Below are 288358 nucleotides of genomic sequence, written 5' to 3'. Positions count from 1 at the left end.
TGTTGTTATTGCACTGCTTTGCTTTATCTTGGCCGGGTCGCAGTTGTATATGAGAACTTGTTCTCAACTGGCCTACCTTGTTAAATAAAGGTGAAGTAAATTAAAACGTTTAAAAATAATAATTCTAACATGGGTATTCATTTTTGCATGGTAAACTGAATGAGTGTTGACAGTATGTGAATGGTAATATGCTATTAGTGGGGGGGGTTTGGATAGCACTTTAATTATGCCATGTTTTAGTCATTTGAAAAGCTGAGCTTTCAATAGAGGGTTAAATGATGATTAGAATGATTGAGCCTTGAGATTGTAAAATAGATTAGCTGCAGTTGAAATTGAGCAGGCAGTGGGATATTTGAAGCAGAGGTATGAGAAAGGTTCTTTGACTGTTTGATTATTGTTGCTTGGTTTTGTAGTTTAGGTAACACCAGTGAATTGGAGGAAGGTAATGTCATTTAAAATGATTGTTTCCATTATGTAGAACAGTGTCAAGTATTTAAAGTTCATGTTTTAGTATTGAATATTAAGCTGATTAAATATTAAGCTGACGGGCCCAACTTTCTGTAGGTCCTAGATTTGTTAAACATGTTTTATATTTTCCCTGAATTGATGCAACAGGTTGCAATGATAGGATTACCGGAAAGGGGCTCTGGGATTGTTTACTTTGGAAGGTGTCTTTTCCACTTCGTGGAACACTGTACTATCTGATGTGTTTGAGTAAGATTCCTTCTTCCAGCACGGATGGAAGTGCATTACAGTATGTCTGTTAAGGGAGCTTCCACATTAAATAAGGCCAGGCCAAAAAAAAAAGTTTTTACCCTACATTATGAATGTTTGTTAGTGTTTTTAATGATATGTCTGATTTATTGTGAGTGGTATATTTCATTTGGTTTTAGTAGGTTTTTCATGGGTTAGAGAATATGTATCTTAAAGGGGCACACACATTGAATTTGAGGTTTTTATTTTCTGGGTTTTAATTAAACACGTGAATTCTTTTGATAAGAAATGTACCAAAGAAACTTACTGTGAATATTGGATAAGAAATTACATGTTTGACTGTTTTTAAATAATTTGTCTAATAGAGAAAGAAACATTTATTTGAAGGGTTTGAATGCCCTCTGACCTCTGTCCTGACTTTCTAGTGTGGTTTGACCACACTCACTGGAAAGCTGTAATACTGATTGAGGTTAATTGTAATACTGATAATTACGAAGACGTTTATAATTAATAGTTATATGTATGATTTGGACCACGAGAAGGATAGTCCTGGGTCTACTCTATTTTTACTATGAAGTTATGGGTAGTGATTCTAACTAGATTGTTATTTTAAATAGTTTTTTTTTAGCCAGTAGTGTTAATCAAAATGGGTGAATTACCAGTCCTTGGAGGATTTTTGGATTGAATGTCACGGTCGTCCTCCTCTTCATCTGAAGAGGTGAGGCGAGAAGGATCAGAGGACCAAAATGCGGCGTGGTATGTGTTCATAGTGAATTTTAATAAAGAGAACACTGAAACACTATACAAAAGACTAACAAAAACAATAAACCAATGACGACCGTGAAGCTACAAATGAGACCTGTGCTGACACAAGCCACTAACATAGACAATCACCCACAAACAAACAGTGCAACCAAGGCTACCTAAGTATGATTCTCAATCAGAGACAACTAATGACACCTGCCTCTGATTGAGAACCATACTAGGCCGAAACATAGAAATACCCAAATCATAGAAAAACAAACATAGACTGCCCACCCAACTCACAACCTGACCATACTAAATAAATACAAAACAAAGGAAATAAAGGTCAGAAGGTGACATTGAAGTTTACACACCTTGAGTGATGTGTAGGAATGTATTGAATGATGTATGAAGGAGTGTAATGTTGTTTGTTCTGTTTTGATTCAATATAAATCTCACCAGATTGGGTCTCCTGGATGATCAGGATAACTTCCTGACCATGTGACTCTGCAATGAGGTTGACAGTGTCATAGGGGAAGTATAAGCCAATTTGGAAAAATTGTTTCAACAGAATGTGATATTATTTTTTTGACATTTGTATTAAGAATATTGGCAAAAGAAATAATTTGTTAGACTTGTCTGAAATTGTTTATTTTGGAGTATCAGGTTGATTGAGGACGTCTACACACTACTACATTTATAGGCTAAGGACGTATTGAGATATTGATCTGTAATTATGATCGTGATGAGAAAGTTAATAGAATTATAGGATAATTATATTGTAGGTTAATATAAATGTACATTCTGCCAGTATTGATGTGTATTAAGTTGAGGGGTTTCATTTTGAGTGATATAACCAATGTGAATCACTGAGCAAAGTCATTCTACATTTTTGTAGAATAGTTCATTTAGTTTTCATTATAATTTGGAAACAGAATGATTTTTAAAACTAACTGATTGATTTGAGTAAGTTGTTAGTATGTTAATTAACAACTATCTACAGATGGTGCTACAGTGCCTTGTAAAAGTATCCATCCCCCTTGGTGTTTTTCCTATTTTGGACACCAATCATGACTGACATAGATAGTGACTGATTACATTGTATTCCACGAGGAGACTGCGTGTCAGGCTGACTACCTGTCATGTGAGTGCAGCAAGGAGCCAAGGTAAGGTGCTAGCTAGTATTAAACATATCTTATAAAAAACAATCTTAACATAATCACTAGTTAAGCTTGTAATGCGTTGCATATAATTGATGCGGTGCCTGTTAATTTATCATTGAATCACAGCCTACTTATCCAACCAGGTGATTTAACAAGCGCATTTGCGCAAAAAGCACTGTCATCCTCCAATAATCGGTATCGGCATTGAAAAATCATATTCGGTCGACCTCTACTTTAAATGCAAAATCAATACACAAGCAAATATTTTTAAACCTGCATATTTAGTTAATATTGCCTGCTAACATGAATATATTTTAACTAGGTAAATAGTGTCACTTATCTTGCGTTCTGTGCAACAGAGTCAGGTTACAGTGGGGCAGCCATCAATTGTTCAGGTTCTCCTACTTAAAAAGATGAGAGGCCTGTAATTTTCATCATAGGTGCACTTCAACTATGACAGACAAAATGAGAAAAAAAATCCAGAAAATCACATTGTAGGATTTTTAATGAATTTATTTGCAAATTATGGTGGAAAATAAGTATTATCTCCTTGTGTAGTCCCCGAGCTGGTGACTCTCGCCTCGTGGATTATCCCCGGATGTTCTGAACTGAGGACCGTCGCTGGAGACCCCGGACTGGGGCCCATTGTTGGAGGCTGCGGACTGTGGCCCGTCGTTGGAGGTTCCGGACTGTGGCCAGTCGTTGGAGGTTCCGGTCGGTGAACTGTCGCCGGGCGCTCTGGACTGGGTACTGTCGCCGGACGCTCTGGACTAGGTACTGTCGCCGGACGCTCTGGAGTAGGTACTGTCGCCGGACGCTCTGGAGTAGGTACTGTCGCCGGACGCTCTGGACTAGGTACTGTCGCCGGACGCTCTGGAGTAGGTACTGTCGCCGGATGCTCTGGACTAGGTACTGTCGCCGGACGCTCTGGACTAGGTACTGTCGCCGGACGCTCTGGACTAGGTACTGTCGCCGGACGCTCTGGAGTAGGTACTGTCGCCGGACGCTCTGGAGTAGGTACTGTCGCCGGACGCTCTGGACTAGGTACTGTCGCCGGACGCTCTGGAGTAGGTACTGTCGCCGGACGCTCTGGAGTAGGTACTGTTGCCGGACGCTCTGGAGTAGGTACTGTCGCCGGACGCTCTGGAGTAGGTACTGTCACCGGACGCTCTGGAGTAGGTACTGTCGCCGGACGCTCTGGACTGCCGAGGCGCACTGTAGGCCTGGTGCGTGGTGCCGGCACTGGTGGTACCGGGCTGGGGACACGCACCTCAGGGCGAGTGCGGGGAGGAGGAACAGGGCATAATGGACTGTCGAGACGCACTGTAGGCCTGGTGCGTGGTGCCGGCTCTGGTGGTACCGGGCTGGGGACACGCACCTCGTATTGAGCCAGCTCTCAGAACATAGAGCTGGCTCAATACGTCCTGGCTGGATGCCCATTCTAGCCCGGCAAATGCGAGAAGCTGGAATTGAGCGCACAGGGCTAGAATAGCTCACTGGAGACACCGTGCACATCTCTGCATAACACGGTGCCTGACCAGTTACACGCTCCCCACGGTAAGCACGGGGAGTTGGCTCAGGTCTCCTACCTGACTCATGCAATCTCCTCGTTTACCCCCTCCAAAATTCATTGGGGCTGCCTCTCGGCTTCCTTGCTAGCCGTGTACCTTCAATTTATCACTGTTCCTCTATTCTCCGGTATTTATCCTCGTAGTATCGCCGTTCCGCTGCCTCTAACTCCTGTGTCCAGGGTCCTGCTCCTGTGTCCAGGGTCCTGCTCCATCTAATATCTCCTCCCAGGTCCATTTCCCCATTAAGTTCCTTCTTTTCACGCTGCTTGGTCCTGGTTTGGTGGGTTATTCTGTCACATTCATCATAACGGGGAGACCAAGGCGCAGCGTGATATGAATACATTCCTCTTTAATGAAGGAGAACACTGAACAAATATTATACAAAACAACAAAACGACAGTGAAGCTATATACTGTATAACGAGTGCTGACATGCAACTAACCGTAGACAATAACCCACAAAACTAAAATAGAAAAATGGCAGCCTAAATAGGATCCCCAATCAGAGACAACGAATAACAGCTGTCTCTGATTGGGAATCAATTCAGGCCACCATATACCTACATATACCTAGACATACTAAAACCCCATAGATATACCAAAACCCTAGACAGGACAAAAACACCTAGACAATACAAAAACTAAACCAACCACCCTTGTCACACCCTGACCTAACCAAAATAATAAAGAAAACAAAGATAACTAAGGTCAGGGCATGACATGTTGTCGATGTGTTCCTGGTTTGAGCCCAGGTAGGAGCGAGGAGAGGGATGGAAGCTATACTGTTACACTGGCAATACTAAGGTGCCTATAAGAACATCCAATAGTCAAAGGTATATGAAATACAAATGGTATAGAGAGAAATAGTCCTATAATTCCTATAATAACTACAAACTAAAACTTACCAGGGAATATTGAAGACTCGTGTTAAAAGGAACCACCAGCTTTCATATGTTCTCATGTTCTGAGCAAGGAACTTAAATGTAAGCTTTCTTACATGGCACATATTGCACTTTTACTTTTTTCTCCAACACTGTGTTTTTGCATTATTTAAACCAGATTGAACATGTTTCATTAATTATTTGAGGCTAAATTGATTTTATTGATGTATTATATTAAGCTAAAATAAGTGTTCATTCAGTATTGTTGTAATTGTCATTATTACAAATACATGGTTTTTGTAAATCGGCCGATTAATCGGTATCGGTAGTTTTTTTTTGGTCCTCCAATAATCGGTATCGGTATTGGCATTGAAAAATCATAATCGGTCGACCTCTAATGCTGACCCTGGTGTCCAAGACTACTTATACAAGAGCAACTCTTTGGACCTCTGGTTCAAGTCCCTGCTGCACCTGGGTGCTGCTGTTTGTCTGAGAGTCTTCAATGAACTCTCATATTGTGACCTATATACAAAAGGTATTGTATTTATTTTGTTCATGTAACATTTGTTATTTTATTAATTAGTTATTGAACAATTAATTATAAAGTAATACTTGTAATTGTCATAATAGTGTCTGATATATATTTCTAACAACAAATCATATTTTTAAAGCCACTTCCTCATCTTCTGGATTCTTAATAACCTGTTAGGGATAGGGGGCAGCATTTTCACTTTGGATGAATTGCATGCCCATAGTGAACTGCATCCTACTCTGTCCTAGATGCTATATATGCATAGTATTATTATTATTGGATAGGAAAACACTCTGAAGTTTCTAAAACTGTTTGAATTATGTCTGTGAGTATAACAGAACTCATAACTCACATCCAAACAAGTTGTGGATCTGTTCGCACTTTCTACGCCTTTCACTAGATGTCAGCATTCAGTAGAATGAATGACGCCTCTTGTGTGATGTTTGACCGAATGGGAGGGGGATGAGTCACCGACCTGGCAGAATGCCATTTCCTGGTTGCACAATTTTCTGTTGATATCGCCTGCGTTCCATGACTCTGTAGACAAAAACGAATGCTCCGGTTGGAATGTTATTGGATATACAGTGGGGAGAACAAGTATTTGACACACTTTGCAGGTTTTCCTACTTACAAAGTATGTAGAGGTCTGTAATTTGTATCATAGGTACCCTTCAGCTGTGAGAGACGGAATTTAAAACAAAAATCCAGAAAATCACATTGTATGATTTTTAAGTAATTCATTTGCATTTTATTGCATGACATAAGTATTTGATACATCAGAAAAGCAGAACGTAATATTTGGTACAGAAACCTTTGTTTGAAATTACAGAGATCATACATTTCCTGTAGTTCTTGACCAGGTTTTGCACACACTGCAGCAGGGATTTTGGCCCACTCCTCCATACAGACCTTCTCCAGATCCTTCAGATTTTGGGGCTGTCACTGGGCAATACAGACTTTCAGCTCCCTCCAAAGATGTTCTATTGGGTTCAGGTCTGGAGACTGGCTAGGACACTCCAGGACCTTGAAATGCTTCTTACTGAGCCACTCCTTAGTTGCCCTGGCTGTGTGTTTCGGGTCATTGTCATGCTGGAAGACCCAGCCACGACCCATCTTCAATACTCTTACTGAGGGAAGGAGATTGTTGGCCAAAATCGTGCGATACATGGCCCCACCCATTCTCCCCTCAGTACGGTGCAGTCATCCTGTCCCCTTTGCAGGAAAGCATCCCCAAAGAATGATGTTTCCACCTCCATGCTTCACGGTTGGGATGGTGTTCTTGGGATTGTACTCATCCTTGTTCTTCCTCCAAACATGGCGAGTGGAGTTTAGACCAAAAAGCTCTATTTTTGTATCATCAGACCACATGATCTTTTCCCATTCCTCCTCTGGATCATCCAGATGGTCATTGGCAAACTTCAGACGGGCCTGGACATGCGCTGGCTTGAGCAGGGGGACCTTGCGTGCGCTGCAGGATTTTAATCCATGACGGCATAGTGTGTCACTAATGGTTTTCTTTGAGACTGTGGTCCCAGCTCTCTTCAGGTCATTGACCAGGTCCTGCCGTGTAGTTCTGGGCTGATCCCTCACCTTCCTCTTGATCATTGATGCCCCACGAGGTGAGATCTTGCATGGAGCCCCAGACCGAGGGTGATTGACCGTCATCTTGAACTTCTTCCATTTTCTAATAATTGCGCCAACAGTTGTTGCCTTCTCACCAAGCTGCTTGCCTATTGTCATGTAGCCCATCCCAGCCTTGTGCAGGTCTACAATTTTATCCCTGATGTCCTTACACAGCGCTCTGGTCTTTGCCATTGTGGAGAGGTATCCTCTTCTTCCATCCCTCAGGCACTGAAGAATCTCCAAAGTTAAATGAAGAAGTTGTCAGTCTCTCAGATGAATCCAGCTTACTTTTCAATGGGGCACCCGGAGCAACATCTACAGGAAACAGATGAGCAATAGGCATACCTCGTTTCATTCTACCAGAGTGGTTTGAGTAGAAGGTATCCCAGGAAACTTTGGAATTCCAGTAACTCTCGCCTGCCCACCAGGTGGCAGGGTGACAGGTTTTGTCTGTGCGAACCAGACAGCTCCTCTCTTCTCGTCATCATTAGTTGAGCTTTCTATCATCCTCTCATATGCCTCTTTGATAGCAGGATGAGCTTGTAATGTGCTCAGGAAACCTTCACCTGCCTTTTCTTTGCAAGCCATCATGAGTCTCTTCACTACAGATGTATTGGTGCGGACCAGAATTGACACTTCACCTTTCAAGTAAGTATATATCATATGTATCTGTCTTGTATTCAATGAAACGTTTACAAGCATGTAAATAATTGTATTTTTTCCATTTGTTTGCTGGTAAATATTTGAAACTTTCTCAAATTGGCTGTAAATGTATACATTTGCATATTAAATGTATTCAATGTGAGTAACATTTTCAATTGACTGTTCAGTTGCCGAGTTCCTTACTGGTCCTTTAACCCCTTCTCCCTAGCCATTAGTCTTTTGTGTCCAAATCCAAATAAAATTTTAGGCCAGGGTTGGTATGGAATTGGACATTGGTTTCTAGTTAGTGTTCTAGATCTGTGTATGTAATATGGCAGAAGTCTCCCGGAGTCCATTACACAGAAGGGTTGAGTCATCACCTTATTGCTATACCTATCCAAGCCCAATCAGATCAAAGAGAGAGTAGGGGGTTACATGTCTCAATTAAACTGGGTCAAAATAATATATTAATCTCGGCCTGTCCCTTGACATGGTGAGAGGGCTTCCAACATAACCAGGCCCATGTTATTGAATCCCTGACTGAGACTGGCTGCCTGTCGAGGACAAGTGACAGGAAGAACTAGCTGCAGCACCTGATCAAGCATCTCTTGGTTCTGTCTCTTTCCTCTCTCCTCATCCTTTAAATTTTTCTCTCCATTCCCTCTGAGTCTAGTGATGTCTGATTGCCTAACAATCTGCCCACTCATCCCATCCCCTCCTCCATCTCATTACATCATCTAAAGCTACTGTTATTGTCATGTTGTCATTATCTGCTAATACAGTTTGCTAGCCTTATCATGCTGGGCATATAATATGTGAGATACACAGATGAACTAAAAACCCTAGCACTGCAAACACTCAGAACAAAGAAAGAAGCTGTGCCTGGACTTCGCAGTCTCCCTCTTCAACTCCACCTTCCGAGACTGCCTGTTTAGAACAAGTGACAGGCAGAACCTCCCAACCACACAGCACCCATCTCTTTATTCCACACACCAGAACTAAGTCAAAGTTTGTGTTCTAAAATCTTTAAAATTGTCAGGTTGGTTTTCACAGCTGTTTCATAAGGTGTTCATTATAATAAGTTGTAAGGTATCCTTTGATGGTATTTATTTGTTCCACATTATTCATTGTTGTATCCTAGGATCTACAATAGATACATATATATATATATGTATATATATGTATATATGTATATATATATATATATATATATATATATATATATATATATATATATATATATATATATATATATATATATATATATATTCAACCACAAGGGTGTACTAATGAGCTATGCGAGATATATATATTTTATCATAATAGGAATACTGAAATTCTACTATTTCAGTGTCAATAAGGGAAGGGCAGGATAAAATAAAAACATGACCGACAGAAATGTCAGTGTATGAATCAAATGGATTTGCATATGAATGGAGTGGCAATTAGCTGACATCGTGATCTGTAAGGTAAGTAACTTTAATGTGTCAAGCAGATTTTCTTAGCCATTCCCGAAACATAGCAACGGTTAAGACATGGATTTCATGTTGTAATGTTAACAAGGTACCTAAAAAATAGTTAGAATTCATGTTTTCATTTTATTAGCTAAGCCAATCTTGTTTAAAGCGGAATTGTAGCGGAAATCAGCCTTGTTTGCATAGCGAGGATGAAAAGAACGTCATTTAGGCTGTAATGATCTCCAAAATTCGAATCATTAGGTCGTCACACCCTTGATAGAGTAACGGACGCGAACACGCTAAACAAACCAGACACGTCGCGTGTGCGAGTGCTGCAAAATACATTTACACATACATGTTATTTAATCGTTGCACCCACACTGCACGCACGCGCCAACGAGCATCTGTGTTGCCAAGAGCTAAAATAGTAGTTGTTTCTATTTGTGATGCCTAACGCGAATCAAGTCCTGCCTCTCCCATCTCCTCATTGGTTATGCCCACGTGGATGATTGAAAGATGAACTGAGGTCGGTCGGTCGGTTGTTGTATTACACCTTATTATGAAAGTTAGATGCCAATTGCTATATAAAGTCCCAAAGAAGAAATGCCTGGAAGGAGGAATGATGACAAGGAACTATTGAGATGACCTTTTTATGTGTGGATTAAATAACAACTCAATGTTTATATCCCAGCACAAATTAGCTAGCAACAGCAAGCTAGCTAAATAGCACAAATTAGCTAGCAACTGCGAGCTACCTAGCTAAATTGCCATAAATGTTTAATGATTGTTTTTACCTGTCCCCAAATTAATATAATTGGTTCAGAGTTTGTTTTGATATTTCAACCTGCGTGTTGTGATGGCGTTTGGTGTGGGGGGGACAAAATCAATTTGCGCACGGTGGCGCACGCATGCGCGCGTCCAGTTTGGGCATGGTGTAATAGTTAATCTAATTCCATTGTGATGCAGAAGGGGACACTATTTGGCCGGGGGACATTATTTAGCATGACAGGCCCTAAGGCTATAGAGTGTTTGTTTATATATACTTTGTTAACAAACATTGGAGTAAAACAAGCTTATATTTTCGGTTCTGATGGGGTAAGACAGTTGAACTAATTTCATGAGGCATTAATAAGTCATATTCTTCAATAATCAATAGGTACATATTATTAATGTATAGATCCAGAGATGGATGCAGCAACTGTTTAAGCTGTTTAATGCGAATGAACAGAATGATGAACTGAAATATAACCCACCTCAAATTCCATTTCGGCTTTATAAGAAAAATTATTCATATTTAAATGTACTCAATGTCAAATGTGTTTCATTTTATTCCTGTCAGGTGTCAAATGTAGGTAGAGAATTCACAATGTGCTAAATTAATCAATATTGCTTTTAGGCTGGCTATATAAGTTTTGTGTGCAAAGTTTGATGTTCTTCAAGGTCAGTTGACTTCATAAACTGTTAAGATTAAGAATGAATGATTTCCTTGTCAGAAGTGTAGGCGTAATGGCAGCGATGTGCACAGCGTGGCCCACGTGTCTTCGCTCACTGACGTCCCAGAGAACTTAACTGATGTAAAACAAACAGGTAGACAGTCAGGGCAAGAAAGCAGGGCAGATTGCTGCGGTAAGAATGTTAAATCTAGAATGACACTGAAGACATAGAGGATACAAGCCCTGTTCAGAAACATCAAAGGAGTCCATCCTTATTTCCCGCTCCCTTGATGAGATTGCTGATTCGACATGAGTTCGTTGAAAGCAAATGGGTGGAAATTGGGCTTTCATCCATTTGGGCTTCAAGGAAGTAAGGATGCATGCTGAAGTAGTTAAAGTACAATATGCAATATTTACAGGTGATCATTTTCAAATAATAATAGGCCTCTTACCGTTGATTCTTGAAGAATATAACTTATAAATGCTTCACGAGTTTAGTACAGTCACATCATACCCCATTGTCGCACCCAGAAAAGTTGAGCCTTGTGCTTCAACACTGCCACCTCAAGGGTGCCACCTGTCAATTACTCTAGATGGTGGGATAATTATGTCTACACTTAAAGTATCCTGTATTACTCTTGCAGCCCATCCACTTGGTTTGCCCATGAAGACAGTACTACATTTAAAGGAATATTTTTCTAGGGTAGATAACACTACCCAGCTACATTACCTCTTTTGCCTGGTCCCTTTGTCTACAAGGCCCGCTGATCCACCACGTCTGCCGACGTAAGACGCTTTCTGCTAGAACCGGCCTGCTAACTTCATGAACGCCGTGTCTCCCACTTGCCAGCTTGGTAACGACTTCCCTGTTTCATCTATTGCTAGCTCTCTCAATCAATACCTGCGATTGCTTTATGCCTTGCTTTATGTCTCCCTCTAATGTCAATATGCCTTGTATACTGTTGTTTAGGGTAGTTATCATTGCTTTATTTTACTTCGGAGCCCCTAACCCCTCTCAACATGCCTCAGATACCTCCTATGTCCCACCTCCCACACATGAGGTGACCTTACCTAGCATAACTAGTACCTCCATAGATCCAACCTCTCTTATCGTCACTCAATGCTTAGGTTTACCTCCACTGTGCCCGCACCCTACTATACTCCTGTCTGTACATTATGCCCTGAATCTATTCCACTACGCCCAGAAATCTGCTCCATTTATTCTCTGTCCCTAACGCACTAGACGTCCAGTTTTGATTTCCTTTAGCCATACCCTCATCCTACTCCTCCTCTGTTTCTCGGGTGATGTGGAGGTTAACCCAGGCCCTGTGTGTCCCCAGGCGCTCTCATTTGTTGACTTCTGTAACCGTAAAAGCCTTGGTTTCATGCATTTAACATCAGAAGCCTCCTCCCTAAGTCTGTTTTACTCACTGCTTTAGCACACTCCGCCAACCCTGATGTACTTGCCTTGTCTGAGTCCTGGCTTAGGAAGGCCACCAACATTTTTTAGATTTCCATCCCCAACTACAACATTTTCCATCAAGATAAAACTGCCAAAGGGGGTGGAGTTGCAATCTACTGCAGAGATAGCCTACAAAGTTCTGCCATACTTTCCATGTCTATCCCCAAACAGTTCGAGCTTCTAATTATAAAAATGAATCTCTCCAGAAATAAGTCTCTCACTGTTGCTGCCTGTTATAGACCCCCCTCAGCTCCCAGCTGTGCCCTGGACACCATATGTGAATTGATTGCTCTCCATCCATCTTCAGAGTTCGTTCTGTTAGGTGACCTAAACTGGGATATGCTTAAGCTAGATGCCCTCAATCTCACACAAATCATCAAGGAACCCACCAGGTACAACCCTAAATCTGTAAACATTGGGCACCCTCATAAATATTATCCTGACCAACCTGCCCTCCAAATACACCTCTGCTGTTTTCAATCAGCATCTCAGCGATCACTGCCTCATTGCCTGCATCTGTTATGGATCCACGGTCAAACGACCACCCCTCATCACTGTCCAACGCTCCCTAAAACAATTCTGAATGCAGGTGTTTCTAATCGACCTGGCCCGGCAATCCTGGAAGGATATTGTCCTCATTCTGTCAGTTGAGGATGCCTGGTCCTTAAATAAGCATGCCCATTAAAAAAATATAGAACTAAGAACATATATAGCCCTTGGTTCACTCCAGACCTGACTGCCCTTGACCAGCACAAAAGCATCCTGTGGCATACTGCACTAGCATCGAATAGTGCCCGCGATATGAAACTTTTCAGGGAAGTCGGGAACCAATACAGACAGTCAGTTAGGAAAGCAAAGGCTAGCTTTTTCAAACAGAAATTTGCATCCTGTAGCTCTAACTCCAAAAGGTTCTGTGACACTGTAAAGTCCATGGAGAATAAGAGCACTTCCTCCCAACTGCCCACTGCACTGAGGATAGTAAACACTGTCACCACCGATAAATCCACGATAATCGAGAATTTCAATAAGCATTTCTCTACGGCTGGCCATGCTTTCCTCCTGGCTACCCCAGCCAAGCCAACAGCTCTGCACCCCCTGCAGCTACTTGCCCAATCCTCCCCAGCTTCTTCTACACCCAAATCCAGATATCAGATGTTCTGAAAGAGCTGCAAAACCTGGATCCCTACAAATCAGCTGGGCTAGACAATCTGGACCCTCTCTTACTAAAATGATCTGCCGCCATTGTTGCAACCCCTATTACTATTCTGTTCAACCACTCTTTCATATCTTCCAAGATTCCTAAAGATTGGAAAGCTGCTGCAGTCATACCCTCTTCAAAGGGGAAGACACTCTAGACCCAAACTTTTACAGACCTATATCCATCCTGCCCTACCTTTGTAAAGTCTTCGAAAGCCAAGTTAATAATCAGATCAGTGACCATTTCGAATCCCACCGTACCTTCCCACCGTGCAATCCAGTTTCTTAGCTGGTCACGGGTGCACCTCAGCCACGCTCAAGGTACTAAACGATATCATAACCGCCATCGATAAAAGGCAATACTGTGCAGCCGTCTTCTTCGGCCTGGCCAACGCTTTCGACTCTGTCAATCACCATATTCTTATTGGCAGACTCAACAGCCTTGGCTTCTCAAATGACTGCCTCGCCTGGTTCACCAACTACTTCTCAGACAGAGTTCAGTGTGTCATATCGGAGGGCATGTTGTCTGGACCTCTGGCAGTCTCTATGGGGGTGCCACAGGGTTCAATGGGCCGACTCTTTTCTCTGTATATATCAATGATGTCGCTCTTGCTGCTGGTGATTCCTTTATCCACCTCTACGCAGATGACACTATTCTGTATACATCTGGCCCTTCTTTGGACACTGTGTTAACAAACCTCCAAACAAGCTTCAATGCCATACTACACTCCTTCCGTGGCCTCCAACTGCTCTTAAACACTAGTAAAACTAAATGCATGCTCTTCAACCAATCGCGGTCAGCACCCACCCGCCCGACTAGCATCACTACTCTGCATGGTTCTGACCTAGAATATGTGGACAGCTACAAATACTTAGGAGTCTGGCTAGACTGTAAACTCTCCTTCCAGACTCATATTAAGCATCTCCAATCCAAAATTAAATCCAGAATTGGCTTCCTATTTTACAACAAAGCCTCCTTCCCTCACGCTGCCAAACATGCCCTTGTAAAACTGACTATCCTACCGACCCTCAACTTCGGCGATGTCATTTACAAAATAGCCCGCAACACTCTACCCAGCAAACTGGATGCAGTCTATCACAGTGTCATCCGTTATGTCACCAAAGCCCTATATATCACCCACCACTGCGATCTGTATGCTCTCTTTGGCTGGCCCCCGATGCATATTTGTCGCCAGACCCACTGGTTCCTGGTTATCTATAAGTCTTTGCTAGGTAAAGCTCCACCATATCTCAGCTCACTGGTCACCATAACAACATCCACCCGTAGCACGCGCTCCAGTAGGTATATCTCTCTAGTCATCCCCAAAGCAAACACCCACTTTGTCCGCCGATCCTTACAGTTCTCTGCTGCCAATGACTGGAACGAATTGCAAAAATCGCTGAAGTGGGAGACATATCTCCCTCACTAACTTTAAGCATCAGCTATCTGAGCAGCTTACCGATTTGCTGCAGCTGTACATAGCCCATCTGTTAATAGCCCACCCAACTACCTACCTCATCCCCATATTGTTTTTCTTTTTTCTTTTACTTTCTTTTACTCTTTTACTCTTTTGCACACCAGTATTTCTACTTGCACATCATCATCTGCACATCCATCACCTCAGTGTTAATTTTCTAAATTGCAATTGCTTCGCTACTACGGCCTTGATTTGATTTATTGCCTTACCTCCTGACTCCATTTGCACACACTGTATATAGATTTTTCTATTGTGTTATCGACTGTACTTCGTTCTGAACTTCTAACGTGAATGGGACGGGTGTGCCTTCATGACAATGATCAAGAGCAGCTGCTCCCCAATTTGACAGCTTCAACGCAGTTGCACCTCAGACAGCCCAAAAAAAATCAGCTATTGCAGGTGTTGCTATCGCTGGATATTACTTGATCTGATTGAGAGCTCTATTCAATCTGCTTTAGCGGAGACTGCATTCACGGTAAATGCTGCATATGTCGACTCAATCTGAAATGACCTTTACATTTCCATTATGAAATCTGTAATGCTTCAGCTTAATCTAGGCCCAACTGTTTCACCCCATCACAACCCAAAAATAGAAGCTTGTTTAACGCCATTGTTTGAAACAATGTAAACAAACCCTGTACAGCTTCAAAACGTGGTTGAAACTGTAATTTGGATCTCACAGATGGTCAGTCTTTACATCCGTAACTCCATCTATAACTTTGAGAGGTTTCTCCAGCCCGATATCTCAGCCCCCCAAAAAGTGGCTGGTGCTGTTTTGTTGTTGTTTCATCCCAGATTGCCCCTTTTAAGAAGACATGGGGATTTCAGTGATCATATTCTCTGCAAGTTGGAGAATGTAGTATTAAAATCAGTAACATTACCACAGATGTCTTCCTTGCTTTTGAATACAAACTATTCCTTAAGCTTTTCTGATTCCTTGACAATGGAATTGAGGATAAAAATAGCTCAATAAACATCTAAAGCATTTCTGCTTCCCCGCTTTGCATAACAAGTCACTTCTCTGCAGCTGACTTAATTGCTGCACTGCATGCCAATGCGCTAACATTTGTAAATTGGTTTGACGTAAATATACAAGCTTATGTTATACCGTGATAACTGTTAAGCAACATGCATCGCCTCTTGTATGGCATATAGGCAAATAAAACAACAGCACCTTGAGAAGCAATCAATCACAGTGCTTAGGGCTCTGAAATGTGTCTTCCGCATTTGAAGTGTTACAGATTCCGCAATGGAAATGTGAAGGTAATGTCCGATTGAGCTGATATGCAGGGTTTACTGTGAATGCAGTATCCAGTAAAGCGGAAAATTTGCCTTTAAAATTTCAATCAGGCTGCAAAGCTTAACTTCAGTGATGCGGATCGTATAGAGCCCCTAATCTCCTCACCTTTGATCCTGTGTTTATTTTTCTTTAAATATACATGCCTTGGTACAGCGACACTCAAATGAGATATTTAGCATTTTTAAGTGTGAAAGTTGGAGAGGGGTGGAGAGGACGGAGAGAGAAAGAGATATAAACGTGTCCACTGGTATAGCACCTCCATGGGGCCAGCAGTACATGCAGCAGGTGAACACAGGTAGCTAGAGTTGCCAGCTTCATTGATAGTTTCACTTTAAAATATATATATTATTCATGGCTGTTCTTGTCTGTGGATTTTTGAGCAATTAAAAAAATCTAATTCAATTTGAGCAATTAAACATAATTATTTTGGATACTGGTAAATTTAATCTAAAAAAAGACACACAATTCAAGTTGAAAACAATGACATTTATAGATTTGTAGGTTATACATTTCATGATATAATAGCGATATATTATTATTGGCAAAGATACTATACTCCAATTGCATTTCTATACATAAATACAAAATGTGAGGTAGGTCCTCAGTGATTGATGACATTCAAAATAAATAATCAATTTCACATATAATATATATATTTTTACATCTGTCACAGAATTCAAAACATATATTTCTATTATATATATATTCTCTATTTTCTAATCAAATGATGGCATGGGCCATTGGAGGCACATATCTATATCCATAGGCAGCAGTACATAGAACACACAGAAATAAATGACATTACCCAAGTAATTAGACATTTAACCTACGCATTCATTGGTCAACAATAAAGTGCCAAAAAGACACAACATACATAACAAAAGGGATATATCGGTACCATATGTGACAGACAATACGTCTTCAGTTACATACAATATTCTACTATTAGGACAACTATAAGGCCAATGGTTACCTGAAGATGTTTTGTAACATATTGGCAAACATCAAGGATCACTAGGTGGGATATGAATGGCAGTATCTCAATCTCCTAAATGCAAATAGCACTTTTATTATTTGTATTTTTTTGTATTTTTTTTTCAGAACCCTATGTTCTGATAAAAATGTTGTTATCCTTCTTTGGTTACCTACTGCCCAAAGTTGACCCACAGGTATAGCAATGGAAAGTTTATTATTTTGTATTTTTCTTTGCGAGGGAAAATACCGGGGTAAACTGTAACCCTGGTTTGACAGTGCTTTGAGGAACATAAAGCACGCTCAAGGAGACATGCAAGGGGGAGAGGGGGAGAAGAGAGGAGAGGAGGAAGCAGATGTGAGAAGGGAGAGAGCATACATAGACACAGAAGCACAGGAACACAAACAGCACATGCTAGCTTTCTAACGGTTCCTGTTCAATCGATCAATGCTGTTAAAAACAGAAAGCTAATCCCCATTTCCTCAAAGAAAGCATCAAATTGGCTACACAAGGACAGTTATTCCAACCAGAGCTCACATTTACATTTTAGTCACTTAGCAGATGCTCTTGTCCAGAGCAATTAGGGTTCAGTGCCTTGCATAAGGGCACATTGACAGGTTTTTCACCCAGTCCGCTCGGGGATTCGAAGCAGCGACCTTTCGGTTACTGGCCCAATGCTCTTAACCGCTCGGGTATCGCTCGGGTATCTGCCGCCACTTCATGAATTGCCTAGCTCAATCAAACGTTACCATCTGTCACACCACAAAAATTATTTTATTTCTCTCTCTCTGTCATTGGAAGATAATGGATAATGTGTATACAGGAGTGTACAGTCGTGAAACACACGAAGATGCACTCTGAGGCCAAAATAATTTTAAAACCTGCCTTGCTTGTTCAATCATCCTTGCATTCAAGTGAGTGACACTTTTTTTATATATATATATTTTTTTACCCCCAACAGAACCATCCCTAGCCTTGTTTTTGCCTCACAGGTAAAACATTTTAGTGGCGCCTCAGTTGATGACAGGGAGAACCTTTATTTGTTTTAGAGCTAATTTCCTGCAATTCTACGCATTTTGCAATTGGGCGTAGAGAAAATGTTGCAGTTTTACAGCAAGCTTGCTGCAATTCTAAGAGATTTTGGCATGGGGCAGAGAGATTCTTTTGCAATTGTATAACTAATATCCTGCAATTACACTCATTTTTCCATAGGGTGGAGAGATTTTTCCCCCTTCCGTTTTGAAGCTAATTTCCTTCAATTCTACAGATTTTTCCATGACTCATGCCATGCTAATAGGATATATGACTGAGAGTGACTAACAAAATCAATGGGGCCCTCTGGAGGTCAGGGCCCCTGGGCACGTGCCCGGGCGATAATTCCAGCATGATTACTACAAGTTTAGATAGCTGACTAGACTAACTAACCAATCTAAAACATTTTTTAGCTGACATGGGTTAATTGAGTGATTGTAAGTGACTGACATAAGAGAAAAACTGATGCACAACCAAGTTTTGAAATGGTACTCAACAGTAAATTGAGGCCACGACTGAGTTCTTAAAAAAAGGGGCCAAGCACACACACACACACACACACACACACACACACACACACACACACACACACACACACACACACACACACACACACACACACACACACACACACACACACACACACACACACACACACACACACGAGATAAGATGCATTACATATCAACACAAATCAACATGTGTAGGCTACAACAGACAAGCTACTTCAGAAATAGGGTTTTCGTGTTGAATGTTTTTTTTTTCCCTTTTAGAGACCTGTACCTTTCTAGACAATTAGCAGCCCATGTTGCTTTTAATTTCACAGTAATTAAACAGCATGGGCCTTGGCTAGACTCACTCGTCTGACTCGAATCTCACTGGCACGCTTGTCTTATTGCTTCCCATATATCCACAGCTTCCAATTAACTACATTCGGCCCCACTCGAACACACGCCTGCAGCGTTAAAAGACCCGGCCATCGAAACACAGCTGTTTTAATCCAGGCCTGTTTACATTGAACAGAAATTACACATCCAACTCCCTGTGAACGCGGGAAAATAAATCAGGTCTAATTGCTTTTTAAAAGAACGCATCCCCAGTCACATTGGTAATTGGACAGAAAGCAAGGCAGATTGGTTGCCTGACGTGTAATATGAAAAGCAACCTTAGTGGCCAGTCAATTTGCTTACTGGCCCTCTGGATCGCTTGCGGCAGGCTGGCAGGTAGTCGTGAGTTGTCACTGTCAGATTGAAGTCTTGACCCCTACACTTTCTGGATGTGTCCCAAATGGCAACTTGTTCCGTATATAGTGCACTACTTGGACTCCTACAGTATGGGCCCTGGTCAAAAGTTGTAGAAGGTTGCCATTAGGGAAGCAGACACTGTTCCAATTTTCTTAGGGTTCTAGGTAAGACATGTAACTGTTATGGGCCAATTCTGTCCATAGAGAAGAGTTTTTAAAAGATTTATAAGGGAAATTATGTGCCAACCATCTCTCATTCAACTCCAGTGCCCTAGGTAAAGATACATTTTGGTCAGTGCAGTGCGATTTGACCAAGACATTCCTTGATGCCCTACTGAGCTAGAATTTCTCATAATTTTATAATAGTGCGCAAAAAAAGAGAGAACAGGCTAATTTTGAAGGATTTTCTTTTTATGTCTCCCCTATTAAGGTAGAAATTGTGGAAGTTCTACTGTCTATTTCTTCCATGTAGAATGCTGTTGTTAATTATACATCTACAAAAGTAGGCAGTCCTGGAATCAAGTATACCTGACACCCTGTTTCATGAAGACAAAGAGAATGACGAAGTACAAATCTAAAAATGGCAAAGTACAAATCTCAAATGACACCCCATTTTGTGCAGTACTTTTGATCGGTCAAGGGACTCACTCACTTATTCAAAAGTATTGCACTTCATAGGGAATAGAGTGCCATTTGAGACAAATCCAAAGTGCCCCCTCCCCCACCTCCCCCCCAGAGCTCTACCACATATAGTAAGATAGGTACAGTTCCAGGGGAAAAAAGGCCATATTCTATACACTACCTACACACATATCTACAAGTTGCTCCTAACATTGTGGGGATGTGACAACACTAGCACGCACTAAGTCAACACACATCTCTTTTTAAAAGGTGTACAAGATACAGCTTATACAGCCGGCAAGGAAAAAACATCTGGAGCGATACAGGAAAAAACATCTGGAGCAATACACATTCTCTCTTGAATATATATATATATATATATATATATATATATATATATATATATATATATATATATATGTGTGTGTGTTACCCACTAGAAGTTGCGTATGAGGAAAGAGGGAGATTCCATAGTTGCCATGACTAGATCACAACACATGTCTACAGCAATAAATAGTTGGTTTAATTGTTATGCACACAAAGGCCATTGGACTATTCTAAACACTGAGAAGAATCACTACAATTTCACATGGCCGTTTTGCATATCTTAAGCTACTAAAGAAAGGATCGACTACACGACTGTATTAATGTGCTAAATTGATTACCGATACATTTTTTTCTAGAGATAGTAGAGACTAAAGTGTTTATAGTTAAAGTAATCAGCGATAGGCATTTCCTTATCTACTGGAGAAGTAGAAGGTAAAAATTGCAGGTAACTTCATTTATTCAGCTAAAGCAAAGGAGCCTGCACATTAAATAGGAGTGTGTATATATAAATATAGGAGCAAGTTATATATATATATTGCTTCTATATATATATATATATACACACACTTCTATTTAATGTGTATATAGTTTGACAGGAACAAATATCATCTATGAAAATGAACCATACTGCATACTTTCTAGGCAGTTGATTTGACTTGTATTGCCTATTTTATTAAAAAAAGAATGAATATATATATCATAATGTCCCATAGATGAGAGTCTGATGACTACCAATATTTCTCAGTCTGTCAATGAGATTTTTTGTGCCTTTTTGTTTGTGGAGGATTTTCCAATATCACTATACACATAGATACAAGAATAAAACAATCACACACACACACACGCACGCATGCACACACACATGCACACACACCTCCATAGGGACTAGTCCAGGTGTAGTGGAGTGGTTCGAGAGCTTCAAGTTCCTCTGTGTGCACATCACTAATGAACTAACATGGTCCACATACACCCACACAGTTGTGAAGAGGGCACGACAGCGCCTCTTCCCCCTCAGGAGGCTGAAAAGATTTGGCATGGGCCCTCAGATCCTCATAAAAGTTCAACAGCTGCATCTTGACAAGCTGCATCGGCGCTTGGTACGGCAACTGCAAGGCGTCTGACCGCAAGGCGCTACAGAGGGTGGTCAGTTTGGCCCAGTACATCACTGGGGTCGAACTCCCTCCCTGCCATCCAGGACCTCTACACCAGGCGTTGTCAGTGGAAGGATCAAAAAATTGTCAAAAACTCCATCCAAACCATAGACTGTTCTCTCTGCTTCCACACGGCAAGCGGTACCAGTGCACCAAGTCTGGAACCAATAAGATCCTGAACAGCTTCTACCCCCAAGCCATAAGACTGATAAACAAGACCTCTAAATACCTAAATCAAATGGCTACCCGAACTACCTGCATTGCCCCTTTTCTGCACTAACTCTCTTGTACTGACTCTATGAGCACACACTGGACCCACACACTCACACATACTTACACTGGCACCCCAACACACACACACACACACACACACACACACACACACACACACACACACACACACACACACACACACACACACACACACACACACACACACACACACACACACACACACACACACACACACACACACACACACACACACACACACACACACACACACACACACACACACACACAAATGCATACTGACGCCACACACACAGTCACACACACACAGCCACTTTATACCCTTACCTATATATACAAATCTACCTCAATTACCTCGTACCCCTGCATATCGACTCTGCTATATACAGGGAGTACCAGTACCATGTTATTTTTACTCCATTATTGTTATTCGTTAATCCCTGTGTATCTATTCCTTCTGTCACTATTTTATTTTTAAAATGTATCTTTAACTCTTCATTGTTGGAAAAGGACCCGTAAGTAAGCATTTCACTGTTAGTCTTCACCTGTTGTTAACGAAGCATGTGACAAATACAATTTGATTTGATTTTTTTGTCATGAGCAGTCGAATATTGCCATTGCAATATTGTGAGACGGTACATTTTTCTCTTGGAATAGAGATCCCCTCAGTAAGAAAGGGTTCTGGCGTAATGGCTGTGCATGGGCAGGAGGCAGAGGACAGACCATTCTCAGGTCAGGGGTTAAGGAGAGAGAGGGTAGGGTATAGCATGGGTGCCTGCCAGAGAAAGCAATGTTGTAGAGGAGGGCAGCCCCACTTTGCTATAGAGTGTAGAAGGGAGCAGGGGAGGTGAACAGGAGAACCAGGAAAAAAAGTGGGCGATGTGTTGGCTTGCTTTTCTCTCACCCACGTTGATGGGAAAGAGGAAGGAAACCGGAGAGATGAAGTAGAGTGGAGAACAGGAAAAAAGAGGAATAGGTGTGGGAGAGGGCAGTGGTAGGCTGCTGCTCTCTCTCTCCCCTGGTCCCCCTGCTGAAGTGGCGGTGGTGGTTGTAGTGGAGGCTGCTACTGGTAGGCGCCCAGCTGGAAATCTTTGGGGGGCAGTTTGAGGCCCAGGGAGTTGGATCCATGGGGGTCCATCATGTTCTTGTAGCGCTCCCCTCTGTGCTTGGCCAGGAAGGGACCCCAATCGGGCTGAGGGGAACACACCAGCTTCAGACGCTGTGGAGGGGGGGGGGGAGTAACACAGTTGTGTTAAAATAGAATAGAATAGTATCAATCAACTTGAGTTGCGGAAGGCCAAGGGGAGAGTTGGGTACAATAGATGACAGCAGGACTGTCCTGAGAGATATGAAGATGTCAGGAATGGCAGTCGATCGTAACACTGAAATATCTGTAACTTTATAGTAAATATTGATTGCATATACAGCATATGTGCTCAATAATAATTTAGCCAGATACTGTGACTATCTTAAGGCTTTGACGAAGGCAATTATGCCAAAACTTCCTGTATGTTAGTACAGTTGCATACACACGCACGCATACAAATGTGTGATGTAGGGGACTTCAACAAGCACAGCGTGGGGGACTGCTACTTGTCTGTGTTTTCTGTGCCGATCCGCCGCCAGTTATCAGAGGACCAAGGCTGATATTTCACTTTACTGCCCATAGGGCTCTGGTCAAAAGCACTGCACTATATAGGGAATAGGGTGCTATTTGGGACACACACAGAAGTGTTTGATGTCCGAGATCCATTTTCTAAAATGCAGTAAAGTGAAATATCAACCCTGATAACTCTGTCATATGTTTCACTAAAGAGCTCATTGTGCTTGTATGTTTGACGTGATAGCACTTAGTTCACAGGGGGAAAACATACAGTGCATTCACAAAGTATTAATTAATACCCTATGACTTTTTCCACATTTTGTTATACAGCCTTATTCTAAAATTGATTCATTTGTAGTTTTTCTCCCCCTCATACAATACCCCATAATGACAAAGCAAAAACAGGTTTTTATACATTTTTGCACAAACAAATAAAACTAAAATGTCACATTTACATAAGTACTCAGACCCTTTACTCAGTACTTTGTTGAAGCGCCTTTGGCAGCGATTACAGCCTCAAATCTTTTTGGGTATGACGCTACAAGCTTGGCACACCTGTATTTGGGGAGTGTCTCCCATTCTTCTCTGCAGATCCTCTCAAGCTCTGTCAGGTTGGATGGGGAGCATCGCTGCACAGCTATTTTCAGGTCTCTCCAAAGATGTTAATTCGGGTTCAAGTCCGGGCTTCGGCTGGACACTCAAGGACATTCAGAGACTTGTCCTGAAGCCACTCCTGTGTTGTCTTGGCTGTGTGCTTCGGGTCGTTGTCCTGTGTGACGTGGATGTCGAGTAAGGCAGGCCCCCGCACCTCTGAGTTGTACAACTGACTAGATATCCACCCTTCCCCATTGGAAGATGAACCTTCGCCCCAGTCGGAGGTCCTGAGTGCTCTGGAGCAGGTTATCATCAAGGGTCTCTCTGTACTTTTCTCCTTTCATCCTTCCCTCAATCCTGACTAGTCACCCAGTCCCTGCCACAGAAAAACATCCCCACAGCATGATGTTGCCACCACCATGCTTCACCGTAGCACTGGTGCCAGGTTTCCTCCAGATGTGACACTTGGCATTGAGGCCAAAGAGTTCAATCTTGGTTTCATCGGACCAGAGAATCTTGTTTCTCATGGTCTGAGACTCCTTTAGGTGCCATTTGGCAAACTACAAATGGGCCATATATTATTTTTTATTTATTTATTTAACCTTTATTTAACTAGGCCTTACATAGACAGGTGTGTACCTTTCCAAATCATGTCCAATCAATTGAATTTACCACGGGTGGACTCCAAATCAAGTTGAGAAACATCTCAAGGATGATCATTGGAAACAGGATGCACCTGAGCTCAATTTCGAGTCTCATAGCAAAGGGTCTGAATACTTATGTAAATAAAGAATTTCTGTTTGTTATTTTTTTTAAAATAATTTAGCAAAAATTACAATTAGAATTTTTGCTTTGTCATTATGGTGTAATGTGTGTCGATTGACGAGATTTATTGTAATTTAAACCATTTTAAAATAAGGCTGTAACTTAACAAAATGTGGAAAAACAGAATGGGTCTGTTTATTAACTAGGCAAGTCAGTTAAGTCAGTTATTGTTTGGATTATTTCTATATACAACAATACTACAGTAGAACCTCAAAGGTATGACCCTCAGAGTTACGGACTGTCAACAGCACAGGCAATATCAAACCCGGGACATGTATTAAATACCAAAAAACTAACTTCTATATGCTACAGACAAACATAAATGTTACTTACATGTGCTAAAAACACAAAACTATTTACAGTCCAAAAAACATTCCTTACCCCAGGACATTTCAATGGGTGACTAAGAAAAAGGAGCAGATCTGAAAAGATCTGAAATGTATTTATGGGATGTAAAAACAGGCTTACAAACATGTGTGCGTGGTATTGTGTCCCATACACACCTCTGTAAAGCTGCCTGGGGCCAAGTGCATTTTGATGAGAAACATGATTGGGATCCAGATGACAGAACACAACACCATCAGCCAGCCCATCACCATGGACCAGGTGGGGTAGGTGTAGTCCTCATAGGTCATCACCTTCCACTGGTACAGACTCAGCCCCAGGATACCCTGCAGGGAGAGAGGAGAAATGGGAGAAAAGAGGAGGATTAGGAGAGGAGGGGAGAGGAGGTGGAGGACAGAAGAGAGAGAATGGGTGAGATGAGGGGGAGACGAGGAAGTGAAGGAAGAGGTGGAAGATTAGGATGATCAAAAACCGGAAGAAGAGGATTAAGAGATTTAAAAAAAGGAAGGACCAGGAGGGTAAGATGATGAGGGTAAGGGGAGAAGGAGGGAAAGGGGAGGAGAGGGTTAGGGAGGGTTTGGCCGGTAGGGAAATCCTTTCACAAAAACCTTTTTCCAAAATAACTCCATAATATCGACTGAAACATGGCAAACGTTGTTTAGAATCAATCCTCAAGGTGTTTTTCTACATATCTCTTCAATGATGTATCGTTCCTGGAAGTGTGCTTCTCCCTCTGTATCGCATGGTAAAATGAGTGCCACTGACAATTGCGTACCAATTTAGACAAAGGACTCCGGGCGGACACCTGGCAAATGTAGTCTCTTATGGCCAATCTTCCAATGATATGCCTACAAATACGTCACAATGCTGCAGACATCTTGGACGAACGGCAGAGAGCATAAGCTCGTTCACGGCACATTCACAGCCATATGAGGAGACGATAGTAAAACAGAGCTTCAAAAATTCAGCTCATTTCCTGTTTGAGGTTTCATCTTGGTTTCGCCTGTAGCATCAGTTCTGGGGCACTCACAGATAATATCTTTGCAGTTTTGAAAACGTCAGAGTGTTTTCTTTCCAAAGCTGCCAATTATATGCATAGTCGAGCATCTTTTCGTGACAAAATATTGCGCTTAAAACGGGCACGTTTTTTTATCCAATAATGACATAGCGCCCCCATAGGTTGAAGAGGTTAATCTCACTTTCCACCTTACGGACTGAATATACTCTCCTGCAACCCGCCTCACCCAATGTGGTACGGATCTGCTATTTTTATACTTTAAAACTGGAACCCCCATCAGGAGCTATTCAGCTAACTAGCTAATAGCTATTAGTCAGTTAGCCACTGCTAGCGGTCCTCACCGTTAACTCGGACATCAGCCAGCATCAGCCCGGGGGAATTCCTGCCAGTCTGCACAGCGCGATATCAACCCAGAGCATATCGGACTGCTTTTTCTCTACCACATCTCTGGATTCCTAACGCAAGCACTGAAACTTTACACCGGATAATCACAGCTAGCTAGCTGCTATCCGAGTGGCTACTCCAGGATAGGTCTCTGTCAAGAAGCAAGCACCAGTTAGCCTGGAGCGGCTAGCCAAGGAGGTCCACCAGCCAGTTCTTGCGCTACAATAACTATTTTGCCAATTGACCTGGACCCTTTACTGCCGACACGGAGCCGATCCATCACGACTGTTCTGTCAACATAACTGTCCGAGGTGGTTTCAACAGGCTCTTCCATTGCGACATCGCCAGAGGCTCATCTGCTAGCCCCGGCCCACTAGCTGTCTGAATTGCCATGTCTCCAGCTAGCGTAGTAGCGACTACTGAATTGGTTCCCTGATTCATCTAGTGCTACTCATTGGACCCTTTGATCACTCGGCTACACATGCCTCTCCCTATTGTCAATATGTTTTGCCTATTGCTGTTTTGGTTAGTAATTGTCTTATTTCACTGTAGAGCCCCCAGCTCTGCCCAATATGCCTTAGATAGCCCTTTTGTTCAACCCCCCACACATGCAGTGACCTCACCTGGCTTAACTGGTGCCTCTAGAGACAAAACCTCTCTCATCATCACTCAATGCCTATGTTTACCTCCACTGTATCATGCATGTTAACATTAGGCGCCTCCTCCCTACGTTTTTTATTCACTGCTTTAGCACACTCCGCCAACCCTGATGTCCTAACCATGTCTGATTCATGGCTTAGGAAGGCCACCAAAAATCCTGAAATTTCCATCCCTAACTAAAACATCTTCCGACAAGATAGAACTGTCAAAGGGGGAGGAGTTGCAATCTACTGCAGAGATAGCCTGCAGAGTTCTGTCATACTATCCAGGTCTGTGCCCAAACAATTTGAGCTTCTACTTTGAAAAATCCACCTTTCCAGAAACAAGTCTTTCACCGTTGCCACTTGTTATAGATCCCCTTCAGCCCCCAGCTGTGCCCTGGACATGACCTAAACTGGGACATGATTAACACCCCGGCCGTCTTACAATCTAAGCTAGATGCCCTCAATCTCACACAAATGATCAAGGAACCTACCAGGTACAACCTTAAATCCGCAACCATGGGCACCCTCTTAGATATCATCCTGACCAACTTGCCGTCTAAATACAACTCTGCTGTCTTCACCAGGATCTCAGCGATCACTGCCTCATTGCCTGTGTGCATAATGGGTCCGCGGTCAAACGACAACCCCTCATCACTGTCAAACGCTCCCTAAAACGCTTCAGTGAGCAGGTCTATCGAATCAACCTGGCCCATCCCGTCAGTAGAGGATGTCTGGTTGTGTTTTAAAAGGAAATTGCTCGCATTCTTAAATAAGCATGCCCCATTCCAAAAATGTAGAACTAAGAACAGATATAGCCCATGGTTCACCACAGACTGCCCTTGACCAGCACAAAAACATTCTGTGGCGTTCTGCATTAGCAGACTTTCAGGGAAGTCAGAAACCACTACACTCAGTCAGTAAGGAAAGGCTAGCTTTTTCGACCAGAAATTTGCATCCTGTAGCACTAATTCCAAAAGGTTATTGCGACACTAATGTCCATGGAGAATAAGAGCACCTCCTCCTGCCACCACCGATAAATCTATGAGAATCAATTATTTCAATAATCACTTTTCTATGGCTGGCCATGCTTATCACCAGGCTACCCCTACCCTGGTAAACAGCTCAGCACACCCTGCAGCAACTTGCCCAACCCCCCCCCCCCTCCGCTTCGCCTTCACGCAAATACAGACAGCTGATGTTCTGAAAGAGCTGCAAAATCTGGATCCCTACAAATCAGCAGGGCTAGACAATCTGGAACCTCTCTTCCTAAAACTATCAGCCGAAATTGTTGCAACCCCTATTACTAGTCTGTTCAATCTCTTTCGTATTGTCTGAGATCCCCAAAGATTGGAAAGCTGCCGCGGTCATCCCTTTCTTTATGGGGGGAGACACTCTAGACCCAAACTGTTATAGACCTATATCCATCCTGCCCTGCCTCTCTAAAATCTTTGGCAGCCATGTTAACAAACAGATCACTGACTATTTCGAATCCCACCCTACCTTCTCCACTATGCAATCTGGTCTCCGAGCTGGTCATGGGTGCACCTCAGCCACGCTCAAGATCCTAGACGATTTCATAACCGCCATCGATAAAAGACAGTACTGTGCAGCCGTCTTCATCGACCTGGCCAAGGCTTTAGACTCTGTCAATCACCACATTCTTATCGGCAGACTCAATAGCCTTGGTTTCTCAAACGACTGCCTCGCCTGGTTCACCAACTACTTCTCAGATAGAGTTCAGTGTGTCAAATCGGAGGGCCTGTTGTCCGGCCATCTGGCAGTCTCTATGGGGGTGCCACAGGGTTAAATTCTGGGGCCGACTCTTTTCTCTGTATATATCAATGATGTTGCTCTTGCTGCTGGTGATTCTCTAATCCACCTCTACGCAGACGACCAAATTCTGTATACATCTGGCCCTTCTTTGGACACTGTGTTAACAAACCTCCAAACGAGCTTCAATGCCATACAACACTCCTTCCGTGGCCTCCAACTGCTTTTAAATGCTATTAAAACTAAATGCATGCCCGTCAAACGATTGCTGACTGCACCCACCCGCCCGACAAGCTTCACTACTCTGGACGGTTCCAACTTATAATATGTGGACAACTACAAATACCTAGGTGTCTGGTTAGACTGTAAACTCTCCTTCCAGACTCACATTAAGCCTCTCCAATCCAAAATTAAATCTAGAATCAGCTTCCTATTTCACAACAAAGCCTCCTTCATTCATGCTGCCCAACATACCCTCATAAAACTGACTATCCTACCAATCCTTGACTTCGGCGATGTAATTTACAAAATAGCCTCCAACACTACTCAGCAAACTGGATGTAGTCTATCACAGTGCCATCCGTTTTTTCACCAAAGCCCCATATTACTACCAACCATTGCCACCTGTATGCTCTCGTTGGCTGGCCCTCGCTACATATTCGTCGCCAAACCCACAGGTCGTCTATAAACCTTTGCTAGGTAAAGCCCCGCCTTATCTCAGCTCACTGGTCACCATAACAACACCCACCCATAGCACACACTCCAGCAGGCGTATGTTACTGGTCATCCCCAAAGCCAACACTTTCTTGGCCATCTTTCCTTCAAGTTTCTGCTGCCAATGACTGGAACGAATTGCAAAAATAACTGAAGCTTGAGTCTTATATTTACATCTCTAACTTTAAGCATCCGCTGTCAGGGCAGCTTACCGATCACTGTACCTTCACACAGCCTATCTGTAAATAGCACACCCAACTACCTCATCCCTATATTGTTATTTATCCTTTTGCTCTTTTGCACCCCAGTATCTCTACTTGCACATCATCATCTGCACATCCATCACTCCAGTGTTAATGCTAAATTGTAATTATTTTGCATCTATGGCCTATTTATTGCATTACCTCCCTACTCTTCTACATTTGCACACACTGTACATTGGTTTTTCTATTGTGTTATTGACTGTACGTTTGTTTATGTGTAACACTGTGTTGTTGTTTTGTTTCACTGCCTTTCCTTATCTTGGCCAGGTCGCAGTTGTAAATGAGAACTTGTTCTCAACTGGCCTACCTGGCTAAATAAGGGTTAAATAAAAATAAATACATTTTAAAAAGATTGAACTCTTTGGCTTGAATGCCAAGCGTCACATCTGGAGGAAACCTGGAACCGTTGTAAGGACTTCTAGAAGAGGTGGGTGGAGGAGTCAGGCGCAGAGAGCAGGGTAGCGGATAAGTGGAGATATATTTATCTCCAAAAGAACAGAGTGTCAGTCAACGCCACACACACAGGCGATAAAAGACCCAGTCCAAAGACATCAGGACGAAACTGTTCGGGAAAATAAAATCCACAAAATAACACACACCAAATACAGAAAAACAAGCCTGCACAAAAGCCGGCGGGCCTATTGGGTTTAAATAGCCCAAAACCAAAACATAAACAAGAAACATGTGCAACTAATCAGACAACATTAAATGAAACAGAAAAGGGGATCGGTAGCAGCTAGTAGGTGATGACGACCGCCGCCCGAACAGGAAGAGGCACCATCTTCAGCAGGATTCGTAACAACCATCCCTACGGTGAAGCATGGTGTTGACAGCATCATGCTGTGGGGATGTTTTTCAGCGGCAGGGACTGGGAGACTAATCCGGATCGAGGGAAAGATGAACGGAGCAAAGTACAAAAAGATCCTTGATGAAAACCTGCTCCAGAGCGATCAGGACCTCAGACTGCAGCGAAGGTTCACCTTCCAACAGGACAACGACCCTAAGCACACAGCCAAGACAACGCAGGAGTGGCTTCAGGACAAGTCTCTGAATGTCCTTGAGTGGCCCAGACTTAATGATGGTGTTGGAGTCGTGCCTCGCCATGTGGTCATGAGTGAACAGGGAATACAGGAGGGGACTAAGCACAAACCCTGAGGGGCCCACGTGTTGAGGATCAGCGTGGCGGATGTGTTGTTACCTACCCTTACTGTCATGTCTTGTCATTATGCTTTCCCTTCTGTTCGTTTCCCCCTGCTGGTCTTATTAGGTTCGTTCCCTTTTTCTATCCCTCTCTCTCCCCCTCCCTCTCTCTCCTCTCTCTATCGTTCCGTTCCTGCTCCCAGCTGTTCCTCATTCTCCTAACTCACTCATTTAGTCTTTTCACACCTGTCCCCTATTTTGTCGTCTGATTAGAGTCCCTATTTCTCCCCTTGTTTTCCGCTTCTGTCCTTGTCGGATCCTTATATGATGTTCGCTGTGCTGTGTCATTGTCTCGCCCTGTCGTGTCTTGTCTCCTTCAGATGCTGCGTGTGAGCAGGTGTCTAAGTCTGCTACGGTCGGTGCCTTCCCGAGGCAACCTGCAGTCAATGGTCGAGTCTCCAGTCTGTCCTCGTCACTACGAGTGGATTTTAGTTTTTCATGTTTTGTTTTCTTCTTATATTGTCCAGGAGTATACTTTTGCCAGTTACTGGAATAAAGACTCTGTTTTCGCTAAGTCACTTTTGGGTCCTCATTCACCTGCATAACAGAAGGATCTGACCAAGAATGGACCCAGCGACTACGGATTCTCGTAACACTGCCATCGAGATCCAGGGAGCTATGCTCGGCAGACACGAGCAGGAATTGTCTGCTGCTCGTCATGCCGTTGAGACCCTGGCCGCTCAGGTTTCCGACCTCTCTGGACAGTTCCAGAGTCTTCGTCTCGTGCCACCAGCTACTTCCTGTGCCGAGTCTCCGGAACCTAGGGTTAATAACCCACCTTGTTACTCCGGGCAGCCCACTGAGTGCCGCTCCTTTCTCACCCAGTGTGATATTGTGTTCTCTCTCCAACCCAACACATACTCAAGAGAGAGAGCTCGGGTTGCTTACGTCATTTCACTCCTTACTGGCCGGGCTCGAGAGTGGGGCACAGCTATCTGGGAGGCAAGGGCTGATTGTTCTAACAATTACCTGAACTTTAAAGAGGAGATGATACGGGTTTTTGATCGTTCAGTTTTTGGTAGGGAGGCTTCTAGGGCCCTGGCTTCCCTATGTCAAGGTGATCGATCCATAACGGATTACTCTATAGAGTTTCGCACTCTTGCTGCCTCTAGTGACTGGAACGAGCCGGCGCTGCTCGCTCGTTTTCTGGAGGGACTCCACGCAGAGGTTAAGGATGAGATTCTCTCCCGGGAGGTTCCTTCCAGTGTGGACTCTTTGAATGCACTCGCCATCCGCATAGAACGACGGGTAGATCTTCGTCACCGAGCTCGTGGAAGAGAGCTCGCGTTAACGGTGTTTCCCCTCTCCGCATCGCAACCATCTCCTTCCTCCGGCTCAGAGACTGAGCCCATGCAGCTGGGAGGTATTCGCATCTCGACTAAGGAGAGGGAACGGAGGATCACCAACCGCCTGTGCCTCTATTGCGGTATTGCTGGACATTTTGTCAATTCATGTCCAGTAAAAGAGAGCTCATCAGTAAGCGGAGGGCTACTGGTGAGCGCTACTACTCAGGTCTCTCCATCAAGATCCTGTACTACTATGTCGGTCCATCTACGCTGGACCGGTTCGGGCTGCTTCATGCAGTGCCTTGATAGACTCTGGGGCTGAGGGTTGTTTTATGGACGAAGCATGGGCTCGGAAACATGACATTCCTCTCAGACAGTTAGGAAGCCCACGCCTATGTTTGCCTTAGATGGTAGTCATCTCCCCAGTATCAGATATGAGACACTACCTTTAACCCTCACAGTATCTGGTAACCACAGTGAGACTATTTCCTTTTGATTTTTCGTTCACCTTTTACACCTGTTGTTTTGGGTCATCCCTGGCTAGTATGTCATAATCCTTCTATTAATTGGTCTAGTAATTCTATCCTATCCTGGAACGTTTCTTGTCATGTGAAGTGTTTAATGTCTGCTATCCCTCCTGTTTCTTCTGTCCCCTCTTCTCAGGAGGAACCTGGTGATTTGACAGGAGTGCCGGAGGAATATCATGATCTGCGCACGGTCTTCAGTCTGTCCAGAGCCAACTCCCTTCCTCCTCACCGGTCGTATGATTGTAGTATTGATCTCCTTCCGGGGACCACTCCCCCTCGGGGTAGACTATACTCTCTGTCGGCTCCCGAACGTAAGGCTCTCGAGGATTATTTGTCTGTTTCTCTTGACGCCGGCACCGTAGTGTCTTCTTCCTCTCCTGCCGGGGCGGGGTTTTTTTTTGTTAAGAAGAAAGACGGTACTCTGCGCCCCTGCGTGGATTATCGAGGGCTGAATGACATAACAGTTAAGAATCGTTATCCGCTTCCCCTTATGTCATCAGCCTTCGAGATTCTGCAGGGAGCCAGGTTCTTTACTAAGTTGGACCTTCGTAATGCTTACCATCTCGTGCGCATCAGAGAGGGGGACGAGTGGAAAACGGCGTTTAACACTCCGTTAGGGCATTTTGAGTACCGGGTTCTGCCGTTTGGTCTCGCTAATGCTCCAGCTGTTTTTCAGGCATTAGTTAATGATGTACTGAGAGACATGCTGAACATCTTTGTTTTTGTCTACCTTGACGATATCCTGATTTTTTCACCGTCACTCGAGATTCATGTTCAGCACGTTCGACGTGTACTCCAGCGCCTTTTAGAGAATTGTCTCTACGTGAAGGCTGAGAAGTGCGCCTTTCATGTCTCCTCCGTCACTTTTCTCGGTTCTGTTATTTCCGCTGAAGGCATTCAGATGGATCCCGCTAAGGTCCAGGCTGTCAGTGATTGGCCCGTTCCTAGGTCACGTGTCGAGTTGCAGCGCTTTCTAGGTTTCGCTAATTTCTATCGGCGTTTCATTCGTAATTTCGGTCAAGTTGCTGCCCCTCTCACAGCTCTTACTTCTGTCAAGACGTGCTTTAAGTGGTCCGGTTCCGCCCAGGGAGCTTTTGATCTCCTCAAGAAGCGTTTTACGTCCGCTCCTATCCTCGTTACTCCTGACGTCACTAAACAATTCATTGTCGAGGTTGACGCTTCAGAGGTGGGCGTGGGAGCCATTCTATCCCAGCGCTTCCAGTCTGATAAGGTTCATCCTTGCGCTTATTTTTCTCATCGCCTGTCGCCATCGGAACGCAACTATGATGTGGGTAACCGCAAACTGCTCGCCATCCGCTTAGCCCTAGGCGAATGGCGACAGTGGTTGGAGGGGGCGACCGTTCCTTTTGTCGTTTGGACTGACCATAAGAACCTTGAGTACATCCATTCTGCCAAACGACTTAATGCACGTCAAGCTCGTTGGGCGTTGTTTTTCGCTCGTTTCGAGTTTGTGATTTCTTATCGCCCGGGTAATAAGAACACCAAGCCTGATGCCTTATCCCGTCTCTTTAGTTCTTCTGTGGCTTCTACTGATCCCGAGGGGATTCTTCCTTATGGGCGTGTTGTCGGGTTGACAGTCTGGGGAATTGAGAGACAGGTTAAGCAAGCACTCACTCACACTGCGTCGCCGCGCGCTTGTCCTAGTAACCTTCTTTTCGTTCCTGTTTCTACTCGTCTGGCTGTTCTTCAGTGGGCTCACTCTGCCAAGTTAGCTGGCCATCCCGGCGTTCGAGGTACTCTTGCTTCTATTCGCCAGCGCTTTTGGTGGCCTACTCAGGAGCGTGACACGCGCCGTTTCGTGGCTGCTTGTTCGGACTGCGCGCAGACTAAGTCAGGTAACTCTCCTCCTGCCGGTCGTCTCAGACCGCTTCCCATTCCTTCTCGACCATGGTCTCACATCGCCTTAGACTTCATTACCGGTCTGCGGGGAAGACTGTGATTCTTACGGTTGTCGATAGGTTCTCTAAGGCGGCACATTTCATTCCCCTCGCTAAGCTTCCTTCCGCTAAGGAGACGGCACAAATCATCATCGAGAATGTGTTCAGAATTCATGGCCTCCCGTTAGACGCCGTTTCAGACAGAGGTCCGCAATTCACGTCACAGTTTTGGAGGGAGTTCTGTCGTTTGATTGGTGCTTCCGTCAGTCTCTCTTCCGGTTTTCATCCCCAGTCTAACGGTCAAGCAGAAAGGGCCAATCAGACGATTGGTCGCATACTACGCAGCCTTTCTTTTACAAACCCTGCGTCTTGGGCAGAACAGCTCCCCTGGGCAGAATACGCTCACAACTCGCTTCCTTCGTCTGCTACCGGGCTATCTCCGTTTCAGAGTAGTCTGGGTTACCAGCCTCCTCTGTTCTCGTCCCAGCTCGCCGAGTCCAGCGTTCCCTCCGCTCAGGCGTTTGTCCAACGTTGTGAGCGCACCTGGAGGAGGGTGAGGTCTGCACTTTGCCGTTACAGGGTGCAGACTGTGAGAGCCGCCAATAAACGTAGGATTAAGAGTCCTAGGTATTGTCGCGGCCAGAGAGTGTGGCTTTCCACTCGTAACCTTCCCCTTACGACAGCTTCTCGTAAGTTGACTCCGCGGTTCATTGGTCCGTTCCGTGTCTCCCAGGTCGTCAATCCTGTCGCTGTGCGACTGCTTCTTCCGCGACATCTTCGTCGCGTCCATCCTGTCTTCCATGTCTCCTGTGTCAAGCCCTTTCTTCGCACCCCCGTTCGTCTTCCCTCCCCCCGTCCTTGTCGAGGGCACACCTATTTTCAAGGTACGTAGGATCATGGACATGCGTTCTCGGGGACGTGGTCACCAGTACTTAGTGGATTGGGAGGGTTACGGTCCTGAGGAGAGGAGTTGGGTTCCATCTCGGGACGTGCTGGACCGTTCGCTGATTGATGATTTCCTCCGTTGCCGCCAGGATTCCTCCTCGAGTGCGCCAGGAGGCGCTCGGTGAGTGGGGGGGGTACTGTCATGTTTTGTCTTATATTGTCTTGTCATTATACTTTCCCTTCTGTTCGTTTCCCCCTGCTGGTCTTATTAGGTTCGTTCCCTTTTTCTATCCCTCTCTCCCCCTCCCTCTCTCTCCTCTCTCTATCGTTCCGTTCCTGCTCCCAGCTGTTCCTCATTCTCCTAACTCACTCATTTAGTCTTTTCACACCTGTCCCCTATTTTGTCGTCTGATTAGAGTCCCTATTTCTCCCCTTGTTTTCCGCTTCTGTCCTTGTCGGATCCTTATATGATGTTCGCTGTGCTGTGTCATTGTCTCGCCCTGTCGTGTCTTGTCTCCTTCAGATGCTGCGTGTGAGCAGGTGTCTAAGTCTGCTACGGTCGGTGCCTTCCCGAGGCAACCTGCAGTCAATGGTCGAGTCTCCAGTCTGTCCTCGTCACTACGAGTGGATTTTAGTTTTTCATGTTTTGTTTTCTTCTTATATTGTCCAGGAGTATACTTTTGCCAGTTACTGGAATAAAGACTCTGTTTTCGCTAAGTCGCTTTTGGGTCCTCATTCACCTGCATAACACTTACCAGCTGGGGGCCACCCATCAGGAAGTCCAGGATCCAGTTGCAGAAGGAGGTTTTTAGTCCTTAGCTTATTGACGAGCTTTGAGGGCACTATAGGTGTTGAACGCTGAGCTGTAGTCAACGAATAGCATTCTCACATAGGTGTTCCTTTTGTCCATTTACATTTACATTTACATTTAAGTCATTTAGCAGACACTCTTATCCAGAGCGACTTACAAATTGGTGCATTCACCTTATGACATCCAGTGGAACAGCCACTTTACAATAGTGCATCTAAATATTTTAAGGGGGGGGGGTGAGAAGGATTACTTTATCCTATCCTAGGTATTCCTTAAAGAGGTGGGGTTTCAGGTGTCTCCGGAAGGTGGTGATTGACTCCGCTGTCCTGGCGTCGTGAGGGAGTTTGTTCCACCATTGGGGAGCCAGAGCAGCGAACAGTTTTGACTGGGCTGAGCGGGAACTGTACTTCCTCAGTGGTAGGGAGGCGAGCAGGCCAGAGGTGGATGAACGTAGTGCCCTTATTTGGGTGTAGGGCCTGATCAGAGCCTGGAGGTACTGAGGTGCCGTTCCCCTCACAGCTCCGTAGGCAAGCACCATGGTCTTGTAGCGGATGCGAGCTTCAACTGGAAGCCAGTGGAGAGAGCGGAGGAGCGGGGTGACGTGAGAGAACTTGGGAAGGTTGAACACTAGACGGGCTGCGGCGTTCTGGATGAGTTGTAGGGGTTTAATGGCACAGGCAGGGAGCCCAGCCAACAGCGAGTTGCAGTAATCCAGACGGGAGATGACAAGTGCCTGGATTAGGACCTGCGCTGCTTCCTGTGTGAGGCAGGGTCGTACTCTGCGGATGTTGTAGAGCATGAACCTACAGGAACGGGCCACCGCCTTGATGTTAGTTGAGAACGACAGGGTGTTGTCCAGGATCACGCCAAGGTTCTTAGCACTCTGAGAGGAGGACACAATGGAGTTGTCAACCGTGATGGCGAGATCATGGAACGGGCAGTCCTTCCCCGGGAGGAAGAGCAGCTCCGTCTTGCCGAAGTTCAGCTTGAGGTGGTGATCCGTCATCCACACTGATATGTCTGCCAGACATGCAGAGATGTGATTCGCCACCTGGTCATCAGAAGGGGGAAAGGAGAAGATTAATTGTGTGTCGTCTGCATAGCAATGATAGGAGAGACCATGTGAGGTTATGACAGAGCCAAGTGACTTGGTGTATAGCGAGAATAGGAGAGGGCCTAGAACAGAGCCCTGGGGGACACCAGTGGTGAGAGCGCGTGGTGAGGAGACAGATTCTCGCCACGCCACCTGGTAGGAGCGACCTGTCAGGTAGGACGCAATCCAAGCGTGGGCCGCGCCGGAGATGCCCAACTCGGAGAGGGTGGTGAGGAGGATCTGATGGTTCACAGTATCGAAGGCAGCCGATAGGTCTAGAAGGATGAGAGCAGAGGAGAGAGAGTTAGCTTTAGCGGTGCGGAGCGCCTCCGTGATACAGAGAAGAGCAGTCTCAGTTGAATGACTAGTCTTGAAACCTGACTGATTTGGATCAAGAAGGTCATTCTGAGAGAGATAGCGGGAGAGCTGACCAAGGACGGCACGTTCAAGAGTTTTGGAGAGAAAAGAAAGAAGGGATACTGGTCTGTAGTTGTTGACATCGGAGGGATCGAGTGTAGGTTTTTTCAGAAGGGGTGCAACTCTCGCTCTCTTGAAGAGAGTCCAGGTGGGAAAGGCAGTGTGGAGTGCAATAGAGATTGCATCATCTGTTGATCTGTTAGCGCGGTATGCAAATTGAAGTGGGTCTAGGGTTTCTGAGATAATGGTGTTGATGTGAGCCATGAGCAGCCTTTCAAAGCACTCCATGGCTACAGATGTGAGTGCTATGGGTCGGTAGTCATTTAGGAAGGTTGCCTTAGTGATCTTAAGCACAGGGACTATGGTGGTCTGCTTTTAAAACATGTTGGTATTACAGACTCGGACAGGGAGAGGTTGAAAATGTCAGGGAAGACACTTGCCAGTTGGTCAGCGCATGCTCACAGTACACGTCCTGGTAATCCGTCTGGCCATGCGGCCTTGTGAACTAACCTGTCTCACGATGGTCTAATCCCAGCTCACATTCCCTATTAATGGGTGAACAATGCAACGTTGGTGAATTCTGCTTCACAATGATAGGGAGAGTCGACATCGAAGGATTAAAAAGCGACGTCGCTATGAACGCTTGACCTGTTTAAAGGTCTTACTCATATCGGCTGCAGAGAGCGAATCAATCGCATTGATTCATTCCTCTAATACAATCGAATCTCTTCAAACTAAAAGGTATTGTTCGTGCATTTAGATACGTAACGAATAGCCTTGAAAGGCAAGGATGCCCATCCCTAGATATTATTCAATTCAAAGTAGTTTCTTCAAACTACAGGAGATGGAGGCGGTATATTATATATTGTTTTCTTGGTGTTAGATCGTTATTTTTGTGTTGCGTTAGAGTCATTTATTTACATGTGCATTGCTAACTTCAATGGCAAGTAGCTAGCTAGCTACCAGAGTGCAGTTTTCTCTGCTGGAATTGCTAATGACAATGTAGTGATTTAAAACATTTTTTTTTGTCAGATTCAAGCTCTGCATATTCAAACTGCGCAACACAACGAGAGGGTAAGAAAAAACAGGGATGTTCTCAATTAGCTTATCGATAGTACTGCATTTTTGGGCATTCAAGAGTTGGCTTTTACTTAGGGGCACGATGAGAGGGAAAGTTCCGGTAAAAAGGGCAACTACAGGGAGTTTGCAGAGGTAATTGCACATTACGATGCTTTATTTGCTGAGCATATGGAAGTTTCTACTGTCTTCTCTGGGATGTCAAAATCAATTCTGAATGAGCTTCCATCGCATCATCCATTAAAAGTGAGATTACAACTCACACTCAAGTGTGCTTTCCACTTTCCTCTGGTATTTACTTAGCAAATGTGATAACACATCTTAACTCCCGATAGACGCAAGCAAAAACTCTTTACATATAGCCTAAGCTACACCTAAACATTTGTGATTTGACATGCTTGTATGGGATGAAAAACTAGACCATTTTTAAGTAGGCTAATGAAAAAAGCAAGTGCATACAGCCTATGCTCCTTGTCCATCTGGTCAGGGTAAACAAATTGGTAATGTTATGTTATAGTCCATTTTTTGTGTCAGGAGAAAATGTGAATGTGGTCAATTTTGGTTTATATTCCAACGGGCTCGCTAGGGTGCCAAGACCTTTTCAATACAACAGTATTAACTAGAATGAATGAATTATCACAATAGCGATGACACAGGCTGTGAGTACATTTTTAATTGGGCCTACATGATGCAAACAAGCATAAAGCAAGCTCAGCCCTGTGAGTTCTATGGTCCATCAGCTGTCTCTGTGTAGAGGAAACCCCATCGTTTAGTCTATTCTAACAATAATTCATATGAACAAGTGCAAGGTTCCTGCAGTTTGACATGGTTTTAATCCTCACCAGGGCCAGGAGTTTTTACAGTTTTTCAAAACCTTAACAGTGATTCATCACTGTCTTACCCTATAGGGTCAGGAGTTTTACCTGGTTAGGTCACCAGATAAGGAAAAACTCCAGCCCCCAGTTTTTTTTGGCCTCAATCAATCTCTGCTGTGATCCCATCCCAACACGGTGTAAGTAGACCTCATGTTTGGATAAATACCATAGTAGACCAGCAACTAACACAATTGTATTATTACACATATACTGTACATCAATAATTGAACTGCTTGCTTAAATGTGTTGTGTTATTGTGTATTTCTTCCCTGTCAAATCCTGTCCTGCCCTCAGTGGAAGAGTTGAGCTCTTCTCCAATATGCATACATGATCAGCCTGTTCTGTACTGAAGTCTCTGAACACATCAACCTCTGTCCTGCACTGAAGTCAAGCCTCTGAACATCTCAACTCATGCCTCATACCCTCATTCAATCACTGCTGTGATCCCTTCCCAACACTGTGGAAGTAGCCCTTATTTCCATTCCCCATAATATTTTACTGTAAATGTTTTTATTAAACATTTTAGGTTAAAATAATTTGCCTTTGACAATTTTTCAAACACGCTTTGTCATCTCCCTTCCTCCTACACTTTTCAAGTCACCAGCCTCCATTGCATCTGTTATGTCACAGTTATGACAACATTATGTAGGCTATATGAGTGCTGCATTTCAAATAGCCCAAACAACCTGTGTTATAACGGTGAATGGTGAGGAAAACATTTTTCGTTTCAGTCGGGGAAAACCATTTTTGCTTTCTTCCTTTTCTTGGTAAACACTCGCTGCTGCAAATCGATGTTGGCCCCTAAATTTGAAAAGGCTGCAGTGAAAGGGGAAACACATTGTGTGTGTGTGCGCGCATGCATCTGTGTCTCTATGTGAGTGAGTGTGCATGCTAGCGTGCCTGTGAATATCTAAACCCCATTCCGTATAGTTCAGACACACACGTACAGTCAGAATGGTAGGAGTCACAAAGGCCCAGCAGATTCTCCAGAAGCGGTTTGGTTGGAAGCCAATCATCATTTCAATGTCCTCGCAGAACCTCTGCAGGCCTAGGAAGAGGGGAATAAAGACAGAAAGAGGGAGAGTCAGTCAACTCGACTGCTCAGGTGAGGGGAGTAGAGACAACCCGACAGAAAAAAACATCCATCCAAAATGGAACCCAATTCCCTATCTGTATACGCTTCTGGTCAAAAATAATGCACTATGTAGGGAATAGGGTACCATTTGGGACTAACACAGAGAGTGAACCAGATTCACCCAGAGCTACAGACAAGAGAGCTCCACACTGGCCCCCTACAAGGCACATCCATTCCCAGGGAGAACCCAGGGCATTTATTATCCTTCAAAAAAACGTGGCTTGACGATTGTCACAATTGTTGCCAGCGTATTGACCGACAAATTTAGCAAGAGATGAGTCACAAGCCACACAATAATTTCACTGGAACCACCTCTGCTGATGCTGTGACGATTTGGAGTACAGTATGTTCCATATACTCACAGGTCTACTTCAGACCTGGAAGCGAAAAGAAAAAAAATGCCTGTTTAGGCGAGATGCTGGCTAGCGGAGTAGAGCACACGCTAGGAGCTCAGATGCAATAATTGAATAACCTAATAACCTAATAAACAATGTTTCAACAGACAAGCTGTCTTCATCAGGGTATAATGACAAACACTGCGGGTCACTAGTTTATAAAGTGTCAAAGAACACACACAGGTGTCTGTAATCATGGCCGGGTGTGGCCTGTTATCAATGGTTAATTCTCAGATATGAGAAGAACATACAAAAGCATGAACGGATAGCATACAATAATAGATACAATTTGGCTACATAGGCCTACAAAATAAAATCACAATAATCACAAAAATGGCTTCAGATCAAAGTCTACGTTGACATCGAAGCGAGAAAGGGTCTTTAATTATAGATCCAGGCAGCCTCTCATTTGAACAATAAATTGTTGAGGTCACCCCCTCTCCTAGGGAGGGTGACATGTTCAATTCCGATGTAATGTAGTGACAAAATTGAGTAGTTCACTTCCAAAAAGTGGGCCACAACTGGGTAAGTCGTGTTTTTGCACCTAATGGTGCTACAATGCTCCGAGATTCGTACTTTTAATTTACGCTTTGCTTCACCCACATAATTTTTACCACAGGGACAAATTATAAGATAAATAACTGCCTTAGTGGAGCATGTGGTAACAACTTTGATTGGGATCGGTTTCCCTGTTTGGGGGTGTTTGAAGGATCTACATTTGTAAGTGCCATTGTATTGAGCGCAGCCATTACACTTGTAGTTTCCATCCAGTAGAGGTGCAAATAGATGTTGTACAGGGATATTTTGGGGTGGTAAACCAGGGTTTACCAATTGACCTGATCATTGGTCCATTAGAATGGTAACACAGACATCTAGTGGTCAGAATGAGAAGTGCTCAAGCCCCCTGTCGGAGAGAGATAAAGTTGCCCCTAGACACTGATCTAAGGTCTGTTTGGTGTTTTTAATCACAACAGTTAGGACAAGGATTTAAGGATTAAGCTGAACCTAGATCTGTGCTTAAGGGAAATCTAGGTACCTGGTCTGGAGCCTCTTAAAGCCCATTTACACAGACAAAACCTTTTTTTTGTAAGTCTTCTTTTATTTGTGAAATTACTTTTGGATAAAAACACTGTATATTTTCAACACAAAAAAAACAGATCAAGACCTACTCATTATCTTGTTTTTTCATAGACCATGTAACCAAAAAACAGGTAACAGATCTGTGAGACTAGAGAGGTTTACATTTGCAGGTAAATACATTAAAACTTTAATTGTTTAACACCTCCCTGATTTGATTTGAAAATAGCCACCATGGTTTAACAACCTCAGCACCACAGACTAGAAGTCCTGTTTCATACTGTACTTGTGCTTTCTGTGTTTATGTTGTTTAGCCAAGACAATGTTGAATGGCTATGAGGCTTTTCTGATTCTGACTTGATAAAGTGAGATAAGAGTAGGATGAATTTGCCCCCTGAGACAATGATCTGAATGCAGTTTTGCAATCTTTTTCATAATGTTTAGAATAATATTAATAATTGTATATGCCATTTAGCAGATGCTTTTATCCAAAGCGGTTTAGTCATGAGTGCATCAATTTTTCATATGGGTGGCCCCAGCAGGAATCAAATCCACAGCACTTGGCGTTGCAAGCGCCATGCTATACCGACTGTGCCACACAGGACCACAGTTAGGATTTAGGGAGGGTAAGCTGATCCTAGATCTGCGCCCGAAGAGCAACTTCGGAGCTATCAGAGAGTATAGTCAGGTAAACAAAAGGTCAAAAGTAACTTTTATTCTACTACTCACCATAGAAGTAGGAGATTCCGATCAGCTCACAGATGGCAATGATTACCAGAGAGTAAGAAGCAGCGTATGTGTCCACCAACTGGAGCATGTACATCCCATTCTGTTAAACACACAGAAACACAAAAATCGTACACACACACACACACACACAACGTAAACTAGTGATGCCATAGCCAGTGTCATCACTGGCTTACATCTGAAATGCCACCCTATTCCCTACGAAATGGCACCCAGGTAAAAAGTAGTGCACTATATAGGGAATAGGGTGCTATTTGGGACGCATATTTCAGTAAACTCTTGTCGTGGTGTGTTTTTTGTCCTATATTTTTAATCCCAGCCCCGTCCACGTAGGAGGCCTTTTGGTAGGCCACATTGTAAATAAGAATTTGTTCTTGCTTAGTTAAATAAAGGTTAAATAAATCAAATAAAAATACAATGTGTGTGTGTGTGTGTGTGTGGCTGGACATACAGTGCCTAATGAAAGTCTACACACCCCTTGCAGTTTTCACCTTCAACTGCCCTAAAATTAAATTAGATGTTTTTTCCAACTTATTTAGCTATACAACCTGCTCCACATTTTCTATAATTTTCACAATTATAGACAATCTTCTCAATTAATAAAAATAAAATAAAACATGTCTTGATTATATGTCTTCACACACCCTTGGTGGTATCAGCTTTGGCAGCAATAACAACTGTGAATAATTTTGAATAAGATTGCACCAACTCTTAGGGCAACATATATCAGAAATGTCAGAATTGCTCAAAGTCAATACATTTGGTTGGGAATCATTGATGGACAGCAATATTCAAACTTCGTTGCCAAAGGTACCTTCACCAAGTATTAACTGTGGGGTGTGAAGACATACGCGATCAATACATCTTCGTTTTATGCGTGCGTGTGCCCGCATACGTGAATGCTCTTTGTGTGTGTGCTAGCATGTACAGTGGGGAGAACAAGTATTTGATACACTGCCAATTTTGCAGGTTTTCCTACTTACAAAGCATGTAGAGGTCTGTAATTTTAATCATATGTACACTTCAACTGTGAGAGACGGAATCTAAAACAAAAATCCAGAAAATCACATAGTATGATTTAAGTAATGAATTAGCATTTTATTGCATGACATAAGTATTTGATACATCAGAAAAGCAGAACTTAACATTGGTACAGAAACCTTTGTTTGCAATTACAGAGATCAGACGTTTCCTGTAGTTCTTGACCAGGTTTGAACACACTGCAGCAGGGATTGTGGCCCACTCCTCCATACATACCTTCTCCAGATCCTTCAGGTTTCGGGGCTGTCGCTGGGCAATACGGACTTTCAGCTCCCTCCAAAGATTTTCTATTGGGTTCAGGTCTAGGCTGGCTAGGCAACTCCAGGACCTTGAGATGCTTCTTACGGAGCCACTCCTTAGTTGCTCTGGCTGTGTGTTTCGGGTCGTTGTCATGCTGGAAGACCCAGCCACGACCCATCTTCAATGCTCTTACTGAGGGAAGGAGGTTGTTGGCCAAGATCTCGCGATACATGGCCCCATCCATCCTACCCTCAATACGTTGCAGTCGTCCTGGCCACTTTGCAGAAAAGCATCCCCAAAGAATGATGTTTCCACCTCCATGCTTCACGGTTGGGATGGTGTTCTTGAGGTTGTACTCATCCTTCTTCTTCCTCCAAACACGGCAAGTGGAGTTCAGACCAAAAAGCTCTATTTTTGTCTCATCAGACCACATGACCTTCTCCCTTTCCTCTGGATCATCCAGATGGTCATTGGCAAACTTCAGACGAGCCTGAACATGCTTTGGCTTGAGCAGTGGGACCTTGCATGCGCTGCAGGATTTTAATCCATGATGGTTTAGTGTGTTACTAATGGTTTTCTTTGAGACTGTGGTCCCAGCTCTCTTCAGGTCATTAACCAGGTCCTGCCGTGTAGTTCTGGGCTGATCCCTCACCTTCCTCATGACCATTGATGCCCCATGAGGTGAGATCTTGCATGGAGCCCCAGACCGAGGGTGATTGACCGTCATCTTGAACTTCTTCCATTTTCTAATAATTGCGCCAACAGTTGTTGCCTTCTCACCAAGCTGCTTGCCTATTGTCCTGTAGCCCATCCCAGCCTTGTGCAGGTCTACAATTGTATCTCTGATGTCCTTACACCCTCTCTGGTCTTGGCCATTGTGGAGAGGTTGGAGTCTGTCTGATTGAGTGTGTGGGCAGGTGTCTTTTATACAGGTAACGAGTTCAAACAGGTGCAGTTAATACAGGTAATGAGTGGAGAACAGGAGGGCTTCTTAAAGAGAAACGAACAGGTCTGTGAGAGCCGGAATTCTTACTGGTTGGTAGGTGTTCAAATACTTATGTCGTGCAATAAAATGCAAATTAATTACTTAAAAATCATACAATGTGAATTTCTGGATTTTTGTTTTCGATTCCGTCTCTCACAGTTGAAGTGTACCTATGACAAATCTCCCCACTGTATGTACGTGTGTGTGTAATTCCCGCATGTCTGCGTTTGTGTGTGTGTGAGTGTTTGTTTGTGTGAGTGGTGCTCTGTACCTCTGTGACCATAGGGAATCCCAGGAAGAAGAAACATGCACAACAGATGAGTGTGAACAGAGGCTTGTTCTTTCTCAGGTACTGGGGGAACTCATCTGACACCGACGTCACTATGGTCTCAATGGTGGCAAACTGTGACAAAGGAGAAGAGCGAGGTAAGAGAGGAGAGGAGGGAGAGAGGAAAAGATAAGAGAAAAGAGGGGAGACAGCAGCAAGAGGGAGGACAGGAGAGGAAAGAAAAAAAGAGAGAGGGCAGAGGGGAGATAGGGGAAAGACAAATGTGAGAGAGGGCCGATAAGAGAGGAAAGTCAAGGAAGAGAGGCGAGACAACAGTGGAAGTCAATGACAGTGAGGGAGAGAGAGTCATTACAATCACACAGGAGATACAGTATCTGTGGACAAAGGGAGCCGAGAGAGGAGAAAGATAACAGAGATTGAGAAATAACACCTGTTTAAAAGAGACACCAATGAGACAAGAGTGGGAGCAGAAGAAAGTGACAAGAGGGGCCAAGAGGCCAGAGGACAAGTGCAGAGAAAAGAAAGGATGAATACACAGATCAAGCAGAGAGAGAGAGAGAGAGAGAGAGAGAGAGAGAGAGAGAGAGAGAAAGAGCAGAGAGAGAGAGAGCACGAGAGAGAGAGAGAGAGCACGTGAGAGAGAGAGAGAGAGAGAGAGATGAGAGAGAGAGAGAGAGAGAGAGAGAGAGAGAGAGAGAGAGAGAGAGAGCACGTGTGAGAGAGAGAGAGAGACAGAGCACATGTGAGAAAGAGAGAGAGAGCACGAGAGAGAGAGAGAGAGAGAGAGAGAGAGAGAGAGAGAGAGAGAGAGAGAGAGAGAGCACGTGTGAGAGAGAGAGAGCATGTGTGAGTGAGAGAGAGAGCGAGAGCACGTGAGAGAGAGAGAGAGCACGTGTGAGAGAGAATTTGAGAGAGAGAGCACGTGTGAGAGAGAGAGAGAGAGAGAGAGAGAGAGAGAGAGAGAGAGAGAGAGAGAGAGAGAGAGAGAGAGAGAGCACGTGTGAGAGAGAGAGCACGTGTGAGAGAGAGAGAGAGAAAGCACACGTGTGAGAGTGAGAGAGAGAGACAGAGAGAGAGAGAGAGCACGTGTGTGAAAGAGAGAGAGAGAGAGCACGTGTGAGAGAGAGCACGTGTGATAGAGAGAGAGAGCACGTGTGAGAGCACGTGAGAGAGAGAGAGAGAGAGAGAGAGAGAGAGAGAGAGAGAGAGAGAGAGAGAGAGAGAGAGAGCACGTGTGAGAGAGAGAGAGTACGTGTGAGTGAGAGAGAGAGCACGTGTGAGAGCACGTGTGAGAGAGAGAGAGAGAGAGAGAGAGAGAGAGAGAGACGTGTGAGAGAGAGAGAGAGAGAGAGAGAGAGAGAGAGAGAGAGTGTGAGAGAGAGAGCACGTGTGAGAGCACGTGTGAGAGAGAGAGAGCACGTGTGAGAGAGAGAGCACGTGTGAGTGAGAGAGAGAGAGAGCACGTGTGAGAGAGAGAGAGAAGAGAGCACGTGTGAGAGAGAATTTGAGAGAGAGAGAGAGAGAGAGCACGTGTGAGAGAATTTGAGAGAGAGAGAGCACGTATGAGAGAGAATTTGAGAGAGAGAATTTGAGAGAGAGAGAGAGCACGTGTGAGAGAGAGAGAGAGAGAGAGCATGAGAGAGAGAGAGAGAGAGAGGGCACGTGGGAGAGAATTTGAGAGAGAGAGAGAGAGAGCACGTGTGAGAGAGAATTTGAGAGAGAGAGAGAGAGCACGAGAGAGAGAATTTGAGAGAGAGAGAGAGCACGTGTGAGAGAGAATTTGAGAGAGAGAGAGCACGTGTGAGAGAGAATTTGAGAGAGAGAGCACGTGTGAGAGAGAGAGAGAGAGCACGTGTGAGAGAGAAGAGAGAGAGAGAGAGAGAGAGAGGACGAGAGAGAGAGAGAGAATTTGAGAGAGAGAGAGAGAGAGAGAGCACGTGTGTGAAAGAGAGAGAGAGAGAGAGAGCACGTGTGAGAGAGCGCACGTGTGATAGAGAGAGAGAGCACGTGTGAGAGCACGTGTGAGAGAGAGAGAGAGAGAGTACGTGTGAGTGAGAGAGAGAGCACGTGTGAGAGCACGTGTGAGAGAGAGAGAGAGAGAGAGAGAGAGAGAGAGAGAGAGAGAGAGAGAGAGAGAGAGAGAGAGAGAGAGAGAGAGAGCACGTGTGAGAGAGAGAGAGCACGTGTGAGTGAGAGAGAGAGAGAGAGAGCACGTGTGAGAGAGAGAGAGAAGAGAGCACGTGTGAAAGAGAATTTGAGAGAGAGAGAGGGCACGTGTGAGAGAGAATTTGAGAGAGAGAGAGAGAGAGAGAGCACGTGTGAGAGAATTTGAGAGAGAGAGCACGTATGAGAGAGAATTTGAGAGAGAGAGAGAGAGCACGTGTGAGAGAGAGAGAGAGAAGAGAGCACGTGTGAGAGAGAATTTGAGAGAGAGAGAGGGCACGTGTGAGAGATAATTTGAGAGAGAGAGAGAGAGAGAGAGAGAGCACGTGTGAGAGAATTTGAGAGAGAGAGAGCACGTGTGAGAGAGAATTTTAGAGAGAGAGAGCACGTGTGAGAGAGAATTTGAGAGAGAGAGAGCACGTGTGAGAGAGAATTTGAGAGAGAGAGAGGGCACGTGTGAGAGAGAATTTGAGAGAGAGAGAGAGAGAGAGAGCACGTGTGAGAGAATTTGAGAGAGAGAGCACGTGTGAGAGATAATTTGAGAGAGAGAGAGAGCACGTGTGAGAGAGAATTTGAGAGAGAGAGAGCACGTGTGAGAGAGAATTTGAGAGAGAGAGAGAGCACGTGTGAGAGAGAATTTGAGAGAGAGAGAGCACGTGTGAGAGAGAGAGAGAGAGAGCACGTGTGAGAGAGAGAGAGAGAGAGAGAGAGAGAGCACGTGTGTGAAAGAGCACGTGTGATAGAGAGAGAGAGCACGTGTGAGAGCACGTGTAAGAGAGAGCAAGTGTGAGAGAGAGAGCACGTGTGAGTGAGAGAGAGAGAGAGAGAGAGAGAGAGAGAGAGAGAGAGAGCACGTGTGAGAGAGAGAGAGAGAGAGAGCACGTGTGAGAGAGAGAGAGAGAGAGAGAGAGCACGAGAAGAGAGAGAGAGAGAGAGAGAGCACGTGAAGAGAGAGAGAGAGAGAGAGAGAGAGAGCACGTGTGAGAGAGAATTTGAGAGAGAGAGAGCAGAGAGAGAGAGAGAGAGAGAGAGAGAGAGAGAGAGAGAGAGAGAGAGAGAGAGAGAGAGAGAGAGAGCACGTGTGAGAGAGAATTTGAGAGAGAGAGAGAGAGAGCATGTATGAGAGAGAATTTGAGAGAGAGAGAGCACGTGTGAGAGAGAATTTGAGAGAGAGAGAGAGCACGTGTGAGAGAGAATTTGAGAGAGAGAGAGAGCACGTGTGAGAGAGAATTTGAGAGAGAGAGAGAGCATGTGTGAGAAAGAGAGAGAGAGAAGAGAGCACGTGTGAGAGAGAATTTGAGAGAGAGAGAGGGCACGTGTGAGAGAGAATTTGAGAGAGAGAGAGAGAGAGAGAGAGAGCACGTGTGAGAGAATTTGAGAGAGAGAGAGCACGTGTGAGAGAGAATTTTAGAGAGAGAGAGAGCACATGTGAGAGAGAATTTGAGAGAGAGAGAGCACGTGTGAGAGAGAAGAGAGAGAGAGAGAGAATTTGAGAGAGAGAGGGCACGTGTGAGAGAGAATTTGAGAGAGAGAGGAGAGAGAGAGAGAGAGAGAGAGAGAGAGAGAGAGAGAGAGAGAGAGAGCACGTGTGAGAGAATTTGAGAGAGAGAGAGCACGTGTGAGAGAGAATTTGAGAGAGAGAGAGAGCACGTGTGAGAGAGAATTTGAGAGAGAGAGAGCACGTGTGAGAGAGAATTTGAGAGAGAGAGAGAGCACGTGTGAGAGAGAATTTGAGAGAGAGAGAGCACGTGAGAGAGAGAGAGAGAGAGCACGTGTGAGAGAGAGAGAGCGAGAGAGAGAGCACGTGTGTGAAAGAGCACGTGTGATAGACAGAGAGAGCACGTGTGAGAGCACGTGTAAGAGAGAGCAAGTGTGAGAGAGAGAGCACGTGTGAGTGAGAGAGAGAGAGAGAGAGAGAGAGAGAGAGAGAGAGAGAGAGAGAGAGAGAGAGAGAGAGAGAGAGAGAGAGAGAGAGAGAGAGCACGTGTGAGAAAGAGAGAGAGAGAGAGAGCATGTGTGAGACGTGTGAGAGAGAGAGAGAGAGAGAGCACGTGTGAGAGAGAATTTGAGAGAGAGAGAGAGAGAGAGAGAGAGAGAGAGAGAGAGAGAGCACGTGTGAGAGATAATTTGAGAGAGAGAGAGAGAGAGCACGTATGAGAGAGAATTTGAGAGAGAGAGAGAGCACGTGTGAGAGAGAATTTGAGAGAGAGAGAGAGCATGTGTGAGAAAGAGAGAGAGAGAGAGAGCACGTGTGAGAGAGAATTTGAGAGAGAGAGAGAGAGCACGTGTGAGAGAGAATTTGAGAGAGAGAGAGAGAGAGAGAGAGAGAGAGAGAGAGCACGTATGAGAGAGAATTTGAGAGAGAGAGAGAGCACGTGTGAGAGAGAATTTGAGAGAGAGAGCACGTGTGAGAGAGAATTTGAGAGAGAGAGAGAAAATGAGAGAGAGAGAATGAGAGAGAGAGCTCAGTCCCATTGGGCTTCTCTCTATCTGCCACTTCACTGCTTCTCGACAACCTCATGAGCACCCCCCCAAAATTCTCATCAATACAGTATCCCCAGCCACTTACCGCCAAGCGCTGACACACACACACGCACGTACACACACACACCATTGACGTCACTAGAGCCCCAAACGATTTTGTATCAGCCCGGAGTCTTTTGTCCCACTGGGATGGTGTAAAACAAACTAGGCGACACTGCATTACACACCATAATGAATACTCCAATCATGAGCCCTGCCCTGGCCTGCCCTGACTTTTTAGTAGTGCTAAAACCAGCAATTATGTGTACAGTAGCACTTTAGGAGGCGGAGTAATGTGGTTTTCCAAAGTAATTTTTGATTAGTCCAAAGAAATCGCTTGGGCGACTGTTCATTCTCTGAGGGAGCACAAATATGAGAAGGGGAACTGGAAGTAAACTTTGTTAGCTTGCTACTTGTCACGCCCTGACCTTAGAGATCCTTTTTATGTCTCTATTTGGTATGGTCAGGGTGTGATTTGGGGTGGGTATTCTGTGTTCTATTATTTGTATTTCTATGTTTTGGCCGGGTAGGGTTCTCAATCAGGGACAGCTGTCTATCGTTGTCTCTGATTGAAAACCATACTTAGGTAGCCCTTTTCCCACCTGTCTTTGTGGGAAGTTGACTTCGTTTATGGCACGTAGCCTTTAGCTTCACAGTTTGTTTTGTAGTGTTTATTGTTTTGTTCAGCGTCTTTTCTAAAATAAAGGAATATGTACACTCACCACGCTGTACCTTGGTCCTCTTCCTTCAACAGCCGTGACACTACTACTATAGCACATTTTGTTAGCCCAAGACTATGCTATACAGAGTTATTGACCTCACAGTAAGACAGATTCGAGTAACTTACATTTCAACATGTAGACTCAAAAGCTGCACTGACCGATAACGTCAAGCTACTTAACTAATGTTTGGGACTACCCAGTCTAGCTAGTAGTACTGCTAACATTAGCTACCTAGCACATTTTACGAGCAAGGTTTTGATTACAGTACAGTAGCTAACGGGACACTGAATCCAACAGCTGGAGCTCTGTACACCACCTGACAATTACTGTCCAAATATGCAAAATAATGCTAATAAAGCTAGCTAACTTAAGGGAAACACGACGTTAGCTCAATTAGCTACTGTAACTATCTGCTGAAAAAACAAAGCTGGATAGCTGAGTATTTTCTTCCTCCAATTTATAGAAGATGGACATACAGAATTTCTTCTTCAGAAAGAGGGCAAGAGATGTAGCTCAGCAAACACAGATGGTTGTGATATTTTCAGGAGTAAGTTAATTTATTTTCTTTGTGTGTGTGTAAATATAATACAATTATTTCGAATCAACTTTAGCAACATACAGTGGGGAGAACAAGTTTTTGATACAATGCAGATTTTGCAGGTTTTCCGACTTACAAAGCATGTAGAGGTCTGTAATTTGTATCATATGTACACTTCAACTGTGAGAGACGGAGTCTAAAATAAAAATCCAGAAAATCACATTGTGTGATTTTTAAGTAATTAATTTGCATTTTATTGCATGACATAAGTATTTGATCACCTACCAACCAGTAAGAATTCTGGCTCTCACAGACCTGTTCTTTAAGAATCCCTCCTGTTCTCCACTCATTACCTGTATTAACTGCACCTGTTTGAACTTGTTTCCTGTATAAAAGATGCCTGTCAACACACTCAATCAAACAGACTCCAACCTCTCCACAATGGCCAAGACCAGAGAGGGTGTAAGGACAGCAGAGATACAATTGTAGACCTGCACAAGGCTGGGATGGGCTACAGGACAATAGGCAAGCAGCTTGATGAGAAGGCAATAACTGTTGGCGCAATTATTAGAAAATTGAAGAATTTCAAGATGACGGTCAATCACCCTCGGTGTGGGGCTCCATGCAAGATCTCACCTCGTGGGGCATCAATGATCATGAGGAAGATGAGGGATCAGCCCAGAACTACACGGCAGTCCCTGATCAATGACCTGAAGAGAGCTGGGACCACAGTCTCAAAGAAAATCATTAGTAACACACTACGCCGTCATGGATTAAAATCCTGCAGCGCACGCAAGGTCCCCCTGCTCAAGCCAGCGCATGTCCAGGCCCATTTGAAGTTTTCCAATGACCATCTGGATGATCCAGAGGAGGAATGGGAGATGGTCATGTGGTCTGATTAGACAAAAATAGAGCTTTTGGTCTGAACTCCACTCGCTGTGTTTGGAGGAAGAAGAAGGATGAGTATAACCCCAAGGACACCATCCCAACCGTGAAGGATGGAGGTGGAAACATCATTCTTTGAGAATGCTTTTCTGCAAAGGGGACAGGACGACTGCACCGCATTGAGGGGAGGATGGGTGGGGCAATGTATTGCGAGATCTTGGCCAACAACCCCCTTCCCTCAGTAAGAGCATTGAAGATGGGTCGTGGCTGGGTCTTCCAGCATGACAACGACCCGAAACACACAGCCAGGGCAACTAAGGAGTGGCTCCGTAAGAAGCATCTCAAGGTCCTGGAGTTGCCTAGCCAGTCTCCAGGCCTGAACCCAATAGAAAATCTTTGGAGGGAGCTGAAAGTCCATATTGCCCAGCGACAACCCTGAAACCTGAAGGATCTGGAGAAGGTCTGTATGGAGGAGTGGGCCAAAAACCCTGCTGCAGTGTGTGCAAACCTTGCCAAGAACTACAGGAAATGTATGATCTCTGTACTTGCAAACAAAGGTTTCTGTACCAAATATTAAATTCTGCTTTTCTGATGTATCAAATACTTATGTCATGCAATAAAATGTAAATGAATTACGTAAAAATCATACAATGTGATTTTCTGGATTTTTGTTTTAAATTCCGTCTCTCACAGTTGAAGTGTACCTATGATAAAAAAATGACAGACCTCTACACGTTTTGTAAGTAGGAAAACCTGCAAAATCTGCAGTGTCTCAAATACTTGTTCTCCCCACTGTTGATGGGTTGGCTTACAACATCACGAAAACAATTCAGATTGTTTAATTGTCACATGTATAGAGGTTGCAGGTGTGATTGCAGGGCACAGTGAAAATCGTATGCTTCGAGCTCCAACATGCAGGACTAGTGAAATGAAATAATAAAAATGGTAATAAAAACAATAGAAATAGCACTATATACAGTTGAAGTTTATGTACAGTTTAGCCAAATACATTTAAACTCAGTCACAATTCCTGACATTTAATCCAAGTAAAAATGCCATGTCTTAGGTCAGTTAGGATCACCATTTTATTTTAAGAATGCCTTTATTTCTTTCATCACATTCCCAGTGGGTCAGAAGTATACATACACTCAATGAGTATTTGGTAGCATTGCCTTTCATTTGTTTAACTTGGGTCAAACGTTTCAGGTAGCCTTCTGAAAGCTTCCCACAAGAAGTTGGGTGAATTTTGGCCCATTCCTCCTGACAGAGCTGGTGGAACTGAGTGAGGTTTTTCAGTTCTGCCCACAAATATTCGACAGGATTGAGGTCAGGGCTTTGTGATAGCCACTCCAATACCTTGACTTTCCTGTCCTTAATCCATTTTGCCACAACTTTGGAAGTATGCTTGGGGTCATTGTCCATTTGGAAGACCCATTTGCGACCAAGCTTTAACTTCCTGACTGATGTCTTGAGATGTTGCTTCAATATATCCACGTAATTTTGATGCATCTATTTTGTGAATTGCACCAGTCCCTCCTGCAGCAAGGACCCTCACAACATGATGCTGCCACCCCCATGCTTCACAGTTGGAATGGTGTTCTTCAGCTTGCAAGCCTCCCCCTTTTTCCTCCAAACATAATGATGGTCATTATTGCCAAACAGTTCTATTTTTGTTTCATCAGACCAGATGACATTTCTCCAAAAAGTATGATCTTTGTCCCAATGTGCAGTTGCAAAATGATGTTCTACAGATGGTGCTCCTGTAGAACACTGTAAGGGCCCCCGGGGAAAGGCTGAATTTCTTGTTGTGTCTTCTTCACTACGGTGTGTCTGAGATGTGTACGCCAAGGAATTTGACGTTATTTACCGTCTCCACGGCGGCCCCGTTGATGAGGATGGGGGCGTGTCCAGCCTGCTTCCTCCTAAGTCCACAATGCGCCCCTTTGTTTTGCTAACATTGAGGGAGAGGTTGTTTACCTCCTCCCTGTAGGTTGTCTCATCATTATTGGTGATCAGGCCTACTGCAGTTGTGTCTTCAGTGAACTTGATGATGGAGTTGGAACTGTGTGAGGCCACACAGTCATGGGTATACAGAGAATGCAGGAGGGGACAGAGGACGCACCCTTGTGTGGCCCCCGGGTTGAGGATCAGTGTCGAGGAGGTAATGATATCTACCACCACCACCTGGGGTGGCCCATTGTCATCGAGTCATTGTGCTTGAATCTTGAGAAAAAGGTGTTTAGCTTGGCTTGTAGGTGGCTGGCTTTCTTTTAGTAATCCATGATCGTTAGGAGCCATTGCCACATACGCCTTGTGTCCGACCCGTTGAATTGCTCCTCCACTTTGTCTCTATACTTGTTTTTCGCCATCTTGGTCGATCTGTGTAATTCATATTTGTACTGTTTAAACAAATTATTGTCCCCGGTCACCTTGCCCTGTTTATAAGCAGCATCTCTCTCTTTCAGTTTTCCTACACGACTGCTATGAATCCACGGTTTTTGATTCGGGTAAGTTTCGAAAGATACTATCGGTATCACATAATTTGTGACTCATTTCAGGAAACTAGATGTATGTCGCATGTCACTACTTTACAAGAAAGCCATTTGAAAGTAAACTTTTTTTAAATCAAAATGCATTTTGGGGAGAAATGCCTTCTGGAACATGTGAACTTTCATGTGCCTTAATAAAAAACTTGTGTGCCATCTGTAAATATGAATAAAATTGTTAAATTACGAGCCTAGTTGGTTTAGCCATGGAACAAGGGAGCAAAGATAATGAGTGGGCTGGACATGCCGAGAGATGAGTTTGAATTGGTCTGCCGTGTAAGCACACTTCTTTCTATAATATAAGCTGGTCAGTATGTGTAGATAATCCTTTGTAACACAGTTTTTTTGAAAGATATCACATAGTAGAACTGCATAAGTGTTGCTTTCCACTTTCTGGAGGACCGAGTTTTGAAATCAGTGGAATTACAGTATGATAGCTAAGGAGATGGGGAAAATTCTGCCGTTTGATTGCAAATATGTAGACGGAGTCAAAGAGAACACACACAGACGGCTCCGGATTACATCTTCCAACTAAGGGCAACCATGGCATCCGTGACAGAGGGTGAAGCTTCCATCCATGTATACGGTAAGAGAGTCTAGCTAGCTACATTTTCAGATAATACACTTTTCTAATTTTGTCAGAAAGTCGTTTCATTTCAAGTTCAAGTGTACTGTTAGCTAGCTAACGTTACATGTATGAGCTGTGTAGTAATATTATTCGTATCTCAGAGACATTTGCATTGCTAGTTATAGCCGAATGTTAGCTAGCTAACATTGAACATGGTTGGTTAGCGACTGCCAGATTCATGCAGGGTAGTAAACATTATGAGTTGGGATTATGGTTCATTGTTTAGCTACCTAGCTACATGTCTAAACAAAACACTTCACAATGAAAGTAACAATTTCAATAGAATGTTTATGATGTCACTATGACAATGGCGAAAAGGTTAGGTAAGAGAAAAATTGATTCAGAATCGTATTTAACCTCTGGCGATAATTTTTTTGTTCAATGCAAAGAAAAGGCTGTTTGTCTCATCTGTCAAGAGACGGTATTCAGAGCTCTGACTTCAGAGCACTTGCAAGGCCTACGAGCAGACAAACTCTCAAAGCTAAAAAGTGACTACTATCTGAATACAGACGCGCTCAGAAATAACGGTGAGTTTGTTGATGAATTTCGCGGAGGACGAGAAGAAAGATGCAACGCTCAACACCCATTGAATATGGCCAGTGTCAGTAAATGTTGGCAAAATGTTAAATTGTTGCCAGCAACACAGTTGCAATGCTCTGGATAACATAAAAACAGCCTAACCAGCTCTGCTAGGGCGAATAAAATGGTCAGAGTGAGCTGCTCTCTCCTTTGTCTCTTGAAGTAGCTAGCAAGCTAGCCAACGTTAGCCAGTTAGCTTGGGTAACTGCTGTTGTTAAGTCAGCCTTCCAGTTTGATAGTTACAGAACTGTGATGTTCTGAAAGACGCATTCAAGCCCAACAGAATGCCCGGATCAACCCTACGATGAGATCAAAATTTTGAACATTTGCATCAGTGCTTGGCCAGATCTTGAATGAGTCATTCTGAGCATAAACAAATATAATCATAATAAAATCTACTGGGATAAAATCCATCTTTACAACCATACTGGTAGTGAAATGTATTGTGCAGTGTGCACTTTTGTGGTTTTCAGGGAAGTTGATGAATGCTTCAAGAGCAAAACGAACTTTAAGAGACTGAATGTGTCAGAGAGATTCTGCTCTGAAACGGAACCAATCTGACAACACTGAAGAACCCTGAACAACTGAAGATGATTTTTAAAGAATTGTTATGTGTGGCTTTCTGGAAAACAATACATTTTTTAAGCTTACTACTTGAAACCAACAAATGCCCCAAAATATCTGGCCCTCTGCCCTCCCTAAATCGCTGCATTGAACGGTTCAGCAGACTTTTAGCCCTCCATAACTGTCTACGAGACTATTGCAGCTCTGTGGGTGTAATATTTATTGACAATTTTGAAACCTTCTAGAAACAAAGCTTGTGTTATGAGGATGGGATCCACCCAAATCATTTGGGTTCCTGGATCCACTCGCAGCATTGTAAGGCTGCGTTGAGACAATGACTTATCAATGACCCAAGCCCAACTTCTTTCATTCCTACCATTGTGTCGCTGAGTTGTCATTATGCTTCAGCAAATGTACATTATCCCAGCGGCGTTAGAAGACAATGTAAGTAACCAAATGTATATCCCTCTTACTGCCCTGAATGCCTCAGCTGACCCTACAGCTATTGTACGCAGTAATCATATGCCTATGAACCAGAGTTATACAGTTAGCACTGAGGTGGTGTGCCCTAGCAGGAAGTCCACTGTGTGCAGCTCACCCTGCACTAACATAAAACACCTGAGCATGTCTACCCCTGCTAAGTTTCCCAGTAAAGCAAGAAAAACAATCAAGCATTCCAGAAAAGTGTTACAAATAGCCCACATTAACATATGTAAATTAAGAAACAAGGTTCATGAAATCAATCATTTGCTAGTGACAAATGACATTTATATTCTGACAATCTCTGAAACTCACTTAGATAATACCTTTGATACAGTGGTAGCAATAAATGGTTATAAGATACAGAAAATACAGAACTAACTAAAAGGTGGAGGTGTGGCTGTTTATATTCAAAACCACATTCCTGTAAAGCTTAGAGAATATCTCATGTTAAAAACTGTTGAAGTAATATGGCTACAGGTTCATCTGCCTCACCTAAAGCTCATTCTGGTGGGAAGCTGTTATAGGCCACCAAGTGCTAACAGTCAATATGTCAAATGCTTGATAATGTATCAATGGAGAAGTATATTTTCTGGGTGATTTCAATATTGACTGGCTTTCATCAGGCTGCCCACTACTGGCCCAACGCTCCTCCCTGCTGCCCCATGAGGAGCAACCAGACGCTGCACTTGACACATTTCTGAAATTGCTTATCCCAGTTACCAATAAGCATGCACCCTATTAAGAAAATGACTTTAAAAACTGTTAAATCATTGTGGATTGATGAGGAATTAAAAGAAATTATGGTTGAGAGGGCTAAGGCAAAAGAAAAGGGAAATAGGTCTGGCTGTACAACTGATTGGCAAACATACTGCAAATTGAGAAATAGTGACTAAACTGAATAAAAAGAAGAAGACACTACACTATGAAACAAAGATAAATGACAAAGAATGATAGTAAAAAGCTTTGGAGCACCTAAAATAAGATTTTGGGCAAAGAGGCAAACTCCGCTCCATCATTCATTGAATCAGATGGTTCATTCTTCACAAAACTCACTGTTATTGCCAACTACTTTAATGATTTTTTTCATTGGCAAGATTAGCAAATTTAGGCATGACATGCCAGCAACAAACGCTGACACTACACATTCAAGTATATCTGACTAAATTATGAAAGACAAGAATTGTAATTTTCAATTCCATAAAGTAAGCGTGGAAAAGGTGAAAATTATTGTTGTCTATCAACAATGACAAGCCTCTGGGGTCTGACAACTTGGATGGAAAATTACTGAGGATAATAGCGGACGATATTGCCACTCCTATTTGTCATATCTTAAATTTAAGCCTACTAGAAAGTGTGTGCCCTCAGGCCTGGAGGGAAGCAAAATATATTCCACTATCTAAGGATAGTAAAGCCCCCTTTATTGGCTCAATAACCGACCAATCAGCCTGTTACCAACCCTTTGTAAACTTTTGAAAAAATTGTGTTTGACCAGATACAACAGACTTTCAGCACGCTTATAGGGAAGGACATTCAACAAGCACAGCACTTACACAAATGACTGATGATTGGCTGAGAAAAATGTATGATGAAAAGAATAGTGGTGCTGTTTTGTTCGACTTCAGTTTGGATTTGACATTATCGATCATAGTCTGCTGCTGGAAAAACACATGTGATATGGCTTTACACCCCCTGCTATATTGTGGATAAATAGTTACCGGTCTAACAGAACACAGAGGGTGATCTTTAATGGAAGCCTCAAACAAAATCCAGGTAGAATCAGGCCCCTTAGTTTTTTCAGTCTTTACTAATAACATGCCAGTCTATGTATGCGGATGACTCAACACTATACACGTCAGCTACCACAGCGACTGAAATGACAGCAACACTAAACAAAGAGCTGCAGTTAGTTTCAGAATGGGTGGCACGGAATAAGTTAGTCCTAAATATTTCAAAAACTAAAAGCACTGTATTTAGGCCAAATCATTCATTAAACCTCAACCAAATCTTGTAATGGATAATGTGGTAATTGAGCAAGTTTGAGGAGACTAACCTGCTTGGAGTAACCCTGGATTGTAAACTGTCATGGTCAAAACATATTGATACAACAGTAGCTAGTCTGTCTATAATAAATCGCTACTCTGCATTCTTAACAACACCATCAACAAGGCAGGTCCTACAGGCCTTAACTTTGTAGCACCTGGACTACTGTTCAGTCGTGTGGTCAGGTACCACAAAGAGGGACTTAGGAAAATTGCAATTGGCTCAGAACAGGGCAGCACGGCTTGCCCTTGGATGTACACAGAGAGCTAACATTAATAATATGTATTTCAATCTCTCTTGGCTCAAAGTGAAGGAGAGATTGGCTTCATCACTACTTGTATTTATGAATGCACCGAACTGTTTGAACTACTGGCACACAACTTGGACAACCATGCATACCCCACAGTCCCCAAGTCCTGAACAGACTATGGGAGGCGCACAGTACTAGATAGAGCCATGACAACATGGAACTGTATTCCACATCAGGTAACTCATGCAAGCAGTAAAATTAGATTTTAAAAACAAATCAAAATACACATTATGGAACAGCGGGGACACATGCATACAAACACACATGTGCCACTGATCCCTCCAATTAGAGCGTTCACACCCCGCAGAGGCAGTTGTTGAAGAGGTCAGAAGTGGATCCCCTTCTCCCTTTTCTTCTTCCCCACCTCTTTCTTGCTCTATTCATCTCTCCGCTCCCCCTCTTGCATCTTTCTTCTCAGTCTCCCCTTTCCCACTCCCCTCTCTTTTTCTTCCGTCTCCACTCATCCTCTGTCTGTATCCCCCTCACCACTGGTACTCTTGTTCTCTCTCTATTTCCCTCTTCCATCTTTCTAATCTCTCCCTTCTCCCTTTCCCTTTCTCTCTCTCTCAAAACTGTCATATAGGGCTACATACAGTTGAAGTGGGAAGTTTACATGCACCTTAGCCAGATACATTTAAACTCTGTTTTTCACAATTCCTGACATTTAATCCAGGTAAAAATGCACTGTCTTAGGTCAGTCAGGATCACCACTTTATTTTAAAAATGTGAAATGTCAGAATAATAGTAGAGAGAATGATTTATTTCAGCTTTTATTTCTTTCATCACATTCCCTGTGGGTCAGAAGTTTACATACACTCAAATTGTATTTGGTAGAAATGCCTTTAAATTCTTTAACTTGGGTCAAACGTTTTTGGGTAGCCTTCCACAAGCTTCCCACAATAAGTTGGGTGACTTTTGGCCCATTCAGAGCTGGTGTAACTGAGTCAGGTTTGTAGGCCTCCTTGCTCGCACATGCTTTTTCAGGTCTGCCCACAAATTTTCTATGAGATTGAGGTCAGGGCGTTGAGATGGCCACTCCAATACCTTGACTTTGTTGTCCTTAAGCAATTTTGCCACAACTTTGGAAGTATACTTGTGGTCATTGTCCATTTGGAAGACCCATTCGCGACCAAGCTTTAACTTCAATATATCCACATAATTTTCCTACCTCATGATGCCATCTATTTTGTGGAGTGCACCAGTCCCTCCTGCAGCAAAGCACCACCACAACATGATGCTGCCACCCCCATGCTTCAAGTCTCCTTTCTCCTTCACGGTTGGGATGGTGTTCTTCGGCTTGCAAGCTTTCCCCTTTTTCCTCCAAACATAATGATGGTCATTATGGCCAAACAGTTTCATTTTTGTTTCATCAGACCAGGGGACATTTCTCCAAAAAGTATGATCTTTGTCCCCATGTGCAGTTGCAAACCGTAGTCTGGCTTTTTAATGGCGGTTTTGAAGCAGTGGCTTCTTCCTTGCTGAGCGGCCTTTCAGGTTATGTCGATATAGGACTTGTTTTACTGTGGATATATATACTTTTGTACCTGTTTCATCCAGCATCTTCACAATGTCCTTTGCACTTTTCGCACCAAAGTACGTTCATCTCTAGAAGACAGAACGCCTCTCCTTCCTCAGCGGTATGACGGCTGCATGGTCCCATGGTGTTTATACTTGCATACTATTGTGTGTACAGATGAACGTAGTACCTTCAGGCATTTGGAAATTGCTCCCAAGGATGAACCAGACTTGTGGAGGTCTACATATTTGTTTTTGGCTGATTTCTTTTGATTTGTCCATGATGTCAAGCAAAGAGGCACTGTTTGAAGGTAGACCTTGAAATATATCCACAGGTACACCTCCAATTGACTCAAATTATGTCAATTAGTCTATCAGAAGCCATGATATAATGTTCTGGAATTTTCCAAGTTGTTTAAAGGCACAGTCAACTTAGTGTATGTAAACTTCTGAACTACTTGAATTGTGATACAGTGAATTATAAGTTAAATAATCTGTCTAAACAATTGTTGGAAAAATAACTTGTGTCATGCACAAAGTAGATGTCCTAACTGACTTGCCAAAATTATAGTTATCAAGAAATTTGTGGAATGCTTGAGAAACAAGTTTTAATGACTCCAACCTAAGTGTATGCAAACTTCTGACTTCAACTGTATGTGACCCCTGTTCCCCATTGTGCTTGTTGATTATTGTTCCATGTCCTGTGCTCTGTTGTATCAGCTTTCGTGTTACTGTGTTAGTGTGCACTTGTTTTTACGGGTCTCGTCCCATGTATTTATTAGAGGTTTACACCTCGCTCTTTGTTTGGGTTACAGCCCTGTGTTATATATACACGTGTTTGTTTTGGGCTTCGTCCCCATCATGTTCATGACGTACTCTATTTTGGGTAGAGAAATGAAACCCCCTATTCGCATTCTTGAGCCTGCCTCCAATCATGATACAATGTGACAGAATAATCAACCTATCTAATGGAGACAGAAATATGTGGAGTGGTTGAAAAACTAGTTTTAATGACTCCAACCTAAGTGTACGTAAATTTCCGACTTCCAACTGTATATACAAATAATAATGGATTGGATTCATATGGCATTTAAATATAGCACATATATAAATGGTTTGTCACCAGTTCACAGCAAGTTTCACATTACAGAGCAGTTACGTCACCTTCTCCACCACCCATAACCAAAAAGTTTGGCTTCTATTGGTTTCAATTGACAATATTGGTACCAGAGGGCCTGATGTTGCTTCGTGGCCTGCGTGGAAATCAAACTTGGGAGAAGACTGGCAAACACAACAACACACACAAGGCCCTATAAAATCAACGATACGGAGAACGCGGACGGAATGGCGTATTCCCGAAATTAAAACGGAATTCAACGATATAAAAAAACAATTTGAACTTAGGAGGAAATCAACTAAATGTATTGCTCCACAATGGAATAGGGTGCAGGCCAGGCAGCAGGCCTGCCAGCTTAGTGGAGTCTGCCACTAGCACAGCTATCCACATTGAGACCGTGTCTGTGCCTCGACCAAGGTTGGGCAAAACTAAACATGGCGGTGTTCGCCTTAGCAATCTCACTAGGATAAAGACCTCCTCCATTCCTGCCATTATTGAAAGAGATTGTGATACCTCACATCTCAAAATAGGGCTATTTAATGTTAGATCCCTTACTTCAAAGGCAGTTATAGTCAATGAACTAATCACTGATCATAATCTTGATGTGTTTTGTCTGACGGAAACATGGCTTAAGCCTGATGAATTTACTGTGTTAAATGAGGCCTCACCTCCTGGTTACACTAGTGACCATATCCCCTGTGCATCCCGCAAAGGCGGAGGTCTTGCTAATATTTACGATAGCAAATTTCAATTTACAAAATAAATAATTTTCATCTTTTGAGCTTCTAGTCATGAAATCTATGCCTACTCAATCACTTTTTATAGCTACTGTTTACAGGCCTCCTACAGAGTTCCTCATTGAGTTCCCTGAATACTTGTAGTCATAGCAAATAATATTCAAATTTTTGGCGACTTTAATATTCACATGGAAAAGTCCACAGACCCACTCCAAAAGGCTTTCGTCTCTGGACCTAATCACTGTCACAGTCATACTCTGGACCTAGTTTTGTCCCATGGAATAAATGTTGTGGATCTTTTTCCTCTTAATCCTGGACTATCGGACCACCATTTTATTATGTTTGCAATTGCAACAAATAATCAAATAATAGTCTGACCCCAACCAAGGAGCATCAAAAGCCATGTTATAAATTCACAGACAACACAAAGATTCCTTGATACCCTTCCAGACTCCCTCTGCCTACCCAAGGACGTCAGAGGATAAAAATCAGTTAACCACCTAACTGAGGAACTCAATTTAACCTTGCGTAATACCCTAGATGCAATTGCACCCCGAAAAACATTTCTCATAAGAAACTAGCTCCCTGGTATACAGAAAATACCCGAGCTCTGAAAAAAGCTTCCAGAAAATTGGAACGGAAATGGCGCCACGCCAAACTGGAAGTCTTCCGCCTAGCTTGGATTGACAGTACTGGGCAGTATCGAAGAGCCCTCACTGCTGCTCGATCATCCTATTTTTCCAACTTAATTGAGGAAAATAAGAACAATCCTAAATTTATTTTTGATACTGTCACAAAGCTAACTAAAAAGCAGCATTCCCCAAGTGAGGATGGCTTTCAATTCAGCAGTAATACATTCAATAACTTCTTTGAGGACAAGTTCATGATTATTAGAAAGTAAATTACAGACTCCTCTTTAAATCTGCGTATTCCTTCAAAGCTCAGTTGTCCTGAGTCTGCACAACTCTGCCAGGACCTAGGATCAAGAGAGACACTCAAGTGTTTTAGTACTATATCTCTTGACACAGTGATGAAAAGAATCATGGCCTCTAAACCTTCAAGCTGCATACTGGACCCTATTCCAACAAAACTACTGAAAGAGCTTCTTCCTGTGCTTGGCCATCCTGTGTTGAACATAATAAATGACTCTCTATCCAACGGATGTGTACCAAACTCAATAAAAGTGACAGTAATAAAGCCTCTCTTGAAAAAGCCAAACCTTGACCCAGAAAATATTTTTTTAAACTATCGGTCTATATCGAATCTTCCATTCCTCTCAAAATTTTCAGAAAAGGTTGTTGTGCAGCAACTCACTGCTTTCTGAAGACAAACAATGTATACAAAATGCTTCAGTCTGATTTTAGACCCCATCATAGCACTGAGACTGCACTTGTGAAGGTGGTAAATTACCTTTTAATGGCATTAGACCAAGGCTGTGCATCTGTCCTCGTGCTCCTAGCCCTTAGTGCTGCTTTTGATATATACCATATTTTGGAGAGATTGGAAATCCAAATTGGTCTACACGGACAAGTTCTGGCCTGGTTTAGATCTTATCTGTCGGAAAGATATCAGTTTGTCTCTGTGAATGGTTTGTCCTCTGACAAATCAACTGTAAATTTTGGTGTTCCTCAAGGTTCCGTTTTAGGACCACTATTGTTTTCACTATATATTTTACCTCTTGGGGATGTCATTCGAAAACATAATGTTAACTTTTACTGCTATGCGGATGACACACAGCTGTACATTTCAATGAAACATGGTGAAGCACCAAAATTGCCCTCGCTAGAAGTCTGTATTTCAGACATAAGGAAGTGGATGGCTGCAAACTTTCTACTTTTAAACTCGGACAAAACAGAGATGCTTGTTCTAGGTCCCAAGAAACAAAGAGATATTCTGTTGAATCTGACAATTAATCTTAATGGTTGTACAGTCGTCTCAAATAAAACTGTGAAGGACCTCGGCGTTACTCTGGACCCTGATCTCTCTTTTGACGAACATATCAAGACTGTTTCAAGGACAGCTTTTTTCCATCTACGTAACATTGCAAAAATCAGAAACTTTCTGACCAAAAATGATGTAGAAAAATTAATCCATGCTTTTGTTACTTCTAGGTTAGACTACTGCAATGCTCTACTTTCCGTCTACCCGGATAAAACACTACATAAACTTCAGTTAGTGCTAAATATAGCTGCTGGAATCCTGACTAGAACCAAAAAATTTGATCATATTACTCCAGTGCTAGCCTCCCTACACTGGCTTCCTGTTATGGCAAGGGCTGTTTTCAAGGTTTTACTGCTAACCTACAAAGCATTACATGGGCTTGCTCCTACCTATCTCTCTGATTTTGTCCTGCCGCACATACCTACACGTACACACAGGCCTCCCTAGAATTTCTAAGCAAACAGCTGGAGGCAGGGCATTCTCCTATAGAGCTCCATTTTTATGGAATAGTCTGCCTACCCATGTGAGAGACGCAAACTCGGTCTCAACCTTTAAGACTTTAAGACTTATCTCTTCAGTGGGTCATATGATTGAGTGTAGTCTGGCCCAGGAGTGTGAAGGTGAATGGAAAGGCTCTGGAGCAACGAACCGCCCTTGCAGTCTCTACCTGGCCGGTTCCCCTCTTTCCACTGGGAATCTCTGCCTCTAACCTTATTATAGGGGCTGAGTCACTGGCTCACTGGTGCTCTTTCATGTCCTCCCTAGGAGGGGTGCGTCACTTGAGTGGGTTGAATCACTGATGTGATCTTCCTGTCTGAGTTGGCTCCCCCCCTTGGGATGTGCCGTGGCGGAGATCTTTGTGGGCTATACTCGGCCTTGTCTCAGGATGGTAAGATGGTGGTTGAAGATATCCCTCTAGTGGTGTGGGGGCTGTGCTTTGGCAAAGTGGGTGGGGTTATATCCTTCCTGTTTGGCCCTGTCCGGGGGTATCATCAGATGGGGCCACAGTGTCTCCTGACCCCTCCTGTCTCAGCCTCCAGTATTTATGCTGCAGTAGTTTATGTGTCGGGGGGCTAGGGTCAGTTTGTTAAATCTGGAGTACTTCTCCTGTATTATCCGGTGTCCTGTGTGAATGTAAATATGCTCTCTCTAATTCTCTCTTTCTCTCTCTCTCTCGGAGGACCTGAGCCCTAGGACCATGCCTCAGGACGACCTGGCATGAGGACTCCTTGCTATCCCCAGTCCACCTGGCCGTGCTGCTGCTCCAGTTTCAACTGTTCAGCACCTGAGGTGCTGACTTGCTGCACCCTCGACAACTACTGTGATTATTATTATTTGACCATGCTGTCATTTATGAACATTTGAACATCTTGGCCATGTTCTGTTATAAACTCCACCCGGCACAGCCAGAAGAGGACTGGCCACCCCTCATAGCCTGGTCCTCTCTAGGTTTCTTCCTAGGTTTTGGCCTTTCTAGGGAGTTTTTCCTAGCCACCGTGCTTCTACACCTGCATTGCTTGCTGTTTGGGGTTTTAGGCTGCATTTCTGTACAGCACTTTGAGATATCAGCTGATGTACGACGGGCTATATAAATACATTTGATTTGATTTGTTGAAGTTATTCAATAATTATTTCATTTACCCAAGATTATCATAAGACATGAACAAAATGCATCAGTGAATCGTATTTCCCTTTCTCAACGCTGGAAGGCCCCTGTCTGTGTGTGCGTTTATCTAACACTTTGTGTAGCCATTAGCGATGATGCTAATAATGATCCGTCTTCTGGGTAGATTGAAAGGCTTTCCCAAAAACCTTCTCAATTAAATGTGAACTACAAAGTAGCCTATGCCTACCTGGCAGAGTGATATCATGACTATTTGTATCAATCCAGTGGTGATTTGTTTAGCAAACTCTGCAATCATGTGTGCTACAGAAACACTGCTAACCAAACAAGGCTCTTGCTTTAAACACATGTAGCTACACCCAAAAATGTCAATTTCGCAGAATTATTCCTGCCCTAAAAAGTGGTTGCCTGATGTGGTTTAAGCATTATTGTGGATATTTTTTTTTAAATGTTGTTGTTTTTCTAAGAATGATTTTGAGAGTGAAAACCTGACAAAACGGGGAAAAAATGAAACCTTCACAAACAAAACAGAGAAAATGTAATTTGGGGGAAAAAATCAACAGAATTAGACAACAAAAAAATTAACAGATTTTATAGGGCACTACAAACACACACAGTGGGACTTGGTTACCATGGTATCCAGGCCGAGGGTCAACAGCATGAGGAAGAAGATGATGGCCCAGAACGGAGAGAGTGGGAGTCTGGTCAGAGCCTCTGGGTACACCACGAACGCTATGCCTGGACCTGCGAGTGTTAAATCAGATTGATAATCAGAGACAAAAGTGCCAATAAATACTGAACAAAAGCAACTATCTACTCTGACTTGGGTTGTGTGCATATCGAAACAGTACTATTACACTTCAGAATTGGCCAAGCCACTCTCTATCTCTGGTCATACACTATCTGATCCTACCAGACCTACGTTTGAACCCAGGTCTGGATGCTTCATGAACCCTATATGAATGTGTCATTTACCTTCATCAGCCACCTTCTCAATGGGCACCTTCAGTTCGTGGGCCATGAATCCAATGACGGAAAAGATGACGAACCCAGCGAATATACTGGTGGCGCTGTTAACTATGCACACTATGATGGTGTCCCTAAACAAGAGAAGAGAGAGACAAGAAAGGGATGTAAATGTTACAGGGCTGTAACACTTACAGTATTTGAGAACTTAGAACTCAATTTTTGGAGTATTATCACACTCAAGTGAGTGGCTATATGTTGGTAATTGTTATAATGTGTCAAAATGTCAAAAAATTATAATAACATAACCTAAGGATGTTCTAAGTGTTTCACAGGTGTTGGTTTTGTTAAAATAATGTCTTATTTTACATATCTATTGACCATCTTCATGTGTGATATTGAATAAATGTATGAACAAATAAATGAATTATCTTCTGTGCAGTCTTATTCAAATGCATAACATTTGTGGAGTGGTTCAACAGTTCCCTCTAGTGAGAAAACGATGGCCTCATACCAAGGGAGAGAGTATACTGTGTATACATTCTCTGCTAGTAGCAGTTTTACTTCTTGTTTATATGTTGTGTTATTGTCACGGTACTCAGTATCACAACACTCAAATGATCACGGCAAGAAACAAAACATGAAGCAGACAGATTTTCATGATGACAATTGCATGTTAGAAATAAACAAACAGCTAGCAACGTGCATGCCCCGCCCATCTCAGGATTCCCCCTTTTCCAGCCATTATTTCCCTGTTTTTGTGAGGTGTAAATTCACCTGTCACACAATTGTTGCTGGATAGATGAATTGAAAACGAAAATCAATGTACACTACCGTTTAAAAGTTTGGGGTCACTTAGAAATTTCCTGTCCAATAAAATAATATCAAATTGATCAGAAATACATCATGTTGTAAATTACATTTTAGCTGGAAATGGCTGATTTTTTATGGAATATTTATATAGGCTTACAGAGGCCCATTATCAGCAACCATCACTCCTGTGGTCCAATGGCACATTGAGTTAGCTAATCCAATTTTATCATTTTAAAAGGCTAATTGATCATTAGAAAACCCTTTTGCAATTATGTTAACACAGCTGGAAAATGTTGTTCTGATTAATGAAGCAATAAAACTGGCCTTTAGACTAGTTGAGGTTCTGGAGCATCATCATTTGTGGGTTCGATTACAGGCTCAAAAACAAATACCTTTCTTCTGAAACTCGTCAGTCTATTCTTGTTCTGAGAAATTAGCAACTCTTTATTAATAAATCCTTTATATCAAATTTCAGCCAGACTTACCAGCCAGCCCGAGTCGCCTGCATGCCCGACCCCCCACCAGTTTAGTCAATAACTCAACTCTCTCCCAACACAAGTTCCTTCCCAGTTCCCACCTTACATTTTTTGGAAACAAAAAAAAACCCCACACACAAAAAAACCCCACATACACCTCAAATATAAATGAACATACAGAAACAGCAAATCCTCCATATAATTAATCTCATAGGCCTAATAGTACTGTAGAGCTCTTTTTACTTGCACACAATATATCTGGGTTGCCCTGCCTTGTCCCTAGGGGTCTACCACACTGTAGCTCCCCAACCCAACACACCCCACACAACTTTAGGATCGTATGGCGCCGGAGGAGATGGCTGCCATTTTACCGACTCCTAACCAACTTTGCTATTTATTTTTTTTCACATTTTTCGTAACTAATTTTGAACATAACGTTGCTGCTACCATGTCTTATGACCGAAAAGACACCAGAACAGCAATTAGTTACCTCAAACTGGACAAAGATTTTTTTCTTTAATGAGTCCAACGCGAAGAATATACTGCTTCCCGGAGACTAGGCCCTCATCCCCATCATTCACGTAAAGAAAAGATGAAAATACAGTGGGCGGCGGTATGGGTGCCTTGTGAGAATTTGTCAGAGAGTGAGTAAACCACCATTACCCTCTCTATTATTGGCCAACGTGCAATCATTGGAAAACAAGAGAGAACTGGCACAACCCGTCCTGGCTGGATGCTCACTTTAGCCCGGGAAGTGCGGTGCGCTGGCACAGGATGCACTGGGCTGTGAAGGCACACTGGCGACACAGTGCATTGCACCGGTGCAGGATATCCTGGTCAAAGGAGGCGCACTGGAGACCAGGAGCGCTGAGCCAGCACAACCCGTCCTGGCTGGATGCTCATTTTCGCACGGCAAGTGTGAAGAGCTGGCACCGAGCGCACCGGGCTGTGAATGCGCACTGGAGACACAGTGTGTATCACCGCATAACATGGTGACTGAACGATCACATGCTCCTCAAAGCGAGTGCGGGGAGTTGGCTCTGGTCTGGAAACTGGCACCGCCAACCACCCCGTGTGCCCCCCCAAAAAACATATTTGGGGCTGCCTCTCGTGCTTGCGTCTTGGTTGCGAACCCCGGAATCGTTGTTGATCCTCCTTCGCTGCCTCCGTCTGCTTCCCAGGCAGGCTTTCATACCTCTCCAATACTTCCACCCAAGTCCATGCTATTCTTTCCTCAACCTTCTCTATAGACCAGGATGCCATCTCCCCCCAAGCATGCTGCTTGGTCCGTTGTTGGTGGGATCTTCTGTCACGCTCGTCTAAATGATTGGAACAAGGTGCAGCGTGTGTAGAGTTCCACATATTTTCATTAACCGAAACTCGCCAAACAAAAAAAAACAAGTACAAACTGTCACGCCTTGGTCATTGTATCTTGTGTTTTTGTTATATGTTTGGGTAGGCCAGGGTGTGACATGGGTTTATATGTTGTATTTCGTATTGGGGTTTGTATTAATTAGGAGTGTGTATTAGTAGGGTGTGTCTAGTTAGGCTTGGCTGCCTGAGGCGATTCCTAATTGGAGTCAGCTGATTCTCGTTGTCTCGGATTGGGAACCGTATTTAGGCAGCCTGAGTGTGCGTTGTATTTCGTGGGCGATTGTACCTGTCTTAGTGTTAGTCACCAGATAGGCTGTATTTTGTTTCACTTGTTTGTTGTTTTTGTATTTTCAATTATTTCATGTACCGCTTTATCTTTATTAAAGGTCATGAGTAACCTACACGCTGCATTTCGGTCTGCCTCACTTCAAACAACAGACGAACATCATTACAGAATCGCCCACCACGATTCACAGACCGAGCAGCGTGTGAACTGGCAGGAGCTAAAGGAGGACGCTATGGACGGCAGAAGAAGGGATTATACGACGTGGGAAGAAATCGACAGGTGGGCAGCCGACCCAGAGCGAGTGCAAGAGCCCGCCTGGGATTCCCTACAGCAATGCGAAGAGGGCTATACACGGATGGAATCGAGAAGGAAAGCATTGCTATACAGAGCGAAAACTGAAGGTAACAGGGGAAAGCGCAGAGAGAGAGTGGCTGAGTCAGGAAACAGACCTGAGCCTACTCTCCCTGTTAATCGTGAAGAGCAGTTGCAATGGGAGAGAATGCATCATTTGGAGATTTGGACATGGGAGGAGGAATTAGACGGTCAAGGACCCTGGGAGCAGCCGGGAGAATATCACCGTCCCAAGGAGGAAATAGAGGCAGCTAAAGCGGAGAGGCGTATGTATGAGGAGGCAGCACGGCGACGCGGTTGGAAACCGGAAAAACAGCCCCAAAAAAATATTGGGGTGGAGCTAGAAGGGAGAATAGTTATGCCAGGTAGGAAACCTGCGCATACTCCCTGTGCTCACCGTCGGGCTAGACAGACCGGGCAGGCACCGTGTTATGCTATGGAGCGCACGGTGTTTCCAGTGCGGGTGCAGAGCCAGCTGCGACTCATACCAGCCCTTCCTATTGGCCGGGCTAGAGTGGGCATCGAGCCAGGTAAGCTTGGGCAGGCTCGGTGCTCAAGAGCTCCAGTGCGCCTGCACGGTCCGGTCTATCCAGAGCCACCTCTACACACCAGTCCTCCGGTAGCAGCTCCCCGCACCAGGCTTCCTGTGCGTGTCCTCGCGCCAGTACCACCAGTTCCAGCACCACGCACCAGGCCTCCAGTGCGCCTCGCCTGTTCAGCGCAGCCAGTGCTTTTCTCCCCTCCTGCACTGCCGGAGTCTCCCGCTTGTTTAGCGCAACCAGAGCTGTTCTCTTCTCCTGCGCTATCGGAGTCTCCCGCCTGTTCAGCTCAGCCAGAGCCTTTCTCCTCTCCTGCGCTGCCGGAGTCTCCTTTCTGTTCAGCGCCACCAGTGCTACCAGTCTGCCCAGCGCCGTCAGTCAGCCCAGCGTCACCAGTCTGCCAGGATCCACCAGAAGTGCCAGTCTGCCAGAAGTGCCAGTCTACCAAGATCTTCTAGATCGGCCAGACAACCTTAATCATCCAGGTCCACCAGCCAGCCTGGATTTACCGGAGCCTACTACCTGCCTGAGCTTCCTCTCAGTACTGAGCTTCCTCTCAGTACTAGGCTCCCTCTCTGTACTGGGCTCCCTCTCAGTACCGAGCTTCCTCTCAGTACCGGGCTTCCCCTCAGTACCGGGCTTCCCCTCAGTACCGGGCTTCCCCTCAGTACCGGGCTGCTTTGGTCCCGGGCTGCCCCTCTGTCCCGGGCTGCCCCTCTATCCCGAGTTGCCCCTCTATCCCGAGCTGCCCCTCTGTCCCGAGCTGCCCCTCTGTCCCGAGCTGCCCCTCTGTCCCGAGCTGCCCCTCTGTCCCGAGCTGCCCCTCTGTCCCGAGCTGCCCCTCTGTACCGAGCTGCCCCTCTGTACCGAGCTGCCCCTCTGTCCCGAGCTGCCCCTCAGTTATGTGGGGATCAGGGTGAGGACTATTAGGCCATGGTCGGCGGAGAAGGTGGATCATCCTAGGACGCGAAGGGGAGGAACTAGGACATTTATGGAGTGGGGTCCACGTCCCGAGCCAGAACCGCCACCATGGACAGACGCCCACCCGGACCCTCCCTATGCTCTTGAGGTGCGTCCCGGAGTCCGCACCTTAGGGGGGTTCTGTCACGCCTTGGTCATTGTATCTTGTGTTTTTGTTATATGTTTGGGTAGGCCAGGGTGTGACATGGGTTTATATGTTGTATTTCGTATTGGGGTTTGTATTAATTAGGAGTGTGTATTAGTAGGGGTGTGTCTAGTTAGGCTTGGCTGCCTGAGGCGATTCCTAATTGGAGTCAGCTGATTCTCGTTGTCTCGGATTGGGAACCGTATTTAGGCAGCCTGAGTGCGCGTTGTATTTCGTGGGCGATTGTACCTGTCTTAGTGTTAGTCACCAGATAGGCTGTATTTTGTTTCACTTGTTTGTTGTTTTTGTATTTTCAATTATTTCATGTACCGCTTTATCTTTATTAAAGGTCATGAGTAAGCTACACGCTGCATTTCGGTCTGCCTCACTTCAAACAACAGACGAACATCATTACACAAACGAAACGTGAAGCTACTGGTGTGCACACATGCAACTAACTGTAGACAAAATCCCACAAAACACAATGGGGAAAATGGCTACCTAAATATGATCCCCAATCAGAGACAACAATAAACAGCTGTCTCTGATTGGGAACCATACCTGGTCAACATAAATCATTAATCACCTAGATTACCCACCCTAGTCACTATCACGCCCCAACCAACACAGAGACTAAACAGCTCTCTATGGTCAGGGCGTGACAAGGACAGAGCAGCTACGTCTGGTAAGACGTGGGCGGGATGTGTCTATTTGTCAATAACTGCTGGTGCGCGATGTCTAATATTAAATAATCTTGAGGTATTGCTCACCTGAGATAGTATGGTCTACAGCTACCATTAGGTATTCTATCTAAAAAGAGAGTATATCTATATTATTCGTAGCCGTCAATTTACCACCACAAACCGATGCTGGCACTAAGACCAGCTTTATAAAGCCATAAGCAAACAAGAAAATGCTCATTCAGAAGCGGCGCGCCTAGTGGCCGGAGACTTTAATGCAGGCAAACTTAAATCCATATGACTTCTATTCTACCAGCCTGTCACATGCGCAACCAGTGAAAAAAAAACTCTAGACCACCTTTATTCCACACACAGAGACGCATACAAAGCTCAATACACTCAATACAGAAGTGGTCAGATGACGTGGATGCTATGCTACAGGACTGTTTTGCTTGCACAGACTAGAATATGTTCCGGGATTCATCCAGTGGCATTGAGGAGTATACCACCTCAGTCACCAGCTTCATCAATAAGTGCATCGACAACGTCGTCCCCACAGTGACCGTACGTACATTTCCCAACCAGAAGCAATGGATTACAGGCAACATCTGCACAGAGTTAAAGGCTAGAGCTTCCGCTTTCAAGGAGCTGGACACTAATCCGGAGGCTTATAAAAAATCCTGCTATGCCCTCAGACGAACCATCAAACAGGCAAAGTGTCAATTCAGGACTAAGATTAAATCCCACTACACTGGCTGTGACACTAGTCGGATGTGGCAGGGCTTGAAAACTATTACGGACTGCAAAGGGAAACCCAGCCGCAAGCTGCCCAGTGACGCGAGCCTACCAGATGAGCTAGATGCCTTTTATGCTTGCTTTGAGGCAAGAAACACTGAAGCATGCATGAGAGCACCAGCTGTTCCGGACGACTGTGTCATCGCTCTCTCGGTAGCCAATGTGGGCAAGACCTTTAAACAGGTCAACGTTCACAAACCCATGGGGCCAGACAGATTACCAGGATGTGTACTCAAAGCATGTGCGGACCAACTGGCAAGTGTCTTCACTGACATTTTCAACCTCTACCTGGCCGAGTCTGTAGTACCAACATGTTTCAAACAGACCACCATAGACCCTGTGCCCAATATAGCGAAGGTAACCTGCCTAAGTGATTACTGCCTGTAGCACTCATGTTGGTAGTCATGAAGTGCTTTTCAAGGCTAGTCATGGCTCACATCAACACCACCATGCCAGAAACCCTAGACCCAATCCAATTCGCAAACCGCCCCAACAAATCCACAGATGACTCAATCTCAATCTCAACCACACAGCCCTTTCCCACCTGGACAAAAGGAACACCTATGTGAGAATGCTGTTTACTACAGCTCAGAGTTCAACACCATAGTGCCCTCAAAGATCATCACTAAGCTAAGGACCCTGGGACTAAACACCTCCCATTGCAACTGTATCCTGGACTTCCTGACGGGCCGCCCCCAGGTGGTAAGGGTAGGGAACAATACAACAGAGGTAGGCCTGATCACCGACAATGATGAGACATCCTATAGGTAGGAGGTCAGAGACCTGGCAGTGTGGTGCCAGGACATCAATCTCTCTCTCAATGCGAGCAAGACCCCCATTAACAGGCCCCCATTAACATCGACGGGACTGAATTGGAGCGGGTTGAGAGTTTCAAGTTCCTTGGTGTACACATCACCAACAAACTATTATGGTCCTAACACACCAGTTGTGAAGAGGGCAGGACAACACATTTTCCACCTCAGGAGAGATTTGGCATGGGTCCCCAGATCCTATTAAAAGTTCTACAGCTTCACCATCGAGAGCATCCTGATTGGTTGCATTACCACTTGGTATGGTAACTGCTCAGCATCTGACCGGAAGGGGCTACAGAGGTTAGTGTGTACGGCCCAGTACATCACTGGGGCCAAGTTTTCTGATATCCAAGAACTATATACTAGGCGGTGTCAGACGAAGGCCCCAAAAATTGTCAAAGACTCCAGTCACCCAAGTCATAGACTGTTCTCTCTGCTACCACACGGCAAGCGTTAACGGAGCACCAAGTCTAAGACCAAAAGGCTCCTTAACAGCTTCTATCCCCAAGCCATAAGACTGCTGAACAACTAAACTAATTAAATGGCCACCCGGACTATTTGCATTGAACTCCCCCCCCCCCTTTTGTTCTTACACTGCTGCTACTCTCTGTTTATTATCGATGCATAGTCACTTTACAAATGACCTTGATTAACCTGAACCCCCCCCCACCCACATTGACTCGGTACAGGTAACCCCTGTATATGGCCTCATTATTGTGATGTACATTTATTGTGTTATCTTGTGATTGATTTGATTTTTGAAACTTTAGTTTATTTAGTCAATATTTGATTAACTCTATTTCTTGAACTGCATTGTTGATTAAGGACTTGTAAAGTAACCATTTCACGGTAAGGTCTACACCTGTTCTATTCAGCGCATGTGACAAATAAAATGTGATTTAGTGAAACATTCATTATTGGTTCCGGGTGTGTTAGGCTACGGCCAGAGTGACAACCCACATGATGGCAGACCCCTAGGGCCAGGACTGAACAGCCCAGCAGCTAGGGATTGCCTAAATAGATTTCTCCCCTGACATGGGTATGTTTTCAGTACAGACTCCTTTTGTCCTACTGTATTCCATATAAGGCATCCAGACCTTATGAAAGTTGCCAAGTATATACCTTTAATCTGGTAAAAAAAAATATATGCTAGTGATACATAACTTGACATTGTGGGAGGATAACCAACCTTCCAATTAATGGCAATGCATTTCTTAACCGCTATAAATGCTTGGTTACACAGTTATTTCACTCTCCAGTATAAAGAATTACCTTGGTGTACATTTATACACTATTTTATCAAAGAATAGAATCAATGGTTCAATAATTGAAATGACCATTATTCCCAGATCCCAGACTATAGCTTTAAACTTAGTCTGCTGTCCTGTAGTCTAAATCTATTGCGGCACGGTCTGCGGGAGCGGGCGGTCAAACAGACTTTGGGATGAAAATATTGTGTTTTTGTTGTCCCACAGATTATTTGGAAACGGTCTGTTTTGTATGTGTTAGAATACCTATTGTATTAAAACCACATATTTTTCTAATTATTTACACAGAATTCGCTGCTTCAACCTCAGTAGACTCCCTCTCATAGTTGAGCGTGAGAGTTCAAGTGCGCCTAGTATGTGTGGCCTCATTGAAATAGAGTAGGCTGCCCACGTGGGCGGAGAATCACGTGACAGTTCACTTCAATATGAAATTAACTGAAATATGATTAAACTGTAGTTTACTACAGTGTCTGCAAATAAATATTGAGAATGGAAAGAAGTGGAGGGTGCTCAACCAACGTGAGTCGAAGTGCAATCAAAAAATGTCATCTTCGTTGAAAAAGAAAAGGCACAACGCGCACATAGGTCAGTCTACTATGGAGAGCCAGCGTTGCGCGTTTTCATTTGCATTGAGTATTGATTACCCATTTATTTGTCTCTGCCAGCAAATCGTTCTCCTAAAAGGTAGGCTATATCCTATAAACCTATGCAAAACGTAGCAAGTGTCGCTGTCATCATTCTTGCTGCTTCAAGTTCAGTAACTTCTCTGCTGCAGAGAATAATTTCATTAAGAGTTAACTGCACCTGATATTGCAGCCCAAATTAATGTTTCACAGAGCACAAGTAACAGACACATCTCAACATCAACTGCTTAGAGAATACTGTGTGAATCAGGACTTCATAGTCAATTTGCTGCAAAGAAACCACTACTAAAGGACACCAATAATAAGAAGAGACTTGCTTGCGTCAAGAAACACGGGCAATAGACATTAGACAGAGTGATGGAGTGCTGCATCAGATGACCTGGCCTCCACAATCACCCGACCTCAACCCAATTGAGATGGTTTGGGATGAATTGGACCGCAGAGAGAAGGAAAAGCAGTCAACAAGTGCTCAGCATATGTGGGAACTCCTTCAAGACTGTTGGAAAATAATTCCTCAAGAAGCTGGTTGAGAGAATGCCAAGAGTGTGCAAAGCTGTCATCAAGGCAAAAGGGTGGCTACTTTGAAGAATCTATAATATAACATATATTGTGATTACATATGTGTTAGTTCATAGTTTTGATGTCTCCAATATTATTCTACAATGTAGAAAATAGTAAAAATAAAGAAAAACCCTTGAATGAGTAGGTGTATCCAAACGTTTGACTGGTACTGTATGGTATATATTTATACATTATATATATATTATCATTGTGATGTAATTATATAATGGTTTATGTGCTGTCAACATTTGATAGATTTTCAAAATCCCAAAAGTGTTGAGTATCTTACTCCATTATACAGCTGTTACATTTATCAGAACTGTATTTTTGACCTTTTATACATTTTGACGACCTTAGCTAAAATAACCGTATGTTGTCATAGAGTCACGTGTTTACTTTCAAAGCTACATAACACAGTATGTTACATAAAGCAGGTTACTGTGATGACAACCATTTTTAGTCTGCGTCGCGTTTTATTTTTGCTGTGGAAAATGTAACCGTGTGAATATCGTGACACAACTTCTTATTTACCCGTATGTAATGGATTGGATTTGGTAACCTCACTCCTCAGTTTGAAATGTCTCTACCCGTGCCATCGAGTTGCTAGCTTTACGGTGGCGCAGCTGGCTAAGATGTTGTCAAGAGGGCAGTCACGTGTGATTGCAGGGCAGTCATGTGTGATTGCGAGACAGAGGATTCGGGCGGTCATATATGGAAGGAAGCAAAGCTGTTAAGCAGCACAGTGAGAAGTGCTTACCTGTAGCAGTTGTTGTGGAACTTGTTGTAAGAAGACAGTGTGATGAGGCCTCCCCAGGCTGCTGACAGAGAGAAGAAAATCTGGGTGGCAGCATCCTTCCAAACCTAGAGTAACACACACACATTCACAATCACTTTTAGAGACAGAGGGATGGGTGGAGAAATGTGTGTGTGTGTGTGTGTGTGTGTGTGTGTGTGTGTGTGTGTGTGTGTGTGTGTGTGTGTGTGTGTGTGTGTGTGTGTGTGTGTGTGTGTGTGTGTGTGTGTGTGTGTGTGTGTGTGTGTGTGTGTGTGTGTGTGTGTGTGTGTGTGTGTGTGTGTGTGAACGCATGTGTGTGTGAGTCTATTTGTGTGCCTGCACGCACTTACAGTTGAAGTAGGAAGTTTACATACACTTAGGTTGGAGTCATTAAAACTCGTTTTTAAAACACTACACACAAATTTCTTGTTAACGAACTATAGTTTTGGCAAGTCGGTTAGGACATCTACTTTGTGCATAACACAATACATTTTTCCAACAATTGTTTACAGACAGATTATTTAACTTATAATTCACTGTATCACAATTCCAGTGGGTCAGAAGTTTACATACACTAAGTTGACTGTGCCTTTAAACAGGTTGGAAAATTTCAGAAATTATGTTAAATTAGGAGATTCTGATAGGCTAATTGACATAATTTCAGTCAATTGGAGGTGTACCTGTGGATGTATTTCAAGGCCTACCTTCAAACTCAGTGCCTCTTTGCTTGACATCATGGGAAAATCAAAATAAATCAGCCAAGACCTCAGAAAAAAAATTGTAGACCTCCACAAGTCTGGTTCATCCTTGGGAGCAATTTACAAACGCCTGAAGGTGCCACGTTCATCTGTACAAACAATAGTATGCAAGTATAAACACCATGGGACCACGCAGCCGTCAAACCGCTCAGGAAGGAGACGCATTCTGTCCCCTAGAGATGAACACACTTTGGTGTGAAAAGTGCAAATCAATCTCAGAACAACAGCAAAGGACCCTGTGAAGATGCTGGAGGAAACTGGTACAAAAGTATCTATATCCACAGTAAAACAAGTCCTATATCGACATAACCTGAAAGGCCGCTTAGCAAGGAAGAAGCCACTGCTCCAAAACCGCCATAAAAAAGTCAGACTACAGTTTGCAACTGCACATGGGGACAAAGAGCATACTTTTTGGAGAGATGTCCTGTGGTCTGATGAAACAAAAATAGAACTGTTTGGTCATAATGACCATCGTTATGTTTGAAGGAAAAAGGGGGAGGCTTGCAAGCTGAAGAACACCATCCCAACCGTGAAGCACGGGGGTGGCAGCCTCATGTTGTGGGGGTGCTTTGCTGCAGGAGGGACTGGTGGACTTCACAAAATAGATGGCATCGTGAGGATGGAAAATTATGTGGATATATTGAAGCAAGATCTCAAGACATCAGTCAAGAAGTTAAAGCTTGGCCTGCAAATGGGTCTTCCAAATGGACAATGACCCCAAGCATATTTCCAAAGTTGTGGCAAAATGGATTAAGGACAACAAAGTGAAGGTATTGGAGTGGCCATCACCAGCCCTGACCTCAATCCTACAGAAAATGTGTGGGCAGAACTGAAAAAGCATGTGCGAACAAGGAGGCTTACAAACCTGACTCAGTTACACCAGCTTTGTCAGGAGCACTTATCCTCTGTCAGGAGGAATGGGCCAAAATTCACCCAACTTATTGAGGGAAGCTTGTGGGAGTCTTCCCAAAACGTTTGACCCAGGTTAGACAATTTAATGGCAATGCTACCAAATACTAATTGAGTGTATGTAAACGTATGACCCACTGGGAATGTGATGAAAGAAATAAAAGCTGAAATAAATTATTATCTCTACTATTATTATGACATTTCACATTCTTAAAATAAAGTGGTGATCCCAATTGGCCTAAGACAGGGTATTTTTAGGATTTTTCTAGGATTAAATGTCAGGAATTGTGAAAAACTGAGTTTAAATGTATTTGGGTAAGGTGTATGTAAACTTCCGACTTCAACTGTACATGTGTGTATGTATACCTTAGCATCATTGAGTTTCTCCCACTTGGGTGTAATGAAGTAGAGGATGCCGTCACCAGCCCCTGGGAGGGTCACTCCTCTGAACAACAGAATGACCAGAACCACATAGGGGAACGTAGCTGTGAAATACACCACCTCGGAGAGGGGAGAGGAAGAACAAAACGAAGAGAGAGTTAGCAGGTTTTGTGATAAGTGCACTGATTCAACACTTTTAGTTCAAGAACACACCGTCTAGAGGGCAACATTACATAATAATTCACAGAAATACAAACTTTATTTTATGGTTCTGGGATTTCACAGGGGGAAATTATTCAAATTCAAAGGAGGTACCACATGAGTAGAGAGTGAGAGATTTCTCTTACTTTCCCTGATGACTTGATTCCTTTGGCCAGGGAGAGGTAGACTATCAACCAGGCCAGCAACAGGCAGCCTGCGAGGGGCCAGCGGATGTCTCCAGGGTACTCTATCCCTTTGGAGATGTGCAAGACATTGTACCTATGGGACACACACACACACACACACAAACACAGAGCCAGAGAGAAAGAGCCAGAGAGAGAGAGAGAGAGTCAAAGAGAGAGAGAGCAAGAGAGAGACACAGAGAGAGAGAGGGGAGAGAGAGAGAGAGAGAGAGAGAGAGAGAGAGAGAGAGAGAGAGAGAGAGAGAGAGAGACAGAGAGAGATAGACACAGAGAGATAGTCAGAGAGAGAGAGAGAGAGAGAGAGAGAGAGAGAGAGAGAGAGGAGAGAGAGAGAGAGATAGACACAGAGAAAGAGAGAGAGTCAAAGAGAGAGAGAGTCAAAGGGGGAGAGAGAGAGAGAGAGGGGGGGGGGGTGAGAGAGACATTGAGAAAGCCAGAGGGAAATATAAAACAGTTATTTCAGATCTGACATGTATTATTCCTTCATATCAATCAATAGCGGGAAACAATTGTGTCTATATAGCCCAATAACTGTGCCTTAATTATGTTAGAAAGGAAACCAACATTTACAGTATAGTATGAGAAATCACAAGTATCAAACATAGAACCTCTGTAACTCTGATGCAAGTTATTATTTTTATTACATTTTTTAAACTATATTTTCATTTAATACTTTTTTAGCTGTTTGAGAGGAGAGCTTGCAAGTATGCATTTAATTATACTGTGTATACTACACTGTATCCTGTGCATATGACAAATAAACTTTGATTTGACTTACTTGAAGTACTCCTCGCTGGGGCTGACGTAAGTTTTGTTATCCGGAAAGGTCATGTTAACCAGTTTGGTCAGGTTTCCAATGGCTTGAGCCGACAGACAGAACGAGCTGTTCTTTACAGAGGTGATGTTTTTATCATGGAGGATACACGTGTCTGTCACAACCAGAAACCAACACATGTCAACCAGGATAGACAGACAGACAGACTTACATAGCCTGTATCGAATCAGATTTTAAAAAATACATCTCAACAGGAACAGACAGACCTCTTTACAATCTGGTTTTAAAAACGATCAACTTTCAGTTTTCTCAGGTGGTGGGTATAATGTAGAATAGATCCTTGCCCAGCACACTGGTTCATACACCAAAAACACTGATCTCTGCCATGCTTTACATATTACTGTTCTTTACATACTGTACTTGATACCCATTACAGGAAATATCCTCTATTCTCAGATGAAAGCCATTCATCCACTGTATGTGTGAAGCATGTTTTTTTTTAATGTTTAATGGTTATTTTTCTTTTAACAGAACTTTAAATACAAATTGTGCTTATTTTGAAATAACCTTTTTCACAATATTTTTAAAGATTATATCAAATGTACACATAGAAACGTTCAGCATGTTTGACAGAGTAGATCTAGTTTCGCTTTGTATGATGATCATAAGTTTGCTGTATTACCAATGAAAGCTACGGGTTGACACAGCGTCAATGCTATTCAACGATACAGAGAGAGACAGGGAGACGACAGTTACTGTAACTCTTACTATGACCACGAGAGGGCAGTCTGGCGCGCACTGCGGCACTGCAGCAACTCCACTACTTGTAAATGTGTCAAGCAAGCAACTTTTGTGCTGAATTCACTGAAATGCAACAGACAAAAATGGCATTTTCTTAATCAAATTTCGTTTTTTTCCCCACATGCATCTGGGAGAAAATTATCCGGTCATACTGCGAGCCTTTCTTTTATCAATTTATCTTTTTTTTAATGAATTGTAACCTAAAATCAATTACTAATAATTGCACAAATGCAAAAACGAATTTGTCTACTTAGCCTACACCGTAATCTTTAAAATACACCTTTTGTATAACTGCTTTTTGCTCATTATATAGATCAGACTAGAATAAAGATTTTTTTTTTAATATCACACATTTGCAGCCTACACACAGTTGAAAAAAAGAACTTGAGACCCACAGAATAAATATAAAAATCAATACAATAAACCTAGTAAGCAAAAGTAGCACTTTTGGATGTATATGAAACTAGAAAACAATGCTTCAAATAACCCGCCACTCTACGCTATAGGGCAGGTTACAGGCAAGAGTCCTTAGCTAAGGGGTGCGTTGCGCATTGCGCAATGGTGAGGGGGGTGCTTAGGTGTATGTGTGTGTGTGCGCATGCATGAGAGTGTGTGTGCGTTCTGGCGCATTGTGGTCTTACCTAAGAGAAGCATGTCTTTGTCCTTACAGTCCAACGTGTTCCACTCGTTCTTACAGTTAGCCCATGGCAGTGAGCCCTTCAACGAAGCGAACAGGTAGTACAGTGTCCAGCACATAATAATGTTATAGTATATGGCTATCAAGACAGATATTATCAACATGGCAATCCCGCAACCTAAAATAAATAAATGAGACGAAATATGTAAATTACTCTTAAGCAGGCAGAGGAGCGTGATCAAAAGTAATTATATCATAATAAATCGTTTTAATTTTTTTTCTGAAGTTAGTGTATGTTACTAGTTTTAAATACGTTACTTTATGAGTTTGGATCGCAGCCTGTATATGCGCAGTTTACCTTGCAGAGCCGGGATGGCTTTCCACACGGACACGGGGCCCTGGCTGGCAAACTGACCCAGGGAAACCTCCAATAAAAAGATAGGGATCCCGGCGAGGCACAACATTATAAGGTAGGGGATCAAAAAAGCACCTATATACACAGGGAAACGGGGAAGCATTTCAAAGTAGCGCACAGGTACAAGTGAAAAGAGATTACTCAAACTTGGCTCACATGATTTTAAAAGAAGGCTATAACAGACTTAATTCGACTGCTTTTCTCGTGGAGTTAAAGAGATGATGCATGGCAGGTAATAATGAAATACATGTGACATATCTAAATGGGTTATACTTATTTGCTTCCCTTACATGTAGCTTAATTAGTTGTATAAGGTAGCTAGAATATAATAAAGCATAGTGTAGACCAAACGAAATTTAAATGAAGATAGGCCTAGTAATAATAAAACAAATATATATAAATAATATTTTGTTTGCCGAAGTGATTATCAATCATAAAGCCTAAATAATTTAACTTAAAATCCACGAAAAAGAGTAGGCTCTTAGACGCTGAAAAATAATGCTAGCTAGACGCTTTTTATAACTGTTTGGAAAACGCGTCTTAATAAAAAGTCGCCATTTCCTTTAGAGAAGAAAAGGCAGTCAAAAAGTTGAGTAAAAAATGTTTGTTTGTTTTCGACACTAATTTAAACTCCAATGATATAGCCTAGCAAGTGGATGAATTAAAGTGATGTATTTTCGTTTGATAATGTTGTGGTCCTTCTGTAGCTCAGTTGGTAGAGCATGGCGCTTGTAACGCCAGGGTAGTGGGTTCGATTCCCGGGACCACCCATACGTAGAATGTATGCACACATGACTGTAAGTCGCTTTGGATAAAAGCGTCTGCTAAATGGCATATATTATTATATTATTATTATGTTGACATACATTAAGCATACTGGTGTTCACACAATGGCAAAACAACAATAGAAATGATCCAGGATAAAATCACAATTAAGTCGACTTACTCCCATTTTGTTCCTCGAATTTAATTACATCGTCAATTTCGTTCATATCAATTATGCGTGATGTCAAACATATACATCTATCATTGTGGAGCAATGCAATATCCAATTAAAATAACATGGATCAGTTTTGGAATCAGTGTTCTTTCTTTTCCGCATTTAGGTGCTTTTGCATTTACAACTTTAGTGACATTTGCAGTGCGGGTACACTCTCCTTACCTCCACCATTTTGGAAGGCAAGGTATGGAAACCTCCACACGTTTCCCAGTCCCACCGCATAGCCAACCATGGACAGGATGAAATCCAATTTATTAGTCCAGTTTCCCCTGGCCTTATTCTCATCTCCACTCTCGTCCTCGTCTTCCTCCTGGGAAAATCAGTGGATTTTAGTGCTAGGTTTCATGTACATTAAGTAACCATATAGGACTTACATTTAGTATAGCCAATCATTAAAACGTCTCAGATCCCAAACATCCTGCCTTACTGGGCGAAGGATTCGTTTCTTTATTCGATCTATCAAATTAGCCACAAGTATAGGCTATTTGCAACAGTCAGAACATACGAATACAACCCGCTTCAACACAGATAATCATCTCGGGAACAACACTCTTTGATTGATGTGAGCATTTTAAAACATGACAGGACAAATTCATATGAATATTCATAAATACAGATAATTCCAATTTCCTTATTTCTGATTCCCCGCCAATAGGGGTAGAGGGAGAAAGGAACAAGCTTATCAATGGAACACTGTCAGGCTGGCGCGCGGAGGAAGAGGAGAATGAGAGGAGTGGAGAGAGAAGAGGAGAGTGGCGAGGAATGCCCTCGCGGGGATTGTAACAATGGGCAGAATCCGCAGCCTTATGTAACCCATTACCAAGCGCTGTCATGGGTTTACCGAGACCAATCCCGAGAGAGCATGATGCGGGGTTTCTATCCCTCTTTCTATCCATACCTAACACACAGAGCAGCGTAGTGCGGGGGATATACCATTACTGTAGGCTGATACACAAACAACCATCTTACAGTAGGCCTATTCCTTTATCTCACTGCAGTGGGAAGATTCCGTCCATTCAGCACTTTCACGACGCCGTTTTAGACCAACTTTTGCTGACAGAATTTAATCAAATAGGTAGCCTACTCTAGCCAAATGCAGAGAGTCAGAACATCGAAATAGATAGCCTACCTTTTCCGTTCTATATTTTGATAATTTGCCATAATAACAGGGAATTCTTCTCAACTATTATATTGGTGAATTCTAACCCGGATTCATAGACAAGTGTAACCTCTGGTCACTGCATCTGGCCACTGCAAATGGAAACTCACTTGAATAGGCTATATAGCTCACATTCTCTCAAATCATCCCTCAGCAGCAGTCTCCAGTGCCGGACTATCTCAGAAGGAGTCCCATGGGACCGTAATTACAACTTCTCCTCAGCCGCAGTATGTCACCCCCACCTCGGCTTCCTTATCCGTGAAAGACCCGATAACACCACAGCCAATCCCCTATCCTAATAGGCAATACAGGTTGCGTGTCAGATAGATCACCACTCACTCCAAACCACGGTTCGTCTTGTAGTCCACCCCACCCCCTAAGCTCTCCTGACCCCGGTTGTTTGGACGATGCTCCCCGTATCGAAACAATTCGTTTGAGCCCACTTACCCACATCACCGCGCCGGGCTGAACAGACGTGTTGCCATCTGCGCCCAGAATGATGGTGGTCTGGCTCATGGTGGTCCAGTTGCCCGATGCATTGTTTTGATCCCCGGTGACCCTAAGCGGGTCCCCGGGCACCGGCAGAGCGGCGTTTTTAAACGTCCCATAGACTTTGACTTCTCCCGGTTCTCCTGGTTTATTTTCCGTGGGACAGAAAGTTTTGCTCTCGTTGGATTGTGCTGGCTGAGGGGCCGGGTATGCTGCGGACGTTTGGTTAAAGGCATTATCCGGTTTGTTTGCTGAAACTCCCTCCGGCTGGTGCAACGGGTTACAACCGGTAGGAGCATTGGCCGGCTGTTTGGCCATCTCTCTCTGCTCGGAGAAATCCTGCAACATGTCATTTACAGATGAAGCTCATCACACAAGACAAGGGGTAAAAAATCATATAAAAGGCTATACAAACAGAAACACTAAGATGCATTTGCCAGCTCAGTGTTAGCACTAATAGGCTATGAATTGAGAATTCGATTATTTTAGCGTTATTATTTTCAAATGAAAAATATGGGCTAATCACCTACAATAAAAATGCAGCAGCGGTGGGTGTATCTGCAGTATTTTAAAAGCCCTTTGTTGCATGTTTTGGCTCCGCAGCTCTGGGCTTCAGATCACGGTCTGCGGGGGTTTGCCTCTCCTGTTCGCTGTTACTGCGAGATTCTTTAATTTTACGCCCCATTTCCCCCATGTCATTCAGCTCCACACAGCCACTGATTTTTATGGGCAATAGACAAGCTGCCGGGCTCTTGACAGCTCCCCTCTCCCTGGCAGGCATGTATGATCACCGGCATCAGGCTACATCTCTGAGAGGACCCGGGCGTGCAGAAATACAAATTACTATCTCCGCATATATATCCTAACCAAGAGGAAACAAAGCAATGTACGAGAGCGCGGGATTTCTAAACACAAACATGCTACATTTAGGTCGAAGTTTTTAAAAAGGGGTGGGGGGGGGGGAGATCGTTTCTGCGTCTTTTGTCTACCACCTTGCATATAGTCTATATCTGATTTCGTTTTTCTTAAAATGAAAACAAATACATTCAATAGAAATAGCCCTACTTGAATGGAAAAGATCGAACGAAACAAGTGTTCTTTTGATTGAACTGAATGCATCTTTTGCTCAGAGATTGCCATGTGAATGCGAGTTGTGAAAAGTTTCTGTGTGTGGAGCAGCGGAGCAGCGCTCCATTTCGGTACCCTGGACAGCGCACAACTCGGCTGCTGAATTACAACCCATTATCCAGCATGCAGTTTGAATAAATGAAAATATTTCCACAAAACGAAGTAAAGCTGCTTCAACCATTTATATTAATAAGATAACTTGTATGACAATTGTAATGAGGAATAAAGAAAATAAACAAAGTATGTAGCATACTCACCATTTGTGAAGAGGCTTAAGACGTGCTGAAGCTGAAAGGCTGAAAAACAGCTGTAAAGAGAACTGGAAGATGTAGGAGTGGATTTGGCTGTGCTTAGTGCAAAGCTTTCTATACCCCCAGTGGGAAATATTGGGTTTGCGTCAGTGCGGAGCAAGGTGCCCTTCGCTTGACATTTTCTTGATAATAAGAGTTTGATAAATCATTGGCCTTGGATTCTTATTTTTAAAGCAACACCGGGCGAAGACGCGCGGGAACGTGCGCATGTTGTTCACGCACATGCCGCTCAGTGTGTGCGTGCTTGGACTGACTCATTCACCAGCTGATTAATAATACACTTTTCTCGAGGGGATGTGTAAGTACACACGAGCTAGGGAGGATTTGCATGTAGGCCTAGATTACATTTTGGGGAATGAGAATGCATGCAGCACGTCAATTCGTGAGAGGACATGTACCATTGGTGGGAGAGACGATTACATTGATTGGGAAACTATTTCGTTAGATGGTTAGTATGGTTTCTATTGTGTTGTAAGTATGCCTACTTTGCGTAAATGCTATTGAACATTTATTAAGAAAGTAATATGTTGAAAACACTGAAAACGTAACTTAACATCTAGTATCATATATTACTTATTTCGCCTATATTTTTTTATATTGGGATCACATATAATTATATAGACTACGACATATGATTATCAATTTTAAAAGCATATATTTCCTTTCCGTAAAGCATGTGTCAGTAAATGTTTTGCACATACTATATACAGTTTGGGCTATACTTTATCATACCAATTATTTACACAATTTTCCTTGTACAAATATTTGTGAAGTGTGTCATGACAAAAACTGCAGACTGCTGCAAAGTCCTTTTTTTTGTTAAAGCCTCCAGGCTATATATAGACTTTACTACGCTTCAAGGAATTTAAGCACACGTGCGATATACGCGTAATGCGTTTCTGTGTGCGTCACCGAAACAAGCACTGATCAAGTGTAGAAAAAAGTGGGCGAGGTCTTCATGAAACGACTGAAGCTACTCATTTGTTAACCTCTTACGCAAGAAGCACACTTTAAAAAACACGTGGTCATTGAGGTATCGTGCTACACTGGAGGCTTTGGAACTTTCCCAGCACCACACATAGCCTGCCCTAAAATACTGCATTGCGCACGGCGTTGTTCAGCTTTCTCTTCTCTGATAACGAAATGTACCCCTAATTAAACATTGGTTCATTCTCGTGGGCAAACAATCCAATGAGCATCCCATTTTGTTGTTATTTAGACACACCGTTATGCAACCAACCCAAACCCTTGAGAAAGATACAAAAATAATCCGAATAACACAACCCCACAGAAACGGTCCAGCGACCTCGCAGTGTCTTTTAACGAGCTCGTCACTGTAGCCCGCGTACCTTATTAAATGTGCGATAAACACCTGCAATGCTTACTGCGCCCGTGTGGCCCGCGCCCCTCGTGAATCTGGGCCTCTACAGATAAGGGCCTCGCGCTGCTAAATTAGCTGGCTGCTCCAAGGTTTAATTACTTTGTCAACAGAGAATAATTGTAATTGATTTCTGCTCCTCTTTCCTTGTACCACTCACACCTTCCTCAAGACACAGAATGGGAGAGGGCAGGAGACAGACTACTCTTAGAAGAAAAGGTTATTCGAGGATCCTTTTTGAGTTGCCACTGTGGGGAAACCTTTTTTGAAATGCAGGGTTCCTCGAGGAACCTTTTTGAAAATGTTATTTGAAGAACCTTTTTGAAAACGTCCTTCAAGGAACCTCTTTAGGAGGCGTGTTTTTTAATTTACTTTTAACCCGTTAATTATTAACGATATTTAGCAATAATAATAATAGCCTAATAACAATAATCTATAAGCACACAACATCCATGGGTAATTTAAGATTTGTCAAAAGTATATACATATGTTATTGATATTTTAATTGGGTATATTAAACATGAAACAACAATAATACATATGAAAACAATCAATCCAAAACAAAACAAACTCATACTTTGGAGGAAACACTTTTTAAAAATGAATGGATATTATCCAAATAATCCATCGATATATTTTGAAAGCTTAAGATATTGAAGTGGCCATAGCCTTACTTTAATGCTACACCACACGCATGGAAAGATTTGATTTGTGCTCATCCATTATTTACCCTACTCCACACAAGAAGACACATACATTTGCACAGGAGGTGTGACAGCAAAGTATGCTATAGTCAAATCTCAGATTTAAACCAATTACATAACCATTGGTTACCAACCACCACAGACAGATGAAGGCGTGGAGTTCCATAGTCTGGGTGGTGCCCTGGAGAACACCCTGTTGCCAAAATGTTGGGTTTGGGGAGGATTACATCAGAGGAGGCTGGTGGTGGGAGGAGCTATAGGAGGAGGGGCTCATTTCTGGCCTCCATTGAAGGCCCAGCGCTCTTTCTTGCCTTATCTTTTGGCGGAAACATTTGGTGAACAATGTCTGTAAGAATACATTGTTTAAAGTAGTGACATTTCAGATAATCTGTAAGCAAGACAAGTCATAGAAATCAAGTGGTGTTTGCATGTATTTGCGCTATTGTTAAAGTTTTGTTGGTGACCTGGTATGCAGAAATCACTGAGCGCTATAATTCTATAATGCAACATACAGCGACTTCAGAAAGTATTCACTCCTCTTAACCTTTTCCACATTTTGCTGTGTTACAGCCTGCATTTCAAATGGATGAAAGGGTGATGTTGTCTCACTGATCTACACACGATACCCCATATGTTTTATTTGTAGAACATTTTAGAAATTAATAAAAAAAATGGAACGCTGAAATGTCTAGTCAATAAGTATTCAACCTGTTTGTGCTTAACAAATTGCACAATACGTTGCATGGACTCATTCCGTGTTCAATAATAGTGGTTAACATGATTTTTTAATGACTATCCCATCTCTGTACCCTACACATACAGATAAAGCTCCCTCAATCAAGTAGTGAATTTCAAGCACAGATTTCAACCATAAAGACCAGGGAGGCTTTTCAATGCCTCGCAAAGAAAGGCAACGATTTGTAAATGTGTAAAAATAATTTTAAAAAGCTGACGTTGAATAATATCCCTTTGAGCATGGTGAAGTTATTAATTAGGTTTTGGATGGTGTATCAATCCACCGTCACTACAAAGATACAGGTGTCCTTCCTAACTCAGTTGCCGGAGAGGAAGGAAACAGCTCAGGGATTTCACCATGAGGTCAATGGTGATTTTAAAACTGTTAAGAGTTTAATCGTTGTGATATGAGAAAACTGAGGACGGATCAACAACACTGTAGTTACTCCACAATACTAACCTAAAAAACTGAGTGAAAAGAAGGAAGCCTGTACAGAATAAAAAATAAACATGCATCTTGATTGCAACGTGGCACTTAAGTAATACTGCAAAAAATGTGGCAAAGAAATTAACTTTTTGTCCTGAATAGAAAGTGTTACGTTTGGGTCAAATCCAACACAACACATATTTTCCAGCATGGTGGTGGCTGCATGTTATCAGTATGCTTGTCATCGGCAAGGAATAGGGAGTTTTAGGATAAAAAGAAAACAGCTATAAGCACAGGCAAAATCCTAGAGGAAAACCTGGTTCAGTCTGCTTTTCAACAGACACTGGGAGACAAATTCACCTTTCAGCAGGACAACATTGAATCTTCCTGAGTGGCCTAGTTAGAGTTTTGACTTAAATCATCTGGAAAATCTATGGTAAGACTTGAAAATGGCTGTCTGGCACAATACAGGTATACAAAGCTCTTAACTAAAATGAGTCACATATGTAATCGCCGTCAAAGGAGCTTCTACAACGTATTGGCTCAGGGGTGTGAACACTTATGTAAATGAGATATGTATGTATTTCATTTCCAATAAATTTGCAAACATTTCTAAAAACACTTTTTCATTATGGGGTATTATGTGTAGATGGGTGAGATAAAACAAAATCTATATAATACATTTTGAATTCAGGCTGTAACACAACAAAATGGGGACTAAGTCAAGGTGTATGGATGCTTACTGAAGGCACTGTACAACCTGTGGAAGTTGTGCTTAGAAAAAGAGTATCCACTCACCCATGGCTCTGCACCCTTGTGCTTTAAGCATAGATATCCTGCAAGTATCTTTCTGCCCATGGCTCTATACTCATTGTTGTCCTCTATGTTTGGGGATTTTGGAAATGTAGACATGGACTGTCTCCTCTGCTAGTTTACTCCACACAGCATCTATTTCTTCCTTTGTCGATCACTCCACACTCACACGCATGCACAAACAATAATTCAACAGATCAGATCAAAATCGTCTCAGTTCTTGTAGGCCTAGTGTCATATGGTGCCATATGGTGCCATTTAGTTGTGTAGTATGGCCGAATGCAGCAACTAATCATTGAATCATTTTGAATGCAGCAACTAATCATTGTCAAATCCATTAGAAGCTAATTCATTGTTTGAATCTATGTACTACATCTGGAGTCAATCTGACTTATGGTTCATGAGAAGATTAGCATATGTGCTAACGTGCATCTATAGGTACAGTGCGGCCATATTTAAAAGCAGCAACCATTTTTTCTTAGAACCATTAAAGACTGATGTAATGAGACTAAATACAAAATCTGGAGTGAACCTGACGTATGGTTCACGAGGAGAAGATGAATGCAGATGATTTTGAGAGTTAGCGTTACAAATTTAAAGAATGAATTGTTAAAATGTTTGTTTTTTGAGATATCAATACCAAATTCAGTGTGGTTCATCTTAGGGATGTCCATGATAGCAATAACAAGTTTTAAGTTGATAGGCCACTGTGGGGTGGATTTACACTAGTTTAAATTGACATGTCTGAGTTTTGATTTGTCAATAACCCTGCCATCTTTTGACCAATCCCTTAGCTTTCGAATTAGAACATAAAGTCACCAATCTATGCTTGAGTTATTTAGCCATGTAAAAAAAGAAAAGACAATAATAATAGGTCTTCACAGCTTTGTGGTGAACCCCTAATAAGACCATTTATTCAAGGCACAAGTATTGAAAGACGAGGGACACTCAGAAGTGGAAAAATAGCTTTATTAAGCAAAACCAAAGAGGCGACAGTCGCCACAGAAATAAAACTCACTGTGATGACGTCCCAAATGGCACCGTATTCCCTACATAGTGCACTACTTTTGACCAGAGCTTTATCCCATTTTAGATGCAGACTATATGCTGCTAGTAATAGACCTGACAATCTGGAAAAAGTGCTTGTCTTGTTTAAAGGCTGTCATCCGTGCTAGATTAAACAGTGATCGGGTGACACAGTTAGGCAAGATAGTACGTTTCAATGGGTTAAAGGTCAAACCTGGTGAAAATGGGCACAACAGAAATAAACTCAGCAAAAAAAAATGTCCTCTCACTGGCAATTGCTTTTTTTCAGCAACCTTAACATGTGTAAATATTTGTATGAACATAAGATTCAACAACTGAGACAAACTGAACAAGTTCCACAGTCATGTGACTAACAGAAATGGAATAATGTGTCCCTGAACAAAGGGGGGGGGGTGTAACAGCATTAAGTACTGCAGTGCATCTCCTCCTCATGGACTGCACCAGATTTGCCAGTTCTTGCTGTGAGATGTTCCCCACCCACCAAGGCACCTGCAAGTTCCCGGACATTTTTGGGGGGAATGGCACAAGCCCTCACCCTCAGATTCAACAGGTCCCAGATGTGCTCAATAGGATTGAGATCCGGGCTATTCGCTGGCCATGGCAGAACACTGACATTCCCGTCTTGCAGAAAATCACGCATAGTACGAGCAGTATGACTGGTGGCATTGTCATGCTGGAGGGTCATGTCAGGATGAGCCTGCAGGAAGGGTACCACATGAGGGAGGAGGTCTTCCCTGTAACGTACAGCTTTGAGATTGCCTGCAATGTCAACAAGCTCAGTCCGATGATGCTGTGACACACCGCCCCAGACCATGACGGACCCTGTGGGTTTGTGCCCATAGGCGACATTGTTGCCGGTGATGTCGGGTAAGGACCTGCCTACAACAGGCCTACAAGCCCCCAATCCAGCCTCTCTCAGCCTATTGAGGACAGTCTGAGCACTGATGGAGGGATTGCGCATTCCTGGTGTAACTCGGGCAGTCGTTGTTGCCTTCCTGTACCTGTCCCGTAGGTGTGATGATCGGATGTACCGATCCTGTGCAGGTGTTGTTACACGTGGTCTCCCACTGCGAGGATGATCAGCTGTCCATCCTGTCTGCCTGTAGCGCTGTCTTAGGCATCTCACAGTACGGACATTGCAATTTATTGCCTTGGCCACATCTTTCTTTTGGTGTTTTTCAGAGTCAGCAGAAAGGCCTCTTTGGTGTCTTTCGCTTTCATAACTGTGACCTTAATTGCCTACCATCTGTAAGCTGTTAGTGTCTTAACGACCGTTCCACAGGTGCATGTTCATTAATTGTTTATGGTTCATTGAACAAGCATGGGAAGCAGTGTTTAAACAATGAAGATCGGTGAGAAGTGAAGACCTTGGCTGAGAAGCAACCCCACACAGGATGCTTTACTGTTGGCATGACACAGGACTGATGGTAGCGCTCACCTTGTCTTCTCCGGTCAAGCTTTTATCCGGATACCCCAAACAATATCCTTGCCTGTGAAGCCCTTTTTGTGCAAAGCAATGATGACGGCACGTGTTTCCTTGTAGGTAACCATGGTTGACAGAGGAAGAACAATGATTCCAAGCACCACCCTCCCTTTGAAGCTTACAGTCTGTTATTTGAACTCAATCAGCATGACAGAGTGATCTCCAGCCTTGTCCTCATCAACTCTCACACCTGTGTTAACAAGAGAATCACTAACATGATGTCAGCTGGACCTTTTGTGGCAGGGCTGAAATGCAGTGGAAAAGTTTTTGGGGTTTCAGTTCATTTGCATGAGGGACTTTGCAATTAATAGAAATTCATCTGATCACTCTTCATAACATTCTGGAGTATATGCTAATTGCCATCATACAAACTGAGGCAGCAGACTTTGTGAAAATTAATATTTGTGTCATTCTCAAAACATTTGGCCACGACTGTACACTGAGTATACCAAAAAATTAGGAACACCTTCCTAATATTGAGTTGCAAAACCCTTCCCCTTTTGTCCTCAAAACAGCATGGAGGGTCCATGCCAGGGAATGGACCCTCCAAGTTATTGAAAGCTTTCCACAGGGATGCTGGCCTATGTTGACTCTAATGTTTCCCACAGTTGTGTGAAGTTGGCTGGATGTCCTTTGGGCGGTGGACCATACTTGATACAAACAGGACACTGTTGAGTGTGAAAACTGGTGCGACCTGGCATCTACTACCATACCCCTTTCAAAGGCACTTAAATATTTTGTCTTGCCGATTCACCCTCAATTGCACAAATACACAATCAATGTCTCAATTGTCTGAAGGCTTAAAAATCCTTCTTTAACCTGTCTATTTCCACTTTATCCACACTGACTGAAGTGGATTTAACAAGTGACATCGATAAAGAATCATAGCTTCACCTGGTCAGTCTATGTCATGGAAAGAGCAGGTGTTCTTAAAATTTTTTGTATACTCAGTGTACATTTATTTTATATTCAGTGAAAATGGCCGAAATCTATCATTACCTCAACTTTTAACTGCATTTACACTTGCCCCCTTAGTTCCAAATCTCTACCATAGAATGTCAGATCCTTATTGTTCAGAAGTGTCTTGCTGTGTAGTTGAAGGGCTCTACACTGTCTGGGAAAGTACTTTTTGTTCGCTAATGCCCAAATTTGGCCAAAATGATGGAAAATATACTTTTTCTTTGTATATGCATGACTCAAAGCATAATCATTATGACAAAAGTAACAAACATGTTTATTCCGTACTTAATCTAAGTATGTACTGTATGTATGCAAAAAGTCTGTTTATATTATCATAGTATATTCAGTGAATTTGTTCAAAATGTGTGACTATCCCATTTGGCTGCTTGTACATTTTATCCCTTAAAAATGACATTATAGTTTCAATATCTCTGGCCCAGAATGTCACATTCTTACGAGGTTTAGTTCTTCTGATTGAGTGTGGTCTCCTGCAGTTTTCTCAAAGGGTCAACATCAGTGCTCTCCAACCCTGTTCCTGGAGAACTACCGTCATGTAGGTTTTCATTCCAACCCTAATCTAGCACACCGGATTATAATATCCTGAACATATCCTGCCTGAACAGGCAGTTAACCCACTGTCCCTAGGCCGTCATTGAAAATAAGAATTTGTTCTTAACTGACTTGCCTAGTTAAATAAAGGTTCAAAAAAAAAAATATATATATATATATATATATATATATATGTATGTTTGATAATCCACTCAATTTTGATGATAATTTCAGGATATTTGACCTAAATCTATTACTATTTCCCTCATGCCCATTTTTACCAGATTTGACCTTTAACTGATTGAAAATTGCCTTAAAAATAAAAAAAAAGATAAGTGTTATCCAGCCTAACTTTGTTTGTCAGGAAAAAATGTGAATGTCACAGGAAAGTGTTGACTCTGTGCAAAAGTGAAAAATGTTTCCACAACAAAGTAGAAACATTTTTGAGAAATGCCGCTTGCCAAGAAATCAACTCAGATTCTGTATGAGGGAATGTGTTTATTAACAGGTATGGCATTAAAAATGCAGTGAACTCCACAGCTTGTTGTTCAAGCACACTTCATACTCTCCCTGTCTCACCACTCTGTCAGTCTAACTTTCATTTTTTTCTTTTAACAAATCCCTATATTATCTACATTTACTGCTCCATATGAAGATAAGCTGTTTCTGATTCCATAAGAGTTAAACATTTCAAAATAACAACCATAATAATACTAATTGTTTTGGCAAAGTCTGGGGAATATTTCAGTTCAGCCACACTATTGATGATCGTAGTCATGTGATCAGTGAACTCACTGCAGGCTGTAGGTCTGCTTCATGTCATGGAGGTCAAAGGTGATGAACAGCGAGCGGGGGTCCTTTTTGTTTTTGCGTACGGTGATCCGTCCCTGAAGCTCCTCCCCTAAAGAGGAAAACCAACAATAAAAGTGAGAGGCTGAGCACCAACCTTTGACTTCTGTTCACCTGTATTGGAGCGCTGCAGGGTGAAGTTCCCTAGGAACAGATCTAGGATCAGCTTCCCCTCCCCCAATCCTAAACTCGACCATTAATGGTAATATGCTACACTGAGTCTAGAGGCAGAACCCCTCCTAGGCAGTTTAAGAGTAGGGCTATTCAGTTATAGTCCCAGAGTGCCATATCAACATCAGCACATTGAATATACTCTCAGGCCAATAACTCATTAATTGATCAGAGTAAAATGTATTAAATCCAGGTACTCTAAAGCGCCTGTGTGTGAGAGAGAGAGAGAGAAGGATTTGATGAATGTGGAAGAGTGGATGTGTGTAGGGACATACAGTGAGCTCCAAAAGTATTGGGACAGTGACACATTTTTAGTTGTTTTTGCTCCAGCACTTCTACATGATTACGGATAATCCTCAGTGAATCGTAAATAACCATGAGTGAGAATTGTTAAGTTCATGTTTTAAGTATCCCTATATATCTGTTACTACGGGCTGCACAAATAGCACAACCCCCCCAAAAGGTCTTGAGGTTTGATATTTGCGCATCTAACTTTCTCACTCATAATTATTCACGATTCATTCAGGATTATCTGTAATCATGGTAGCATCCACATTAAATGTAGAAGTGTTAAGAAAAATATTATATTCTTATTTACAGTAAAAGTGACTCCAAATTGACACAATACATTATTTACCATTCATGTCTATTGAGCCCAATAAATGTATTATCTGAAACACATCCAAAACAGATAGAAAATGCATCCAGCAAATGTGTAGTCACAAGCAGTGTGTGCTATGAATACCAAATGCTACACTTTTTACTACTTTAATACGCAAGTGAATTTGTCCCAATACTATGTCGTGTAATGGTTCAACCTCATTGCATCATTTCACATCCAAAGTGCTGAAGCAGAGCGCCAGTTACTGTCCCTATACTTTTGGAGCTCACTGTATATTTTATTTATTTATTTTATTTTAATTTAACTAGGCAAGTCAGTTAAGAACAAATTCTTATTTTCAATGACGGCCTAGGAACCTGCCTGTTCAGGGGCAGAACGACAGATTTGTACCTTGTCAGCTCGGGGGTTTGAACTTGCAACCTTCCGGTTACTAGTCCAACGCTCTAACCACTAGGCTACCCTGCCGCCCCATGTGCTTTGGTATGTGCCTACGAGAGAGAGACAGAGCATTTGTGTGTGAGTTAGAGAAAGTGTCTGTGCGTCAGTGAGAGAGAGGGTGTGTGTGTGTGTGTGTGCATAGCCAGATGGTGTGGTGAACCTCATGTGTTTCAGTACAATTGTACACCACAGTGTGTTGGCAATATAGGGGGGGGGGGCAGGAGGAGAAGGTGTGATAATTACAACATATAATCACCTTGATTAACTCCACGTGTGTCTGCCGGGGGTAAATGAATGTTTACCCAATCGGCAAACAAGTCCTCCTCTATGCCAGGCGTTCCCTATTGATGGAGGTTAGAGGAGGACATGGAGAGAAGAAAAAAAACGCTGATGGTGGCGTTTCCCTGAGCGAAGCTGCTGCTGCCGATGACTGTCTCATCTGAACTGTCACTGTGGCGACACTGTCAACATAGCAAAGTTCTGGGCGCCACGCTCCGAGGCTGCCACTCCATTACAGCGGAGTGATGTACACACTGGAGCAGAGGAAGCGGAGGAGAGAGTGTGTGTGTGTGGGTGCGGGGGATGGTATGAGAGTTAATAGTGTATCAGTTTGTGTATCCCTACGTGTGTGTGTTTTTGGCGGGGGGGGGGGGGGGGTATGAGAGTGAATGTGTGTGTATCGGTTTCTCTGTGTATTAATAACAGGGTCGTTCTTGAATTGTGGGGGCATTTGGGCATGGCATTTTGGAAATTAACTTCCCATACTAAATCAGCTAATATGACTAATGACTTTAAATAATTGTTACCAGTATTATAACATTGTGCCACTGCAACCAGTAGGGGAGTAACACCAATGACAGTAACACTAATGACACATTTTTAGGTAATTGAGGATTTTCTTAAAGTAATAATGTAGTGAAAATCTCACTTTTAGAAGTAAATATTCTGTTAAAGGGATACTTCCCCATAGTCAGATGAAGTCTTGGATACTATTTGTATGTCTCTTAGTCCAGTATGAAGGAAGATAGAGGTAGTTTCACGACCCAATGCTAACTAGTGTTAGCACAATGACTGCGAAGGGACTGACAAAATCCAAAGTATCCCTTTAACTCATACACAAATAATGTTGTTGACTCGTCCTATACTCATATTTGTAGCCAAAACATACATTAAGAAAAAACACTACCTCAAACTTGTGGATGTTTCAAAATGCTTGCTAATTCCTCATATAAAGTGACGTCACGTTGGCTCATTAGCTGAGCTGGCTAATCAGCGGATTACTTTAATATATACACACTACCGTTCAAAAGTTTGGGGTCACTTAGAAATGTCCTTGTTTTCCATGAAACATACATGAAATTAGTTGCAAATTGAATAGGAAATATAGTCAAGACATTGACAAGGCTATAAATAATGATTTTTCATTGAAATAATAATTGTGTCCTTCAAACATTGCTTTCGTCAAAAAAAACTCAATTTTCAGCAACTACAGCCGTGCAGACCTTTGGCATTCTACTTGTCAATTTGTTGCTTCCTGAAGCACCTCCCACAAGTTGGATTGGCTTGATGGGCACTTCTTACGTACTAATTTGTAAGTCGCTCTGGATAAGAGCGTCTGCTAAATGACTTAAATGTAAATGTAATACGGTCAAGCTACTCCCAAAACAGCTCAATAGGGTTGGGATCCGGTGACTGTGCTGGCCACTCCATTATAGACAGAATACCAGCTGACTGCTTCTTCCCTAAAAAGTTATTGCATAGTTTGGAGCTGTGCTTTGGGTCATTGTCCTGTTGTAGGAGAAAATTAGCTCCAATTAAGTGCCGTCCACAGGGTATGGCATGCAGTTGCAAAATGGGGTGATAGCCTTTCTTCTTCAAGATCCCTTTACCCTGTATAAATCTCCCACATGACCACCACCAAAGCACCCCCTGACCATCACATGCACTCCTCCAGCATCTTTTCATTTTCATTCTTCTTTGTGATCCAAACACTTCAAACATAGATTTGTCTGTCTATAACACTTTTTTTCCAATCTTCCTCTGTATAGTGTGTGTGTTATTTTGCCCATCTTAATCTTTTCTTTTTATTGGCCAGTCTGAGATATAAGGCTTTTTCTTTGCAACTCTGCCTAGAAGGACAGCATCCCGGAGTAACCTCTTCAATGTTGATGTTGATACTGGTGTTTTGCGGGTACTATTTAATGAAGCTGCCAGTTGAGGACTTGTGAGGCACCGTTTCTCAAACTAGACACGCTAATGTACTTGTCCTCTTGCTCAGTTGTGCACTGGGGCCTTGTTATGTTTTTTTTAATGAATACTTACTAAATAATGTATACATTTAGGTTAGAAATATAACTAAACAGAATAGTACTCTGTTACTGTATGAATGTATGAATCTTATTAGAATCATAATACTGAAAATAAGGTGTATAGTTTTAGTCAAGAATTAGAACAAGGACTTTCTGTTCCTTGTTAGAAACTAATGGAGCTATCGTCAGACCGGCTGGAATATTGTGTTCCTTACAGGACATTCTGTCCCCACCCAGGGAGTGGAGAGACCTTGGGCTTGTAGTAGATTGTTTAACAGGTGGCAGACAATGTGAGAAGGCTTGTGAACTATATTTCCATTGTATCTGAGAGGAGGAGGGACGTTTATGACGAAATGTATATAAACCAATGTACATGGTTTTATGACCAGAACGTTCCCATGAATAAAAATGTACATATTGTACTATTGTAGACTGGGCCTCTGTCTGTCTTCATTTCTATCAGTATCCTACACATTCTGATATAGCAGACTGAGTAGTTTAATGGAATCGGTTAATGAACACAGTTACTAAATTCATCTAACAGGCCTCCCACTCCTCTTTCTATTCTGGTTAGAGGCAGTTTGCACTGTTGTGTGAAGGGAGGAGTACAACGCGTTGTAAGAGATCTTCAATTTCTTGGCAATTTCTCGCATGGAAATCCTTCATTTCTCAGAACAAGAATAGCGTCTCAGAAGAAAGTTATTTGTTTCTGGCCATTTTGAGTCTGCAATCGAACCCAAAAATGTGGATGCTCCAGATAGTCAACTAGTCTAAAGAAGGCTGGTTCAATTGCCTCTTTAATCAGTACAACAGTTTTCAGCTGTGCTAACATGATTGCAAAAGGGTTTTCTAATGATCAATTAGCCCTGTAAAATTATAAACTTGGATTAGCTAACGTGCCATTGGAACACAGGAGTGATGGTTGCTGATAATGGGTCTCTGTACGCCTTTGTAGATATTCCATTAAAAATCTGCGGTTACCAGCTACAATAGTCATTTACAACCTTAATGTCGACACTGTATTTCTGATCCATTTGATGTTATTTCAATGGACAAAAAATTTGCTTCTCTTTCAAAAACAAGGACATTTCTCTAAGTGACCCCAAACTTTTGACCAGGAAAAACATCAGGGACAGACTGATATTCTGCAAAAGGTACAGGGATTGGACTAAGAACTGGGCTAAAGTCATTTTCTATGATGAATCCCTTTCTGGTTGTTTGGGGCATCCGGATAAAAGCTTGTCCGGAGAAGACAAGGTGAGCGCTACCATCAGTCCTGTGTCATGCCAACAGTAAAGCATCCTGTGTGGGGTTGCTTCTCAGCCAAGAGATTGGGCTCACTCAGAATTTTGCCTGAGAACACAGCCATGAATAAAGAATGGTCCCAACACATCCTCCGAGAGCAACTTCTCCCAACCATCCAGGAACAGTTTGGTGACTAGCAATGCCTTTTCCAGCACGATGGAGCACCTTGCCATAAGGCAAAAGTGATAACTAAGTGGCTCGAGGAACAAAACATCAATATTTTGGGTCCATGGCCCAAAAATTGAACTTGTGGTCAATCCTCAAGAGGCGGGTGGACAAACAAAAACCAAACATTTCTGACAAACTCCAAGCATTGATTATGCAAGAATGGGCTGCCATCAGTCAGGATGTGGCTCAGAAGTTAATTAACAGCATGCCAGGGCGGATTGCAGAGGTCTTGAAAAAGAAGGGTCAACACTGCAAATATTGACTCTTTGCATCAACTTTGTGTAATTGTCAATAAAAGCCTTTGCCATGAATTATACTTCAGTATTCTTCCATAGTAACATCTCACAAAAAATATCTAAAGACACTGAAGCAGCAAACTTTGTGGAAATGTGTCATTTTCAAAACTTTTGGCCACAACTGTGTATATATATATATATACAGTATATTAGAGGTCGACCAATTATGATTTTTCAACGCCGATACCAATTATTGGAGGACCAAAAAAGCTGATACCGATTAAATTGGCCGATTTTTTTATTTATTGTTTTGTAATAATGACAATTACCACAATACTGAACGAACACTTATTTTAACTTAATATAATACATCAATAAAATCAATTTAGCCTCAAATAAATAATGAAAAATGTTCAATTTGGTTTAAATAATGCAAAAACAAAGTGTTGGAGAAGAAAGTGAAAGTGCAATATGTGCTATATTAGAAAGCTAACGTTTAAGTTCCTTGCTCAGAACATGAAAGCTGGTGGTTCCTTTTAACATGAGTCTTCAATATTCCCAGGTAAGAAGTTTTAGGTTGTAGTTATTATACAAATTATAGGACTATTTCCCTCTATACCATTTGTATAGGCACTTTAGTATTGCCAGTATAACAGTATAGCTTCCGTCCTTCTCCTCGCTCCTCGCTGGGCTCGAACCAGGAACACAACGACAACAGCCAACCTCGAAGCAGCGTTACCCATGCAGAGCAAGGGAAATAACCACTTCAAGGCTCAGAGCGAGTGACGTTTGAAACGCTATTAACGTGCGCAAACTAGCTAGCTGGCAAAACGCACTAAAGTGCTGTTTGAATTAATGTTTACGCGCCTGCTTCTGCCTACCTCCACTCAGTCAGATACTTAGATACTTGTATGCTCAGTCAGATTATATGCAACGCAGGACATGCTAGATTAATATCTAGTAATATCATCAAGCATGTGTAGTTAACTAGTGATTATGATTGATTGATAGTTTTTTGTAAGATAAGTTTAATGCTAGCTAGCCACTTACCTTGGCTTACTGCATTCGCGTAACAGGCAGTCTCCTTGTGGAGTGCAACGAGAGAGAGGCATGTCGTTATTGCGTTGGACTAGTTAACTGTAAGGTTGCAAGATTGGATTCCGCGAGCTCACAAGGTGAAAATCTGTCGTTCTGCCCCTGAACGAGGCAGTTAACCCACCATTTTTAGGCCATCATTGAAAATAAGAATGTGTTCTTAACTGACTTGCCTAGTTAAATAAAGGTGTAAAAAAATAAATACAAATAAAAAAAATTGGCTAAATCGGTGTCCAAAAATACAGATTTCCGACTGTTAAGAAAACTTGAAATCGGCCCTAATTAATCGGTCGACCTCTAACACACACACGCACACAGAAAAGATTGGACACACCTACTCATTCAAGGGATTTTATTTATTTTTATGACTTAATAGTGAAGACATCAAAACTATGCCAAGAGTGTGCAAAGCTTTCATTAAGGCAAAGGGTGGCTACTATATATTTGGATTTGTTTAACACTTTTGACTGGTACTGTGAGTACACACACACACACACACACACACACACACACACACACACACACACACACACACACACACACACACACACACACACACACACACACACACACACACACACACACACACACACACACACACACACACACACACACACACACGTATATAAATACATACACACACAGTCGTGGTATAAATTTTTACAAAGTCTGCTGCCTCAGTTTATATGATGGCAACTTGCATATACTCCAGAATGTTATGAAGAGTGATCAGATGAATCGCAATTAATTGCAAAGTCCCTCTTTGCCATGCAAATTAACTGAATCCCCAAAAAACTTTTCCACTGAATTTCAGCCATCCCACAAAAGGACCAGCTGACATCAGTGTCAGCGATTCTCTCGTTAACACAGGTGTGAGTGTTGACGAGGACAAGGCTGGAGATCACTCTGTCATGCTGATTGAGTTCAAATAACAGACTGGAAGCTTCAAAAAGAGGGTGGTGCTTGGAATCGTTCATCTGTCAACCATGGTTACCTGCAAGGAAACTTGTGCCGTTATCATTGCTTTGCACAATGGGCTTCACAGGCAAGGATATTGCTGCCAGTAAGATTGCACCTAAATCAACCATTTATCAGACCATCAAGAACTTCAAGGAGAGCGGTTCAATTGTTGTGAGGAAGGCTTCAGGGCGTCCAAGAAAGTCCAGCAACCGCCAGGACCGTCTCCTAAAGTTGATTCAGCTGCGGGATCGGGGCACCACCAGTACAGAGCTTGCTCAGGAATGGAAGCAGGCAGGTCTGAGTGCATCTGCACGTGCAGTGAAGCGAAGACTTTTGGAGAATGGCCTGGTGTCAAGAAGGGCAGCAAAGAAGCCAATTTCTCTCCAGGAAAAACATCAGGGACAGACTGATATTCTGCAAAAGGTACAGGGATTGGACTACTAAGGACTGGGGTAAAGTCATTATTTTCTGATGAATCCCCTTTCCGATTGTTTGGGGCATCCGGATAAAAGCTTGACACTGAAGCAGTAAATTTTGTGGAACCAAATTTACACTAGTTTGACAGCTGGCTGAGGAAGTTGTAGTAGACATGCTGTCACAAAATGAAGGGGGTCTGTTCTCAGAGTTCAGCAACAGCGGACATCAGTAGCATACTGCACTGACCCGTCGCAAAACAGGCATGCAGTTTCTTCATGAAAACTCATTAATTGTGTCGTGTCTTTACAATCATTAAATTGAAGACTTCATTTTTATCAAAGATTCTCTGTAATTAGTATTACTCGATCAAACTGATTAATCATGTAACCGTAATTAACTAGGAAGTCGGGGCACCAAGGAAAATATTCAGATTACAGTTATAATTTCCCAATATAACGTTTCAGATATTTTCATATCTGATCAATAGTCTTTTGATTAATGAATTATTTATTTTTATCTCCCATTAGTCTCATTCCAAACGTCGTAAACTGTTGGTTATCTGCACGAACCCAGTCTTCACTATGAGTCATCCATACATCAATTGTCTTAAATCATTTATTTATTACTAACTAAGTAATTCACAGAACTGCATAAACAAAACAACAAGGTAAGACAAAAGGGAAGTGGTGGTCGACAAGAATGAAAAGTCAGAGACTCTCTCTCTCTCTCTCTCTCTCTCACATCGTTTCGGAATGATAATTTGGCGGTTGATTGAGAGAAACATTGTCATGGAATTTCTCAAAGTTGGGTTTAATTCGGAATTGCAGAAAAGGGACTGTCCCAGGTTGCCTGACCCTAACTGGGCTCAGGGGCGGTCTTCTAATTTAGTTCAACTCAAAAGGGAATTAGATGTAAACCTCATATCTGAGGCTACTATATAAACAGCGTTATGGTAATGTGGCCACACCGTCTCCCATGAGCTTCCCCAAGTTGTAACAAACGGACCAGTTCGTAGCTGGATTCTTCACCAATCTTTTATACCTTCTCCGGAACATGAAATTTGTTCGGACCTCATGTTCTGTGAGGTGGATGACATTTCTTTGTTCTCTATGAAAATTCACTCTGGCTCTTATACTGTGTGGCCATGAGGCAAGGTCTTCTCCTCAGGAATTTACGACCTCTCTCTGACCACAGCAGCCTAGTTGAGGGAGGCAGAGAGAGGGGGATGGGGCTTGCTGTACCCAAAGAGGGCAACGTCATGACAATTGGGATAAAATGTTACTGTAGCTAGCTAGCTAATGGAGGAAGCGTTCACTTAAGGAGTGTGTTCATTGGCTGGTTAACATCCGATTTGTTTCATATGAATTGACTGGCGTAGAGCTAGCAAGCTAATGGTCAAATTTAAGCTAGTTTTCAAGCACATTGTTACATTTACATTTTACATTTAAGTCATTTAGCAGACGCTCTTATCCAGAGCGACTTACAAATTGGTGCATTCACCTTATGACATCCAGTGGGACAGTCACTTAACAATAGTGCATCTAAAACTTAGGGGGGGGGGGGGGGTCAAACTTAAGAAATACTCCTCCTTCATGCAAAACTCTTTAGCATGATGTAACAGTGGAACTAACACTTCATCCGCAAAGATTTATTGATTTAGCTTTGATTCATTCTGGTGTTCTCATTCATTCTCCCATCCCTCACTGGTGCTGGCTATGCACTGGGATCTATAAAAGGCGGTATACCTGCAAGACAGTGGTAAATCTTGAAAGGGCATATAAACATTGGCTTATTGTTGTTGTTTTTTTACAGGTAACATACCATGTTTTTTTGTCTGAAATAGGTATAAATGTGAACGAAAAATGCAGGAAAAAAACTCAACCATGCATCAAAGTCAGCGTTTTCATCGTAAGTTCACATGATCAAGACTGAGTTAATTGTAACTTCACAGTATCCCGACTCAGACTCATGACTCAGGGGCCAAATTAAGTGTGTGGACTCTTTTTGGGGAGGCTCCAAAACCTATCCATCACCCCCTCCACACGGGTACACTGGGCTGGGAGCAGGCTGTAGGAACAGGATATTTAGCAAATAAATCGCCTATCGCAAATAAATCGCCTAGGCAGGCACTTTTAATTAAAGACAACCATGCAGATGAGGGCTGTCAGAAGACAATGCTGATTCCTCAGTCAGTGGTAGTGTCCCAAATGGCACCCTATTCCCTAAATAGTGTACTACTTTTGACTAGGGCCCTATGTGTCCTGGTCAGAAGCACTATATAGGGAATAGGGTGCCTTTTGGGACACACCCAAAGTGAATGTGAATCTATTCCTTGTCTACGTGAAAATCATTATATTTCCCCTCTTCTCTGTCACAAACCCAATGAGCTGGGTCCTATCCAGAGCACACCGTAGAAAATAACTTTTGAAAAAGAAAAAAAATGAGCATGTTGGCGTTTATTTTACTGTCTAGACTAATTCAACTAGCTGTTGGCTGGGCTCACCGCTTGTGCCATCAAACCCCTCCAACGTATCCAGAATGCCACAGCCCGCCTGGTGTTCAACCTTTCCAAGTTCTCCCAGGATTGCTCTAGTGTGCAGCATCCGTCAAATGTTGGTTCAATAAATAACCCAGAATTTAACATTGTTATCAGGACATATTCCTAAAGTGTGGAAACCAGCGTATGTGCTGCCACTACATAAGGGAGGTTGATTGTTGTGATCTTGAAAACTATTGTCCCATATCAATGCTTTCTTGAATCGTTGGTGAATGTGCAACTTTGTAGATTTTTTCATCTGTATTTGGAATGGACATCAATCAGGGTTATGACCAGTACTATTACTGCAACCACATCAGTTGTAAATTATATTGTCAAAGCTTTCTATGCTAAGATGAATTGTGCTGCCCTATTTATAGATTTGTCAAATGCTTTTGATACAGACGATCATTCTATCTTATTAAGTAAGTTGTCTGTGTTAGGTCTTGGCACTGATGCCTGTTTGTGGTTTCAGAAGACAGGGTTAAATCTGAATTTCTTGAAAAACTTATAGGGATACCCCAGGGTTCGATTTTGTGGCCATTGTTGTTCACGTTGTATATAAATGACATTGGAAATACTGTAAAACACTTGTAACATTCACCTCTATTAAGAAGACATAGTTATTTATTCCTGTGCCTCTTCAGTGCAGCAGGCCATTCGTGACCTTCAGCAGGATTTTGACTCATCCGAAAATCACTTACTGATCGTAAATTAGTGTTAAATGCAAATAAAACTATGTTTATTCTATTCTTCTCTAAGTCTCATAATGTTGAACCTGAGGACTTGCACTCCAAATGGAGCAAGTTTCTCACTATAAGTACTTGGGTATGTGGATTGATGGCAAGTGGTCTTTTGAAACACACATTGAAAACTTGACAAAGAAGCTGAGATCTATGTTTGTTTTTTTATATAAAAATAAATCCTGCCTCAGTTCTGAAAATAGAAGGAAGATCGTTAAAAAAGAAAACTCTTCTCCTTGCAAAAGAGATGATTTATATGCATGCGGAAGCCTCTTATGAAAACGTTGGACTCAGTATTCCATTCAGCAATCCATTTTATCACTGGGGACGGTTTAAGGACTCATCATTGCATTCTTTATGTGGGATGGGCCTGTCTGTCTGTAAGAAGAGCTGCATTCTCTTTTATTTATTTACAAAGCAGTCTTGTAGAAACTTCCTCTGTACATTACTTCATTTTTACCAAACCTGTTCTTGGGGATAGATAACTCTGGAGATCCCTTTGGTCTCCACATAACTGGGAAAATCTGCTTTTAGATTTTTTTGCCCCCTTATGTGCGGAACAATACACATAATTCCTTTCAGGCATTTTAAATGATCGATTGGAGACTTACGTTACAGAATGCGATTGCTTTTCTTAAATATTTTTCATGTATTGCTTTATGTGTTTTATTATATTGTGTTTTGTTGGGCTGTTATATTTATGTATTGGGTTTTACTTGTAAATGTATACAGGGCTCTCTTGTAAAAATTGTTTCATCTCAATGTACTCCCTGTTTAAATAAAGGTTAATAAATAAATGCCACACTGCCCCTATGCACACTCCACTGGCTTCCAGTCGAAGCTCGCATCCACTACAAGACCATTGCACTTGCCTACGGAGCAGCAGGAGGAACTGCCCCTCCGTACCTTCAGGCTATGCTAAAACCTTACACCCCAACCAAGTACTCCATTCTGCCACCTCTGGACTCTTGGCACTCCCACCTCTACGGGAAGGCAGCTCCCGCTCAGCCCAGCAAAAGCTCTTCTCTGTCAGGCACCCCAATGTTGGAACAAGCTTCTCCCTGAAGCTAGGATAGCAGATCCCCTGGCCATCTTCCAAAACCATCTGAAACCCTACCTCTTCAAAGAGTATCTTAAATAATCCCACAGCACATTTTTGTTTTCATGAATTTTTTACAAAAGACCATTTGACTTTGCAGCTGGCCTATCTAGCGGAAATCGTTCAGTTCTGCTACCAGGGCAAGATTCATGACAAACATCAACCTGACAAAAATGTGCAGATACTGAACACGACCCATTTCTTTCAGATGAATGACAAAGGGCTGGGAAAAGGGGCTGAAATGGAACCCAGCCTTGCTCAACGCTTGAGGGGAGCCAGAATGGGAAGGCAGGCTATGCAGGGGTATGCTACAGTAAGTCTAAGCCTGTGTCCCAAATGGCACTCTATTCCCTTTTTAGTGCACCACTTTTGACCAGGGCCCATAGGGTTGTGGTCAAAAATAGTGCACTATATAGGGCAAGGGGTATTCAATTCTTATTCTACGAGGTCCGGAGCCTGCTGGTTTTCTGTTCTACCTGATAATTAATTGCACCCACTGTCTAAATCAATCGCTGATTAGAGGGGAACAATTTTAAAAAACGCAGTGGAACTGGCTTCGAGGTCGAGAGTTGAGTTTGAGGGATATAGAGAACAGGGTGCCATTTGGGACGCATCCCATAGCTTGGAATGCAGGGTTTAAAAAACGCCAAATGAGTAATTGCTCGACTGCGATAGTCCTCTGACAAAATGCAACCTCTGCAGGGTAACTAAAACGAGTCTGGGATTAAATGATTGAATAAAAGAAAACAAACTTGGCGGAAAACTGGGAGGAAAATTCTACTTTTCTGCCGAGAAACACACACACAGAAATGCTACAAATGCTCATACAACAGAAACACAACTTTAATCAGAGTCGTGCTTATTAGGGTACGCAACAGAAAGGGGAATGAGCACTTCTTCAGGTAGTCCATCCCTGTTTCAGTATGTTTTCTTCCGTATGGTGCCTATTGAACACAACCCAGGTGTGCTAGTAGAATAGATCAATAGGCTATGTGAAATGGCTGGTTGTCCCTGAGGACTGGATTGAGAAACACATGATGACATCATATAAGAGTCTAAACAGATTATGCCTAATCTGATCATTAACACTAAAACAAATGTTCACAAACACATACTTTCTTGAAAGTACGGATGAATTGACAAGTCCCAAACCTCAAATGTTGCGGTACTGTTCAGTTGATTAGTGAGACATTATACACCACTGTATTTTCTCCGCGGCGTTAACGTCAGGACTCCAGAAGGCCCTAGGCTAGTGCCTCTAGCAATCTAGTGAAGTCGCCAGAAACTGAGGGAGAATTGATCATGTGTTGAAATCAAAGGAGAAATAGAGCTGGTCCTTTCACAGAGACCTTGATCATCAACATGCCAATAACGTTAACCACACACAGCCACAGAAATGCGCCATCTTAGTCCATTACACTCACTGGTGCTCTCCAAACCGGGACTGTGCCCCAAATGGGACACTATTCCCTATCAAATGCACTACATTTGACCAGGGCCCATCCTCCAATGTAAAATAAAAAAATTAAGGATCATGATATTTTGGTGAATTGGTTAAATGCTTCCTTTTTCAGCATTAACTGGTTGGAGATGTTTGTATACCTACAATCAGATCTAGTGTGTGCTCAAAGTATTATCTTCAGAAAATGTAGATGTTTATCATCTCTGTTCATCTCTCGCCCTCCTTCTGCTCAGATTTCTCCAAACAGAGGGTGGTCACGGTCTCTCTTGCCCAGCAGGTCAAACTGACCTCACATGGCAAAGGTAAGAACAAGACAAGGTAACACTTAACTTGACACTTCTGCCATAGACCTATATATACATTTTTTTGCAGACATCGATTAGACGTAGCAAATGTTGCACGCACACAAAATATTGTATGTTTTTGAGGACCACACTGAAAAATGGTTGTTTAATGTTATAATGCGTCATCATGTGCGCTTTTAAGCTGTACATATTTTTTTAATTTATTTTTTTAAATCAGGCACGCATGCACACACCTCCCTTTCCAACTTCTCCCAAGGCAGAACAACTTCCATCTATCCCCCCCAGCACTGCAGTGATGTGCACAGCAGCAGCATTTCAACCTAGTCTCCCTATCTCTCCCTTTCTACATAAAACTCTCTCACCCTCCTCTCTTTCTGTCTAAGAAGAGGTGGATAGGTAGAGGAGGTGTAGTCAGGCAGTGTCAGGGGGTCGTATATCCTGAGCACCTGTCTGAGCAGTACATAAAGCAGGCCTGGGGAATTACACCCTGCTGTCTGCCTGATGCAGCTCAGCTCCTCAAGGACCTTCAGCACTAAAACACAGGGGGGGGGGGAGAAAGTGAGAGTTGGAGGGAGAGTGAAAGAGAGATAATTCCATCAGTAAGAGGCACAAGAAGAAGACAGAAGAGTTATGGCAGGACAAAGGGCACAGAGAGGACACTAGAGTTAAAGGGATGGAGGAAAGTGACTTGCCGGCCTATCGAAATCTGCAGCAAACTCCCACCCGAGTTTCAGGTCCTCTGGTTGATCTAAGACACAGATAACCAGGCCATGGTTAATCTATAAGATCATGGTACATCCTCGGACACAAAGTATGACCTTGTTTCTTGAACAAACAACCAAAGTAGGCAGCTGAAAAAATGATATAAAAAAAACCCTATGAAAATCCCACCTCATCCATTTCCCAGTCATACAGAACAGAGGAGCTTTGTTCCAGCCCACTGCGTGCTGTTTTTCTCTCTCGAAACACCAACATCTCTTTGCGTGTGTGTGTGTTGACTCTCAGCCTCCTGTGGTTAATTACTGCACTGATACAAACACATCACATATGCTTCAGCGGAGAGACATTGGCGTTGCCGCAGGTCAGGTTGTGTTTCTCAGCCCTTGTTGTTTTAAATCAGGTGTCTCTCTTTAACAGCACTCTGTAAAATAAATAGACCCTTTGCTATGACACTCAGACCCTTTGCTATGACGCTCCAAATTGAGCTCAGGTTGCATCCTGTTTCCATTGATCATCCTTGAGATGTTTCTACAACTTGATTGGAGTCAAACTGTGGTAAATTAATTTGATTGGACATGACTTGGAAAGGCACACACCTGTATATAAGGAAACCAAGTACCATCCCTACGGTAAAGCATGGTGGTGTTAGCATCATGCTGTGGGGATGTTTTTCAGCTGAGAGACTGAAGGATCGAGGGAAAGATGAACAAAGCAAAGTACAGAGATCCTTGATGAAAATCTGCTCCAGAGCACTCAGCACCTCATACTGAGGTGAAGGTTCACCTCCCATCCGCTTGAGAGGATCTGCAGGGAAGAATGGGAGAAACTCCCCAAATACAGGTGTGCCAAGCTTGTAGCATCATAACCCAAGAAGACCCGAGGCTGTAATCACAGGTGCTTCAAAATAATTATTGAGTAAAGGTTCTGAATACTTATGTAAATGTAATATCATTTAAATTTTGTTTTATAAATGAGCAACAATGTATAAAAAACAGTTTTTGCTTTGTCATTATGGGGTATTGTGTGTAGATTGATGAGGGCAAAAAAATGATTTAATCCATTTTAGAATAAGGTTGGAACATAAAAAAATGTGGAAAAAGTCAAGGGGCCTGAAAACTTTTCCAAATGCTCTGTATAGAGGAATAGGATGCCACTTGAGAGGAAGGCCATCTCTCTTTCTACGAGGTCAGTACCTTCGCCCTTTCCAGTCTTTATAGACTCCAAATTGTCTTTTGTATCGAATATTGGGTGTTGATTTGTGGGATACACTTTTTTTTTTTTTAGGGATGTGAGAAATGGAAAATAAAATGTATAAATGTTAACATTAAAACAATAAGAAAAATGTATAAAATTCCATGTGACTCACAATGTAGCTGCCCTGCTGCAGGAAATGGTTTGAGTGTCATGGTGCGTCCCTTCCAGAAGATTAAGCATCGCTCCTGTACTACCATTACTGTACCTCAATTCCACCCAATTAAATTTTTCAAAGTATTACCATACAGGACTTCCTTCATATTGTCGCTTGCCTTTCCCTGCCATTTTTCCAACTGTTAACAAAGATGAGTCGACCTCCTTGCACAATTGATCCCTCGACTTCTTGCACGTCAAGATTAGATTCCACTAGGAAGATTCTGTGTTTTTGTAATGGAGGAAACTGATTATTGGCCATACTTCAGAGAACACGAACACTTGCATCTTTCATAGCGAGCTAGCGAGGGAGGGAGAGAGGGGGGGGCACAGTATAGGCAGGTTGGCCACCAGGCAGACAGCAGACAGAGTCAGAACCGCACACTAGGCCTATCTATCGGTGATCAAAAACTGTATCTCGCAAAGGAATGCTGTATGTAGAGAGAGAAAGAGAGATAATCCCACCAACATTGATGTGAACCTGGCTTGCAGTCAAATGGCACTTTTTTTCTAGCCATACCATTCTATTCCTTTTTCTATGCTCTGAGCTGATAGAGGAAAGGGAGGACTAACGTATTTCCTGCCGCTTCCACTCTCTGTCTGCGTGCCAAACGTCACCCTAATTCCTTACAGAAGATTTACAATCTCAGACTTTCACTAATATGTCTCCCCAAAAATCTTGTCACAGCCACCAGGCCTTTTATTTGCTTTATTTCTCCAATATGCCAGTGTTTAGATGTTTGCTTTTGGGGGTATGCATTCCCCAATGGGGTACTATAGACACACACCTCAAACATTTCATTTATGTTTTGTCTGTCCATTCTGTGAGACATTTAACCTGTGATCTTGTTTGTAATGTCACATCCATAACGCTGCGATTACCCACGTACACAACACATTTCCAGGTGAGTTGGTCTGTTTTGAGGGCGTTTAGTATGCAGGGCAGTGCCCATTCCACCAGTTGTGAGTAATGACAGAGGCAGGTGTGTGAGTGTGTAGCCCATTTCAGCATTAGTGAGTGTTGTGATAATAGTGAGCTATGTGTGTGCACATGTTAGTTTATGTGTGTGTGGGGGTGGGGGGTGGGGTATTCCAGCAGTAGTGAGTGTTCACAGCCTAACTTGGGGATCTCATCACTCTGTTAACTGATGCCTAAGGAGAGCGGGTGAGTCAGCTAGCGCCAAATACAGAGCGCATTGAGCTAATTTACCTACGGGCTGGAGGGCATTTGTGGGTGTCTGCTTGTTTGAAGAATGAAATGTGCATGCATGAGGCCAGCAGGGTGTGTGTGTGTATCCAGAGCGTTGATGGATAGAGAAGCACTACCGGAGCACTGTAGATCGCACCAAACTGGTTTACTCTTCAATAAGAATACATTTAGAAAAAATAGAACAGTCACTGCAAATCTCTTTCTCACTCACTTACTCACCCACGGTGTGCATATGGCAGAGGCTGCTGTTATGAGTTGGGCCAGACTGTCAGCAGATGCTAGGCGACCTTTCTATACACTCTGCAGCGTTTTAACCCACTTCAACACTGCAGGGTCTTAACCCATTTTAACACTGAGGTGTCTCAAAACTAGGGATGGGTATCGGTAATATTTTAATGGTATTACCACTCTTACCGATACTGCATATCGATCCGGTACTTTAACGGTAATCTTATCGGTTCTTTTTGTTATTTTTTTACGGAAAAAAAACAAACAAACAAATTAAGAACAGAATTAACATTGCTTTATTTTCTGAAATGTAAAATAAATAAAATTAACAATAATTTACAGCAAAAGAAACAGCAACGTTTTGAACAAATCACTATTATAGACTAATGTTGTGATGATGGAAATGTAAAACAAATTAAATTATCAATATTTTCCTGCAAAAGAAAACACAGTGGTATAGATCAACACGGGTGGGGCATGCAGGTAAGGCTGCAAAAGTTCTTAGCAGTTCTTCTGGAGAAAGATTAACATATTTGCCGTTGGCAGAAGTCGGCCATCTCTCACTGATTGTGTTCCCTCAGTCTAAAATACCCTCTTGCTAGAGGTGGAGGAGGCTTGAGCACAGAGGTAGCTTGTTGCAACGTTTGTGAGGAGGGACAGAGTAGCTCTCTTCTCCCACCACCACATCACAGGATCTTCAGCCATGGGGACTGTCTCCTCCATTTCCTCTCCTTCAGAATCCTCCTCCTGTTGCAGGTGCTCTGTGTGTCTTCTCCGGCTCCTCTGACAGCCCTGGTGTTGCTCCAGTCACATTGGCCTCATCAGTTGCTTTCCTCAGCCTGTCCCAGGTGGCGTCACTCACCGGGCCTCCCTTTAAATCTGAGGCCCATTGCTGTGGCCTCATGCAGGAAGGCTTGAATGTCCTCATCCTGATCGCGCTCGGAGAGGTTCTCCCACACCTTCTCTTTGATGGTTGCCACAAACGTTGTATCTTCGTGCTTCACAGTGAAGTGCTTTTTGGAGGATGGGTATGATCTGTCCACAGGTGGCATTCTTTTCGCATGACACACACACAGAGTGGATGTGTAGAGGATTCTCATGACCTGGACAAACTCCTCAGCCTTATGGAAGTCCTCGTCCTTCAGACGGTCCAGGTAGTCCTTGGTCATTGCTTTTCGCAGTCATGGGTCCAAGGCTGCTGCTTGTATCGCTGGATACCCCTCCATGAATCTGGTCTTGACATCAAGGATGACTGAGTGTTGCGGAAGGCCTGAAACGACAACAAAAAAACAACATACAATTAATTACCACACACTTGAATATTGAATGAAATGGTTAAATGTGGGTATTTCTAAATAATACTTTTAATAGATTGAACTGGCTTCTTACCAAAGAGCTGCTGCTTTTCCTTCAAGAATGTTTTGGATATCGAGGATCTCTTGAACAACACGACCACTGCTCTGATTAGGGCTGCCCATTAATCAATGGAAGAAGTTTTGTAGATTTTCTGAGCTGACAGATTCAATGTGTGTGCAAAGCATCCTATTTTTAGGATGTGTAGCCTCTTGATGGCAACATCCATATCGCCAGCATTATCAACAGTCACAGGTACAATCTTGCTCGGCTCTATCTCAAACTCTTCCAGAATGTCTGAGATCTCCTCTGCCACTACTTCGGCAGTTTGCGATTTGTACACTGCCCTGGTGTGGAGGACATTCTGTTTTACACTGCCCTGGCTTGTGTAGTACACTGTAACAGTGAGATAGTGGTCCTGACAGAGGCTGGTCCACCTGTCTGATGTGATGGCTAACTTTGGCACGTCCTTCAGCTCAGTGATCACATTGGCCTTTTCTACACCATACCAGGTAGGAATTAATGTGTCACTGAGGTAACTCCTGGAGGGAGGGGTATATTTGGGGTTGCCTTGCTCATCCCCCTACAGTAAAACAAGATATTCCATGTGTTGAATTATTGTGTATTGTATTGTGGAGTGATGGGACTAACATACAACCCTTTTATACTACTATATCCTAAAAATGAATACAACTCAACAGACTATTACCTAAAGCCCTTGGACTCCACTGTTGGAAAGGGGTGTAGGCCTTTCACTAGGTGGCACTCATTCACCCTCTCCATAGTCATCCTCCCACTAGCTGCCAGCGTGAAGGGGCTTTGGGATTGTCTTTGGCTTGGAACAGCGGCTTTAGAGGGAGGAGTGGGTTGGTTCACTGTAGCTGCAACTTTAACAAAAAAGTAGGAAAATCTTTAAATGGGTGATTGAATTTATGAACGCACCCATAGCTAAACAATCAGCTGGCTAATGGTTACTTTTGATCACGAAACCATGTTCTCGTAATTCAGTTAACTCCATGTGTGGGCTCCAGGCGGCTAGCATACATACCCAACGTAGATCGGCCAACGAGAGATGAACTACGAGCCCGGCACTCGATAACTGTGCATTTCTCTGCCTGTACATGATCACTTTCAATTGATGTTTGGACAGATTGCTCGTGTTTCCACCCTTACAAGCAAAAGTCTTGTTGCACTTGTCAGCATCGACTCTGGTGAAGTGTAACCACACTTTTGAACGTTTAGTTCTCTCCGCCATCGGCACTAATTAAGAGCAGGGTCTTTCTTGTGTGTGTGCGCTGTAGCGCGTGAGAGACAGGCTCCGCACGAGAGAGATCTCTTCTGGATTGGGAATAGCAAAAATGCATCGTAAACAAATGTCTTAATCTTATTGCAAATTAGAAACGGTTGGTGAGATAAAATGTGCTAAATAATGTTTATATAGCAATAATAAATAGGAAATGTATTTTCTTAATTTCTCCAGTACTGAATGCAGAACCGATAACGTCGGAGCTTATCGATACTACGTCTTTCATAATTTAGCCCCGGGGCCCTTTAATACCGGGTTTCGGGTACCCATCCCTACTCAATACATTTAAACACCATGCAGTGTCTTAACCATTTACAATCATGGGAATTGACCTTGAGAGATCACATTTTAACGCTAATGTCTCAACACATTTTAACACACTGCGGTATCATGACACATTTTAACACTACATTGTTTCAACACATTTGGCCATTTCTGGCAATGTTTTAATGTGTTTGCTCTTATACCGGCTAACGGACACACTGCTGCTTCGCACTGTCATAACACACTTCAACACTGCAGTGTCTCAACACACTCAAAAGCAGGCACTTAACTGACGGACACAATGTGAACGTTGCGTTAATGTTATGGGAGCGTCAGTGGGATGACAGTCATCGTGGCTGTGGATCTGGCCAGGTGCTGAGTGGTGCTTTACTTGGGGACAGTGGATGTCCAGTCCCCATACAGGCCATTCATTACACTTGCCTGCTATCTGATGGTAGTGGGGGGGAAGACTGGACAGCACAGAGCTACGGACTCATCACTGGACACATCCCTGATTCCCATTACGATAATGCACACAGGCCATCACATACAACACACACACACCATCGTTCACAAAGTATAGTACTATACATACACAAACGCACGTTCTCGAAGCACAGTACACACACACACCATAATTCACATCATACACTTACATTCACTGCATACACACAGCTTCATACATCAGTAACAGCATCACTTAATAAAATTATATTTTAATTGGCTTAGTTATAAATTGTTTTGCTTTATATGTTCTGTTCAGTACGTGCTTGCTTGAGGTAAGCTATGTAGTGACTTAACTTTAACAATTATCTGAAGACTTATTTATCAAATTAACTAACTCTGTTTAATTGTTACCCAATTAAATTAATCATGTAACAAATCATTCACTAGGATCTGGGGCACCACGAGAGCGGTTCTTTAAAGAGTTACCATCTCCAGGTCGAAACTCAAAAAGGTATTTTACCTATCGCATCTATAAACAGTCAACTTATTAATCATAACCTTGTATAATAATCACTCTGAACAGTCGTAACCTCCTTGCATCTGCAAATACCCATCCCTTACTTACGAATGACAACAACATTGCTGCTTGTTAAAGAAGAGATGGAGAGGTAGAAAGAGAGAGGGACAGAGACACTAAACATTGGTATTCAGAAACTACTTTCACTTACAGTAACCATATACTTTGCACACAAACCGCCGCCCGCTTTCAGTAAGAAATCATGAATGTATTTACGTGAAATGCCTGGGTTTTCCGGGGATCTCTTGGTGAACAGGGCAGCCTTGGGAATGGGGTGGGCCTTTTTGCTGCACGCTTTTCGAATTGTTGTGTTGTCCTGAACAGAACTACAGAGTTGGGTTTTCCTTACATTCGCTCTTGAAGATGCTTCTTTGAAGATAGGCTAGCCAGCCGTGTCGATGGTTCCCCAATGGGGTGATGAGAGTAGCATAATACGATGGTTTGAGCAGAGTAACAGAATGGTCCTACTTAAATCCACTTTTGAAGATACTTTACTTAGGACAGCTAATCAGCCTTACGAGTGACTATCCGGGAGGTGAATTTATCGTCTCCACCTCGTGTTGAGATTCAAAGTTCAAACCACTTTAAAGGTGAAGCAGCGGCTTCACGTCTTTCTGGTGTGATGTGTTTTTTTCCCCCGTAACCCATAATTTATACCGTTTGCTTAAAAGGGGCAGTTCCGGCAGGCTGGCACACTCCCTGACCTTACTCCGGGCGGTAGCTACTCACTGTGCAAAGTTATAAAAACAATGATCTCTTATTGCTCCTCAAATCACATCTCTCTCTTAACAAAAACACTTTCATCATCGTTCATATTACATCCACAACGCAGAGTATGAAAACTTCATACATGTAGTGGGTATACTTTCAAGTTACAGTATTTCCATTTTATCATTTTCAATGACATCACAAAATAATGAAAAAATGACAGTGTTCTATAGATCGCCTCGCACCATCCCCATGTACTACGTTAGAAATATTGTATTGTATTCGCTTTTGAAAGTGTTCGAAGTTTTAGTGGGAAAATGTCTGTTGAATCAAATTACATTCCTTTGCTGAATCTTGAGTGCAGACCTGAATCGTCTCCCTTGATTTACAATAGGGCTCGAGTTGATAACCCCCCTAGTTCTTTCCTTCCCCCCTCTAGGGTGAGAGGGGGTCTGATTGAAGTTATTTATTGCAAACCTGATCTATTTGGATTCTCGTGGACAGTCATGACAGCTATCAGATAAAGTTTTACATTGTGATTTTGATGACTGACTGATTAGTTTTGATCTCACTCTGTCTCTCTATAGGTGACAGATAACTAGCGTTGCACACCCTGACTACATCAGCACCACTGACAGATTACCTGGCTCTCAGTATGATGTTCGAGGAAGATCGGCGTGTAAAAAAATATCACAGGTGACAGCTGGGTGTGCGTGCAGTGCACCACAATAGACATAGAGAGACATGTCCATACAGGCACAAACATGCAGGCCCGTGTGCACGCACACACACACGTACGTCCCCACACGCACACACATTCAAGAAACCAGTGCTGTAATGGAAACTGACCTGCTTGTACAGGGATGGGATTTTCGAGCAGGAATACTGTCTGCTTCCAATGCGTCTTGGTGACCTGTGGTCCCGTGGAGAACATCACCTGTGATTCAAAAGCAGAACATGTTATTTAGTCTTGGGCAACAGCAATCAACATGAACTCACAACAGTGAGGAATATGGATAACAACTAATTCCATTGTGACACTTCTTTTTCTGTGGCTCACCTATCAATTCCACAACTGTAGTGGAAAATTAACCGGTCCCACACTCTTAAACCTACTAAACTAATTTTATAAATCTGTACTTCTATCCTACTCATAGTCTTCTAAAGACTAGATGTACTTCATTTTTATTTTACCTTTATTTAACTAGGCAAGTCAGTTAAGAACAAATTATTATTTTCAATGACGGCCTAGGAACAGATTTGAACTTTGTCAGCTCGGGGATTTGAACTTGCAACCTTCCGGTTACTAGTCCAACGCTCTAACCACTAGGCTATCCTGCCGCCACACATTTAAAACCTTAGTTCCCATTACACGTGGTGTAGTGTTACATCTCAGCAGTTATGCTCACATTGTAGGTAAAATAGGTAGTGCAATTAAAAGACTTGTCTGCACGTCCCTTGCGGAGCTTGGCATTGGCTGTTCCGAGTGGCCAGCTCCGGTGGGTGCTTACATCAGCAATCAGGAAGCGCCCCGGTGTCGATTGCCTCCCAAGGATGTGGGGAACGCCAAATCGTGAATGTAAATTGGGTGGCTGTTAAAAATGGAAGGGCCGCCGCATGCTGCTTACCTTGTTGCCGCAGTCTCTGTCGAAGAAAATGTCAAAGTAGCCCACGATGGCCTGGAAATGAAATATGAGAGGGTTGTTAGAATGTGATATGACAACACCACCGGGGCTGGACTTGTTTGGATAACCTGGGGCCTGTCCCAAATGGCACCCTATTCCCTACATAGTGCAATACTATAGACCTATGAGGCCTAAGGGCCCTGGTCAAAAGTAGTGCACTATGTGGGTCATTCTACAGAAGTGGTTAGAATTGTTTGAAAACAAATGTGTCTCCATGCTTAGGACATTTATTTAGATCATGATATATTCTAATTCATTTTAAGACAATAACAAACATATTGTTAAATTAAGATATTCCAAAATCATTGTTCAGATACCCATTCGTATTGAAAGTCAAAAATGTATTTTTGAAAATAAAACAATATTTTTGGGTAATTTTATAACAATCTTGAACTAGTTAGTCGTTTTTGTTTATTTTTTTGTTTCTCTGAAAGTATTGTCCCCACTTTGGATGTTATTAGCGAAACACATTAAAAGACTGAAGAATGAATGCGCCTTAAGCCACACACCTCAAATCAAATAAACTTTTATTGGTCACATACACATGTTTAGCAGATGTTATTGCAGGTGTAGCGAAATGCTTATTTCGGTACAATTATAACCAGGAAATGGGATGCACCCCTTTCCATGATGACCAAATAGTGAGTGGTCTGTCTCCCAACACTGAAGAAAATGAGTGAAAAATGTAGTAAATCTTTATGTATGGTTTTGGGACTACAATATATACTGAGGATGTAAAATTGTCCAAATGTAGAGCTAGCTAGCCATATGCTAGCTACGGGGATACATTAATGTCCAAAATAAGTCTAAATTGTCAAAACCCAAATGGTCACAACCATATTTTTAAAGCTTCATTACGGTTATTAACATTATTGTTTTGTTTATTGATTCTTGACTGTTAATCCACTGAATTTCTTTACATTTATTTAAAACAAAACGGTCTTTTACTTTTCCCCGGAAGTCAGAATAATGCACGGCATTGGACAAAACCTCTCCTTTGACCCCAAATGGAAAATGCTACACAGTGGACAAGGTCCTGACCTTAATCCCTCCCCCCACAAAGGTTACAAAGTGACACAGTGTACGACGGAGTGCGCGAGAAGCTTGGTCTGTGAATACAGAGAAATGTGGCCATGGGTCAGAGCCTGATAGTAAAATGCTAAAAAGACTCTTACACAACCTGGAGGTGCGTTGGGTCATTTTCCTGTTGAAAAAGAAATGATCATCCCACTAAGCCCACTTTGGGCTCCCGGGTGGCGCACTGAATGCGCCTTAAGCCACACACCTCAAATCAAATAAACTTTTATTGGTCACATACACATGTTTAGCAGATGTTAGGTCACATTGGTCTTTTACCAAGGTGCAAGAGGCGCCACTACAGTCCCTGGTTCGAATTCAGGCTGTATCAAATCTGGCCGTGATTGGGAGTCCCATAGGGTGGCACACAATTGGCCCAGCGTTGTCTGGGTAAGGCCGGGTTAAGCAGTCATTGTAAATAATAATTTGTCCTTAACTGACTTGCCTAGTTAAATAAAGGTTCAATAAAATAAATAAGCCCAAACCAGATGGGATGGAGTATCACTGTGGTAGCCATGCTGGTTAAGTGTGCCTTGAATTGCCATAATATGGACTTGGTCTTTTACCAAATACGTCAATTTTCTGTATACCCCCCGAACTTGTCACAACACAACTGATTGGCTCAAACGCATTAAGGAAATAAATTCCACAAATGTACTTTTAACAAGGCACACCAATTAATTGAAATGCATTCCAGTTGACTACCTCATGAAGCTGGTTGAGAGAATGCCAAGAGTGTGCAAAGCTGTCATCAAGGCAAAGGGTGGCTATTTGAAGAATCTCAAATATATTTTGATTTGTTTAACACTTTTTGGGTTACTACCTGATTCCATACGTGTTATTTCATAGTTTTGATGTGCTCTCTATTACTCTACATAAATAAAGAATAAAGAAAAACTCTTGAATGAGTAGGTGTTCTAAAATGTTTGACCCGCAGTGTATATCTACGTCACAGGATATGGACACCAAGGTAAACCAAACTACATTATTTATTGAGTGGGTGCTAAACCTTTGGCATCATCTCACAGCTACTGTGTGGGCAGTCGTGGCTCGCTGTGGAGGGGCAGAGCTCAATAGAACCAAGGGTCCCCTCTCCGCAACCTGCCATCTAAAAACAACATGGAGCCTTACATTTGGCTGAGTCGACACACGGTGGTCCCATGTGGTACACCTCACCTCATCTGAGGCCTGTCGCTTCACAAAATAAATAAATTACTTTTTGACTGTCCCTGATAATACTGGGCATATTTTGCTGACCGGCTAATACCGGTGTGTTACACAAAATAAGCCACGTCGGCTTTTTAATGTGGTGTCTACTAGGTCTAATTCGAACACAGCCCGTGTATTGTAAAGTGAGAGTCATTTCATGATGAAAATAAACCCTTGTGTGTGTTTGTGCATGTCTATTGTTTGTATTGCTCTTAAAGGGTAGGCCTCTGTGTATATGTATTGCCGTGGGTATTCTTGAATGGTATGTGTGTACAGTATAGATGTATATTGCACAGCCATTTGTGAATAGATCATCATTTTGTAATTACACTATTTCTATGAATTCATGGTGGGTGTTCATTTCAGACTCAAATACATGACTGAGCCTTAAGCTATAAACAAACACTTTGAGTGAAAAACAATTCACATAACAACAAATTGAAATCTCGCTTTCACACACACACACACACACACACACACACACACACACACACACACACACACACACACACACACACACACACACACACACACACACACACACACACACACACACACACACACACACACACACACACACACACACACACACACACACACACACACACACACACACAGGGCCTGGAGGTGACTGTTCTCTTTAGATGTGTGAGGTAAAAATGACCCCCTCAGGCCAGTTTTCCTCTTGTTTCTCCCCCAACTGAAGGAAGAGAGTCACTATCAATCTCTAGAGCGCACTTGTAGTGGCAATGATGCAGAACTAATAGCTTTTAATCCTGCCGCAGCTGACAATTTGGATGCCGGTTCTCACAGACAAAGAGGACCAGAATCAATGCAAGGGGAGAGAAAGAGCGAGCCATGGGAGGGAGATATAGACAGGAAAAGAGCATGGCAGAGAAGGAAAAGAGAGAGAGAAATGGAGAGACAGTGAGTGTGAAATAGCGAAGGAGTCATGATAGCTTACTTCTGAGAGGGTGGTGGTTGAACTTGGTGGGCCATGAAGCTAAAATATCCCTCGGGTACAGCATTCCTTGAAATAAGCAAGACCTTATCCTTAGTATTTACACCACACATCAGCATTAAAGGTGCTCCCCACTCAGGAATTTCAAAGCAAGAGTGAATGTGTGCCCCGAGAAAAGGAGGTTGGACATACTAGGGTCCATACTTCATAATCACTGGGCCGTCATCGACTCCATGTTCCACACACTCAACGCCGCGTTCTACAATCAGCCTTTATTGATTCAGACAGGCAGGGGCGGGAACCTAGCACTAGCACTGAGCCAGACTGGGAGAAACGTCCCAAAGTGGGAAAAAGGAGCATGTCAACCCAATGCAATTATGGCTTTTAATGAACGCCACAGGAACGCTCAGTCGCGAGGTAATTGGGAAATTAGGCCTAATTGCTCGTCAGGCAGAGCGGATTCACCTCTCGCTGGTTTTTGAGGTAGGGATCAGCCTCGGCTCTCATCGCCGTTGACAACGCCTCATAAGCGGGATTGATTGTCACCTCTGCGTTGTTTTCAACTTTTTCGATGGGACAGAGAGAGGAAGTCCATTAAAACAATCAAAGAAATGAAACTTACAAACATCTCAGATTTTGTTCTGTTTGGAAATGTCTGGTGAGTTGAGGTTTCAACGTTATAAAGCGTGAGATCACAGGTTGCATTGGCAGCACTGCTCTTACCTGAGCCCAAGTCTCTAGAATGTTTAACTTTCATAATCCTGACAAATACACTCTGCCTGAACAAAACAAATCAGCAGCCTCTTAATACAGACAACTAAACCTTAAACCTGATAAATATACTGTCTAAAACTACTAATGACGAATTGCTCAACACAAACTACTAAAACTAAACCTAAACCTAATTTTGTGAACAATGACTGCCTTTATTCCAGACCATAGGTTGGCCTTCATTCAACTGGATAAGAGGACTGTTGAAATTGAGAAGTGAGTCAGACTAGGCAGGTTAGTCGCAGTGAAGCTCTGGGAGCTCCGTAAGATAGAAAAAAAATCTTCTTGACTTTATGATCCATATAAAAAATTTAAAGAAAACACTAGAAGGAATCAACGATCTTCAGCTCTGGAAGGGACTGAAAAATAATTACTTACTCGGAATACGATTACAAAAAACATAATATACTGTTTAAATTCCATAAAAAAATCTTACAGATACTGTTTTTTACAGATAATGTCCCGTACAGAAAGTAAAATGGAAGAATGAAAAAGTGAAAAGGAAACGCTTCCAAACTGGGATAAATAGGCTTAATTCCAGCTTAATCAGCTCAAAGCTTCAATACTGTAACGTAAAACACCAGACTGAAGCAGAGTACAGGCTTAGTTAACCATGGTGGGTGGCCAAAAATAAGACCCCCACGAGGCTGCTTACACACCAATACTACAGCCCACCCACCTCTGCATAGGTTAGGGAGAGAGAGAGGGAGGGAGAGAAATAGAAGGCGAGAGAGAAATAAAAGGCGAGAGAGAAAGAGAAGGTGGGAGAGAGGCCAGGAGGGAGTGAGAAAGGGGGACGTTGAATGAGAGAGGAGGACTTACGGGGGGACGACGACACACAAACTGCGAAAATGGGACAAATCAAATGAGCGCTTTTTATTTTCATCAGCGTTTAGCCTTCGGCCCGGGATCTGTCAGGGATAAGTGATGACAGTGGGCTTTCCGGCGGCCCGCTCTGGAATGCCGCCACATTCCGGACCCCCCGTTCCCAGGGAAGAGGGGGAGAAAATTAATAATTATCATCACGGATAACACCAACAGGGAGCAATTCATCATCACTCCCCTTTTGCCCGACCGCGTGTCGGCACGCCACGTGGCTCAACCAGATACTATTATACAGCAGGGGGGGAGGAGGAGTGTGAAAGGGGGGACGGGGGGAGTGGAAAGGGGGGGGAAGGGAGGGAGAGCTAATACGCTTTTGATGGGGTTTATCCAGGCGTGGAGGCTTCCTCCACAGCTAACTCACGGGAGGGTTAGTGTGAATGTGCCCCTCCTCCTATCCACCCTGCTCTCCAGGCCCCAGTCTGCTTGGTGTGTAGTGCTGAACACAGCGCACCTACCTCCCTACTCTACTCAGGCCTGCTCCCATCTCCCACTGTTCCGCCGCAGTGCCTGCACACATACACACACACATTGGGTAGAGAGCAGGAAATGTGTGATTCCAGTGGCTCTCACACATTCTGAAGTGAGTATTGAGGAGAATGAGCAGTTTGTACTAGATTAATACTTGGACCAACAATGTCAAATTACTTAGTATAGGTTCAGAATGTGTGAGAGCCACTGGAATCGCACATTTCCTGCTCTCTACCCAATGTGTGTGTGTGTATGTGTGTGCATAACCAAAATGAAAATGTCTACTCTACTGGACCATTTTTAACAAGATACACATTAAGCTATAATGTTATTATTCAGTTGTCCTTTCAGTTATTCCCCATACTTGCTCTCAACTTGCCTACCTGGTTAAATAAAGGTGAAAAAAATACTTGTTTCAACTATTTAACACTGTACTTCATTATTCTAATGACAGGTGTGTATAACGTGGGTGTTCAGGGTGGCCAAACAAATACGCCAATCACCAATTTTTGTTCTTGACAGATCATTACGAATAACACATTCTCTTCAGGAATTTTATTTGTATTTATTTTATTTTTATTTTACTAGGCAAGTCAAATTCTTATTTTCAATGATGGCCTAGGAACAGTGGGTTAACTGCCTGTTCAGGGGCAGAACGACAGATTTGTACCTTGTCAGCTCAGGGATTCGAACTTGCAAACTTTCGGTTACTAGTCCAACGCTCTAACCACTAGGCTACCCTGCCGCCCCAAACACAGCCCATTTGGAGTTGATTATTCTTATTATGCATTAAGGTTGAACCAAAAGATTACATGTGACAAATATAAATAAAATAGGAAACAATTAAACATGTGAAAGTGAATTAAAATTAATGTATGCTGATGCTAATATTATGTACAATATTAAATTATGTTTGCATACGATAACCTATATCTTTCATATGCCATAAACTATTGTTTTTTTAACAGTTTCACTCAATTCATTCTAATTAACTTAATCATTATGACACACGCCTCACTATTGTCATTGGTTGCACTAATTGCACTGTTTGTCTACATAACCTGGTTCAAGAATTAATGACATCACCCTGAAGGAGGCACAGTGACGCCGAAACGTTGATGTTTTACCCCAAAAATTACTGGCCGTTTATATATGGATTGTGCGACTCAATTTTTATAGTTTACTAGCAATGAATTTCAAAAACAGATTCAACCACAACGACCAGGGTCTGGATTCACAAAATACTAATTACAAATAAATAAAAGCTCCAAAAATGCAATTCCTCAAAATGTTCTTCGGAATTCATAGTTTTTAGGAACATCTTTCTTCTGAACTTTAGGAACATCTTTCTTCTGAACTTAGTAAATATCTTACGTGGCATTGACATTAGTGATTAGTGCTTGAAACCAATGGGATGATAGGATTTGGCCCATTTTATTATATCTATTTTTTTGCTTTATGTCTCAAGAATAAAACATTTTTAGTTGGCTCGCAAACACTTTACACACACAAAAAAACTATATTTTTCACAAATTATAACCATCAGACAAGCTACGGCGAAACCAAAAATGGATAACCAAGGAAAGTGCAATAAAAACTAAAACAAACAAGAGCTTGAAGTGATGGTGGAGGAAATAGCAGCCAGGAAAAGGTTGCTGTTGGGGAGACTTGATAACTGCGGGGTCACTGCAGAGACCAAAAAGAGAGGAAAGGCGAGAAAGGTCAAGTCGGTCTATGCCGTCGGGTTTTTACATTTTTTATTTAACGAGGCAAGTCAGTTAAGAACAAAGTTTTATTTTCAATGACTGTCTACCAAAAGGCCTCCTGCGTAGCTGGGATTAAAAATGTCAAATAAAAATATAGGACAAAATGCACATGACGACAAGAGAGAGCACCACAGCACTACGTAAAGAGAGACCTTAAACAACAACATAGTATGGCCAGCAATACATGACAATACAACATGGTAGCAGCACAAAACATCGTACAAACATTATTGTGCATAGACAACAGCAAAGGGCAAGAAGGGAACAAGAGAGAACAATACATCACCCAAAGCAGCCACAAATGTCAGTAAGAGTGTCTTTGAATGAAGAGATGGAGAAAAAAAACTGTCCAGTTTCAGTGTTTTTTGCAGCTCGTTCCAGTCGCAATCTGCAGCGAACTGAAAAGAAGAGCTGTAACGGCGTTCGTCTGTTGAAGGAAGAGTCGGACCGAAATGCAGCGTGTTTGTTACTCATGATCTTTAATGAAGAAAACGAAACGATACATGAAATAACTAAATACAAAAACAACAAACGGAACGTGAAACCTATTACAGCCTATCTGGTGAAACTACACAAAGACAGGAACAATTACCCACGAAATACAAAGCGAAACTATGGCACCCTAAATACGGTTCCCAATCAGAGACAACGATAAGCACCTGACTCTGATTGAGAATCGCCTCAGGCAGCCAAGCCTAACAACACCCCTAATCAGCCGCGATCCCAAATAATACAAACCCCAATACGAAAACAACATAAACCCATGTCACACCCTGGCCTACCCAAACATATAACAAAAACACAAAATACAATGACCAAGGCGTGACAAGAGCGACCCAGGGATGTGTGCACTTTGGGGTCCTTTAACCTCTTACCTCCACCCGACACGCAGGCGTCCCATCTAGACATCTGGAAATGTCCGGGAGTCCCCCCTAAGGTGCGGACTCCCGGACGCACTTCAAAAGCATAGGGAGGGTCCGGGTGGGCGTCTGTCCATGGTGGCGGTTCCGGCTCGGGACGGGGACCCCACTCCATTAATGTCCTTGTTCCTCCCCTTCGCGTCCTGGGATAATCCACCCTCTCCGCCGACCATGGCCTAATAGTCCTCACCCAGATCCCCACATAACTGAGGAGCAGCTCGTGACAGAGGGGCATCTCGGGACAGAGGGGCAGCTCGGGACAGAGGGGCAGCTCGGGACAGAGGGGCAGCTCGGGACAGAGGGGCAGCTCGGGACAGAGGGGCAGCTCGGCAGCTCGGGACAGAGGGGCAGCTCGGGACAGAGGGGAAGCCCGGTACTGAGGGGAAGCCCGGTACTGAGGGGAAGCCCAGTACTGAGAGGAAGCCCAGTACTGAGATGAAGCTCAGGCAGGTAGTAGGCTCCGGTAAATCCTGGCTGGCTGGCGGAACTGGAAGATTCAGGTTGACAAGCAGATCTGGGCAGACTGGGGGCACTGGCGGCGCTGGGCAGACTGGGGGCACTGGCGGCGCTGGGCAGACTGGGGGTACTGGCGGCGCTGGGCAGACTGGGGGCACTGGCGGCGCTGGGCAGACTGGGAGCACTGGCGGCGCTGGGCAGACTGGGAGCACTGGCGGCGCTGGGCAGACTGGGAGCACTGGCGGCGCTGGGCAGACTGGGAGCACTGGCGGCGCTGGGCAGACTGGGAGCACTGGCGGCGCTGGGCAGACTGGGAGCACTGGCGGTGCTGGGCAGACTGGGAGCACTGGCGGCGCTGGGCAGACTGGGAGCACTGGCGGCGCTGGGCAGACTGGGAGCACTGGCGGCGCTGGGCAGACTGGGAGCACTGGCGGCGCTGGGCAGACTGGGAGCACTGGCGGCGCTGGGCAGACTGGGAGCACTGGCGGCGCTGGGCAGACTGGGAGCACTGGCGGCGCTGGGCAGACTGGGAGACTCCGGCGGCGCAGGAGAGGAGAAAGGCTCTGGCTGCGCTAAACAGGCGGGAGACTCCGACAGCGCGGGAGAGGAGAAAAGCGCTGGCTGCGCTGAACAGGCGAGGCGCACTGGAGGCCTGATGCGTGGTGCTGGAACTGGTGGTACTGGATCGAGGACACGCACAGGAAGCCTGGTGCGGGGAGCTGCTACCGGAGGACTGGTGTGTGGAGGTGGCTCTGGATAGACCGGACCGTGCAGGCGCACTGGAGCTCTTGAGCACCGAGCCTGCCCAAGCTTACCTGGCTCGATGCCCACTCTAGCCCGGCCAATAGGAAGGGCTGGTATGTGCCGCACCTGGCTATGCACCCGCACTGGAAACACCGTGCGCTCCATAGCATAACACGGTGCCTGCCCGGTCTCTCTAGCCCAACGGTGAGCACAGGGAGTTTGCACAGGTCTCCTACCTGGCATAACCATACTCCCTTCTAGCCACCTCCCCCCAATATTTTTTTTGGGCTGCTTTTCAGGCTTCCAACCGCGTCGCCGTGCTGCCTCCTCATACCAGCGCCTCTCCGCTTTAGCCGCTTCTATTTCTTCCTTGGGACGGCAATATTCTCCAGGCTGAGCCCAGGGTCCTTCACCGTCTAATTCCTCCTCCCATGTCCAATTCTCCAAGTGGCGCAGCCTCTCCCACTGCAACTGCTCTTCACGATTAACAGGGAGAGTTGGCTCAGGTCTGAACCCTGACTCAGCCACTCTCTCTCTGCGCCCTCCCCCAATAAATAATTGGGGTTTACTTTCGGTTTTCGCTCTGCGTCGCCGTGTTTTCCTTTTTGACTCCATTCGCCTGTAGCCCTCTTCGCACTGCTGAAGCGAATCCCAGGCGGGCTCCTGCACTCTCTCTGGGTCGGCCGCCCACCTGTCGATTTCTTCCCACGTCGTATACTCCATGCCTCTACCGTCCATAACGTCCTCCTTTCGCTGCTGAAGCTGTCTACGCCGTTGCCAGTTTACACGCTGCTCGGTCCGTGAGTGGTGGGTGATTCTGTAACGGCGTTCGTCTGTTGAAGGAAGAGAGTCGGACCGAAATGCAGCGTGTTTGTTACTCAATATAATAATAATATAATATATGCCATTTAGCAGACGCTTTTATCCAAAGCGACTTACAGTCATGTGTGCATACATTCTACGTATGGGTGGTCCCGGGAATCGAACCCACTACCCTGGCGTTACAAGCACCATGCTCTACCAACTGAGCTACAGAAATTTAATGAAGAAAACGAAACGATACATTAAATAACTAAATACAAAAACAACAAACAGAACGCGAAACCTATTACAGCCGATCTGGTGAAACTACACAAAGACAGGAACAATCACCCACGAAATACAAAGCAAAACTATGGCTCCCTAAATACGGTTCCCAATGAGAGACAACGATAAGCACCTGACTCTGTGATTGAGAATCGCCTCAGGCAGCCAAGCCTAACAACACCCCTAATCAGCCGCGATCCCAAATAATACAAACCCCAATACGAAAACAACATATAAACCCATGTCACACCCTGGCCTACCCAAACATATAACAAAAACAAAAAATACAATGACCAAGGCGTGACAAGAGCGACCCAGGGATGTGTGCACTTTGAGGTCCTTTAACCTCTTACCTCCACCCGACACGCAGGCGTCCCATCTAGACATCTGGAAATGCAAATGCGCTACTCTAAATGCTAATAGCACTTGTAAAAACTCAAACGTTCATTAAAACACACATGCAGGGTACTGAATTGAAGCTACACTCGTTGTGAATCCAGCCAACAAGTCAGATTTATAAAATGCTTTTCGGCGAAAGCATGAGAAGCTATTATCTGATAGCATGCAACACCCCTAAAGACCCGCAGGGGACGTAAACAAAATAATTAGCATAGTCGGCGCTACACAAAATGCAGAAGTAAAATATAAAACATTCATTACCTTTGACGATCTTCTTTGTTGGCACTCCTAGATGTCCCATAAACATCACTATTGGGTCTTTTTTCAATTAAATCGGTCCATATATAGCCTAGATATCGATCTATGAAGACTGTGTGATCAAGGAAAAAAACAGCGTTTTATAACGCAACGTCATTTTTAAAAATTAAAAAAGTTCACGATAAACTTTCACAAAACACTTCGAAATACTTTTGTAATGCAACTTTAGGTAAACGTTAATAATCGATCAAATTGATCATGGGGCGATGTATATTCTATAGCTCTCCGTCTTGAAATAATGTCCGGATAAATCTCAACCAAAATATCCTGTCGGAGACCGGAAGAAATGGGTTTTCTTGTTCGTTTGACCAAGAAACAAAGCCTAGGCAAATGACAAGACTGTTGACATCGTGTGGAAGCTGTAGGTATTGCAACCTCAGCTCCAGGTAATGTGGTTTCCATTCAACAATACATTCAAGTGGCGCATTGATATATTTTCCAGTTTTCAGTGATCAGATTTTCCTGCGCTTTTCAATGAAATGCACGTTCTGTTATAGTCACAGCCGTGATTTAACCAGTTTTAGAAACGTCTGAGTGTTTTCTATCCACACATACTAATCATATGCATATACTATATTCCTGGCATGAGTAGCAGGGCGCTGAAATGTTGCGCAATTTTTAACAGAATGTTCAAAAAAGTAGGGGGTAGGATCAACAGGTTAATAGAATGTAACTGGCAGAACGGGTGTAGTATGTGGAGGATGAGGGCTGCAGTAAGTATCTCAGATGGGGGGAGAGGGGCCTAAGAGGGTTTTATAAATAAGCATCAACCAGTGGGTCTTGCGACGGTTATACAGAGATGACCAGTTTACAGAGGAGCATAGGGTGGCCGAATGGTAAAGAACATCTAGCTGCTCGAGAGCACCCTTACCTGACAATTTATAAATGATGTTTTCATAATCTAGCATGGGTAGGATGGTGATCTGAATCAGGGTTAGTTTGGCAGCAGGGGTGAAAGAGGAGCCAAGTCCAAACCTAACCTTAGCCTGCAGCTTTGATATGTGCTGAGAGAAGGACAGTGTACCGGCTTGCCATATTTCCAAGTACTTGTATGAGGTGACTACCTCAAGCTCTAAACCCTTAGAGGTAGTAATCACACTGGTGGGGAGAGGGGCATTCTTCTTACCAAACCACATTACCTATATTTTTGAAGTTTCAGAACAAGGTTAAGGGCAGAGAAAGCTTGTTGGACACCAAGAAAGCTTTGTTGTAGAGCGTTTAACACAAAATCCGGGGAGTGGCCAGCTGAGTATAAGACTATCATCTGCATATAAATGGATGAGAGAGCTTCCTACTGCCTGAGCTATGTAGCTGATGTAAATTGAGAAGAGCGTGGGATCTAGGATCGAGCCTTGGGGCACTCCCTTGGTAGGTAGTGGCAGCACATGTTCTGACTTAATGCAGTTCACTCTTTGAGAGAAGTAGTTAGCAAACCAGGCCAAAGACCCCTCAGAGACACCAATACTCCTTAGCCAGCCCACAAGAATGGAATGGTCTACTGTATCAACAGCTTTGGCCAAGTCAATAAAATAGCAGCACAACATTGCTTAGAATCAAGGGAAATGGTGACATAATTTAGGACCTTTAAGGTTTGAGTGACAGATCCATAACCTGAGCGGAAATCATATTGCATACCAGAGAGAGTACTATAGACAAAAACAAAGTCAGTCAGTTGGGAATTAACACATTTTTCCAACACTTTTGATAAACACAGCAAAATATAAATTGGCTCGTTAGGGTCAGCATGGCAAGGGACAGGGAAGCCGTAAAAAAGAAGTCGGCTGCTAAGAAGAAGGGAGCTGAAAGAAGCAGGGAGTTGAAGAAGACTGGAGGGGGGTATCGATCATTCATGTGGACCAGCTCAGAAGGTGTTGTCCATGATAGGAGAGACTGTAGTACAGGGACTGCGGTCGGGCATTGACTGACTAATTAGCCAACATAGCTAACGACATTAACTAAGATAGCAAAGTTCTTCTTTGCAAATTGACGAGCTAATTCTAGCTATATAACACGTCTAGAATATTGTAATATATTCCTAATTACTAGCTAGCTATATAATGCACATTTAATTTGTTTTCTTTAATTGTCTGGTAGCCAACTGTATCTGTGGCAGTGGCGCCAGAAAATGTTCATGGTTACAAGATTTGTGCAGCTAACATTACACTTGTTTACTTCTCTCATCATATCAAGCCTACAGCTCTTCAAACTTTGTTGTCATGCTGAAACAATGTTTTTAGACCTTCCAGAAATAACACTGGACATCATCCACATGCCCATGTGCCCAGATGTGGGAGCCATGGATCGTCATAATCATATGACAGAAGAACAAGCAGGGGTAGGTGTTTGTTTGATATCTCATTTAAAACATTTATTATTATTCTATAATAGGCCTACAACACATATCATTCCATAACAGATTAATTGTATTTTCTCAACAGATAATCACTGTTGGCACAGAGGAGCTGCACCTCTCTCAGATCCTTATCCATTATGACACCCCAAGGAGGCTTGTTGGTGTAGATGAGATGGTGGGTGTCCAGAGTACGCTCCTGGGGGAGGTCACGGCCATGCTCAGAGTGCAGGAGGAGCTGCTGAAGGTGGAAGGCGAGAGATTAGCCCTTGAGAAGGAGAAGTTAGCCTCGGAGAAGAAGTTTGCAATGGAGAAGCGAAGAAGACTTGAATAATAAATAATTATGTTTCGATATCATACAAACCTTATGTTTTGTCATGTGAATCTCCTCCTTATGAGGTCATTTCTTGCTAGTAGGCCAGCATTACATCTACCAGAGGCAACATCCTGGTCAGGTACAGCTGGTGGAATGTCAGGTATATTGGGGTGTGGCATCCTGTGTTGTTTGCAGATGTTGTGCAAGGTACATGCTAAGCTTATGATTTTGCATGTTTTTTCTGGGCTGTATAAAATAACTCCCCAAGAGCGGTCAATGCATCTGAATCTGGACTTTAGGACACCGATTGATCCCTCTACTAAACTCCTTGTTTTCATCTGAGCATGGTTGTAGTTCTCTTCTGCATCGTTGTTAGTGTGTAGGATTGGTGTCATGAGCCATTTTTTTTGTCCATAGCCACCATCACCTAATCTCCCCCTCCTGTACTCCCTGTTCGCCCATGACTGCGTGGCCATGCACGCCTCCAACTCAATCATCAAGTTTGCAGACCACAACAGTAGTAGGCTTGATCACCAACAACGACGAGACAGCCTATAGGGAGGAGGTGAGAGCACTTGGAGTGTTGTGTCAGGAAAACAAAGGAGATGATTGTGGACTTCAGGAAACAGCAGAGGGAGCACCCCCCTATCCACATCGACGGGACAGCAGTGAGAAGGTAGAACGCTAATTTCCTCGGCGTACACATCACGGACAAACTAAAATGGCCCACCCACACGGACAGTGTGGTGAAGAAGGCGCAACAGCGCCTCTACTACCTCAGGAGGCTGAAGAAATGTGGCGTGTCACCTAAAACCCTCATAAACCTCTACAGATGCACAATTGAGAGCATCCTGTCAGGCTGTATCACCACCTGGTACAGCAACTGCACCGCCCACAACCGCAGGGCTCTCCAGTGGGTGGTGCGGTCTGCACAATGCATCACTGGGGGGCAAACTACTTGCACTCCAGGACACCTACAGCACCCATTTTCACAGGCAGGCCAAAAAGATCATCAAGGACAACAACCACCCAAGCCACTGCCTGTTCACCCCGCTACCATCCAGAAGGTGAGGCCAGTACAGGTGCATCAGAGACTGAAAAACAGCTTCTATCTCAAGGCCATCAGACTGCTAAACAGCAATCACTAACTCAGATAGTTAAGGCTATCAACCAAAAAAAGATATAGCTTTTCTATCGATCTTCAAAAAGAACTAAATGGAACACAAAATCACTAATTCAACATGGTGGAGATAAAAACACAGCAGGCATAAGGCACAGTATGTGGGTACGTGTGGTTGTATTGAGATGGATGGTGTGGTGTGTGTTTTTTGGTGTTTGGGAAAGTGTGGCGTTGAGTGAGAATGGAAATGGAAATGGTTGCATTTCCCAGATGTATGTCTGTGAGGAGGGGTTGTGAGAGCTTTCTATTTTGTGCAGATGAGGGATATACATTTTATATTGAATTACACTTATTTATTTATTGTCCTATCATGGTGGAACTACATTTTTAAAATACATTATACATCTAATGTATTTATTTATGGTCCTACATATACTGATGGAACAGTCCACAACCCAACACCTGCTTTTCTTAAAGTATGGGTCGCGACCCAAAGTGGGTCTCGGACCTATTAATGGTGGGATGCGACGTGTCAGAGTAAATTTGTTATTATTTCATTAATTACTGGAATTGATTTGGCCAAGTGCATCTGTGCTCTCTGTTCAGTGCGCTCTCTGCTTAGCAGCGGCCTCTGCTCAGTTTGGCAGCTACGCAAGTGGTAGATGCCTGTGTGCTTCACGGATCAACTGATCTTTTTTCTACAGTTTTCTTGAAGATCACTCCGCGACATACGATGCAAGCGCTGTCGTTCAGCAGCAGATAATGCACTGTCAGCCATTGACGTGTCCTTCCCTCTCGCCATCACTCACCACTGTCATCAAATGGATTCATGCTATTGCCTCAAGTTCTGACTGAGCTCAATTGTCATGAAACGCAAATACAGGGATGGGTTTCTCTCGCTTTCATACAAACTTTGAGAAATAACGTGGAAAGCGCACACAAATTAATAAAACAATACGTCCTGACAAAACATCCACTGCATGATGGTAAACCCAGGGAGTTCTTTCAGAACAGGGCAGAATTCTTCAGGAAACTGTTTCGACAGCGGAAAAGTTTGTAAACTAGCAAGGCATTGTTGTCATTTTATAACAGGTGATGATCAGCAGAAATAAAGGAGTACTATCTCTCATAGTAGTAGATGTGAGCTTCTCTTTCAAACAATCCCCTGGCCTTGTACACAGCTAATAGCTAACATTAGCCAAACAGGCTAGCTTGTTACTGATGGTGCAACCCTTAGTAACAGTAAAGATTAAGATGAAAAATGATCAGGCCTACTGTACATTTTCCTGTAGAAATTATTATTGAAAACTAGTCTAAGTTGGAACTTGCTGTTAAAATACAAGTAATAATTAGTATTCAAACTGGAATAAACTGATTGAAGCAAGATATTATTTTAGGCAAACACTCACACAGTTGTGGGATGCAGCAGGAAGCGGTCTCCTGTCTGACTGCGAAAGCAGTAGATGTTCTGATCCAGTTTGGCACCACATACCTATGCAAGTCAGGGGTCTCAACTCTGACATACTCAAAAAAATCAAGAACAGGAACAGTCTTATCGCGGAGTATGCCCGCCGCGTTGCACTGTCAAAAACTGAGCCCAGAACAGACATGCTTGTTGAAAACTTCAACCAGCCACTCATTAGGACTGTTTGTGTGTGTTTTCTGGTCTACATCTGTGTGATGTGATCAATCAGTTTATTCTAGTTCAGAATAAAAAAATATGCATTGTATTTTAACAGCAACAGTTCCAACCTAGATTTTCTTGTAACAATTTATACAAGTAAGATCTATAGTAGGCCTGTTTATTTTCCATCTGTACTGTTACAGGGTTACACTATCAAAAAGTGTGTGTGTGTGTGTGTGTGTGTGTGTGTGTGTGTGTGTGTGTGTGTGTGTGTGTGTGTGTGTGTGTGTGTGTGTGTGTGTGTGTGTGTGTGTGTGTGTGTGTGTGTGTGTGTGTGTGTGTGTGTGTGTGTGTGTGTGTGTGTGTGTGTGTGTGTGTGTGTGTGTGTGTGCGTGTATGTTATTCATCTGTGTGATGTGATCAATCAGTTTATTCCAGTTTAGAATGAAAATGAATTATTGTAACAGTTCCAACCGAGACAGAAATGTAAGAGTGTTTTTAATGGTGGAAAATAAACATGCATGTATATTTATAAAGACAATTCTTTGTATTTTTTATTTGTTTTTTTGTCTATATTGCATTTGTTTTAGGCATAAGGGCAATGAGATGTACCAATATTTATGTATAGTTGCATATTTTCCTAAGCTTTGGTCCCAGGAAAATACAACATCTCTAATTTTGGTCCCAGGCCGAAAAAGTTTAAGAACCCCTGCCCTAGACACACACCTGAACGTCCCAGATACTAAGGAGAAGTCCCTATCTGGTTTATGGGCCTGCTGTAAGCGGCCTGTACGGAGCCAAAATACGGTCAGAGACCTTCTAGAGCAGCACCGCTCCCTCAAGATTCTGAACCTGCCTGGCAGGGTTGGTCCTGCAAAGTCAGAGCCCCCTGATGGGAGAACATAATATACAAGGAAATTCTCAAAGCTGCTAATGAGAACCTTGGCGAAACTGATTCTAGCTGGTGGGGACTCCGGTGGGGTGCCCCCACCCAGGCAGTGGAAGTGCTGGCAACACTAGCTGTAGTAACCCATGGGGAGGGGGTCACACTCGGACATTCAGAGAGGGGGCATATTATTGTGGCAGATAATCAAATGTCTGACTGCACAGAGATTCTTGGGAATATGGTTACTACGGGGGACCATGTCTGGGTGTTTCAGGGGAAAGGGGGTTATATATGACCTCCGTCACCTAGGACATGACAATGGTTTATCAAATCTTCTCATTCCTGGCCATTTTTTGATCAGTTTTGTAGGCCTTCTCAAACAGTGCAACTGTATATGCATTGGTAAATCAAGACCTTTCTTGAGCTGGGCTCTGGGATAGTGCAACTAAATATGAGTCTATGGTTGTTGTGGGGGAAAGGGGTTGAGTGTGTGTGAGTGTGTATCCCACAACTGTTGCAAGGGAGTAAAATATGTTAAAGACAATATAAGATGAATCACAATAATTGTTTGCTAAAACAATAACTGCTTGTTATGCCTATATATAATACAAATCAAGTTGAGGGAGATGTAAATGCATTTGGAGGTTGATCTGCTTCTATTCTGTGGGAGGCACTGTGTGCTCTTTTCGAAGGATGGGTCCCGGTCTTTCCGGGCCATAGGATCCGAGGGGGTCGGGGGCGGTCTGCCGGCATTGGGATAACAACCCAAATCGGGGTGAGGAGTTTTAGCAGGTGGAAGAGTGGGGACCAATTGGAGGTTAACTTAGTAGCAATGCAAATATCATGGTACAGCTACAGCTGAAGTCAGAAGTTTACATACACTTAGGATGGAGTCATTAAAACTCGTTTTTCAACCACTCCACAAATTTCATGTTAGCAAACTATAGTTTTGGCAAGCCGGTTAGGACATTACTGTGTGCATGACATGTCATTTTTCCAACAAATGTTTAAAGAGAGATTATTTCACTTACAATTCACTGTATCACAGTTCTGGTGGAGTGCTAAGTTTACATTAAATTGACTGCGCCTTTAAACAGCTTGGAAAATTCCAGAAAATGATGTCATGGCTTTAGAATCTTCTGATAGGCTAATTTACATCATTTGAGTCAATTGGAGGTGCACCTGTGGATGTATTTCAAGGCCTGCCTTCAAACTCAGTGCCTCTTTGAAATCAGCCAAGACCTCAGAAAGAAAGTTGTAGACCTCCACAAGTCTGGTTCATCCTTGTGAGCAATTTCCAAACGCCTGAAGGTACCACGTTCATCTGTACATACAATAGTAAGCAAGTATAAACACCATGGGACCACACAGCCGTCATACCACTCAGGAAGGAGATGCGCTCTGTCTCCTAGAGATGAACGTACTTTGGTGCGAAAAGTGCAAATCAGTCCCAGAACAACAACAAAGGACCTTGTGAAGATTCTGTTGGAAACTGGTACAAAAGTATCTTTATCCAGAGTAAAACAAGTCCTATATCGACATAACCTGAAAGGCCACTCAGCAAGGAAGAAGCCACCGCTTCAAAACCGCAATAAAAAAGCCAGCCTACGGTTTGCAACTGCACATGGGGACAAAGATGGTACTTTTTGGAAAAATGTCCTCTGGTCTGAAATATAACTCTTTGGCCATAATGACCATCGTTATGTTTGGAGGAAAAAGGGGGATGCTTGCAAGCTGAAGAACACCATCTCAACCTTGAATCACGGGGGTGGCAGCATCATATTGTGGGGGTGCTTTGCTGCAGGAGGGACTGGTGCACTTCACAAAATAGATGGCATCATGAGGATGGAAATTATGTGGATATATTGAAGCAACATCTCAAGACATCAGACAGGAAGTTAAAGCTTGGTCGTAAATGGATCTTCCAAAGGGTCAATGACCCCAAGCATACTTCCAAAGTTGTGGCAAAATGGCTTAAGGACAACAAAGTCAAGGTATTGGATTGGTCATCACAAAGCCCTGACCTCAATCCCATAGAAAAGTTGTGGGCGGAACTGAAAAAGCGTGTGTGAGCACGGAGGCCCACAAACCTGACTCAGTTCCACCAGCTCTGTCAGGAGGAATGGGCCAAAATTCCTTCAACTTATTGTGGGAAGCTTGTGGAAGGCTACCCGAAACATTTGACCAAAGTTAAACAATTTAACGGCAACGCTACTAAATACTAATTGAGTGTGTAAACCTTTCTGACCCACTGGGAATGTGATGAAAGAAATTAAAGCTGAAATAAATCACTCTCTGTACTATTATTCTGACATTTCACATTCTTAAAATGAAGTGGATATCATAACTGACCTAAGACAGGGAATTTTTACTAGGATTAAATGTCAAGAATTGTGAAAAACTGAGGTTAAATGTATTTGGCTAAGGTGTATGTAATCTTCCGACTTCAACTGTAGGTGTTTATTTTGTCCAGGTCGGAAAGGGCAGTGTGGAGTGCAATAGCGATTGCATCATCTGTGGATCTGTTGGGGCAGTATTGGAGTGGGTCTAGGGTTTCTGGGATAATGGTGTTGATGTGAGCCATGACCAGCCTTTCAAAGAACTTCATGGCTACAGACATGCGTGCATCGGGTTAGTGGTCATTTAGGCAGGTTACCGTCGTGTTCTTGGGCACAGGGATTATGGTGGTCTGCTTGAAACATGTTGGTATTACAGAAAATGCCAGTGAAGACACTTGCCAGTTGGTCAGCACATGCTCAGAGTACACGTCCTGGTAATCCGTTTGGCCTTGTGATTGTTGACCTGTTTAAACGCCTTACTCACATTGGCTACGGAGAGCGTGATCTCACAGTCATCCGGAACAGCTGATGCTCTGATGCATGTTTCAGTGTTATTTGCCTCAAAACGAGCATAGAAGTAATTTAGCTTGTCTGGTACAACCTCATTGATGCCTGGCGAGCACATAATCCTAAATGAAGAGAGTACACTTTCTACTCATAGACAATTTCATACTATTATCTATACCTCTATTTACTTTAATCAAGAAAATAGAAATTCGACATATGAGCTTGTCTGACCACCCCACTTACTACTGCCAACTTCAAATGTCAGAATCTCCTAAAAGAGCCACAAGATGGCATTTCAAAGTTTCATTACTACAAACTCCAACATTCTGTGATCATCTTGAAATTGAACTAAATCAATAACCATAAAAAACTAAAATTCAATTGACAACCCCCAGATTCTATGGGATGCCAACAAAGGGTTTGTAAAAAAAATAAACTGACATTTGCATATGGGTTGAATAAATCACAATTAAAGAAGATATCAGAATTGGAAATGTTGCATTCTCAACAAACACTCTTTTCAGACCAGGTAGCTATTACTCTTTCCAAAGTCAAGACAGAACTTAATAAGTACCTATAAGTACCTAAGTACCTAGGTGTCTGGCTAGACTGCAAACTCTCCTTCCAGACCCATATCAAACATATCAAAACATCTCCAATCGAAAATCAAATCAAGACTCGGCTTTCTATTCCGCAACAAAGCCTCCTTCACTCACGCTGCCAAGCTTACCCTAGTAAAACTGACTATCCTACCGATCCTAGACTTCAGCGATGTCATCTACAAAATCGCTTCCAACACTCTACTCAGCAAACTGGATGCAGTTTATCACAGTGCCATCCGTTTTGTCACTAAAGCACCTTATACTACCCATCACTGCGACTTGTATGCTCTAGTCGGCTGGCCCTCGCTACATATTCGTCACCAGACCCACTGGCTCCAGGTCATCTACAAGGCCATGCTAGGTAAAGCTCCGCCTTATCTCAGTTCACTGGTCACGATGGCAACACCCATCCGTAGCACGCGCTCCAGCAGGTGTATCTCACTGATCATCCCTAAAGCCAACACCTCATTCGGCCGCCTTTCGTTCCAGTACTCTGCTGCCTGTGACTGGAACGAATTGCAAAAATCGCTGAAGTTGGAGACTTTTATCTCCCTCACCAACTTCAAACATCAGCTATCTGAGCAGCTAACCGATCGCTGCAGCTGTACATAATCTATTGGTAAATAGCCCACCCATTTTCACCTACCTCATCCCCACAGTTTTTATTTATTTACTTTTCTGCTCTTTTGCACACCAATATCTCTACCTCTACATGATCATCTGATAATTTATCACTCCAGTGTTAATCTGCAATATTGTAATTATTCCCCTACCTCCTCATGCCTTTTGCACACATTGTACATACCCCCCTTTTTTCTACTGTGTTATTGACTTGTTAATTGTTTACTCCATGTGTAACTCTGTGTTGTCTGTTCACACTGCTATGCTTTATCTTGGCCAGGTCGCAGTTGCAAATGAGAACTTGTTCTCAACTAGCCTACCTGGTTAAATAAAGGTGAAATAAAAAAATAAAAAATAAGACAGAGGGCAAAATTAGACTCAACCATTACTTCCATGGTCCCAGTCATTTACTGGCCCACAAGCTACACAGTAATGATCAATTAGCTGATACAGCAACTATTGAGTCTGAAACAGGGGAATTACTATCAGAACCAATATTAATAAAGCAAAGATTCTCCTGCTTCCATAAATAACTGTACAACTCTGATTGTAAATACACCTCGCTGGGAGCCCAAATCTCTCTCACTGAACTCAAAAGGGCATTGGATAGCATGAATAAAAGGCAAATAACCTGGATAGGTCTATTTAGAATGTAAGAATCAATTAAGTTAATTAATGCTCAAAATTATTACCACAGACTTTCACAAAGGTTCATCAGGAGAGATGTGAATACATCAAAAATGGTACTTTTATGTATTAAAAAATAATGTAAGGATGCCACCCAGTGTTCTCACTATCGCCCCCCATCTTTGATAGAAACAGATATTAAACTGTTTTCCAAAATGTTGTCGTCTTGAGATTGATCCAAATTGGTCCACACGGTCCTCCTTTGCTATTTTTATCTTCATACGTGGAACACCTGGCCCAGGCAATTAGTAAATTGAAGGAATATACGCAGACAATATTACAGTATAAACAGTATAGACAATGTATATTTTTATTTTTATTGATTAAGGATCCCCGTTAGCTGATTCCAAGGCAGCAGCTACTCTCTTCCTGGGATCCAGCAACATTAAGGCAGTTATATACCATTTTAAATATTACATGACATTTCGTAACACTTTTCACAACACATTAAGTGTGTTCTCTCAGGCCACCAGTCCACTATCACATATCTACAATACAAAATCCATGTGTGTAGTATGTGTCTCTTCACAGTCCCCGCTATTCCATAAGGTGTATTTTTATCCATTTTTTTAAATCGGATTTTACTGTTTGCCTCAGTTACCTGATGTGGAATAGAGTTCCATGTAGCCTTGGTTCTATGTAGTACTGTGCACCTCCCATTTCTTGTGGGGTATGCATGGGTGTCGAGCTGTGTGCTAGTAGTTTAAACAGACAGTTTGGTGCATTCAGTCTGTTCTGGACTTGGGGATTGTGAAGAGACCTCTGGTGGCATTTCTTGCGGGGTATGCATGGGTGTCGAGCTGTGTGCTAGTAGTTTAAACAGACAGTTTGGTGCATTCAGCTTGTCACCATTTCTTACAAAAACAAGTAGTGATGAAATCAACTTTGAGCCATGAGAGATTTAAATGCACATTATTAATGTTATCTCTACGTGTACATTTAAGAGCCAGCTGTGCTACCCTGTTCTGAGCCAATTGTAGTGTTCCAAAGTCCCTCTTTGTGCCACCTGACCACACGACTGAACAATAGTCCACATAAGACGTCGACCGATTATGATTTTTCCAACGCCGATACCGATTATTGGAGGACCAAAAAATCCGATAGATTAAATCGGCCAATTTTCTATTTGTAATAATGACAATTACAACAATACTGAATTAACACTTATTTTAACTTAATATAAAACATCAATAAAACACATTTAGCCTCAAATAAATAATGAAACGTTCAATTTGGTTTAAATAATGCAAAAACAAAGTGTTGGAGAAGAAAGTAATATGTGCCATGTAGAATATGTGCCATGTAAAAAAAAAGCTAACGTTTAAGTTCCTTGCTCAGAACATGAGAACATATGCAAGTTGGTGGTTCCTTTTCACATGAGACTTCAATATTCCAAGGTAAGAAGTCTTAGGTTGTAGTTAATATAGTATTTATAGGACTATTCCTCTCTATACCATTTGTATTTCATATACCTTTGACTATTGGATGTTCTTATAGGCACTATAGTATTGCCAGTGTAACAGTACAGCGTCCGTCCCCCTCCTCGCCCCTACCTGGGCTCAAACCAGGAACACATCGACAACAGCCACACCCGAAGCATCGGTATCCATCGCTCCACAAAAGCCGAGGCCCTTGCAGAGCAATGGGAATAACTAATCCAAATCTAAAAGCGAGTGACGTTTGAAACAGTATTAGCACACACCCAGCTAACTAGCTAGCCATTTCACATTGGTTACACCAGCCATTAGGCTGATAGGCTTGAAGTCATAAACAGCGCTGTGCTTGCGAAGAGCTGCTGGCAAAACGCACGTAAGTGCTGTTTGAATGAATGATTGCGGGCCTGCTGCAGAATGCTCTATCAAATCAGACTTAATTATAACATAATAACACACAGAAATACGAGCCTTTAGTCATTAATATGATCAAATCTGGAAACTATCATTTCGAAAACAAAACGTTTATTATTTTAGTGAAATACGGAAGCGTTCGGTATTTTATCTAACGGGTGGCATCCCTAAGTCTAAATATTCTTGTTACATTGCACAACCTCCAATGTATGTCATAATTACGTAAAATTCTGGCAAATTAGTTCGCAATTAGCCAGGCAGCCCAAACTGTTGCATATACCCTGACTCTACGTGCAATTAACGCAAGAGAAATTACACAATTTCACCTGGTTAATATTGCCTGCTAAACTGGATTCGTAGTTATAACTAGTGATTATGATTGATTGTTTTTTATAAGATAAGTTTAATGCTAGCTAGCAATTTACCTTGGCTTCTACTGCATTCGTGTAACAGGCAGGCTACCCGTGGAGTGCAATGGTTAGAGCGTTGGACTAGTTAACTGTGCGGTTGCAAGGTTGGAACCCCTGAGCTGACAAGGTGAAAATCTGTCGTTCTGCCCCTGAACAAGGCAGTTAACCCACAGTTCCTAGGCAGTCATTGAACATAAGAATGTGTTCTTAACTGACTTGCCTAGTTAAATAAAATCGAAATCGGCGCCCAAAAATACAGATTTCTGATTGTTCTGAAAACTCGAAATTGGCCCTAATTAAATCGGCCATTCCGATTAATCGGTCGACCTCTAGTCCAGATGCAACAAAACCAGGGCCTTGTTGATGGTGTTCTTAAAAAGGCAGAGCACAGCTTTATTATGGACATACTTTTCCTCATCTAAGCTACTGTTGTATCAACATGTTTTGACCATGACAGTTTACAGTCCAGGGTTACTCCAAGCAGTTTAGTCACCTCAGCTTGCTCAATTTTTTAGTTGAGGTTTAGGGTTTAGTGAACGATTTGTCCTAACTACAAGGCTTTTCGTTTTTGAAATATTTAGGACTAACTTATTCCTTGCCACCCATTCTGAAACTAACTGCAGCTCTTTGTTAAGTGTTCCAGTGATTTCACTCGCTGTAGTAGCTGACATGTATAGTGTTGAGTCATTCGCATACATAGACACACTGGCTTTACTCAAAACACCTTCACCTAAAACACAGGGCCAAATCTACACTGGAGTTGCTTACCAAGAAGACCGTGAAGGTTCTGGAGAGGCTGAGTTACAGTTGTGATTTAAATCTGCTTGAAAATCTACACCAAGACCTGGAAATGGTTGTCTAGCAATGATCAACAACCAATTTGAAACAGCTTGAAGAACATTGAAATGAATAACGTGCAAATGTTACACAATCCAGGTGTGTAAGTCTCTTAGAGAGTTACCCAGAAAGACCCTCAGCTGTTATTACTGCAAAAGGTGAATCTAACATGTATTGACTCATAGGTTTGAATAATTATCTATTCAAGATAGTGTTTTATTTTTCATTCATCTTTTACAAATGTTAGAATTTTTCTTCCACGTTGAGCAAAACTATTTCAGGTTTTGGTTTTCTGGAATGTTGATATTTAAATGTGTCTCTGATATACACTGACCGTACAAAACATTAGGATAACCTGCTCTTTCCATGACAGACTGACCAGGTGAATCCAGGTGAACGCTATGATCCCTTATTGAGCTAACTTGTTAAATCCACTTCAAAATCAGTGTAGATGAAGGGGAGGAGACCGTTTAAAGAAAGATGTTTAAGCCAGGAGAACAGACAATGGATTGTGTGTATGCGCCATTCAGAGGGTGAACAGGCAAGACAAAAGATTTAAGTGTCTTTGAACGGGGTACAGTTGTAGGTGCCGGGCACACCGGTTTGAGTGGGTCAAGAACTGCAACAGTGCTGGGTTTTTCACGCTCAAAAATGTCCTGTGTGTATCAAGAATGGTTACACCCAAAGGACATCCAGCCAACTTGACAACTGTGTGAAGCAGTGCAGTCAACATAGGCCAGCATCCCTATTGAATGCTTTCAACACCTTGTAGAGACTATGCCCAGATGAATTGAGGATGTTCTGAGGGCAAAAGAGGGTGCAACTCAATATAAGAAAGTGTTTCTAATGCTTCGTACACTCAGTGTATATGACACTTTCATTGATCCGTCTCCCCTTACAGCTCCTTTTGGAGTACTACCCATAAGCAACCCCTGTCAAGAATTCAGTCTGACACTGTTGCCTGTATCACAGTTATGTAAAAGCAATAGTAGATACTCCGTGTGAAATCAGACAGGACTTCCTCATTACAAAAGGGACACAGCAGGGGCGACTGTAAACTCAGTAACACGCATGGGGTTACATTATGGGGGCTGCACCCAGGGGGTAAGGTGTTTGGTGTGACAGTCACCTGGTGTACAACTAGCGATGCTGACAAATAACCAGAGATGAGTTTAATGATTTTGCTCGTAATGTGCTCCAAAACAACCCTGAAATTTCAGAGAGCGCCTTCTGTCTGACTTGAAAGCCACTTTTTCTATACGATTTAAATTTGATGGAGAGCAGTTGAAAGACGAATCAAGCAAAAGTGAGTTTCTTCCAACCTCTTCAGCAGTGAGAGACACTTGTGTTAGAACCAACCCAGATCTTTATGAGGCTTTTGAAGTGAGGGATAGTTTGTAACTTCTTGTGTTCATTTTCCCCCCACAATTCACAGCAACCAGGGCAGTGATCTCAAGTGGATATTATCAGAAAATGGCTTTGTAGTAATAAAAGTCTTAACCACTAGTCTAAAGTAACTAGTCTTAAAAAGATCAATAAGGACTATTTTATCTCACCAAGGGGAAAATAAATTGATTGTATCTGGACTATAGACTAGTGCATAGATATTGAACCACAAGACTGAATGAAAAACCTGCAGTTTAAAAATACATAAAAACAAGACAACCCCTTGAGATAGTCTTTCTGACTACAAAACAATGCAAAACCTTTCAAGCACAACCCATGCTTTTCGACATAGGTTTTCACAGCCTACACGTGCGAGGAAAGGAGGAGTGATAGAGTAAAAAGGGGGGGCAGAAGGAGGGAGAGAGGGGGGGGGGGGGTATTTGTCTTCTGTGTGCGCGGCGCAGACGCAGGGGTTGTGCTGTTCATTTAATGCAAGGTTAGGCAGGCATCGCTGATGAATGGACTGTCGACAGGAGAACAAAAGCAGGAGCTCCATCATACACACCCACACACACATTCTCTCCCTCACACGTGGTCCACGCGCAGGGCAGAAGTTACCAATAGGCAAAGATCTAAGATTAGGCGCCTCTAAAATCCTAACATTAACCCATAAGGTGGAAAACACGAAACTGGCCAGTGTCTATGGAAAATTTCTTCCAACTCCCGCAGTCTGCCCACTATCCACAATACTCCTTTGAAATACTGGTCAAACACAGACATCCAAGGGCCACCCTTAACACCTGCCACCAGAGATTCTGTTAATGGTCACATTTTCAGTCAAATGCTCAGTCACTTACACAGATTTGAAGGAAAAATTACATTGCAATTTGTTTTTTAATACAAGATAATTAACACAAAATAACTAAAAACATTGATTTAAATGACTGTTTTTAGCTCAATCATATACTTTTTTGTTTCACTTTTCTCATTGCACTAGGCTCTAAACCTAGAACAGGTCATCCACATTCCAAGAAAAGGAACAAATAAAAAAGGTGGATATGTTCAATTATGTGGCCGAGAAAAGAAGAAAATGTTTACAAATTCCATTAGATCCACGGGGCCGACCAATAGCAGAAGCAGATAATAACCAGCTATTGATTAACTTTTGAAATAGTGGAGAGAGACACTGCACAATGCTCTCAGAAATACAATGGGCCACCAAAGACAAATCACTTGCCGGAGTCCACCAGGGCTATTTCTGCTCTCTGTTCTTTTTCTCTGTGTGTTGCTTCGCAAATGGCACCCTGTTCCCTTCATAGTGCACTGCGTTTGACCAGAGCCCTATGCCGATCAGTCTGTGAGCTTCCCAGAGGAGGGGTAGACAAAGAGCCGCCGTGTGAGTGCCTGCCAGCACAGTACAGAATAGACTAGATGATAGGTGGATGACAGTTCACCGTACAGAGTGAACTATCATCCACCCCCTGCCTAGTGCCTAAGATTGGTTACGGAAAATATGTAAAATGCTTCAAAAGAATCAACTATACCATGGTTATCAATATCAGTCCAGGTTTATCAGGTGTGTTAGATTCTTTATTTGGATACTCCTTTTGGTTATAATGTTTATTTTTATTCTGCCCCCCAACAACCCCATACACACAAAGCACGTTGAGAGGCTCAGGGTCAGCCACATTTCAGCACACCTCGATGTAGAGCAATTTTGGGTTTAAGTGCCTTGCTCAAGGGCACATGACAGTGGTTTGTACTCGGGATAAGAGACAGATAAGAGAAAGCAGTTCCCAGTAGGCATGAAATGGCACAGAACGCTTCTAAATGGGGAGGCAATACCTGAACTTGTCCTATAAGAACACTCAATTTCTGCTGGAAAATGCCAAGTTGTGCCATATTGAACATGACGCAAATCCACCACCACCCCACTGTAGAGTTTTGACCTGATTAGTAATTGGAGAAGGCACCAAAATGTGCATATTTAACATAAAGATTAAATATGCATTACATGTTTATATTTAAGGTACAGAAGGAACACACCGCATATGTAACAAGGTCTCCCTTGTGTGACAAACGCTCTTCACATGTGATGCATGTAGTCAGCCACACCTGGGGATCAGGAGGATTGTCTATCCATCACACTGGTGTACCACCCACCTCACCCTTCCTAGCCAATTAGCTGGCCCCATTTATCACCACACCTGTGATCAATCCTCACCGCTGACTGCCTTGATTAACTCAGAAGATTGAGTTAGGTGTGTGTGTGTGTGTGTGTGCGCACGACTCACCGTGCAGTCCGTGCTGTCTGTTATCTTTAGGCAGAAGTCTGATGCAAACTCCAGCTCAGAGAGAGACACTGCATTACAATCGATCCCCTGAGGAGAGGAGTCCACAAACAAAAGATCAATGCACACACTTTCACAACAAACCAGGAAATTATAACACGCTTTTGGTCTTATCAAGCAAGAAACAGAAGAACAGTGAAGTATCAGCGATACAAGACAACTAAGCACTTGTACTAAAGGTGACTGCTTTTCCCCTGTTCTTGAGTACAATTCACCAAAAACCGAATACTTGCCAAAACAAGAGGTTAGAGTCCCCAACAAAGGACTTACATACCTAAAAAAGTACAACAACTAGGGACGGTTTTATACCCCTTTTCAATTTCACCTTCTAAAGCACATTCCTTAACATTCTGAGAGGAAAAAAGCAATAACTGTTTGAACAGGGATTTGCAATTCCCTGAGAGACACGCTCTTAATTTTACGCCGTTCCGACCATCCTTAATGGAATGTTATTGGATCGTATCAGAGTGAGGCAATGGATGGAAATCCATGCAATTTGGGCCAAGGGGGAGCTGTCCATTTTTCACTAAAGGGGAGAAATTATCGATTAGAGGATTCAAATTATATTATTTCACTTGCTCCGCTCGTTCATCATGGGAGAGACATGGAAAAGAACATGCTACTTCACAAAATAGAGGATGGGTAGAGGAAGGAGCGTCCATGGAAAAGACAGAGAATATGTAAAAAATGGTTTTAAAAAAGGTATCCATGCTCTCATTTGTGTGTGTGATATAGAAAGTCCATTAGGAAATGCAATGTGTGTGTATATGGTGTATGTAAGTGCAGGATCTGTGAGGATGATTGTACTTGTAATGTGTGTGTGTTGTACTCTCCCTGCCATGTTTGTGTATGTGTAGTCTCTCTGTGGTGTGTGTGTGTGTTTTCTCCATCAGCTCAGTGAGTGACTCTCCATCTGCAGGGGGGACAGAGTAATGAAGTTTCCTAAAGAGGAACTTAAACAAGGATTAGACTTATCAATCACCCAGCACTAGAGCACTGCCACACACAACAACAACCTGCCTCCAGGGACCTCTCTCTCTCCGACTAACTCTCTTTCCCTCTTTCCCTCACCCTCTACACCCACTCTATTTCTGTAACCTTTTTCCTTTCTCTATACCTTGAGTGTGTATATACCTGTATGACTGCAGGTTTAGAGATGAGTGTGTCTGGTTTGAGGACCTGCACCACGGCCTCTGGCACCACGGCCCTCTTCATGCACGCCATCTTGAACCCGTATACGTCATCCCAGAATGCAATGCGGTCCTGGTGCTTCTCCGTGTCGCCCACTGCCGCCAGGCTGATGGTGCAACGATCAGGGTAGACTAAAAAGAGAGTAAGATGTATGGAAAGACTGAACATAAGAGGAGAAGAGTGATAGGGGATATGGGATAGGGATATGCATTTGAAATTATTTCACTATTCGAATATCATGATTTTTTTTCAATTCGGAAATATAAATAAATATATACAAATATTTATAACGTCTACTCTCATCACCAATCACATCACTAGCCTTAGAGCGTAGAACTAGTAACCGAAAGGTTGCAAGTTCAAATCCCCGAGCTGACAAGGTACAAATCTGTCGTTCTGCCCCTCAGGCAGTTAACCCACCGTTCCTAGGCTGTCATTGAAAATAAGAATTTGTTCTTAACTGACTTGCCTAGTAAAATAAAGCTAAAATAAAATGTAAAAAATGCCACAACAGCAGACATTGTGCAGTTGTTTTCAGGGTGTTATATCTGTAGTTTTTAACTAACAGTAGACTAGGCTAACAGTAACAATGAAAGATAAGTCTGCTGTCGCCATCATAGAACTGAGTGATTTGCATTGATCTGTTTCTTGTGTTGTGGACCCTCTGTTGGTTCGTACCTGTACCAGGCTAATTGCTATTTGAAGTGGGGAAAATGCGCTATGATAGTAAAATGCCTTTTCATGTAAAACGCAACCCATAAGCCATAGCCCATGAGATAGAAAATTAGCTTGAAAATAAAACAATCACTCCTGATATTCAATTAACCGTGCCCATCCCTATTAGGGAGGGTGGAGATATATGGCCAAGTCCGGATACCCGTGCTTGCATACTAAATAGTAGGTTGTTTGGGTACACAACGTTTCAAAAATGTTTTACACTTTAAAATGCCAGGATGCCATACTCATTTCGTCTTTTAATATAGTACGAATTTGCTGCATCGCATTGAGGAAGAAAATCATATTTTCAGACCAACATGTGTTTGACAACAGCTGACAATCATATAAGGGGACAGGCCGTACCAAAACGAACAAATGGCTAAAAATAAAGCAATTGCGCATTCTCAATATGGTTGAGCCTAGTATGTTGATATTTGTTGCATACTGCATATATTTTACCAAACAGTACATTCTAAATAGTATGTAGCACTATCAGTACACAGTATGTAGTTTTAGTAAGTAGCATGCAAGATAGACTGAGGCTTGTGTCTGAAATCTACGGTGGAGATGACCACCACAGTGTGTGATCAAACATGACAGAAAGCTAAAGGCACATTTATATTGGTCAGACACTGGGCGACTGTCACTTATATATGAATTAAGAGTTCTGAGGAGTCTGGCTTTGAGTTGGACGCCTTTTCCCCCTGATTCCACAGCTGAATCTGAATTCCTGACTTGCTATCAACACTGCAGTTGTGTGCATTATCGGGACATTTAAATTAAATGTTATTTGTTTGTATGGACCTTACTGTGAAATGCTAACTTACAAGCCCTTAACCAACAATGCAATTCAAGAAATAGAGTTAAGAAAATATGTACTAAATAAACTAAAGTAAAAAAATAATTACAGGTTAGGTTAATCCAGATCATTTGTAAAGTGACTATGCATAGATAATAAACAGGGAGTGTCACGTTCGTCGTATGGATCGGACCAAGGCGCAGCGTGGTATGCGTACATTCTTCTTTATTTAAAGAATGAACACTGAACAAACTAACAAAATAACAAAATGAAACGTGAAGCTATGAAAACGAGTGCTGACAGGCAACTACACATAGACAAGATCCCACAAACACCAAAGGGAAATGGCTACCTAAATATGATCCCCAATCAGAGACAACGACAGCTGCCTCTGATTGGGAACCATATCAGAGTCACACCCTGACCTAACCAAAATATAAAGAAAACAGAGATATCTCAGGTCAGGGCGTGACAGGGAGTAGCAGCAGTATAAAAACAAAAAGGGGGGTGGGTCAATGTAAACAGTCCAGGTGGCCATTTGATTAATTGTTCAGCAGTCTTATGGCTTAGAGGTAGTCTGACAAATCTTTGGGCCTTCCTCAGACACAAAATAGTATATTGGTCCTGGATGTCAGTAAGCTTGGCCCCAGTGATGTACTGGGCCGTACGCACCACCCTCTGTAGCGCGTTACGGTCAGCAGTTGCCACACCAGGCAGTGATGCAACCGATCAGGATGCTATTGATGGTGCAGCTGTAGAACGTTTTGAGGATCTCGGGACCCATGCCAAATCTTTTCAGTCTCCTGAGGGGGAAAAAGGTGTTGTCGTGCCCTCTTCAAGACTTTCTTGGTGTGTTTGGACCATTATAGTTCGTTGGCGATATGGACACCAAGGAACTTGAAACGCTCGAACCGCTCCACTAGAGCCCCGTCGATGTTAATTGGGGCCTGTACGGCCCGCCTTTTCCACAATCAGCTCCTGTCTTGCTCATGTTGAGGAAGAGGTTGTTGTCCTGGCACCACACGGCCAGGTCTCTGATGACCTCCCTATAGGCTGTCTCGTCGTTGTCGGTGATCAGGCCTACCACTGTTGTGTCATCAGCCAACTTAATGATGGTGTTGGGAGTCGTGCTTGGCCACACAGTCATGGGTGAACAGGGAGTATAGGAGGGGAAGAGGGGCCCCAATGTTGAGGATCAGCTTGGCAGATGTGTTGTTGCGTACCTTTACCACCTGGGAGTGGGCAGTCAGGAAGTCCAGGATCCAGTTGCAGAGGGAGGCGTTTAGTCCCAGGTTCCTAGGCTTAGTGATGAGCTTTGTGGGCACTATGGTGTTGAACGCTGATCTGTAGTCAATGAACAGCATTCTCACATAGGTGTTCCTTTTGTCCAGGTAGGAAAGGACAGTGTGGAGTGCGATTGAGAATGCATCATCTCTGGATGTGTTGGGGCGGTATGCGAATTTGAGTGGGTCTAGGGTTTACGCCACGGTAGTGTTGATGTGAGCCATGACCAGCCTTTCAAAGAACGTTATGGCTACCGACGTGAGTGCTACCGGGGGGGTTATCATTTAAGCAGCTTACCTTCGCTTAATTGGGCACAGGTACTATGGTGGTTTGTTTGAAACACGTAGGTATTACAAACTCGGTCAGGGAGAGCTTGAAAATCCAAGTGAAGACACTTGCCAGTTGGTCCGCGCATGCCTTGAGTACATGTCCTGGTAATCTATCTGGCCCCGCGGCTATTGGAATGTTGACCTGTTTAGAAAACTTATTCGGGATCGGTGTCCCTTCCACGGGACGGTTGCGCTAACGTAGGCTAATGCGATTAGCATGAGGTTGTAAGTAACAAGAACATTTCCCAGCACATAGACATATCTGATATTGGCAGAAAGCTTCAAATTCTTGTTAATCTAACTTCACTGTCCAATTTAAGGTAGCTATTACAGTGAAAGAATACCATGCTATTGTTTGAACATGAAAAGTTAATAATAAACAAATTAGGCACATTTGGTCAGTCGTGACACAAAATTTTGAACAGAAATACAATGGTTCATTGGATCAGTCTAAAACTTTGCACATACACTGCTGTAATCAGTGCTAAATCATCACCCGTTTGGCGAAGTAGGCTGTGATTCGATGAGAAATGAACAGGCACCACATCGATTACATGCAACGCAGAATACGCTAGATAAACTAGTAATATCATCAGCCATGTGTAGTTAACTAGTGATTATGTGAAGATTGATTGTTTTTATATGTTTATTGCTAGCTTGCAACTTATCTTGGCTTCTTGCTGCCCTTGCGTAACAGGTAGTCAAGCCTGCCACGCAGGCTCCTCGTGGAGTGCAATGTATGGCAGGTGGTTAGAGCGTTGGACTAGTAACCTTAAGGTTGCAAAAACGAATCCCCGAGGCTGACAAGGTAAAAATCTGTCGTTCTGCCCCTGAACATGGCAGTTAACTCACCGTTTCTAGGCCGTCATTGAAAGTAAGAATGTGTTCATAACTGACTTGCCTCGTTAAATAAAGGTGTAAAAAAATATTTTTTTTTAAATATCGGCCAAATCGGTGTCCAAAAATACAGATTTCTGATTGTTATGAAAAATTGAAATCGGCCCTAATTAATCGGCCATTCAGATTAAATCGGTCGACCTCTACTTAAAAGTATTTTCTTTCAAATGATATCAAGAACATGCATATCCTTGATGCCTGAGTTACAGCAGTTAGATTTGGGTATGTCATTTTAGGCAAAAATTGTAAAGAAAGGGGCAGATCCTTCCTCTTGCTCAGTTGTGCACTTGGGCCTCCCACTCTTTCGACTCTGGTTATAGCCAGTTTGCGCTGTTCTGTGAAGGGAGTTAGAAACAGCGTTGTATGATATCTTCAGTTCCTTGAAAATTCCCCCATGGAACAGCCTTCATTTCTCAGAACAAGAATAGACTGACGAGTTTCAGAAGAATGTTCTTTGTTTATGGCCATTTTGAGCCTGTAATCGAACCCACAAACGCTGACGCTCCAGATACTCAACTAGTCTAAAGAAGGCCAGTTTGTTGCTTCTTTAATCAGGACAACAGTTTTCAGCTTTGCTAACATAATTACAAAAGGGTTTTCTTATGATCAATTAGCCTTTTAAAATGATAAACTTGGATTAGCTAACACAATGTGCCATTAGGTCACAGGAGTGATGGTTGCTGATAATGGGCCTCTGTACGCCTACGTAGATATTCCCTAAAACAATCTGCTGTTTCCAGCTACAATAGTCATTTTCAACATTAACAAAGTCAAAATGTATTTCTAATCAATTTGATGTTGTTTTAATTGAAAACATATTAGCTTCTATTTCAAAAACAAGGACATTTCTAAGTGACCCCAAACTTTTGAAAAGTAGTGTGTGTGTGTGTGTGTGTGTGTGTGTGTGTGTGTGTGTGTGTGTGTGTGTGTGTGTGTGTGTGTGTGTGTGTGTGTGTGTATATATATACACACATACATATACATATGTATATACATATACATATACATACATATATATATATATACACACACACACAGTGCCTTGCGAAAGTATTCGGTCGGCCCCCTTGAACTTTGCGACCTTTTGCCACATTTCAGGCTTCAAACATAAAGATATAAAACTGTATTTTTTTGTGAAGAAACAACAACAAGTGGGACACAATCATGAAGTGGAACGACATTTATTGGATATTTCAAACTTTTTTAACAAATCAAAAACTGAAAAATTGGGCGTGCAAAATTATTCAACCCCCTTAAGTTAATACTTTGTAGCGTCACCTTTTGCTGCGATTACAGCTGTAAGTCGCTTGGGGAATGTCTATCAATTTTGCACATCGAGAGACTGACATTTTTTCCCATTCCTCCTTGCAATACAGCTCGAGCTCAGTGGGGTTGGATGGAGAGCGTTTGTGAACAGCAGTTTTCAGTTCTTTCCAGGTCTGGACTTTGACTTGGCCATTCTAACACCTGGATATGTTTATTTTTGAACCATTCCATTGTAGATGTTGCTTTATGTTTTGGATCATTGTCTTGTTGGAAGACAAATCTCCGTCCCAGTCTCAGGTCTTTTGCAGACTCCATCAGGTTTTCTTCCAGAATGGTCCTGTATTTGGCTCCATCCATCTTCCCATCAATTTTAACCATCTTCCCTGTCCCTGCTGAAGAAAAGCAGGCCCAAACCATGATGCTGCCACCACCATGTTTGACAGTGGGGATGGTGTGTTCAGGGTGATGAGCTGTGTTGCTTTTACGCCAAACACAACGTTTTGCATTGTTGCCAAAAAGTTCCAAAAACATTTTGGTTTCATCTGATCAGAGCACCTTCTTCCACATGTTTGGTGTGTCTCCCAGGTGGCTTGTGGCAAACTTTAAACGACACTTTTTATGGATATCTTTAAGAAATGGCTTTCTTCTTGCCACTCTTCCTTAAAGGCCAGATTTGTGCAATATACGACTGATTGTTGTCCTATGGACAGAGTCTCCCACCTCAGCTGTAGATCTCTGCAGTTCATCCAGAGTGATCATGGGCCTCGTGGCTGCATTGCTGATCAGTCTTCTCCCTGTATGAGCTGAAAGTTTAGAGGGACGGCCAGGTCTTGGTAGATTTGCAGTGGTCTGATACTCCTTCCATTTCAATATTATCGCTTGCACGGTGCTCCTTGGGATGTTTAAAGCTTGGGAAATATTTTTGTATCCAAATCCGGCTTTACACTTCTTCACAACAGAGTCTCGGACCTGCCTGGTGTGTTCCTTGTTATTCATGATGCTCTCTGCGCTTTTAACGGACCTCTGAGACTATCACAGTGCAGGTGCATTTATTACGGAGACTTGATTACACACAGGTGGATTGTATTTATCATCATTAGTCATTTAGGTCAACATTGGATCATTCAGAGATCCTCACTGAACTTCTGGAGAGTTTGCTGCACTGAAAGTAAAGGGGGTCTGAATAATTTTGCACGCCCAATTTTTCAGTTTTTGATTTGTTAAAAAAGTTTGAAATATCCAATAAATGTCGTTCCACTTCATGATTGTGTCCCACTTGTCGTTGATTCTTCACAAAAAAATACAGTTTTATATCTTTATGTTTGAAGCCTGAAATGTGGCAAAAGGTTGCAAAGTTCAAGGGGGCCGAATACTTTCGCAAGGCACTGTATATATATATATATATATTCAGTAGTGTACATCAGTTTACGAGGCAGGCACAACAGTAAACAATTTTACTAGATTTGATTACTTGATACCATATTTAGCTTACCATATGCTGACCAATTTCTCATCGAAGTTATAAAAGTGGAAAGGAGGCAAGGAAGTTCTTGAAAACATTACCCTAACAGTATGAAACATGAATTTCCCTCTCGGATTGAAACCCCATTATAAGAGACTTTGTTGCTGCGAGACTCGTCATCCATTTCATAAAGCACCAGTAACGAGTATATCCATCAAATACCAGACCTTTATGGCCGCTCTATCCTACTTTTTACACTTTGTCAATACTGACCTGGTTTGTGACTCATGTTTATGACTGGGACAAAAAATACAAAACATGCTTTATGAAGAATCCCTTTTTTAAGTATAAAAAAAAAAACATTACTGCAACTCAGAATTAAATCAAGGGAGTAATTCACCTCGACACAGCCACAGAGCCAAACCAGGCTCTGGTTATACGAAGACATTAAACCCCATCTGAATTTATTCTATAAACATTAAACCATGAATTTGAAATGAACACTAAACATTAGTCTTAATGTGTTTTGTAAACGTTAAACATCTAAAAATGAGTTCATCTGACTGGTTAATCGGCTTGGTGATTTGGCAGAGGCTGAAGTACTTGGGGCCATGGCTGTCCCCCCCCTCATGGAGGGACATTACAGCCATATGCTTAAGTGCTAGAAATTAAGAAAGATATAACCACTTCAAAGTTGTCACAGAATAACCTACTGTCACAAACACAATATCGAAGAGTAGACTGTACATGACACACACACACACACACACACACACACACACACACACACACACACACACACACACACACACACACACACACACACACACACACACACACACCTGACTGGCGGGAAGTTACGGACAGCTGAATGTCTTTATTGCAACAACTGCTGTCTACTGTCGAACTCATTGTGAAATCCATGGACGAGGATTGCTTTGGTGCTAAACATGGATACATGCACATTCTTTTAAAAAGAAAGGAAATGTGACAGGAAAACAGTAGTATGTAGTTGGGTAGGACGGCAAAAAAGAAAGACCCGGAAAGGTGTTCAAGTCTCCAGCCAACTAAGCCATAGACTGTTTTCACTGCTTCCACACGGCAAGCAGTACCGGAGCATCAAGTCTGACACCAACAGGCTCCTGAACAGCTTCTAGCCCCAAGCCATAAGACTGCTAAATAGCTAACAAAATGTCTACACTGACCCTTCTATTTTATACAACAATGCACTCCCATGCACACTCAATCTAGGAACATTTTACATACTCACACTGACACACACACACACACACACACACACACACACACACACACACACACACACACACACACACACACACACACACACACACACACACACACACACACACACACACACACACACACACACACACACACACACACATTTATTCTGACTCAACACAAGCACACACTCACAGTACAATCATCATATTCGCTGCTGCTACTCTGTTTATAATATATCCTGATGCCTGGTTACCTTACCCCTATTACATACTGTATCTAACCCTGCCACTCCAGCATCCCTGCACATTGTAAATATGGTATTGGCAGTGGCACTGGAACTGATCCTATATACAGCTCACTTACTTTCTCGTGTTCTAGTACTACTGCGTTGCTGGAAAAGATCAACCAAGAAAGGCATATCACCTTACCGGTGCGCATGACAGGAATGCCAGAAGAAGCATAACGCCTTCTCAGCGTAGAAAAACGTACTGTAAATGTAAAAAGTGTGTGTACATGGGAGAACAGAAGGAGATACATATCCAGGCAGCAACGAGCTCACTTTTGTCCATACAACTGTGTATGTCAGACTTAGTTAGTGCGTGAACAGTCGCGGGTTGGACCTACTTGATACTGTTCGCTAGTGAGAGTGCAAGACCAAGACAAGCAGGCAATTGTCATACATTGAGAGACGTGTCCGGCAATGTTTTAATAATTGTCATTTTTATATCTGCCAAAAAAGCAGACAATGGCCTGCTAAGGGAAACACTCGGCAAAGGTTAAGTTCGTTGTTGTGGTGCTAATTTGAAGTTGTGTTTTTTTGACAATCCTCATATAAGATGTTATGGCACTTAATAATTAATTATTATCCTGCACTTCGTGTATTCCCCTGACACGGTCTCTCCGCCAGCACGCACGCACACACACGCCAGCACATGCTCTCATTTATTCATGCGACAAAGAAGACAATCATACAGTGACAGAAGAAACCTTGCACAGACTGTTCTGTCTGACTACCAGTAACCGAAAGGTCGTTCTGCCCCTGAGCACGGCAGTTAACCCACTGTTCCCTGGGCGCCGAAGACATAGATGTCGATTAAGGTAAACCCCCGCACCTCTCTGATCGCAGAATAGCGCATATTAGCAAATTAACATACTCCACTCCCCATGATCAATAATACAAGCTATCCACCTCATTTTCAAACGTTGCTATGGGCACAGCCAAACAACGGAAGTGATGGATTCCACTTCGGCTTTACCTCCCTACTGCAGTTTGTCGGTAAAATATTAGTAAAATAAATAGTAAAAATAAATAGTAAAATATTTGAAAAAGTCCATTTAGAGAGTATAAAAGTCAAGTAAACAAGTATAAGTGTAATTTTATGCGTATTTAATTTGTTCGCTTATGTTAGCTAGACTTACTAGTAGGCTAGTTCTGTTGTGATAACATTAGTTGTGTTGTGTCAGAAACAGGAAGACTCTGAATGGATGGTGACAGCTATGTGATGAGTGTCTCACGGGCTCCTCTGATTGGCTCTTCAGCCACGGTGACACCTGCCACCCATGACAACAGATTTGTCGTTTAATTTTTCCCTGGATTACTGGAGCAAGTGAGTAATTAGAAGGGCCAGGTGAGAGGAGGGGAATGCTGATTGGGAAGAAATGGAACAGGCCTGAAAAAGAAAGGGGGAGGGAAGAAGAGAAAGAGAGAGATAGGGGTGGGAGAGAAGAAAATAGGAAAAAATGCAAGGGAGGACGGATGCTGTACTGTAGATGGAGAGAGAGAGAGAGAGAAAGAGAACAAGTTAGGAGGTACACAGGCATCCCCAGATTCATGGTTTTGACATCTGTGTCCTTCTCGACTCGCTGCTCACAGCCCATTTGGGGGGAGGGGGGGGCGGACAAAAAAAAGATCCCTTATCCCTTGACGCTGGACTACTCTGGTGAATGGGGACACATTTAAGGATGAAGAGGTTGTTAATGTGCTGGGTAGAATGAGGGAACTTCTGAAACACACTAATGTAAAAACACACACACAGAAGATAGAGAAATAACACGCATGAAGGCACACACGCCCATCAGTGAGTTATAGTGAAATAAGAAACCCCAAAAAGGAGAGAATGCTTGACAAATAACGACTTCCAACCAAGAGAAATCAGAGGTGGGGATTCAGTATCTCACCTATACTCTTTATCCTTCATTCTTTCTCTTTGCCCTCTGCTCCCCTCATCTGGCTCTGCCCCCTCTTTCCTCTTCATCTCATTCCATCCCTCTCTCTCTCTCTGACCTCTCATTTTCTACCCTCATCTTAATCTCTCTTTCCTTCTCTCTCTCTCTAGCCTGCACCCTCTTCTCCCCACCCCTTTCTCTTCCTGCCTCCTCCCCCTCCACCCTTCCCTCTCCAGGTGTGTGACCAGCCAGTAAAAGGCAGTGTTTCAGAACTACTCCTGTGTCAGGCCCTGTTTGTCACAAATCATTAAGCCTGGCCAGTGACAGACAGCAGCTGACCCTGAATATCCATATGCTCTCTCTCACACACACACACACACACACACACACACACACACACGCTGGCATGGGCTACACACCTGCGGTAAAAATCACAAAAACACACAGGCAGCAAAGCAGTGAAATACTGTACTGTGTACCATCTGTCAACATGTGTACAGACTAGAGCCGGGCGATATGGACAAAAACTCTTCTAAAAAAATTGACCCATTTTGCTTGATAACGATAAATACAACGATTTGTTTCACTTTTAAATGCACAGTTAATTTCCATTAGCGGCAGGGTTCTAGACAAACTTTTTCCAGTGCCTTTCAGAAGTAAGACAACTGAGATGGTATGGTTAAAAAAACAACTTAGCTATTTCATCTAACATGTCCAGAGAATGCATGATTTATATTTTGATATGCAACCTGATGAAATAGGATCCAGAAAGATCTGATTTATTTTTGACTCTTTAAGCGTGATTTGTCCATGATGGTCAGTGATGAAAAATCTGCGCACCGGAACAAAGCTCCTCGGTAGTCGTCGCGTCCCAGTCTGTTGACAGATGCTACGCTACAATACCAGTTATGTTATGTGTTTCTGTCCACAAGAGAATACTTTCAGCATTGCTCGTTCAGTATGCAAATCGAGAGGAAAAAAATAATAATGTGACGTAGGAAAAGTTGCTTCGGTAAGACGAAGACAATGTTGGTGTCTAATTATCGTCCCTGCACTAGTGTGCTTACACACACACACACACACACACACAAACCAAAGAAAACCACAATTAAGAGAATAGAACTTTGCAATGCATCAACTGCAGTGGTTCTGCGCTTTAGTAAAAAATAAAGCAGTGAAGTCTGCCACAAGTGATTTCTCATATAATTTAAAAATCCCGTTGCTCCACTTTTGACCAAAGTGGCATGCACGGCCGGACATAAGGCTCTGGAGACAGGTATACACGATAAAATGTTGTAAATGTACATATAAAACCACACTGAACTGGCATTGGATGGCTAGTGCCTTCTACTGCACTTCCTACAGGGGGCATTCCGTGGACTAGTGGAACAATACTGAAGTGTGTGTGGTGTGGAGTGTGGGTGTGTGTGCGCGTGTCCATGCATGTGTTTGCATCCATGTCCATAATAGAAAAACAAGCTGCCTGATAGCTCTGCTCAGTCATTGAGGTCACATGACGGTCATGCAACGTCTACTGTCATTTTAAACTCCACCCACAATATCATCAACCACAATAGATAGCGCAACAGAGAGTCTCTCTCTCGTAAAAAACCTGATCTAGCATATTAAGTGTATATGTTTTTTTATTTTATTGTCCATTTGTATTGTTCTTGTCGTTTTCTTAAATGCCATTATAAAAAGTGTATATGATAGTGCAACACATTTATCCCAATGGGGAAAATTAAGTAAGTACAGTACAGTACAGAGTGTGTGCGCGTGACTCACCTGAGCCCCCCTCGGCCAGGTAGAGGTCTCTGGCATAGAGAACCGAATCCAGCATTGACTCAAACAGCAGGAAGTAACCCTGGAAGAGAGAGAGGACAGATCAGTACAATACAATGGTCAGGGAGACATGCATCGGAGGGTTGCTGTCAATATCTCAGGTGCCACTTACTACAGATGTGCCCTTGAGCATGGCATTTAACTCCAGAGTTGACCCTGTGCTGCTCCCATACTGTAATGTGAGTGATTGTGTGGTGGGGATGGGTACTGTGACAGCAGGTTCCAACACATTTCCATTGTCTCTGCATAATGGATAAATAAAGATTTGATTGTCTATTTCATATGATCTCGTCACGTCTTGAATTATATTTTGCTCCGGTGGTTTTAAACATGGGAAAATATAGTTGAACAAGCAACTGCAATTGAAATTCGAGGTGAGATTTAAATAACTTAATATAATACAAATGTGACCAATTACTATAAGGTTTGGGCAAAGGTTGATAGAGTTCTCTTAATATATGGCGGTGGTGTTTAAAGTCAGGTCATCACCATCTGTGGTTAGTTTTGGTCACAATACTTTGTTTGGGTTAAGAGTGTAGTGTAGGCGTCCATCTGCATGAGAAAAGGAAAATACAAAGAAAAGACCTGAAGCATTTTGAAAACTCTGGGGGTATTTTGTTAAGAGGACATTTTACGCCAAAACAAGACATGGAAATGGTTACAGAAATTGTACCACAACACTCCGCATCCAGGTATGAAGCTCTCTCATTATTAGTGTCTGAACACACGCACTGTTTCCATAGCTATCATAGTAAGCTAGCTGGCTAGCTAGCTAGCTAGCTATATTGCTGTGTAACAGCCAACCGAAATCAGCACATTTTTATATTCAAAGTTAGTAACTAGCTAGCTACTAATGTTATTTAACTGTAATAAACATCGTTTTTTTTAAATTGCAGGATAGATTGCCATTTTGGCTAGTTAGCTAGCTTGCAAGCTAGTTTGTTTTTGCTAACAAAGATGCTAGGGCTAACGTTAAAGTTAGATAGGCTAGAGTAACTACAATAACTGTTCTTCTTTTGTTGTGTTAGCTAATGATGTGTTTTTGTTTTCATGGTGAGCAGTTGATCGGCTGAATGCCAAGTAATAGAGATTGGAGTAAGAGCGACAAAAGATCAGTTATTCCCATCAAGACTTAGACAGACCAGTTCCACATCCTAAAATGTTCACAAGGATTTTGATTCATGTTACTTGTGTCACAGTTCTCAAAATAAATATGAAATTATTGACGTGATGGAACTCGCATGCCAACAGATAACAAGCAATAGACTGACAGTAGTGAGAAATATAAATGGTTTCAGTTGTGCGATTCTATTAAAACCACCTGTTGAGTTTTCCGACTAGCTTGGAAAGACAGTACCGTGCAGTATCGAAGAGCCCTCACTGCTGCTCGATAATCCTATTTTTCCAACTTAATTGAGGAAAATAAGAACACCCCCCCCCAAAAAAAAAAATTATACTGTAGCAAAGCTAACTAAAAAGCAGCATTCCCATAGAGAGGATGGCTTTCACTTCAGCAGTAATAAATTCATAAACTTCTTTGAGGAAAAGATCATGATTCATGAGCACTAACCAAGATGGCATAGCAGTTCAGACGTCTTTTACATTTACATTTACATTTAAGTCATTTAGCAGACGCTCTTATCCAGAGCGACTTACTTTTGTCCTCGTCTTGTCGTGTCCTGTATATATATATATATTTACAACTTTTCACATATATTTTATTTTTATTTTCCATCAACTCATCTTCAAAACACTCTCCTGCAACCCGCCTCACCAATTTCTATTTATAAAAAAGTATTATTTACCTCAAATCTGTAATCCTCCAAGAAGCTAGCCAGAAATTCCAAGAAGCTAGCCAGAAACTAGTGAGATGCTAGCCAGGAGCTAGCCAGAAGCTAGCACAGACGCTAATCCAGAAGCTAATCAAAAGCTAGTTCAGAAGCTAGTTAGCTTCTTTACTGGCAAATCATTAGTATTCAGCTAACCACGGTTTGTGGTCATCAGCTATCCTTTAGCTCGAAAATATTTCGCCAGTTTTGTATGGCGCAGCGCAGCTCAGAACGGAACATACCGGACCAATTTCTCTCTCCATGTCCCTGGATTTCAACTGCTCTCTGGACATTCATACCTGGATCTCACAGCTAGCTAGCTGCTATCCGTGTGACTATCGGCTTTCGTCGATTCCGGAGCAAACATCAATTATTCCGGAGCTGGCCAGCTCCGTCAATCACTCCTGAGTTCCATCAATCACTCCGGGGCTGCAGTCACCTATCCGGACCCGTTTTACTGCCTATGCGACAATATCTCTCTCTTCATCACTCAATACCTAGGTTTACCTCCACTGTATTCACATCCTACCATACCTTTACTAGATCATCTTTACTAGATGCTGTTCTTCCACTAACCTCATTGCAACTCCCCTCCAAGTCTCCGACCACTACCTTGTATCCTTTTCCCTCTCGCTCTCATCCAACACTTCCCACACTGCCCCTACTCGGATGGTATCGCGCCGTCCCAACCTTCGCTCTCTCTCCCCCGCTACTCTCTCCTCTTCCATCCTATCATCTCTTCCCTCTGCTCAAACCTTCTCCAACCTATCTCCTGATTCTGCCTCCTCAACGCTCCTCTCCTCCCTTTCTGCATCCTTTGACTCTCTATGTCCCCTATCTTCCAGGCCGGCTCGGTCCTCCCCTCCCGCTCCGTGGCTTGACGACTCATTGCGAGCTCACAGAACAGGGCTCCGGGCAGCCGAGCGGAAATGGAGGAAAACTCGCCTCCCTGCGGACCTGGCATCCTTTCGCTCCCTCCTCTCTACATTTTCCTCCTCTGTCTCTGCTGCTAAAACCACTTTCTACCACTCTAAATTTCAAGCATCTGCCTCTAACCCTAGGAAGCTCTTTGCCACCTTCTCCTCTCTCCTGAATCCTCCTCCCCTACCCCCCTCCTCCCCTCTCTGCAGATGACTTCGTCAACCATTTTGAAAAGAAGGTCGACGACATCTGATCCTCGTTTGCTAAGTCAAACGACACTGCTGGTTCTGCTCACACTGCCCTACCCTGTGCTCTGACCTCTTTCTCCCCTCTCTCTCCAGATGAAATCTCGCGTCTTGTGACGGCCGGCCGCCCAACAACCTGCCCGCTCGACCCTATCCCCTCCTCTCTTCTCCAGACCATTTCCGGAGACCTTCTCCCTTACCTCACCTCGCTCATCAACTTATCCCTGACCGCTGGCTACGTCCCTTCCGTCTTCAAGAGAGCGAGAGTTGCACCCCTTCTGAAAAAACCTACACTCGATCCCTCCGATGTTAACAACTACAGACCAGTATCCCTTCTTTCTTTTCTCTCCAAAACTCTTGAACGTGCCGTCCTTGGTCAGCTCTCCCGCTATCTCTCTCAGAATGACCTTCTTGATCCAAATCAGTCAGGTTTCAAGACTAGTCATTCAACTGAGACTGCTCTTCTCTGTATCACGGAGGCGCTCCGCACCGCTAAAGCTAACTCTCTCTCCTCTGCTCTCATCCTTCTAGACCTATCGGCTGCCTTCGATACTGTGAACCATCAGATCCTCCTCTCCACCCTCTCCGAGTTGGGCATCTCTGGCGCGGCCCACGCTTGGATTGCGTCCTACCTGACAGGTCGCTCCTACCAGGTGGCGTGGCGAGAATCTGTCTCCTCACCACGCGCTCTCACCACTGGTGTCCCCCAGGGCTCTGTTCTAGGCCCTCTCCTATTCTCGCTATACACCAAGTCACTTGGCTCTGTCATAACCTCACATGGTCTCTCCTATCATTGCTATGCAGACGACACACAATTAATCTTCTCCTTTCCCCCTTCTGATGACCAGGTGGCGAATCGCATCTCTGCATGTCTAGCAGACATATCAGTGTGGATGACGGATCACCATCTCAAGCTGAACTTCGGCAAGACGGAGCTGCTCTTCCTCCCGGGGAAGGACTGCCCGTTCCATGATCTCGCCATCACGGTTGACAACTCCATTGTGTCCTCCTCCCAGAGTGCTAAGAACCTTGGCGTGATCCTGGACAACACCCTGTCGTTCTCAACTAACATCAAGGCGGTGGCCCGTTCCTGTAGGTTCATGCTCTACAACATCCGCAGAGTACGACCTTGCCTCACACAGGAAGCGGCGCAGGTCCTAATCCAGGCACTTGTCATCTCCCGTCTGGATTACTGCAACTCGCTGTTGGCTGGGCTCCCTGCCTGTGCCATTAAACCCCTACAACTCATCCAGAACGCCGCAGCCCGTCTAGTGTTCAACCTTCCCAAGTTCTCTCACGTCACCCCGCTCCTCCGCTCTCTCCACTGGCTTCCAGTTGAAGCTCGCATCCGCTACAAGACCATGGTGCTTGCCTACGGAGCTGTGAGGGGAACGGCACCTCAGTACCTCCAGGCTCTGATCAGGCCCTACACCCAAATAAGGGCACTGCGTTCATCCACCTCTGGCCTGCTCGTCTCCCTACCACTGAGGAAGTACAGTTCCCGCTCAGCCCAGTCAAAACTGTTCGCTGCTCTGGCTCCCCAATGGTGGAACAAACTTCCTCACGACGCCAGGACAGCGGAGTCAATCACCACCTTCCGGAGACACCTGAAACCCCACCTCTTTAAGGAATACTTAGGATAGGATAAAGTAATCCTTCTCACCCCCCCCCCCCCTTAAAATATTTAGATGCACTATTGTAAAGTGGCTGTTCCACTGGATGTCATAAGGTGAATGCACCAATTTGTAAGTCGCTCTGGATAAGAGCGTCTGCTAAATGACTTAAATGTAAAATGTAAATGTACCTTTGTCTGTACATTATACCTTGATGCTATTTTATCGCCCCCAGAAACCTCCTTTTACTCTCTGTTCCAGACGTTCTAGACGACCAGTTCTTATTGCTTTCAGCCGCACCCTTATTCTACTCCTCCTATGTTCCTCTGGCGATGTAGAGATGAATCCAGGCCCTGCAGTGCCTAGCTCCACTCCTATTCCCCAGGCGCTCTCTTTTAACGACTTCTGTAACCATAATAGCCTTGGTTTCATGCATGTTAACATTAGAAGCCTCCTCCCTAAGTCTGTTCTATTCACTGCTTTAGCACACTCTGCCAACCCGGATGTTCTAGCTGTGTCTGAATCCTGGCTTAGGAAGACCACCAAAAATTCAGAAATTTTAATTCCAAACTACAACATTTTCAGACAAGATAGAACTGCCAAAGTGGGCGGTGTTGCAATCTACTGCAAAGATAGCCTGCAGAGTTCTGTCCTACTATCCAGGTCTGTACCCAAACAATTTGAACTTCTACTTTTAAAAATCCACCTCTCTAAAAACAAGTCTCTCACCGTTGCCGCCTGCTATAGACCACCCTCTTCCCCCAGCTGTGCTCTGGACACCATATGTGAACTGATTGCCCCCCATCTATCTTCAGAGCTCGTGCTGCTAGGCGACCTAAACTGGAACATGCTTAACACCCCAGCCATCCTACAATCTAAACTTGATGCCCTCAATCTCACACAAATTATCAATGAACCTACCAGGTACCTCCCCAAAGCCTTAAACACGGGCACCCTCATAGATATCATCCTAACCAACTTCCCCTCTAAATACACCTCTGCTGTCTTCAACCAAGATCTCAGCGATCACTGCCTCATTGCCTGCATCCGTAATGGGTCAGTGGTCAAACGACCCCCACTCATCACTGTAAAACGCTCCCTGAAACACTTCAGCGAGCAGGCCTTTCTAATCAACCTGGCCGGGGTATCCTGGAAGGATATTGATCTCATCCCGTCAGTAGAGGATGCCTGGATATTTAAAAAAAATGCCTTCCTAACCATCTTAAATAAACATGCCCCATTCAAGAAATTTAGAACCAGGAACAGATATAGCCCTTGGTTCTCCCCAGACCTGTCTGCCCTTAACCAACACAAAAACACCCTATGGCGTTCTGCATTAGCATCGAACAGCCCCCGTGATATGCAGCTGTTCAGGGAAGCTAGAAACCATTATACACAGGCAGTTAGAAAAGCCAAGGCTAGCTTTTTCAAGCAGAAATTTGCTCCCTGTAACACTAACTCAAAAAAGTTCTGGGACACTGTAAAGTCCATGGAGAATAAGAACACCTCCTCCCAGCTGCCCACTGCACTGAAGAGAGGAAACACTGTCACCACTGATAAATCCACCATAATTGAGAATTTCAATAAAAAAAATTATACGGCTGGCCATGCTTTCCACCTGGCTACTTCTACCCCGGTCAACAGCACTGCACCCCCAACAGCAACTCGCCCAAGCCTTCCCCACTTCTCCTTCTCCCAAATCCGTTCAGCTGATGTTCTGAAAGAGCTGCAAAATCTGGACCCCTACAAATCAGCCGGGCTAGACAATCTGGACCCTTTCTTTCTAAAAATGATCTGCCGAAATTGTTGCCACCCCTATTTACTAGCCTGTTCAACCTCTCTTTCGTGTCGTCTGAGATTCCCAAAGATTGGAAAGCAGCTGCGGTCATCCCCCTCTTCAAAGGGGGGGACACTCTTAAACCCAAACTGCTACAGACCTATATCTATCCTACCATGCCTTTCTAAGGTCTTCGAAAGCCAAGTCAACAAACAGATTACCGACCATTTCGAATCTCACCATACCTTCTCTGCTATGCAATCTGGTTTCAGAGCTGGTCATGGGTGCACCTCAGCCACGCTCAAGGTCCTAAACAATATCTTAACCGCCATCGATAAGAAACATTACTGTGCAGCCGTATTCATGGATCTGGCCAAGGCTTTCGACTCTGTCAATCACCACAATCCTCATCGGCAGACTCGACAGCCTTGGTTTCTCAAATGATTGCCTCGCCTGGTTCACCAACTACTTCTCTGATAGAGTTCAGTGTGTCAAATCGGAGGGTCTGCTGTCCAGACCTCTGGCAGTCTCTATGGGGGTGCCACAGGGTTCAATTCTTGGACCGACTCTCTTCTCTGTGACATCAATGAGGTCGCTCTTGCTGCTGGTGAGTCTCTGATCCACCTCTACGCAGACGACACCATTCTGTATACTTCCGGCCCTTCTTTGGACACTGTGTTAACAACCCTCCAGGCAAGCTTCAATGCCATACAACTCTCCTTCCGTGGCCTCCAATTGCTCTTAAATACAAGTAAAGCTAAATGCATGCTCTTCAACCGATCGCTACCTGCACCTACCCGCCTGTCCAACATCATTACTCTGGACGGCTCTGACTTAGAATACGTGGACAACTACAAATACTTAGGTGTCTGGTTAGACTGTAAACTCTCCGTCCAGACCCATATCAAACATCTCCAATCCAAAGTTAAATCTAGAATTAGCTTCCTATTTCGCAACAAAGCATCCTTCACTCATGCTGCCAAACATACCCTTGTAAAACTGACCATCCTACCAATCCTCGACTTTGGCGATGTCATTTACAAAATAGCCTCTAATACCCTACTCAACAAATTGGATGCAGTCTATCACAGTGCAATCCGTTTTGTCACCAAAGCCCCATATACTACCCACCATTGCGACCTGTACGCTCTCGTTGGCTGGCCCTCATTTCATACTCGTCGCCAAACCCACTGGCTCCATGTCATCTACAAGACTGCTAGGTAAAGTCCCCCTTATTTCAGCTCGCTGGTCACCATAGCATCTCCCACCTGTAGCACACGCTCCAGCAGGTATATCTCTCCAGTCACCCCCAAAACCAATTCTTTCTTTGGCTGCCTCTCCTTCCAGTTCTCTGCTGCCAATGACTGGAACGAACTACAAAAATCTCTGAAACTGGAAACACTTATCTCCCTCACTAGCTTTAAGCACCAACTGTCAGAGCAGCTCACAGTTTACTGCACATAGCCCACCTATAATTTACTGTACATAGCCCACCTATAATTTAGCCCAATCAACTACCTCTTTCCCAACTGTATTTAATTTATTTATTTATTTTGCTAATTTGCACACCATTATTTTTATTTCTACTTTGCACATTCTTCCATTGCAAAACTACCACTCCAGTGTTTTACTTGCTATATTGTATTTACTTTGCCACCATGGCCATTTTTGCCTTTACCTCCTCATTTGCTCACATTGTATATAGACTTGTTTATACTGTATTATTGACTTTATGTTTGTTTTACGCCATGTGTAACTCTGTGTCGTTGTATCTGTCAAACTGCTTTGCTTTATCTTGGCCAGGTCGCAATTGTAAATGAGAACTTGACACAATGATGAAAAGAATCATGGCCTCTTAAACATTCAAGCTGCATACTGGACCCTATTCCAACTAAACAACTGAAAGAGCTGCTTCCTGTGCTTGGCCCTCCTGTGTTGAACATAATAAATGACTCTCTATCCAACGGATGTGTACCAAACTCACTAAAAGTGACAGTAATAAAGCCTCTCTTGAAAAAGCCAAACCTTGAACCAGAAAATATTTAAAAAACTATTGGCCTATATCGAATTTCCCATTCCTCTCAAGAAATTTTGAAAACGCTGTTGCGCAGCAACTCACTGCCTTCCTGAAAACAAACAATGTATACGAAATGCTTCAGTCTGGTTTTAGACCCCATCATAGCACTGAGACTGCACTTGTGAAGGTGGTAAATTAACTTTTAATGGTGTCAGACCGAGGCTCTGCATCTGTCCTTGTGCTCCTAGACCTTAGTGCTGCTTTGATACCATCGATCACCACATTATTTTGAAGAGATTAGAAACCCAAATTGGTCTACACGGACAAGTTCTGGCCTCGTTTAGATCTTATCTGTCAGAAAGATATCAGTTTGTCTCTGCGAATGGTTTGTCCTCTGACAAATCAACTGTACATTTCGGTGTTCCTCAAGGTTCCGTTTTAGGACCACTATTGCTTTCCCTATGTATTTTATCTCTTGGGGATGTCGTTCAAAAACATAATGTTAACTTTTACTGCTATACGGATGACACACAGCTGTACATTTCGATGAAACATGGTGAAGCCCCAAAATTGCCCTCGCTGGAAGACTGTTTCCGACATAAGGAAGTGGATGGTCGCAAACATTCTACTTTTAAACTCTGACAAAACAGAGATGCTTGTTCTAGATCCCAAGAAACAAAGAGATCTTCTGTTGAATTTGACAATTAATCTTGATGGTTGTACAGCCGTCTCAAATAAAACTGAAGGACCTCTGCGTTACTCTGGACCCTGATCTCTCTTTTGACAAACATATCAAGACTGTTTCAAGGACAGCTTTTTTTCCATCTAAGTAACATCTACGACAATCAGACATTCTACGACAATCAGACATTTTCTGTCCAAAAATGCAGAAAAATTAAACCATGCTTTTGTCACTTCTAGGTTGGACTACTGCAATGCTCTACTTTCCGGCTACCCGGATAAAGCACTAAATAAACTTTATCCGTGCTAAATACGACTGCTAGAATCCTGACTAGAACCCAAGAATTTGATCATATTAGCCTCCCTACACTGTCTTCCTGTTAAGGCAAGGGCTGATTTCAAGGTTTTACTGCTAACCTACAAAGCATTACATGGGCTAGCTCCTACACATCTTTCCAATTTGGTCCTGCCGTACATACCTACACGTAGGCTACGGTCACAAGACACAGACCTCCTAATTGTCCCTAGAATTTCTAAGCAAACAGCTGGAGGCAGGGTTTTCTCCTATAGAGCTCCACTTTTATGGAATTGTCTGCCTACCCATATGAGAGATGCAGACTCGGTCTCAACCTTTAAGTCTTTATTGAAGACTCATCTCTTCAGTAGGTCCTATGATTGAGTGTTGTCTGGCCCAGGAATGGGAAGGTGAACGGAGACACTGGAGCAACGAACCGCCCTTGCCGTCTCTGCCTGGCCGGTTTCCCCTCTCTCCACTGGGGTTCTCTGCCTCTAACCCTATTACAGGAGCTGAGTCACTGGCCTACTGATGCTCTTCCATGCCGTCCCTAGGAAGGCTGCTCCAGTTGCAACTGTTCTTCCTGCGACTATGGAACCCTGACCTGTTCACCGGACATGCTACCTGTCCCAGACCTGCTGTTTTCAACTCTCTAGAGACAGCAGGAAAGGTAGAGATACTCTCAATGATCGGCTATGAAAAGCCAACTGACAATTACTCATGAGGTGCTGACCTGTTGCACCCTCGACAACTACTGTGATTATCATTATTTGAACATGTTGGTCATTTATGAACATTTGAACATCTTGGCCATGTTCTATTGTAATCTCCACCCGGCACAGTCAGAAGAGGACTGGCCACCCCTCATAGCCTGGTTCCTCTAGGTTTCTTCCTTATGTCTCTCGGTCCCAGCTTTGATTCACCTGTACTGACCTCGCCTTCTGGATAGCAGGATGAACAGGCAGTCACTCGGGTGGTTGTTGTCCTTGATTCTTTTGGCCTTCCTGTGACAGCGGGTGCTGTAGGTGTCCTGGAGGGCAGGTAATTTGCCCCTGATGATGGGTTGGGCAGACAGCACCACCTTCTGGAGAGCCCTGCGGTTGCGGGCATTGCCATACCTGGTGTTGGTACAGCCTAACAGGACGCTCTCAATAGTGCATCTGTAAAAGTTTGTGAGTGTTTTACATGACAAGCCAAATTTCTTCAGCCTCCAAAAGGTTGAAGAGGTGCTGTTGTGCCTTCTTCACCACACTGTCTGTGTGGGTTGACCATTTCAGATTGTCAGTGATGTGTACGCCGAGGAACTTGAAGCTTTCCACCTGCTCCACTGCGGTCCCATCGATGTGGATAGGGGTGTGCTTCCTGCTGTTTCCATGATCAGCTCCTTTGTTTTGTCGACAATGTTGGACATCTTGAAGCAAGTGAGGACAGCATACTGGGATAGGGAGAGATTGAATATGTAAACACCATCCAGCTGGTCTGCACATGCTCTGAGGATGCGGCTAGGGATGCCGTCTGGGCCGGCAGCCCTGCGAAGGTTAACATACTTAAAATGTGTTACTCACGTTGTCCACGGAGAAGGAGTCCTTGGTCCTTGGTAGCGGGCCGCGTCGATGGCACTGTGTTATCCTCAAAGCGGGCAAAGAAGCAGTTTAGCTTTTCCGGAAGCAAGACGTCGGTATCCGCGACGTGGCTGGTTTTCCCTTTGTAGTCCGTGATTGTCTGTAGACCCTGCCACAGGCGTCCCGTGTCAGAACCGTTGAATATCAACTCCACTTTCTCTCTATAATGACGCTTTGCCTGTTTGATTGCCTTACGGAGGGAATAACTACACCGTTTGTATTCGGCCATATTCCCAGTCACCTTGCCATGGTTATATGCGGTTGTTCCGCTTTCAGTTTTGCGTGAATGCTGGCATCTATCCACGGTGTCTGGTTAGGGTAGGTTTTAATAGTCACAGTGGGTACAACATCTCCTAAACACTTTCTGATAAACTCAGTCACCATATCCGTGCATTCGACAATGTTAGAGGCTTCCCGGAACATATCTCAGACCGTGTGATCAAAACGATCTTGAAGTGTGGTTTCCAATTGGACAGACCAGCGCGGAATAGTCCTTACCACGGGTACTTACTGTTTGAATCTCTGCCAATAAGAAGGGAGGAGCAAAATGGAGTCGTGATTTGATTTACCGAAGGGAGGGCGGGGGAGTGCCTTGTAGGCATTTCAAAAGGCTGAGTAGCAGTGGTCTAATGTTCTCAGAGAGAGCGCAACAGTCAATGAGTTTGTAGAACTTCGGTAGCGTTTTCCTCAAATTGTCTTTGTTAAAATCCCCAGCTACAATAAAAGCAGCCTCAGGAAATGTGGTTTCCAGTTTGCATAAAGTCCAGTGAAGTTCTTTGTGGACAGTCGTGGTATCGGCTTGAGGGGTAATATACACAGCTGTGACTGAGATAGTTCTCTTGGGGGGGGGGGGTTAATATGGTCGGCATTTGATTGAAAGGTATTCTAGGTCTGGTGAACAAAAGGACTTAGATTCCTGTATGTTATCACAATCACACCCGTGTTTTAATCACAATCAGTGTTTTAATCATGAAACATACACGCTCACCTGATTTCTTCCCAAAGATGTATTTATTCCTGTATGCACTATATACTGAGAACGCAGCTTGATGTACGGACAAAGACAGTATATCCCGAGAAAGCCATGTTTCTGTGAAACAGAGTATGTTACAATCCTTAATGTCTCTCTGGAAGGAGATTCTCTTCCTGAGCTCGTCTACCTTATTATCCAGAGACTGAACATTAGCAAGTAATATACTTGGAAGCAGTGGATGGTGTGCGCACCTCCTGAGTCGGACTAAAAGTCTACTCCGAATACCTCTTCTCCACCGGCGGTATTTTGGATCAACCTCTGAAATCAGATAAATTGCCCTGGGGGGTATGAACAAAGGAACCAATTCGTGAAAGTCGTATTCCCGGTCGTAATGCTGGTGAGTTACTGTCGTTCTGATATCCCAAAATTATTTCCGGCTGTATGTAATAACACAAAACATTTCCTGGGCTAATAATGTAAGAAATAACACACAAAAGGAGTTAGAAGCAGAGCTGCCCAATCTGTCGGCGCCATCTTGCACATTGCTTAGACAGTCCCTGGGAGCAGGCCGCGTTGGTGGCACTGTGTTATTCTCAAAGTGGGCGAAGAAGGTATTGAGCTTGTCCGGGAGCAAGACGTCAGTGTCCTGGGACGTGGTTGTTTTTCCCTTTGTATTCGGTGATTGTCTGTAGTCCCTCCCACATATGTAGTGTGTCTGAGCCGATGAATTGCGACGCCACTGTGTCTATACTGACATTTTGCCTGTTTGATTGCCTTACGGATGGAATAACTACAGTTTGTATTCAACCATATTCCCAGTTACTTACTTAAATGCGGTGGTTCATGCTTTCAGTTTTGCGTGAATGCTGCCATCTATAGGTGTCGCTGCACTGGGGGTGTGTGAGGGGAATACAACTGATACCAGCACATCTCATCTGAACTACACTGAACAAAAATATAAATGAAAGATGCAACAATTACAATCAGATAATAATATGACTACGTAGGAAATCTAGAGTAGTGCATTACTTTGCATTCACACCTAATAATAATTTAAAAAACACTTAAGTCAACTAAATATGTACAATATATACAGGAGCTCTCAGACTATGCTGCCATTACAGCACCATGGCAACCCTCGACAAAATATTTCCAGGCAGAAATTAACCAACCAAAAACATACGAAATCAAAATATTTATGAAGAGTGGGAGGGGGTTACTAATTGTAATTTTATGACCCTCTTTCCTTCCCACACTTGTCGTGGAGCACTCTCCACGTTCCCTGCTATTCCGAAGCCCCTCTGTCAAGGGGAAGGTCTGACCCTGGCGTGGCCCTGTGTTCAGCTCCACTACATAGCACATTAGCCTGGGTATTATTCCATTATTACATCTTGTTGGCTTCATCCTTACTGGTGTGCACTGCTGACAAATGTCTTTTTTACCAAGCCAGCCTGCAACCCTTCCTATAGACCTAACTGCTCCTCTTTTGGCTCGGTTCAACCTCAACCCCTAGATCCTTTACTGTTGCCCTTTGCTGTAAATAACATTGGTGTAACTCACCCTTTTCCTCCATGAGGCCATATTGCTTTCATCCAGACCTTCAAACAGTAAAGATGTGGATAGATGAAAGCAATATGGCCTCAGGAAGGGCAGTGGAGCAATCCCCATATTGCTTACACCAATCCAGTCCTTTCAGATCTGTGCATACCAAAAGGGTAGGAGCTCATGAAAGGGGCTAGGTCCAGAACCTCTTTGAGAGAAGGAAATGAGGAAGATGAGGAGAGGTGAAGTAGAGGCGCAGAGAAAGGGAGAGGGAGAGCAAGTGAGATGGCGTCGGCCAGATGCATAATAATTCACAGATGATTATTCAAATTAAGATAACCTTTCAGCAGAAAGAGGAGAGAAGATAAGGGAGGGAGACAAACTACAATCGCCACCATCTCATGGCCCATGGATGAACTGAAAAGATGATGATTGCCTCAGAATTTAAAGTAGCGTTAGGGTCTACATTGGTCCCCCCTGCCCAACAGTAACCCGTTATTTTCCACTCCAGAACCAAAGTCCATATCTACTGACTGGCTGACTGTGTTAGTCCTGGTCTCTCCTTTTCTCAGAACCAGGTCGTTGTTAAAACGCTCTCGCAACGTATCCCGACCTCATAATTTAGAGCTCAATTTCACGGGACACTGCCTCACCTGAAGGAGAGGGAGGGGAAGACTCTGAGAGGAAGAGAAACGTCTGGAAGGAGAGTTACGCCTTCCTTTTTCTCCCATAATGCGTTGGGACGATCTCTTCAAGCCTAACAGCGTGACTCACAATCCGACCCCGCTACGCCCTTCTCATATACACACACACTGTTTATTAGCAAAACACAGGATCCATCTCCACGTCACTGCACTGGGGGTGTGTGAGGGGAATACTCACATCTCGTATCTTAACTACACTGAACAAATATATAAACAAAACATGCAATAATTTCAAACATTTTACTGAGTTACAATTCAAATAAGGAAATCAGTCAATTTAAATGAATTAATTGGAGCCTAATCTACATTGGGCACAGATACTTAATAAAAAATAGGTGTGGATTAGAAAAGCAGTCAGTGTCTGGTGTGATCACCATTTGCCTCATGCAGCGCAACACATCTCCATCGCATAGAGCTGATCAGACTGTTGATTGTGGCCTGAGGAATGTCGTCCCACTCTTCAATGGCTGTGCAAAGTTGCTGGATATTGACAGGAACTTGAACACGATGTCGTACACGTCAATCCAGAGCATGCCTAACATGCTCAATGTCTGGTGTCTGGTGAGTATGCAGGACATTTTCAGCTTCCAGGAATTATGTACAGATCCTTGCAACATGGGGTCGTGCATTGTCTGAGCACAGACGACCCCACAGGTGAATAAGGCGAATGTGGAGGCTGGCGTGGTTACACGTGGTCTGTGGTTGGTTGGACTGCCAAATTCTCTAAAAATAACGTTGGAGGCAGCTTATGGTAGAGAAATTAACATTAAATTATCTGGCAACAGCTCTATTGGACATTCCTGCAGTCAGCTTGACAATTGCACACTCCCTCAAAACATGAGACATTTGTGGCATTGTGTTGTGTGACAAAACTGCACATTCTAGAGTGGCCTTTAATTGTCCCCAGCACAAGGTGCACCTGTGTAATGATCATGCTGTTTAGTCATCTTTTTGAAATTAACATTAAATTCTCTGGCAACAGCTCCTTTTGGACATTCCTGCAGTCAGCTTGACAATTGCACGCTCCCTCAAAACATGAGACATTTGTGGCATTGTGTTGTGTAACAAAACTGCACATTCTAGAGTGGCCTTTAATTGTCCCCAGCACAAGGAGCACCTGTGTAATGAGCATGCTGTTTCGTCATCTTTTTTATATGCCACACCTGTCAGGTGGATGGATTATCTTGGTAAAGGAGAAATGCTCAATTAACAGGGATGTAAAACTAATTTGTACACACAATTTGAAAGAAATAAGCTTAGTTCTTTTCTGTGGTTGTTCATTTTAGTATAAATTTGTTGCAATCAATGAGCTTGCTGCACCTTTCTACTGACAATGTGGCCCACTTTTCAGCAGAAAACTGCTCTAATTCTTCAATATTTGAAGGGAGGCCTCCACCAGCTGCCTCCACTCAAGGACATTGAGACTTGTCCCAGAGCCACTACTGCGTTGTCTTGGCTGTGTGCTTAGGGTTGTTGTCCTGTTGGAAGGTGAACCTTCGCCACAGTCTGAGGTCCTGAGCGCTCTGGAGCAGGTTTTCATCAAGGATCCCCCTGTACTTTACTCTGTTCATCTTTCCCTCGATCCCAACTAGTCTCCAAGTCCCTGCCACTAAAAAACATTCTCACAACTTGGCGCTGCCACCACCATGCTTCATTATAGGGATGGTGCCAAGTTTCCTCCAGATGTGATGCAGGCCAAAGAGTTCAATCTTGGGTTTAGTCAGACCAGAGAATCTTGTTTTTCATGGTCTGTCTTTTAGTTGACTTTTGGTAGACCCAAAGCGGGATGTCATGTGCCTTTTACTGAGGAGTGACTTTCGTCTGCCATTTCTACAATAAAGGTCTGATTTGTAGAGTGTTGCAGAGATGGTTGTCCTTCTGGAAGGTTCTCCCATCTCCACAGATAATCTCTGTAGTTTCTCTGTAGTCAGAGTGATCAATTTAATCAATTTTAGAATAAGGCTGTAACGTAACAAAATGTGGAAAAAGTCAAGGGGTCTGAATAATTTCTGAATGCACGGTATATAAAGCCCTTTTTTGGGGAAAAACAATCATTCTGATTGGCTGGGCCTGGCTCCCCAGTGGGTGGCCCTATCCCCCCTCCCAGGCCCACCCATGGCTGTGCCCCTACCTAGTCATGTAACATCCATAGGTTAGAACATAATGCATTTATTTTAATTGACTGACTTCCGTATATGAACTGTAACTCAGTAAAATCACTGAAATTGTTGCATGTTTTATTCATATTTTTGTTCAGAATATATTTTGTGTTTATTGTGTTTTATATTTTATTATACCGAGTGCATTTGGAAAAGAGACCTAGGTCTCAAAATGTATTCCATGTCAAAATGAAGGATAAATAAAAAAATATGTGTCAACTCAATTCAAACAAGTACCTCCCAAATTAATCAATTGTCTCAGTTCTCACTCTAAGTTGCGTTCAACGACTAAAAAGCACTTTTTTACATTTGAAAGTTTTCATTTCCAATTAATAATGGTATATAGTGAATCTTTCAGTAGGGAGCTTTATGTTTCCATATGCCTCTTAATCATCCATGAGCTTTTCAGCTAGCTCCTAAATCAGCAGGGCTTAAGGTACAGTGAACTAACCAACAGACCAGTTAAACTACAACAGCATTCTCAGTAACAAATGTTTTACATGTGGTTATCTACTGTAGTTGAAAGCACTGACCGAAGTCGCTCTTGATAAGTGTCTGCTAAATTACCAAAATGTAAGTGTATTAGTTGGGTATTATTCTAATGAGCTCTGCCCCCCAAAAAGAAAACTGTTTCAACAAACAAAATCTGGTCAGTTAATTTCGACAAGAATGAATCTGGTGCACATCAAGTTCAAAAGAGTTAAGTACATTTTACAAGAGACAATTACATTCAACCATAAAATTTGCATTTATTGTGTAATGTTAATAAAATATGATAAAGCAAAACTTAAGGGCAGCCATAATCTCTTTTTTGTTGTTGTTTAGAGCCAGTATTCTTTATCCCTAGACACACTCATTTAGAATGCCTCAAACTTTAACAGTACTTAAAGCTGTGTGTGTGTTTGTTTGAGAAAGAGAGATTGTGTGTGTGCAAGTGTAAAACTTCCAGAACATCTATAAGAGTGAGTAGGCCTACTTGAACACTGGGAGCATAACTAGCTAGAAGTTAGTTACAGTTAGTGTTTTCACCATAAACGGCACAAAAGTAACTATCAAAACAAAATGTGTCCCCATCCCTTACAAGCAAGCCCTAACTCAATGCACTGCATTATAAATGGAAAACTCTTTCTTTAGGGAAATATGTGAGCAAATTCATTGCGACTCATCACGATTAACTAATGCTATTAACCACTTACACTCGTGGGAATTGGCCTATATGGATAGGGATACATTTAAATGTTTCTGACGGGAGAAATATGGAAACCATATGCATAACCATGGTAGCAATTAAAAGGGAATAGTTAGGAGATTATAGGAAAATTATTAGACTAAAGATGAAGACAACAATTCACCTGACAAGACTGAATCCAAATAACACATTTTATTTTATGTGCATTTACTGTACTTTGCCGCATTTGTTGATAACAAAATCTGAAAATACTCTGGATACATACAGTAACATGACAAGAAAATTTGTGGTAGGTGCGATATGAGACAAAAAAAAATGACAAGGGTTTGAGTGAGAGTTCTAACTGGTGTTTCCAAGTAGCCACACACACACACACACACACCTCTCCAAATTGTGCAGTTCATAAGTCATTTCAATGCACTTTTATGACTCAAAGATGAGTCGTGAACTATAAGTTGTTGTTTTTTTAGCTCTCCTAGCGGTGTTGAGGAACTACAGAAAGCACAATTGTAGTTGTTTTGTTTGGAACCCAGCCCTGCATCTCTGCCTTTACGCTATTGTTGTTATTTACACAATCCAAAAAATGGTCCATTATAAATCGCAATCTAGTTTAGGTGGGCATAATTTTAAAGCTTGTAGTTACTATTGCCAACATGTATAGCCAAAATACAATATTTCAGTGTTAGGCTTTCACAAGGCAATTCAGAAAAGTAGACCATAATTTGAGTGCATAGAATTGGGTCATGAGTGCATTCAGACCAGTGGCGGTTGGTGCCGTTTATGATTAGGGAGGATGATTATTTGTTTCATGAGCATGGCCTTATTTCTATTACAGCATATTGGATGACTGTCATTCATATTCCATTCGGCCATCACGGTTGCCTAATAATCCCCAGTCTCCTCTCCCCTGTAACTATTCCCCAAGTCGTTGCTGTAAATGAGAACGTGTTCTCAATCAACTTACCTGGTAAAATAACGGACAAATCAAATTCAACCAGCTCAATGTAACACCGATAGGCTACTGCATGATACTCTACTTTTCTCTGTACCAATCATGAGGTTCCTACAACCTAGCCTATGAATGTTTACAGCGTAGTTGCACAGGTCGAGCAAATTTTGAGTAATCAAGGTGACAGACAGTGACACATTCAATACTGCCTTGTACACTCTTGCCTGCATCTAGCTGATCAAGGATGTATTCATAAGTCCAACAGTTGCAACTTCTATTAGACACATTCAGTTATGTTTAACCCTGTTTTGTTCTGTTTGCTTCCGTTTAAGAAAAGTTTTTGAACATAATCGGTGGTGCGAACACACCGCTGATCACACGCAAACAGTTGACTTTCATAGCAGCCACATAAAAACAGCATGATCGTTTTGCTTGTTGTATATATATTTCCTTCTAAGACTAATTCTTCTTCTGATCCTGTTTAATGCAAGGGCACTTCCGTTCCAATTTCTGTACTGGATTACAGGTACTATTCTCTAAAAGATACCTTTTCCCTAATTTATCAGTTATCAGTTCTGGCCCTTAAAGGCAAAGGTGCAGGGCCTGTGGCCGGCCTGCTGGAGATGGTGGTCCTTTTCTCTCCTTTTTTGTTCAGAGTTGAGAGAGGGGAGAAGTACTTTTCTAGTCCTGCTAGGTCACATGGTATTACACCTACAGTAAGTGTTGTCTTGGACGTAGAGAAATTATTTTGTGGACATATTTCAAGTGTCTTAAAATACCTTTTTAGCTTTGCTTTTCCTTAGGGTGCTTTTTAGTTGTTCAGTTGTGTTATTTTTTTATCTTATGTTTGTTCTGTAGTAAATATTTCAGCTTTTTATTTTCGCAGTTTTTTTTATTTGTTTTTCCTGTGAAGCGCATTGTGTTGCATTCCATGTCTGAAATGTTCTGTATAAATAAAGCTTGATTTGAAAACCAACTTCAGGTTAAGGTCAATTCAAAATAATGTTCAGCATGTGTGTCAATGTGCGTATGTTTGTGTTTTCAAGTGTCTGTCTCTGTGAGTGTGTATGTGTCACCATGTGTGTATGTGCCTATGCATGTGTGGGTGAGTGACAGTCAGTCCGACTGGGCGACAGTATGACTGATTACTGCTGTCCTCCACTTGGGCAGGTGAGACTCCTTTTACTGATAATGAGGCTAGAGAGGATCTGATAATTTGGCTCCACAGATCTACCGCACACAGTTAGTGTGTGTGAATACGTGTTGAACTCTCCCCAAACAAACTCTGGTGCCCTCCAAAGTGGACGTCGAGGAAAAATTTGCCCACCTCAAAACAAATCCTCATAAAATAGGATTTTTAAAAAATGCTGTCAAATCTACAGACCACAAACATTAAGCCAAAGTCTTTCACGTCTTCCTTTTGCTTGATAAGTTATGAAAAGTGTGTTTTCCTCAATTCAATTACCTACCACCTCCCGGAGAAAAAAAATAATTTTCTGAAAGCCTTCTTTCCAAGTCAAGCTTACCCTGCTTCATTTACTTTTCAGCATCATTTGCTACTCACTTCCCAGTGACCTAGGGCAACCAATGGAAATAAGCTTCGCGCTCACATTGAAGAGACCTAGATGTGGGTTTCAATATAAAAACTTTCTCTCCGGGATCAAGGCCACAAAACTGATTCTAAAGCCAACTTCACTCATGAGAGTCCTCCCCCCTCCTCCCATCAGAAAAACAGTCACCTAGACCCATCAGACCTGATTGATCTCTAGGTAACAATCTTTATTTAGCTTCTCAGTAATTCAACCCCGCCTCCCCCCGGTCTCATGTCTGGCTTCATCCCAAATGGAACCTTGTGCCCTACATAGCAAACTACTTATGATCAAAGCCCTGTGACCCCTGGTCAAAAGTAGTGCACTATATATGAAATGGAGTGCCATTTGGGACACAACCTCAGAGAGAGAGAAGAAAGAGAGGAACAGTGAGAGAAACAGATCAATGCTTTGAGTTATGAAACAGTGGCACGGCTAAAGGCCATCTCTCAAACAACATCCCGGCTAGGTAGACAGGCGACTTGTTTCACAAAAATTAACCCGCCCCCATTAATCACCAGCCCGAGTGATCCCCTATCGTCTCGTCTGAAAGTGGGAGACGGCCAAAAGTTCGGACATTTTCTGATGGAACTTGTCACGTCTCCCTCAGGGTAGAGAGACCTTACTGGATGGATCACTTTACATCACCCAGTTAACTTGTAGTGTGTGTATTACTGAGTAAGCTTCACCTAGGGCCAATATTTTCAAATCACACACTATGAGAAGTAGCATATGACAAATGTTCTCTGAACATAAAGGCTTTCTTTGCCTTTGTTGACCAAATGTTGTGATTATCTCAGAGATAAAATATATTTAGACTGTGCCTTTAATATTCTCCTATCACTTCAAGAGTGAAAGGAAGCAGTCATGTTCTCTAGAAGTGTCTAATTTTAGTGATGTCCCTCCTGTGTATCCATAGCACCCCTTTGGCTGGTTGGCAGAGGTATGACCCATATTCCCTGTCCCCTGTTGGAAGCATTAGGAGGCTTGGGGTACTTGGCTGGCACTGCTCTCCTCTGTCCCCCACTGTGCTTTTCGAGTGTGTGTGTGTGCGTGCATGTACTTGTGAGTATGTGTTGGACTTCTCTCTCTCTCTGTGTGTGTGTGTGTGTGTGTGTGTGTGTGTGTGTGTGTGTGTGTGTGTGTGTGTGTGTGTGTGTGTGTGTGTGTGTGTGTGTGTGTGTGTGTGTGTGTGTGTGTGTGTGTGTGTGTGTGTGTGTGTGTGTGTGTGTGTGTGTGTGTGTGTGTGTTGGACGGAGTTGGGGGACATAAGGGGCCAGTTTAGTGATGTATTACAGCATGACACGTTGGCATTGGGATCAGCATAGCCCTAGGTTCTGCCAGAATCACTCTCGTCTATGAGTAAAGCAACGACACAAGGTCATCAAAGTAAAGCCTCACACCCAGGTATGTGTTCAGATGTACAGTGCGACTGTGGCTACTATGATAAATTGTTAAGTTAGTAATATTGATAGCCTGTAGATCAATCAAAGTCATGACGGCACGAACACATTTGAGGTATTAAAATAAGTGGTTTCCATCGCTCTGTTGGTAAAAACTTGCATCAGATCACATCTATAAAGGACTGGTATTCTGATTAAAATCCATTGATGACAACTTGAAGACAGACCTCGTTGGGTCTACACCGCTGTAAGACACTGGGATTCATCAGTCTCTTGCAGTCAGGACTCAAGACTTACTTCAATTTACCGGCAATAAGGTCTAACGCAGACTCAAATGAATTTACGACTCTGCAAGGGTTGTCATTTCTCCACTTTACACAGGCAGATCCTAGGGCAGCGTTTTGGGCCCTGCACTCTTTGAGAAATGTCCACAGTCACTGCGGTGATGAGAAGTGACAGGAGGATTCTCAGATTTATTAGTGTTCTGTGAGCCGGTGTCATTAGAGATTCGTGTCACGCTGTGAATTTCTATTTCCCCTGGTAACGGCGTGAGATTACGTGCCCGTGCGAACCGCAATGCTCCGTCTGACCCGGGGGTTCGGGGAAAGCTGGGGCGGGACGTGAGTGGGGACAGATACGGCCTGCTCATGAATAAAGGATGACTTCAGCAGAGTGTTCAACTTTCAACCCCTTCATCCGTTTCGCCAGCGAGAACCTGGCTGATGAATGGGCATCAGTGCTCAGAGCGACTCCAAGTAACCCTGGTTAACTATTTAGGAGGGGACATGGCCAGGGCTAATTCTATACATGCCATGTTTAAAATAGTCACTGCTGTTACTAGCGTAGTGGAGGTTTCTATACTGTATGTTGAGATAGTGTTCAGAGCAGTTAGAATAACAATATAATTTGTCAGGGTTTGCGGCATTTCCATTTCAATTCAAGCAGATTCAGGAAATCTTCCGAAAAGATACATTATCTTTGGAATGTCCATCACTTTTTTTTAAACCACAACCTGTAATTAAAATAAACTAAAATAATGAGCATGAACAGTGAACTGACCATCCATTCTGAGATGATGATGTCCACCTTCTCAACGGGCAGTTTGACTTCCTCTATCCTGCCCTTTATCAGAGTGACCCTGTCCTGCAGCTGGTTCGACCTGAGAGGAAACGAGACGGTGAAGAAAAAATGTGTTATCTTTCCTGTTCAAAACATTTTTATTGCAATAATGAAACAAGACAATATGCGATAGTCCAAAATTACAGCCAGAGATAAATTAAAACAGTACATTAAGAACCTTATACCCAAAAATAACAAATTAAATGTTAAATAACTAAGTGTTGGGAGTGATGCTTTCAGCAAATAGGCCAAAACCATGGATCGGTCACAGTGTTCTACTCAACATTAGTTGTACTTTTACACTTGCATTCAACTCCAGAATAGAATAGTTGTAATCATGGTAACAAATCAATAGCTGTACTATGGTCTCCCAACAACACACAGCTTTTGTGTAATATTCTAAGGTTAGGACTTTAAAGGATGAGCTATTTTTATTAATTAAGTAGGCTCTCTCTCACAAGTATATAAAGAAAAAAGTCCCTGTAGTTGAGGCACAACAAACAGTGAATTTGTTCCGACATATACCCAACCTACTACTCTAACATTGGTCAAAAGCCAAGTTATTTTGGGTAAGTAGGACATAATTGTTCCTCCCCTATGGCCCTTTCACACAGAGGTTTATGTATTAACGAAAACCCAACCTGACCTGTGTGTGTGTGCGTGCGCATCCAGAGCACGTGTGTACAGCTGAGGTGTGTGTATACACAATACATGCGAGTCCATACTGATGTGGTGACTATGAGAGTGCACCCTGTTTAAATGATCCTTCCTTTTCTGACCGGCAACCCAGGGTATCAATCTCTGTGCATATTCCATTATCATGACAGCTAATGTTACTGGGGACAGAACAATTACTCACGGCCCAAGAGTGCATTTATGCAGCGCTGATCCTTATCTTCCGCTCCCTCTCTCGCTCGCTATCACATCCTCCCAGAATCACTAACATTCTCTCTATCCCCCCTCTCTACCCCTCTTCTCCCTCCCTTCAGGAGAAGGATACACTGTAATCTCATTATTGGGGTAATTTAGAGGACAATGTCAGGACACTGGTGGGGGGAAGGGGGCGTTGAGGGGTAGAAAGAGATATGACTAAAAGAAAGAGAGCGAGAGCGTGTGTGTATGTCCATGTTAGAGAAAGACGGACATAGAGTGCCATTCTTCTGGTTGCTTGTGGTGTTAATCCCCCCGTGGGTTAAATACACACGTCTCATCACCTTAAATCCATCTGTATCGGAGTAGCAGGATTATGCCACAACTCCCCCGGGGGTACAGGGCACTACAGTGAGCCCAATGATTCTAGCTTTATTACCTCATATTTTTAATTGTGCTTCTAAATGTCTTTGGGTGCGCCTACATTTTTAAAATTAGGTGCACACATGCTCCTTGTAAATAAAACGTAGTTGATTCCACCCAATGTCCTGCAGCAAAGAAAATCTAATGTTGGTCAGTTTATTAGGTACACCACTCTGTTCACAAAAATGGTTCGCTCCTACAGACAGGCCACTGAGTATTAAGGTATTTTAACATTTTATTGACTGTTATGGGACTTTCATGAATAATGACTAAATTATGTATACATTTAACATAGAACTATTACTAAACAGAATCCTACTCTGTCACTGTATGAATCTTATTATAATCACAACACTGAATATAATGTGTGTAGTTTTAGTTCTGAATTAGAACAAGGACTTTCTGTTCCTTGTTAGAAACGAATGGAGCTATCGTCAGACCGGCTGGAATACTGTGTTCCTTACAGGACATTCTGTCCCCACCCAGGGAGGGGAGAGACCTTGGGCTTGTAGTAGATTGTTTAACACATGGCAGACAATGTGAGAAGGCTTGTGAACTATACTGCTATAGTATCTGAGAGGAAGAGGGACATTTATGACGAAATGTGAGGTATATAGACCAATGTACCAGAAATGATAAGGAGAACATTCCTGTGAATAAACATTTAACTATTGTAGACTGGGCCTCTGTCTGTCTTCATTTCTATCAGTATCTCACAAATCCTGATATAGCAGACTGAGTAGTTTAATTGAATTGGTTAATGAACATGAGAACTAAATTCTCCTGACATTGACACATTTAGGATAGTAATGTAGATGGGGAGATCGACGAGAGGGATAAAGCAGAGAATGTGAGTGGAGGAACGGGGGGCTGGGAATCGCTGCACCCAGGGACAAATGTGGTCTGGGGGTGGCATCACTACAACTAGTGCAGCACTACAACTAGACCAGCTAAAGGCACAGTTCGATTGTATTTTGAGTGGAACATTCCTTTAAAAACCAATATGGTTCAGTGTTCAAATCTTCATCAGGGTGCTGTTCCTAAAGTATTCCTATCCGTGAGCATGGCTTTCAGTGCAGCTGGTTGAAAAATTACACAACAGTCGACTAAATCAGATAATTCAGTAGGGTTATCAAGAATCTCCCATTTTTCAAAGGCAATGACGTTGGCAAGTTAACTCGTCCCGTTTTCTAATTTAAACATATGAGCGAGAGAGAGATTCCTGTCTGGCAAACAGTAACAATTATAATGAGAGCACAACTAATATTTTGGTTCACACACAAAAACAAAACACAAAAACGAAACAAACATTTTACATTTATATATACACACATATATACATACTGTATACATACATACAGTATATGTATGTGTATATAGATATATATACACATACATATATATATATTTCTTTTTAAATATATATATACACATACTGTATATATACAAACATACTGTATATATATATATATATATATATATTTTTTTTTTGGAATCGGTCAATTTTGGCCTTTTAAAGCTATATCGCCATCGGCCGATAACCGATATTCAATAAATAGGATGGAAAAAGGGAATCTAATGCTAATCTGAACCATTATCATGATGTGTCATTGTCACAATGTATGAAATCAACATTGGCAGAAGCATAGTTATTGGATATGTGTTATTTTGGATGGCAATTTACGAGAATTCAGTGTCAAAAAATAGAAAGTAGAATAGTAGCCTATGAACGCCCATGTGGTAGCCTATCATTTGTAAAACATGAAATTTACTGTTTATCCCGGCCATTTGGTTACATTCATTTATGTTAATTAATAATAGTAATTTACCATTCTCATTTTCAGAGTGGAAACGTTGTTCGCAGAGTTCAAAACCTGCTACACTTGTGAGAAACAAGTTTAGATTTTTCTTGCGCAACACAATCTGCTAAATACAGTGCATTTGGAAAAAACTCAGACCCATTTACTTTTTCCAAATATTGTTGTTACGTTACAGCCTTATTCTAAAATTGATTAAATACATTTTTTCCCTCATCAATCTCCACAAACACAATATCCCATATTGGTGCCAAGTTTCCTCCAGACGTGATGCTTGGCAGTCAGGCAAAAAAGTTCAATCTTGGTTTCATCTGACCAGAGAATTCCGTTTCTCAAGCGGGCTTTCGTCTGGCCATTATCATAAAGGCCTGATTGGTGGAGTGCTGCAGAGATGGGAGAACCTTCCAGAAGGACAACCATCTCCACAAAGGAACTCTGGAGCTCTGTCAGAGTGACCATCAGGTTCTATACATAAAATTCCTTCAACCTCATGGGCTGGTTTTCACTCTGACATGCACTGCCAACTGTGGAACCTTAAAAAGACAGGTGTGTGCCTTTCCAAATCATATCCAATCAATTGAATTTACCACAGGTGGACTCCAAACATGTTGTAGAAACATCAAGGATGATCATTGTTAACAGGATGCACCTAAGCTCAATTTCGAGTATCATAGCAAAGGGTATGTGTAAACAAGGTATTTCCGTTATTTATTTATTTTTAACATTTGATAAAATGTCTTAGACTGTTTTCGCTTTGTCATTACGGGGTAAGAAAGCCTACTTTCTTGAAAGCCTAAGGTAGGCCAAGGTTTTTAAATACATTTTAAGGAAAAATAGTTAAAGAAAATAGAAAGTTTCCTAAAGTAGCCTGTCTGGACTCCATCTGTTTAATAAGAATCAAATGCCTATTTTTAGTAGCTTAGGCTACATTATTTCATTAAGATGTCCTCTCTCTGAAGAAAATGTGTTCATGCCACTGATATCGAATGACCTCAGCAGCACAGTTTGTGACGTTATGCAAATATTTCGGGAAAAGTGGAATTAAACTTAATTTGAATGGTTTGTGCGTCGAAATAGGATCAGTAATAAATAAAACATATATGCCAACCTGTTGGCTTTTCTGCATATCTTTATTTTGACTCCATTAACGTCATTTCAACACAAAAACGCAACAGATCCTCTCCAACCTGCCATTTCTTAATTTGTTGAGGAATAATAACAATAATGAAATGCTACGATAATAATGGTTTGTTTCAAGTAGGTTTTTATTAAGACGTATGTCTTCAAAGGGGGAGACACCCTGGACCCAAACTGTTACAGACCTATATCTGGGGGCGTAGCCTAGTGGTTAGAGCGTTGGACTAGTAACCGGAAGGTTGCGAGTTCAAACCCCCGAGCTGACAAGGTACAAATCTGTCGTTCTGCCCCTGAACAGGCAGTTAACCCACTGTTCCCAGGCCATCATTGAAATTAAGAATATGTTCTTAACTGACTTGCCTGGTTAAATAAAGGTAAAATTAAAATTAAATATCCATCCTGCCCTGCCTATCTAAGGTCTTTGAAAGCAAAGTCAACAAACAGATCACTGACCATCTCGAATCCCACCGTACCTTCTCCGCTGTGCAATCTGGTTTCCGAGCCAGTCCCGGGTGCACCTCAGCCACGCTCAAGGTACTAAACGATATCATGACCGCCATCGATAAAAGACAGTGCTGTGCAGCCGGGCTGTGCAGCAAGGCTTTCGACTCTGTCAATCACCATATTCTTATCAGTAGCCTCGGTTTTTCTAATGACAATACCATTCTGTACACTTCCTTGGACACTGTGCGATCTAACCTCCAAACGAGTTTCAATGCCATACAACACTCCTTCCGTGGCCTCAAACTGCTCTTAAATGCTAGTAAAACCAAATGCATGCTTTTCAACCGTTTGCTGCCTGCACCCGCACGCCCGACTAGCATCACCACCCTGGATGGTTCCGACCTAGAATGTGGACATCTATAAGTACCTAGGTGTCTGGCTAGACTGTAAACTCTCCTTCCAGACTCATATCAAACATCTCCAATCCAAAATCAAATCTAGTCGGCTTTCTATTTCGCAGCAAAGCCTCCTTCACTCGGGCTGCCAAACTTACCCTAGTAAAACTGACTATCCTACCGATCCTCGATGTCATCTACAAAATAGCTTCCAATACTCTACACAGCAAACTAGATGCAGTTTATCACAGTGCCATCCGTTTTGTTACTAAAGCACCTTATACCACCCACCACTGCAACCTGTATGCGCTAGTTGGCTGGCCCTTGCTACATATTCGTCGCCAGGCTTCAGGTCATCTACAAGTCCATGCTAGGTAAAGCTCCGCATTATCTCAGTTCACGATGGTAACACCCACCTGTAGCATGCGCTCCAGCAGGTGTATCTCACTGATCATCCCTAAAGCCATCACTTCATTTGGCTGCCTTTCCTTCCAGTTCTCTGCTGCCTGTGACCAGAACAAATTGCAAAAATTGCTGAAGTTGGAGACTTATTTCCCTCAACTTTAAGCATCTGCTATCTGAGCAGCTAACCGATCGCTGCAGCTGTAAATAGCCCACCCAATTTACCTACCTCAGCCCCATACTGTTTTTATTTATTTACTTTTCTGCTCTTTTGCACACCAGTACCTCTACTTGCATATGTTCATCTGATCATTTATCGCTCCAGTGTTAATATGCTAAATTGTAATTATTCGCCTACCTCCTCATGCCTTTTGCACACAATGTATATAGACTTTTTTTCCACTGTGTTATTGACTTGTTTATTGTTTACTCCATGTGTAACTCTGTGTTGTCTGTTCAAACTGCTATGCTTTATCTTGGCAAGGTCGCAGTTGTAAATGAGAACTTGTTCTCAACTAGCCTACCTGGTTAAATAAAGGTGAAAAAAATGGGGGAAAAAATGTAAACAAGTGTACAAACAGAATTGTGACCCCTTTTTTTGACCCCCCTAAACTGTTATGTCGGTGACCACGTACATTGGCCTGGCCAATTCCCGTAACCTCAAATTCCAAGACTGTAACAGCCCTAATCGGTCGGGCTCTAATTTTAATTACATACAGTGCCTTGCAAAAGTATTCATTCCCCTTGGCGTTTTTCCTATTTTGTTGCATTACAACCTGTAATTTAAATTGATATTTATTTGGATTACATGTAACGTCCAAACTGTTGAAGTTAAAAAAATTGAAAAATAAAAAATGGAAAAGTGGTGCGTGCATCTGTATTCACCCTCTTTGCTATAAAGCCCCTAAATAAGATCTGGTGCAACCAAATACCTTCAGAAGTCACATAATTTGTTTTAAAAAAGTCCACCCGTGTGCAATCTAAGTGTCACATAATCTCAGTATATATACACACCTGTTATGAAAGGCCCCAGAGTCTGCAACACCACTAAGCAAGGGGCACCACCAAGCAAGCGGCACCATTAAGACCAAGGGGCTCTCCAAACAGGTCAGGGACAAAGTTGTGGAGAAGTACAGATCAGGGTAGGGTTATAAAAAAATATCCTAAACTTTCAACATCCCACGGAGCTCAATTATTTTTTTTTTAAATGGAAAGAATATGGCACCACAACAAACCTGCCAAGAGAGGGCCGCCCACCAAAACTCACGGACCAGGCAAGGAGGGCATTAATCAGAGAGGCAACAAAGAGACCAAAGATAACTCTGAAATAGCTGCAAAGCTCCACAGCAGAGATTGGAGTATCTGTCCATAGGACAAATTTAAGCAGTACACTCCACAGAGTTGGGCTTTTTTTAGTGGCCAAAAAGAGTCCTTGCTTAAAGAAAAAAATAAGGAAACACGTTTGGTCTTCACCAAAAGGCATGTGGGAGACTCCCCAAACATATGGAAGAAGGTACTCTGGTCATATGAGACTAAAATTGAGCTTTTTAGCCATCAAGGAAAACGCTATGTCTGGCGCAAACCCAACACCTCTCATCTCTCCGAGAACATTATCCCCCCAGTGAAGCATGGTGGTGGCAGCATCATGCTGTGGGGATGTTTTTCCATCGACAGGGACTGGGAAACTGGTCAGAATTGAAGGAATGATGGCTGGAGCTAAATACAGGGAAATTATTGAGGGAAACCTGTTTCAGTATTCCAGAGATTTGAGACTGGGACGGAGCTTCACCTTCCAGCAGGACAATAACCCAAAGCACACTGCTAAAGCAACATTTTGGTGGTTTAAGGGGAAACATTTAAATGTCTTGGAATGGCCTAGTCAAAGCCCAGACCTCAATCCAATTGAAAATCTGTGGTATGACTTAAACATTGCTGTACACCAGCGGAACCCATCCAACTTGACAGAACTGGGAGAAGTTTTGCCTTTAAGAATGGTCCCAGTCGCGAGATGTGCCAAGCTTAAAGTGACATACCCCAAGAGACTTGCAGCTGTAATTGCTGCAAAAGGTGTCTCTACAAAGTATTGACTTTGGGGGAGGGGGGGGTGAAGTTATGCATGCTCAAGTTCCTTTTTTGTAGGTCTTATTTCTTGTTCGTTTCCCAATTAAAACTATTTTGCATCTTCAAAGTGGTAGGCATGTTGTGTAAATCAAATCATACAAATGTCAAAAAATATATAATTTTAATTCCAGGTTGTAAGGCAATAAAATCGTAAAAATGCCACAGGGGTGAATATTTCCGTAAGCCACTGTATGCCTTCATTAAGATCCACTGTGGGGTAGTGACAAAAACTGCAAGTGTGTGTGTGTGTGTGTGTGTGTGTGTGTGTGTGTGTGTGTGTGTGTGTGTGTGTGTGTGTGTGTGTGTGTGTGTGTGTGTACATCTGGGGTACAATGTCATGTTTTCACTACTTTGTCCTGCCACACTGGGAGGCCTAGTGGGAAACTGCCTGCATACCAACACACACACACCCGACAGCGAGCTAGTGGGCTGTAAAATTAAAACGTCCCCTCTCCCGCAATCCCATTGTTTTGCTTATACGACACTCCCTTGCATAATGGTAATAACAACAGACAATAATGGCCCCTAACTCAAAGCTGCATTCAGGCATACACAGATTGAGGAGTGTTTGTTGGTCTATGGGTGGTAAATGAGTTTGGTTTGGAAGCACTGTCCGGTTCACTGGTGGTGCTAGTGGAGAGCTGTTATAAAAACGGGTGTAGGTGTTATAAAACACACAGCAGGTGAGAGTGTAGTAGCCCCTTACATTCGTACCAGTATACAGCTTGAAAATAGCAGATTTAGGCACTGATAAATGCCTAAATTGAACACAGTGGCTGTACAGTAACATGCTATAAATTACGCCAGAGCCCTGGCTCTTCGCTTCACAGCGCTCTATGGGTTTTGACTGACAGATGATCGGAACGTGAACACCTCGCATAATAAGATGTTGCCCCCATCCCTCCTGCTAATTAAGCAACTTTTTGTGCTTTTGTCTGAGGGAAATGTTCATTAAAAGATGGGTTGCACTAGCAGTAGTTTAGGGAGCAGCTGTGGAAGAGCCAAGAGGCAGGAAAGACCAGAGTCAGGCATGTGCACTAAATGATGTGAGTTAAGGCCAGGCCGTCTGACACCCACTTTATTGAGCTCAACCACCTGAAACAAATAAAAAGGTGGCTGGAGGTCACAGAGACCTCTACTGAGAAAGTCCATACTACACTGGGGAGGGAAGTGTACTAGTCCACATACTACTAGGGAGGGAATATATTTCCAAAACACTTTCCAACTGAAAATATATTTCAAATGTATTTGCTGAAGCAAAGACTCCAATGTGTTTCCTAATAAATCACTGCAAGCATGCGAGTACAACATCAGAACCAAATTTGCTGTGATAGAAAGCATTATGGCACTCTTGTTTTGTGGATCCGAGGTGCCCACCGGATAATTTATATCTAGAAGGACAGAGAAGCTCAGTTCTTGTGACTTGTTTAAAAAGGACATTCTACTCCAAAATGTTTTTTATTATCCTGACACCATCTAAAATATAATTTCTACATCCAGAAATGAGCCAAATAACATACTGGTAAAATAATTTGTTTGCGTTACTTTAACATATTGGACCATGCATATAGACTATGCATTGTCCATATTATCAGATATGCTATTAGCAATAAGCATCATCACCTGTAGCCCAACTTATGTAGCATAGCGGCTATAAATAGTCTGAAGCATGGTGCTGCCAATCATTTAGTCCCACAGAATAGTATGTCCCAGAAATCTTGCATAAACAAAGTGAATATAATGTAGGCCGACCTGTTAAGGGAAGACGCCTGTACTTCTCACAGAAACCACTTTGTCACTTTATGTCACCATTCGTTAAATAGTTTGTTAAATAACTATTGTACTATGGGATAACTGATTTTTCTATTTTTTCCATTACTCATTTTGTTTGCAGAGGAAAAGTATGTGTGGACTGTTCTAGCATCTTCAAAGTGCGCCCCAGCAAAACATTTTTGGGGGGCGTGGCAGCGCCACAGCTAAATGACTGTAGCAGAAACACTGACACCAAGCACTAATCAAAATATACAAAGAAATGGTTAATTGACCACAAAAAAAAACATTTTGCAATGGCCATCTCAATCTCAAGATTTAAACCCCATTGAAAACCTGTGGTTTGAATTGAAGTGGGCAGTACATAAGAGCAGACAAAGGAAAGAGAAATGATCCAAGATCCCTCCCAATGCGTTCTCCAATCTCATAGAACATTTTAGAAAAAGGCTTAGTGTAATTATCCTTGCAAGTGGACAACAGCGGTGCCAATAACTTTGACCCTGTTGTACTACTTGTTAAACAAAATGCCTCCCTCTGAGCAATTGTATTAGTATAAAATAATTTCCACACAAAAAAAAGTAGCATACAATATAGCTCAGTATTTGTCTGGCAGGTTGGCAGGTAGATGTGCTGACTTGGACTGCAGTAAGGACAGCGAGTGCACGAGTTTGTTTGCGAGTGAATTGTTTGTCACAGAAAGTTACGTTTAACAGGCTAGAATCTATTTATTTAAATGTAAAAAATAGTATCTATCGGGTGTATTTCTCGATGGCCTGTATAGGTCCAGATAAATGCATCAGTTAATGTTTTTTTTTTTTACTTATCTGCCTGAAAGCTCTCTCTCTGCGACACGGATTTAGTTCCTTTGTCTCTTCCCATGGAGGCTTCCCCGTTCATGGGAAATAGCAAGCATTTAAATGCGCTGCAGGAGCTGTATTTACTATGCTCTCTTATGGGAAACAATGTGGACCGACTGGAATTCTGATGCAACAATATTTACTCACGGAGGACGTAAGAGAAGAAGTGGCTACTCTTAGCCAACAGATTAAAAGCTTGCACAATATACTGATATATAGGAAAGAAACCAGAGAAAACAAAAATACTATTTACACACTATTGGATCAGTCTAAAACTTTGCACATACACTGATGCCATCTAGTGGCCAAAATTTAAATTGTGCCTGGGCTGGAATAATACATTATGGCCTTTCTCTTGCATTTCAAAGATGAGTTTGTTTAAAAAAAAATTATAATAAGCATCATGTTTTCTTTCTTTGTATGATATATTACCAGATCTAATGTGTTATAGTCTCCTACATTCATTTCACATTTCCACAAACGTCAAAGTGTTTCCATTCAAATGGTATCAAGAATATTCATATCCTTGTTTCAGGTCCTAAACTACAGGCAGTTAGATTTGGGTATGTCATTTTAGGCAAACATTTTAAAAAGTGGCAGATCATTAATTAAACCAACATTGACATTTTGGTAATATCAGAAACTTGGCTAAATAAGACTGTGCTGGATACTGATGTGTTTCTGGCTAGTTATGTTTTTAGAAGTGGAGGTGTCACCATATTTACAAAGGACAACTTAAATGTTAATGCATCTCTCACACTCTCTGTCCTTTAGCAATTTTAATGTCTAGTTTCATCCTAAACTTGCGCGAGTGGGAATTTTATCACCCTCCCTCTGCCTCAACATGTGCTTTTAGCCAGTTCTCTGACCCTACGATCTAACTATGCTTAATCTGAATTAGACATTTGGGATGATCTTAATTTGGATTGGTTGATGTTAGTTACTGATAGATTTTGCTCAGGCTGAAAAAGATCTGCACTAACTGAGCTGATAACTGAACCAAACTACCCCAACTTTAAACACCCTGAAAAATCTACTCATTTAAATATTATTTTGACAAAATGCCCCTCAAATATACAGCCTATGGAATTTTTGCTAATGAGTTAAGTGACATTTGAACCCCCCCTTGACTGCATAAGAGATGCAAAGCTACATAAATCCCCCCCTCACATTATTAAAATGAGAAATTATAGGAATTTCAATGAGCAACAACTTTTGTCTGATATGGAATTGTTTGAATGGGGGGGGGGGTTGTGTCAAATATCTCTGACTTGGATAGGCACTGAAATGTTTTACTTCTTTGCTCAACTCTATTGCAGATAAACATGTTAGTTCAATAAACTAAGGATAAAGGATAGAGCTAATCCCTGGTTCACACATGAACTATCAGATAAAGTTCAGGAGAGAAATGTAGCTTGGGCTAAGGCAAGGCTGATTGATTCTAAGTCTGACTGGCAGTCCTGTAGACGCTCCAGAAATAGATGTCCACCCCTTGTTAGAAAAGCAACATTTTATCAAATTGTGGTGTAGAATTTACCGTAAAATGCTTACTTACAAGCCCTTAACTTTATTTCTTGAACTGCATTGTTGGTTAAGAAAATATTTACTAAATAAACTAAATCATTTTTAAAAATAAAAAGTAACACAAATTAACAATAACAAAGCTATTTGTACACTACCATTCAAAGGTTTGGGGTCAAACAAATAAAGGTCCTTGTTTTCCATGAAAACATACATGAAACGAGTTTAAATAAAATTTAAATAGGAAATATAGTCAAGACGTTGACAAGGTTATAAATTATTTTAAATTGAAATAATAATTGTGTCCTTCAAACTTTTTCATCAAAGAATCCTCCATTTGCAGCAATAACAGCCTTGCAGACCTTTGGCATTCTAGTTGTCAATTTGTTGAGGTAATCTGAAGAGATTTCACCCCATGCTTCCTGAAGCACCACCTACAAGTTGGATTGGCTTGATGGGCACTTCTTACGTACCATACGGTCAAGCTGCTCCCACAACATCTCAATAGGGTTGAGATCCAGTGACTGTGCTGGCCACTCTATTATAGACAGAATAGCAGCTGACTGCTTCTTCCCTAAAAAGTTATTGTATAGTTTGGAGCTGTGCTTTGGGTCATTGTCCTGTGGTAGGAGGAAATTGAGCGCCGTCCACATGGTATGGCGTTGCAAAATGGAGTGATAGCCTTCCTTCTTCAAGATTCCTTTTACCCTGTACAAATCTCCCACTTTACCACCACCAAAGCACCCACTGACAATCACATTACCTCCACAATGCTTGACAGATGGCATCAAGCACTCCTCCAGCATCTTCTAATTTTTTCTGCCGCTCATGAACGTTCTTCTATGTGATCCGAACACCTCCAACTTAGATTCGTCTGTCCATTACACTTTTTTCAGTCTTCCTCTGTCCAATGTGTGTTCTTTTGCCCATCTAAATCTTTTCTTTTTTTGGGCCAGTCTGAGATATAGCTTTTTCTTTGCAACTCTGCCTACAAGGCCAGCATCCCTGAGTCGCTTCGTCACTGCTGACGAGACTGGTGTTTTGCGGGTACTATATTTAATGAAGCTGTCAGTTGAGGACTTGTGAGGCGTCTATTTCTCAAACTAAACACTAATGTACTTGTCCTCTTGCCCAGTTGTGCAACGGGGCCTCCCACTCCTCTTTCTATTCTGGTTAGGGCCAGTTTGCGCTGTACTGTGAAGGGAGTAGTACACAGCATTGTATGAGCTCTTCAGTTTCTTGCCAATTTCTCGCATGGAACAGCCTTCATTTCTCAGAGCAACAATAGACTGACGAGTTTCAGAAGAAGGGTCTTTGTTTCTGGCCATTTTGAGCCTGTAATCGAACCGACAAATGCTGATGCTCCAGATACTCAACTAGTCTAAAGGCCAGTTTTATTGCTTCTTTAATTCAGGACAAGAGTTTTCAGCTGTGCTAACATAATTGCAAAAGGGCTTTCTAATGATCAATTAGCCTTTTTAAAATTATAAACTCGGATTAGCTAACACAACGTGCCATTGGAACACAGGAGTGATAGATGCTGATTGTGGGCTTCTGTACGCCTATGTAGATATTCCATTAAAACTCTGCCATTTCCAGCTACAATAGTCCTTTACAACATTAACAATGTAATTTCAAATTAACACTGTATTTCTGATCAATTCGATTGTTCTTATTTTTAAATGGACAAAAAAAGTAGCTTTTCTTTAAAAAACAAGGACATTTCTATGTGACCCCAAACTTTTGAACGGTAGTGTATATGTTTTAGTACTTTTAGCCCTTTCTCGTGATTTCCAATTGGTAGGTTGTCTTGTCCCATCGCTGTAACTCCCCTACGGACTCGGAAGAAGCGAAGGTCAAGAGCCACATGTCCTCCGAAACACGACCCTGCCAAGCCGCACTACTTCTTGACACACTGCTCACTTAACCCGAAAGTCAGCCACACCAATGTGTCAGAGGAAACACCGTCCAGCTGCTGACCGAAGTCAAGCCTGCAGGCGCCCGGCCCACCACAAAGAGTCGCTAGAGCTCAGCGGTACAAGAAAATGTCACTTTCATAGCACACAGCAAATTGGCCAGCGTTAATTAGTTAATTTTTCAGTGTAACATTTCTAGTGTTGATTCAGGAGTTAAGTTAACACTAAGTGGTGTAAAAGAACCCCAGTGATGGTGTTACTAACCAGAGTTTAAACAAAACCACAGACATCATTATCATATTTCCCAGCATGCTCTACTACAGGTAGATTTTTTTTATTGTGTTTCAATATCCATGTTTTGATTGATTAATCTTCTGCTTCCCAAATATAAATTTAAAAAAATTCTAAACGAATCCAATCTGTTACTTGGACTTACTGCACCTGATACTGAAATGTTTGTTCCAGTTTAGATGATTTAGGTAGTGTCATACTTTAGTCTTCCCAACCCTGGCAGTCATTCTGAATGCAGGTTGTAAGTGAATAAAAATTCCAAAAATTCCAACCCTCGTCTGGCTGGATTTCAATAGGAATTACACAACTTTACAAGCCAGCATTATGTGACTTGCAGGCCTGATGTGATCTGTAAACCATGAGTTTTAGGGTAAAACTAGGCCCTCAAAACAAGGCCTTACAAAGTATGTAGTGTATTGTGTTAAATAATTACATTTTAACGATAACATATTCACATAGGATTTTACTTGGTGAAGGCCACAGTGCTGAAAATTAATGAATATAACAATCATGTCTCTGTCACTAGCAAACACAGTCAAGGGTGGTACTGGTAATTAAAATTTACTGGAAAGGCACCTTGGGAAATATACAAATGAGGATCAGCACCTTATTTGCTGAAAATAAGGTATTGGAGTGTGTGGTTCTTCAATGAACCATCCCATTTAAGGTTATTAAAATAACCTAGAATGGTTACCCTATGGCATTGCTCTTAAGAATTTTATTTGGTTCCAACCTGAACCTTTATTTTTAATAGTGTACTATAAAACATTTCATTTTCGCAAACCCATAATGCCTAATATTTAGAACCCAAGTATGGGTATTCAGACACAGCCACTGGCTTCTGGTCCCTGGGGGTTATAAGTTATATGCAGTAGCCGTATGGACACTGACACACCATCCCTATAAAGCCTTATCTGAGCTCATAGACACCCTCTTGTCAATGGGGTGTGTTACAGGTGAGTGTTTGTATATCACATAATATTCATGTCCAGTTGGCACGAAACAGGGGGGCATTTGAAACAGGGCAGTACAACACAACTGACTTGTCTAAAAACACACTCCATTTCCCAGGATTCCCTGGGATAACAATGGTGGCTCACCTGACAATGTCCATGGCCTGGTAGATGATTTCTGATTGGTCCACCCCAATGACCATCTTGGCTCCCGCTCTGGCGGCGAACATAGAAAGGATGCCCGTCCCACAGCCCACATCTAGCACCACCTGCAGTATAGGAGATAGAAGTGCAGTATAGGAGGTAGAAGTGCAGTATAGGAGGTAGAAGGTGAAACTTCCCCTTCCTTATAACTAGTAAACGATTGGCTGATTAGCGTGTTAAAACCTGTTAAAGATAGGGCTGACTACTGCCCCCTTTGGAGGAATTGCGTGCCCATAGTAAACAGAAAAAAAATCTGTCCAAAATTGCTAATATATGCATATAATAATTATAATTGAATAGAAAACACTCTAAAGCTTCTAAAACCGTTCAAATTATGTCTGTATGTAAAGGAGAACTCAGCCATTCTCCCAAACTCTCTCGTCATCATGAAAGTTGGGCCAACTTTAACGTCATCGCCCCCACCCTTCCCAACCAGCATACAGATCTGGGAACAGTTTCTATCTATTCAGCGCGATGTCTGCTTTCAGTGGGGCCTGTCATTGTGAGAATCGCACGCTCCCTCCACTTTTGGCGGGCTGAAACCTTCAGGTAACGCGAAAATACATGCACTTTGATGCGCACGTCGGGTCCAGAGCTCTCTTTCTTCCAGGGTTGACCAAACGACGTCTGTTTGTCTGTTCGAGCTAAGGATTGTTTTCCATGTTCAGATCATGCTAAAGCTTGATTCTGCAAAGTTTAGTCAAAGTTTATGATGTGTATTGCTGTTATCTGACGTTATCTGCCGGAGCTATCATCATTTCTCCGGACATTTGAGTAGAATTTTTTGAACATTGCGTCATTGTAAACAGAGATTTATGGATATAAATAGCATATTATTGAAAAAAAACATAAATGTACTGTGTAACATGTCCTATTACTGTCATCTGATGAAGATTTTCAAAAGGTTAGTGAATTATTTTTCTTTGAATCCATCCGTTTGTTGATTGCATATTTTGTTCAACTTGGCTATTCAAATTATCTGTGTCTTTGGTGGTGGTTTGACATAAATATGTGCTATGTTTTCGCCGTAAAACATTTTAGAAATCTGACTTGCTGGCTGGATGAACACGGTGTTTATCTTTCATTTGAGCTATTGGACTTGTTAATGTGTGGAGGTTAAATATTTCGAAGAATATTTTTGCATTCCATGCGCCACCGTTCCAGCTGAACGTGGGAGGGGTCGTTCCCAAAAGGGAACCCTACCCCGTCATCAGGTTTTAAGAAGGGTAGATAGAAATGTTCTAACAGGGGTGTAGACCAGGGGCTGGCCAATAATTTAGTCCCGAGGGCCACATCAGGAATTAATTTCAGCGGACGATTTGTTCGTCAAAAGAAAAAGGGCTGGTATTTAAAAAAACATACACTGTAGGTCTATTATAATTTCGATATACTTGCCATCTAGTTAAAAGATGTTCAAGAGTGGCCAGGAGTGTTTTTTTTTTTTAAAGGCCAGTGAATGTGTTTCCTGTGTTTCATATATACTTCCACACAAGGAGGTTGGAATAATCCTGTGAAATTGTGAAAATTATGATAATGCCTTTTTAGTGTGAGCTTTTTGAAAAGGCCGCCTGAAATTTTAGACTGTTTTGGTAGGATGGAGTTTTGACCTACCTATTGACATCTGAGAAGGAGCTACGGGAAAAGGACTGAGCTACACACAAAACAGCAAACACATAGCCCTTGTAATACAATCAATTTTCAACTTCCCTCACAAACATTTCTCCCTCTGATATACTCCTATCCTGTGGCCTGGCTGGTCTAGTGACATGGGTTTGAATCCAGCCTACAGCCCTTTGATACAATCTCTATCTTTTCCCACTGTCGTTCTCTTTCACAATCTGTACAAGGAAAATCTGAAAATACCTTTAAAAATATATTTTCAAGAGATACTTATTTCTGGTACGCTGAAGGACCATACTGGGGGTGAGGTGCAGGAGAGGAGCCAGAGTGTTTATCGCAATGACAGGGGTTGCGGCAGGTCAACATAACCCTTATCCACCGCCACTCCAATGACAGGGATAACAATACCCAGACCAAACCCTGCGTTTCTTCTTCCAGCAACCGTCCCGTTTCCTACCCATTCTCTCCCATCCCCAACCCCTTTGACTGAAAAATTGCTCCCCTCTCCCCCCCACCCCCGCCTATCCTCTACCCCCTCCCTCAGGACATACCCGGTGGCAACACATAAGGGATGGCCTTGGAGATGGACACTGCCTGCTTCCAATGACAGTGCAGGGTTGGGGAGGAAGGGTGGCAATAAGGGGGGTTGGTGTGCGCTCGTTATCAGCACTCCACAGTCCCGGCCAAGAGGCGCTACAGTGCGTAATGAAGTCGCAGTGTTTTAAACAAGGGGCTGTCACCGCTATAGCAATTTATATTTTAAAACCTGCACTGCCAAGTTCTTTGCTCACCTTGTCCTTGAACACTTCCGGGTTGAGGTACATGAAGTCCCTGTAGCTTTCTGTGCGCACCTTATCCTGAAAGGAAGGAACAAAGGACATTCAGGTCATCCATTACCATGGGCAGAGAAGACATAATCATAGAGCATGTCTTCAGAAACAACATAACAAACTGTAACAAATTATCCAGTCACCCGAGACCAAGGTGTGTGTGTCACAGCAGGGCGGGATGGACGATTGTATGTCTATGAGATGGAGAGTTCCCGTGAAGAGGGGAGATTACATGTTTGTGCTTGTATGTGGTGTCATCTCGTGGAATCAGAGCTGACTGGGGATTTGACTCCACGGAAAATGAGTAAAATGCATGCTAGGCTGAGAAATCTAGAGAAAAGTAGACTCAATCGAACATTGAAATAGAGAGGACTGGCATCGTTTCAACCATTCCATGTGGACGAGCTAATTAACCTGCCAATCAAATCCTTACGCTTTTCAATGGGAGGCCTTTTACGTACCCATGAAACACACATTTAAAACGCACAACTTATCCGCACTCATTTCGGATGATGCCTTCGCATGCTGTTGGTGTGTTGACAGAAACAGAACAAGCCATCAAATATTTTGCCAAATTACAGATAAATCCCAATAGGAGCGGTTTCCCAGAAACAGAGATTCTCCATTGAGCTTGCTTTTAGTCCAGGACTAGGTTTAATAGTGTCAAGGAAACCACCCCCACCCCATGGTGTTGAAATAAATTACAAATCAATTAGAAGATTAAATCCAATCTGTTCCAAAGACTGCTTCTACATCTGCATTGCTTGCTATTTGGGGTTTTAGGCTGGGTTTCTGTACACTTTGTGACATCGGCTGACGTAAAAAAGGGCATTATAAATACATTTGATTGATTGATCTGACATGAAACCTGACCTCATTCATTATATTAGTCTGACATGAGGAGTAGCGAAGGATCCTTGGAGCAAGGGTGATTGAAAACCAGAGCTTCTAGTAATAGAGAATTGATTCTTCAAGATTTATCTTTGATAACTTGCCCGGAGAAACAGACTGAACTGAAGTGATGGGGCAGGGAAGGAAGTGGGAGGGTTAAATGGTGAGACTCACTTTCTCTCTCGCCCTGTCTTAAGCACACTCACACACACACACACACCGTGACCAACAGTGATCCACTTTATGGCAGCCCATAAAAGAGTTGACGATGTTCCACCGCAAACGTGGTTCCTCTTTCCTCCGAGGAATGGTTTTTGATGGAGTTTAGTCTGACGTATATACATATATGACGCAAACATTAACAGTGCTAAGCACCAATCAGAGAGAGGGAACATGTTGAAGCACTGCGGTAAGTGAGAGAGGAAGAGAGTGTTGACCACCTAGCATTCCCACCCACACCTCTCCTTCCACACACACAACTTATAATGCTTAAGAAGTGTGAAATACAATTACCACAACTCAAATCCCCACCATGTTATAGTAATGCTGATGTTTTGCATGAGAGCTCACTCCTTATTGCTGACTTGTCAGTGAGAAAAACTTAATGTTATCAACATCATAGTTTGCAAAGAGTCGATTATTTTCATTTAATGCTACATCGAGCCTTTAGGATAAACCGCACTGATAAATCTGTGTCCCTCCTCTCTCTGCAGTGTCTACTGAATTAAGAAGAAGAGGGCATGAGTGTGTGCATATGCGCAACAAAGCCATTGTGGTAGCGGACCTTAAGCATCTCCTCATGGATGCTGTAGTGGCCATATGAGCTGAAGTAGGCCTCGTCCTCGTCCTCCCGGAGCTCAGCCACGGCGCCCAAGGACCCGGTGCCCCGACCCACATCCGCATTCAATACTAGACCCTGGGCCAGCAACCTGAAACAAATACCATAGTATTTTTACAACAGAGCAGGATGAAGTTGCCCCTAGACCCTGATCTACAGTCAGTTTTGCACCCCCCCCCACCATTTAAGGTTCAGATTGGCTGATCCTAGATCCGCACTTACAGGTAACTTCTATCCGGAATGAATTGGAACAGATTTACCGCAGGACAGTCACACACTTATAGCACCAACTGCACAATAAATGGAAAGACAGCATCTATATCCCCCACTCCCCCTCTATGCAGCAGTGGAATTTTCCCTCCCTTCTCCTTTTCCTCCTAAACAAAGGAAAGGCCTCTGCAATACTGAGTTCACTGAGTCCCTCAGCTGGCCGCAGGTGGGAGGTGCATGTGTGAGAATGAGAAACACCAGTGCCATCAAATGCAGGGATCCATTTGGTCGCAATATGTGACCGATTGACTTGACTGTGCAAGTAAAAATATATATATTGGTTGCATCAGTGCCACCTGGAAATTCTAGGTGGTTAATTCACTCAAACTTTGGTATTTTTGTGGTGGCTAAAACTGATTTGGTCAAACAGTAAAGTCCATTACCCTGGCCTGATTCCTTAATGACAGTTTCTGCCCTACCCCTGTACCAGTTTCACTGGTAGCTGCTGTGATCAGACACACTCACCCCTTCTCCCACTGAGTGCCCCAAGGAGAGGAATAGAAAATGCATTTTGATTGCGCAATTGAGGACACTGGAGGCAGTCATTGTAAACAATAATTTGACTTGACTAGTTAAATAAAAGGTCAAGTAAAAAATGTATTAAAACATACTATACACACATAAACATACTATACTTTAGGTCAGAAGTCAGGGTCTCTTGATTCGGTCGTTTCGGGTGAACTGTTGTGTCCTCACCTTTGTTCTGATCATTTACCGAAAAGGAAAAGGTGCAACGCCCGCTTACCATTAAAAACACATTTTCTTGAAGCAACTATTAAAAGCTTAAATAAAATATTGTGTTTTCAATGGTGGTTGAGCACCCTCCAATAGTTCCCCTTTCAATTGCTACCATGGTTATGCTATCTCATATTTCTTCTGTTAGAAACATTTAAATTGGACCCTATCCATATAGGCCATATTCCCTCGAGTGTAAAGGCTTAATGTAGTAATTTGTATTTCTGTAATAATATCAGAAGTGGTAGCAGTGGCGATGCTAATAACAGTAGCAAGTAACAGTAATTAACAAAAATGTCAATAGTAGTGTGAGCAGCACTGACTTGAGTTTGTGTAGGTCGTCCATGGCTCTGGCCAGCGCCTCCTCTGTGCGCTGGGCCCTCTCCTCTGCAGCCTGGGCCCTCTGCAGAAGAGCATCAGAGGAGCAGCTGGCTTCACACTGGCCCCCAGTAGAGGGGCCAGCCAAAATCCCCTTCCCCTCACACAGTTCTTCCAGATCTAACAAAAAGGGAGACTCACTTGAACACATTTCAAAAATGGGAAGATAACGACTGCCTACTCTACTAACAGTACTGTGTACAATCGCATCTCTGCCCAACATACAACTCTCCCAACCTCCTTTGTGTGAACCACGCCAGTAACGTCACCCCATGCAAATTTCCAGTTACAATGAGGCACTAATGGGTTGCAACAACTCAAATAATACCAGATAAAATAAAACAGCACTGCATAAAATAAAACAGCACTCTGTTTATAATGACAGCTTAAAGGCTTTTTATGGATTTAAACAGTTTCAAGTTGTTCTTTAAAAACAACATAGGATATTGATGCAAAATCTCACATCTGGTGAAAACATTCTAAATATACCTGCAATGCAGTTACCCTTTAGCTGTACTTGATTAAATGGAGGCCTTTGAGTTGAACAATGAAAGCCAGTACCTATCTGCAGTAAGGGGTCATCCTGTAAAGCTGGCCTCATGTACTCATCACTCTCCCAGGGAATAGAACACACAGGCAGCGTAGACAAGCTCTGCCCACTGCACTTCTGCAAACACAAACACACAGCCATTATTGTCCATGAACTTGGAAAACCAGGGATGTATTTGGTACGACATAGAATGGCGAACTGTATTAACGATAAGAAGACACAGAAGTAACTGATTCATTTTGGAGGTTCGAGAACCTAAAATTCATGATTAATCAAATCATAGCTGTAAAGTATCTATGAAAAATACTATTGAGCATCTATAATTATGTTTTTGTTTACATGCGTGTTGGAAAAGGCTCCTGCAAACTGCATGCTTGCAATAATATCAGCAATAGTGCTTCCCCACACAAGATATGCCCAAAGATAATTATGATGTTTTCAATATTCCTGATATTAAATCCCTGGAAAGGTCATTTGGGGGAAGGATGTTTGGCATACATTTGAAATCTGTATCCAAAATAATAATACAGGAAAGTTGGGAAATGTGTGACATAAGACACTACAATGATTAGCTTGTAGATACTACACAGCCAGTGTGGTGCCATCTGAAACCTTATCGGATGCTCTGAAATATGGGTATTGTTTAACACAATTTCTTTAAATTAATTTATGGATATTTGTTTTTTTAACTTCCTGATTTTAATCCTAACTTTGATTATTTCTCATTAATTATTTTGGATACAAATTTCAAAAGGCATGCCAAGCATCCTTCCCGCATTTTCCCTTTCTATGGATTTCCTTTCAGTAAGATCCAAAACACTATACACTGAACACAAATATAAAGGCAACATGAAACAATTTCAACCATTTTACTGAGTTACAGTTCATATAAAGGAAATCAGTCAGTCAAAAATAAATTCATTAGGGCCTAATCTATGGACTATGCTCTCCCAGGCCTACCCGCTTTGGAGCCAGACCAAACCCTCCCCCACCCCCGGACGATCCCGCAGGTGAAGAAGCCAGATGTGGAGGTCCTGCGGTGGTGTGGTTACAAGTGGTCTATGGCTGAGAGGCTGGTAGAGAAAATTAAATAAAATGTTCTGCCAACAGCTCTGGTGGACATTCCTGTAGTCAGCATGACAGTTGCACCCTCCCTCAAAACTTGAGACAACTGTTGCATTATGTTGTGAGACAAAATTGCAAATTTTAGAGTGGCCTTTTATTTTCCACAGCCAAATACACTTGTGAAATTATCATGCTGTTTAATCAGCTTCTTGATATGCCACACCTGTCAGGTGGATGGATTATCTTGGCAAAGAAAAAATGCTCACTAACAGGGATGTAAACAAATGTGTGCACCAAATTTGAGAGAAATAAGTTTCGTTCACAGGAAGAATTTGAGGGATATTTTATTTCAGCTCATGAAACCAACACTTTACATGTTGCGTTCTTTCTATCAGGTAGTCTAAACACCTGTTCTTTTGCAATGTCAATTTCTATAAAATGTCTAACCTCAATCTCAGCTTCGAGAGACGACTACACTTCCAAATGACAAGAAGCAAGGATGAGACCTGGGTCATTACTATTTTACCTGGACCATGCTTTGGCCAAAGATCTGAAGTCACTCTGTATCAAAACACAATAAGGGATGTGCTTACCTCTGTTCGTATGTAGTTTATCATCTTGATGTAGCCATAGTCATCTAATTCTACAGGGAAGGATTTTAACAACGGCAGATGTGAGGATGGATTATATCATGACCTTAAAACAATGATAACTCTTTATAAGATAAGTTTGAAAACTTACTGTGTTTCTTAACCACTTCTACAAGGTCGACTTGATGCTCAACTAGGCAGTGTTGTAGTGTTTCTGGTCCAGAATTTGACATCCTGAGAAAACATGAGGGACAAGATATATTTTAACCATCAACACTTTCAGAGAGAGACAACTATTTCACACCAGATTACATGTATCGGTGAGTTGCTTAAAAAAACAAACAATGATACACACTTGTCACAGAATAAGCAAGTAACTTGAACGTTGTTGTCATTGGCCTCCATCCACTGCCACTGTTCCTCATTATCACTGTCTGAGAGATCGGGCACATCGTCCCCTGCCCCACCGTCGTGATCTGTCACAGTGTCAGCAAAGGTGTCAGTCAGCACAGACAGGTACATTATAATCATCGTTGGTGTCAGTGTCAAACATTGCATGAACTGGCTGTAGCCATCACTTAAGTTCAACCACAGTTTTTTTTCAATGCAGGTTTCGTGTAATATGAGTTAACGTGGTAATGCAATAAGCTGCATGGAGTATAGTCAATACAAGCTCAGCTATCAAGCTGGTTAGTTCGTTTGCATACCGGTATACGAAATGCGTTAGCTAATTTAGCTAGCTAGCTACATAAGCAACATTACATGACTTCAAATTAACAACTATTTTAAGTACAAAATATCCTAATTACAATATGATGACCGATCTCTGTAGTGCAACATTCAGTATTTCTATTATTATAGTTTTCTATCACTATTTACGTAACTCACGTGTACCTGTGTATTCCGCCATGCTGTCTCCTTGGTTTCAGCAGTGTACACGCTGCTTCCGGGTCGAGTTCCAACGTGTACTTACAGACAGTGGTCACGAGGGTGTCAACAACTTTCTTCTTCTATGATGTTTAACGGCGGTTGGCATCCAATTTGTTGTATTACTGCCACCTACTAGACTGGAGTACAACTCCCTTAAACTTTAACTGAAAAATAAAATGTACTAAATAAATACCCTACTATCTAACACTATACTCACACATTTCAAAATTATTAAAATAAAATAAACACCACCCTACTCCACTGATTAAATGTTCCATCCATGGGGTGGCAGGGTAGCCTAGTGGTTAGAGCGTTGGACTAGTAACCGGAAGGTTGCAAGTTCAAACCCCTGAGCTGACAAGGTACAAATCCCCCCCTGGAAATGTCAACAATTAAAACATTCCACTATTTTCCCCAATACTACACATTCCCTTGTCTCATACATTGCTGCCACATGCCCATAAGCTTGACACCTGTAACATCTTAAAGTATTTGACACATACACTTGTACAGGATAACTTATATATCCTAACTTCACTTTGTCAGGCTTATGACTCAACTTCAGAACTCAAAAGAACAGATAATGACTTCTGTCCCCTGTCTGCGTCGCATCAAACGACAAGCATCACATACAACGGGGATCTTTGCCCTCAACTGGTCAACGTTTCTATCACTCCTTTCATTGGTTCCTTTTTCTTGAGAACACTTCACTTTACTTACCCCCATTCGTTTTACTTTGAGTACATTCTTCCTCTGCACAACAGAAACACAAACAAGTATCACTTCTACTTACCCTCACCGAATCCACATGACCCAACTATTTTTTCACCCACCATCAAACCACAAATGGATCAGCCAAGAGGCAAGGGTCCACTTTTTACATAAACTTCACTCCTACTGTCACAGACTCCTTTTCATCCTGATCCTCGGTGCATACATCAGTCTTCGATGACTTTACCACACTTACCACCTCTGACACTTCACCCTCATTCACTTTCATTTCTCCTCCTGTCTTCAGCTCCCTCTGCTTACTTTCTACCATTCTTCTTTGACAAACCATCTCCCTTTTTCCCCACAATTTTATCTGACTCAAGCGCACCCTCTTCTTCCCTCACTCTCTTAGACCTCTTCTCCCTATTTTTCCCGTCCATTCCTCCTCCATTTGTCTCAGCATTGCTTTCCACATGCAAATAATTAACACAAAGCATTACCCCATAGAGGTGCCAGCTTGACTAAAGGTCAGCAACTCATGACAAAATCTTTAAGGGATTTGAAGAGGTACAGACTGCTCCAGGAGGTTTGTGCTGATTGTACAAAGATTGTGACAGCCGATTTAAATGGCGTCCCTTGAGAAGGCAAGAACAAGATGTATGTCAGGAGAAGTGCAGTATTATCATGAGGAGATGTAAGAGGTGTTCGAATACTCATACTAACCGTACTAATCATACTATTTGTGACATTAATTTGAGTATATAGTATGCTTATTGGTCATAATATGGACATAGTATGACAAAAGTTCCCGGATGTCGTACTAAATTTGTCAAAATATGAAGTATACACGCAGAGGACACTATTTTATGGCCCATAATGAAATTCTTCAGCAAATGGGCGTGGCTTCACATCATTTTCAGATTTGAAGAGAATGACTGGAAAATATGCAGCCAAAGTACAATGAAAGCGGTTACAAAATCATTGCTTTAACTAATTAGGACAAATGTTAAGAAAATGTTAAGCAATGTAATAAAGTAATGACTTTTAAAAAAGTTAGCTTACATGTTATGTTGGCTGACAATTTGTTAGTATAGGGTTCAATTCTTGGGCCGACTCTTTTCTCTGTATACATCAATGATGTCGCTCTTGCTGCTGGTGAGTCTCTGAGCCACCTCTAAGCAGACGACACCATTCTGTATACTTCTGGCCCTCTTTGGACACTGTGTTAACAACCCTTCAGACGAGCTTCAATGCCATACAACTCTCCTTACATGGCCTCCAACTGCTCTTAAATACAAGTAAAACTAAATGCATGCTTTTCAACCGATCGCTGCCTGCACCTGCCCGCCCGTCCAGCATCACTACTCTGGACGGTTCTGACTTAGAATATGTGGACAACTACAAATACCTAGGGTGTCTGGTTCGACTGTAAACTCTCCTTCCACTCACATCAAACATATCCAATCCAAAGTTAAATTTGGAATTGGCATCCTATTTCGCAACAGGGCATCCTTCACTCATTCAAAAAAAATATACCCTTGTAAAACTGACCATCCTACCAATCCTCGACTTCGGCGATGTCATTTACAAAATAGCCTCCAATACCCTACTCAACAAATTGGACGCAGTCTATCACAGTGCCATCCGTTTCATCACCAAAGCCTCATATACTACCCACCACTGCAACCTGTACGCTCTCGTTGGCTGGCCCTCGCTTCATACTCGTCGTTCTCAATGGCCATTCTGGTGCTTTCGTAAATTCGCTCTGGCTACCTACTCCGATTTCAGAGCACTCACGTCTGAGTGTATAATGAATAATAATGAATTTACAAGCGCTCAACACCCGTTGAATACGGCTGGTGTCAGTAAATGTCGACAAAAAAAGCACAATTAAATTGTTGCCAGCAGCACAGTTAGTCATAAACGCTCTGGGTGACATGAAAACAGCTCTGCTGGTGTTAGTAAAATGGTCAGAGTGGTCTCATTTGTGTCTGGAAGTAGTCAGACGCTCAAATCAACTGTACTCCTCCGCCCGAGCGTCCAAGTGTGCGCTCCGAGAGCGAAATGCTCTGAATTTACAAAACGGACAAGCTGACAACGCTCTGAATTTACGAGCCACTCTGGCACTCCACATTCAATTTACGAACACACCCGAAGTTATAAGATGTCTAACTAGTAATGTGTTATGCTAACTAGCTAAAAAGAGGTTACATAGCAACAGCATCAACTTCCTGTAGACAGGCGAAGAGCTAGTTCGCTCAACTGAAAGCATCCTGTTCGCTAACAGTATACTAAAATTAACTAATAGTATATACTCATTAAGTATGTAGAATACAGTATGTTGGTATGAGTATTAACACAGCTGTATACTTTGAATACGGAGTAGGAATGGAGGGAAAAAGAGAGGCAGAGGAGGTCTAAGAGAGAGAGGGAGAAAAAGGGTGAGCTTGAGTTGGTTAAAATGGAGATGGTAGAAAGTGTGAGCTAAAGACAGCAGGAGAAATGGAAGTGAATGTGGGCTTAGTATCGCAGGTGGTAGGTGTTTCAGGGTGGGTGAACACGGAGTTGGGTGTTGTGGAATCGGTGAGAGTAACCAGAAGTGGTATTGTGATAATTGTTTGTGTTTGTGCTGGTCAGAGGGAGCAGGCGCTCGGAGTTAAAACGTTTTGAAATCTCACAGCATCAACTTTGCTGTAGCTTTCTTTTATGCATGCTACTTTACTGCAGACATCCGATTGGCCAGTGGTAGGCCAAACGTGTAATTAATTTGCTCTCTGGGCCCGCCAGGAAGGCAGATTTTGTACGTTCAGACGCCATGCAATGGTTAAAAATGGCAACAGTTCGCCTACCCGGTTGGCAGGGCTGTTGAATCAGGTGCATCTACCGCCAACAGCCCGAGACTAATTAAAATATATATTTATCACTTTTTTTTTTTACATATGTTTGGCAATCGACTAGGTATTCCTTGGAGATCGACCGGTTTGTGACTACTGCTCTAGAAAATTGATTGAAGTTCAATCTCATGCTTCTCTCTTTGGGCTGATACAGTGGGGCAAAAAAGTATTTAGTCAGCAACCAATTGTGCAAGTTCTCCCACTTAAAAGGATGAGGCCTGTAAGTTTCATCAAAGGTACACTATAATGACAATGACAGACAAAATAAGAAAAAAAAATCCAGAAAATCACATTGTAGGATTTTTAATGAATTTATTGGCAAATTATGGTGGGAAATAAGTATTTGGTCACCTACAAACAAGCAAGATGTCTGGCTCTCACAGACCTGTAACTTCTTCTTTAAGAGGCTCCTCTGTCCTCCACTCATTACCTGTATTAATGGCACCTGTTTGATATTGTTATCACTATAAAAGACACCTGTCCACAACCTCAAACAAGCACACTCCAAACTCCACTATGGCCAAGACCAAAGAGCTGTCAAAGGACACAAGAAACAAAATTGTAGACCTGCACTAGGCTGGGAAGACTGAATCTGCAATAGGTAAGCAGCTTGGTTTGAAGAAATCAACTGTGGGAGCAATTATTAGGAAATGGAAGATATACAAAACCACTGATAATCTCCCTCGATCAGGGGCTACACGCAAGCTCTCACCCCGTGGGGTCAAAATGATCACAAGAACGGTGAGCAAAAATCCCAGAACCACACGGGGGGACCTAGTGAATGACCTGCAGAGAGCTGGGACCAAAGTAACAAAGCCTACCATCAGTAACACACTACGCCGCCAGGGACTCAAATCGTCCAGTGCCAGACGTGTCCCCCTACTTAAGCCAGTACATGTCCAGGCCCGTCTGAAGTTTGCTAGAGAGCATTTGTATGATCCAGAAGAAGATTGGGAGAATGTCATATGGTCAGATGAAACCAAAATATAACTTTTTGGTAAAAACTCAACTCGTCGTGTTTGGAGGACAAAGAATGCTGAGTTGCATCCAAAGAACACCATACCTACTGTGAAGCATGGGGGTGGAAACATCATGCTTTGGGGCTGTTTTTCTGCAAAGGGAGCAGGACGACTGATCCGGGTAAAGGAAAGAATGAATGGGACCATGTATCGTGAGATTTTGAGTGAAAACCTCCTTCCATCAGCAAGGGCATTGAAGATGAAACGTGGCTGGGTCTTTCAGCATGACAATGATCCCAAACACACCGCCCGGGCAACGAAGGAGTGGCTTCGTAAGAAGCATTTCAAGGTCCTGGAGTGGCCTCGCCAGTCTGCAGATCTCAACCCCATAGAAAATCTTTGGAGGGAGTTGAAAGTCCGTGTTGCCCAGCAACAGCCCCACAATATCACTGCTCTAGAGGAGATCTGCATGGAGGAATGGGCCAAAATACCAGCAACAGTGTGTGAAAACCTTGAAGACTTACAGAAAACGTTTGACCTCTGTCATTGCCAACAACGGGTATATAACAAAGTATTGAGAAACTTTTGTTATTGACCAAATACTTATTTTCCACAATAATTTGCAAATAAATTCATTAAAAATCCTACAATGTGATTTTCTGGATTCTTTTTTCTTCTAATTTTGTCTGTCATAGTTGAAGTGTACCTATAAAGAAAATTACAAGAACTTGCACAATTGGTGGCTGACTAAATACTTTTTTGCCCCACTGTATTTCTGCACTGACTGCTGCACAGCAATCTCGGGCTACTGCACACGCAATTTAGAGAGAACATTGCTTGGAACTCTGAGCTCCCCCCCATTATTTTCATATGGAGAGGCATGCTGGTCTATTTTGCCAAACATCTCACAAAGTGTATATTTTTATTTGTCAAAATTGGACACCATTTAAAAATAAGGATAAAATCCTCTTTCTAGTGACGAGGTTGGGCAGCGTACTCTCATCGATTGCTAGTCCAGAAATAGTCAATGTTGCAAAACATTTTTGTACTTGTGGATGTTTACTTTCTACACAAGTTATTTGTCAGTTTTGTCCTAAGAACAGATTGTAGTGGTAAAATAAGAAGGTAGAAATGTTTGTGCCATTTAGGGGAAATGGAATTCTAAGCATCACTCCAGTCAGAAGAGGCTTAGGGAAGGTTGGTTTCAATTAATTTGCTATGGCTTCGTGGTACTGTTCCAGCTTAGCCAATGTTCTTTGGACAATTTTCAGCTTTGGGTTCATTTTGACTCATTCTATTGTCCAGCCTACTCCTGTTCTGGCCTGGCGCTGGTCTCTATGTGGCCTTTAGCATGTAGCATGCAGCCCTGGGTGTGTGTGCCATTCAGAGAGTGAATTGAATACGTGGACATCTATAAGTACCTAGGTGTCTGGCTAGACTGTAAACTCTCCTTCCAGACTCATATCAAACATCTCCAATCTAAAATCAAATATAGAGTCGGCTTTCTATTCCGCAACAAAGCCCCCTTCACTCACGCCGCCAAACTTACCCTAGTAAAACTGACTATCCTACCTATCCTCGACTCCGGCGATGTCATCTACAAAATTGCTTCCAACACTCGACTCAGCAAACTGGATGCAGTTTATCACAGTGCCATCCGTTTTGTCACCAAAGCACCTTATACCACCCACCACTGCGACCTGTATGCTGTAGTCGGCTGGCCCTCGCTACATATTCGTCGCCAGACCCACTGGCTCCAGGTCATCTACAAGTCCATGCTAGGTAAAGCTCCGCCTTATCTCAGTTCACTGGTCACGATGGCAACACCCACCCGTAGCACACGCTCCAGCAGGTGTCTCACTGATCATCCCTAAAGCCAACACCTCATTTGGCCGCCTTTCGTTCCAGTTCTCTGCTGCCTGTGACTGGAACGAATTGCAAAAATCGCTGAAATCGCTTCAAACATCTGCTATCTGAGCAGCTAACCGATCGCTGCAGCTGTACATAGTCTATCGGTAAATACCCCACCCAATCTTACCTACCTCATCCCCATACTGTTTATATTTATTTACTTTTCTGCTCTTTTGCACACCAATATCTCTACCTGTGCATGACCATCTGATCATTTATCACTCCAGTGTTAATCTGCAAAATTATTCGCCTACCTCCTCATGCCTTTTGCACACAATGTATATAGACTATTTTTTTCTACTGTGTTATTGACTTGTTAATTGTTTACTCCATGTGTAACTCTGTGTTGTCTGTTCACACTGCTATGCTTTATCTTGGCCAGGTCGCAGTTGCAAATGAGAACTTGTTCTCAACTAGCCTACCTGGTTAAATAAAGGTGAAATATATATATATTTTTTTTAATAAAAATGTTGAGCCCCCAACTCCGGCTTGTCACTCCATTAAATATCTTAAATATACAGTTGAATGTGTGGTCCGTAGATTGTGTATATTCCCTTTTGACTGCACAAATATTCTCATTTGTTGTCTCTGCTATAAAATAAAGAGAGGGGAGGGGTCAGATAAGAGGCAAAGAGCTGAGGCTACAGCCAACTACCAAATGACCAGCCAGGCTGCCGCACACCTGCAGTACACTCCCCCCCCCCACTTACTTACACTTCAAGGAAGATCAAAGTCTGTATTCACAGGGTAGCATTACTGATCTAGGATCACTGATCAAGATCTCTCTACATAGTCAGCAGATGCAGCAGCTGTTTCAACTTTCCATTATAGGACAAGTCACATGTAATAAGTCATTGTGGAGATGACACAATTGTCTTAATATTTGTGTCTATTGATGGCATTTTAATAATGTGGAATATCATTCTGATTGACTCCTCACACCTGTTTCCTGGGCCATAGTGGAAAAAATGATTCTTTTAAATCATGCACTCACCTTTGCATACCAAAAACTCATCAGTATTGACAACCAACTAAATGTGTGCTTTCAAGGATATAAACAAAGATTTTTTTGGCATTCTTATCAACATTTCAGATAAAGGCCTATTAAATTAAGTGAAATTGCATGTAGTAGCTTTTAAAGTTCTCTGGATGGCAGTAGCGAGTAGAATGAGTCCATTTGAGTCCTGATTGTAGAAACTTGAAATGACTGATGACAAGTGTACTACAAACACTGACTGCATCAGGATTCCATCAGGAATCCAGGTCATCGTTCTTGTCAATAACCTTTTGGTTTTCAAAGCTCAGGCAGGCAACCGTTCTTTCAAGGGCTACTCTGCGGTCACTGTAGTTACACAGGTCATGTTCAAAGCTGTCAATTCGGCGGCCTTGTTCATCCGCAGCGGCTCGGACACCCTCCAGGATGGCGGAGAAGGGTCCAGAGCAGCATCAATGGCAGTTTTGTGCTGAGTGGCAATGGTGGCTGTAATTTCCGAGACCAGAACCGTACGAAGGTTCTGAAGATCTGTGGGGAGAGTGACCGCATGAGGATTTGTAACGGTTGGACTGGAGTCGGTGCTATTACTATTCACGTTTGCCATCGTGGTTGAAACATTAGTTACATGTCTTCTACTCCTCAGATCGTGTAACATTTGAATCAAAAAGGTAACTTAGTGGCCGCCAGGCCAAACTGAGCAATCAGGGAGAAGAGCCTTGGTCAGGGAGGTGACCAAGAACCCGATGGTCACTCTGACAAAGCTCCAGAGTTCCTCTGTGGAGATGGTTGTCCTTCTGGAAGGTTCTCCCATCTCTGCAGCACTCCACCAATCAGGCCTTTACGATAGAGTGGCCAGACGGAAGCCACTCCTCAGTAAAAGGCACATGACAGCCCACTTGGAGTTTGCCAAAAGGCACCTAAAGGACTCTCAGACCATGAGAAACAAGATTCTCTAGTCTGATAAAACCAAGATTGAACTCTTTGGCCTGAATGCCAAGCGTCATGTCTGGAGGAAACCTGGCACCATCCCTACAGTGAAGCATGGTAGTGGCAGCATCATTCTGTGGGGATGTTTTTCAGCAGCAGGGACTGGGAGACTAGTCAGGATCAAGGGAAATATGGAGTAAAGTACAGTGAGATCCTTAATGAAAACCTGCTCCAGAGTGCTCAGGACCTGACTGGGACTAAGTTCACCTTCCAACAGGGCAACAACCCTAAGCACAGTGGCTTTGGGACAATCCTCTGAATGTCCTTGATTGGCCTAGCCAGAGCCCGGACTTGAACCCGACCGAACATCTCTGGAGAGACCTGACATTTGCTATGCAACTACGCTCCCCATCCAACCTGATGGAGTTTGAGGATCTGCAGAGAAGAATGGGAAAACCTCCCTAAATACAGGTGTGCCAAGCTTGTAGCGTCATAAAGGGTCTGAATACTTAATGTTGAAATGTTTCTTTATTGTTAATACATTTCCAAAAATGTTTAGTCATTATGGGGTACTGAGTAGATTGATAAAGGAGTAGATTGATAAAGGGGAAAAACCTTTTAATCCATTTTCAAATAAGGCTGTAACATAACAAAATGTGGGAAAAGTCAAGGGGTCTGAATACTTTCCAAATGCACTGTACTGTACACTCTGGTCTTAAATAGACTCCTGGATTAACTCCTGCTCGCCACTGCCACCCTGAGGACTTTAAAAGCTACTAACTTAATTAAATAGGCCTTTTTCTGAAATTTTAAGAATGCCCAAAATATTTGTTTATATACAAAGGGCACATTTCTTTGGTTGTCAATAACAAGGATTTAAGTGTGTGTGTATATGCAAGGGCATGGAAAAAAACAATTTCATTAATCATTTTGTGCACTGTGGCCAAAGAAACAGGTGTGAGGAGTCAATCAGAATTCCCTATAATAGAATGTCATCAATTCAATATTAAGACAATTGTGTCATTGCCATGACTTATTACATGTGACTTTTCCTATAATGGGAAGTTGATCAGGTGTCCAGTCCTCAGTGCTGAAACAGCAGCTGCATCTGCTGACTACACAGAGGAAGGAACCTGATCAGTGATCCTGGATCAGCAATGCTGCCCTGAGACACTTTGTAAATACAGACTTAGATCTTCCCTGAATTGTATGAGTGTATGTAAGTGGGGGCAGGGAAAGGAGTGTGTGTGGTGGCCTGGCTGGCTGGTCAATCGTTAATGGGCTGTTGGCTCAGACATTTAACATACTTTCAGTAATTCTGAAAAACAACCATTTTATAGCAGAGAGAACAAATGGGAATATTTGTGCAATCAAAAGGGAATATTCACAAGGTACAGACCACATCAACTGTATACATTTAAGATATTTAAATGGAGTGAGTGACAGACAGGAGTTGGGGGTTCAACATTACCCACTTTGTTTGACACTTGCAGGGATGCAAAACTTGTGAGGGCCCAAAAGGGTGACACTTTTTTTTTTGCATTGAAACATGCAAAACAAATCCCTGCTAGGGGGAAAAGCAGGTTTCAACTAATTAAACAACAAAATAATATGATCTACATGAGCGGTCTCTGTGTGTAAAATAAGTGGTTAATGTGAAACTAACTCGCAAGTTTAAAAAATGTAATGAAAGAAATCCAGTGTTATTTGTTGCCTAGACTTTACTGCAAATGACACTCAAGTATTGAGAAAAACAACTATAAACTAATATTGCAGCTAGCCATGATGGCCTTTATAATATAACGCTTGTGACCACACAGAAATATTGCACTTGGGGGGAAAAAAACATCTTAAAGTAGAAATAGAACGAAACAGTCATTCTATTTTTGCTCCATTATAATGGCTACTACAGACATTGATCAAGTGCACAATGCTACATGTGTGCAAAAATAACATTCAGAGTTTAAAAAAGTATAATCCCCTCACATGCGTTACTGTCAAGTTCAACACAAAAACAATATCCTTGGACTACACTGCACATTATTACATTGTACACTTTCTGCCTGTGGACATCTGTTCTACAATGTGTCAGCAAAAGTGAGAAAGAGGGAAAATGTGTGGTGTTCCATTTACCTCTATAGTGGCATCCAGTTTAAACCAGGCCCAGCTACACTTGATCCCTGAATCCACTTGTTTAACAAGCAACGCACCATTTTCCACTAATTCTCTCATTCTGAAAATTAACCACATCTGTAGAAGGAAAACATTAGTTAACAGATTGTGGTTAGTTCGTTACCCAGTTAACATTTGACACAGATTGCCAGGGTCCAGTAAGCAACTAAGGCATTATAACTTGAGGACCGGTTCCTCAAGTTATATCATTGCGAATTGATTAGGTTACTAATGTTAGCTCATCTGATGTTGTAACGTTAGCTTGCTGACGCGTTAACTGTCTGACTTTATTAGTAAGCTAATTATTTAATCAGATAAATTGGCTAATGTTGCTCAACATTTCTCTGGCTAGCTAACAGATAATTCGATCCAGCTAGCAAGATACTTAACGATGCTAATACTTGTTCAACAACACTTTCTCCCTCACCTCAAACTTTCCAAATGCCAGTAGATTTTCAGTTACAACTCATGAAGTACGCATCATCACAAGGTGCGCCCCTTAGTATTGTTATTATAATAAAACAAATATACACATTCAAATACAAAAACACAGTTATGGGAAGCACAATTAATTGTGTTTTTTTTGTTAAATAACCCAGAAAACAGTTACATTCCTCTCCAATTAACACTTTAAATTGCCTGAACAGCACCAGATCATCATGAGGAAATGTATTTTGAATGTTGTTCAATGAATATGGCGCATTAAAAGGAAAAGCAGATTTACCAAACTCGCTGGAAACCCTAGGACAGGGCTTGGGAAACTCCAGGCCTCATGTGCCTGATTGGTGTCACACTTTTGCCCCAACTAACACACCTGACTCCAATAATCAACTAATCACGATCTTCAGTTTAGTATGCAATTAGTTTTAATCAGCTGTGTTTGCTTGGGATTGAGAAAAAGTGTGACACTACTCTAGCTCAGGAGTCGCCCATCCCTGCCATAGGAATCTCAAGAGTAACTAATCCTGTGAACGGGTTTGGCAACTCAGGTGTCTACACTTCAACAGCAAAATTAGATAAGACGGAAGTTTATGCCCTAGCACTACACAGCTGATTCAAATAATCAGCTAAATCATCAAGCTTTGATTTAAGTGCCCTTGAACGGGTTACACTACACAGGCGAACCGACTTGCCAAACTATTGGGGCCTGTACATGCGAATCGTCATGAATCTGAGAATCCATTAAGTAGTGTAAAGTTTAGATCTAAGCCTAGCATGACAAAGAGCTATATTGTGGAACACACTAAGGAGCCACATTCCTAGTAGGCCTTGTACGACATAATGATTGATTCAATATCCCCGTTTGGTCTTTAGAATCAGGTCAGGTGCCTAGGAAGAATTCGTTACATTCTGTGGACTCAGCAATGAGCTGCGCTGTCTGAGAAAATCGTACTGCATTCTTAAAATTAGCATAGTAGGCGTGGCCATCCAGAAGAGGACGCAGATATGACCTATCCTAACAGCAGGATATTATGCTGGCACACGATGGCGGAAAAGTCATTTTAAAATGTTTTGAAATGCGTTTAGGTTATTTTCAAGATTCCCTCATTACCATACACGTGACGTCATCAGTTGTGCTGCTGACTACTACCGCAGTCCAACACGTTGCAGGACAATGTAAATGTTATCTAGTAGGCGCCTAAATAGCTCCTGAAATTGTCTATGTAACAGGGATGAGTTTTTGAATAGCCTAGGTTTTTGTTTTTCCAGTAACGCAAACATGTTGGTATGGCGTAGTCCTCTTACTGCCCGTTGGTTTACATCGCTATTTTACTAGGCTTATCCCAAAATTGCTTGTTTTGATTCAGCCCGGTATAGTAACAAATTGAGATGGACTACTTGTTACAGGTGAAAATAGGCGCCCTCGTGGGTTTGTTACTCCTGACCGTATTTTTCGGATTTATCCCTGCTTGGATGAAGTGGTTCAGAGAAACCAGTGGGACAGGTACGTTTCAGTAGGCAGCCTACAAGTTATACATTAGTTGGCTAGTATCACGCTGTAACCCCATGCAATTCCACACTTGGGATGTGTTGAGCCAGATGGCTCGTTGCTGAAGCGTCCGTTGCTTGGCGTCCTTTCCTTCAACCTAAACTATTCGGTTTCCCATCAACGAGGCATATCCGATATCTCTAAGAACAATACCTACGATTCGTGTTGAATGTGTCCACTGTCAAATAAGCGGTTTTGATCCAGGGTGTACTATATCCCGCATGTGTGGGCTGCTATGGCATTGGAGTCCATTTATAGGACACGTGAGAGTAAACTACCAAGTAAGCTCCCACTTTTACAGACATGAGTAGGGAGACCTGTATAACGTGTTTTTAAACGCGTTTTCAATAGCGAAGCACTCATTCAACCAGACACATCTTGCGTTTTGTTCCTAGATATATTGGATATGTCTCTGTTGATGGAAACGTTATTTTGGTGAAACCGAATAGTTTAGGTTTGGTTGTTCATGGATGCCTGGGTAGTTGCGGGACGTAGAAAATTACATGCAAGTGTTTGCAATGCCTTCATAAACGTGATCAACATCTACTTGTTTGCCAAATCAATCACGTGTTTGCTGTGAACTAGTGTTTATCTTTGTTTCTTCCTTTGGTTTTTAACCGCCAAATGACAATTTATCAAATCAAAATGTGTTTGTCACACAATACTACAGGTACCTTAAAGTGAAATGCGTACTTACAAGCCCTTAACCAGCAATGCAGTTAAGAAAAATAAGTGGCAAGTATTTACTAAATAAACTGAAAAAAATAAATACATGAAAATAACAAAGATCAACAAAACATTAACTAGTCTATATACAGTTTTTATTATTTTTACATTTAGCTCAACATTAAATTACTTCACCAATAGGGAGAGCAGCTTGCTATGGAGCGGGCAAGCAATGGACATGCATTTGACAGACTAGTGTAGGGTGTGAGATGCAAATTCAATTTCATGGGTGAGAAGAGCGCTGAGTATAAAGAAAGCGCTGGGCATCTTGTTCCTAGAACATGCATTATCTGAGTTAGGCCCACAGAATTATACATATGGAGGAGCGGCTTCTATGAAGGAACTTTGAATGTCTTTGAACTTCAGAGAGTTGGCTTAACTAATGTTGCACCAGATCCAGCCCTTGATCATGACTCTGTTCCATTCCATTACACATGAACTTCAGAGAGTTGGCTTAACTAATGTTGCACCAGATCCAGCCCTTGATCATGACTCTGTTCCATTCCATTACACATAATTCCGCCTAGAGTTTGAGAGCTAGACCAGAGCTAGCTAGTTTGCTAACAGAGCGGCACCAGAATTAAAATAAAAACACATCGTACCTTTTTGTTGTTAATAAATCCAATGTGAAACGCGATAAGTATACTATCCTTAACTAGCATTGAAAAGGTTAATCCATTATCTCATTAAAAATCTCCCTAATTTCTGAATCATGGTGTAAAGTCAGTAGCTACAGTAGACTATACTTTGGCGGGAGGGGGAAGGGCATGTAGCCTACAAACATACAAGATCTTCTGCTGGCAGGCAGGCTGACAAATACATTTGGGTGACAGTGAGGGCTTTGCATAGGCACTTTTTTGTGGGACTGGAGATATATGCTTGGAACTGATTCCTGCTTACAAGCAGCTCAAACAGGAAGTACCAGTGACACACTCAATACGTAAGTGGTCTGATGAAGCGGATGCTAAGCTACAGGACCGTTTTGATAGCAAAAACTGGAATATGTTCCGTGATTCATCCGATGACATTGAGTCAGTCATCGGCTTCATTAAAAAGTGTATTGACGACATCGTCCTCACAGGGAACGTAGGTACGTAGCCCAGTCAGAAGCCATGGAATAAAGGCAACATCCAAACTAAGCTAAAGTCTCGAGCTGATGCTTTCAAGGACCGGAACACAAATCGAGAAGCTTACAATAAATCCTGCTATGCCCTCAGACGTACCATCAAACAGGCAAGCATCAATACAGGACTAATATTGAATCCTACTACACCGGCTCTGATGCTCGTTGGATGTGGCAGGGCTTGAAAACTATTATGGACTACAAAGGGAAACCCAGCCACGAGCTGCCCAGTGACGCAAGCCTACCAGATGAGCTAAATACTTTCTATGCTCGCTTCGAGGCAAGCAACACTGAACCAAGCATGAGAACACCAGCTGTTCCGGACAACTTTGTGATCACATTTTCTGTATCCGATGTGAGTAAGCCATTTTAAACAGGTCAGCGTTCACATCGCTGGATGGATTACCATGATGCATACTTAGGACGTGCTGACCAGCATCTTCCCTGACATTTTCAACCTTTCCCTGACCCAGTCTGTAATACCCATATGTTCCAAGCAGACCACCATAGTCGCTGTGCCCAAGAACGCCAAGGTAACCTGCCTAAATGACTATGCCCCGTAGCACTGACGTCTGTAGCCAAGTGACATGATGTCAGCTGGTCCTTTTGTGGCAGGGCTAAAATACAGTGGAAATGTTTTTGGGGGATTCAGTTCATTTTCATGGCAAATAGGGACTTTGCAATTCATCTGATCACTCTTCATAACATTCTGGAGTATATGCTAATTGCCATCATACAAACTGAGGCAGCAGACTTTGTGAAAATTAATATTTGTGTCATTCTCAAAACTTTTGGCCAAGACTGTACACTATGACTCAGGGCATACCTAAAACAATGAAGGACCATAATGTTTACTGTGATAAGAGACTGTTTAATGTGTGCCTAAATTGTATGGGCCATTCCTATCCCGTCCGCACCTGGGGCGGCAGGTAGCCTAGTGGTTAGAGCATTGGACTTGTAACCGAAAGGTTGCAAGATTGAATCCCCGAGCTGACAAGGTAAAAATCTGTCCTTCTGCCCCTGAACAAGGTAGTTGTTCCTAGGCCGTCATTGAAAATATGAATTTGTTCTTAACTGACTTGCCTAGTTTAATAAAGGCAAAACAAATTAATTTTAAGCCTGCTTTTGTTTTCCTATGGCTGATTTGCAGATGAGTCGTTTTCACTTCTGTATTTGTGCAATGATTATCTATGTTGCTTCTCTCTTGTCCTTTAAGCAGAGGGTGACATTATGAGCCATCATGGCCGTTTCATTTCAGTGCTCCCAGTGTTTGATTGCACATCACTTCCCGTTTTTTTGGATCAATTAGTGGTATCTTTGTAAAGTGTCTCTTTTCTGACCAGTTTCACAGCTGATTTAGACCCATAAGAAAGATGAAATGATCAGTCATCAGATAATCACACATTATTCGTATCATAGCTTATGTCACATTAACTGAAAGAAATGTGTAGTTACCTTGATTCACAACTTAAATTAGTCAGACAACTTCTGTCAGGCAGGCATTAACCAATCCTTTGAATGGGTTAGGCAACTCCAGTGTCTGTACGTCAGCAGCAAAGGTAGATAAGATGGAAGTAGAGCCTTTGTAAACTAAAAGTGTGTAATGTAGAGATCTATGGGTCTTTAGCTGAGTCCAGCCAACCGTTTGATACAGGATGCAGTGATGAGTGTCACCTGCAACAAAATGAAGGGCACAATGGTAGATGGCATCCACATGTTTAACAGTAGTAGCAGCTGCTCTTTGGAAGAATATGTCGCCATAATCAAGAACAGATAATAAGGTTGGGATTAAAAAGGTTGACTGAATAATCTGCTTCCTACTGCTTAGAGAAAGGCACGATCTGTTTCTGTAGAAAACGTCAACTTTGAATCTTCGCTTCTAACCAGCTCGTCTATGTTTTTTTAAACGTCAAATCCATATCAATCCGAATGCCTAAGTATTTATATGCAGGAGCACATCCGCTTAGAGAACCATCAAATGAGTGAACATATAGTTCTAAAAAATTCTGAGTTTGTATTTCGTTTTGCCTGTATTAAGCACACGTTTTAAATCCGCAAGGGATTCCTGCATAGCTATAACATCTGACTAGTTTTGTCACAGCCAGATCAATAGTTGGGTCAATAGCATACATAATAGTTTCAGATTGACCAATGGTGTTTATATAAATAGTGAAGAGAACAGGTCCCAAAATCACCCCCTGTGGTACACCTTTATATGCACTTCAAGAAATGTAGTCATGATGGCCTGACTTCTGTCACTAAGATAACCATGAAACTGCGTCAGCGCTCAGGCTCAACATATTCAATAAAATAGCATGATCAACAGTATGAAAAGCTTTTGACAGGTCCACAAACAAAGCAGCCCATTTCATTTTAGTGTCTAAAGCATTGACAAGATCATTAACAACTAAAATGGTTGCTGTAACAGTTTTATGCCCAGGCCATTTCTCAAATAAAGAGCAAAGTTGTACATTTACAAAGGATTCAAGAATCTTAGGCAAGGAATCATTGAAATTCGATAATTATTACATCACTACAATCCCCACCGTTATGGAGTGGCAGCACAAGAGCTGATTTCTATATTTTTGGAATATTTCCTGTTAATTTAAAAAACAACAATGTTGTTGAACCATCCTCAGTTTTCTCCTATCCCAGCCATTAAACTCTGTAACTGTTTTAAAGTCACCATGATTAAAGTCAACATGGCCTCATGTTGAAATCCCTGAGCAGTTTCCTTCCTCTCCGGCAACTGAGTTAGGAAGGATTCCTGTATCTTTGTAGTGACTGGGTGTATTGATACACCGCCCAAAGTGTAATTAATAACTAGCTAAAAGGTGGGGTAGCCTAGTGGTTAGAGTGTTGGACTAGTAACCGGAAGGTTGCAAGTTCAAACCCCCGAGCTGACAAAGTACAAAAAAAATGTCTTTCTGCCCCTGAACAGGCAGTTAACCCACTCTTCTCAGGCCGTTATTGAAAATAAGAATTTGTTCTTAACTGACTTGCCTGGATAAATAAAGGTAAAATAACATTTTAAAAAGGGATATTCAATATCTGATTTTTATTTTAAAAATATTTGTACTTTTTTTTGAACCCATCTACAAATAGGTGCCCTTCTTTGCGAGGCATTGAATAACCTCCCTGGTATTTTTGTATTTGAAATTCACAGCTTGACTGTGTGGGGTACAGAAACGAGACAGTCATTCAAAAATCATGACTGTCTATTATTGCACACTGTGAGTCCGTGCAACTTTTATGACTTGTAAGCACATTTTTACTCCTGAAGTTATTTATTTAGGATTAACAAAGGGGTTGACTACTTATTGACTCAAGACATTTCAGCTTTTTGTTTTTTATGAATTTGTCAAAATAAAACATAATTCCACTTTGACATTATGGGATATTGCATTTATATTCAGGCTGTAACAACAAAATGTGGGAAAAGTAATTAAACAGTAGCATATTTTTATCATGCAGAAACCCATCGGGTGGTCCTGAGTTTCATCAGCTGTTTTGCCGGAGGCGTCTTCCTGGCTGCCTGTCTGTTGGACATCATCCCAGACTACCTGTCGGACATCAATGCTGAGCTGGATGCACGGAGGGTGGACGTAAGTGTCTTCTGTCTGTCAGCAACATCACAAAGTGTCATTGATGCCTGGCCACAACCCCATCCCCTTTGTAAAATGACAAAAAGCTATATGATTATCCATGGCACAAACCAATGTATTAAGGGATAGTAACAGTTATACTTTAGTTCTACTGTATCTGTAAAACATGGGGAAATTAGCTAGTTAGTGTAGAAGTTATTAATCCACAGGTTCATGTGTTAAGGACTACTTACTTGTATATACACTGCTCAAAAAAATAAAGGGAACACTTAAACAACACAATGTAACTCCAAGTCAATCACACTTCTGTGAAATCAAACTGTCCACTTAGGAAGCAACACTGATTGACAATACATTTCACATGCTGTTGTGCAAATGGAATAGACAACAGGTGGAAACTCTAGGCAATTAGCAAGACACCCCCAATAAAGGGGTGGTTCTGCAGGTGGTGACCACAGACCACTTCTCAGTTCCTATGCTTCCTGGCTGATGTTTTGGTCACTTTTGAATGCTGGCGGTGCTTTCACTCTAGTGGTAGCATGAGACAGAGTCTACAACCCACACAAGTGGCTCAGGTAGTGCAGCTCATCCAGGATGGAACATCGATGCGAGCTGTGGCAAGAAGGTTTGCTGTGTCTGTCAGCGTAGTGTCCAGAGCATGGAGGCACTACCAGGAGACCAGCCAGTACATCAGGAGACGTGGAGGAGGCCGTAGGAGGGCAACAACACAGCAGCAGGACCGCTACCTCCTCCTTTGTGCAAGGAGGAGCCGGATGAGCACTGCCAGAGCCCTGCAAAATGACCTCCAGCAGGCCACAAATGTGCATTTGTCTGCTCAAACTGTCAGAAACAGACTCCATGAGGGTGGTATGAGGGCCCGACTCCCACAGGTGGGGGTTGTGCTTACAGCCCAACACCGTGCAGGACGTTTGGCATTTGCCAGAGAACACAAAGATTGGCAAATTCGTCACTGGCACCCGGTGCTCTTCACAGATGAAAGCAGGTTCACACTGAGCACATGTGACAGACGTGACAGAGTCTGGAGAAGCCGTGGAGAACGTTCTGCTGCCTGCAACATCCTCCAGCATGACCGGTTTGGTGGTGGGTCAGTCATGGTGGGTGGGTGGGGGGGGGATTTCTTTGCGGGGCCGCACAGCCCTCCATGTGCTGTTGGCCCTGGGTTCCTCCTAATGCAAGACAATGCTAGACCTCATGTGGCTGTAGTGTGTCAGCAGTTCCTGCAAGAGGAAGGCATTGATGCTATGGACTGGCCCGCCCGTTCCCCAGACCTGAATCCAATTGAACACATCTGGGACATCATGTCTCGCTCCATCCACCAACGCCACGTTGCACCACAGACAGTCCAGGAGTTGGCGGATGCTTTAGTCCAGGTCTGGGAGGAGATCCCTCAGGAGACCATCCGCCATCTCATCAGGAGCATGCACAGGCATTGTAGGGAGGTCATACAGGCACGTGGAGGCCACAGACACTACTGAGCCTCATTTTGACTTGTTTTAAGGACATTACATCAAAGTTGGGTCAGCCTGTAGTGTGGTTTTCCACTTTAATTTTGAGTGTGACTCAAAATCCAGACCTCCATGGGTTGATAAATTTGATTTCCATTGATAATTTTTGTGTGATTTTGCTGTCAGCACATTCAACCATGTAAAGTAAAGTATTTAATAAGAATATTTAATTCATTCAGATCTAGGATGTGTTATTTTAGTGTTCCCTTTATTTTTTGAGCAGTGTATATACAATGGGGCAAAAAAGTATTTAGTCAGCCACCAATTGTGCATGTTCTCCCACTTAAAAAAGATGAGAGAGGCCTGTAATTTTCATCATAGGTACACTTCAACTATGCCAGACAAAATGAGAAGAAAAAATCCAGGAAATCACATTGTAGGATTTTTTTACATGAATGTATTTGCAAATTATGGTGGAAAATAAGTATTTGGTCAATAACAAAAGTTTCTCAATACTTTGTTATATACCCTTTGTTGGCAATTACAGTTGTCAAATGTTTTCTGTAAGTCTTCACAAGGTTTTCACGCACTGTTGCTGGTATTTTGGCCCATTCCTCCATGCAGATCTCTTCTAGAGCAGTGATGTTTTGGGGCTGTTGCTGGTCAACACGGACTTTCAACTCCTTCCAAAGATTTTCTATGGGGTTGAGATCTGGAGACTGGCTAGGCCACTCCAGGACCTTGAAATGCTTCTTACGAAGCCACTCCTTCGTTGCCCGGGCGGTGTGTTTGGGATCATTGTCATGCTGAAAGACCCAGCCACGTTTCATCTTCAATGCCCTTGCTGATGGAAGGAGGTTTTCACTCAAAATCTCACGATACATGGCCCCATTCTTTCTTTCCTTTACCCGGATCAGTCGTCCTGGTCCCTTTGCAGAAAAACAGCCCCAAAGCATGATGTTTCCACCCCAATGCTTCACAGTAGGTATGGTGATCTTTGGATGCAACTCAGCATTCTTTGTTGTTTTTTACCAAAAAGTTATATTTTGGTGTCATATGGTCAGATGAAATTCTCCCAATCTTCTTCTGTAGGTCATTCACTAGGTCCCCCCGTGTGGTTCTGGAATTTTTGCTCACCGTTCTTGTGATCATTTTGACCCCACGGGGTGAGATCTTGCGTGGAGCCCCAGATCGAGGGAGATTATCAGTGGTCTTGTATGTCTTCCATTTCCTAATAATTGCTCCCACAGTTGATTTCTTCAAACCAAGCTGCTTACCTATTGCAGATGCAGTCTTCCCAGCCTGGTGCAGTTCTACAATTTTGTTTCTGGTGTCCTCTTTGGCCATAGTGGAGTTTGGAGTGTGATTGTTTGAGGTTGTGGACAGGTGTCTTTTATACTGATAACAAGTTCAAACAGGTGCCATTAATACAGGTAACGAGTGGAGGACAGAGGAGCCTCTTAAAGAAGAAGTTACAGGTCTGTGAGAGCCAGAAATTTTGCTTGTTTGTAGGTGACCAAATACTTATTTTCCACCATAATTAGAAATAATAAGAAAAAATCAAGAGAAAACTGCAAGACTCAATAGAAGACAAAACAAGGAACAAACCAAACAAGACAGGCTTTTGAAAAATTAACTATTTTTTTCATAAAATTGTACAGTTATCTTAGCTAGGTGAATTGCTAGCAGAATTGTTTACTTGTTGCTAAGCAGTTGCTAGGGACTCTCCTGGAAGAAGCTAGCTAGCTTACAAAGAATAACAACAAAAAATATCTAGTTAACAGAAGAAAGGAAGACAAAATAAGGACAAAAGAAGGACAGAAGAAAAAGGAAAAGAAAGAGGACAACAAAGTGAAACAGTCAGCACTTCTATTGCAACTTCGTATTTCGTCGTCCTAACGTAGTCTACACTGCTATCTGCCCAGCAGCTAGCCAGCTAGCAAACGTCCACCGTCTACCGAATAGCAGCACTGTAGAAACTATTACACTCAACTGAACGACTTGATTAGTGTAGTGTTAGCTAGCTACATGGTTGTCTTTGCTGTCTTCGTATCCAAGATAATTGTGTAGTTTAGAGCGTGTAGTCTTAGAGTGATTATCTTAATTTACCGAGGTTAGCTAGCCAGCTATTTGTCGTCCTTAACGTAGGAGACACTGCTAGCTAGCCAACAGCTAGCCAACGTCTACTGAATAGAACTTCCGCACTCAACAACCTGGTCGCATTCCGCTTCGCTCCACAGGTAGTATCACATTTTTTATTTCATTTCATTACAGCACAATGGTTTGATTTGTTTGATCGTAGCTAGCTACATAGCTAGCTACATAGCCGTCTGTGTATCAAAGATAATTGTGTAGTCTAGAGCGATTTTCTAGGTTAGCTAGCCAGCTATTGTCGTTCTTTTAACGCAATGTAACGTAATCAACACTGCTAGCTAGCCAGCTAGCCCCCGAATAGCAGCACTGTAGAAACTACTACACTCAACGGAACGACTTGATTAGTGTAGTGTCAACAACGCAGCCACTGTCAGCTAGCCTACAAAGTCAACAATGCAGCCACTGCCAGCTAGCCTACTTCAGCAGTACTGTATCATTTTTAATAATTTTAGTCAATATGATTCTTGCTACGTAAGCTTAACTTTCTGAACATTCGAGACGTGTAGTCCACTTGTCATTCCAATCTCCTTGCATTAGCGTAGCCTCTTCTGTAGCCTGTCAACTATGTGTCTGTCTATCCCTGTTCTCTCCTCTCTGCACAGACCATACAAACCCTCCACACCGCGTGGCCGCTGCCACCCTAATCTGGTGGTCCCAGCGCGCACGACCCACGTGGAGTTCCAGGTCTCCGGTAGCCTCTGGAACTGCCGATCTGCAGCCAACAAGGCAGAGTTCATCTCAGCCTATGCCTCCCTCCAGTCCCTCGACTTCTTGGCACTGACAGAAACATGGATCACCACAGATAACACTGCTACTCCTACTGCTCTCTCTTCGTCCGCCCACGTGTTCTCGCACACCCCGAGAGCTTCTGGTCAGCGGGGTGGTGGCATAGGGATCCTTATCTCTCCCATGTGGTCATTCTCTCTTTCTCCCCTTACCCATCTGTCTATCGCCTCCTTTGAATTTCATGCTGTCACAGTTACCAGCCCTTTCAAGCTTAACATCCTTATCATTTATCGCCCTCCAGGTCCCCTCGGAGAGTTCATCAATGAGCTTGATGCCTTGATAAGCTCCTTTCCTGAGGACGGCTCACCTCTCACAGTTCTGGGCGACTTTAACCTCCCCACGTCTACCTTTGACTCATTCCTCTCTGCCTCCTTCTTTCCACTCCTCTCCTCTTTTGACCTCACCCTCTCACCTTCCCCCCTACTCACAAGGCAGGCAATACGCTCGACCTCATCTTTACTAGATGCTGTTCTTCCACTAACCTCATTGCAACTCCCCTCCAAGTCTCCGACCACTACCTTGTATCCTTTTCCCTCTCGCTCTCATCCAACACTTCCCACACTGCCCCTACTCGGATGGTATCGCGCCGTCCCAACCTTCGCTCTCTCTCCCCCGCTACTCTCTCCTCTTCCATCCTATCATCTCTTCCCTCTGCTCAAACCTTCTCCAACCTATCTCCTGATTCTGCCTCCTCAACCCTCCTCTCCTCCCTTTCTGCATCCTTTGACTCTCTATGTCCCCTATCTTCCAGGCCGGCTCGGTCCTCCCCTCCCGCTCCGTGGCTTGACGACTCAATGCGAGCTCACAGAACAGGGCTCCGGAAGGCCGAGCGGAAATGGAGGAAAACTCGCCTCCCTGCGGACCTGGCATCCTTTCACTCCCTCATCTCTACATTTTCCTCCTCTGTCTCTGCTGCTAAAGCCACTTTCTACCACTCTAAATTCCAAGCATCTGCCTCTAACCCTAGGAAGCTCTTTGCCACATTCTCCTCCCTCCTGAATCCTCCTCCCCCCCCCCTCCTCCCTCTCTGCAGATGACTTCGTCAACCATTTTGAAAAGAAGATCGACGACATCCGATCCTCGTTTGCTAAGTCAAACAACACCGCTGGTTCTGCTCACACTGCCCTACCCTGTGCTCTGACCTCTTTCTCCCCTCTCTCTCCAGATGAAATCTCGCGTCTTGTGACGGCCGGCCGCCCAACAACCTGCCCGCTCGACCCTATCCCCTCCTCTCTTCTTCAGACCATTTCCGGAGACCTTCTCCCTTACCTCACCTCGCTCATCAACTTATCCCTGACCGCTGGCTACGTCCCTTCCGTCTTCAAGAGAGCGAGAGTTGCACCCCTTCTGAAAAAACCTACACTCGATCCCTCCGATGTCAACAACTACAGACCAGTATCCCTTCTTTCTTTTCTCTCCAAAACTCTTGAACGTGCCGTCCTTGGTCAGCTCTCCCGCTATCTCTCTCAGAATGACCTTCTTGATCCAAATCAGTCAGGTTTCAAGACTAGTCATCCAACTGAGACTGCTCTTCTCTGTATCACGGAGGCGCTCCGCACCGCTAAAGCTAACTCTCTCTCCTCTGCTCTCATCCTTCTAGACCTATCGGCTGCCTTCGATACTGTGAACCATCAGATCCTCCTCTCCACCCTCTCCGAGTTGGGCATCTCCGGCGCGGCCCATGCTTGGATTGCGTCCTACCTGACAGGTCGCTCCTACCAGATGGCGTGGCGAGAATCTGTCTCCTCACCACGCGCTCTCACCACTGGTGTCCCCCAGGGCTCTGTTCTAGGCCCTCTCCTATTCTCGCTATACACCAAGTCACTTGGCTCTGTCATAACCTCACATGGTCTCTCCTATCATTGCTATGCAGACGACACACAATTAATCTTCTCCTTTCCCCTTCTGATGACCAGGTGGCGAATCGCATCTCTGCATGTCTGGCAGACATATCAGTGTGGATGACGGATCACCACCTCAAGCTGAACTTCGGCAAGACGGAGCTGCTCTTCCTCCCGGGGAAGGACTGCCCGTTCCATGATCTCGCCATCACGGTTGACAACTCCATTGTGTCCTCCTCCCAGAGCGCTAAGAACCTTGGCGTGATCCTGGACAACAAACTGTCGTTCTCAACTAACATCAAGGCGGTGGCCCGTTCCTGTAGGTTCATGCTCTACAACATCCGCAGAGTACGACCCTGCCTCACACAGGAAGCGGCGCAGGTCCTAATCCAGGCACTTGTCATCTCCCGTCTGGATTACTGCAACTCGCTGTTGGCTGGGCTCCCTGCCTGTGCCATTAAACCCCTACAACTCATCCAGAACGCCGCAGCCCGTCTAGTGTTCAACCTTCCCAAGTTCTCTCACGTCACCCCGCTCCTCCGCTCTCTCCACTGGCTTCCAGTTGAAGCTCGCATCCGCTACAAGACCATGGTGCTTGCCTACGGAGCTGTGAGGGGAACGGCACCTCAGTACCTCCAGGCTCTGATCAGGCCCTACACCCAAATAAGGGCACTGCGTTCATCCACCTCTGGCCTGCTCGCCTCCCTACCACTGAGGAAGTACAGTTCCCGCTCAGCTCAGTCAAAACTGTTCGCTGCTCTGGCTCCCCAATGGTGGAACAAACTCCCTCACGACGCCAGGACAGCGGAGTCAATCACCACCTTCCGGAGACACCTGAAACCCCACCTCTTTAAGGAATACCTAGGATAGGATAAAGTAATCCTTCTCACCCCCCTAAAATATTTAGATGCACTATTGTAAAGTGGTTGTTCCACTGGATGTCATAAGGTGAATGCACCAATTTGTAAGTCGCTCTGGATAAGAGCGTCTGCTAAATGACTTAAATGTAAATGTAATAATTTGCAAATAAATTCATTAAAAAATCCTACAATGTGATGTTCTGGATTCCCCCCCCCCCTCATTTTGTCTGTCATGGTTGAAGTGTACCTATGATGAAAATTACAGGCCTCTCTCATCTTTTTAAATGGGAGAACTTGCACAATTGGTGGCTGACTAAATACGTTTTTTGCCAAACTCTGTATATCCCTAATCCTTGGCGTTTATTTAAACAGAACTCTTACTTTTGTTGTTTTCCCCTCTATCTCAAACAGACCAGCTTCCCCCTCCCAGAGTTCATCATGGCTGCAGGCTTCTTCACTGTGCTAATCGTGGAGAGGATCGCTCTGAACTGCAGACAAGATGCCATGCAAGGGTCAGACCAGGAGAGAGCACCTCTGATGCAGGCCAACGAGCACAGCCATGGGCACGGGCAGGGAAAAGCCTCGTCCACCAACCTGGAGGGTAGTGCCCATCATGTCCACATGGACCTCCAGGCCCACTCCTCCTTTCGCTCGTTCATGCTCTTTTTTTCGCTCTCCCTGCATTCTGTGTTCGAGGGCCTGGCCATCGGGCTGCAGACCACAGACTCAAAGGTAGGTGCTGGAGCGCGAGCTGCACTGAAATAGCACAATAGGTCCATTTGTTTTAGCTCACCCGGGGCACATATTAAACCATTATGTTGGTCCTAAAAGGGAAATCTCTGCCCACATGTGGCATTGGATCAGCTAAAACAAATGCACCCATACATTTCAAATGCATGCCAATACTTTCCAAGTGTATCTTCAAATAGATTCCAATAATATTCAACTACTTCTTTCTTCAAATGAAAATACAATTTGTATTATTTATACTGAACAGAAATATAAACGCAACATGCAACAATTTCAAAGATTTCCAGTTCGTACAAGGACATCAGTCAATTGAAATAAATTGGATAAAGCTATGGATTTCACATGACTGGGAATACAGATATCCATCTGTTGGTCACAGATGCCTTAAAAAATAAGTAGCGGCATGGATCAGAAAACCAGTTGGTATCTGGTGTGACCACCATTTTCTTCATGTAGCGCGACATCTCCTTCGCATAGAGTTTATCAGGCTGTTGATTGTGGCCTGTGGAATATTGTCCCTCTTCAATGGCTATGCGAAGTTGCTGGATATTGGCAAGAACGATGATAGGAAACAGAGAGAGTTGGGTTAGCCTATAATTAATACATTCGAGAGTGCCCATCCTTGCAATTTAAAAGGCCGTACAATTTCAATTCTGCATAATGTAACAGCAGTTCATAAACAATACAATGAGAAAGTTGAAATGCTTCAGTTTGCTGCCATATGACTGGATTCACATTTGTCTCCAACGATTTATAAGGTAAAATATATCTAAATCACATGCCATATTTAGAATTCCCAAATAAGTTACTCATTTACTTAGCTCTCGTCAAGTTGTAAATTACAGTGCGGGGAGTATGTGTTATATTTTTTGGGGGGGAGAGAATAAAGTAGATATTTCTAACCCGTGCTTTTCATGTGATGTGCTCTTCGACTTTAACTTCACAGACCGTTCTCCTTTTCACTGTATTGTCCTTTGTTGGTATTCAGGGCAGTCTCTTTCCATCACAAAAGCACAGTGAAGGTTGTTGCTGTGCTTAGAAGGGGAAAGCTCTAGGACAACTCTTTCCAATCACCCGTAGTGTCAGGAGGTTTAGAGTTTCTTGTTCATTTATACAATGTAGAGAGGCAGAGGGAAGTGAGAGACATGCCTTATTTCCATGCACTTTCGCCCATATCCTCAGTATAACATCGCTCACACAGCATGCACCATGTCAGCGGATTCTAATGGCAAAAGGCTCTGAGATATTTTACCAAAAGTCAATACACTATAAAGACATGCAAGATTCTGACACATTGATTGACGTGAGCACTCACTGTGGTGGAAAGACAGGCATGTAACTTTTAACTGGTAAAGGGACATTACATTCAAATCAAAAGTTGTCACATGTTTTCAGATCTCAAACATAGTCTGTCATGTCCACATCCTATGTAATTGGTTGTGTAGATCCAGCTATAGCCTCAACCCCAAATACATGGAAAAGAGCATCACAGGGAATCTGGAAATTATTTTTTCAATTTATTTGGGATTGTGGACTATAGATGGGTCGTATTCATTTGTACACACTGTAGCAAAAATATTTTGCATTGTCACAAAAAACTAAATATAGCGAAAGCAAAAAACTAAATATAGAGAAAGCAAAAAACTACATATAGAGAAAGCAAAAACAAGTGTTTCTTATTGGACAAATTCAGGTAGGTCCCTCCCTGTTTTGGCCCGTTTGTTTCATAGTGAATACCACCCTGGATCTACAAAACAGATGGCCTGGTACGCAAACTTAATTTGATATTAGACTACTTTGAGGTCTGAAAACATCTGACTACCGCTTTCCCTGGTTGATCAAAGACTCTTATCTGGCTTGAAGTGACAGATCTATTTAGGCTAACCTTTTAATAGACTTTTCAAAGAATTATAAATGAGAGATGTGTAATTTTTATACCAGTCATTTCTACAGCTTGTGTTGATCTTATACAGCTGTTTTCATCTTACTGCGATGATGAAAGAGAAAGGATGTAGGAGAGGAATTTAACCTCTAATCTTGTTTTCTCTCCATCCTATCCAGGTATTAGAGATCTGCATCGCCATTGTGGTCCACAAAAGCATCATCGTGTTCAGCCTGTCGGTGAAGCTGGTGCAGAGCGCGGTCCCGCCCATGTGGGTTGCGGCCTACGTGGGCGTCTTCGCCATGATGTCTCCGCTGGGCATCGGAGTGGGCATCGGGGTTATCGAGGCTCAGCTGGCGGCAGGCGCTCTGATCCAGGCCATCCTGGAGGGGCTGGCGGCCGGGACCTTTATTTACATCACCTTCATGGAGATCCTGCCTCACGAGCTGAACTCCCCGGAGAACCAGCTGCTCAAGGTATTCTTCATCCTGTTGGGCTTCAGCGTCATGGCGGGCCTCACCTTCCTGAGCTGAGAGGATGTCACCCACTGGAGCAACTGACCTTGGAGTAATATGGGTGTGGCTCATATGAATCACGGGACATGATGTTCTGTACTAGGGTCGCCATAATGGGAGATGTCTCAGGGAGAAGGGAAACATAAAAACGGTCCCGTTTTACTGCAGGGTTGATGCAGGGGAGATTACAGTGCCCGTGTCTGGCTGTGCCACTTTTATTTGAGGGTCACAGCTGTCCTTACTCAGTATTTTTGTTTTTAAGGGTGATTGACACTCATTGGTATTTTTTTATCCTGCTTTTAGCGTAGATTTTAATTTCACAGCCAAGGATGGTAAGACAGTTTTTTTTATTTAAGAACCTTTAATGATTTCAAATAGATTATATTTAGTTAAGTAATACTTTTTAATTTGGTTGTTTTAGCACTGGAAAAATAATAAGCACACAGAATGTGGCAATATTAGTTGTTTATCCTGTGGCATATCTTTTTTTTTAAAGTATATTTTATTTTAACAATCGCCGTTTGTAACATTTTTCACATAATTGAAGATTACTGAAAAAAGTTCTGTTCATACTGACAACATGATTGCCTGGTCCCTTTGGCAAATGACAGGTGTGGCAAGGAGTGGAATGTTAGCTAAAAAGACTCGTATCCACACTAACATGATATCTCTTAATAGTCAAATGAATCCGTCACATCAATATCTCATTATGTATACAGGTTAAAATGTCAATTGCGTCATGTTTACACTTTTGGATGTGTGCCCACAGTTAAGTTGTGAGCCTCCACAGTTAAATTGAAGTATTACATGTTTTATCGCCATTGTGGAACAAATTGTTTTCACCTTGGGAACTATACTATGCCTTATTGTCACACAGCAGATAGATGCAGTGAAATGTGTTTTACAGGGTCAGTCATAGTAGTACGGTGCCCCTGGAGCAAATTTTGGTTAAGTGCCTTGCTCAAGGGCACAGCAACAGATTTCTTTTTATAAGACAAACCATTGTGACCAACATGTTAAAGAGAGATTGTTATTTTAACATGTGCTGAAGTTGAACTTCTTAACCTGTGTTCTCCTGACTCCGTTCCTCGTTGTGTTGATAGTTTCCCTACCCCAGCCATGAGTCATGTTTCTGTTGTCTAATCAAAGTTTCAAATTTATAACAACACTATCTCAAGTTGCCCTCAGCTTCCTCTTACTCCTCCATTCTCCTCTCTGACACTGTTGCAGTAAAATAATGATTAAACAAGTTGGCTATGATTTGTTTAAAGTGTGTGTGTCTATTGTGTATGCTTTTGCAATATGCACGCTCATCACGATTACCAAGAGAAGCATGATGGGGTTCTATTTTTAGGAGGTGGGTAGGCTGCAAGGGTTGCGGTTGTGATGTTCTGCCTGTAACTTGTGTCCTGAAATGACTGTGGATGGTCTGACTTTAATTGTGCTGTCTGTAAACACAGTGTCCCCAAACCTATGTACTAGATGTAAACTAAAAAAGAAAAGTCCTCTCACGGTCAACTGCGTTTATTTTCAGCGAACTTCATGTGTAAATATTTGTATGAAAATAAGATTCAACAACTGAGACAAACTGAACAAGTTCCACAGACATGTAACTAACAGAAGTGGAATAATATGTCCCTGAATAAAGGGGGGTCAAAATGTGTGGCCACCAGATGCATTAAGTACTGCAGTGCATCTCCTCCTCATGGTCTGCACCAGATTTGCCAGTTTTTGCTGTGAGATGTTACCCCACTCTTCCACTAAGGCACCTGCAGTTCCCGGACAATTCTGGGGGGAATGGCCCTAGCCCTCACCCTTCGATCCAACAGGTCCGAGACGTGCTCAATGGGATTGAGATGCGGGCTCTTCGCTGGCCATGGCAGAGCACTGACATTCCTGTCTAGCAGGAAATCACGCACAGAACAAGCAGTATGGCTGGTGGCATTGTCATGATGGAGGGTCATATCAGGATGAGCCTGCAGAGGGAGGAGGATGTCTTCCCTGTAACGTACAGCGTTGAGATTGCCTGCAATGACAACAAGCTCAGTCCTATGATGCTGTGACACACTGCCCCAGACCATGACGGACCTTCCACCTCCAAATCGACGCTCATTTCTTCGACAATAAACGCGAATCCGACCATCACCCCTGGTGAGACAACCACGACTCGTCAGTGAAGAGCACTTTTTGCCAGTCCTATCTGGTCCAGAAGGCGGTGGTTTTGTGCCCATAGGTGACGTTGTTGCCGGTGATGTCTGGTGAGGACCTGCCTTACAACAGGCCTACAAGCCCTCAGTCCAGCCTTTCCGCCTATTGCTGACAGTCTGAGCACTGATGGAGGGAGTGTACGTTCCTTGTGTAACTCGGGCAGTTGTTGTTGCCATCCTGTACCTGTACCCCATGTGTGATGTTCGGATGTACCGATCATGTGCAGGTGTTGTTACACGTGGTCTGCCACTGCGAGGATGATCAGCTGTCCGTCCTGTCTCCCTGTAGCTCTGTCTTAGGCGTCTTACAGTACGGACATTGCAATTTATTGCCCTGGCCACATGCCTCCTTGCAGCATGCCTAAGGCATGTTCACGGAGATGAGCAGGGACCCTGGGAATGTTTATTTTGGTGTTTTTCAGTAGAAAGGCCTCTTTAGTGTCCTAAGTTTTCATAACTGTGACCTTAATAGCCTACAGTCTGTAAGCTGTTAGTGACTTAATGACCGTTCCACAGGTGCATGTTCATTAATTGTTTATGGTTCATTGAACAAGCATGGGAAACAGTGTTTAAACCCTTTACAATGAAGATCTGTGAAGTTATTTGGATTTTTACTAATTATCTTTGAAAGACAGGTTCCTGAAAAGGGCCTTTTATTTTATTTTTTTCGTAGGTAGGTATAGTGTAGAACAGGAGGCTGGTGGTACCTTAATTGGGGAGAACGGGCTTTTAATGGCTGGTGTTGAATAGTATCCAACACATGGTTTTCATGTGTTTGATGCCATTCCATTTGCTCTATTCCAGCCATTATTATGAGCCGTTCTCCACTCAGCAGCCTCCTGTGCAGTGTAGCTACACATTGTTACATTACCTACAATTGAAGCAGTTTGTGGGATGAATAATCTCAAGGGTTTGCAAACAGATGTGACATTTTGATAATAGTAATTAAATAACGGAGGGATGACTGAGTAATAAAAAATGTGAATAACTGCGTGATAAAATGGTAATCTTGGGTAATGATGTTGAGTTTGTTTACAGATTGCATGCATATACCATTTTAAATGTGTAATTATCTACACAATCCACAAACAGTTGTAAGTTAAGTACTATATCAAATCAAATGTATGTATATAGCCCTTCGTACATCAGCTGATATCTCAAAGTGCAAACCCCAAACAGCAAGCAATGCAGGTGTAGAAGCACGGTGGCTCGGAAAAACTCCCTAGAAAGGCCAAAACCTAGGAACAAACCTAGAGAGGAACCAGGCTATGTGGGGTGGCCAGTCCTCTTCTGGCAGTGTAACTGTAGTTACATTAGACCTGCCTGCCTGTGCTTACAACTACAATGTCTACTGATTGGATTTTTTCTTTATAGTGTAATTTCTAGTGGAGCATTAGCCATAATTTCAATGAGTTGATTAAAAGTATTGGGCTTATTACTGTGCCATTTGTGCCACTAGGTGGGAGTATTGGTTACTGATATGTCCACACTGCATCTCCATCTTTTGGCTGTTGACTTGTACTGCAGAAGCAGAGAGCCTGGGCTTCACCATGCCAAGCCTACTCACCCGCAAACATTCCATGACCATAACATTGTCACTTGCTTTCTTCTTAACTGTCTTTGAACTTTTCAAATCAAATTTATTTATATAGCCCTTCGTACATCAGCTGATACCTCAAAGTGCTGTACAGAAACCCACCCTAAAACCCCAAACAGCAAGCAATGCAAGTGGTGAAGCACGTTGGCTAGGAAAAACTAGAAAGGCCAAAACCTAGGAAGAAACCTAGAGAGGAACCAGCATATGAGGGGTGGCCAGTCCTCTTCTGGCTGTGCTTGGTGCAGATTATAACAGAACATGGCCAAGATGTTCAAATGTTCATAAATTACCAGCATGGTCAAATAATAGGTTTGGGACAGGTAGCAAGTCCGGTGAACAGGTCAGGATTCCATAGCCACAGGCAGAACAGTTGAAGCTGGAGCAGCAGCACAACCAGGTGGACTTGGGACAGTAGTCCTGAGGCATGGTCCTAGGGCTCAGCTCCTCAGAGAGAGAGGAAGAGATCATTAGAGAGAGCATACTTAAATTCACACAGGACACCGGGCGGCAGGGTAGCCTAGTGGTTAGGGCGTTGGACAGGTAACCAGAAGGTTGTGAGTTCAAACCCCCGAGCTGACAAGGTACAAATCTGTTGTTCTTCCCCTGAACAGGCAGTTAAACCCACTGTTCCTAGGCTGTCATTGAAAATAAGAATTTGTTCTTAACTGACTTGCCTGGTTAAATAAAAATAAGACAGGAGAAGTACTCCAGATATAACAAACTGACCCTAGCCCCTCGACACAAACTACTGCAGCATAAATACTGGAGGCAGAGACAGGAGGGGTCAGGAGATACTGTCCGATGATCCGATGATACCCCCGGACAGGGCCAAACAGGAAGGATATAACCCCACCCAGTTTGCCAAAGCACAGCCCCCACACCACTAGAGGGATATCTTCAAACACCAATTTACCATCCTGAGACAAGGTCGAGTATAGCCCACAACTTTTGGTACCAACATGGCATCTGTGACAGTTCCCTACTCCTTAAAACAAAGTTGCCAAATTATGTATGGCCTGAGTAGTTTTTCTTCGGATGAATGTAATTCTTATTTCATGTCTAAACTTGACCTCAACCCTTTCCCCCCTGTACATGTCACATGTCATTGACAGGCCATCATCAATATTTTTGGAAGATGATTATGGGCCGGTTTGAATTAAAACCGTTTATTCACTAAACCCTAAACCTCAACTGAATGATGTGGAAATTGACCAAGTTTGAGGTGACTAAACTGCTTTGAGTAACCCTGGATTGTAAACTGTCATGGTCAAAACATGTTGATACAACAGTAGCTTAGGTGGGGAGAAGTCTGTCCATAATAAAGCGATCTTCTGCCTTCTTAACAATACTATCAACAAGGCAGGTCCTACAAGCCCTAGCTTTGCCACATCTGGACTACTGTTCAGTCGTATGGTAAGGTGCCACAAAGAGAGACTTAGGAAAATTGCAATTAGCTCAGAGTAGGGCAGCACGGATACTATTGGCTCAGAAAAGGGCAGCACCGCTGGCCCTTAAATGTACACGGAGAGCTAACATTAACGATATGAATGTCAATCTGTCATGGCTCAAAGTGGAAAAGAGATTGACTTCATCACTACTTGTTTTTATAAGCACTGTTGACAAGCTGAATGTACCGAGGTGTCTGTTTAAACTACTAGCACACAGCTCGGGCACCCATTCATACCCCAAAAGACATGTCACCAGAGGTCTCTTCACAATCCCCAAGTCCAGAACAGACTATGGGAGGCTTACAATACTACATAGAGCCATGACCACATGGAACTCTATTCCACATCAAGTAAATGATGCAAGCAGTATAAACAGATCATTAAAAAAAAAAAAAATACACCTTGTGGAAGAGTAGCTGCTGCCTTCACAGCTGCTAATGGGGATCCCTAATCAATTTAAAATCTGTTTGGGAAACCGACACATTATGTGAACAAACAATATAGATCTTAGGCCATATTGCTCCTGAGAGTATATAGAAGCTGCTTAAGACCCTGTGATTAAATGTGTTGGCATTTGGATTATTTCTCTAAATGTATATACTACAATGATAAGGGCTAAAACATTCCAGTCTCTTTCAAACACGAGTATTGAAATTAACCCCTGGCCTGAACCTGCTCCTTTCTTTACTCTGTTACAAAGTGGTGACTGTTTCTTTATATGGTTTCTTAATGCATAGTCTGACTTAATGTCTTCATAACATTCCTGGTCCCCTTCACAGTTCTTTTCTCTATACTATACCAGAGGTGAAAACATGCCCAGCCATAGCTGGTCCTGATATCATAGACAGGCACATTGTTGGCCCTACAGTTTTTTTGAGGGACAAAAACGGTGACGATTCATGAGAAGCCACTAATGAGGAGAGCTAACACAGAGACAATGATGATGAGTACAACGGACCTGCCAGGCCTAGAAGAGGTTTCCGAAGGGCCCGGACCACAGCGTTGTCTCAGCTCAGCAGAGCAGCAGGGCATCTGGTGTGAGATGGACGCTAACAAAAGTCATTCACCCACAGCTCATTAACCCTCCACCTCTTGTTCAACTTTGGGTCTCTCCACAGAAGAGAGGAGGGTGAAGAGAAATCTCTCTCTCACACAAACCCACATTCACACCCACCATAACACACACATCAACACACACTTTTGAAGCAATACCCAGAATGAGCTGTACAATTGTGGCTAAAGAGCCATACATATTTCCCCTCAGATGCCCTCTACTGTACCTGCCCGCCTCTGAGTTTTTAACGAATGGGAGACGAATGGAGAAACTCATTGTTCATCAATTACAGTTGACTTCTCATCTGGCTAACATCAGTTTAGGAGCTTTGCTGTTACATTGAGTGCTTTTCCAGCGAAGCAACATTAATACCAGGAAAAGTTCATCGTGGAGAGTGAAAGTGATTTTTGATTACTGTAGGTGTAAATTATGTCACAGCACAAATAGACATTTACATTTACATTTAAGTCATTTAGCAGACGCTCTTATCCAGAGCGACTTACAAATTGGTGCATTCACCTTATGACATCCAGTGGAACAGTCACTTTACAATAGTGCATCTAAATCTTAAAGGGGGGGGGTGAGAGGGATTACTTATCCTATCCTAGGATAGGATTAACACTCAACCTAAGAAAGGCAAAGCCATAAAAAATAAATGATTGGAATGTACATGGTGTAGTTCAAAATAATGGCTATCTTCCTTCGTGCACCATTAACCTTGATTTGAGATTGTACTTTATCTTCTGAATGCTGATTATATGTGCAGCCTTGGTAGTTGTAGTGCAAGATGCAGATGATTAAATTCCGAACCTGCCTGGTTACTAAATGGATCTCAGAGAGAGGACTATTAGCATTACTCACAGGCAGGGCTGGGCGGTATATCGTATTTTACCATATACCGGTGTTGATGCACGGACTGGTTTGGGGTTTTACTTTACCTTATATAGCGGTATATGAATGTTTGGTTTGTTAAATGTGATACACCGTGTCTAACGTCCATTTTGCAGACCTAGCCCTGCCCCCTGTCATTCATTCAAGGAGCGCATTTGTTGTTCCTCAACCATGAGACAATTGCGTTCAGTCTGCATGGTCAATGCAGCACATGCGACAATGTTGATGAAAACTATGCTGTTTTCACTTTGCTTATTAATATAAATCCACTAGCATTCCATAATGAATAAACTATTTGTTTTTGTTTCTTACATCTGCAAACAGCTAGTATGTGTTTTCTTAGCAAGTTAGGTCTAAGTCTTGTTAGCTGCTAATCGCTACTGCTAATCGACAGCTAGATAATAAATTAGTCAGAGCGAGCTTAATTAGCTATACAGCATGATAATACCAGTGATAATGTAGACCTAAATCAGCATGTTGTTTGTTCAACAGTATATTCTAAATCAAAGAGGAATATGTGAAGAAAGAATATGTTAGCTACATTAAGTAGTTAAAGAGAAAACATTAAAGATAGCCAAAGATTATAGCGTCCCCTATGAAACACTTATCAACACTTTGGTTCCTGCCCTGTCACAATAACTCCTCCCTGGTATTTTCATTCATTGTCATGTCAAGCAACACTGTATTCAAAGTGTATTCAAAGTGTACACTGTATTCACTGTATTCAAACTATAAATTAGAATAATAATTATATTTCCATGATTCCAACTGTTCACTCAAGTCAAATCAAAATTGCAACATTGGATAAAAAACAAGGCCTAGATTGGTTGCCCGTATCGTGCAGCCCCACGTGGAAGTGTGGAAATTATTTTAAATGAGTGCAGTAAATGCAGAAATTGATTTTTTTTTTTTATGTTGGGGTTGAAGTAAACAGTATAAAACAATCAGAATGGAGAAAGACCAATTGAAATCACTTAGAATGGGGGCCACCTGGGTGGCACAGCGGACTAAGGCACTGCATTACTATACACCCGGGTTCAATCCCAGGCTGTGTCATAACCGTCCGTGACCAGGCGGTGCAGGCTGACTCTGGTCGTCAGGTTCAATAGTGTTTCCTCTGACACATTGGTGCAGGCGGGTGTTAAGGAGTGTGGTTTGGCGGGTCTTGTTTCGGAGGATGCATGACTTGACCTTCGCCGAGCCCGTTGCAGAGTTGCATCGATGAGACAAGATTGAAATTGGATATCACCAAATTGGGGAGAAAAAGGTTTTGTAAAAAATAAAGAAGAAATCACTTACAATTTATGTGTTGCCACCCTATTTTTATTATTCAGAAACATAAAATACAGCCAAATACCATCATACCATCCAATTTTCTAAAAATACAGTGCTATGATATGTTGGCCATTATCGCACAGCACTATTCACAAGTCACTACCATCAGCCGTGACTTGGTTAATATGGTTGGAGTAGTTTGAAGTTACTCTCTCGTGGATACCTAATCCATCATCTGTTTCCAAAACAAAAACCGTTTTCAAGCAGGGAATGTGTTGTTGGGAATGTGCAGGGTGAACTAAGGGATTTGTAGTTCAGTCACTGTGGTTCCATCCCAATAATATCTCCATCCTCCTGAAGTGGTCACTCGTTCAGAACTCATTAGTAATTTTCTTTCAAATCCATGAAGGGATGTGAACAAGTGCACACTTTGGGAGAAAGTTTATGGTGGTCTGCCCTCATATTGTTAGTCAACTCTGGTGAGAATGCTGTTCATCGACTACAGCTCAGCATTTAACACCATAGTACCCTCCAAACTCGTCATCAAGCTTTGAGACATTTACATTTACATTTAAGTCATTTAGCAGACGCTCTTATCCAGAGCGACTTACAAATTGGTGCATTCACCTTATGACATCCAGTGGAACAGCCACTTTACAATAGTGCATCTAAATATTTTAAGGGGGGGACCCTGGGTCTGGGTCTCTCTCGACCCCGCCCTGGGCAACTGGGTACTGGACTTCCTGAGGGGCCACCCCCAGGTGGTGAGGGTAGGTAACAACATCGCCACCCCGCTGATCCTCAACACTGGGGCCCCACAAGGGTGTGTTCTGAGCCCTCTCCTGTACTCCCTGTTCACCCACGACTGCGTGGCTACGCACGCCTCCAACTCAATCATCAAGTTTGCGGACGACACAACAGTGGTAGGCTTGATTACCAACAACGACGAGACGGCCTACAGGGAGGATGTGAGGGCCCCCGGAGTGTGGTGTCAGGAAAATAACCTCACACTCAACGTCAACAAAACTAAGGAGATGATTGTGGACTTCAGGAAACAGCAGAGGGAACACCCCCCTATCCACATCGATGGAACAGTAGTGGAGAGGGTAGTAAGTTTTTAAGTTACTCTGCGTACACATCACAGACAAACTGAAATGGTCCACCCACACAGACAGCATCGTGAAGAAGGCTCAGCAGCGCCTCTTCAACCTCAGGAGGCTGAAGAAATTCGGCTTGTCACCAAAAGCACTCACAAACTTCTACAGATGCACAATCGAGAGCATCCTGTCGGGCTGTATCACCGCCTGGTACAGCAACTGCTCTGCCCACAACCGTAAGGCTCTCCAGAGGGTAGTGAGGTCTGCACAACGCATCACCGGGGGCAAACTACATGCCCTCCAGGACACCTACACCACCCGATGTCACAGGAAGGCCATAAAGATCATCAAGGACAACAACCACCCGAGCCACTGCCTGTTCACCCCGCTATCATCCAGACGGCGAGGTCAGTACAGGTGCATCAAAGCTGGGACCGAGAGACTGAAAAACAGCTTCTATCTCAAGGCCATCAGACTGTTAAACAGCCACCACTAACATGAGTGGCTGCTGCCAACACACTGACTCAACTCCAGACACTTTAATAATGGGAATTGATGTAAAATATATCACTAGCCACTTTAAACAATGATACTTAATATAATGTTTACATACCCTACATTATTTATCTCATATGTATACGTATATACTGTACTCTATATCATCTACTGCATCTTTATGTAATACATGTATCACTAGCCACTTTAAAACCTGTTAAGGATACCCCTGTTTACTGCCCCTTCTGGAGGAATTGGGTACCCATATAAAACAGGATAGATTTTTGTCAAAAGTTGCTAATATATGCATATAAAAAATATTATCGAATAGAAAACACTCTAAAGCTTCTAAAACTGTTTAAATTTTGTCTCTATGTAAAGCAGAAGTGTCAGGGCATGCATTCTCCCAAAATCTCTCTTGTCATGGAAAAAGTTGCCCCAACTTTGACGTCATCTTAAACGCACTTCCCAAAAGGCTACCGCTCTGAGAACAGTTCCTACGTGTTCAGCGCGAAGCCTGCTTTCAATGGGGCTTCTCATTGTGTGAATCGCGCGCTCACGAGACGTTGAGCGTGCCGAAAGGTCTCGGTCATGCCAAAAAAAGTGCACCTCTGCGCGCTCTGCACTTTTTCTCTCTTTTCTTCAGGATCAATTACAAGACGTGTGTGTTTCACTTCGTCCTCACAATTGCTGTACACCTTTATAACATGTTAAAGCTTAATTATGAACATAGTTTGACAAGTTTGCTCGACATATAATATATAATTTCGACGTTTTGGTGCGCATCCACTTGAATTTTGCCTACATTTTGACCGAAATGAGGCTATTTTGAGAACCGAAAGACGCAGACTTGAAAACTAAAGGCTGTTTTTGGTAAGTATAATTCCTTCCAGGTCTTTTGATGGAAGAACAGCAAAGGTAAGGGAATATTTATGTGTTAATTTTGGGTTTCTGTCGACTCCAAGATAGAGGATTCATTATGCTAATGTGGGAGCGCCGACTCCCTATTATAGCCTAGTAAACGCAAACTGTAACGTTAAAAATAAATGTAATACAGCGATTGCATTTAGAATAAGTGTATCTTCCTATGCATATGTAAAACATGCATATTTAGTCAAAGTTTATGATGTGTATTCCTTGTTAGCTGACGTTATCTGCCGGAGCTATTTAATTTCTCCTGACATTTTAGTAGCATTTTTTGAACGATGCATCATTATAAACAGAGATTTATGGATATATATAGCATATTATTGAAAGAAAAATGAATGTACTGTGTAACATGTTATATTACTGTCATCTGATGAAGATTTCAAAAGGTTAGTGAAATGATTTTTTTTTTAATCCTGCGTTTGTTGATTGCATATTTTTTCCTACTTGGCTATGCTAATGAGCTATGTCTGCGGTGGTGGTTTGACATAAATATGTGGTATGTTTTCGCTGTAAAACATTTTAGAAATCTGACTTGCTGGGTAGATAAACAACTTGTTTATCTTTCATTTGAGCTATTTTACTTGTTAATGTGTGGAGGTTAAATATTTTTTGGAATATTTATTGCGTTCCCTGCGCCACATTCCAGCTGGGGGGGTGGGGGCCCGTTCCCAAATGGGAACTGGTGTCTCCAACAGGTTCACTTTGCATTTACATTTACATTTAAGTCATTTAGCAGACGCTCTTATCCAGAGCGACTTACAAATTGGTGCATTCACCTTATGACATCCAGTGGAACAGTCACTTTACAATAGTGCATCTAAATCTTAAAGGGGCGGGGGGGGGGAGGGAATACTTATCCTATCCTAGGTATTCCTTAAAGAGGTGGGGTTTCAGGTGTCTCCGGAAGGTGGTGATTGACTCCGCTGTCCTGGCGTCGTGAGGGAGTTTGTTCCACCATTGGGGAGCCAGAGCAGCGAACAGCTTTGACTGGGCTGAGCGGGAGCTGTACTTCCTCAGTGGTAGGGAGGCGAGCAGACCAGAGGTAGATGAACGCAGTGCCCTTGTTTGGGTGTAGGGCCTGATCAGAGCCTGGAGGTACTGAGGTGCCGTTCCCCTCACAGCTCCGTAGGCAAGCACCATGGTCTTGTAGCGGATGCGAGCTTCAACTGGAAGCCAGTGGAGAGAACGGAGGAGCGGGGTGACGTGAGAGAACTTGGGAAGGTTGAACACCAGACGGGCTGCGGCGTTCTGGATGAGTTGAAGGGGTTTAATGGCACAGGCAGGGAGCCCAGCCAACAGCGAGTTGCAGTAATCCAGACGGGAGATGACAAGTGCCTGGATTAGGACCTGCGCCGCTTCCTGTGTGAGGCAGGGTCGTAGTCTGCGGATGTTGTAGAGCATGAACCTACAGGAACGGGCCACCGCCTTGATGTTGGTTGAGAACGACAGGGTGTTGTCCAGGATCACACCAAGGTTCTTAGCGCTCTGGGAGGAGGACACAATGGAGTTGTCAACCGTGATGGCGAGATCATGGAACGGGCAGTCCTTCCCCGGGAGGAAGAGCAGCTCCGTCTTGCCGAGGTTCAGCTTGAGGTGGTGATCCGTCATCCACACTGATATGTCTGCCAGACATGCAGAGATGTGATTCGCCACCTGGTCATCATAAGGGGGAAAGGAGAAGATTTGTTTACATACCCTACATTACTCATCTGATATGTATATACTGTACTCAATACCATCTACTGTATCTTGCCTATGCCGCTCTATACCATCACTCATTCATATATCTTTATGTACATATGCTTTATCCCTTTACACTTGTGTGTATAATGTATTAGTTTTGGAATTGTTAGCTAGATTACTCGTTGGTTATTACTGCATTGTCGGAACTAGAAGCACAAGCATTTCGCTACACTCGCATTAACATCTGCTAACCATGTGTATTTGATTTGAGCCTCCTACAGGACAGCACTGTCCAGCCATAACATCACTTGTTATGGCTGGATGAAGCATTTTTATGAAGCATTTCAAGGTCCTGGAGTGGCCTAGCCAGTCTCCAGATCTCAACCCCATAGAAAATCTTTGGAGGGAGTTGAAAGTCTGTGTTGCCCAGCAACAGCCCCAACACATCACTGCTCTAGAGGAGATCTGCATGGAGGAATGGGTCAAAATACCAGCAACAGTGTGTGAAAACCTTGTGAAGACTTACAGAAAATGTTTTACCTCTGTCATTGCCAACAAAGGATATATAACAAAGTATTGAGAAACTTTTGTTATTGACCAAATACTTATTTTCCACCATAATTTGCAAATAAATTCATTAAAAATCCTGCAATGTGATTTTCTGGATTTTTTTTCATTTTGTCTGTCATAGTTGAAGTGTACCTATGATGAAAATTACAGGCCTCTCTCATCTTTTTAAGTGGGAGAACTTGCACAATTGGTGGCTGACTAAATACTTTTTTGCCCCACTGTACATCTGACATATTGCATTTGTTTACAATATGGCTGGCTTTTTGGTCTTTCGTATGGTCACTGAGGCACTGACCCACACTCCTTACATGTCTATAGGCGAAGTCTGGTTAAGAGGTCACACGCCAGGGTTTAGTGGGAAGAAGCAGGGAGGGTGTTAAGGATGGCCTTTTTGTTGAATGAATAAAATAAATAAATACGATTTCAGATATCAAGTTTCAATAGCTCATAAACAAAGCTTTAACCTGCTAAATTGATATATTCTGAATCAGTGGAGGATGGAGAAAAATCTATGCTTTTAAATAAACAAATTGAGAAAGGGCCAATCCCTGAATCCCAAATCAACCCCTAGCTCTTACTCCTTGTGCATTTGTGTAGACCTGAGCGGGTTGGATAAGTGTAAGCAACATGGTGACAATTCTACCTGGTCTATCAGAGGGCAATAACATATTTATATCTGAACTTTCAAAAACGTTGTGTCCTGCTGAATGCGCCCCTGATCTACTTGTAACCTGTGTGTTTTCTTTCTGCATCCTTCTATGTCCCTGTCTCCCCTGTTCTCTTTAACTCTGCTTCTGTTCTCCAGGATCTAGGAGTTCTGCCATGCTCCGAGAAGCCTGCCGTATCCTTCCCCAGACCTGGATCCACCCGATGTCCTCTTGGTGTTCTGCCAAGAACTGTGATCCCACTTTTCGTTACATTATCTACAGCTGCTGTTATTGTCGTCTAATCTGCTAAAATTAACTGTGCTTGCAATATCATCGTGGGCACAGTGATATGCACAATGCACTTCTTCAAGTCCCCCATCCAAGACTGGCTGCCTGTCGAGGTAAAAAGACATGCAGAATCACCTATAGCACCGACCCATTCTCTATCCAACGTGATATCTTAGGAAAACGTCATCCTGTCATAGATGTCAATTGGCCATGCTCCAATGTTAGTTATTGTTAAACTCACTAACTGCACCTGCTTCCTGACTCCATGTGTCTATGTTACAGAATACTACCTCTACAAATGGATACAGCAGTTAACCAAGACATCTCCCAGATGGTCCGCGAACAAGGACAATTACTTTGTCAACACCATGACCAGCTGGCTCATTTGAGGACGGATATGGATGAGGTCCTCGGCGTTTTTCAACAAGCCGACATTACTCAAGGGGCGTTATCTCCAAACAACGGAAGATTCTCTACCAGATTCTCTACTACCCCCCAGAATAAACAACCCTTATGCCATGTATCAAAGTGGTCCACAATATCTAACAACGCACATGTTACTCCTGACATAGTTTGATAAGGCAGTGTTAGCAAGAGTCCTTACTTAGAGTCCTTACTCCTCACTTACTAGCACTTAATTACTTATTTAAATCCCTCTTCTTGCTATTTATGAAACCCATTTGTAAAATCCTGACATATCCATGAGTTGATAGCCCTGTGTCTCAGTCGTATCTCCCCATAGAATATGTTTGTTAATTTAAGCATTGCCATATCTTAGTGACATTTGAGCATCCTCTAGACTAGGGGTATTCAAATCTTACCCTACGAGGTCCGGAGCCTGCTGGTTTTCCATCTACCTGATAATTAATTGGACCCACCTGGAGTCCCAGGTCTAAATCAGTCCATGATTCGAGAAAAAAAGCAGTGGAACTGCCTCCGAGTCCACAACTTGTACATTTCAGTTTGATGTTTTACAGACTCAGACTCACTGATAAAAAATACATCTCTTTAATGTTGAGTACAGAGAAACAGGGGCAGTACAGAGAAACAGGGGCAGTACATGCCCCCCCCAGATTTGCCTAGTAAAAAAAGAATGGATAGGTTCCCAATCTCCCAAAGAACTACCAAGAAGCCATTTCAGGCTATCAATCAAGTTAGAGTAGTTAGCTTGTCTAACTACAGTATGTTTTCCTCCATTCATGACTGAATGGATTCATGAACTCTTTTAGAGGTTTCAAGGAAGTTGTAACAATTTACTTAACCTTTTATATGACAAATGAGCCCTGTGATTACAAAGATACACACATCAAATACAATTGTGAAACACAAAATAAGGAATACACAATCATAAAAAACAAACACATTCTTCAGTAAATACATTAGGTCCTCAATCAGCAGTCTGATTTGCCCTAGAGCATGGGGTAGGCAACCATGGTCTTGTGGTGTAGACACATTTTTTATTTAACCAACCTGGAAGACCAGGTGTGTTGAATTAGCTCAATTGGTCAATTGTGGTGCCTAGTTAGAAAAAAATCATGCAGTACCTGCGGCACTCCAGGTACAGGGTTGTCTACCCTTGCCCTAAAGGCACTAAAATAACATATTTTTTACAATTGTTGAGATTATTCAACAATTAGGGTACAAAAAGCTGATTTATTCTGTACACAAAGGAAGGTTTTTTGCACTTTGGGAAGAGGACACCGTGGCATTGTCAACCATGATCGAGAGGTCTTGGAGTGGGCAGGCCTTCCCTGGGAGGAATAATGAATTACAACCACTTTTTGGTTGACAGATATGCAGTGACGTGTATTCCTGGATGCCAAGGGAAGTCTGGCTTTCCCATAAAATTGACCAAGAAAAAAAAAAACATATAAAATGTCTCTGTGTTTTACAGTTTTCCTTCATTTCGCAAGAACTGAATATATCTCACTACAAAAAGCATCTGAGTGAGCGAAACAGAGTCCCTCTGTCTCAGTATGTGTAGCCCACGGATCTGCTGCTGTCTGGACTAAAAGTTATGACATACACATCCTTCAATAGCAAGTATAAAATAATTGCCAATCAGCATTGATCTAAACTGAATGAGTTCAACTGTGAATGGTCCTGGCACACCAAAAAAAAGTGTAAATGGAAGCCAATTTGGATTTGGCTTCACACCAATCACTTCATATCAAAAAACATAATTGACAGGAAAAACTTGAATTGTTGCATCTTGCTGTGTTGTGGTATTACATAATTCTCCTTACTGGCCAATGATCATAACGGCGATTCTGATCCAACCATAAATGTGGTGCCCCTGAACTGAGAGGATGGAGGTTCAATATATAGATAGATGTAGTGGGCTAATGTTAACTAACTGGCACACCGGTGCCCATGAAAGGAAGTTAGAATAGCAAGCATTTTAGCCAGGTAGCCTAGACAACAAAAACTAAAAGTGTGTACTTACTGCATGACAGAGTCCTAGTCCTTTTCGGCAACATGACAGAGAGGAGGATGGCATTGGCATTCCTTTACAAGTAGGGTGAGCCAACAAGTTTTTTCTACTTGCGCACACACACACACGCACGCACGCATGCACACACACACACACACACACACACACACACACACACACACACACACACACACACACACACACACGCACACACGCACACACGCACACACACACACACACACACACACACACACACACACACACACACACACACACACACACACACACACACACACACACACACACACACATAAATCAGTACCATGGACAGCCACATCATATTTATCTTATGTTGGACTCTGTTATTTTTGGTATCTTTAAGTTGTCATTGTATTAGCCTAAACATGGGTGATTTGATCGTGTTGAAATGTTGAAGTTGAAATGGTGCTGGAATAGTAGAGGCAGCTCCTGTTTTCTTTGTGGCTCTCCATGGTTTTAAATAAATAGTTGTTTCGTAGTCCGAAAATGTTGGAAGCATCAACTGGCTTGACCATGCTGTAGGTCACGTAACTGTTTGTTACATGCAATATGCTTTTGTGGACAGAGGTTTCTCTCCGGTTTTGTGATTAAAAAGAACTTGTGGTTGAATTTATTCTACGGGGCCCATTAGTTTTGCGGGCCTGTGCGCCTGTCATCGATGTCTATTTTTCTTATTCAATACATCATTTTGACAGTAACTCTCTACAAAGTAATTAATCAACCTTTTTTATTTCCATATGTACTAGGAAGCTAAGTGTTTGTGTCTTGGGCTTCAGGAATGTGACTGACAAGAGAAAAATAACAAATAAACTGATTGAAAGTATGAGGGGATATCAGTGAACAAATGCTGTGGTCGAGGCTACGACGGCGCAAGTGCAATGAGTGGAGCTTACTCAGGTGTTCAAAAGTGCATATCATACCAAGAGCCTAATGCTTCATAGGTCGTTCTTTATCAGTTTTAGTTTAGAAAACGATCTCTTCGCAGAAGCAACAGTTACAGGGATGGTACAAACAGCTTGGTAGCCATAGCAACGTCAGGGAAACTGGTCAGAAGGGAGTTGTGATTCAAATACAGCAGTTCTGTAACATCTTTAGCCTCTCGTTGCAAGCTCATTCTCTTTAACTGCAGGCCTCAACACGTAACGGAAAGAGACTAACTGTATAGGAAGCTCTGGGAGCAGGTCATCTGGATACTGGACAGGCAATAAATTAGCAGATACAAACAGATTATCATCTTTAGCAGAAAATAGTTATTGAGGACGTAAACAAAAAAAAAGCTGTTTGTATTTTCTTTCATACTGGTGAACTGGCGTTTGAGTTCTATGGTTGCAATATCAACAGTCCCTTATCTCGGGTATATATTGTCATGCATCTTTCAAGAGTAAGTAAAAATGTTGTCTACCACAATGGACATATAATGCACAATGTCTCAGGAAACACTATCGGTTGGCAATACTCAGTATAGAAAATAGTCGGGCCGCAACCTGGACCTACAGGCCATTGTGAAAACATTTGCACACAAAAAAAAGAGGACTTCATGACACCAGGGGAGTCTCAATTTGGATTTGATTTAATTTAATTTACCTTGAATATTGCAACCCATTTGTGTAGGTTATTAGCCAGACAAAACCCACTGAGTTCAACAACCAAAACCATCTCTGCAGCACTCCACCAATCAGGCTTTTATGGTAGAGTGGCCAGACAGAAGCCACTCCTCAGTCAAAAGCACATGACAGCCCACTTAGAGATTGCCAAAAGGCACCTAAAGGACTCAGACCATGAGAAACAAGACTCTCTGGTCTGATGAAACCAAGATTGTATTCTTTAGCCAGAATTCCAAGTGCCATGTCAGGAGGAAACCTGGAAACATCCTTATGGTGAAGCATGGTGGTGGCAGCATCATGCTGTGAGGATGTTTTTCAGTGGCAAGGACTGGGAAAGATGAATGGAGCAAAGTACAAAGAGATCCTTGATGAAAACCTCAGACTGGGGCGAAGGTTCACCTTCCAACAGGACAACAACTCTAAGTACACAGCCAAGACAACGCAGGAGTGACTTTGGGACAAGTCTCTGCATGTCCTTGAGTGGCCCAGCCAGAGCCTGAACTTTAACCCGATCGAATATCTCTGGAGAGACCTGAAAATGGCAGAACAGCTACGCTCCCAATCCAACATGACATAACTTGAGAGGATCTGCAGAGAAGAATGGGAGAAACTCCCCAAATACAGGTGTGCCAAGCTTCTAGCGCCATACCCAAGAATACTCGAGGCTGTAATCGATGCCAAAGTTGCTTCAACAAAGTACTGAGTAAAGGTTCTGAAAACGTATGTAAATGTGATATTTAAGTTTACATTTGCAAAAACAATTTGATCAATTTTAAAATAAGGCTGTAACATTACAAAATGTGGAAAAATTCAAGGGGTCTGAATACTTTCCGAATGCACTGTATATACACACGATTTTAACTTTGAGTCATTAAGGAAAGTTGAGCATAATATTATTAGTATGTATCAATATATAAATGTAAGCAGGTTTCCATCCAACCTTTATATGTGAGTAAAGTATACTGAACAAAATTATAAATGCATGTAAAGTGTTGGTCCCATGTTTCATGAGCTGAAATCCCAGAATTGTTCCATACGCACAAATATATTATAACATTTAAAAAAAAAATATATATATATATATATATATATATATATATATATATATATATACACACTCTTATACTCTTATTTTGCAGAGTTCAAAACAACTGGGAGCTCGGAACTCAGAAATCTCAGACTTCAGTGCGTTCAAAACAACTGGGAACTCAGTAAAAACGATCTCTGTCTGGGAAAAATGTATTTGACAGTCATCCAGCTCAGAGTTCCAAATCGGAAACTCAGGCCTCTTTCTAGAGCTCTGACCTGAAGATCACTGACATCATGATTTGACCTCTTTCTCAGAGTTCACCGTTGTTTTGAACACGGCATTAATATCTATGCCATTATAGCAGCATGGGCAGTGTCATTGAGGCAATCTCCATTTTGAAGTATTCAATCATAAATATATATATATATATCAATCCAAAACCATCCCACTCCTTCAGTCACAGTTCAAATCACATCCATAGACAGACTCAGGGGCCTGTGAGGACAGAGCATTCATCGAAAGGATTCCTTGTTATAACTCTGCTGTAAAATCCCTGAAGCCTTTTTCACATTAACCATAAGCAGTCAGCAGGGAAGAGAAAACACTCCTTCGAGGGAGATGGTGGAAGGGGGAGAGACCCGACCAACTTGGCTTGTTGAGTTAGTAGGGAGGAGTATGGAGACGGTCAACGTCAAAGGTAGAGGGGGGAGCCGGAAATGGCGGTGAGTAGTGGGGTTGAAATGGAGTAAATGGATGAAATTTGGTGAAGCAACAGCTGTGCTGGAATGTGAAAAATATGGGTGTCAGTTCTGATGGTATGGAGCGGGAGGATGAGGGTCAAGGACTGGAATGGTCAGTAGTGGAAAGACATAGGAAGACAAGAGATCATGATACAGAAAGCAGTGGAGCTTCTAGTGAAGAAAGCAGAAAGCAGAAAGAGGGCCAAGGTAGGAAGCAAGAGTAATAATGTGTTGGAGTGGAAAGTGGTGATGGTGTTTGATGAGACAACAGGGCCTCATTTACACCCTATCCAACTAACTGAGGCTGTAGAGAAAGAGGTAGGTGGAGTCAAATTATTTTGGTTCATTGGAAATGGTAGGTTGTTCATATTTTGTGGTAGCCAGGCTCAGCAAGAAATATATATATATATATATATATATATATTATAAAATTTCAAATTACAATATAATAACACAAAAACACAGGACATCACTACATGTATATTTTCTCTGAAGAAACGTAAAATAACATTAAAGTTAAAAAATAAAAATCACAAGAATTAATTTCTAGAGTTAAAGTACCTCAAAATAAAATAAAGGCTAGGTGTTTCAGTTGTACAAATCTATAAACAGAGTTGTAAGAATGCAGTGTTTTTTGTTGTTGTCATTGACAAATTCTAGAGCTTTTATAAAATATTGGATTTCAAGTAAAAATGTATTGCATTTGGGGACAAAATCTTCGGCAAAGTTGAGTCCTCTGTCTAGCTCTATGAGAACTGCGTCACTCCCCAAGCAGGAAGTGGGATATTGGGAGAGCCGGAAGAGAGCACGCCAAAAGGAATATTCCATCACACCCTGAGGACTGTCAAGAGGTGCATTATTTTCACATCTCAAAAATATTTTTGGCAGCAGGGAATTTTCATAAAAGTAAGTAATTGAGGTAAAAATATAAGTATCACTAACTACTTCGCGCTCGAGCGCTTTGCAGGATGAAATGCAGGATGAATAAAAAAAAACAGTTCGAGCTTGACTAGTGCCTATGGCTAAATCATTTTCGAAACAAGGCAGAACTAGCTAACTGGAGCAGGAAATACTATTACTATTTTATGTTTAGTAGCTGGAATCTCGCTACGCTTGTTATTCATTTGTGTCATTTTCAAATATAAATATCTCGTTCCCTGTACCGTCTTCTCTGATTCCACTTAAACCAATGCAAATTAAAATATGTCGAAAGGTTTGGTAAAGATCAACAATCAAGCAAATGCTAATAATGTAGCTACTTTACAAGCTATGTCCATGTTATTTGTTTATCTCTCACATGTGCCTTTGACAAAGCAGCTGCTGCATTGTCCCTGTACAGTGGCCCAGTCCAGCTACAGAACGCGGAAATACTAGTTAACTACATTGTGAATACACAGCTGCCTGATTTGATTTCTTCCCTTCTCTTTCTTCTAGCTAACCAATTGTCTTGCATTTGTATCATAGACGTAGATTTTCGAACTAAACACCCAATCTACAGTCATGGCCAAAAGTTTTTAGAATAACACAAAATTTAATTTCCAATCAGTTTTCTGCTTCAGTGTCTGGATATTGTTTGTTAGATGTTACTATTGAATACTGAAGTATAATTACAAGCATTTCATAAGTGTCAAAGGCTTTTATTGACAATTACATGATGTTGATGCAGAAAGTCAATATTTGCAGTGTTGACCCTTCATTTTCAAGACCTCTGCAATCTGCCCTGGCATGCTGTCAATTAACTTCTGGGCCACATCTTGACTGATGGCAGTCCATTCTTACATAATCAATGCTTTGAGTTTGTCAGAATTTGTGGGTTTTTGTTAGTCCACCTGCCTCCTTGAGAATTGACCACAAGTTTTCAATGAGATTAAGGTCTGGGGAGTTTCCAGACTGATGGTAGCGCTCACCTTGTCTTCTCCGGACAAGCTTTTTTCCGGATACCCCAAACAACCGGAAAGGGGGGTTCATCAGAGAAAATGACTTTACCCCAGTCCTCAGTAGTCCAATCCCTGTACCTTTTGCAGAATATCAGTCTGTCCCTGATGTTTTTCCTGGAGAGAAGTGGCTTCTTTGCTGCCCTTCTTGACACCAAGCCATCCTCCAAAAGTCTTCGCCTCACTGTGCGCACAGATTCACTCACACCTGCCTGCTGCCATTCCTGAGCGAGCTCTGTATTGGTGGTGCCCCGATCCCGCCGCTGAATCAACTTTAGGAGACAGTCCTGGCGCTTGCTGGACTTTCTTGGGCGCCCTGAAGCCTTCTTCACAACAAGTTGAACCGCTCTCCTTGAAGTTCTTGATGCTCACAGATGCCAGTCTTGTGCTGAGTTAGGTCTTAAAAGTGTCCCTTCTCGCTGAGACTTGGGTGCTGGATATTGGCCAAAGGCAACCTCAAAAAAGCCCCATCCCAGCATTTGAAAAACTTCTTACTGGTTGATGATTATTATTAGGGTTTTCAATTGTCTGCTGATGTTTTAGGACCTGAAACCCATCTGAATGTCATATAAAATTCATAGGAAGATTAGAATATTGATCTACCAACACAATGTTAGAAACTAACAGCTCACAGGAGAGTTGGGGCGATCATTTCCGGCTGTCACATTATCGGACATAAGTAGCTAAGTGTGTGTATGTTTGAGCGTGCGAGCCAGTATAACCAGTGTATTCTCCCCAGATGTGGAAGGCAGCAGCAGGTCAGTCCGTCACCATGGCAGTGGATGACGGAGGTGACGACTGGGAGACAGACCCAGACTTTGAGGTAAATCAAGCATGGTAATGAAGTCCGATTTCAGTCCAGAGCAGCGGATGTTTTTCACCTGTTTCTGCTATTTCATTTTATTAACGTCTCACCATCTCTCCTTACCCCGTGCCCACTAAATCTCTTTGTTTGACTCTTCCTCTCCATATTCCTCTGCCTCCCCTCTTTCCCCATTATATCTTACTCTTTCCCTCCCTTTTTCCTCCCCGTTGACCCAACAGAATGACGTTTCAGAGAAGGAGCAGCGTTGGGGGGCCAAGACTGTGGAAGGCTCCGGTCACCAGGAACACATTAAGTGAGTACTACTGCTGCCTTCATCATCCTTATCATCAACAACAGTTTTCATAATCGGCGTCAGTACCATTTCAAACATGATCATTTCAACTGCATTGTAATCATGATCTTCACATTGTCTACCTGTCTATGATTATACGTCTTTGGTCATTTCATTATTCAGTTAACTTAAAAAAATATATATATATATTTTTAGGATGGTCAGTGAACCACAGTGGAGCCCACAGTCATTCTTAACCCATTATTTGTCTCCTTCCTCCCCACCTTTTCCCTCCTATCCCCTCTCCAGTATCCACAAGCTGCGTGAGAACGTGTCGTCCGAGCACAGTGACCTTAGGCAGAAGGAGCAGGCCGCCATGCCCAAAGCCTCAGACGGCTATGGGGGCAAGTTTGGGGTGCAGCAGGACCGCATGGACAAGGTGAATGGTGACCATAGTAATAGAATTACTAGAACGGAAAATTCCCCTCAGACCACCGCAATTTGATTCTATTTTTATTTTGGAATGGAATTCATTTAACCTGATTGGCATAATATTGGCAATTGCATTTGTCTTCTACTGATATGTTAACTTTTACACACAAACACACACACAGAAATGTTGCCGTGCGTTGACTGTGATTTGTGGCAAAAGCAGCTGAGCTAATCATTGCTGTTTGAGTCTTGTTGTTATCCACAATGCTTTAGCCCTTTAACTATCGCTCTCTCTCTCTGTTTATGTGCACTGCTTTACTGTTTGTGTGTGTGTGTGTGTAACGTGTGAACAGGGTGTGACTGTGAGCAGGCACGGGGCCATTTGACCCCCCCCCCTCTCACTCTGCCTGCACACTGGTCAGTGTGTTGTGAATGTTATGACCCATCACTGTTTACCCCACTCTGTGTCTGTGTGTGACTCAGCTGTCAACACCTGATCAAACCACTGCATACCCAGCATTCAGCCTCCCACTGTTTGCATTTATTCACCCCTCTCTCCCTGTCCATCTCTCTGTCTCTCTCTCAAGTCTGCTGTGGGCCATGAGTACCAGAGTAAGCTGTCCAAGCACTGCTCTCAGACAGACACATCCAAAGGCTTCGGGGGGAAGTTTGGAGTGCAGGACGACCGCGTCGACAAGGTACGCTCATCACAGGTCACATTGGGCTCTCATGGTCAGGTCACGTGGTCAGGAAAAACTCCTTACCCTACTCATGACCACACAGCGATTTTAGGTCCGAATGCTAACTTAACAATAATATAATTTGTGTTAGTGCCCATCTCTCAAGTTATGTCATTTAGATGAGAATTCTTGAATAGCATGAAAATATACTGGATGATGGTGCTGAGAAATGCTGCATTCTCCTTTGACTGGTTACTTTGTTAACTTCAACATGGAGATCTCCTCTCCCTTTTCAGTCCGCCGTTGGGTTTGACTATGCTGGGAAGACTGAGAAACACGCGTCGCAGAAAGGTGATTTTACACGGTCTGTTAAAACGGACAAACAACACCGGTTGAACAGTTCAATGTTTTCTAAGATCAGCTCATGATCCTTAGTCCCCACAAGTCCTAACTGTATCCATCAGGGGGTAAAAGGCCAAACTGACCTGAGCATTCTGAATACAACCTAGTTGTTTACACTTCACATAGTTCAGAACTGTGTGCTCTGTAAGCCATCTGGATGTAATAGTATCTGGCCCAGCCAGTATCTGGCCTAACATCCTATGGTATAAGGATGGGTGTGAGTGGCATCCGTGTGAGTGAATATGCTCTTGGCTCTCAGTGCTCCCCACTCCAGCTGCACTCCATGCTGTGACCACTATTGTTCCTCACCCCACTTTAGTTGATAGCGCTATGTGCTCAATTCCAAATGAACCCCTAGCTCCTACTGCCTAAGGCACTTGATCTAAAATGACTACATAAGTGTAAGCAAGATGACAACAGCTCCACCTTGCCCTCTGATAGGCTTTACCCATATGGCTCACACCTATTCTATTAAACACTCTGATTCTGAATTTTACACCAGACCTACTGTAGTGCCTAGATGGTATGGGCTAGGGGTTGATTTTGGATTGAGCATTCATCACTGCAGCCACCACTCCCTGCTTATTTCTTGACCTTTGACCCCTCCCCCTGCTTTGATGTGCAGACTACTCCACAGGGTTTGGGGGGAAATATGGGGTGCAGGCAGACCGCGTGGACAAGACTGCAATGGGCTTTGAATACCAGGGCAAAACGGAGAAACACGACTCTCAGAAAGGTTTGTGTAGCGAGTAATACACACATCATTTGTGCATGGACACACCCACAAATAACTTTCGCCGTTTTGTGCACGAATGTAAGTTCCAGAAAGGTTTCTGAAGCATAAAATGAGTGCACACACACACTGAGGGCAAAGCAGGGAAATACAGTCTGTCCTGGTGTCTTGCACACATCCACACACACACTGTTTATAATGGCAAAACCTGCCACAGAGGATGTATCATTGCCTTGCTGTACCCCCCTACCCACGCAAACACCCGCCCACGCTCTGTGTGTTTGTGTGCAGGTCAAGGCCAGGCATGTTGATGACTGAGCTTTTTTATTTTATTTTACTCCTTGGTTACATTATTTTACAGCAGTGGTCAGCAACAGCAGTGGTTAGCAAAAATGACTATATTAAGTGTCAAATAAAGGAACAGGGTTGAAGCTTGTTATGTGCAACAGGGTTGACGTGACTATTGGATGTTTAGTGTTTCATTTAAAAAAAAGAATAGTTTCACCATATTAAAACGAGAGTTCTGTTCAAGTAATGGCGTTAAAATCTTAAAATGAGGGACAGGAGTACAGTACCAGTCAAAAGTTTGGACACCTACTCATTCCAGGGTTTTTCTTATTTTTTACTATTTTCTACATTGGAATAATACATCAAAACTATTAAATAACACACATGGAATCATGTAGTAATCAAATCCAAATATAATTTCAAATTTGAGATTATTAAAAGTAGCTACCGTTTACCTTGACAGCTTTGCACACTCTTGGCGTTCTTTCAACCAGCTTCATGAGGAATGCTTTTCCAACATTCTTGAAGGAGTTCTCACATGCTGAGCACTTGATGGCTGCTTTTCCTTCACTCTGCGGTCCAACTCATCCTAAACCATCTCAATTGGGTTGAGGTCGGGTGATTGTGGAGGCCAGGTCATCTGATGCAGCACTCCATCACTTTCCTTCTTGGTTAAATAGCCCCTACATAGCCTGGAGGTGTGTTTTGGGTCATTGTCCTGTTGAAAAACAAATGATAGTCCCACTAAGCGCAAACCAGATGGGATGGTGTATCACTGCAGAATGCTTTGGTAGCAATGCTGGTTATGTGTGCCTTTTTGAATTCTAAATAAATCAGAGTGTCACCAGCAAAGCACCATCACACCACCTCCATGCTTCACAGTGGGAATCACACATGTGGAGGTCATCCGTTCACCTACTCTGAGTCTTACAAAGACACGGCGGTTGGAACCACAAATCTCAAATTTGGACTCCTCAGAACAAAGGACCAATTTCCACCAGTCTAATGTCCATTACTTGTGTTTCTTGGCCCAATCAAGTCTCTTCTTTTTGGTGTTCTTTAGTAGTGGTTTCTTTGCAGCAATTCGAGCATGAAGGCCTGGTTCAGGCAGTCTCCCCTGAACAGTTGACGTGTCTGTTACTTGAACTCTGAAGCATTTATTTGGGCTGCAATTTCTGAGGCTGGTAACTCTAATGAACTTATCCTCTGCAACAGAGCTAACTCTGGGTCTTCCTTTCCTGTGGTGGTCCTCATGAGAGCCAGTTTCATCATAGCGCTTGATGGTTTTTGCGACTGCACTTGAGGAAACCTTCCAAGTTCTTTGAAGAATCTCATTTGAAATGTTTTTTTTGATTTGTTTAACACTTTTTGGTTAGTACATGATTCCATATGTGTTATTTCATAGATTTGATGTCTTCACTATTATTCTACAATGTAGAAAATAAGGAAAAGCGCTGGCATGATTAGGTGTATCCAAACTTTTGACTGGTACTGTACATTAATGACTAATCACATGAAATAAATAATCTTCAGAAATGACTTTGTCAAAGCAACAAAATGACGAGGACTTTACAGTGATGGTGAAACTTTGGTACATTTTTTAAAATTTTATTTGAAGTGGGTTTAAACCTTCCTAGAAGTGACAGGGTTGACGGTGGGACATATCAAAAGGCTGAATTTGGTGCTTTAGCAAGACTTTATTCATATATAAAAATGTATTAATTGAAGCCTTTATTAATATAAAATATTATTTAAAAAGGGCACTTCATATAACATGCTTTTAAAATTCAATATTTGTGCACAATTTCTACTTAAAGGGCACTTATTTTGTGGGAAAAACCTTACAGGATGTGCAGGCTTTAGTTTCCGGCCCCTTCTGACACAACTAATTTGGCTTAAGGTTTTGATATGTTGTTTGGTGCTGGGCTGGAACAAATACCTGCACATCCTGTAGTTCTCCACAACCAGGGTTGAAGCCCACTGGTTTACAGTGTTGCAGTGTTCTTGCTAAATATTAGGCTGCCAAATTCATGGCATTGTTGTGCTTTAGCTTGATCAGCTGCTGTGCAGTTCCAGCTAAACATGGTTTTTGGACTGTATGTCAGTGACTAACACTTGCCTGTGTATAAAGGATATAGAATGGGTATCCAGATGATACCTTGACTGAACTCTGGATTGTCTGCCTTTGGGGCAAGCCCAACTAATCCTCCCCCCCCCCCCAAATGATTAACTATATCTGCTATTTTTCCAAACATTTTCCTGGGTATCACCAGATTACACCAAAGGTTTTGGCGGGAAGTTCGGAGTGGAGACGGACAAGGTGGACAAGAGCGCCTTGGGCTTTGAGTACCAGAGCAAAACAGAGAAGCACGAGTCTCAGAAAGGTGTGTCCCCCTTTGTCTAGCATATACTTGGCTTGGGCAGTAACCAAATTGTCATACCTTTTGCCATATCAGGATATTCAGTAATACCAGCACTGAACACAAGGAGCACTGTTTTCAAACCCCACTGCTACTCTGTATTCTGAAAGGTTAGAAATGCTAACAAGTACATGTAAAATCCCACAGAGAAGGCTAACTAAATGCTAACAAGCACATTGTGAACTTTGACCTAAACTATACAAGTAACAAAAAAATGCTACTCACAGTTTGCTGCACCCACAAACCAAATATTGGACAGCAAGGCTCTTGATCTAGGAGGTGATTCTCTGCTGTTACCAAGTGACTGCTTGATTTTGGAGGAAGTTAGCCAAATAGCTAAATTATCACATTCAATGCACAACTGCAGAGCATTTAGCACATTTATACAGTTAACTTAATAGTTATAACATTTCTAGCTGGCAAACATTTAGTTAGGAATTCCTCACTGTAATTAAATCACCTGGAGCATGCTGCACAACGGTGAGTGCCTCAACAAGGCTCTGATCTTGTTCTGTGCTTGTAAACAAACACCATGTGACTTCAGGACTACTGGTAAGCTTCATAATGATGTGAAAATGAAGAAAGAAATGTATCTTTATCTCCTTGCTTATTGCATAAGTTGACCACAGGTATTAAATTAGCTACAAATGTTCATATTTATTAAAACATATAGATTCAATGACATTGAAAAACCATCCTGTGGCTTTTTCCAAATACCCCAGTACACGGTATGCATGGTGTACCCCCCGAAGCCTTAAGCACACACACACACTTTTCCCCCCCTATTGTGCCTGTGTAACAAGTGGGCTGAGGCAAGACAGTGTGGGGTCGTAGATATCTGACAAGTATGTACTATACACCCCCTTCAGCTCTGATCAGACTTGTTTCTCTCTCTCCTACAGTGCCCCAAATATCCTAGTAGCTAAATAGTTCTGCTTGTAGGATCTTGTTTTCAAGCTCTCCCAAAGGCCTGGAAACATGTTGCCTTATCATTAGCTTTTCCTCCTGGTTACACAATCCCAGGCTGAGGGTATCAGAGGGAGGGAAAGGTGACCTTCCATTGTTACCTATACTGTGTTTACAGCCCAGGTGTTGATCACACAATGGTTGAGATGGTGGCTCTGGGACACATGTCAGAGGGCCTACACCGTAGCCATTTTGTAGAGTAGATTTGTATCAAGTATGTTTTCCGGTATTGTACTTCATGCCAATCAGCCATTGGAATTGTCCAATTTGGGCCTACCTACTGTGCACTTTAGGAAAAATGCTAATATTCTCTGTGCCCCTGAAAGATTACGTGAAGGGCTTTGGTGGCAAGTTTGGTGTGCAGACGGACAGACAGGACAAGTCAGCATTGGGATGGGACCACCAGGAGAAACTGCAGCTCCACGAGTCGCAGAAAGGTACCTGTGTTTGACATGCATTTTATTCCACCTAGCCTTAGCAGGAAAACGCACACAGGAATTGTGTACACATCCTAACCCACCCAACACTCACTTTTTATAATTGTGGTCATTTTGTGGTTTTACTATTGAGTCAATGAGGTTAAAGTACTTCCTTTGTTTGGTGGCATGGCATCGGCCACAGGCTTATAATAGAGGAAGTGAGAACAGATAGAGCTAGATGTAAGGAGGACTGATCAGTCTAGTGCTCAGGCTGGATTTACTGGATGTGCATAGCACCTTGGTTCTTTTGGTTTAAGTTGTTGATAAAGTTTTTCATTTGTGTTATGTACTGTAATTCTGTATGTGTGTGTGCTTTTATATAATGTTTGTAGTAACGCAGTATCGCTATGTGTGTGCGCATACGTCTTTGTGTGTTGGGTCCTGCCGCACTCAGGCCTGTGTAAATTTTCTATAGGATTAAGGTCAGGGCTTTGTGATGGCCATTCCAATACCTTGACTTTGTTGTCCTTAAGCCATTTTAAGCCACAGCTTTAGAATTATGCTTGGGGATGTTGTCCATTTGGAAGACCTATTTGCGACCAAGCTTTAACTTCCTGTCTGATATCGTGAGATGTTGTTTCAATATATCCACATCATTTTCCTTTCCTCATGATGCCATCTATTTTGTGAAGTGCCCCAGTCCCTCCTGCAGCAAAGCACCAACATGACAATGGTCATTATGGCCAAATAGTTAAATTTTTGTTTCATTAGACCAGAGGATCAGATAGCTCAGATAGCTGATGCTTAAAGTTAGTGAGGGGGATATGAGTCTCCAGCTTCAGTGATTTTTGCAATTCGTTCCTGTCATTGGCAGCAGAGAACTGGAAGGAATTACGGCCAAAGGAGGTGTTGGCTTTGGGGATGACCAGTGAGATATACCTGCTGGAGTGTGTGCTATGGGTGGGTGTTGTTATGGTGACCAGTGAGCTGAGATAAGGTGGAGCTTTACCTAGCAAATACTTATAGATGACCTGGAGCCAGTGGGTCTGGCGACGAATATGTAGCGAGGGCCAGCCAACGAGAGCATGTAGGTCGCAGCGGTGGGTGGTATATGGGGCTTTGGTGACAACTGATGGCACTGTGATCGACTGCATCCAGTTTGCTGAGTAGTGTTGGAGGCTATTTTGTAAATGACATCGGTGAAGTCGAGGATCAGTAGGATAGTCAGTTTTATGAGGGTATGTTTGGCAGTGTGAGTGAAGGGGGCTTTGTTGCAAAATAGGAAGCCGACTCTAGATTTAATTTTGGATTGGAGGTGTTTAATATGAGTCTGGAAGGAGAGTTTACAGTTTAGCCAGACACTTAGAATATGTGGACAAAAACAAATACCTAAGTCAGAACCGTCCAGAGTAGTGATGCTGGTCGGGCGGGCAGGTGGGTGCGGGCAGCGATCGGTTGAATAGCATGCATTTAGTTTTACCTGCGTTTTAAGTAGAGGTCGACCGATTATTGGATGACCCAAAAAGCCGATATCGATTAATCTGCCGATTTTAAATTATTATTATTTTAAAATAAATAATCTTTATTTTATGTATTTATTTATTTGTAATAATGACAATTACAACAATACTGAATTAAATCTTATTTTAACTAAATATATTAAATCAATAAAATCAATTTGGCCTCAAGTAAATAATGAAACGTGTTCAATTTGGTTTAAATAATGCAAAAACAAATTGGAAGAAAGCTAACCTTTCAGTTCCTTACTCAGAACCTGAGAACATATGAAAGCTATATATATAAAGCAATATTCCCAGGTAAAAAGTTTTAGGTTGTAGTTATTATATGAATTCTAGGACTATTTCCCTCTACCATTTGTATTTCATTAACCTTTGACTATTGGATGTTCTTATAGGCACTTTAGTATTGCCAGTGTATTAGTATAGCTTCCGTCCCTCTCCTCGCTCGAACCAGCAACACAACGACAACAGCCACCATCGAAGCAGCGTTACCCATGCAGAGCAAGGGGAACAACTACTAGAAGGCTCAGAGCGAGTGACGTTTGAAATGCTATTAGCGCGCACTAACTAGCTAGCCATTTCACTTCGGTTACACCACCCTCATCTCGGGAGTTGATAGGCTTGAAGTCATAAACAGTGCAATGCTTGATGCACAATGAAGAGCTGCTGGCAAAACACATGAAAGTGCTGTTTGAATGAATGTTTACACGCTTGCTTCTGCCTACCACCGCTCAGTCAGATACTTAGATACTTGTATGCTTGTATGCTCAGTCAGATTATATGCAACGCAGGACACGCTAGATAATATCTAGTAATATCATCAACCATGTGTAGTTATCTAGTGATTTTTATTGTTTTTTATAAGATAAGTTTAATGCTTGCTCGCAACTTAGCTTGGCTTACTGCATTCGCGTAACAGGCAGTCTCCTTGTGGAGTGCAACGAGAGAGAGGCAGGTTGTTAGCGTTGGACTAGTTAACTGTAAGGTTGCAAGATCGGATCCCCTGAACTGACAAGGTGAAAATCTGTCTTCTGCCCCTGAACAAGACAGTTAACCCACCGTTCCTAGGCCGTCATTGAAAATAAGAATGTGTTCTTAACTAACTTGCCTCGTTAAATAAAGGTATTCATTTTTAAAATTTTATTTAAGAATACCGATTTCCGATTGTTATGAAAACTTGAAATCAGCCCTAATTAATCGGCCATTCCGATTTTAATCGGTCGACCTCTAGTTTTAAGGAGTGTTGGAGTGTTGTATGGAAGGAGTGTTGTATGGCATTGAAGCTTGTTTGGAGGTTTGTTAAGTGTCCAAAGAAGGGCCATATGTATACAGAATGGTATTGGCTGCGTAAAGGTGGATCAGGGAGTCACCCGCAGCAAGAGTGACATTATTGATATATACAGAGAAAGAGTCGGCCCGAGAATTTAACCCTGTGGTACCCCCATAGAGACTGCCAGAGGTCCGAACAATAGGCCCTTCGATTTGACACACTGAACTCTATCTGAGAAGTAGTTGCTGAACCAGCCGAGGCAGCCATTTGAGAAGCCACGGCTGTTGAGTTTGCTGATAATAATGCGGTAATTGACAGAGTCGAATGCCTTGGCCAGGTCGATGAATACGGCTGCACAGTACTGTCTTTTACCGATGGCTGTTATGATATCATTTAGTGCCTTGAGCGTGGCTGAGGTGCACCTGTGACCAGCTCGGAAACAGGATTGCACGGCGGAGAAGGTACGGTGGGATTCGAAATGGTCAGTGATCTGTTTGTTAACTTGGCTTTCAAGGACTTTAGAAAGGCAGAGCAGGATGGATATAGGTCTGTAACAGTTTGGGTCTGGAGTGTCATCCCCTTTGATGAGGGGAATGACCGAGGCAGCTTTCCAATCTTTAGGGATCTCGGACGATATGAGAGGTTGAACAGACTGGTAATTGGGGTTGTAACAATAGCGGTGGTTAATTTTAGAAGGACAGGGTCCAGATTGTCTAGCCCTGCTGATTTGTCCAGGTTTTGCAGCTCTTTCAGAACATCAGCTATCTGGATTTGTGTGAAGGAGAAGCTGGGGAGGCTTGGGAAAGTATCTGGGGGGGGGGGTGCGGAGCTGTTGGCTGGGGTTTGGGTAGCCAGGGGGAAAGCATGGCCAGCCGTAGAGAAGTGCTTATTGAAATTCTAGATTATAGTGGATTTATCGGTGGTGACAGTGTTTCCTAGCCTCAGTGCAGTGGGCGGCTGGGAGGAGGTGCTCTTATTCTCCATGGACTTTACGGTGTCCCAAAACTTTTTGGAGTTATAACTACAGGATGCAAATTTCTGTTTGAAAAAGCTAGCCCCTGCTTTCCTACCTGATTGCGTGTATTGGTTCCTGACTTGTTGCATATCGCGGGGACTATTTGATGCTAGTGCAGTCCGCCACAGGATGTTTTTGTGCTGGTCGAGGGCAGTCAGGTCTGGAGTGAGGCAAGGGATATATCTGTTTATTAGTTCTACATTTTTTGAAAGGGGCATGCTTATTGAAGATTGGGGGTCTATAACAGGCTGCAACAGTGAGAGACTTATTTCTGGAGAGATGCATTTTTTAAATTGAAAGCTCGAACTGTTTGGGCATAGCCTGCAAAGTTCTGTCATATTTTCATGGTCTTTCTCTGTGCTAGATTGCAACTCCTCCCACTTTGGCAGTTCTATCGTGATGGAAAACGTTGTATTTTGGGATGGAAATCTCAGAATTTTTGGTGGCCTTCCTAAGCCAGGATTTAGACACGGCAAGGACATCAGGGTTGACAGAGTGTGCTAGAGCAGTGAGTAAAACCAACTTAGGGAGGAGGCTTCTGATGTTAACATGCTTAACAAGGCTTTTACGGTTACAGAATTCAACAAATGAGAGTGCCTAGGGACACGCATGGCGTGGAGCAGATTTCTGGGCGTGGTAGGATATATTTAGGGCATAATGTATAGACTGGTATGGTAGGGTGCAGATACAGTGGAGGTAACCTTGGCATTGAGTGACCATAAGAGAGGTTGCATCTCTGGATGCACTAGTTATGCTGAGTGAGGTCACTGCATGTGTTAGAGGTGGGACAAAAGAGGTCTCTGTGGCATGTTGAGTGGGACAAGGGGCTCCTCAGTGAACTAAAACGATAACTATCCTAGACAACGGCATAAAACGCATATTGACATTAGAGAGAGACATAAAGCGAGGCATAAAGCAATCACAGGTGTTGATTGGGAGAGCTAGCTAAGACAACAATAGCTAATCAGCTAAGACCGCAACAACAGGTAAAATGGCAATGAATGGGCAGAGGGTCAGTTAACTACACATAGGGTCTGAGTTCGGGGCTGGGGCCGACAGATAAACAAAATGGAGTACCATGATTAATGAACAGTCCAGCAGGCATCAGCTATATAGCCAAGTGATCATAGGGTCCAGTGAACAGCAATAGATGAAACAGGGAAGCCGCTAGGTAGTCATTACTATGCTAGCAAGCTGGAGACACTGCGTAAATATTTTTTTTTTTAGCAGGCTGGGGCTATTGTGTTGTCGTGGAGAAAAACAGTTCGATATGCTCAGGGTTGATAACGCGCTGAGCAGGCTGGCAAGTGTTATCCAGGCTAAAAGCGGCTGATGTCTGCTTAAGGTGAAGGCCTCTAGCAGTGGCTAACAATTACTAAATAGCTAGTTGCTAATTAGCTGGTTAGCTCCTAATGGCTAGCTTCTGATGGAGGTTCTGGCTATAAGGTCAAAAAATAGCAGATCAGTATCACATTGGGTGAGGCAGTTTGCCGGAAGGTATATTTTCATTAAAAAAAATAGAAAGAGTTTAAATTTGTTATTTTTCGTATATATTTAAAACGGGAGAACAACAAACATCTGCACTGCTATGCCATCTTGGATGTGTGTGTATACACACACACACACACACACACACACACACACACACACACACACACACACACACACACACACACACACACACACACACACACACACACACACACACACACACACACACACACACACACAGTGTAACTCCAAGTCAATCACACTTCTGTGAAATCAAACTTTCCACTTAGGAAGCAACACTGATTGACAATAAATTTGACATGCCGTTGTGCAAATGGAATAGACAACAGGTGGAAATTATAGGCATTTAACAAGACACCCCCAATAAAGGAGTGGTTCTGCAGGTGGGGACCACAGACCACTTCTCAGTTCCTATGCTTCCTGGCTGATGTTTTGGTCACTTTTGAATGCTGGCGGTGCTTTCACTCTAGTGGTAGCATGAGACAGTCTACAACCCACACAAGTGGCTCAGGTAGTGCAGCTCATCCAGGATGGCACATCAATCTGAGATGTGGCAAGAATGTTTCTGTGTCTGTCAGCGTAGTGTCCAGAGCATGGAGGTGCTACCAGGAGACAGGCCAGTACATCAGGAGACGTGGAGGAGGCCGTAGGAGGGCAACAACCCAGCAGCAGGACCGCTATCTCCGCCTTTGTGCAAGGAGGAGCACTGCCAGGGCCCTGCAAAATGACTTCCAGCAGGCCACAAATGTGCATGTGTCTGCTCAAACGGTCAGAAACAGACTCCATGAGGGTGGTATGAGGGGAGGGCCCGACGTCCACAGGTGGGGGTTGTGCTTACAGCCCAATTTGCCAGAGAACACCAAGATTGGCAAATTCGCCACTGGCGCCCTGTGCTCTTCACAGATGAAAGCAGGTTCACACTGAGCCCATGTGACAGTCTGGAGACGCCGCGGAGAACGTTCTGCGGCCTGAAACATCCTCCAGCATGACCGGTTTGGCGGTGGGTCAGTCATGGTGTGGGGTGGCATTTCTTTGGGGGGCCGCACAGCCCTCCATGTGCTCGCCAGAGTTCGCCTGACTGCCATTAGGTACTGAGATGAGATCCTCAGACCCCTTGTGAGACCATATGCTGGTGCGGCTGACCCTGGGTTCCTCCTAATGCAAGACAATGCTAGACCTCATGTGGCTGGAGTGTGTCAGGAGTTCCTGCAAGAGGAAGGCATTGATGCTATGGACCGCCCATTCCCCAGACCTGAATCCAATTGAGCACATCTGGGACATCATGTCTCGCTCCATCCACCAACGCCAGACTGTCCAGGAGTTGGCGGATGCTTTAGTCCAGGTCTGGGAGGAGATCCCTCAGGAGACCATCCGCCACCTCATCAGGAGCATGCCCAGGTGTTGTAGGGAAGTCATACAGGCACGTGGAGTCCGCACACACTACTGAGCCTAATTTTGACTTGTTTTAAGGACATTACATCAAAGTGGGATCAGCCTGTATTGTGGTTTTCCACTTTAATTTTGAGTGTGACTCCAAATCCAGACCTCCATGGGTTGATACATTTTTGTGTGATTTTTGTTGTCAGCACATTCAACTATGTAAAGAAAAAAGTATTTAATAAGAATATTTCATTCATTCAGATCTAGGATGTGTTATTTTAGTGTTCCCTTTATTTTTTTGAGCAGTGTATAATGTGTATATATGTATCTGTGTGTATATATGTTTGTGTATTGTTTCAGACTATAAGTGTGGGTTCGGAGGGCAGTATGGGGTAGAGGTGGAGAAGCAAGACCAATGTGCCCTGGGTTATGAGCACAAGGAGAGGCTGGCCAAGCACGAGTCTCAGCAAGGCACAGAACACACCATCTCTCGTTTTCTTTCCAAAGTTTACTCTCCTTCCTTTTGCCATAGCACTGTTTTGGAATGTCTAAAGCGCCTTTGCCCTTTACTCATCCTAGTCCCCCTTCAAAACATCACCCCTACTGTGCAAACCTACCCCCAGGGCCGGACGATATTGACAAAATAGAAATTAATCACCAATTGCAATAATATATAGTACCAGTTTGGACCTATTCATTCCAGGGTTTTTCTTAATTTTTTGCTATTTTCTACATTGTAGAATAACATCAAAACTATGAAATGACACATGGAATCATGTAGTAACCAAAAACTGTTAAACAAATCAAAATATATTTTATATTTGAGATTCTTCAAAGTAGCCACCCTTTGCCCTTGACAGCTTTGCACACTCTTGGCATTCTCCAGCTTCATGAGGTAGTCACCTGGAATGCATTTCAATTTACAGGTGTTAAGTTAATTTGTGTATTTTTTTTTTCCTTAATGCTTTTGAGCCAATCAGTTGTGTTCTGACAAGATAGGGGTGATATACAGAAGATGGCCCTATTTGGTAAAAGACCAAGTCCATATTATGGCAAGAAGGCTCAAATGAGCAAAGAGAAATGACAGTCCATCATTACTTTAAGACATGAAGGTCAGTCAATGCCTAACATTTCAAGAACTTTGAACGTTTCTTCAAGTGCAGTCGCAAAAACCATCAAGCGCTGTGAAACTGGCTCTCATAAGGACCGCCACAAGAAAGGAAGACCGAGTTACCACTGCTGCAGAGGATAAGTTCATTAGAGTTACCAATCTATGGAATGGCAGCCCAAATAAATGCTTCAGATTTCAAGTAACAGACACATCTCAATATCAACTGTTCAGAGGAGACTGCGTAAATTAGGCCTTCATTGTCGAATTGCTGCAAAGAAACCACTACTAAAGGACACCAATAATGAGAAGAGACTTGCTTGTGCCATGAAACACGAGCAAAGGGCATTATACCGGGGGAAATCTGTCCTTTGGTCTGATTAGTCCAAATTTGAGATTTTTGGTTCCAACCGCCGTGTCTTTCAAATCAAATCAAATGTATTTGTCACATGCACATGGTTAGCAGATGTTAATGTGAGTGTAGCGAAATGCATGTGCTTCTAGTTCCGACAATGCAGTAATAACCAACGAGTAATCTAACCTAACAATTCCAAAACTACTACCTTATACACACGTGTAAAGGGATAAAGAATATGTACATAAAGATATATGAATGAGTGACGGTACAGAGCGGCATAGGTAAGATGCAGTAGATGGTATCGAGTACAGTGTATATACATATGAGATGAGTATGTAAACAGTGGCATAGTTAAAGTGGCTAGTGATACATATATTACATAAAGATGCAGTAGATGATATAGAGTACAGTATATATGTATACATATGAGATGAATAATGTAGGGTATGTAAACATTATATTAAGTAGCATTGTTTAAAGTGGCTAGTGATATATTTTACATCAATTCCCATTATTAAAGTGGCTGGAGTTTAGTCAGTGTGTTGGCAGCAGCCACTCATGTTAGTGGTGGCTGTTTAACAGTCTGATGGCCATGAGATTGAAGCTGTTTTTCAGTCTCTCGGTCCCAGCTTTGATGCACCTATACTGACCTCGCCTTCTGGATGATGGCAGGGTGAACAGGCAGTGGCTCGGGTGGTTGTTGTCCTTGATGATCTTTATGGCCTTCCTGTGACATCGGGTGGTGTAGGTGTCCTGGAGGGCAGGTAGTTTGCCCCCGGTGATGCGCTGTGCAGACCTCACTACCCTCTGGAGAGCCTTATGGTTGTAGATGGAGCAGTTGCCGTACCAGGCGGTGATACAGCCCGACAGCATGCTCTCGATTGTGCATCTGTAGAAGTTTGAGTGCTTTTGGTGACAAGCCAAATTTCTTCAGCCTCCTGAGGTTGAAGAGGCGCTGCTGCGCCTTCTTCACGATGCTGTCTGTGTGGGTGGACCAATTCAGTTTCTGTGATGTGTACGCCGAGGAACTTAACTTACTACCCTCTCCACTACTGTTCCATCGATGTGGGTAGGGGGGTATTCCCTCTGCTGTTTCCTGAAGTCCACAATCATCTCCTTAGTTTTGTTGACGTTGAGTGTGAGGTTATTTTCCTGACACCACACTCCGAGGGCCCTCACCTCCTCCCTGTAGGCCGTCTCGCCGTTGTTGGTAATCAAGCCTACCGCTGTAGTGTCGTCCGCAAACTTGATGATTGAGTTGGAGGCGTGCGTGGCCACGCAGTTGTGGGTGAACAGGGAGTACAGGAGAGGGCTCAGAACGCACCCTTGTGGGGCCCCAGTGTTGAGGATCAGCGGGGTGGAGATGTTGTTACCAACCCTCACCACCTGGGGTCGGCCCGTCAGGAAGTCCAGTATCCAGTTGCACAGGGCGGGGTCGAGACCCAGGGTCTCGAGCTTGATGACGAGTTTGGAGGGTACTATGGTGTTACATGCTGAGCTGTAGTAGATGAACAGCAGTCTCACATAGGTATTCCTCTTGTCCAGATGGGTTAGGGCAGTGTGGTTGAGATTGCATCGTCTGTGGACCTATTTGGGCGTTAAGCAAATTGGAGTGGGTGTAGGGTGTCAGGTAGGGTGGAGGTGATATGGTCCTTGACTAGTCTCTCAAAGCACTTCATGATGAAGGAAGTGAGTGCTACGGGGCGGTAGTCGTTTAGCTCAGTTACCTTAGCTTTCTTGGTAACAGGAACAATGGTGGCCCTCTTGAAGCATGTGGGAACAGCAGACTGGGATAAGGATTGATTGAATATGTCCGTAAACACACCAGCCAGCTGGTCTGCGCATGCTCTCAGGGCGCGGCTGGGGATGCAGTCTGGGCCTGCAGCCTTGCGAGGTTTAACACGTTTAAATGTTTTACTCACCTCGGCTGCAGTGAAGGAGAGTCCGCATGTTTTGGTTGCGGGCCGTGTCAGTAGCACTGTATTGTCCTCGAAGCTGGCAAAAAAAGTTATTTAGTCTGCCTGGGAGCAAGACATCCTGGTCCATGACGGGGCTGGTTTTCATTTTGTAACCGTGATTGACTGTAGACCCTGCCACATACCTCTTGTGTCTGAGCCGTTGAATTGAGATTCTACTTTGTCTCTATACTGACGCTTTGCTTGTTTGATTGCGTTGCAGAGGGAATAGCTACACTGTTTGTATTCGGTCATGTTTCTGGTCACCTTGCCCTGATTTAAAAGCAGTGGTTCGCGCTTTCAGTTTCACGCGAATGCTGCCATCAATCCACGGTATCTGGTTTGGGAATGTTTTAATCGTTGCTATGGGAATGACATCTTCAACGCACATTCTAATGAACTCGCACACCGAATCAGCGTATTCGTCAATGTTGTTGTTTGATGCAATACGAAACATATCCCAGTCCACGTGATGGAAGCAGTCTTGGAGCGTGGAATCAGATTGGTCGGACCATCGTTGAACAGACCTCAGCGCAGGAGCTTCTTGTTTTAGCTTCTGTCTGTAGGCAGGGAGCAACAAAATGGAGTCGTGGTCAGCTTTTCCGAAAGGAGGGCGGGGGAGGGCCTTATATGCGTCGCGGAAGTTAGAATAGCAATGATCCAAGGTTTTACCAGCCCTGGTTGCGCAATCGATATGCTGATACAATTTAGGGAGTCTTGTTTTCTGATTAGCCTTGTTAAAATCCCCAGCTACAATGAATGCAGCCTCAGGATATGTGGTTTCCAGTTTGCAAAGAGTCAAATAAAGTTTGTTCAGAGCCATCGATGTGTCTGCTTGGGGGGGAATATATACGGCTGTGATTATAATCGAAGAGAATTCCCTTGGTAGATAATGCGGTCGACATTTGATTGTGAGGAATTCTAAATCAGGTGAACAGAAGGACCTGAGTTCCTGTATGTTGTTGTGACCACACCACATCTTGTTAACCATAAAGCATACGCCCCCCCTCTTCTTACCAGAAAGATGTTTGTTTCTGTCGGCGCAATGCGTGGAGAAACCAGCTGGCCGCACCAACTCCGATAGCGTCTCTCGAGTGAGCCATGTTTCCGTGAAGCAAAAAACGTTAGTCTCTGATGTCCCTCTGGAATGCTACCCTTGCTCGAATTTCATCAACCTTGTTGTCAAGAGACTGGACATTGGCGAGAAGTATGCTAGGGAGTGGTGCGCGATGTGCCCGTCTCCGGAGTCTGACCAGAAGACCGCTTCGTTTCCCTCTTTTACGAAGTCGTTGTTTTGAGCCGCCGGCTGGGATCCATTCCGTTGTCCTGGGTGAAAGGCCGAACACAGGATCCGCTTCGGGAAAGTCATATTCTTGGTCGTACTGATGGTGAGTTGACGCTGCTCTTATATTCAGTATTTCTTCTTGACTGTATATAATGAAACCTAAGATGACCTGGGGTACCAATGTAAGAAATAACACGTAAAAAAACAAAAACTGCATAGTTTCCTAGGAACGCGAAGCGAGGCGGCCATCTCTGTCGGCGCCGGAAGTCTTTGAGACGCAGCGTAGGTGAACGGATGCTCGCCATATGTGGTTCCCACCGTGAAGCATGGAGGTGTGGGGGTGCTTTGCTGGTGACATTGTTTGTGATTTATCTAGAATTCAAGGCATTCTGCAGTGATATGCCATCCCATCTTGTCTGTGCTAAATGGGATTATTTGTTTTTCAGCATGACAATGACCCAACACACCTCCAAGCCGTGTAAGGGCCATTTGACCAAGAAAGAGAGCGATGTAGTGCTGCATCAGATGACCTGGCTTCCACAATCGCCCGACCTCAACCCAATTAAGATGGTTTGGGATGAGTTGGACCATGAAGAAAGTAAAAACAGCCAACAAGTGCTCAGCGTATGTGGGAACTCCTTCATAATCATTTCGCTACACACATGGTTAGCAGATGTTATTGCGAGTATGTGACCAATAACATTTTGATTTGATGTCTGTAGGAAAAGCATTCCTCATGAAGTTGGTTGAGAGAATGCGAAGTGTGAAAAGCAGTTTTTTTCTCTCCATAGTTTTGACGTCTTCACTATTATTCTACTATGTAGAAAATTTTAAAAATAAAGAAAAACCCTTGAATGATTGTCAACTTTTTTCACTGGTACTGTACATAGACAGGCAGACATACATATGCACATAAATACGTATACACATGCATAGTTAAACACACACTACTTGACTTAAAGTATAAGGACACCTTCTTGTCCAATATCAATTTTCCAAAATCATGGTCATTAATATGGAGTTGGTCACCCCATTTGCTGCTATATCAGCCTCTACACTTCTGGGACGGCTTTCCACAATATGTTGGAACATTGCTGCTAGGATTTGCTTCTGTTTTGCCACGAGCATTAGTTAGGTCGGGCACTGATGTTGGGTGATTAGGCCTATTTTGCAGTCGGCATTCCAATTCATCCCAAAAGTGTTCAATGGGGTTGAGGTCAGGGCTCTGTGCAGGCCAGTCAAGTTCTTCCACACCGATCTCGACAAACGATTTCTGAATGGACCTCGTTTTGTGCACGGGGGCATTGTCATGCTGGAACGGCCATGGACCTTCCCCAAATTGTTGCTGCCAAGTTGAAGCACATAATTGTCTAGAATGTAATTTGTATGCTGTACTGTTAAGATTTCCCTTCACTGGAACTAAGGGGCCTAGCCCGAACCATGAAAAACAGCCCTAGACCATTATTCCTCCTCTACCAAATGTTACATTTGGCACTATGCATTGGGGCATGTAGCGTTCTCCTGGCATCCGCCAAAACCCAGATTCATCTGTCGGATTGCCAGATGGTGAAGCGTGATTCATCTCTCCAGAGAACGGGTTTCCACTGATCCAAAATCCAATGACGGTGAACTTTACACCACTCCAGCCGTCAGTTGGCATTGCGTATGGTGATTTTAGGCTTGTGTGGGCTGCTCGGCCATGAAAACCCATTTCATGAAGCTCCAGATGAACAGTACCTATGCTGACGTTGCTCCCAGAGGCAGTTTGGAACTCTGAAGTGAGTGTTGCAGCTGAGGACAGACGATTTTTATGTACTATGCGCTGCAGCACTCGGCGGTCCCGTTCTGTGAGCTTGTGTGGCATACCACTTTGCGGCCGAGCTGTTGTTGCTCCTAGACGTTTCAACTTCACAATAACAGCACTTACAGTTGACCGGGGCAGCTCTAGCAGGGCAGAAATGTGACGAACTGACTTGTTGGGAAGGTGTCATCCTATGAATGCACCATGTTGAAAGTCACTGACCTCTTCAGTAAGGCCATTCTGTGGACAATATTTGTCTATGGAGATTCCATGACTGTTTGCTTGATTTTATACAGTTGTCAGCAATGAGTGTGGCTGAAATAGCTGAATCAACTCATTTGAAGGGGTGTCCACATACATAAAAAAGTATATAGATAGAACACAAACTTGTAGGATCCTAGGATATAATTAGTATTATAAATGCATATAAATACATTCCTTTTGGACATTCCTATTGTATGGTAACATTTCTGAATAGGGGTTATGTTAACATAAACCCAAGTAGGCAACAATGGCTACAGATTCTGGCAGAAGAGAGAGGTAGTGTGAATATTGTGGAATACTGACAACTGGCAAATACTATCCGTGCACTGTTTCACGATACCAACAAATACACAATGTATTGCCCAACGCTACCTTTCCTCCATTCTAAGTTTTTGTTTTTTCTTCATTTTATTTGATCCCCTTTTCACAGGTTTACTTTATCACTTTCTTAAATTTAAGCGATGCCCCCCCTCCAAAAAAAAAAATAACTTTACACGTGAACTATCACTTGAACCTGTGAATAAAAGGCATACTAACTATTTATTCTCTGCTGTTTACAGACTACTCCCATGGGTTTGGAGGAAAGTTTGGCATCCAGACGGACAGAATGGATAAGGTATGTTGTCTCTATACCTAATATCTGAAGACTGGGGATTTCTCATCTATTGTGTATAGTTACTCTCCTCCCTCTCGTTTGAATGGCAGAGTGCAGGTAACTTTGAGGATGTGGAGAAACCAAGACCTGCCTACCAGAGGACCAAGCCTGTGGAAACTGGTAAGTAAACACAAAATCAAATCAAATCAAATGTTATTTGTCACATACACATGGTTAGCAGATGTTAATGCGAGTGTAGCGAAATGCTTGTGCTTCCAGTTCCGACAATGCAGTAATAACCAACAAGTAATCAAGCCTTACGGTTGTGGGCGGAGCAGTTGCCGTACCAGGCGGTGATACAGCCCGCCAGGATGCTCTCGATTGTGCATCTGTAGAAGTTTGAGTGCTTTTGGTGACAAGCCAAATTTCTTCAGCCTCCTGAGGTTGAAGAGGCGCTGCTGCGCCTTCTTCACGATGCTGTCTGTGTGGGTGGACCAATTCAGTTTCTGTGATGTGTACACCGAGGAACTTAACTTTACTACCCTCTCCACTACTGTCCCATCGATGTGGATAGGGGGGTGTTCCCTCTGCTGTTTCCTGAAGTCCACAATCATCTCCTTAGTTTTGTTGACGTTGAGTGTGAGGTTATTTTCCTGACACCACACTCCGAGGGCCCTCACCTCCTACCTGTAGGCCGTCTCGTCGTTGTTGGTAATCAAGCCTACCACTGTTGTGTCGTCCGTAAACTTGATGATTGAGTTGGAGGCGTGCGTGGCCACGCAGTCGTGGGTGAACAGGGAGTACAGGAGAGGGCTCAGAACGCACCCTTGTGGGGCCCCAGTGTTGAGGATAAGCGGGGTGGAGATGTTGTTGCTTACCCTCACCACCTGGGGGCGGCCCATCAGGAAGTCCAGTACCCAGTTGCACAGGGCGGGGTCGAAACCCAGGGTCTCGAGCTTGATGACGAGCTTGGAGGGTACTATGGTGTTACATGCTGAGCTGTAGTAGATGAACAGCATTCTCACATAGGTATTCCTCTTGTCCAGATGGGTTAGGGCAGTGTGGTTGAGATTGCATCGTCTGTGGACCTATTTGGGCGGTAAGCAAATTGGAGTGGGTGTAGGGTGGAGGTTATATGGTCCTTGATTAGTCTCTCAAAGCACTTCATGATGACGCTAGTGAGTGCTACGGGGCGGTAGTCATTTAGCTCAGTTACCTTAGCTTTCTTGGGAACAGGAACATGGTTGGCCCTCTTGAAGCATGTGGGAACAGCAGACTGGGATAGGGATTGATTGAATATGTCCGTAAACACACCAGCCAGCTGGTCTGCGCATGCTCTGAGGGCGCGGCTGGGGATGCCGTCTGGGCCTGCAGCCTTGCGAGGGTTAACACGTTTAAATGTTCTACTCACCTCGGCTGCAGTGAAGGAGAGGCTGCATGTTTTGGTTGCAGGCCGTGTCAGTGGCACTGTATTGTCTTCAAAGCGAGCAAAAAAGTTATTTAGTCTGCCTGGGTAGCAAGACATCCTGGTCCGTGACGGGGCTGGTTTTCATTTTGTAATAGGAACGCGAAGCGAGGCGGCCATCTGTCGGCGCCTAACCAGTCTACGGTCTAATCAGCGTGTGTGTATATGTGTGATATGTTTGTCAAGATCATTGCAGAATATGAACTTGAACCACTGGTTTGATTATGATCTGCCCTCCCTGTGTCATCCCTCCCTAGCCGGCAGCAGCACGGGCAGCATCAAGGCCCGCTTCGAGAACATCGCCAAGCAGAATGAGGAGGAGGACAAGAAACGGGCGGAGGGGGAGAGAACCCGCCGCCAGGCCAAAGAGAAGCAGGAGCAAGACGAGGCGCGGCGCAAGATAGAGGAGACAGCCAAGGCCAAGCCTGCCTCCCCGGCTTCTGAGACCATCCCCACCATTAGCCCTACCCCTCCTGCCCAGCAAGCCTCACCTTTGTGTCTACCTGCAGCCGCCGACCCAGTTTACCAGGTGAATGACAACCGGTTCCACCAATCACTGCACTGCCACAAATGCCTGTTTGCTTAACATGCCAACATGCGCATCACTTTTTTGCTAGGAGTTATGTTGCTGAGTAAAATATGGATGAGTACATCCTTCAAAAATGGATGACTCAGTCCTTGAAGTGAAGTGACATTGGCGTGAACAAGGATGGTCTGACTTATTCCAATGCTGCAGTCCTCTTCTCGCTTTTACTTTGTGACTTTAACTTTCCTTCCTTCCTTGCCATGCTTTCTGTGATATTTTCATAGAGGAAGAAAAATAAGGTGAAGTCCCAAAAATGCATAGTTAATTAACTTCTTAAGGTATAGGGGGCAGCATTTTTCACTTTTGGATAAATAGTGTGCCCTATTTCAACTTCCTGCTACTCATGCCAAGAATATAAGATATGCATATTATTAGTAGATTTGGATAGAAAACACTGAAGTTTCTAAAACGGTTTGAATCATGTCTGAGTATTGACCCAGGGTTTTTGAATTGACCCAGGGGTTAGGAGCTGTTATCTGACTGTGTGTCTCCCTCTGCTGGCTGTGTCAGGACTCTGTTGTGTACGAGGATCCTGCAGCAGCGGAGAATGGGGAAGATCTGTACGAGGCAGAGCCCATCTCACGGCCCTCTGCCGAGCAGACGTATGAGGAGCCTCCCGCCCAGGAGGAGGGACTCTTCCAGAGTCCTGACGAGACAGGAGGTGAGCGAATGAGAGTGAAAGAGAGGGGAGGAGTAGCACATGCCATATGCTGAGTTACTGTGAACTCCATTTCTAACTTGGCTTTCTCGTAAAAAACAAATATGTCCCCCCCCTTCCTTCATTGTACTGGTTTGAAAGAACTGACCAGGTGAAAGCCAGCCTAATGATGAGTCCTACCTTACTGTTTTCACCTGTCAAGCCATTGTGAGAATCTCGATTGGATTCGCTCAGTTCCTTGCGTCCTCTCCTCGATTACCTTTGACCTGAGGAGGGGAAGAGAGGAAACGTGGAAACAAATTCATGAAATGACTCTCCTACAGCAGCGCGTATTCAGGCAAATTACATTTACAGAGGAAACCCAAAAATGCATAAGGTAGTAAAAACAGGAGAGCTAGTGACTGACATTTTATTGACAAAAAAAAAATTACTGGAGTATTTTTTTTTATGGTGTGCATACGTTCATCCTACGTGAAAACAACAGCTGATTCAAAGAGGGTGTGGCGGATTACAACACTTTCCCCGCTAGGATTCACTTAAGTATCCTCAGGTGGAAAAGGCCATCAAGGAGAGGCGCATACTCCTCTGTTCAACTATTAATGAATTGACACTCCTACATATGGCCACCACTTATCGGTTTCCGGGTCACGAGGGAGAGGAGGACGGAGGAGTCAAGGAGAGGACCGAATTTTTCCCAATTGACAATCTCCCCTTATGTTTTGTCTTTTCCCTGCAGACGCCCAGACATATGAGTACGGTGAGGACTTGGGGTTAACCGCAGTGGCCCTGTATGACTACCAAGCAGGTGAGTGGAAGCAAGCCCTCTATTGTCTATACTTTGATCATCACATCTATCAAAGCCCTAATTTTTTAAATCAATATCTCATAATTACCCCATAAATACAATAATTCGGACACATTCATGATATACACAAACCATTTTGACATTCTTTATAATATGAGGGCAATGGAATGTAAAGTCAACTGATATGGAATGTCTGCCTTCCAGCTGGTGATGACGAGATCTCTTTCGACCCTGATGACATCATCACTAACATTGAGATGATTGACGAGGGCTGGTGGAGGGGTGTGTGCCGGGGTGCCTACGGCCTCTTCCCAGCCAATTACGTTGAGGTTCGGCAATGAGCCCGCCCACTACACCAAACAGTCTCTCTCCCCATCCCATCCATCTCTTCTGATTCCTCTCTTTTTCTCGCGCTCTCTCATTCTGTTGATCACGGTGCTTCTTTCAAGTGTGCTCGACATTCTCAGGTCTTTCAGCTGTCCCTGTCTTTCTTCCTGTCTCTCGCTCCTCTCCTTGGGAGGAGGCTTCAGCCTGATAAAGGACTCAGAATAAAAGAAGATTCACGGACAAACACTCACCCTGGCTCTGCTACGCAATCGAGAGAGATAAAGAGAGTGAGCCCTGCTATGACAGAAAGGCCTTTCATGGTAAAGCAAGTCATCAGAAAAACACTACTCCCCCATTATAATGGCTAGTTATATTCTTGGTTTTCTATAAGATGCCAGACACTCTTGCTGCTTTGCCCCACTTGCACCAGTTAGTTCATTTACTTTAAATTAAAATGTTCCGTCTTTGACATGTATTCAAACTTCCACGGTATCGATTGAGACCTGGCTGCTACAGTATCACTCGCAGTATAGATATTAACATCACCAAAGATGGAGATCACAGAGGAGACGTAGAAATTAACCCCATGCTTTGTGTGCATATAGTGACGTTGTGGTCCCCTTTTTAAGAAGGCTTAAAGTAACTTTTAGACCAAGTTTGGAACTAGCATGATGACATAACACTGGAAATGTATTATGTTTAGATTTTTTTTTTTTTAAATGCCACTTACAGAAGTGGTTTGACGTTGATTGGTGTGCTAGCACTTTGGTTCAGTTTGGTAATAGTGCAGACCAATTGATTGGTGTGTAACTGAATTGGTGTAGCTGGTTCAGAGAGAACTCTGAGCCGCGGGGGATTTCTCTCTCTCTTTGGAACACTTGTTTGCTTTAGTCAGCGGAGATCAGATAACACGAAGAAACCCAATAGGGATGTTTTTTGAGGATGTGTCATCGAAAACCGTAAGTTTGCTTAGGCTTACCCACATTTTTGGTGTAACGCCTGCGTTCGCTTTAATCAAGGGGCGAATATGATCACCATAGATGTTGTGAACCTCTGCTGCGTCTCGTCTCCTCCTTTTCTCATTGTCACGAAAGAAGACTCCAGAAAGCAGTATAAGAAGATAAATAATGGAGCCGTCTGTCTTTATAATCACTCGCCCATAGTCCTGCGGTAGATCATGTCAGATGGGATGCTGAAAGTAAACGATGTACAGAAAGATGTTTTTATGATGCTCTGAGAAATGTATATTGAGTCGAAAAAATAATTTGTTTTTCAAACCCCTGCCCCCGCTGCGTGTTCGATGTAGACCAGACCTGTATATTTTGTCACAGGCGTGATGTCACGCTGCCTGTGACAGGAGTCTGTCACGTGTTCTATGTCATGTCTGTGGCGTGTTCATGTACTGTATGTGGAACTTGGTATATTATGATGTCTGGGGCCACATTGACATCCGTATCATGACCGACATGTACTGTTGACTGAGTGATATTTATCTATAGGTGGCTATAAGTACTAAAATAATACTCTTAACAATATTGGGCTATAAGGGGGATTTTGACTGATTGTTTCTAAAACGCAGAGTGATTATTTTAACCGATGACAATCTCACCCCAACGTCACGGTGATCTAATGCAATAGTGTAGCTTAAGTAGGTGTGTGGGTGAGTGGGGATCGGGTCTCATATATAATAAATTCTTTGGGGTTTTATAATAATAAAGTGACCTTTTTATATTCGTTTCTTTTTATCTGTACTTCTGCTTGCTCAAGTCACCACATTACCTGCTTGTTCTTTTTTTTGTAAGTAAATAGTTTAAATAAACAATGTATGGATAGTATTTTGGTTACTTCGCTTCGTCTTTACACTTTGCTATCTACATCCTGAAAGTAACAGCTTCTGTATAACACATCCTCAACCTTGTGAAGGTGCGTAATGGGCTTTGCAGGCATGGTTCCCTTGCGCGCGCTGAATAAATGTAATTCAACCACTGAAACCCTCCCACTTGTGTGGTTTTCATTCAATAGCGTTTTCAGTACATTTATCTTAAGCCATTCCTTTAAATACAGTGTACCTTTTTTATGTATTTTTTTATTTTGGCAACAGACTCAATGGAATATATCGAGAGAATGGGTTTAGAATATTAGGGATCAATGAATGACAGCCATCTGAATATATGCATATTTGTCTCTTCTAGCACCAATTGGTAGATTTCAAAATACTCTGATCCTGTATCTTTATTTAGGGTTAGGGAAGTATTTATGAATCATAAAAGGTTTGCAGAGCCTTTTATGCGTGAAAGAAAAGTGGTTTGATTCTTTCTGAAAATGACCAAATTCAGTTCTTTAAACCATGGTGATGTTGGAGGATTGGTGTACATACAGTTGAAGTCAGAAGTTTACAGACACTTAGGTTGGAGTCATTAAAATTAGTTTTTCAACTACTCCACAAATTTCTTGTTAACAAACTATAGTTTTGGCAAGTCAGTTAGGACATCTACTTTATGCATGACACAAGTGATTTTTCCAACAATTGTTTACAGACATTATTTCACTTCTAATTCATTGTATCACAATTCCAGTGGGTCAGAAGTTTAAAGGCACAGTCAACTTGGTGTTTGTAAACAGCTTGGAAAATTCCAGAAAATTATGTCATGGCTTTAGAATCTTCTAATAGGCTAATTGGCATCATTTGAGTCAATTAGAGGTGTACCTGTGGATGTATTTCAAGGCCTACCTTCAAACTCAGTGCCTCTTTGCTTGACCTCATGGGAAAATCAAAAGAAATCAGCCAAGACCTCGGAAAAAGTCTGGTTCATCCTTGGGAGCAGTTTCCAAATACCTGAAGGTATCCACAGTAAAACGAGTCCTATATCGACATAACCTGAAAGCCCGCTCAACAAGGAAGAAGCCACTGCTCCAAAACCGCCATAAAAAAGCCAGACTATGGTTTCCAACTGCACATGGGGACAAAGATCGTACCTTTTGGAGAAATGTCCTCTGGTCTGATGAAACAAAAATAGAACTGTTTTGCCATAACGACCATTGTTATATTTGGAGGAAAAAGGGGGAGGATTGCAAGTCGAAGAACACCATCCCAACTGTGCAGCATGGGGGCGGCAGCATCATGTTGTGGGGGTGCTTTACTACAGGAGGGACTGGTGCACTTCACAAAATAGATGCCATCATGAGGAAAGGAAAAGGATGTGGATACATTGAAGAAACATCTCAATACATCAGTCAGGAAGTTAAAGCTTGGTCACAAATGGGTCTTCCAAATGGACAATAACCCCAAGCATACTTCCAAAGTTGCAAAATGGCTTAGGGACAACAAAGTCAAGGTATTAGAGTGGCTACACAAAGCCCTGACCTCAATCAAATATAGAACATTTGTGGGCATAACTGAAAAAGCGTGTGCGAGCAAGGAGGCCTACAAATCTGACTCAGTTACACCAGCTTTATCAGGAGGAATGGGCCAAAATTCACCCAAATTATTGTGGGGAGCTTGTGGAAGGCTACCCAAAACGTTTAACATTTAATTAGCCTATGTATATTTTATTTTTAAAATCAACTGTTACTAATGATCCTCAGCAACAAACACCTGGCCGTGACAGCTTTTACAGAGGAAGCAAATTAAGGTAAACGAAACCATGTAATTAAATGGAATGATAATGATAATGTATACCAACTGAAGGTAACAACAATAAATTGGCATTTGAATGTGTTATTGTTAACTCAAAATGACACACCGACTAGGTTCCAGTTTAACAATGTTTTCTTCACTGTGAAACCATAGTACATAGTCGCCATCACCCTCAATCCAGGTCCATCAACCAGTGAGACTACTGCCCAAGGCGTACTAATAACAGAGTGATGGCACCATAATAACATAAATATAGGGATACTTTAAACATGAACTTAACAATCCCACTTTTCTTTAAAGAAAAATAAAACATCAACAAAATAATTAAATAGCCCAAGTATTATTTAAGTTCCCCGTTACAAATGGGGTGTGTGACAAAGTTTTTATTT

At 42.9% G+C, this 288358-nt stretch overlaps 4 protein-coding genes across 8 annotated transcripts; 2 read left to right on the top strand and 2 right to left on the bottom strand.

Moving 5' to 3' along the window:
- Window positions 1-22108: 22108 nt before the first annotated feature.
- Window positions 22109-86369, bottom strand: LOC124032967 (sodium- and chloride-dependent glycine transporter 2-like). Its single transcript, XM_046344911.1, has 15 exons — window positions 85980-86369; window positions 84536-84683; window positions 83317-83448; window positions 82963-83136; window positions 81524-81674; window positions 80689-80821; window positions 80327-80461; window positions 78276-78379; window positions 67824-67948; window positions 67480-67592; window positions 45916-46047; window positions 43361-43460; window positions 40972-41072; window positions 25321-25488; window positions 22109-23014 (listed from the first exon to the last, which is right to left on the bottom strand). Exons 1-15 carry the CDS (start codon window positions 86367-86369, stop codon window positions 22859-22861), a joined length of 2262 nt encoding a protein of 753 aa, XP_046200867.1. The 3' UTR covers window positions 22109-22858.
- Window positions 86370-96034: 9665 nt separating this feature from the next.
- Window positions 96035-210512, bottom strand: prmt3 (protein arginine methyltransferase 3). 3 transcript variants are annotated; one of them, XM_046346498.1, is made up of 16 exons: window positions 208721-210500; window positions 208188-208308; window positions 207984-208066; window positions 207836-207885; window positions 206189-206294; window positions 205573-205747; window positions 204191-204335; window positions 202477-202542; window positions 200009-200130; window positions 184885-184984; window positions 162261-162339; window positions 150254-150441; window positions 149063-149149; window positions 120120-120170; window positions 119341-119428; window positions 96035-96457 (listed from the first exon to the last, which is right to left on the bottom strand). In XM_046346498.1, exons 1-16 carry the CDS (start codon window positions 208740-208742, stop codon window positions 96348-96350), a joined length of 1593 nt encoding a protein of 530 aa, XP_046202454.1. In that variant the 5' UTR covers window positions 208743-210500; the 3' UTR covers window positions 96035-96347. The 3 variants fall into 3 exon arrangements, with proteins under 3 accessions (XP_046202454.1, XP_046202455.1, XP_046202456.1); XM_046346499.1 differs by having other exon boundaries at window positions 208727-210499; XM_046346500.1 differs by lacking the exon at window positions 96035-96457 and adding an exon at window positions 114118-115106 and having other exon boundaries at window positions 208721-210512.
- Window positions 210513-220587: 10075 nt separating this feature from the next.
- Window positions 220588-238292, top strand: LOC124033188 (zinc transporter ZIP1-like). The gene is made up of 4 exons (XM_046345150.1): window positions 220588-221275; window positions 226644-226774; window positions 234293-234613; window positions 236693-238292. The coding sequence occupies exons 1-4, from the start codon at window positions 221161-221163 to the stop codon at window positions 237044-237046; spliced, it is 921 nt and encodes a 306-aa protein (XP_046201106.1). The 5' UTR covers window positions 220588-221160; the 3' UTR covers window positions 237047-238292.
- A 19536-nt stretch (window positions 238293-257828) lies between these two features.
- On the top strand, window positions 257829-286167 carry LOC124033954 (src substrate cortactin-like). 3 transcript variants are annotated; one of them, XM_046346494.1, is made up of 15 exons: window positions 257829-257963; window positions 259731-259814; window positions 260036-260109; window positions 260398-260527; window positions 261108-261218; window positions 261497-261551; window positions 262228-262338; window positions 264897-265007; window positions 266336-266446; window positions 280457-280512; window positions 280602-280671; window positions 282214-282485; window positions 283053-283203; window positions 283937-284005; window positions 284210-286167. In XM_046346494.1, the coding sequence occupies exons 2-15, from the start codon at window positions 259731-259733 to the stop codon at window positions 284344-284346; spliced, it is 1542 nt and encodes a 513-aa protein (XP_046202450.1). In that variant the 5' UTR covers window positions 257829-257963; the 3' UTR covers window positions 284347-286167. The 3 variants fall into 3 exon arrangements, with proteins under 3 accessions (XP_046202450.1, XP_046202452.1, XP_046202451.1); XM_046346495.1 differs by having other exon boundaries at window positions 257860-257908; XM_046346496.1 differs by lacking the exon at window positions 262228-262338.
- Window positions 286168-288358: the final 2191 nt, after the last annotated feature.

This window comes from Oncorhynchus gorbuscha, linkage group LG04 (genome assembly GCF_021184085.1).
Source record: "Oncorhynchus gorbuscha isolate QuinsamMale2020 ecotype Even-year linkage group LG04, OgorEven_v1.0, whole genome shotgun sequence".
Taxonomy (NCBI): Eukaryota; Metazoa; Chordata; class Actinopteri; order Salmoniformes; family Salmonidae; genus Oncorhynchus; species Oncorhynchus gorbuscha.
This window is presented reverse-complemented; position numbering and strand designations above follow the sequence as displayed.

Coding starts and splice junctions, on each gene's coding strand:
- LOC124032967 (XM_046344911.1), bottom strand. CDS start 86,369: ATGTTGCAGGATTTCTCCGAGCAGAGAGAGATGGCCAAACAGCCGGCC. Junction 67,949..78,275: donor TTCCACAACAACTGCTACAG/GTAAGCACTTCT, acceptor TCTCTTGTTTAG/GGACACCATCATAGTGTGCA. Junction 41,073..43,360: donor CGGAATCTCCTACTTCTATG/GTGAGTAGTAGA, acceptor CCCTCTTCCTAG/GCCTGCAGAGGTTCTGCGAG.
- prmt3 (XM_046346498.1), bottom strand. CDS start 208,742: ATGGCGGAATACACAGGTACAC. Junction 162,340..184,884: donor TCATCATCTCAGAATGGATG/GTCAGTTCACTG, acceptor TCTCTCTTCCAG/GGTTACTTCCTGCTGTTTGA. Junction 96,458..119,340: donor TCCCATCCCTGTACAAGCAG/GTCAGTTTCCAT, acceptor TTTCCTCTTTAG/GGGAGGAGCTTCAGGGACGG.
- LOC124033188 (XM_046345150.1), top strand. CDS start 221,161: ATGGACTACTTGTTACAGGTGAAAATAGGCGCCCTCGTGGGTTTGTTA. Junction 221,276..226,643: donor CAGAGAAACCAGTGGGACAG/GTACGTTTCAGT, acceptor TTTATCATGCAG/AAACCCATCGGGTGGTCCTG. Junction 226,775..234,292: donor TGGATGCACGGAGGGTGGAC/GTAAGTGTCTTC, acceptor TATCTCAAACAG/ACCAGCTTCCCCCTCCCAGA.
- LOC124033954 (XM_046346494.1), top strand. CDS start 259,731: ATGTGGAAGGCAGCAGCAGGTCAGTCCGTCACCATGGCAGTGGATGAC. Junction 261,219..261,496: donor AGGACGACCGCGTCGACAAG/GTACGCTCATCA, acceptor CTCCCTTTTCAG/TCCGCCGTTGGGTTTGACTA. Junction 280,672..282,213: donor GACCAAGCCTGTGGAAACTG/GTAAGTAAACAC, acceptor ATCCCTCCCTAG/CCGGCAGCAGCACGGGCAGC.